General features: G+C 36.4%; 3 protein-coding genes and 1 long non-coding RNA gene across 13 annotated transcripts; 1 reads left to right on the plus strand and 3 right to left on the minus strand.

The window, feature by feature from the left end:
- Nucleotides 1–8,781: 8,781 nt before the first annotated feature.
- On the minus strand, nt 8,782–13,555 carry LOC115919360. 3 transcript variants are annotated; one of them, XR_004061812.1, is made up of 5 exons: nt 13,454–13,555; nt 12,098–12,188; nt 11,421–11,542; nt 10,659–10,773; nt 8,782–9,574 (listed from the first exon to the last, which is right to left on the minus strand). It is a non-coding gene; the product is annotated as an uncharacterized LOC115919360 (long non-coding RNA). The 3 variants fall into 3 exon arrangements; XR_004061810.1 differs by having other exon boundaries at nt 12,098–12,191; XR_004061811.1 differs by lacking the exon at nt 12,098–12,188.
- A 16,158-nt stretch (nt 13,556–29,713) lies between these two features.
- LOC105437575 lies at nt 29,714–72,979 on the plus strand. The gene is made up of 6 exons (XM_031000082.1): nt 29,714–29,840; nt 32,537–32,569; nt 41,560–41,637; nt 45,638–45,700; nt 58,625–58,692; nt 67,664–72,979. Exons 1-6 carry the CDS (start codon nt 29,714–29,716, stop codon nt 67,841–67,843), a joined length of 549 nt encoding a protein of 182 aa, XP_030855942.1. The 3' UTR covers nt 67,844–72,979.
- Nucleotides 72,980–97,519: 24,540 nt separating this feature from the next.
- On the minus strand, nt 97,520–177,739 carry LOC588428 (interaptin). 8 transcript variants are annotated; one of them, XM_030973194.1, is made up of 38 exons: nt 177,568–177,739; nt 175,617–175,806; nt 175,120–175,191; nt 173,371–173,499; nt 172,663–172,859; nt 171,577–171,662; nt 170,050–170,150; nt 167,416–167,583; nt 165,193–165,201; nt 157,444–157,510; nt 152,137–152,243; nt 148,993–149,079; nt 147,978–148,085; nt 144,448–144,501; nt 143,801–143,867; nt 143,156–143,340; nt 142,592–142,708; nt 142,041–142,160; nt 141,114–141,233; nt 138,821–138,952; nt 137,075–137,365; nt 134,190–134,433; nt 133,482–133,775; nt 131,769–131,829; nt 131,266–131,375; nt 130,804–130,911; nt 130,157–130,209; nt 129,190–129,383; nt 128,761–128,808; nt 127,733–127,949; nt 127,135–127,258; nt 126,347–126,423; nt 125,673–125,815; nt 124,360–124,525; nt 123,051–123,331; nt 122,477–122,616; nt 113,870–114,055; nt 97,520–98,017 (listed from the first exon to the last, which is right to left on the minus strand). In XM_030973194.1, exons 2-38 carry the CDS (start codon nt 175,803–175,805, stop codon nt 97,833–97,835), a joined length of 5,037 nt encoding a protein of 1,678 aa, XP_030829054.1. In that variant the 5' UTR covers nt 175,806; nt 177,568–177,739; the 3' UTR covers nt 97,520–97,832. The 8 variants fall into 8 exon arrangements, with proteins under 8 accessions (XP_030829054.1, XP_030829050.1, XP_030829052.1 ...); XM_030973190.1 differs by having other exon boundaries at nt 138,650–138,952; XM_030973192.1 differs by lacking the exon at nt 165,193–165,201 and having other exon boundaries at nt 138,650–138,952.
- Nucleotides 177,740–190,911: 13,172 nt separating this feature from the next.
- LOC100889495 lies at nt 190,912–202,320 on the minus strand. Its single transcript, XM_011664324.2, has 3 exons — nt 202,168–202,320; nt 200,602–200,886; nt 190,912–194,263 (listed from the first exon to the last, which is right to left on the minus strand). The coding sequence occupies exons 1-3, from the start codon at nt 202,181–202,183 to the stop codon at nt 194,166–194,168; spliced, it is 399 nt and encodes a 132-aa protein (XP_011662626.1). The 5' UTR covers nt 202,184–202,320; the 3' UTR covers nt 190,912–194,165.
- Nucleotides 202,321–288,358: the final 86,038 nt, after the last annotated feature.

A 288,358-nucleotide genomic window follows, 5' to 3' on the forward strand; every position in this document is an offset into this window, starting at 1 on the left:
GAGCTACGTGTGGCATTGATGGTTAACCGTTATTTTTAGTTTTTCCCATTATGAAATATAACCTGTGTCAATGAATTGTAAAAATATTACGCGATAATTACTCGACGCATCATTTATCAATAAGCTTCAGCGAATATTAATGAGTATGATAAAACGGACGCGATTTGTGCTCTTTATGTTATCTGTGTTTATTCGTGCTTGAAGTAGTTCTTCGAAACAGCCATGATATCACATTTAATAACTAAATGTCTATCAAATTCCCCGGTAGGCTCACATCACTGTTTGCACATCATATTATTTCTGCGCTTATGGCATGGGTGATCCGCACTTTCTTGTGGCTAATAATTATAATGAATATGAAAATACTTAATATATATAAACTATATAAATATATATGTAAATACACAAACACACACACACAATAATATCAATATTAATAATAATATCGATAATAATAATAATAATAGTAACAATAACAATAATAATCGTACGGTTGACGTTTTCCCAAACTGTTCCCCATATTCGCGCTTCCATTCCTTTTCTTCTCGCTATAGGAAATGGGTTTGCCATTGCCCCGGATTTCCCATAAATGCCCGTTTTTAGGGGTGAGTTTTCTCGTGTAAACATTTGAATTTTGACAAGAGCAATCCCGTCCCAAGCCCATGACGTGATCACACGAGCTCCCAAAATATTCATAATTCAATTTCAGTTTTGATTAAATAAAGTAGAATGAGCCATTTGAAGCAAGTGAAGCGTTCAGGTCGAATTTCCTCTGTAATATTAATTAGATTAACATTTTATGAATGCATACCTGTAATAGATACAGTGCTCCTACTTGTTGAAAGCTTACTTGATGTAATTCGTGGATTCCAAACCAATTCGGATATACTTCCCTTGTCTAAAGATAAATTAACTGCTAAATTTGATAAATTGTGTAGGCCTATATGTACATTGTCATGGGTTACAAAATTGTTGAAAAATATAATTATTGCTTTTCTTGATAAACAGGTGCATTATAAAGAGGAATCGGTTTACTACAAGGAACAATTGGTAATATAGTTAACCACAATGACTGGTAAAGATGATAAACAGATAGATCCACGGAGTGAGAAGGAAAAAAAGAGAAAGAGAGAGAGAGAGAGATGGAAAAAGGGGGGGGGGGTGAGACACAAATGGGTATAGAGTGACACAGTGTTTGGTTGATTTTTTATAAAATTATACTTCTCACTTTCACCAGCGATTTTAACGAAGTGTGTATGTCATGCCGTCTACGAGTGATTGAAATCTCCTTCCAATAATTCACATTTGTTTCAATTCTAAAGCGTTTAGCGAGGAATAAATAGCACACTCATGTATCGAAGATTAGATGACGAACAACGACTTTAAAAAAGAAATATCATCTAACGAACTGTACGCAAAATGTTTTTTATTGAATCAAACTATTGCTTTGATTCGCAAGCAAACTCAATTGGTTACCTAGATACCATATATGGTTTCAAGGTACGGAAGAGCTAGCACTTGACACTAACTAAAAACATCTTCCAAACTGTATAACAATGAAATACAATCATGAAAAACCGCATTTCTATCTTGACTGAGCAAAGGTCTGTAGAGTGTCCATCACATGTCAAGTGGTTTAATTATACAACAATAACCTTATATCCTTCAGCTCTTGCGAGTTGCTCCTCTCCTGCATCTTTTCAAGACAGTGACAGACCTTATGATATTACTAATTGCAAATCATGCAGGACAGATGACTTTAAGAACGACCCTATGGTAGAATTGCCCCCCGTTTGTCGGCGTCCTCCTGGCGCCATCCCGCTAAGTGTAGATTGATTTCTGCTTTGTACTGGATTCAGCAACCAAGTCATGTCAGACGATCCTTTTGACACTCAAGTGGTCGATAGACTCGATACCAAGCGATACTAAGATTCACATGATCCTCTCAAAAGGCTGAGGCGGAAGCCAATTGTGTGTTATTTCAGCATGTTCTGAAAAACATATTAATTGTTAGTTTTCAAGGAGGACGTGCTCCTCAGAACCTCGATCCCTCAACAAGTAATTACGAAGAAGCGTTTGTAAGGGTAGTGTGTCAATTTCTGACTTGATGTAAGCTTCTAAGGGTAAAGTAGGAAAGGTCTTGTAACCTGCTGCTTCCTTCAAATTAAAAAATAATGAATGATATGATTTGAATTGTCTTTCAAATAAATCCTTTAAAATTAAGAAAGTAATCATAAAAGAGAAATAACCCTCGTAGTATAATGCTTTTGCACTGAGTGTAAAGACAGTGAAATCAATATCAATGTACATTTTCCATGTTAATCATTCCACTTTCTGCCCTTCAATGATGGACAGGTAGCCTTTGATTGTTAGGGTATTCAATTCATATTATATTCACATTACGAGAGAGGAAAATCAATAAACCATGTTTCTTGACAATATGACTAAAACTTATACCGCTATTTCCAAATTACATTATGCTAACGTCAAGATATTTTTGATTGTCAATGTCAAAAGCACTGCTTCAATTTGTTCAGATTTCATGACAATTTTCCTCTTTTCTGAGAGTTGAAAGGATTTAACGAAACGCGTAATGCTTAGCACAGGGAGAAATAGATCGATAATTTGTATTCATATATATATTGCTAATTCAATTTCACGAGCCCCTCATCAGTACATCATGATGAACCCAGTGAGTTAAAGGTGCAGACAAGATTTAAAATTACATGAGATGAGGTGAATTAAAAATGCAACAGGCAGCTAGGTTATAATGAGCAAGATTGATGAGCCATTTCCCCGTACAAATTATCTAATACGAAATGTATACAAATATAATGGAACAATTCTTATTTTCATCGTAATTGGACGCATAATGTAATAATAAATGACAATATGGTCATGTATCACAGCTTATATACATGATATACACTACTGTGAGTCTGTGACTTAATACAGAGTATTATAATTACCTTGACTACAGCTGAGCCGCCATGATAAGCCACTAAATCGTTCAAGGAATATCTGGCTTCCGAGTACCCATGAGATCCACAGTCCGATTGACATACCTACCAGACCACGACACCTCTACATCAATATGACAAAATATGGAAGCGAAATATTACTAACAGCTATGAAAAACTGACAATTAATTTGAATGAAACCTGTGTTTCCAGAAACTGACATTCTATCTTCAAATATAATCGAGACTGAATCCGATATCAGTCTGGTTGACAATGTACATACCGCAGTCACACCGTCAACCCGAATTAACATCGACTTCAAACCGAGCGATTCTTCGCCATCGAAAGTGGTATAATATTGTTGGCCCGTCTGCTGTCGGTCTCGTTTGTGTGACTGAGATATTACAAGGTTCATGTAGAATTTCCAAAACGTTATTTCGTATGTACAAACAAGATAGTTTTCAACATGACTGTTTTTGCCTTAGGAATACATTTATATAACTTTGATGAGAAATATGAAGAGTATATTACTTTAATCAGTAGGGCCGACGAAGATCGTTTTAGTTTTCCATCTGAGTTTTGTATACGTTTATGGGCATACCCTGGTATTATATAAGGGGGAAAATGATTAAACTAAAGCCTATTTGTCGTATCAATCTCTCGTGTAATATCAAAAGATCAAAATATACAAAAGCAATATCTTACCCTGTAACGGGAACCTCATCTAAACTCCATTTTATATTTCGGCCCTGTCCCTCATATATTTCTTGCAGCTGGGTGATAAATTTATGTCTTTACATAATGTCTAAAACGTGGAGTGGACAATTTTTGTATTAACTCATTATTCCAAAGATAGTTCCAAGCTTTCGCGGAATGGCACTCTAAAAATCAAACAACAAAAAACATCAATAAAAGATAGATGTGGGGCTAGAGGGAATACTTTGCCTCTAGCAATTCGTAGTAAGCTATAACAGTTATTGCTATATCTCATCATGTATTGTCTACATCACCACTGTAACCAAGCTAGAGCTAAGTGTGGTCGAATGCTTTCATCTGAGGTAAAATAATCTTGGTCGGCCAATATAAACGTTTGATTAAAAGCTATCACACCTAATTTATCACCTATAATGGCGAGTAGAAGCGAACGTGTGCGTTTTATTTGCTTCATTCTTTCCTCTCCAGTGTTACCCCGTCGAGAATGGTAAAAATATCCTGACAGTCCTTTGTACAAATAGCTGCTTGTCCATCTAAAATACTCGGAACAAATATGTAAAAAGCTCTATTTTGCTACTCGTGGTGAATCTGGCAATCTGTATATAAAGAGCATGCCGTGCAGATTAAAACAATAATGTTTATTTGCCCTTAACCTTCGGTTGCTATCTTTAACTCTTTGTACGGTCACTCGTTTACCACACTTGCATTTTCGCACAATACATATGCATATTGAGGGAAGGATTGCTTTGTGCAATACAATTGCTATGCAAAATTACCATTGCCGGTCTTGATTGGCACTATTACAACCTTATAACACTGGTAAAAAATAATATTGCATTGAAAACTTTTGTATTATTTGTTTGATTTACTACTTCTTTGTTTTTTTGTTTTGTTTTTTATTGGGTTTGTTTCTTTGGTCTGATGAAACTCCATGCATGCCTCAATCATTGAACAATAATAATCTTCCGTTACTTGATAATCTATCATCGGCGTTAGTGCCAACAGACACAGAAATTAAGAAACTTGGAGCTTGATTCTTTGTAAATGAATGCAAAGGATAATATAAAAAAGTTATATTCCTCTAAATAATAGCATATGTGGATGATTGCTCCCAAATTTTCACCTATGCGTTAATCAAACATACTTTTGTAACATAGCAGAGGAGGTAGAATTTGTTCACAGATGACCCACGGTCAACGAAATCGACATGGCTTGTCTCGGTGGCTACTACACATCTAATACATTGAAATGAAATAATTTCAAGGCAGATTTCTGTACTTCTGAAATACTTCTTTTCCGCAGTTGAAATCATTATAATGGAGCGACATTTTGTTAAAGAATAATGGTGCTTGTAAAATCTTAAAGAAAGCTGTTCACCTTCTAGAAAATTGAATATGAATAGGATATTGTATCACTGTCATTTATTCTATTTCTCTGTAGTCTTCCAGGTATAAGGGCCGTATTTAGCTCAACCGGTTGACCAAGGTATCATGTGTGTGTTCTTGCACTTGCATGTTGCTTGAGTATTTCATGTTATCACTGAGTTGGCAAGGTACTTTCAGGACCGGGGGTACGAAATATGATATAATCACTTGATACGGAATCCTGTGCTTCTTAGTTTGGTAATGGTAACAATGATTGAACGATATAGGTATTCAAGTGCTCCAATATGAAATGAAGTACATAACACGTAGGGATAGGTGATACTCATAGAAGATGTTATGTCTTTCTGTGAAGGAATGCTTATAGGAAACTACATACAATATATGTAATCTTTATTCTCCAACAAAAACCAAAATGATCGAAGGAGCAGCAGCAAATTGTCAGTCTAAATTATCACTTTTGTATTCGTGCTGATGGTTGTTATTGATGATACTAAAATAAGTATTCAGTGTTTCATGCCCTCGTGTCAATTACTCGGGATGACGTTGTCTTCGATTATATTTTAATTGATCGTGGCGTTCATTAAACTCTCTTACCTCATTGGCATCACTTGAACCCCAAAGAACATGCATGAATCCATTCTCGTCACCCAAAGGCATCATCCCGGGGCAAGAGGTTACGGGTATCATTACCGAGGTGCTAGCATGACTGGAGGGGAGGACTGTTACATGAATCAATATTGGCTTGGAGATCTTGGCGTGGGTAACGAACAAGCCTATGATGGAGGCAATAACCCCGTCGTCGTGCTAACATACAAGCCTGACGCCCCTAATGACTGTTGGGTTTTCTACTTCGAGCGGGCCGTTGCAGGATGATTAAATGATTAAAAAGAAGGCCAAAGTGATCTGTGGATCAGTCGACAGGGTCGACAAGAAAGCAAACTTGCAGAATCATGGAAGGGAGATATCAGTCAAAAATATATTTGTTTTTAATACGATGTACATTTAAAATATGTTAGTTGAAAGAGAAATTGTGTACATACGAGGCGAGAAGCGCTGAAATGAATCGTTTGTCTTTATTGAATACTAAACTCTTACTTAAATCTGTGATAAAAGGATCTTGAATAATTCAAATTGTGCGGTAGCTCTAAGTACTGTAATATGAGGACATTTGCAAGTGTGCCGAGAGTGGCAATGATTGCGTTAGGTCAATCTCCCTATATAATTTTGTGAATAACACGATGTGATATTACATGTAGTATTTATCAATAGTAGTTTGTAAAGTTCCTTTGACCCAGTGCTGTCTATGAAATCGCATTTACCTTCATGTCAATTTGAGGAAAAATAGAAATCATGAATAATAAACAGAAGAACTTATACCGAAAAACCGTGTCATGAGTTGATGAAGGAGTAACGGAAAACTTTTATTACACAAAACGCTTTCTCCACAAAGATTAAGATACTGCACATCCTATAACTAACTCTTTCACTTTAGAACTGGAAGCAAACATGCAATGAGGCCATACATGTACAAGCCATTCAAGAACACGACCAGCTTTTGCTCCTATGTCTGTAAATCAGAACTCAAGGAATTTTACCGCCAGCACGACCCGGTATACGTACGCATGCTCTGGGCTGCTAAATTTAATTAATCTTGGAAGCACCTTACACGTACAGGAATCCTTCAAGAGTGAAGTACATGAGACATCCCATCATCACGATCATCGATGTCCTTATCCACGTCACTGGATGACACAATTTGACGGGGGAAAGGGCGGGGTTTTCTTAGTAACAACTTTTGTTGACGAGCAAAGCGAACGAGCAAAATTGCTGCCGGTAAACTAACGCATAAATTATTGTTTAAATTAACAATATACCATCGAAATATACCATAGAGGGGTGGGGGCATATTCAAGACCCCGGTCCCACGTCTGTGCTGCCAGCAATGAGAAAATGATACAGTCATTGTGGAAAAAAATGTAAAAGTTTTTCAAGGTGGGAAAGATTAATTCGTTGAAGACGTTCGATAGTGCACTTTCTGCGCTGGCTGTATATTATATACATATTTGATTTGATTTGAGTTTATTCGTCCACAATATATTCATATCGTCACCGTTTTCACGAAGTGTCCCAAGAGCGTTTTAGCGTACAGAAACAAATTTTGAGATAAACGCGTTTAAAGTTTCACTTTTTTACAATCGCTGTTTTCACGGGGAAAAAGTATGTGATGGTATTCATTTTTTTGGATATCTTGATAGTACACTATCTACAGATTGAAATGATATAAGTTTTACGTGGAAATAATGTTTATTTAAACAATAATTAGACCTCAATCACAGAGGACAGTCAGAGGACGGTTCGTGAAAACGAAAAACTTGACATCCACGCTTAGGCTCGTCTTCACGTAGTGGCCCCGCAGCTTACGCGGCCCCGTTTCCCCTGTTGGTTATGTGAAATTTCGTTTTTACGAACCGTCCCAGTTGACGTGCGCGCTGTGCAAAGCAATGCCCATTTGCGTACCCCCCCCCCCCCCACCCATAAAAATATATTTGTCATACCTAGCTGATTCTGTTTCCTCGAAATCACAGTACTATATTCAATGTTAGACTCGCATCACTCTGCCCCATCCAGAAATTCATCTTGAATCCTTCACATAATGCAGGAAATGCAATAATTTGTTAGTGACTCTGAATGCCCGTTATGGAAATTGTATATACTGTCCTGCTGCATATGTGATTTAAGTTTAATTGAATATTTTTGTCAATGATCAATAGCATATTTGTATACTTTTTGTTTGGGGGGGGGGGGCACACCAAGCACTATGTACAACTTCTTCTCAATTCTTTCTTTCTCTCTCTCTCTCTCTCTCTCTCTCTCTCTCCTCTCTATAGCTCTCTCATGCAAACAAGAACATCCCCTCCTTCTCTTTCTTTCTCTCTCTTTATCTCTCTTTTTGTCGTTTATTACCCCTCTTTGTTGTCACATAAGTCATTATCATTTTAGTACATTACTCTCTCAGACACATTTCTCCTATAAACAAATCTAACTAAATAAGAATAAACGTTGAATAGCACAAAGCAATCAAATCTTAAGATTAATACTTTCGTCTTGATTATGACTGCATTTATTTCTTTGCAATATACAGTAACTGGAATCGTTTTTGTACAGTTCATTTCACAATTACATGTACAATCATTAAAAATTGATAAATCATAATAATAATAATAATAATAATAATAATAATAATAGCCTAATAGTTCACTCAAAATTTTATTAAACCGAAACGGAAATTCTTTTTGCCCAATTGATCGTGAGCCCAGCAGCCACTGAGCAGTGCCAGATCGACGTTGCTCTATCCCTCATTGTTGAACACCAAACAAGGTAGCAACAACTTTCATCTTTTAACGTCTTTTGGTATGACGCGGCCGGGATTCGAACCCACGACCTCCCAGTTGTGAGGCGGACGCTCTACTGACTGAGCCAACACGCCGGTGTAATGAATCATGTTTGAATATCAAAATTGCAACTTATTTAACTGTAGCCCACACTTATGGCAAAAAATACAACATGGTAGCTCTATAAAGAAGGGGGGGTACCGGTGTTCTTGGAAAATTCTGAAATGCAAATTCACAAGGCCACTGATTAGGGGGAGGGAGGGTTACAATATAGTTTGAGTAATGCCACAATGGAAGAGGAGCTTAAAAGAAAATCATTAATTATTTATATTTTTTGTGTATGACATACAAAGTTGTCAGCTGCATACGTCCCTGTTGCCTCATAAAATTGCAGATCTGAGATTTACATAGACGTTGTAATCTAACTTTTCAAACATTATTTCTTATTCTATGTCTGATTTCTTTCAAACTTTCACCAGTCTATTACACTCATTTTGTTCTGCTTTAACATAAATCAACTTGTTACAAATGTTGGATTGCCCTTTGAAATATAAACTATTAGCAATTAATATTAGTCCTACATGCCAAATCCTTCTAAAAACATACAACACTGTAAGTTTATGGGATTAACACTGTAAGTTTATGGGATTAAAACTTCTTACATGCAACTTTCATATGATGGATGACCTTAGTCTGTGCTGTTCTTAGTGAGGAAGGAGGGAGGTTGTCACTGTCAAAATAATAATAACAATATGCTCAAGGCGCTCCAACTATTACCCTGGCTCTGCTAGGCAGCCGCTTTCGGTGCTCACAGCAGAGTGGCAAATGTAGATTAATATCTTGCCAAAAGACATTACTGCTGTGGCGGGACTTGAACCATGGATCCTGTGATCCACAGTCCAACGACTTATCCACTAGACCACAAAACCTCTAAATGGAGGCACATTCGGAGTCAGAGTCTCCTGTCAGCGTTGCAGTCCCCGTCCAGTCCACATCCATCTAGCTCATAGTGACTCTTGAACCCACCCTAAGCCTTCCGTTATATCGAAGATCTCGTTTCTTGCCACAATTGATCTCTCCATCACGATCCCACCTAACAATAACTTCTGTATTTTTGTCCATCCTAAGAGGTAATTGACAAAAGATTGTTACAATCAAGTTATCAATAACTCTGTTCAATGATAAGTAGAGAGGACATAGTAATTTTATTTCATAAAACAGGAATGAAACCTAGAAACGGGTATTAAATAAAAAGTGGTTTTACTCTGTCCTAAATTGATATTTTGAAATATACAGTTACTATAAATGAAAATCAGAATATGAATTTAAGGTCTACTTTTAACAGAAAAAAAGATTTGCAATTGTTTTATATATACTGTTGCACCATTTATTCACTTAGAATGCAATTTGTGACATTGTGGCACTAAATTCCTGGTAGGAAATCAGAGTGGTATAACTCCTATTTAAAAATATGAATGGCTTTCCTGTGTTCAACACTTTTAGGTTGGGAGGATTGGTATATTGTTTAAAAAATTGTGACAGCATACTCCATGGTCTGTATGGTACTATTGTATTCCATTTCAATAAAAAATGTAGCGGACATCTATACAGTATTTATCAACCACTGAAGATGATATGATAGGGTTCCATATGTATTACTGGGTTTGTTGTCAATCATTGAATTGATATGTTCATATCTAAAAAAGATATAAAATCTGCAGGTTATCAGCAAATTTGTGATGAATGTTATAAACCCAGCAAGTAACAATGAATGCACTTGCATGTACTTGTCTGCCAGATTGAAAGAAACTTTATTATATCAACTTTCAGAAGTTAGTCAAGCGTATAATATCATTCATTATTATTTATTGTGCAATTATCGCATAAAGACACGCGTGATGTAGCAGCGGGAAATATAAGAGCATATTACCATACGTTTCACATCTGGGTACTTGTACATGATACATGTATAAGTGATACTTGAAATATAAGAAGAGGATAATTGATAATAATATTGACTGGCTCACATTTTAGTTGATATGAGACAATATTGCCCTCAACATAACCATATTGCCCTCGTCTTTGACCCGGCCAATATGATTATATTTGGGCAATATAGTTTCATATTCCCATTAAAGCCAGTCAAAATTATAAAAATATTTCATATATAAACAATATAAAATGTAACAAATTAGGTTAAAACTTACCTTTGATGACTGAGGGGACTTAGCTATTCAGTCGGTCGGTCTGTCAGTCGTTTGGTCTGACCTCCAAACCGTGGTATTGGAAAAGCAATCAGTTCAAGGGCAGAGGGTGAAGATGCTGGGTTAAAAGGAGAATATATTTGATAACTCATGATGGATGCAGAAAACCCCCAACACAGCTCGTACAGGAAGCTATACTGGGATGATATGATTTTAAAATCGCATCTCTTCAAAAAATTACAGGCATCAGGTTAATGCATATTATTTTATTTTTTCTGTGATGAAACAACACAAATTAGTGTAACTCTCCTTCTTCACCCCCTTCCCCCTATGAAAAAAAGACAATAAGAAAAATACAAAATATAAGATGAAGCCTGTCATCTTGTAAGTTGATACACCATAAGTAGCTCAAACATGACATGTTGGCAAAATGAATGTCTGTCACGCACATTAAAGAGCGAGGAACTTGTGTTTGATGCCTTACAATACCATCAACTGCCTAAAACCTTTCAAAGCAAGATCAGTCATGCGTTTATGAAAAAAAATTGAGTGTTTGGGAACCCGTCATCTTTGGAGGGCCCTCCTAGCACCCCCACCACTTTGCGCACATTAGAAAATTACTTCCCAGCATAGTTTTGTCCATGGATCATTGTTATGTAAATGAAAATAGTTCATTTGTTTGCTAAAGATTGACCCCTCCCCCTCGCCAGCCCAACTCCCAATCTATAATTTTTCTTTTGGAGCTAATTTCCTTACCACACATACCTTGTCAATTTGCTAAAAGCTCTCCACATCAGCTGCACAAACTCCTACATGGACATCAACCACTGGGGGTGCTAGTGGTCCCTCATCTCTTGCGTATCCCAGCTGTCTATTCTACTGGTAAACTATGAAAAAAAATGAAAAGTATTTGTTTAATTTTTCTGCATTTGTTCAAACAAGCCACTTCATCTCACGGTTGAATATCCCTTTAACTTATTAGCAAGCACATCATTATCTAAAGCAATTAAGAAGACCTTGCATAATTAAGTCTCAGTCTTGCAAACATGGGATGAAACAACCCAAATTAGTGCTAACTCCCCCCCCCCCCCCTCACAACGTGACGGACATGTGCGCTATACCAGAAGCAACTACGGTAGTACTATTATTATAAGCAAACCCCCCCCCCCCAACAAAACAAAAAGCCTGTCATCCTCTAAGTCCAAGGCAAAAGGTACACCTTAAGTAGCTCAACCACAACTTTGGTGGCAAAATGAAATTATCATGCACAATAAAGAGGGAGGAATTTGTAGTGGACGTCTTCCCATACCATCAGCTTTATCTTTGTCTTTAAAGCAAATTAATTAAGAGCAGGCATGCGTTTATGAGCATAAAGCCGAGTGTATAAGAAGCCGCTCAAGCCTATGCTAGGTTGACCCCCCCCCCCCCCCATCCATTAGTACCTCAACAACATGCTTAAAGCTCTCCACGTCAAACTCCTACTTAGACATCAGCCACTGCGAGTGCTAGTGATGGTCCTCTCAGCCGGCTATTCTACTGGTAAAACCGGGAAGAAACATGAAATGTATTTGCTTCATTTTTCTGCATTTGCTGAAATTAAGCCACTTCATCTCAATTCTCATGGTTGGATTTCCCTTTAAATTATTAGCAAGCACAAAATTGTTTATTCATTCAAGCATTCCTGGCTTTACTATTCAAGTCTCAGTCTCGTATTTATAACATGAACATGGAAAGAGCTTACGAGGGGGTCATGTAACATTTAAATCTAGTACTAGGAGTACGTAAGTACTAACGTAGTAGATCTAGACTCTAGGCTCGCGCTCGAGCCTAGACTCAACTCCTACGTCGCAATTGCCATTTTATGATTTGGCATTGTCATATCAACATCGACATTGAATTTTAACCAAAATGTGCCCTTGGCTAATTGGGCCTTGCCTTGGAGGCTTGGGCTGGTACTGCTTAATCAGTTAACATGGTTAATGTAAAATTATTATTAATGATATCTCCCCTGCCCTGGCCGCGAATATTTTTTTTACACGCTAGTCTGGCCAGTTTCGCCGTAATACTAGTAAAAGTGCGCTGGAGGTAAAGCCTACATATAGGCATGCACTAGGCCTACCGCAGTTTAACTTGAATGCTCTCTAGCTGAACGTTCGGTCGTTCGTGTCTCAAGCTTAGATCAAGATTAATGTAAAGTTCCTAAATTAAATTAAAATAGATTAAGTTTTTGAATTCCATCGCCCAATGGCTGAGATGGCCGTCTCATTTAAAAGGGCCAGCTATGTCTTTATCTGACGATTGTCATGCACGATGTACATGTTTATCATCATGCTCCTCGCATGTAGGCTGCTAGACTAATATTAGTCGTTTCAATGGTGTTTATCATAGAAATGGCCAGGCTAGCGTGTAAAAAAAAATTGCGCGCCCTGGCCTGGGCTTCACTCTTCAGCGAATTCGCCTTGTGACTCGTGACATTGTTGTTATTGCATGTAACTGCTCCTGCACTTATAAATGTTCAAGCTTATCTAAGATACTGTGTTACTTAATACTTAGTAGCACTCTGTTGATAGTACTAGTAGTAGTAGTAGTAGGCGAGTACTACGTACTACTTGATCTGCATACTATTACTAGTAGACCGACAATACAACTCACGCAGAAAACAGTGCGTGGGACTGTAATGACCTATCTCGCCATTTCGTAACTTGATATCCGTTTAGAATATGAGTTTGTTTATACTGCTACAGACGATATTATTGAACGATGCATAACATTGTTTTAAAATAAGTGAAAATAATTACCTAGGGCTGTCAGATTCCTCTAACAATTCCGCCAGAAGCACCGGCATCTGTGACAAAGGCTTCGCGGAGCCGGTTCGTGTACGATTATCAATAGCAGACTACTAAGAGGCCACTTCGTGAAAACGGTGTTTGCCAGTTGTACCGCTTGTGATACGTTTCGTGACGTCACGTATGACGTAATTAAGCAAGATTAGACTTTGAAAATTACTGAAGTTGTAGACATTTATATACATTGCTCAAAAACGGTCAAAACTCGAAATTAAAAATTTCAACGATTTTGGCCACTGAGGCCACTTCGTGAAAACGGTGACGATATCATCGCAAACACTGATCACACCGTTAACGCTTAATGTTTCTTCCGTTAATTTATTTTCATTAATATAAAATAAGAGAGTGACTTGACTGACTTGTTGTAATAAACCTTCCAAACGCGTGATTTCGGGTTTGAGTCCAACCTTGCCAGATTGCTGAAATCTGTAGACAATGTCCCCTCTTCTATTTACAAAAACAGGAAAGGAAGCATTTGAAACACGACGTACCTCGAAATGAATCCCACACGCTTCCAGTATTAGGAGAGTGTACTTCTGATAAAGTGAATGGGGAACCCCCATGTTGGATTACACATGTACACATGTAAGATAAATTCTACAGGGAGGCCCAAGGTTTCCCCGAACTCACATGTACAAACACACCCACTCCCTCCAAAACACACCGCATCCCACCCCTTCCCCACGCACCCTCACACACCTGCTCCCGGTACAACTTTCCCCGGTCTTGTTTGGATTTTAATGCTTTATTACATTCATAGCAAAAAATAACAGGCTCATTGCAAATTTAGACCACAAAGTGGGTGTCGGTTTTCTAGGTAGGGAAGTAAAGTGCCCCTCGGAGAAATGTCATTGATTTCGATAGACCTAAAGATACACTTCGCGGGCAGCGAACATGCGAGTGTTTGATTTAAAGGAAAGTAAACGGACGCTGAAATTACATCGCAGAAAGTCGGAGAGTTTGCACGAGCTTGAATTTCAAACTTTTGAACCTTATTCCCGTCGCAAAGAAGTAAATTCCTCGCACCTAAAGTGATTGCTAAGAGTGCACGAGAAACTAGGCTTGCTTAAGTGGGTATTTTCGTTAAGGTATTTTTCGAAAAGTAAATACTTTAATCGTTCCCACTGGCAGTATTGCGTGAATGATACTTTACTAAAGATCTGTCTTGATAAGGCCAATTTCTCTGTCTCTCCCCCCCCCCCGAAAAAAAATGTCTGTTAAAGCAAACACTGTGATATGTACAGGTATTCTCCATTTTTATCTGAATCTTATAAAGGGAAGTTTGTGTTCATATATGCTTAATTATTGTGATGGCTGCCCGATCACCACGTTAGATACAAATCGTTCCCGATTACCCAACTGTAGTTTTGCTCAATATTTCTGACAAAAAGGATACAAAATTATGCAGAAGGTATTTAAAATTTAATGAATTCCCAGTACTTTTAAAACTGAATAGAAATCAGAATTCAAGAGCGAATAATGCCCCGGAGAAGGCAATTACCTTCTGAAATATAAGGCAAGCCTTTGATCCATTCTAAAAGGGATTTTTTTCCCTTGGAGGAACTCAACTGTGTTAAGAAAACCAGGCTGTCAGACATATGTGTCGCAACGATTTACCCTACTTTTGATCATTGATTGGTTTCTGTCAAAACTTAATCATGAAACCCAAACGTTTTATATTACTAACATCCTTTCACTATCGCCACAAAAATACGGTTAAAAAAAGATGTACACAGGTGATACATAAAGAAACTCTGAAAACGGGATTTAAGTCATTTCCTGTTTTATTGTTGATGATGATGCTGTTTGCGTAATTACTTCTTTTATATTTTATATTGTGAGATACCATACTTTCATTCACGCTCATAATTGACACATATTAATCCCCACACTTAATTCAAAACTCACTCTAGAAATGGAATAATAGTATGTTAGTACAACCAGAACATGTAGAAATTATCATCTGTAACTATATAGGCCAGCTCAACAATAAATCAGGTTTTAGGAATATGAAATTATCAAATATTTATAATCAGGATATTGGACGACTTCTCTTTCGTCATTCCTCAGTTGCTAGGTCCAATCTTAGTGACCAGTTAGTTTGATCTCAATATTGGCAGTTATTTTGAGCCTTTCAAAAAGTGATAAATTCGCGAATGGCCGTATCGGAGTCCTCCACTAACACACGTAATAGCCTATATCAAATTGATACTCATGGGGGAAATTGTCACGATTCGTCGACACAATAAATAACACGCGCTTCTGCAAATCAAACAAACTTAACGGCTAGCCAGTTCCTCAGCTACGCCAGCTAATAGGATTGTTTCATGCATGTAACACGAATGTTGCCCAGATCTAATTAAGACCCCCTCGGCCCTTTTATGGTCTTGATACTCTGCAATTAACTAACGGGATGACGGCAGCCACTTGAGTCTGAGAACTTCTCAAGCAGGCAATTGAAAGACCTAATCGTCATGAATATGGAAGTCGCGGAGGGAGCTATTCTCTTTCGGATGTTTTTAAGTCTTCCGAGCCACGTGGTGAGATGTATTTAATGATTCATGGCATTCTTGGAATGCATAGAGCATCTAGGTGGAAAATGGATGCATGTCATTACATGCTACACTAGATATGCTACGCTTTACTTGCCTTATGTAATAATCATATTACGCAGAACATAATCAGCACGTACAGTGTGAGTCTATACAAAATGTTCAACCCCCAAAATCGCAAAAATCGAATAAATATGGCTTATTATGCAAATATGGTATGTCATGCATTTCCCCTTTAATATGTTAAATGGATGTTGGAGCGAGCTCATATTACCAAACATACCTAAATCAATCTTAATATTAGGCAAGGTTTATGGTATGTTGATGATATGGATAAGTTGATGATATTTCTTTTAATAAACCAAATGCCAGTCGAAATGGTGTAGATTTTATTTTGATAGAATAATAATAATCGTTAAACGTCATTTCAAAGTCTTTCTTATTTAGTCTCGGACGCATTCCACCTTTATTCCAATAATCTATCGAGAGTTACAACAACCATGTATCTATGAAAACGTAAACAGAATGTCATTGGAACCCAAATTGATCCTTGTGGTACACACACCTGACTGAACAAATAAATCGTTATTCTTAATATGTAGTATTACAGGCTAGACTGTAAATTTGTATTTGATGATTATGTATTGTAATTCTTTTTCGATTGATTATTCTATTTAGTTTTCTCATCCCATATCAGTGATTTCAAGTACGTCTAGAAAAGGAACGTCTTGTTACATCACGTTCAAAAATATTTAATTCAAAAACTTTCTTTACTAAAAATGTGGGAGTGATAATCATTTTTCACACCATCGACGTCTAATTTGCAATGTTTAAAGCCCCTACTTGCCAACCCTAAAAAATGTCAATCTTAAAAATTGATCAGTAGCATTAAGACGAGATTATAGAAATAGACTTTCTGCACAATTTCAGATCAAAAGATTGTGGTTTTCTCTCTATGAGTGAAAATTGAAGCACTTATTTCATTCATAACGAATGGGATGAATAAAACACTACCAGTTGAAAAAAGAAAGAATTTTAAATGAAAAATTACTGACAATTTTCAATATTATTTTGCCACCGTACTTTTAGGAAGGCTTTAATATTATGACTTAAAGAAAAAAAAATACGTTTTGGGGCTTTTACACATTTACAGATTTTCAACGTGCAAATCCCTGCAACGCTCTTTAAATAAAAATAACCAAAGGGCGTATAGATTTATATGGTATCGGATATATAATTAAATGGTTACTACTGATAAATTCACCTCGTCACAATTTTATGGGTTTATAGACTGCCTTGAGTCCTATTCATCTCAACTTCCTTTCGACGTTTATCATTACACGGACACACTAGTACATTGAGTCTTGAAAGCTCAATTGAGACGTAAAAGCTACAGGCGAAGATAGGGTTGTACAGTAACTAAACAAACATATTTGTTGATTTCCGGACTAAACAGGATGTAATGACTCTACATATTTCGTTACCGAAAAATTTCCAGTGTAAAAGCAGAAAGAAACTGGCAAGATTTTCAATACTGAGGAAAAGAATCGACCATCCTTCGGCTACGTCATTAACTGGCTTACTAGGTGACGATCATCACCTCATCAATATTTCAGGTCAGGATTTTAAACTTTGTATTGAACTCTTAACATTCTTCCGTCTAAGCAACTGAAATTCAGGTTAAGCGAAAAATGTCTGATCAAACAATGACCTGTCTATTCTGAAATACGTTTATTCATATGCCTTGTACAGTTACAGTACCAAGTACCAAGGAACCAAATGCCAGGAATCTAGGACCGAAATATAAGAATATATTCTTCTTACATCTAGTCAGAAGAACATGGTACTCGCAAACCCAGTAGTTGATTTCGGTCTCACTTTGGATGCAGGGGCGGATCTTTGGGGGGGTTCGGTGGTTTAACCCCCCCACCCCCTCTTGGGCGGCCAAGCGAAGAAAAAAGTGGGAAAAAGTAAAACAGTAAAATGGCGCGATTTTTGGAAAATCCTGGATCCGCCACTGGGTCAAACGCCCCCTATGGCAAAAAGCTAGATCCGCCCCTGGGATGTACCCCTGTCGGACATTACACTGCAGAACTTACACCATATAATAAGCTAGTTTGATTTAAGCCTTATATATATATATATATATATATATATATATATATATATATATATATTAGATTCATTAGCCAATATAATCTTTTTATAACAACTCATTCTTGGAACCACCCTACTTTCTATGCAACTCTTTATTGATAACTGCGTAGTAGACAGGAAAATCACCATCAGTTTTGCACAATGGGAATATGCATTTATATCATTAACAATGATCGACGTGAAATACAGGCATTTATTGAATTACTCATCATTATATGTGCAACCATTTAAACAAAACCACGAATAAATTGCGTTGATAAAAGCTTTAGAATTTGATATGGTTATAGATATTGCAGTGATGTAAGTTGGTTACGTTTCAAGGTCCACTGAAGCATTTCTTTCAAGCGAGATTAGGGAAATCATATTAAGCACATGATACGTAAGCCGCCCGCAAGATGGAACCAAAAAGACGTACTCTTTTCTTTCGATTGATGAACCAATTCTTGAAGAAGAAACCCCAGGGAAATCATTGCCAAAATCGGTTGGAATCAATTGATATTCAATAGCAAATAAGTGAAAACGGGCTTCCTGACATTAGAGTTCTGCTTTGTTTTCAAGAAATATACTGGAAAAGGGTGAAAATAGTATTTCATTTATTTCTATAAAACTTCACCGTCAAAAATCTTTTAAGTATCCAGAATTTTTGTATGAACTTCCGAAATGGCAAAAACACACACATTGTTTTGTAATTTAGCAGTAAAACTTTTTCCGAAGCTAGTTTAAAGTTGAGGGGGCTGCAGCGTTCCACCACCCCACCCTATCCCTCATAATTTTGAAACTACCCGTGCTTGAGCAGCGAGGCGGTCTGTTCTAAAGCATGTTTTACACTTTAACTAGTATGATTGCATAGCAACTTTAAGAAATTGTGAATATCAACTGGGCAATTATTTGTGCAAAAGACGTCAGCCTAACTTTTGTTCCTAGGAATTGCGAATTGCAGAGGATGGGTCTGAAAAAGCCACATAAAAAGGGAAAGATGTATAAGAGAGAGAGAGAGAGAGAGAGAGAGAGAGAAATAGGAAGGTACACGAAAACTTAATGCAAGGAGTATAGGAGAAGGCAGTCGGTCAAAATATTTTGACCAGGCTCTCTCTGATTTAATGGCGGTCGATGTAAGCAGAGACAGAAATCATAAATCACAAATGCGTGCTTCGCCTTTTCGATTAACAAAAACCATTCACGCAATGAGCGCCAAAGGAAATAAAGCTGTATATCGATTATACAGTGGTGACCATGGAGATAAAGAAAATCTTCATTCTTCATAGAAAAAAATGATCTAAAGAATATCTTTCATGAATAGTATCCCAGTGTCGATCAATCATTAAACGTCAAGGGACAATAAAACATAGTTTTAAAGCACAATTTCCAGAAAACGTTCCCTTGTGGATATTAATGTAAAACTTATTTTGGAAAGAATAATTAAACTGTCATATCATTACTAAGCGAATGGGCAAATGAATGACAAGAAATGGTTATAATAGAAAATACACTCCAAGGGTAAGGTTGGTTTAAACAAAATTAATTGACAGAGTCCTTGGAAATGCTACGTATTGCAAGGATGATCCTTAAGACATCTCAAAGGATAAGCGCAGAACATATGAAACATGCCTCCAACCTGACTGCCATTCCCTTTATTTATGATACTCCTGACGAATCATAATCATTCCCATCCTATTCATAGGTTAAAATCCATGTATTTGAAGCTTCCATTCAAATGTCTTTGGTGAATGTACGATCAACTCTTGAATGCTTTTACCTGGTTCAGGAAATGCCACGTTTACAAATAATGATATAGATCTGAATCGGCAGGCCATCCAAGGATATCTGAGCTTATGATTTATCATTTGTTTATAATACTATATAGAATAGTCGATGGTAATCGGAAACTGTTCATAACCAAGGTGAAAACTTCCATATTTCATCATTATGTCCATTAATCTTTTCTTTCGAAAGGTATGTGTCATTTTAATTGCAAGAGATTGTTTGCTGCGACTGTGTTCTTAGATTTGAAGTCATTCATAGTTGGTTTCGTTGATTATAAAGTTACATCCTATTGCAATTTCGAGACCACATAATAAACTGTGAAACTGATAGTTTTATAGTTGTTTCTTTTCGCTGTCTTTTACGCCATCGTTGTTTCCATTTGGGTATGTCGATCTCGTAAATTTGATTCTCACTCGGTCGAGAAAGATTTAGTTACAATTTACGCGTGCTGTTCCTCGCCTTTTCACCGCTCGCCTCGTGACTTTATCAACCCAGAATAATTGCGTTTTACGACAGGTTTTCTTTAGCGACCCGAAGAATGCCTTTCCGCGTCAATTCTGCAAGTCGAATGTTTATCCGGAGAAAGAATTAAACATTATAAATGTTTAGTTATCACATTACCACCTCCATCTTCCCTTTTTTCTTTTGGTTCCAGATTGCTCTAGGAGCGGCTTACCTGGTTGAGCAATACTGAATGGCAGTATCACCTACATCAATTATTGAATTAGGAAGCACTCGATACTTTTCACCCATAAAAAAACATGGATACCAAACATTTAATGGTTAAGTGGTTGCATAGATTTCAAATTCGAACCATCTATCGTCATAGTGAAATAAGGATTGATTACAGTTACCAGGCTTATGTTGAACTAGACCATTGATTTTCACCTGGAAAATATCTGTCCGATTTTGTGTAGTAATCGATGGTAATGTAATTGCTTGGATACTTTATATGAGATAGGATACTCCTTTTATTGATAGACGATTGCAAGTGAAGGAGTTGATTCTAGACAGTAGCAACATAAGTCCACGAAATAATGTACGATTTACAAGCGTAAACTTTCAAAATTGCCCCTCCCTAGTCGTAAAGACGGTTTGACGTTCATCCTTGTTGGATGACTGAAAGCAATTTCATGATTTTTCATGGCATTTACTTTTTTAAAGAATCAAATCCTACAATAGTATGTGTTTTTTAATAATTAAAATTAATGCTGTATACGAGACAGGAGACTATCTTTCATTTGCTTAGAAAGGCTTTGATTCGAGACATAAGAGGCAAAAGTCCACCAATACTAAAGAAGTAAAACCTTATTGTAAAACTGTTTACCAAATAAATCCGTATGGTGTTACCTAAAAATCGTGTTCAAATTTTAACCAAAAAGAAAACGGCCGGTAATCAATCTATTTTTCATTGCTTGGTACTTGATTGAGTATAGTCTTATTATCTCATTCTCATCGACTATCCAACGCCATCGTTCATCTTACGTTTCATCGTTGGCCTGTAGCCCTTTGAGTGCGCTGGATCCCATGAGAGGTTTTTTGTAACCGATTTGCTTCTCAAGAAACGAACAAAACAATCCTATACACTTGAGCTTATCATTGCTCTACGCGGGGTTACCTGAGCAAGGACCCGTATCCCTATGTATTGGTGGTATCTTTGAAAGGTGAGAGTCTCTACTCTTCAGAGGGTTGATTAACACACGCCTCTTGTGCCCGATTTCCCCGAATGTCAAATGCCTGGTATTGAGCAACTAAAGAGAAAATTGGCGGGGTAAATAACACGCCAGTCAGCCAGTCACCTTTGGGTTGACGTGTCCAATTCACAGTCCTATCATTAGATCCAGTCCCGCAGGGGCTCTAGTTCAAAGCTCCGTATATAATTCTACCCCAATTAAAATTGTTTTTATTCACTGGTTGACTCAAATTTTTGGGCGGCTCCTTTTTATTCAGCAGTATTTCGTTTGAGAAATACTTGGTAAAGCCTTCTCTTTTCCACCTGAAAGAGAATAGCAACTGGGTTTAGCTTTAATCATCCAAAGCCCAGAGTATCTTCAGAGAGATAATGGAGCTCCAAGTTTGATTATACCTTCGTAATACTACCATGTGGTAATATCATCTTTGACCGATAAAGCAAGGTCGTTAAGAATTTAATGCGCGTTAAACAAAGCCAGCTTGGAATATTGCAGAAAATGATGTGCATCGACTATCACACGGCACGACTTGGTTGTTTGTTTAACAATTTGGGTATTGTTCACTGCTCGCGCTTTCTAAATTGGAGTGGCGACTGGTGCATAAAGCTGAGACGTGGTATTTTCTAAAAAATTATTTCCAATCCCTCTTTATTTTTCAACCTGGTTTTTCACTGTTTATACCCTCTCGTTTTGCTGCTAGGGAAAGTTGAAACTATAATTAGATGTTACTATTCAATTCACGCTTCATTAACTGATGCTCATTAAGTCACGTTGGTCGATAACGGATCAAGGACGTGTTTATTTAAAGTGCATTCGGATTGCTTAGCAATACATGTAATTACCAATGAAGAGATATATTTGGACACTTAAAACCATGTACACACACGCACACACACACACACACACACGCGCGCACACGCACACATACGCACATACACCCACACATAACACATATATACACACTGCTTACATTTCGCAGTTAAAGTCTGAATAATATCCAGTACCATATTAGATCAAACATGGAGGTTACTTTTTCAAGCTGTTTAAAGACGCATGCAATAATATCTTTACCATGTTTACAAATCGCATTGCGTTTCAATTTTTCATTGACGCAAACCATAATCATGATTTATCCATATTTTGATATGCATCATGATGTGTCACTTTTTTTTCTCACAATGATTTATATAAATCTTCTGGAACAATTTCATGCACGAAAGAATTTTCAATATTGTTCATTATTTCATGTAGATTCGAAATATGTATAAAGTGTTTATGTGTCATACTTTTGGTGAAACACATTTCCTGTGAAACACTCACGCTCAATATTATTTGGTATCATAATTGAGAAAGGAGGCAGTGTTATATATTTCTTATTATCCCTCAGAAATTCACTTAGAACATTTAACGGGTATGTGTATTTCTACTATGTTAATATTTCTTTAAATGTTCTCTTCCATTCTTCTGCCACTTATACACTTGACAATGAAATAGCCTAGGAAGCTAGCGGAAAACATTAACAAAAGAATTAAATGAATATTTCAGGATATGAAACCAATAATGATTCCGTATTTCTATAATGCATTTTCAGCAGTGTTCAAGTGGGATTCCTCATTTCTCTTTGGGGTAGAGGGTTAGAGCCGACGAAGCGAAATGATAATAGCATCGTGGTCATACACACCCTCACACTCCAACGCACACCACATCAGTGCATGCATGTTGCCTGAGAAAGGTGAGCGATGAGAATGGTATCTACCCCTGCTCAGAGCTTGCCCTTGTGCCTTGGGGAAGTTGCTTGGTAGCACAAATGTGTTTGTAACCGCTCCCTGGCGAGATGAGTGACGCAGATTCCTTAATCACCAATAATCGGGAACAAATTAAAATGCCCGCCTCTTCATCAAAAACACATTAATGCAAACACGGACCAGTCAACCATGCAAGGCTGTTTCGGTGTTACCGGAGTCTAGCATTCCCTGCTCTTCTCATGCCAGTTTACACAAACACAAACTACATTGTGATATGTAAAAATGGATTTGCTACAAGCACTAAGTGCGGCTGGTAATTGGAGGCCGTCACACCTCTGTGATGACACAGTGAGATTCTATAAATTAGTTTCTAACAGTGATTATCTATTTCCAAAAGCTTTTCGATTGAGTAAAGAGATCATTTTGTATTAATATATTTAATGGATTTTAATCTTATAAAATAATGTACTTGTAAGATGTACATGCAGAGTCACCCTTGTGGGACGAAGTAATGAAGTTGAGATAATTAGTACACAGTACATCATTATTATCTCCTCTGTTAAAGTTCAATAGCACTATAGAAGACACTGCTTCCCCTCCGATTATTTAATCGAATTGCAACCACGCAAAAAGCACCAGTAAAAAGTAGATTGCATAGTCGTACCTTTTGATGAGGTAACAAATGTGGGCCAATCAGCAAACTACAACAATGTTCCCTTTTCGATGAAGTGTTCTATAATATTTTAAAAGGCTGGTGCGTCAAAATTATCTTAAAACAGATTCAGAACACCACTTACTAGACAAATTAATTTAACATTTTACAAAAATGAAATGGAAGGTCGTATCTCATCAATAGCGCACTTTCGATTCGCAAAATAAAATTGTTCTAAATCGTCGCAAAATGCTTTGGAGTTAATGAAAATCTACTGACACAAAACGGAAAAGTTGATTAAATTATTTCCTTCTCCATTCCTGTCTGTGTCTATATACAAGTGTATGTAATATGAATTCGTGGTCATACATATAGGAAATAATAATGAATACATTGAAGTAGATGATAATGATGATGAGGAGATTGTTGATGATGATGATGATGATGATAGTAATAATAATAATTATGATAAAAACACCGACAACATCAACAACAATAATAATTATAATTTTGATGATAATAACAAAATAATAATAATATAATAATAAAAAAGAAGATGTTGTTGTCTGAACATCGTTAACATACTATATATATATATATATATATATATATATATATATATATATGTTTATATTTCAACACAAATTATTTGCCTTCTCGACACAGAGATCGGTTTGAGACCCCTTGAAAGGCGCCCCATATCTTCTCAATAGTATCTCACTTTTCAATGAAACTGTACAGGTAAACTGCAATAAAAATCCAATAGTTGATGAACGAACAGGCCAAACAAACTACGTGGCAAATACAGGAGGACAGGTTTAAAAACAATTGAAAGGTCATGTCAGAAAATGCGATTTTATTACTGTTTCTCGCGTGGTATCATCATTTATGTTAAGGTGTAGATCGCAAGAGTTGCACACATTTTTTCGAATCCAGATTAACTGAAGCAGTCATAGTATTAATTAGTTTTTTTTTTACACAGCGATGATTTCTTCCTTCTTCATTCAATGTTAGGTAGTTCAAATTTTACATAGTTAGTGTATTCCTTCCGTGTTTCGTATGTCTTAGCGTTGGCATTTCCTTAATAGCATTCAAAACATCATTTATGTTGCTTTTAGTGTTGTATCTTTCATGCTTTAATAGATTATTTTTCATTAACATCATGAATTAAGTATACTATGAGAAAGTTGAATGAATCTTGTAATCTCGCTACAAAACTCTGCTCATTGTCCATTCTTGTTAGATGACGAAAGATAAAGGTCATATTCAGAGTACCGTCATAAACTTAAAATTAGCAGGAGAACCCAAGTTAAACACTAACCTGGGGGGGGGGGGTAAAAAAAGTAACAAACGAAGCTATTTAATCATTTTATTCACACTACATGTAGAGAAAGAAAGAAAGGAGGAATGAGAGAAAGAGAGAGAGAGAGAGAGAACAATTTCATGAATGTTCTCTTCAGTCAATAAAAACTTATCTTCCTCTCACCTGTTATGCCACTGAATCCATTATTAACGACCAAGATGTAGATGAAGATGACAAAACATCTTTCGGATATGATCTTTAAAGTTATCATGCTTTTATCATGATTTTATGCTTTTTTTCTTCCAGCGAATTAATTTTTACTTGTAAAAGCGTTATTACTTTAAAAAAAAAAACTCTTCGTATGTTCATGTTGCTACGTTTTTAGTACTGGGACTGAGATGCAAAACATTTACATTATTGATGTTTTGTATCCTTTATAAACATATTTGAATAAATCCATAAACGTCAGAATATTTCCCGGGAGGGCTGATATTTGTTTTTCATCAAGCATAATGACATTGAACATTTTATCATCATATTCATGCTCCGATTCACTAAAGGTAATGGGTAGCTGGGAATTAGTCAGACGCCACCAAAGTAATCGATACTTCCATTGATACGATGACGGGATCGGGTAAATGGAATACACCACGTGATCATGCGCTATTAACCAACCAGGTTAAGTCCCTGCCTCTTCCTATCACATAGTAGACGTTTTAGATTAAATGTTCTTAAATGATTGCTTCGTTGGGGGTATAATAGGTGGCTTATCCATATTCAATCTAATTTAAACTCGATCTCAAAGACCTTCGAAAGAAGAAAAAAATCAACCCAGGCGAATTCAGTGGTCTTATTAATCAAATCTGCGAACTATACAATGATGTATTACTTATCTAAAAATCGTTTCTATGGCATGTATAGCAGGGTATGCAAATTGACCTTGATTTGATTTCTCGAAAGTCTTTGCGATCGTGCTTGAATTTATCCACATGGGTTTAGATTACGTGAGACAATCAAGTGAAAACCGCGAACTCTAGTCCTGTAGGTAGTTGAACCTTGTATGACGTTACTTCTAAAATTGCTTCATCTATCACAAAGCCCTTTCCCCCCAAATTTACAAAGAAACCCGTCCGTTAGATGCAAAATATTCTAACTGAACGTGAAAATGCGCCCGGTCAAAATACCTCTCGAAAGAGAAACAAAGCCGTGTAGGAAAAACGTTTTCAGAAAACTGATGTTTCATCAGAGGAAATGCCAAAAGCGCATTGTTAATATTCCAAATTGTTTTGCCACCTATACAGAGAAGTCCGATATGTGCCGAGATATGTGAAAACTATCGGCGACGGAAAACAATTATGTGTGTCTTTTTTGTAAAAGTAGTTGGTAATCATATTTGAAAAAGACGAATGAATGCGCTGCTTTGAATTCCGACTCCCCACCGGCGTTTGATTTCTCGCATGTCACTATCAATCAGTGACATACATATCTATGCGCTCCTGTATTCACTCGGTTTCTAGAGTTTAAGGAGGAGCGTGACTCAGTTGAGCCAGAAAATGAAACGCCATACTTTAATTGACCACTTGTGAAGTGGGAAGGTTTCACCTTAGATTCAAGAGAAGGTCATGCAGGTTTGGATGTTTGGACGTCAAGAATATCGCTTGGTTGCGCCGCGTAAACATTTGTCAACAGTGATTTGACCGGATATTAATTCGAAAATATGACTTGGTAGAGAGTCATAAATATCTTTACTCGGACCACGAAGATGTGCTAAAATGAGTTGGGAATAAAAGACAAGTTACTTGATGTTAGAATTTTCAAATATACATGCAACAGTTAAATCATTTCAAAAGATAAATTTTTTAAAAAGTGGGTAGCAGAAGATATTCACAATAGAGATAATTCCGGAAAATATGTTTAATGATATTTTACAATAAACTACAAGATTGAAGAAGAAAACATTTCGGCTGACTTTTAGAATACATCAAATTTTATCAGAAGTAAGTATGCTTTTATTGTAGGTTCCAAGCATCTTTTTAGATCGGTATGATTATGCGACAAACGTTAACTTAATATCACGTCTCTTCCTTCGCTCACAAAGTAGTCTTCATTAACATGCTTAATGTTACTATTAAAACTATGTCGTTATTACGAAAAGTCCAGATATTACAAAATTCATCAATAAAACTAGCAAAACATGAAGAAATTATATTCTTTGAGGTGCGTTTTAGTAAGATAAACACTATTAAAAAAAATAACACAGTAAACAATAGCAATTTTTGCTTAAAAGTTCCAATATACACATCTTTACGGACAATATCAAAAAGTTGTACAAACAATAGTACCATTTGAGATCGAATTCTCATAGTTCATGGCATGTGTAGAGACTTTCTGAGAGTTCCGATGCAATCATGCGTTCTTGTCTGTTACGGATAACCACTCGTCCTTTCTTGAGTATCCCCATCCATTTGTGATGTCATGTCACGTATGGGCCCATGTCGGCATGGAAATCATTGATGTTGACGGACACTCAGGCTATCTATCCACACGCTCTAGATAAATACTCCGACTCTCGAAGATGGAGTGCTTTGAAAGGGTGTGAAACGCTACTAGATTGATTTCTAAGGGTTAGCTCCGCAGGCGCCTGGGTGATTTCAAGACATGTATTCTGCATACACTGAACCTACTGCTCTGAAGGAAAGAGAGTATTGATTCTGTTCATGTCACAAAGTTGGCCGTGTTTTGTCAAATACGATATGAAAACAGAGAGGTGATATCTCCTGAGCATGAAGCGAGAAGGGTAGACGATGTGTCACTGTGGCCGATGGAAGGTCTTAGCCTACAGACTAATATTAAAACGTTGTATAGTATGGTTGTCAAGTACGTTACTGTGGTACTGCCACGATCCTTTTGCGAGCTGCCTCCGAGCCATTTTGGAATTGTGATCTTTGCTTTGAACGAATGCCTCGCTTAGAAAAGTTATCATGCATTGCCTCATTAGCTCCGTTCATGCTAATCAATGTCGTCCCATTTTGTAAGTGTATACTAGCTCATTGCCTTGATGTGTTGATATATATTACATACCATTGAAAACTTAGTGATATAGATAAACTGATGGATATTCCTGGACATTTAATCGATAATATATTGATTGCTTATGATTTCAATATTACTGTTTATGGTAATGCGAAGCTTTGCAAATTATATCTGATGGCTTTCAAACGGTAATGCCTTGAGCCTAACATTTTTACGAAGAATCGAAATAGACTCTTGTTTTGGTGGACTCATAAATCATTTGATTCAACCAAAGGATACGCTTACCGATTCCGCGGTAGGAATTGTATTCCACACAGGGCATAAAGAGCGATATATCTGCGGATGAAGAGATCAAGCATCGATTCTTGCCGGCTGATTCAAGCTGATACTTGATCTAAACCCTCAAGGAATCCATCTGTCGTATGAACTCAGTCTTGCACCCCACATCTTTTTCAGCAGAATACCTCCCAGTGAGGATGGTTTAGCCCTTCATTGTGGTTCCCGGGCAAGGATAATAATTTTTCATTTTTCTTGACAGCGGAATGAATCACCGCTTAGATTTATTGACTATGTAATAAATGAACATTTGACATTTTTATCTATCAGCATTCTATTGTGTATGTCGAAACAAATCACGAATTGAAAAGTAAACTCAGAAAAAAGGAAAATGCAACGTAAAGAACATAATGAGCATTAATGAATACATGACAAGCTCGTTTAAGATTCAACTATATTTGGAAGGGTTAACTGCGGTTGCAAAGGCTGGGCCTCATCCCAATGGCAAGATTTGGTTCATCCGAAATAGAGATGTACTCAAATCAAAGAGGTTGTCATTAAGAACGCTCTAAATCTTGTCAGGATGTAATGATAAGTTGGGAAAGGAGATTATTACTCGTCAATAGCAGCTCTTTTTTCATCCCTAGAAAGGGAATGATAAACCATTGACATTCAGATCACCAACGATCGAAAAAGCCAAGCTCTCGTCGTGCATTTTATTTTATTTTGATGAGACTTGAGAATGTAGGTCTTAAATGGCTTGAAAGTACAAACATCCAGTCGACCAGATCAAATGATTCCTGAAGGCATTTCTCCTTTGGATGACCGCTAACTCCTCCTTCCTCAATGCATTTAGTGAGGACATTAAATGTTCGTTAATGTGTGCGTGTGTTTAAAAGCAATATACGTATGTTTAACACTGTCTCTGCCGAACTACGCGTTGGTTAGCTTTACCTGATCGTTGTCATCTCATTCTTCGTGCTTCTGCTCTTCGTCTTACATCTTAACTCTCCTGTCAGGATATACATTTCTTATTAAAATGGAGGACCTAGAGCGACCAACATGTGTGGCATTACCTCCAACCTCTGTGGTGTTATCCTCTCCACAACCCATGAATGACGAGTGTCTTCATCTTCGACCTTTGAGCCGATCAAAGGTTGGTCCCAGTAGATAGTGATACGATCCGGGTCGGCACCAGAGGTATCACCACACTGGCCTCACAAACGTATCGGGGGATTCTACCTGTGGTGTAAACAGAAAAGGAGTTCGATTTCTTTCAGGTTTTTCCCAAAACCTTCTTTTTTGTTGGGGGGGATAGATTATAAAGGTTAATATCGAGAGTTAGAGTTTCCCGCAGGCAGCTAAGAGTAGGCCTAAAGATTGCGCGTGTGTACGTATGTATACGTGGATAAAGAGTGGGTGAGAAAGATAGAGGGAGAGAAAGAAGGAGAGAGAGAGAGAGAGAGAGAGAGAAAGAGAGAGAGAAAGAGAGAGAGAGAAGAGCAGATATAAATTTGAGGCTAAAAAGCTTAATTGTTATAATTATTATAGATACGTTGTAATGAAAATGTCCGCATTCTGGAAGTTATAATTAAAAGAATTTCAACAGTCTTTCAATAATGTTCAACTGTTAGATATTGAAGGATGTCTTAAAGACTCTTATAAATTATGTCGGAGTCTCATAATTCATTTCAATAGTAATCATGCTATCCATAAAATTTGTGTCACTAATCTATCTAATTCCACCCAATTGATGGCTACTAAGCTACATTTTTATTGGATATTTGTAAATTATATCTGAAACCATAAACCTCACATCTCCTCATTTTTACATGTAGTATATTTAATACAAATTCTGACTCAAGACATTAAATAGAATTTATATGAAAGACACATCTTTTGCAAGCGTTTAAACCTATACAATTATCAGTAATATATTTTTCTGATATTAAAACGTCCTTTTAGAACGCCACGAGGTCATGTCAATGGAGTTTATGCATTTGCACGTTTGTATGTGAATTCCTATTTTTCTCATTCGATATCAAGGTCAGTGTATTAATTTTCTACAGATATGTGAAAGAAACTTGCCTAGAAATGTTCAAAGGTAAATGGTAAAAGATTTGTACAAAAATGACTTATTCTGGACTCCCTACCGTAATATGCTATTGGAATGTTTCGCATGTATTTTAGGTCACAGAACAGTCACATAATATCACCTCCTCAACTTTTGCCCTTATAAGAAACACCTTATTAATTACATCTGTCGTTCAGAAACACTTTAAGATGCTTACATTCCTTATCCGAGGGTAGCAATTTGATGCCAATTCAAGAATTAAACTCTTTTCATGTCAGGTAAAGATACTAAGATAGACCATTCGTTCGGAAAATGCTAAATTTTATTGAAAAGTAAAAGAGAAATTCTCTAAGAACTCAAATGTTAAGCTCCGGTATTGGACGTCATCTTTCTTCACCCAAAAAAGGGTTGCAAAAAAGGGAAAAGTCGCTGACAGATTATTGATTTCATTCCGCGTGGATGTGCTTAATAGCAAACCACAAGTCACGTGTTTCCACAGAGAAGCAAAGGCCTTGTCCACACAAATATATAATTCTGTGACTCTTACCATACGCAGATTGCAACACAAATTAACATGGAATTAATGCTACAAATGCCTCTCTGACCATGCCGTGGTAGAAAAAGAAAAGTCTTGCGGCCCATACATTCTCAGATGTTAGGCTGTGTTTCTAACAAATTATGTACATCTGACATAATTATGATACAAATCAAATTTCGTCTATTTAATTATCGTGTTAATATGAGATAATAACTATTAAAAACATATTCTAATATACACATTTATGTAGCAAAATTATTTCTATCAGCATTTCCAACTTAATTTAATTTTGTGTATCAACCAGCGTATGGTCAGAGTAAAGAGGAGAATATTTATGTGGGCATGAGTAGACTCACCGTGTGGAACATTTGATGAAACTTGAAAAAATGCTTTCATTCAAGGCATCCAGGCAGAAATAAAAATGCCCGTAAGTCCAAGGCCAGTAGATTTTGGATATTACGTTTAAAATACTAGGATTAAGTGCTCAGAGTTGGACAATACTTGCAAAAGTAAAGCACCTCCTCGTGAAAAGGATGTGAGCCCCTGTTGAGTAAAATATTACAATAAAACTATGTCTTGCAATCAAGGTCATGTTCAAACGTTCATGTCTCAGGTTCATGGACAGTCAAGATAAGTAAGTTTGACGCGTACACAACACATACACACGCACTCACGCACGTACACACACTCACACCAGGTCATCGCGTTTTAATAACTAGATATAAAGTTATGAATACTTAAGCAAATCATTTTACTTCTTTCAGCTTACTCTCCGGATAATCAGAAAAGAGCACTTTTTCGGGATATTTGATAATAGAAGTAGTATTTGAAATGGAAATGTTATCAATTATATTAAAGATATATGTCTTGTAGGTTGTAACAGTTTCGTTTCGTACGTTAAGTAGGCATATCATTGCATTATGTTTCTTGGAAGAATACTGTTATAAGCATTTCATAAATATTATCGAAATCTTTTCTATTGTTATCTTACATTTCAAATAAGTTTTAGCCTAATACAAAATGTATACATAACGACAATGTGCTGAGAGGTAGGTATACATTTGTATTGTTTCCAATTTTGCACATACTGTAATTAATTGTATACAATGTTTTACTTGGATGTAAGCCAGTGTCAATCAAGGTCCCTTTTTTTGAGAAACCTAATGGGGAAAACTTTCTTCGGTCTCTCTATATGTCTCAAATTTTTGGTTTGTATTGACATTATCTATGTATTCTGTGTATTAAAGCAGCTTATTCATTTTCGAGTCCGGAAGACTTATTAGGTAAGTACGGTGTTTTGATGTACGGAATGATCCTCCGTACTATGTGTCTGAGATCTCATCTAACTAACCCTATCACAACGAGCACTTAACCCTCCTTCAGCACACTTAAAGGAAAATGAAACCCAACAAACTTTAACTGACAGTCTCATTAAGAATTGTGAGTCAGTTAAAAATATCTTTAAAAAAATAATATTTTATTTGGTGTACAACACCCAGTCATTATGCAACACCCTATTCATTTTCTGCAGTTCAATGGACTTGTACTACTCTGATATCATTACCTTGATTTTAAAAAATGGCAGCTACCATGGGAGACTGTCTAGCATGGAAACTGCAAAATAAAAATTCTTTGATATGTGATCAAATAGGAGTAATTTCAAGATATTTTGAACTGGCTGACAATTTGAACAAGATTATCAGCAAATGTTTGTTGAGTTTCATTCTCCTTTTATAATCCACCCTGATCGATCAGTGATATTTTCGTACGACACTTCACGATACTAACAATTTTTGTCGATGTTATTTCAAAATTTTGGAAGGCACTTGATTTCGTAAATGGGCAAGTTCAAGTTATTATTGTCACATACGTTACCAACAAGATCTAAAAGCTGTACATGACTGTGATTGTATAATAATTCTGCTAGAGTTAGATCACACGAAATATGTATATATTCTGAAGTGAAATGACACGTTGAATGTCAGTGTACGTTTGGATCTCTAGCATACTTGGTAACATCAAGGCGGTAGGATTGGTAACGATAATGATCACATTCCTTGGACTTGCCCAAATACTAGGAGAATGTCTGAAGAGTGAGGAAGGTGAGGATAGAGAGGAGAGATAGAAGGAGATAGAGGGAGAGATATATATAGAGAGAGTAAGAGAGGGAGAGAGAGAGAGAGAGAGAGAGAGAGAGAGAGAGAGAGAGAGAGAGCGCGAGAGGAATAGAGAGTATAAAGAGGGAGAAACAATATGCAGATAGTATTTTAGAGAACAAATATTCATCCATGAGTTGTAGGGTATGAATATGTCTTTTTTTTATTTTATGCATAAAAATAGTGTCATTTTACAAGTAAAATATCCGCAATGCATTTTGACCCGTGTCCTTATTTACCAACAACAGCGAGGGTATATTCCTGTAAAAATATTTTCCGTCTTTCCCTCCCCCAATCTGATTTTTCTTCCCCCTTTCTTTTTCTTTAAAACTGTATGTTTGAATGCCACCCACTCTATCCTTCTATCACTCACTCCCCTCTCTCAGGTATCCTCCTCGTTTATTAGATCTGTAAATAGTTATCCCTTTTTATTACATTAATCGTCTCTTATTTCGTAAGTAATATATATTTGAAAGCAGGTCGTAACACCCCCTCAAAAGCATGGAACGGGTCTTAAATACCTGTATTTAGTATGGTTGATATGCCATTGTTTAGAAAAGCAACAGCATGCTTAAGTAAGGTTACATTTACTTTTTGTTATAATCATTCGTATATAATGACCACTGTCGAAGTTATTACACTGCAATTCCCGTTTACACATGACAATAAATACCTCCGTGGTATTCCAGGACATACACGTAAAGCGCTATACGTATTTATGTTAATTTTAACACTCAGATACGCGACTGTGCTTTAATAAATTGTTGACAGCAGTCACAATAATTTTAACCCAACTTACCATTCATTTACGCGTCAAGTGATTCGGCTTTGCAGCGGTGTTTCTGCTCTTCATTTATTTACTTATTCATTTAGTATTCATTTATTTATTTATGTATTCATTTATTCTTCTCAGGCGGTTTACCTCATTTTATTTGATTGAGACTTAAAACCACATGAAGGAAAAAGAAAATATAAAAAGGAAAAAAATACGTCATGGCATAATATACATAGTGATCTGAGTGAAATAAGAGAGATTTTGACGTGCCCTATGCTTATGTAATCTCATTTTGCCGCACGGATTTTTGAGGCAGTTCGAGTATGAGCAAAGCTAGTTGGCAAGGTGGCTTATATCTAAACAAAATATAGTAGGGTAATATTTAGAGAGGTTCCACATTATTTTTTCAGGCATTGTTGGAAACGTGCAAGTTAACTTTCTACCAATACACCTTTATTTACATAATGCGGGTCTCCATCTCAGATTTCAAAAGACACTCAAGAGAGCTCATGAATTGTGACAAAAAAATTAATACAGCTACGAGCCAAAGAGAGCAAAATTTACACAAACTCTCAGGCACAACTATCAGTTAAAGGGGTGTGAAAGTTATTATATGGTGAACGTTCCTATTTGAATCACTCATGATTAAATACACGAAACTAGAGCAGTAAGAAAAAGCGAGGACTCAAAAATAAACAAACAAGGCATTGGGTTTGTTTGATCAAGCCTGACAATGAGCGTGTTCAGGTACCAGGTGAGAAGAGAGAGAAAGAGGAAGAGCTGACAACATATAGAGAATGAGATAGAGAGAAAGACAGGAAACTTGGAGTGAGAAAAAAAAGTAAAGAAAAGGCGAAAACCTTAAAGGAGAATGTGACTAAAGTGTGGAATATATCATATTTATAGTTTAGAATTATGTTCCTATCTATTGTTATATTCCAGACTGTTGTTACCAAAAAAAAACGCAATGCCGTTTATGTATGTGGGATTATTGTGCTATTAACGATAGCTATGAAGTTAATGATATAATGATAATGATACTCCACATGGTTTTAATATATAAATGCTTTACTAACTCTGTTTCATATTATGTACTAACATTCAATTTTGCTTCGATGTACTAACATTACCTCACTCCAGCTGTTCTACGATTTAGTTGTTTGAACCCCTACATGATTATGTACTAACATGCACTTTCTGGAAAAGGCTCTGCACCGTTTAATCTAATTTCTAAAAGTATTGATGTAGTTTCCTTCGATCTTTGACGAATAGTTGTCGTTTCTCAGATTGTATATAAACTTGTACCGTTGTTTGTAATCATGCTGGTTTTTGTTTCATTCTCGTTTTGAATGTTTGTCGTTACATTGTATTATAGTGTAGTTATGGTGCTTGTACAATGTCATGTCAATCAAATTGTCTAGTGATTGAGGAGTGGTCTCACGGATGTTTTATGTGTGAATTCTTACACAATTCATTGAAATTCATTGAAAGGTGCAAAGTATGTGGCCAAATTTGGACAGGTCATTGGCAAATCTTGGTCATATTTCTATCGCAAATGACAACACAAGAGCTAGGTAATAAGATTGCAAATACAACGTTACATTTGGAAACGTGAGTACAATACAAAGTCAACTATTACAACTGCGCAAACGAAGAAATTTACTTTCCCAATTCTACGTGACTATTTTAAGGACCACGAGAGTGGAACTAGCAAATAGTAAAAGAAAACATTTATTCTTTTTGCTATTCACCCTCACGATTTCACTCGCTTGAAGCGGTGTGGGCGGGAACAACGATTGTAGTTGCTATTTCTTAAGAAAAAATATAATGGGACTTCTTCTTGCTTTACAACCATCATGGCTATTAAAATGTCTTTGTTTTATGTTCCATTTACCAAACATGAAGTAGGAATTATTTACGCTTGCGTTATATATTTTTAGCATGAACTTCAAAACATTGAACGTGTTTTAATGGTTGGTAGATCGGAACATGAGCGTTCCTGTTAAAGAATGTCCAATCTAATGAAATATATTTCTTTACTGAAACATTCAGCAGTAGCCTGTAGTTCTTAACCCGTTGACTACTGACTTATCTTATTCCCATTGGCTTTGCACATGGACCACCAGGTTCCAGTAAGCAATGGGTTAAAATCACGACCTTTCAATCAAACGTTGTTAATTTAAATGATTAAAAATACGTAGGCGTTTGAGGCATTTTTGCTCATTGCCATTCCTTATCAGTAATAAAGGTTTGTTTTGCTGTTGTATTGTTTTCTAAACATATTTGCACACCGTTCCGGTCTATATTTAAAGTATTACATGGAGCAAGTTCCGATTTTTCCCCCAAGGAGAGTGCTTTCACTGACAGAAAATACGATTTCTTCTTTTAGATCTTGAGAGTGCAGTGATGAATCTTTTGGCAAAGAAATGCGGAATTCTCACTAGTGGAATAATTAAAGTGACAAAGATCTAGGATAGATGACTGTTAAGGCTGGAGCTTTAAGCGTGGCCCTTATTTTGATAGAGATTCAATCCTTGATATATGATCTCAAGTAAGCAGTGGGTTATCATGACTGGAAGCAAATCTTCGATGAAATCCAAATAATCCGCGTTGACTCGAAGAAAGTGATTCTGTTTCATGATAATTACACTCGAAAGCCGCGGGAGAATGTGGATTTACCCGAGCTAAACGCAATAGCCCGGGATCTAGCTATCCGCATGGTATCGGGATGGTACCCGCATGCTTTCGCTTCATCGTTAGAGTTTATGCTTTCAGGGGCAGATGGATATAGATTCCAAGGCCCCGTGCATCCCTTCTCCTCGCTAATTTGAGAAAGGGAAACCGTGTTATTTTGGTGATTTGTCTCCATTCTAATGAAAAACAAATAGATTCAAGGTAGGTCGTGTATGGAATGATAGAATGAGAATAATTGATCATGGACTTGCACGTAGTACAAAAACATCGAACGCCCTTTGAAATGATAGGTCATCCTTACAAGCCTTAGGCCAAACATTATTTGTTCGTATTAGGGAAGCGGCCTATATTTCACGTATTATACGAATACGTACGGAAATAGTCACTGGCGGAATAAACGGAATACGAATAAACAAATATACTTAAATAGAAGGCTAGACGAGAAATATCGATGTTTTATTTGGCGTTCTGTCGATAGAATAGTGCACTTCAACTTGAAGGTTCCTGGCTCGCAATTTCTTGTATCGTTAGGGTAAGGATTATAGCACGTAGGGTCAACGGGATATTCAAATAGAGAAAGTCGATTTGTGCCGGAAGTTGAGCAAGGAGCAACCTTTGTCACCGGAATTCATTCGTAAAGCTTGAATGACTTTATATCTCACCTAGATCAGGTCTATTCCCAGATAATTTCGTCAGGTAGGTCAATGACGAAGTCATGTTGGTACGGTTTACCACTCTGAAGATTACTGATTAATAAACCTCTAAAATAATGCGTAACCTGATACATTCTTGGTTCAATCAGCACCCCCCCCCCCCTCCGTACAGGAAGTCTGAAATAAAGAACTTTCTGAATTAAATAAAGCCCGACTAGTAACGCGTCGTAGGACACCATTCGAGGATAAACAATGATGCACTTAATATATCATAAAACGGAATACGATTTAGCGCAACACGAAGTTTGAAGTTTAAATAACATCGTGATGGTGGTTATTTTAAGTGACTGCTTAAATGCTTGTAAGTAAGCAACCAGACGACCGACGGCTTTAGGTCCTCTCCAAGGGACCTGGTAATGAAGATTAATGCCTTACCAAAGGGCACTAGCGCATTGCCTTAGTTTCAAACCCGGGTCACCGGTGTACGAGACCATTGCTTATACCGACTTGGCTATCGCGCCTCCTTACATGTTTGTCATCTTAATCGTTCTAAATCATTGAATGAATTAACGATTCTCTCCTACATTTGGAAAGACGGTTTGGTTGTTGTGTCGGGATGTTTGGAGAGAGATGAAAGACGGCCCCTGCGGGGTTTCCCGAGGGAACGACACGTTTTCCGTCTTATTAACCACAATCTTCAGGTTGCTTGTATATTAATGGTATTATGGCAAAATTACACGCCTTACTCTAAACCACAAGGTGCCCCCAAACCAACGCATTCCTTGTCAATTACGAAGGCTTCGGGTGATAAGACGGGAGGGAGGAGGGGGAAACCTCTCCTAAAGTGACGTGATGCATAATAGTGGTAGTACAGATGGGAAGAGCTACCCTTCCTTCTTATATGGGAATTTCTTTAGACAAGTACCTCTATTTTTCTATCGCTTTTGAATATTGGTATATCACTCTCTCCAAAAAATGATCATGCACGCAACATTCGGTCAGGAAAGTTTAGGCTTTCAAATTAATGGAAAATGATACTATGAAGATATTGATCGCTCCTCATACATAAATGCTAGTATACAACATTATCAGATTAAAGTTACGATAGAGTGAACACTCTGCCAATTCCTAGAACATTCCTTAATACATCGATCAATGTAACCAAGTCTTGCTTGATATGTGTTTGTTTTTATCGACGAGTAGGAAGTCGATCGACAACTTCGATATCCCGATTTTTAAATAGAATCGAAATGAAGATATTAGATAATGGTTGATAATTCAATACACGATTTGTTTATAGAAGGTAATCTTAAAGGTCTGGTTATTACATGAATACTAACATTTTCGCAATCAAATGGAACCTATGCTGAATTTTCAAGACTGGATATAAACCATAATAATTATTATGTTCCTTAAATTGGTATATATTCATAGTACAATAGTGGAACGTGAAGATAATTTAAGTACTTGAGATGTCATCTGTCTCAGACCGAGTAAGATGTGATTGCAGTTTTCAGTAGGAATTTTTCTTTTCTTGTTTCTATTTACTGCATTCAGAATTTTAATCAAGTTTCTGTCAAAATGCAGCCCCCAAAAAAATTAAAAATTAAAATTAAACATATATTGGTTCTCAAAATAAGCTTTTCCAGAGGCGAAAGAGTCGTAACAAATGAATCTTTGGCATTTTTCTCCGTTATCTGCACCCGAATCAAATTTGGCGTCGCAAAAAAAGAAGAAAAGGCGATGATGAAGATGACAACAAGGATATACTGCATGGGATAGATCACATCTACCCATGTCGTGTTCTGGTTAGCAGGTCTCTTCCGGCTACGCCGTCTCCTTCCGCCTTGTTGCCTGCAGGTGATCGTTGTCTAAATATTGTAAGAACTGCCAGGTGAGAACGTGAACTTCTCCAAGGTGTATTTTGGGCGGGCTTTCATTAGGGGTAACAATCTGTCACATCCTGCCTGTCTTGCTGAATCGTCTGCGGTAGCTGGCTAGCCCATGCACGCCAAGAAAGAAAACCGCCGGGTTCGGACACAGATGACGTCATGTTGTCACGAATCCCTAAACACGAATTCCTCACTTTCCCGCCTTCACCTTGTCCTATTTCCCCTCATTAAACCTTTTCTTTCATTATTATCCTTAAAATAATATCAATGGTGAACGTGCCGTAATCAGGTAAACTGTTTACAATCTCGTTCCTGTGATGTTTCTAATTTTGACACTAATGCGTGGGCCCCGTCTGCAAAAGCCAACACATTCACTATTCCCTAAGGATTTCGGGTAATTAGATTACTCAATGTCTTTCAGTAGAGGGATGTAGGTTAAACATTAGCTGTGTTTCCTGTCATGTTCGTGTGACCCTTCTATTTCATCAATACAGCGTTCTATTCTTTAATCCACAATGACTGTCAAATGTCTCTCTTTGATGAGCGATCAAAGTTCATCAAATAATTTAATAATTCACAATTTAATATGCGAGCTAAGCATTTCAAAGGCCTCCAGCAAAATTACCACCATTATTTTGTAATCTTTTCTATAATGACCCAGAAACTTTTTCTTCCAGTATGACCATATATCGCAAACAACAACAACAACAACAACAACAACAACAATAGCAGCAGCAGTAACAACAACACCAACATCAACCTTACCAAGACTGTATTTTTTGTAATCATATAGTATCGAGTAGTATCCCTCGATATGATATGGCATTAACTGTAGTTTAAAGCTAAAAGCTATATGTCTTGTTATTCTGTTTATAAAATCTTAGTGTTGTTTATAATGTCCATTATTATGTAAGATATGAGGAATTTGGGGGAATTATCAGTCCACCTCGGTTCCCGAAAATGAAGTTAATACTATAAAGTAGTCTGAATGGATGGAATGTAAAATTACCAGTTCGCTTAGGACAATGAGGTTAAAAGAGGGAGAGAGAGACAGAGAGACAGAGAGAGAAAGAGAGATGGAGAGAGGCAGAGAGAGGACAGAGAAAGATGAGAGAGAAGGAGAGAGAGAGAGAGAGAGAGAGAGAGTAATTTCTTCAATCTGAAAGATGATTTTGCCTACCTTTTTTGCAAGTTTCTTCTCTTCTTATGCTTTTACGTTATCTAAAGAAATTTTAAAATTCATACGACGTGTTCTTGAGCATCATGCTGCAGTTCTTTTTCAAGACATACTCGAGACATATCATAATCATCAATCCCATTTTTAAATGCCGCACCACACAATGGATACTCTTTTACAATGTCCACCTTGGGATTTCAAACGCTTGGTTTCACGGGCGCTATTAACATCTTTTCTCTCCATTTTTAATCGAGAAAAAAAAAATTCCTTTCTCAACCAAGCTTTGAAACGGCTATTTCTGCGGATGGTTGAACATAGATTTTATGTCATAACAGACAAATGTAAAATAATAAAGTACACACACTGTTCTACTTTTTGGCGGTCATTTAAGTGATACTTTCGAGATCCTTACATGATTCTACATATACGATTGAGAAGCCTATTACATTGTAAAACCCTCGGCTACGTTACTGCATGATGCATACATCTTAGATCTGGTTTACCTGTTCTTAGAATTTTTCTTATATTCAACTGAATTGCATGGTAATATGTCGATGATATATAGGCAAGAAATTGTCATGAAGAAAAGTATTAAATAGCGTATGAATGTTTGTCATGTATGTAGCACAGACTGAATGGTAATTAAATAGCAAATTGAATGATTGGTCCGAAGAAATGTGCAGGTCTTGAGGGCTTTGCTCAGTTCTCAAATTAGCAGCAATTTTATCTGACGGTGAATTATAACAAAATGGTATGTCGTGTGTACCTTTAAGAGGCAATGCATTATCTACCATGGTTATTTGCACGAAAAATTACTTGTAATTCCTTTCATATGTCTTCCCTCTTGGTGTACGAATGTCTAAATTTGTAATATTTAAAATGAAATCACTTTAACAATTGGTATAATCTTTTCCATTTCACTTTAGGAGAGTCACTCGATTGCAGGAGAACAGCAAGTGCCGAAGCTACTGCAACAAGAAAAGCATGCATACAATCGGGAACTGGTGAGTTAAAAGAACGGAACACTAGAACTTACTGTTTTACAGTGTATGACATGAGGGTCTAATCAACAATACTGGGATTACTGAAGATATTTCTGCCCTTAAGTGACCACTGGCTACTTCTGCAAACAACTTCTTAAAGTTTGGCTGGCGCACAAAGAAGAGATTCCAAATCGGGGAGCACTTCCATGTGCTTTTTTAAAACTATCAATAATTCATCAGAATAGTCACGTGAACTCTAACGTTTCATAGCCGTACACATCACATGTGATGTATCCAAATATTGACAATCAGTGGTCGGAATGGGTTGGTATTAATCCCAGAAGGGGGCGGTGGATGTTGTATCCGGGCTGCTCATGAAATGCACCTGTTGTACCGAAAATGTTTTCATGTTACTCTAGACAGGAACGCATCCTGCAGCTAGGTAGTGGAGGAGGAGGAGGAGGAGGAGGAGGAGGAGGTGGAGAGGAAAACAAATTGAACGTTAAACAAATAGATTTATTCTCTCCACTGTCAACATAGTTCATGGGTGTATCTTCCTTACTGCATTAGATTTTATTCCTTAAAAGCTCATTCTAAATATACATCCCCGAAGAATGAGCGTATGTTTCTCCTCGGTCCAGTGGGATGTAAGATCAACCTGCTGCGAAAACAGATGCGCTAAATTACCGTACTATCGAAAGGAAAAAGAAGTTAAATAATAACTCTATAAGATTTAAAAATACGAAATGTAATGACATCTTTAAAGGAAGTGAAAGGAACCGTGCATAAATCTTCCTCAAATACTGCCGAGGAGTTAGCGAATAATTCGTAATGATTAAAAATACACATGCAAATGTTATTGTTAATGTCACCAAAATGCAAAGGAATATTTAGAAACTAAGTACTAAGTAGGCCTACTAAGAATACAAAATGCTCTTTAATGTCTTATTGATTGAGGACGGATTTCAGAACACTGGTAAACTGGTGTATAATGTACACTTTGAATTAAATTTTTCACCAAAGGAAAAAATAGTGTTTTATAAATGATTCCTTTAATAGACACCCTGAACGAGCAAAATGTTCGAGTTGCCTTAAGCGGTCTTTCCTATTATGCATGATTGGTTACTGTTTATCGTGTCCTTTCCAGAAGTAAGTAAGATCATACGGGGCTATGAGATATGAGCAATAGTATTAACCTTCAACTTATTGGTATTCAATCATCGCTCTCACGCCACACAATGGATAATTATCAGGTTCTTAAAACCAACAATGTGCCGTATCACTGAGCATAATTATTCAATGTTTTTAACCGAGACGCCTGCTTGTAAATCTCAACATTTTGTTGAATTATTCATACCGACTTGATGGGGCACATTTTTTTCCGTTTATCATATCTAGTAGTCTAGTCTCGTATACAAATAATACATGTTTACGAGTGCATTAGTGCATATCAATAATGCACGAGCTAAAAACATGTATTATTTGTTTTATAAGATGGGTCTACATTAAAGTCGAGAATTAACAGTTGTTATCACTTCCCGTGCATATGATAAAAGTAAATGCACGCACACGTGATCCATTTCGACGCTTCTCATTGGCTACATTCTTGAACCCATTTTATAAATTGTTTTATTACATGTAACATAGTATGCATACCTATACAGCTCCGTTATCCCTGTGGCATTATGCTTCACAAATAAAGTGATGCCCCCCCCCCCCTCCCCCTGGTATTCGGCTTGCGTACATATTTCAAATAATCGATATATCACTTGACCTTCACGAAATTAGATTTATATCAATATGGTCATAATGGCAACAGGTTATAGCGCCCGTTGTACAGGAAGCGTCAATTCAAATGCGCTGTTTCTTGTGCTAGTCAAGCTTACGAAGGCAAATAGAATACGCCATTATTTCAATTTCAATGTTGTTCACATTGCACCCGCTCTTGTACAGCACCGCTTTCATCAGGAGCATTAAAGGACCGTAACAATCCTTGACGCAATCCTACGTCAGGCTTATGACTCCTCGTGTGCAACGGCCATTAAAGTTGCACCTGCAGCACCCTCTCCTCGAGGGTGCGCTAATATTATACAACCCTATGACGTACACAGTGCGCATTACACTACTACACCTCTTTTAAGATGAACAGACATGCAAATGAATGGTGTGTATTGTATTGGAAGAAGTTTGTTCACGTCACTGCGGGAAATCGTGCTCTTCCACGGCGAACCCGCATATCATCCAATCGGGCATGATCCCGACCGACACTTGGAAAGATGCTGAAGGTTTTTTACGATGGTGATATTGTTAATAATATTTCTCCCAGGTTAACGTTAATGTCTGTTAACGTCATCAATGACTCGACCCCAATGATCCTGCCCCGCCCACATTGTTTTGTTTATTACAGTGCATTTGCTTTTATTTGCATTCCTATATTTGGGGAAAATTTTTAACAATTACGAAAACAACAACAACAAATTGATAGTAATATTAAGAGAACGAGCGCATCATACATTTATTAATTAGTTAATTAATTAATTCATTTATTTATTTTATTATGTTATACTTAGTCTTGCCCTCCTTCCTTTTTTACTCTCCCTTTTCCCTTTTTTGTTCGTTTTTTTTTTGTTGTGTCATTCAATATTGGTGGCGCGTGCATTCAATAGCCCGTGTGGCTACGCCACTGCTACGTGAAGAAACAAAATTTATCACATAGCTCTGTGATGTTATTGACTCCCTGCAAGAAGTGGGCTTGTCGTAAAAATATCCATGGAACCTGACTGAAATAACATCCGTGATGGAGACCCACCTTCAACAAATCAAGAATCCACCATCGTTGATCCAGTTTGAGGAAAAGACAACCTATCCCTTCTTTACCCACTTACACCGTGGGCATCATCAAATGAATTTCAGACATGATTTATTCCTCAATGGTATCAACGGACCTGGTATTATTTGATAGGAGAGCGTGTTCAGCACGACTATTTTGTGACTCTGTCAAGGGCGAGATTGTTTCATTGATGTGTGGAGAGCACGGGCCCTTTTTTCTTTGTCTTCCATTCATCACCAGAACCCTGAAGGGATTACGTGTTATTAACCCACTTGTGTTTTCCCCCTTCGCGAGCATCCTCTCTCATCTATCGAACAAAATATTATCTTTGAATATTAACACGATTGCTCTTGATTATATTCTCAAAGATTATAATTTGGATGACATTTCATCTCTCCCTGTTTATTTCTGGAAAAGGAGAATTAACAATTTTGTGGGGTAGTGTATATCTGTACTTTCTAGATGAAAGTCGGTTATGATAAAAGCGACCAAACCCGCGGACTGATTTATGCCCGACTAAATGGGTGAGAGCATTCTTTCTATCCCTATACAAAAGGCTAAAGGTTCGTCATCAAGGGACTATAATGCAATCATGTAATCATGTAATCATTATATTAATTTCAAACTTACAATTTACTAATAAAGATTCTTTTCAATAATAATAATAATAATTATTATCCTTGCTTATATAGCGCCTAACACTTACTTTATCAGAAGTCTCTGAGCGCTCTACAATAATGCAGCATATTGAGCAATGATGCATAATAAATTACTTGATATTCAGGCGTTCCATAAGTAAGTAGATGTTGAGTTAACCTGATATAATTTTTCCGGATTTGGGTGGGAAAGGATCCAAAGCGAATGTAAAAATATCTATCTCAAAAAGCACAACAACAACAAGATAGCCAGAGTTCTATAGAGTATACATCAGATAACTAACTACCTCACGTTTGCCTCACGTTATCATTACGTAATATGCCAGGGTAATGTTCCTATGGAAAGGGATTTTGAAAGTAATAGCAGCGATTTCTCGGAGTCCTTGCGATTTCTTTTCTTCTGATGAATAAATTCTACACAAAATAGACCACCACTCTCTTATTTTTGCTAAATATGATGTGTAATGAGAATTTTATAACTTGTTATCACATTATTATTATTTACAAGACCTCTTTTCTTTCATTTTCCCCACAGGTGGATGTGGCCAAGCCTATACCAATACTTTCCTCTTACATCAGCGAACGTGTAGTTTTCAAGGTAAGATCGACCGTTTAACATTTCTACAGTTCCTCCGTTATTGTAGTAGGAGAATGCCTTTGAATTAAGATAATGACGGATGGGGGGGGGGGGGGGACCTTCCCCCTTGATGAATCCAACTTGGCATATCTTAAGTAAAAGGAGTCGTGATGGCTGTGAGGTAGAGCAGCGTTCACGTAACCGCGAGGTCTCGGCTTCGAAACCGAATCGATGCACTGGTACTCTTGAAGAGGTCTTAACGCCGTCAGTCCTCTGGTTGCCTACTTACAAGCATACACATGCTTTCTTAACAGTCATTTAGAACAAAATTTGGCAATTTTCAGCATCCTGCCATCCCCCCCCCCCCCTCCTTAAAGATTAAACCAAAATCCGCTCATGCCATGCTTCAAGCAAAATGTAACGTCGGGCAGTTTGTCAAACATAGAGCTAACGGAGGAAATAATCTCAGTAAATTTGGTCATAATATTAAATAAACTTCCTATTGATTAATTTTGGAAAGGCCTTCATAAATCTTGAGATGAAAATACAAAGAAATAAAAAAAATTATTCCCATCGAGAAGACATCCGATAAACTACCATATTGTATGTACATGAACAGTTAAAATCATAGTCAATACAGGTCCTATCCCCACAAACAAAAGATATTGATATAATTTGATTTTCAAACAGATAATCTAAGACTTTGTGATTTGATAAAGGGATTGAAACACATAAATGTATTAACGAATAACTTGATTGTGTGGTGAGCAAATCTTTCTGGTCAGTTTGAAACGTTAGAATATACTTTTTATTGTAAAGAGGTTTCGCCACATATGGCTATGGTTGTGTGCTCAAAATAAGTGGGTGCATTTTGTTTGGCCATGATGCTTGCTTTCGCTTACGGTGCAGGCGTACAGTGATAATTTCGCTGGGGAGGAGGAAGGGAGGCATTATCACATTATCAGCTTCTTAAATCTTGCAAGCGAGTGAACCAAGCGAGCAACAATTGTGAGAATGTATAGAAAAATGACCTAAACTGTCGTCTTCAAAATAAACCCAGTTCGATGTTAAATCAGATCAATACAATAATTTTCCATTATTAGAAATTGTTAGGAAGCCCTTAAACTACAGGTTGGGAAAATGCCATTATTTATCATCTCCAGAAGAATCCCGACCCTCTTTTCTTTAGCATCTACACAATTTGTCGATGCACACTAATATATGAAGATTATAATTTGCATCCCTGATGGTACGCTAGCAGCAAAATTAAACCATAAATATGTTGATTTTGAACCGTTTGTGTAAAATATTTTCCTCAGTGTGCAGATATTATCATATTAAACAAAACAAAACAATTATCTGAAAATATATTTCCGTCTCTTCATATAATTCTAGTTTCCCCGCTTTTAAGAAGTATCTTTGTATTTCGAGATTATCGCATTACCAGAAGGTTTGCAAATAATAGAGTTGACCCAGAGATACGAAGGAGCTGGGACAATAATCGGATTTATTCAGAATAAAAGGGTAAAATAAAAGAGACTGATACCAACATCGTATTTACCTTCTGATCTCTAATACTCTATTCTTTACTCTGATATCATACAATCTCTATTCCCAGAACAAAAGGGGCATGCGTGTCTTATTGCATTAATGTGTCTGTATGGTTCTTATTCACAAATATCAATCACATTTGTGGGATTGAATTGGGCAATCTTGGGATTAGGTAGACCCTTTAGAGGATGCCGATTCATTTCTAAATTGGGTGCAATTCAGGAGGGACGTCGTGTACGATTTCTTGACGAATTTGAAAAGCAAATGGAATCGACAAGTCGTATACTGTTCGCCGCATTCCGCCTGTTTTTAGATCATAAATGATAAGTCGGTGACGGTTTGAAGCCGTCGTTGTTAAAGGATATCAGAATGTATCAAATAATATATTTTGGCTAATTCGCGTCTGTATGAGTCAGTGAAAGAGGATAGAATCATGCACCCTTATGTCCGTTGCCCTCAGGCGCCATTCGACTGTGTTATTAAGCCTATATGTAGGCAATGCACGCGCCAGTATAATATTATATTGCAGTAAGCCTATTATTTTATCTAAACTGTATTATGCAGTTTTGTTATCTGAGTGCTTATTTTTATTTATATGTATGTTGCATATCTGTACCCCCAAAAAAGTTTTCTGGCTACGGCTGTAATGTTATGTGGAATATAAGGAGAATCGAGCTTGTCTGCTTTCAAAGTTCTATTTATTTCCCGCGATCTGAAATTGTGTTCGTCTGATCGTAAATACTCTGTTTATCTCTAGACCGGAGAATAAACTTGTAAATCGGCCAAATATACACAACCCTCTGGCCTAAATAATGCGTTCTTTGTGATGCATGTCACGTTTCGACTACTCAATTGTTTCTACCAGATAGATTCCTCGTCTCAGCGGCTCCTTCGTCTACTGTCACGCCGACACGCTTCCACTAAGCTCCACTCGTTCGAACCACCCTTCTCGGAAAGCGGCAGGTAGCAATATACATGTATTGTACTTTCCTAGGAGGGGGGGGGGGGGGGGGGGGGGGTCGTAAACAGACGGATATAATATGTCGTGTTTTCGGCGCCATGAATCGCATAATTCACCCCTTGGATAAGCTCATGTTGCTGGGAGCAACGCGAGAAAGAGAAAGGGTTACACCAAGCAAGAAAATAGAAGACTTAATTTGCTAAATGCGTTTAACGAGCATAATTTCCTTGAATAATTGCATCGTCGATAGTCTACTGATCAATCATAATAACATTAGGACATTAATTGCCTTGGCAACTCTCGGTTATACATATTATATTGAATTGAATGAGGAGAATTCGGGCGAAATGAGCGAGCTGACCAAACCTTTGATGTTTAATCAATTTCCCCTTTTAGAAGTGAAGTCAAACATGCAAGTGCGAGGCTTGGATAAGAAACCGTGAAGTGAATGAGAGAAGCATTGAGTACGACGTTGATCGCATGCTATTCACTTGAAACATATATCAAATAGGCGCTCCTTCATTCAGCCTTGGCAAAGCAGAATAAATTGGATCAAAAAGTGAGCGTGGATTCGCATTAGTGATGGTAAAGGAATGCCGAAGAAAGAAAGAGAGAGAGAGAGAGAGAGAGAGAATGTGGAAGGGAGAAACATCAATATACAGTTGAAGAAAGACATAAGATGTGAGAGTGAGTGAAATAGATGAGGCAGGGGTAAGGATAGATAGAAGAAAGTGCATACAGAGGGAGAGAAAGAGGCAAGGAGAGACACGGGTAAAAAAAAATAAAGAAAGTGGGTGGGAGTTTAAGAAGAACGGGTAGAAGAAGAACACCTGGAGGGAGAAGGGGAGGTAAAGTCTCAGACAAAGTGGAGAGAGACGTGGGTGACATAAAGAAAACTTTCAAAAGGACAGAGAACGTGGTATATAGTAAACAGGGATGAGATAATGTGCGTGGATTGGCATGAAATACACTATAACAAAAAAATGAGAAGAGATAAAATAGTTATTTTCAATCAAACAAAACGATATACCATTCCTCCAGGATGCAGAAGCACCCACATGAATCAAATTTAATGATAGAAAATAATGAAAATATTGACAATATATCAGATTCTTGGCATTATATGTTTAAACAATTAGAATATGTCGTTCAGGCTTGCACATTACGGTAGTTTTGAAAGTACGTGAACAAAAAAAAATTGTTAAATGCAAATACATTTTCACTTTAAAAACGGCGTGTCAGCTAGGCTTCCGGAACGTTTGTAAGCATGGGGCAGGGGCAGCTATGTCGCCATGAAGGAACTTCAAAAAGCAAGGTGGAAAAGGCCTGATTAACCAAAGAGTCACAGTTTATGTAAATTTCACTGCTGACTAATGCATTGAAATGATTCAGTTTGGGTTAGGAGTTCTTGACTATTTTCTTCGTTCACATCTAGCAGGTCTAGCGTGGTGTATGACAAATTCATGGTATATTTATTATTTATTTATAGAGATTTCACCTAATGGCTATCTACGATAAATTTGGTATCTATCGATGGCATTGAGATTGTTCATTGTATCATTCAGTATATTTCAAGGGGTATTTCTGTAATTCCAACAAATATAAAGACATATTGCATAAAGGAAGAACGAATTTACTGTAAATGGCATTTCTTTCGCAGGGTGAAAGCTTTGTTAGATTCAGATAGATTATTATTTCTCATCGATCCTTATAGCACCTAGAAATAAGGTTTCCATTAGTGTGCCAAAATATATCACTAATAACATAAGTATTATAATATAGATGCATACATACATAGTTAAATATCGAATATACAGGTATGGGGAAACAAGGGAGAAAATTAAAAGAGGAGGCGAAGTAGGAACAGAAAAAGTAGGATGTGAGGAAGAAGAGGAGGAGGTGAAGAGGAGAAAGAGGACGACGAGGGGGAGGGTGAGGACGATGAGGGGGAGGGTGAGGACGATGAGGGGGAGGGTGAGGACGATGAGGGGGAGGAGGAGGACGATGAGGGGGAGAAGGAGAGGGAGAGAGAGGGGGGCTTGGAGGAGATGGGGAAAATCAAAATGAGTGGTGGAAGGTGGGATACCAGGAATAACTTCATCCGCCGAAATCGGTAAGAAGACAAGAGAGACAGAAATACGCACACAAAGACATTTAGGAGAACAGAGTAGAATATAACACTCAAGAAGAGAGATATTGATAGATAGAGAGAGACAGGAAGAAAGAGAGAGCAAAGATGGGGGCATTCAAGGGAGAAGAGGAAATGCATTCTCTCCTCTTTCCATTATGATAGAGAATTCGATTTACTGAACTGTGTTGGGAAAATCTTAAAGCGAACATAATGCCCCTCCCCCATTTCTCAGTAAACTAAACAAGAGTTGAAACATTCTATGTCGACATTAGGTATAGGCAATTACTTTTGATGACTCGTCTATAGCCCTATACTACTACTCAACTATTCGAGTGTAACCAGAGAATACGACTAAAGACAGTAGAAAGAATAGATCGAATTAGCATTGATTTTGTACTTCGAGGAAACGTATTGAACTATGTTAAGATCTAGTTTAATATTGAACGTGTGTTGCAAGAAACTGTGTCGTGTGGAAAAACCAAAGGGGGCGGGTATACTAAAAAATACAAGCGGACATATTTTAGGTGACCGAACGGAATGACAATTCCATTACCCTTTTCCCGTTGTCTAAACCATGGGGAGTTTAAATGGTACGATCGAGTTATACGGTGAACTGAAACAGGTAGAATTGTATAGTGTTTGCGTGTAAATTATTAAAGTATTTTCTGAAGTATCGCATTTTGGGATCCTGAAGAAAAAATGTATGGCATAAAGACTGGGTGTATTCGATGAACCTTAGAAAAAAATTGTACTGTAGCACCTTCAAAATGACTTCGCCATTACAATGATGGCCTGTGTTTAGACATGAAATTCATGTGTTCGACCTCGGGCCACTTGTTTACAGCAACTTAAACAAAAACAGAATTAACTTCAATTAACTAACTAACAATCTGATTGACTAATTAACTATTTAACTGAACTTATTTAACTAAACTTGATTCAAACACATGGCTTGTTGAGAATTCAATATTCAACCTTGGAGTAACATCTTAAAAGCAACTTTATATCCAAGAGGCCACTGTTCCAAATTGAATGGAAATCGCAAAGTCAGTTGTCTGTTGTCAGGTAAGGGTGGCTAGGTAACCAAATAGAGATTGTGCGTAGAAGTTGCTGATTGTCCCAGGGAATGGAAATATATACAGGTGCCACACAATAGTACGAATCGCCGATCGAATATGCTTTAAACTTATACATTTATACATAATTGCTTTAAACGATACGTTACCACGACAACGAATCCATATCCCTACCATATGGATGCATTGACATAATGCTGAAACCACGTGCTTGTGAAATCTATGAGAAACCTTAATTATCTCAAATAACATTAAAACTTTGTGACACATTGTTACGAACGTGACCGGCAACATTGCCTAGCTTGATCTTAGACTCACCTATTTAATTTAATTCCATTCAGCATGCAGGGTATTTCAAACATTCCACCTCATGTTTGAATAGTTTTGCGACCCAGCATGTTTTCTTCTTCCAGAAGAATCATGGGGCAAATAAATAAAACATGAAGGAGAGAGAATAAGCGGAAAGGAAGGGAAAGATAAAGTGGTGGACAAAAATATGCAGTGAGAGAGAGAGAGAGAGAGAGAGAGAGAGAGAGAGAGAGAGAGAGAGAGCAGACATACAGACAGAGTGGGATGTGAGTGGGTAACATTGGTAGAGTAATTATTTTATAAGAACAAGTACGGAAAGTTAAAACTTATATTATCATTGATATATATCTCGACCATATTTTTTTTATAATTCAAACCTCCTTATATTCGTTTATTATCCACCCTCCTCTTCACCACGCAGGTTGATAAAATCAATCACTAGATAATATGTTCATGCTTCTTTACTTATTATGATGGACCCCCTCATATCATAGCGAATAAGAGAGAAAGCACTAATGGAAAAGTCAGTAAATTGTGAACGAGCGATGAGTGATCGAAAGGGACAGGGGTAAAACATATTAATAAATTAAGAGAATGGTTTCAGAGAATGCTCTTAATATTCATATTGCCGAACAAAACATGTTTACAGCCGATCGATGTCTAATGCAAAATTGATTATAAAGAGACTTCTTAGTGCATTACGAGCGCCCAAAAGTACATGATCCTGTCGTAAATTTAAGGAGTGCAGATCAGATTAATTTTTGTTAAGGAATGGCTTGTTTCTTTCCGAATCCATGCACATACTATAGGCTTTTCAGTAATTTGAGGATAGCAAATTTTCTGTAAAAGAAGTTTGTGTTTTTCCTCGAAGAACGATAAGGAGTGGGAATTCTTATTAGCCTAGATGTTTTCCAAAGGGCAATGTACAGGTGAATCTAACGACCCATCTCGTTAGCATCAGCTACCCTTTCAGCCTCACACTCATCATCAGCTCAATATCAGACTATCATGGAATTGAAAAATGAAATTTGTCTTTTTAAAGAAAATAATTGTCTTTTTTAGCACCTTCTAAAGGTCGCAAAATACCACTAGCCTCTAGGGTGATGTTTCCAGAGCTGCCCATCCCTCTGCCCAGCATACCATTATGGAGAGCAGTGTTAAAATTTAAACATTTAAACGGTTTCTGTCGCAATAGGTGTAAGTTCTTCTTATTTACCTAGACTGGCTGATTGATTTGTATATAAAGGCATTGTGTTAAGCATGCAATGTGTTTCCTAACAGACATTAAGTTGTAGAATGGTAGTCCCACGGGTAAATTACAGTATTTGATTGAAACAGGTCTACAATCTTAACAACAAAAATAAACCAATTAGCGCCAAATCAGTTTCGTGTTTGCAATCTTTGATTACATTTATTTTGTCAAAAAATTGGCTAAAAAATTACTGAAATACCGATGCAATACGTCCTGGAACGACTTTTGGTGTTGCGGTACTAATGTAATTTGGTGAGATGTCAATTTATATTTAAGCTGCAAATTCTTAGCAAAGAGAGAAATTCCAACCATATATGACGACGAAAGTCATCTTGATTGATTATATATTTTATAATTATTCTCACGTTGACAATATTTGGTTGGAATCTAACCTTCAGAGAGAGAGGAGATGGTGTACATTCACATCATTCTACCTGTAAAGAGCGTATATGGGTATTGTAGGCCACATTAGGCTCAAAGTATTTCTTATAGTAACCGTGCTTTAAACTGTTGTTTACTCCTCTCACAAGGAATTAAAAAAAAAAAAAACGTATAGACACTGATAGTATCATATATTGTTTATTCGCTAGACATAAGGACATACACACGTGAACTACGCTTATGGAGGTCTAGACCATAAAGATAAACCTACTTAGAGAGTTCGCGCTTATATGATCCAGATTTTAATAGTGTCATTCCCCTCCTCTCTACACCCCAAGTATGATAGTGAGTGTTCATTACGAAGTGTTGATGACGGCATCATTGGGGGAAGGCAGATATCCTTGAGTGGTTCTGCAAATTAATGTCACATGAATGAACGGTGGGCTGAGCTGATACGCCATTTTTGTGCATATGATATAGCCGGTAAGAATACGACATGCTCTTTGATCAAGCACTTGCTCAAATTGCTCACTAGTCCACGATCGTGAGGTAATTGGTTCCAAGACGCTGGATTTTATGGCGAACCTTCAATAAAATAGAATTTTAAGGAGATTTCCGGAAGCGTGTGACTAGTTTAATGATTTATCACAGGTGTTTGCCAGGCCAAAGTATTGTAAGCGATACATGCATGTCGCTATCGGGTATATCAGCCACCTTTAACATCAATTGAGGAGTAGAAAGAGAAGATAATGACACATTGATTATTTGCGAAGAGTTAGAAAGGGAACGGAAATGTATGTATTGCCTTAGGATATTGTCCCTTTCCAGTGGTGGAGCCAAAGGGAAGCGAAGGGTATACTCCCCATCCTCTATTTTTGGAGTAACTCATCACATCACATAGAGCAACCAGATACATTACATAAAATACACATTCAAAACATATTGGACAAGAAAATAAGCCGCAACCTGAAAGGAAACATAATCCTTATATAAAGGATGACCCGTTTTTGTGCGGTTGTAAAGTTTAGATCGCACACCCCTATTCTAGAATAATTAAAATACCATGACCTATAAGGTTCTAGCCGATCCTCGACCACCCTTCCCCCCTGAATTTAAAAATCTTCGATCCGCCTATTATGAACTTTGTATGTATTTTTACAGACTTTCACCACAATAACAAAATGTAGCTTTGTCATGCATCCTCGGTGTATGATAAAAGAAAGAACAAAATCATTATTTTGTTTGTATGGAGCATACTTTACGTACCCGCATTTTTAACTGTCCATGGTATGTTTGAAATGCCTCCCGTCTTTAGCATACGCTTTTTTTTAAGTCTCGACTATTCCTAAGTAAACATGTCTATCTCTGTTAGCTGACCATGAATGCCCCACCCCCCTTTCCAACAAGGGGGCTCAGATGGGCTGCTTTGTGGTTCGATTGATTAAAAACAGTCCAATCAGGTTGTCTGAACTCTCTCCATTAATTGAATCAGTCAGAGAACGTGACGTGGTAACGTATCCATACTCGATATTTTATTGATAGTGTAAATGTCAGATGACAAAGTCTAATCTAAGCATCAGGGACCCTGGGATATCCTGTCCTATTTCATCTGAATGTTTCCTCTTTTAATTACATCCATACACGGTCTAGCAATGTGGCTCGAAGGGGATTCAGAATGACGCGCCTATATCTAATAGCGAGAATAATTTTTAAAAATCAAGAAAAAGACATAAGAAGAAAGAAAAGGAGAGGGAAAACAAATTTAAAAGGAGAAGGTGCCTACAATGCCCTCCCATTTTTGCCGCCCCCCCCCACTTTATGAACCTTTTCTGTAGAATTTCATCGATCTAAATTTTATGTTGCCCCCCCCCCCCTCAGCCTAAGTGTGCCCCCAGTGCCCCCTCAATGGGTGGGCACAAGCTACGCCACTGATACCCACTCTCCCTCTCACTGAGTCGTTTATCACTGTCGAAACTGCCCTCGAATATTGAAGTAAAACTTGTTTAGTAATTTCGTCTTGCATTCAGTTGCGGAATGGGAGTTTTCTATTGACTGTTTTTCGTTTGGTCTTGCAAAAAGAGTCTCGAAGCAGTTGTTTTTGATGAGATTTTTTTTTCTCGAAAAAGAATACAAAAACCATTATTAATATGTGACCCGAGCACAATCGAAACTAACATCTACGTCACGTCGCTCTCGAAATGTCAGCCTGTAATTCTGAATGCTTTAAACAATTCATAAACTTGCGAATTTCCTAGAAATCGGTATCGTATTGTAGGTCATCTCACTATAATGGTTTCGAAGCATGATGGAGAAATTGAAGATAAAACACCTTGTGGGCCAAGGTCATAATGGGTAAGAATTGGTTTTGGTGCATATATAAGGCCCAGTGTCAAAATAATAATGAATTCCCTTAAAATGAAATTCAAGCTTGCTCAAAGCCCTAGTAACTACATAAGTGGGACAGACACTCGAACCATACAAGACGGTCTGGCAGGCAAAGACTTGGTAATGAATCAAACAAAAATCAGTTGAATATCTCCATAGATAAAGTACATACACTTTTCAGTTTGTGGTTCGTTCATTCTAAACGTGAGTAAATCGTTTAGAAAAGGTCACAAAATACTCCGAGACAACTGCTCCTAATCATATAAATTACTGTTGTTATTTACTAATATCGCAAAAGTATCCTCTTAAATGTGATTCCACTTAAACATGTTTAACTCGGCTGTTTAAGAACGAACAAATGTTTCGAAATAATTATTCCCAAGTACCTTGCTTTTGTATGTCCTGCAGCCATAGCTAGCTTGCTATCAAATTCAAGCCGTATGTGTTTTATGTTTTATATAGAAGGGAAGAGGGCTCGTAGTAGAGATAGACAGGGAATACGCTGGTTACATGACGGAAATGTTAACATCTTTGACCTGTGGGCAGATCCTCCTGAACATCTCCAGAACTCCCCCTTATACTCTGAGATCAAGTCCTTTATTCACATCTGACATCAAGAGGATTTTCTAAATTGAGTGTTACCTGAGGCATAACCTGACTGTCTTGTATGACAGTTTTGACAAGTGTCTTTGCACCCATTAACCACTATGTTTTGGGGACGTGTAACATTCCCCTTTTTTAACATGTTTTGCTTGCTAAAGACTTATGTTTTTGAACTCCCCATATGTAGCCATCACCCATTCATTAAAAGGTTATCACCGATGTTGGGTTCTTTCGCGTTAGCTATACAGATATTTGTTTATCCATGGTTCAAGTAATCAAACTGTATTGGATTTTTTTAAATCTTTGAATAGAATTTCCTTAGATAGAATCTCATCGCAATTTTATATTGTAATGATAATAATAATAATACACAATATTTATTAGGCGCTTAATACTGGTGTCTCTAAGCGCACCATATTCTGACCAAAAAAAAAAGATTTACCAAAACTTATAAGTATGTGTGTGGAATCAACATGTGCATTGTTTTATTTCTATTTGTATATATCAATATCTATAGGACCACGAAGCCATATCGATTGGAGGAGTGCCGTACATTTGAATAATGCAATAGTAAATTTCTATCTTGAGCGAGAAAGTACACGAGCACCAAGGATAGGCAGAGGATGTGTGTAGAGAAGAGAAGAAAGAATAAAAAGAGAGAATGAGTCAAGTGATATAAGATACATACGATGTTGTTAGCTGCGTGTACTGACATATTATTAATAAGGATGAATTAATCTCTCATGTTCAATTACACAATGTTAACGTCAGAACGTAGCAGACAATAAACAGACACATATATACGAGGTCATGCGGTATACAATACGATCGGCGCGAGAATTGTCACATGTTCATTTAAATTAAAGCAAAAATTATCGAGAAGGGGTCATGTGTCATTCTTCACAACTTTTGTTTTTCTACTTGATCCGATGTGGGGCAATTATACACTAACTGCATGTAGTGACGACAAAGTGACAAATTTCGCAGACATCGGAGTCGTACTGCCGTCATTGATATATTGCGAAAATTAACAACTTTACGAGCAAACTTGTATTTATAGAATACCTAAGCATCCATGTGATATGACCTTTAAGTGCGTCACGTGATCATTTTGCAGTGTCTGAGTATGGTGGATTTTGTGGAAAGGCGCCAAATACAACGAGAAAAGCAGAGAGTATGGTGGTATCAATGGACTACATTGTCATGATTGCGTTTAAAAGATACTTCCCATGGTCCTTTTCTTGTGTGTAATGAATTCTGCCATGTAGTACACATTGCACGTGAAATGACGTGTTTTAAAAAATAATGTTAAAGAACGCCAGGTGACGATGTTGCAGTGTATGAGTTATGGTGGATTTTATGAAAAGGCGCCAAACACAACGACAAGAGCAGACAGTATCGTGGTATCAATGGCTTGTATTGTAAAGTGTTTAAAAGATACTTCGAAGGTCCTTGTCTTGCGTGTAATAGATTATAACATGTATTACATGTGAAATGTTCGGAGAAATGACATAGCCTTACACAGAGTATAACGCACTCTTGACTTCATTTGAACTTTACCTCAATAGATAACATGTACCCTGACTTTTTTTGTGGGGGGGGGATATTTCTGCAGCATCTTTCTTATTTTATCCTCAAATAATAATAATAATAATCCGGTTTTTTATATAGCGCTCAATACACCGATCCAACGATGTACCTAAGCGCTTTACAGATATATGAATCTTAAATAGTTTTTTGGTAAAATGATTAGGTTTTGGCCTGATGTATTGGAGTTTGCTTCATATCATAATTTTGTTTGAAGATTGTATATTCCATTTTTTCATTTATTTTCCATTTAATGTATATTGTTTTAGATGATAATCAACCTGTTGTGAGAGCTATCGGTCCTATTTTGGCGAACAAAGAAGAAAAAAGGGAAACAAATTGTTTACTCGTAGTTTCTCAATTTATTTTCTTTTAAATCGTAGTTAAAAGAATGCACATCATTGTCTAGAGGATTTGGTTAATTAAAACGATGTTCAATCGAGTGTCATCAGCGTATTGTGTAAGGAAATTGAATTCACAGCGAAAATAAAAAAAATGAGTTAATTGCATTTAGCTTGATTAGCCTATCTATTGGAAAGTATATCGTGCTTATTCAGAAATTGGCATACAAGTGTGCATTATCAAAATTGATCCCCCCTTTCATTGTAAATATATTTTTTATCTACAACCTGAACTTAATCTTCAAACTAATCCATGACCTGATTACAAATAATATCTTATGTTCTACTTTTACTTTATTTTTTTGCAGTCGGGAGGAGAAGCGGTGATTTAGCAACATTTTTAGGTGACACAAACGCTCAAGATTCACCCGCAATAGTAAGTTATTTTCAATTTGTAATGCTATTTAATTATTCCCCTCTACTCCCTGTGATTATGTTTTCTTTCAAAACATCATTGATGTAAGTTAGAGAATTGTCTCATTTGCTCTTTCTTTTTAAATTAGAATGATACCAAATAAATTTTCGTCCAAAATAACAACACATTTGTTTCATATCTTCGTTAGATAACATAGAAAAGGTACAGGGATTAATACGTCAGAGCATGGTAACAGATTCTAACCAAATACCAATTAAAAAATACGATTAGTTGGGCATTGTTCGTTACATCTCACTAGACCGTCAGCCAAGACGGCCCAAGAGGTCGAGCTCCCATAGACCATCAGTAACGAGACGGGCAATGTTGGTCTGGTAAACCTCCGGGTTGAACCTTTCGTTGTGAGAAGCCCCTCGAGATCGACATGTTAGTAACGTAGGCTCACGTGGTCTCGGACCCACATGGTCTTGAACTCGCATGTCATCGGTCTCGCATGCAGTCGGTCTCGTATGCCGTCGGTCTCGAGGGCCTTCTGACAAATTTGCGCTGGGAGAAACAACACCCATTTTCTGTCGGCCTCGTAACAAAAATGGGCGGAGTCCCCTCGGTAGTAGACACACTGCATGATTTTATTGTTTAAAGCTGGGCCTTTACATATATGTATATGCAATTTGCATCGATTCTTAGTAAAAGTATATTCTATTTCAGCAAAATCTCATGATGGTTACGTAACTTATATTACTTTTTACATATATTTTACATATAACTTATATTACTTTTTACATACGAGTTGATGCCACAAAACACATCGAACCCAACGGAATATGGCAATTGGTTGACCTAGATATATTACTAGAACGACCGAATTTTATACCAATCTTAGGAAAACCCCATGGGAAGAAAAAAATGCTTCCATTGCTAACATAATGTGCATAGTATGGAATGCAATTATTGAAATAACATAAAATATCGATTCAAGTGGATTACTGTGCATGATATGTGATTACGATCCCCTGGTAGTTACTGTTCTTTTGAGTTACAAAAGAATTACCTACTTATCAATTAGATTAGCCATTAATGTCGTTGATACTGTTAGAATAAAAATCCTATTACCCCAATTCAAGATGAAATATAAGGTGATGATAACATTTTCTCGTTTCCCAGCATTTTGGCAGAAATCGATTTCTACTTTTTGAGTAGTTTCAACAAAAATTACATTCCAAACTTAATGTCTCTGGAGAACTACCATTAACCATAATACTAGGCAAAAGTGGAGAAGCATACAACAAATGTGCTCCAATTAACATGTATCTCTTCCAATTTTTGCCTGGCTCATGAAAGACAATACAACGAAACACCCACGTAACGATCATTAGTTTCATTCCGTAGTTCAGAAATGATTTTAAAAAGCGGGCAAGTTGTAATCTGTCATATTAAGGTGAAAGCTAGATGAGATGTCGTAACACTTTTTACAGAACACTGTTTCTATAATTCATTTCCTCTCATTTACATTGCTTTCGTTTCTTTCGATTATCCATTTCTCTTACCTTCGCTTGTTTTTTTAAACTTTCATTCTCACATACCCACACACTCCTCTCTCTCTCCTCCCTGTCTATGTTTTTCTTCTATTTTCCATTTTTTTCTTCTCTCTCTCCCTCTTCCCTTTTTTCCCTCTCCCTAATGCTTTTCCCTTTTCTTTATCCCATTTTAATGTTGACTTAATATTTTATGAAACAGCGACACATACAGATTTTAATGATAGGAAAAAACTATTATTGGTTTACCCAAACTTTATCCGAGGTTCTCTCGTAAATCATCTTCATCTCTCTCTCTCTCTCTCTCTCTCTCTCTCTCTCTCTCTCTCTCCCTCTCTCTATCCGACCCTTTCTCTCCCTCTCCCCTTCCCTCTTTCGCTCAATCTGCACTGTAAAAACCAGGGTGTAGAAATTCTTACACCATTATGGTGTTGAATTTTTTTGACACCATTGGTGTTATTTTTAACACCGGTCAGATTTAAGCATGTATTAATAATTATCGGGTGTTAAGTTATATGGTGTAGTTTTATGCTCGGTGTTGAAAGTATTATCACGTGATTTCGTTTAAGGCAGTTGATTGGTCAAATAAGTTTTCACAGAGTGTACGCGCGCTAAATGATTATTTTACACGTGTTTATAGAAAAATACATTTATCATGATTTGTTAAGCAAACTATGACAATGCACATCAATTTTGTGATTTGTATTTTCCTTTGGCAATTATTGACCAATAGATTATTTTTCCGATCTTGTTACAATTACATTAATGTTTTAGCAATAGATATATTGATGATATGATTACTAACCAAGAAACAACATGCATGTTTATTATATATTCGTGTACCAGCCTGTATCACTTAAATGTTACTCTTGAATTTACTTCAAATGATATGTGTGATGGAGTTAATGCAATGGAGATTGGAATATACCCATGGTGGACAGTTTCCAACATCGATTATGAATTATAAGTTTACAACTGGTTCTTCTACCCTGGTCGATAATGGTCGATAATAGGGAATGTGGAATGTGGGACCATTAGAACCCATAGCAAAATCTCTAATGGATCAGCAAGAATATAAACACCCAAAGTGGAATTGAATTTGTTATGATTCCAGATATTGGTGTTAATCTACACCAGTAGGAGTTGTCAAATATTAACACCAAGAGTGGAATTAAATTGCTTAATTCCAAACCCTGGTGTTAAATAACACCAGCTGTTGTTTTCCGATATAGATACCGGGAAAGCGTTAAAATTAACACCCATGGTGTTGAATTTAACACACTTGTTTTTGCAGTGTGCCTTTCTGTCTGTCTGCCTTTTTTTCTTCTCCATCTCCCTCTCTCTCCTCTCTCTCCTCCCCCTCTCCTCTCTCTCCCCTCTCTCCCCTCTCTCTCCCCCCATACTATTAGTACTGCCATGATACTTGTTATTGACCTGTCCATAATAGTTTTCACCAAGGCTTTCGCGGTTGACACCACCGTCTGAATATCAAATCCTTTCATTGCTTTACCCTCTCCCAGAAGCCAGTAATATCTTTGGTGTGCTACTCGATCCCCTTCCCGCTCCTCAAGTGTTTGGATCCTGACTATGATTATGATAATACTAGCTTCAATTACAATCCATCAGTCAGTTGGTCTTGAGACTTTTTGTGCACACACGGTGATATTTTACTTCACGTTTGTACGTGATACCCGTCCGTATTGGATCTTTGAGGGTGCGTCTATATTAGTTTCTATTTTCCTAACTTCATAACCCTCAATGATTGAGCAAACTTTCCGACAAGACTAAGTTTATATCTGGAAAATGCATTGCAATAGGATTCCATATAGACTTTCAAAAACACGTACAATTAATTTCCAATTGAGGTCCGACTGACCATATAAACAGGCATATTGAAATTGAAAAGAAAAGTAGAATAACAAAGTCTGATACCTGTCTGTCGGTGGATATTCACGCTCCTGCTATGACGTCATAACGATTAGCAGCAAATCGGGCCTTTTCACCGAGTCTCCCGATAAATACATTTGCAATAAATTTTTATGTGAAGGAAGAGTTTACAATTTTGAAATTCAGTATTTAAATCAATTTCAATTTCTGTTAAAATTCACTTCATAGTCAGAGCATAAGGTGTGCGGCGGTATTTACTCGTTTAAGGATTTCAGAGTTATGCCATTAATAAGCATGCCAACAAATCTTGTACCGTATGGACAGCTAATTGAGATCACCTTTCGCTGCCCATACAGTGTGAGATATTGTGCCGCATTTCAGAGCATACATGGTATGGACAGCGAAATTTGATCAAGTTATAGTAATTGACGAATCGAATCGGATACATAAATACTTGTATGGACGCAACCAAAAACGGAAAGAGTTTCTTTTTTCATACTGGGGATTTGGCACTCACTCGATGGTAGATGCTGCTCTTCTTTAGACATCACCCAGATGGCCAGCTTTGATCTCGGATGATCATATAAGAAGGAGATGCATTAACCTGCATTGAATCGTGATGAGCTTTGTAACTAGGCCTATTTGTTCCAGTTAAAATTGGGTCACTTTTAAGCATGAGTTGACAAACGGCTTTGAATATTAAAATGACTGATTAGATATTTAGAATTTTCAGCGCTTTAATTTTAAGTATTCAAATCAAATTTACTGGAAATAAATAAAAGCACATTTTTTGCATCTAACATTATTAATGCATTTTGAAAGTAGATACGTCGGAAGAATTAGTGATGTCTCGATAGTTAAAGCTAGTATCTTAGTCCCAAGCCCAAAGCTTTGTGTAGAAAAAATAGACACATCAGAAAGAAAAAATGGGCTATTCATATATGCTCAAATATTACCGTGAAGTTTTTCCATGGTTACAATAAACCATCTAATCTAATTTTGCTTTGTAATCATCCAGTAGTACGATCATAAATATTTCTTGTTACAACAAATAAGTTAGAGTAATAAGAAAAATAGTACTTAGTTATAAAAAAAATGTAGTATCCTTTTCACAAATATATTTTTGTATTACATCAATGATCAGACACATGACAATCAAATGAAGTCGGAGTCGTCATCCTTAACTCGCTTTGAAAGAAGAACATCCTCTTTCTGTTACTGTTCACTGGTTTGCGGTTGCCTTTTGACACGGTAATACCTTTGTCTTCCCATACCTCTTCCTTTCGTTTCCATCGGGGGTCTTATGTAGGCCAGTCGTGTCGGGGGGCCGATGGCGACGGCAGCATCCCGTTCCCGGCTATCTGCAATTCAGATGATTGATGTATTCCTTCGTTGAATTTACCGCCTAAAATTTATCACACGGTACGTGGTCTGAATGGAAAGTGTTCCATCTATGTCAGTATATTCCAATACTATGACAGATTTTCTTTGTTTATAGGCGGTAAACGAAGGGCAGATTGTTCCTTTTTTATGTGTAGTGGAACTGAGAGAGACAAGTGTCAAATGACACGATTCAGGAAACAGACAGTGTTGTTTCAACCTTTGCCATTGGCGAATAGAGCATAGTGAAGCTACGAAGCAGCATAAGTGCAAGCAGAGAAAAATATCTAAACACCCTGATGTACAACATGTAAGTAACCTGCCTCGATCCCTCCCTGTATAACAATGAAAATGGGCTTTCACAAACCACTTACTTTCGCATACATCTTACGAGTGGAGTCATAAGGGCACTTCATGCTTTAATCCTGATTATAGAATCAGTAATTATATTATCCTTGATATACTATTCCAACCTTTTCTGGTTACATTTTGCATTGTATTTATGTCAGAATTTACAAGATAATTAAAGAAACACAAATTGTTCTAAATGATTTAAACTGTTTTACAATGGAAATATTGTTGGTTCGTTAAAGGGAATATACCACGTAAATATGTTATTTAAACAACAACAACAAAAAAATAGAATACGGTCTTCAACAATAATGCTTCAATTATCGCTACTATCTTTATGAGGAATTGTGAAAATTGATTGAATTATTCGTTGATTTATTTGAGTGAACAGTCCATGCAACCTACAGGGTAGAGACTCAAATACTGGACGAAAGTTAGGAGGAGCCCTTGGATCAGCTTCGAAACCATTATTTCCTTAAATATATTCACAATGTTTTTACTTCACTATACCTGTAGTTTCTAATATTGGTTGCACATAGTATTTTCTTACAACTACGTAAACAAACCCACACACACTCGATGTGTTGAACCAACCACGCTGTGAAGAAAGAAGTATGTTGAGCAAATAAAATGGAAAGAGGGGTATATTCGCGGTTCTAGAGGGGGTGGGGGGGGGGGGGGCTTGGAGAGCTAAAGTCTCCCTTCCTGAAATTTCTTCACCTCCCCCCGAAACATTCTTGACTATAAATGAATTTAAGCAAGGCACCTGGAGAAAGAAAAGAAATACCCCAGCCCCCTCCCTCTGCCCCCACCCCCCTCCAAACAAAACACGCCTACAGGTGAACATAGACGGATAGGATGCGACAGGTCATTACAATAGAGGTGTTACGTAGTACAAACTGCCTCCTTTTCCCAAAGCAGATTTATCATTCATCCGTGAAATTAGTGTCCTCTTTATTATCCGGCTAATATTTGGACACGTACATGTAAGCATGGCAACTATCCTCTATCCATTATCGGCAATATTCATAACCTTATTCTACGTGTATATCGTTTGAAATATTTAACAATCTTGCTTTTAAGTTCGACCGTGTTCCTGTTAGGCCATAACCTATTTGGAGTTAATTCAGAGTCTGAATGGAAATTGGTAATGGGAACGATGAAAGTGTTCTTATAAGAATAAAGAGCACTTAGGCATTGACCCATATTCTTGGGTATGCTATGTCGACGTTTTTCTCCTGAATGTTTTAGAATCAGGTTTAAAAATCGGGTTTTGCGTGCCGCGACACAAGATTTTGGTTTCGTTTGAACCAAACCTGTAAAGGTCATAATCCATATTTCGTGACAGAGAGAAAGATGTCTGGCAATGGAAATGGAAGCATTTCCTGTAACGTCTGCGTTCACATGTCAACATCTCGATTATAAGATATCTTTATCGGTTGTTTATCAATCATGGCTAAGAAAAAGTTTTAAACTGGAAGAATCTCAAGTTTATCCATTGAATGAATACACTTGTGATGTTAATTGCATTAAAATTACATTGAGAAGATTATGTGCTTTAGTTTTTTCTTTTCTTTTCTTGCAGGACTATAATAAGGAAAGAAAGGTCCTCCCCCCCCCCCAAGACCGTCCTTCTTTCATCTATACTCGCGTACGCATTATTCTGATATGATATAAAAACGGATTTGTATTTCTATAGGAGTATAAATCTTAACGTCATTTCGATGTGACAGTTCTTTAAAAGGTTGAAAACGTGGAGTGCCGAGGGCTGACTTGTTATTCTGCCGTTCCGAGGCTGATAGAAGTCTCGAGCGTGTTTATGAATACCTTTCGGATGAATGGGATTGAAGCAAATAATGACAATCACAAAAAGGCACCGTAAAGTGGAAGGATTTGCCACAATTGCATATACTTCTTGATGCCAAAGGCTATTACAAGGAATTTACTTTTTGTCTTCAGGAGCTGTTAGCAAGAGAATAATTATTGTAGTCGGGAAAAGCAGGGGAGATTAGTATAAACCGTTGGCAATAGAACAAGGCTGCCAAATTTCATTACCATCTTCTTGTTCTTTAGAAAATTAACAATTCAAATCCATTAAAACACATTGAACATTTTAACGCTTTAAGAATGCAGTTTCCTAGACGAACCCCCCTAAACTTGGCTTTAAAAAAATACCCACAATGTTTGTATGTATTGCATTATATGCAATCTATCCACATCTAATGTAGTCATGGAAAACATCATAGATTTTAAGATATGTACGTTTAAATCAACACATTTACATTATTTATGAAATAGTACAGTTTCGTTTCGCCCCCAATATGCAAATTCATGATAAGAAGTATACATGACCTTTCTATAAAAAAAATTTCGTCGATCCATATTCATTTTAAAGACAACTGCAGATCCTTATTTACGTTTTTTCATGCACGAATTCTGTTTGAGGCAGATTTTGTATCGTTGGTCGTTGCATGGTTTGCTACTCACCCGATCATCAAAGAAAATTTCACGTTACCGCATGGAATAAATAAGAGCAGATTCTACTATATGTAATCGGGTAAAATGCGTTTTCCCTTTATACTGGCACTCATTTCTCATGAATAAAAACCCAAAAAAAAAAACACTTCATGTAACTTACAACAAGCTTCTAACTTAAAGAAAGAGGCCAAACATACAATTTGTCTTCTTTGCTTATATCCAAAGGTGAAACTCAGGGATAAAACACCGTAGGAACCCGTGTCACTTGTTGCTTCCAAAGTCAGCTCTTATACGAAAGTATACACAGGCGTGATTGCTAACATTGGGCTTTGTTTTCCCTTTATATAAAAATTATAAACAAATAAAAATTATCAATTTTCCTTCGCCACTTTGCCGCAATTTCCTGCCTCCTTTTTCCCATAAAAGACAAAACCACGAGTGTGGTTTAAATATTTCCAAAGTTTATTAATTTGATGAATAATATTTGTTCATCCATTATATGATATCCAATCCATGTTTCTATATCTTTTCTAACCCATTGTCTTTAATAACCAGATGGTTTCAGTATAAACCCTAGGGGAATGAGATAGAAGTCGGTAGGCTGAGCCGGAGTGAATGAGTATCGGATATCATTGTAATGCTCTGGTTTCCTTTACCTTATCTTTGCCCACCTGCATCAAAATAGTAATCCAAATGTCATTTTACAAGAAATGAAACGAACGTAGTTAGTTCATTTAGGTTTGATTTCACAATAATATTCAAGCAGGCTGTACAACATTTAGCCGTAAGGTAAAATGGTGTAATGAATAAACCACGTAAACCTAATTATCCTAGGCGTGTATTACTACATTTCTTTCATCTCTACGTTGAAAACAGTCACCATAGGCTCATTTGCTTACACGTCATATGATTAGTTTTTGGTTCGTTTGGTAAGAATGAATAAATATGCGAGAAGGAATTGTAGAATGTATTCTGAAAAGGATCGCATAGTGGTATAAGAGCAGCTCTGTTGTTTTCAAACATGTAGGATGAAGTTTGGAAATCATATCAGAGCGCTCCTTTGGTAAGACCATGATCCTCAATTGTATAGTCCGCCTGATCAAGGAGGTAATAACTCCTTGGTCTGACAAGACTTCGTAAGTATAGGCCCACGCATTCATTCAGGCATTCCAGATAATGATGATGATGGTGGCTCCTTGTGAAGCACAAGTATCCACCTTTAGTACAGGTGCTGTGGGGGCGCTTGCTGTCAAACTATTAAACGTGTCAATCAAATACTTAGGTTTACCCTATTGATTAATATGTCTTCCTTTATGTCTTTTTTCTTCTTCTCCACTATACAGGAAAACTGGAGGAGTACAAAGGATGACAAATTCAACTCCCTCATGAACCGGCTTCGGAATGTTGCAGAAGACGTAGAAGATGATCTCCCACGATGGCTACAAGAGGCAGAGGAAGCCGATTTGGATTCACCCCATGTAGTCCCACACGATTCAATTCAGCGTTTGTTGGCCCGCCTCTGATCAACATGGGTTTATATTCTTTCGACATCTGGGATGGGAGCTCACAATTCCAAAACGAAAAAAAATCATCCAACTTTTTATAGACTCGACTTTGAATAAGTAGGAGAAATAAGAAAAATTATCAAATTAGAATGCTAATTTCATCCATGGTTGTTTTATTTTTCGTTCATTTGAGGAATCTGTAAGAGAGGATGTACATTATTGATATTATATACTAAACTTAGAAGACAAATTTTCGAAATATTTTTGCAACGTAAAATATGAGATGAAATTGAAACCTTGCTGTATGTACTCCACATGTCATGCGAGAGTTTTATTGATCCAAAGCATTTCTCTATCTCACTCTCTCTCTCTCTCTCTCTCTCTTCTGTCCTTCTTTACTTGTTATTTTACATTCTTAAATTGCCTCCGTTCACAGTGTATAATACATATCATTCAAGTGGCTACATGCATGTTATGTTAAAGAGTGTTCTCGTAATTGATTCTGAATTGCCAAATAAAAGGTAATGCAATAGACGTCACGGAAAAGCTTGTATACATACTTATTGTTTAATCGACATAATGCCATGGCAACATGACATGCCTTAGTTTCCTTGATCCATGTTTCAGTAAACATTTAATGTGTAATACAATTTTGATTTATATCATAAATTTTATTTTACAACAGTTGGAGATGATGCTTCATTTTATCAGTAGCATTCCATCGTTATTAAGCACGATTAAGCTCAAATAAAGGGCAAGTTAACACTTTAAAAACTAATTAAACTGATGAAACTATAATAAATGTCACAGCGACCAGAAATGGTAAAGTTTTACGTAAATGTTAATACCTATGACTAACAACTAATCCGTGCTAGAAATATATCTTGTAACAAGTCTTGGTTATTTACATTTTTAGGAACTTGATCCCCCATATGTATGTCACATGAGAGTAACATTTCAAATAAGATATCTTATGACCCCATTAATCCTTACATCAATATTAACCACAATGATGTGCTTGTGATAATGATGATAGCTTTACGTGCCGTAGACACATTTAGTTCAGTACGATCCACCTAAGCCTAGGGTATTAAGCTGCATAATCAATGACATTGTACATTTGATCTTTATTACTCTATAATATCATTGAGCGGACAAATCATCTTGGTATCACATATGTTCTTTCAAAAGAGAATGTTATTGTATGAATCTATATTTACACAGGAAAAGGATTTGAAAACAAGAAATGGCATCAGTCAACATTTAGACGCTAATGAGAATACTTGGAATATATATATTAAATCATTATTGATTTGTCTGGCTAGATTTCGATTGTCCTTTTAAAACCTTTGTAGTTATTATTTTTCAGTTTAAAGATTCAGTTTCATAACCTCTTGTCCGAAATGCCTTAGATTTCTTTCACTTATTGATAAAACATATTGATAAATCGAAAAAGTTGTTTATAAAAGTGAAACGAGAGAGGAAATATTTGTCGTAAGAATAGTAACAATTGCCTGCAATCACAAAAATATACGCTTTTTATATCACTTTGTCGAAACTTTAATTACTTTTTTCGTGTTTGGTAAATTAAGTGTCATTTGAAAGAAAACAGTATGCAGGTATGAAATTAGATCTCCGAAAAATCTCCTAAAATCTCGAGTAATGTTCTCCACACACAGCTGTTGATTTCAGCTATAATGACAAGTACAATGACGGTTTGCAAAGCATACATTGAAAAAAAAACTCTATTTTTTTTAAAGATTAATCACAATTTCAATTAAAAGAAGGATGAAAAACATTACAACAGATAATCAGAATCACTACTTTTTGAACTTCTATTTTCTTTTTGAGAAAAAAAAATGCGGATAAATTGTCTTCTTCAATGCCTTAAGCGAGTTTTCTTTTATGACATTAAAACACTTGAAATTACCCTCTTTTGATACATTTACCTTAATAAGATGACCAGTGTCTGGCATTTCATGGAAATTTGTTTTCATAAATTGCCGTTTTATGCGTTACATCAGCAAAAGCGATAGTTTATAGAGAGGGTGAATCGCATAAAAGTGTTCCTAACGGCAAAGTTCATCCGCGTAATGGACCATTAAGTTGAATTTGGAAAATGGAAATAGGTTGAACCATGCAACATCCAATATGGAATTAGCATTTATATTAAACTAGAATACTTGCACAATACTTGACACTGGCACAGATAAGAAGGAGGGTTAGCCAAAACGCTATTTGATATAATGGTACTGCAAGCAATCAAGTGGCTAAACGCCTCAGTTGGTATCCTTTACCTATCACTTAATACCTTCAAAACGAACAAAGGGACAGTATATGTTGTTTGTCATTTTTCGGCATATCCTATAGAAGGGGTGTTTATATTCTGTGTAAGCATAACTTGGATCGTACTGACCATGCAATTGAAACATGTGCTATGTAAATCTATAAAGGTACGTAGGGAAGAAATCCTCTGATATGACATGGCGTAGTTCAATTGAGATGTGAAGGCCTCTCGGGTTTCTAACAAGACGTTAATATCTATAGCAAAGCAATGGAAATAAGTGAACTCCCATGAAAGAAGTGACACCCACGCGGTCATTTAGACATTTACGTTTGCATTCAAAAATATTATGATTTTTTTTCTTCTTCGTTTGTCAAGTTATTCGGGGTGTTTGCAACAGATATGAGTGCCATGAAGAAATTGTAAATTTACGAGAAACACCAAATTGTGAGCAAAAGATAAATGGGTATGCGCTGCAACACTCCGTCACCCGTCCATTAATGCTTAAAACATGTACGTGTACTACATGTACGATTTAAAGTTAGGTATGCAGCAGCACGTTAAGATTGTACTTACCGAGGCAGTACCAGCAAGGAATTGAAGGAACAGTCTCTTATTTTCTACAAAGAAAGGTCTTCAGAAACAACTCTAATAGCTGAATTGGTACGAAAAGAAACGGTCCACAAGAAGAAAGATTCGCAAACCCAGTTGAAAAATATTAATGCAAGTTTTGTCATTTTAATTATCAATTTATTGACCTGTAGGAAAAGGGCCTTCAAGAGCTTGTTGTGCTTTATTTTCCGAATAAATTGTATCAATTTAGTTGGAACGAGGGGCAGGTGCATCGATTCTGTAGGGTCGGCGTGGTCGGTAGGAGGGCCGGGGGGGGGGGCACTGTAGCTACACCGCCACCACCACCAATACCACCTGCCCTGACGATAGTTTGACAAACTATAATGAGGTCATCATCTAAAACACTCACAAGCTTTTGTACAGTGTTTCGCCTCTGGCATGCCTGGCGACAGTACATAAAAGCAACGTTTTAGCGGTTAGGACAAGATAAAAAGCAAATTTAGAAAAAAAGCCACCACATCTATATCTCTGTTTTATATATAAAACTATGAGCTTCATTGGAATACATACACCCTGACCTGGAACAAGTGAACTCCTAAAATTTTGACACTCTTCTTGAATTAATTATGAATCCTCACAAGCGTGTAAGTTCATCACGTAGAAAACATTGCACACAAAGGTGTTTGGTATGCTCTTGATTGAAGTCTTTTCTGTTGAAAATGGGTCTTTCTCAAACATGGGGGCCTGTTATGAGAGGAAAGAAGGGAGATGGAGAAAGAGAGCGAGCGGGGTGGGATGGAAGAAAGAGTGAGTTATCTGCACTGCTCTGTATAAAGTGGCCGCATATAAAGTACTGCACGTAATTCTTTTTACAAAACGGACCCAACTTGGAGCGTTGATTTTATTAGGGCGGTTGATTCGCGTGCAGTAACTTGATTTGAAGGTGTACGGCGGTTGAACGATGCAATAAATGGCGGAAATATTTTGTAAAACGTGAGCGAATTATGAACTAAAGAGTGAAGATTAATTACGTTAAATTGCAATTGGATATACAGATGGTTGGCAGCACAGAGTCAGGGTCGATGTGACATCGTATGCTACTTCACCATAAACGTTTCCTTATGCAATCCATGTATAGTATATTATCAAATAACATTACCCAATACGTAAGTTCATGCACTCATATCCAAACAAACACAATGGCCGCTTGAATGCCTTTCTTTGCTATACCATGCAATGATAATGAATTTAATTCTACAATTAGTGTGTATAACTGCTGAGTATAGTTCATCAATTGTTCGCCAACTCATTGTATTTCGAGCTATTGGAGAGAGAAAGGGGATCTGAAATGATTGTGGCTTCGTTCATGTTCAACTAAATGTGATGTACATCTGCGAGCGTTATTTGTAATCATGGTTAAAGCTTATTTTTTTTCTCCCAACAAAGTTTGAATACTTTCCTAAATGAACCTACAAAATGTTTAAGATGATTAAGATGTACATGTACATGACACGAACGCATTCAAATTACGAAAATTAAAACAAAAATATTTCCTTTATGGTGAAGTTATATGTAGTTAGATATTTTCCGTAGAGGTATTAGTGTTTCAAAGTGCATAGTATTATACATTGGTATGTCAATGTCCGTGTTTTGCTTCGGAATATTCCAAATCACTTTAATCAATTTATCAAATATGAATTATTTTGAATGTAAATAATACTATATTCGTGCTTTACCATTGATATGAATGTGCAAGCACAATTAAGAGTTGCAATCTTTGTCCATAAACTAAGTACTGAACTTGGCTGTTCCTGCTTATGTATTTTGTTGCTTGTAAGGGTATTTATTCCCTAACAGACATTCTGTCAAGTCAGTTTGGCGACATCTTGTGTAAATAGATTGTATAAAAGTCGAAATACTTTATCAAAGCCAGAAAAACCTTGATTTATTTAAAAAACTAGTTAGAATGACTGAATTTGATGTAGATTAGTCCATTGTATGAAAGAAATACTTTTTGGTGAGAAAAATCGAATGATAAGCTCATCATAAGAATTTACTGTCTGTTTGATTTGGAAAATTTGTGTTAGACCGATTCGTTTCATTTTAAGAAAACACACAGGAAGGGGATTATCGTACATTAAAAAAAAACGAAATGTTATCCCATTTTTAAACCCTAAATGCTGGTTGGAATTGTATGATATCAACGACTATTTTAGCTTGTCCTTGCTTTGTTCTTTGATGTAAAAAGATCTAGGTTACCCTTGAGATGAACTTAAATAAAATTATTGCAATTTTTACATAGGTTTTATTTTGTACTTCTTGTAGACGGCAGGTGAGACTGATGTGCGTGTTGTTGTTTATGTGCGAGCGTGTTTTCCGTAATTGTATGTGCGTGTGGGTTTTTTAAGCGTAATGTGTGAGAATAAGCCTACAGCCCACATGACCGTCAGCTCTGGAGAACAACAGCCGCCGATACCGACATACGGTCTCGTGGACTGTGTGTTAACTGGGATGTCACGAGAGAGAAAACAAAAATGAAGGGAAGACAAACATATGAAGAGGGTGAGAGAGAGAGAGAGAGAGAGAGAGAGAGAGAGAGAGAGAGAGAGAGCACATGGAAGAAGATAATAATACCTTTACTTTTCCCTCGCTAATATGCAGTGATGATTATTGAGGAGATACCGCGATAGCAAAAACATTCAATAACTCAATTCAATGATAATTTCAACATATCCTTATTATAATTTTCCCATATTAAGGTGACGATTACATTAGATTATTTTTAATGTCCATGCGATCCCGTAAGATACATTTAAGATTATATATAATCATATTCTTTATTATTACGATGACACTATATATTCTTTACTAGTCAAATACATTATTGGTATTTTCCTTGGCAATTCCAGTCACAAAAGGGTAAGGTTGACGTTTTAAAAATATGAAGCACGTATCAACAAATTTCAAAAGCAGCTACTTGTATATATCAAGGGTAAGTTCGTTTATACAACACGAACAGCTAGTTTGACATGTGGAATTCGACTTAAACTGTTTGGAAATATAATTAAGGAATAGAATTAGAGCAGAGATGCAGGCAGAGATGATTTAGTTCTCTTCTTATCGAGTCAGCCTCTAGGGAATCGGCTTCTTCATGTTCCTAATTAGGGAAGATAATGGACCGGCGACAGAACCATTAACACTCAATTAAGACTGTGATATCGCAAAGGTGAACCCTATGTACTTTTGTGCTCCTTGATTCACATTAGTTTTTAAAGTGTTTGCTGATTAATTTATGTGTGAGTGCGCGTGTGTGTGAAATCTCTCACAAAACCAATTATGTGTCCTTCGAAACTCTCTAGTGACGTAACAATGAAGTAACATCTAACAAACAAACAAACAAGCGAGCGAGTCCTATACCTACCAGTTACATAGTACAATATTCAATATTGGTGCTAAAATAATATTCGTAAGTAGCGAAACGGAAGTGTCCAAATTATACATTCATGTAAGGGATCAATGCAGACGCAAAGGGTCGGTATTATTGGTAAATTGGCAGGAAACATTTCCCTTCATGAGCAAACAAGATGACAAGTAGATTGATTTTTCGCTAAATGGCAGAGTGTTGCTTTTATTCATTAACTGCATGTGTGATGAAGATATAGCAGCAACCAATTGAGATGACTCTGGTATATAGTTGTTTAGAAAATGAGACATAGTTTTGATTAAAAAAGAGCGAATTCGAATTGGAAAAGATAATTACAGGGGCAATTATATTAAAATAAACATTAACACATGGGAAAAGAAAGAGAATGAATTGAAAAGGGATACCTCATATAAAAAAAAGAAAAGAAAAGAAGTAAAGAAATGCAATTAAAGTGAACAATTTTGACGGAGAGGGAGGATGAAGAAAATAAGTAGTACGAGTATAAGATACATGTTTGTACGTGCATTTATGGTGACGCCAGAATACGCAAGTTCAATGTTGCAATGATATTCAGACGATTTCAACACGTTAATGCTTACCAAATGCATTGGAAACAATATACTGTGTTATTTCTTTATCATAAAGGTATCCTTGACTTTATCATGTTTTAACAATTTCATTAAAAACAAAAAATCTAATATTGCTTGTTCTTTCCTTGTATTCAATGCTAAACTGTGTTTGTCAAGCCCAAGGTGATTAGTTTATCTGAGGGAGAAAATACAAGAGATATTTCACATCGGCAAATTTTGCATAGTGCAATATTTCAGAGCAGGAAGATTCCCACTTTATTGGGAAATTTGGATTGTAGTTAAATAGTGGAACTTGCCTACTTATCCATTTTCGAATATTTATGCCCTGTTTCTACGATTAATAGTCTTCATATTCTTCTAAGAAAGAAAGGGACACGCAGAAAAACTTCTCAATAACATCCTGAGACTGGAAACGATCTCATTCATCCGACGTCATCCGTGCTTCCGTGACTGAAATGAATGAGGAAAACTAGCATGTTTACCTCCCGAAGATATTCCTCAGAAAGTCGGATAAATATACACCCACAGCCTCTGGAATCAACGCCATATAGTTGTAAATATTCCAATCAACGTGTCGACTGTTTCCGACTTCACACCTCAGCAAGAGTTAATCCTTCATTGAAAACTATTTCCCATCTCTCTTCCGACCTGGCCGTGAAGGAGATATGCCATGACGTCACGATTTCAGTTGATTTCATTTATTACGTCATTTGCAGCGCAAGAATGTAGGCGCAAATAACGAAGGCTTTTCCCCCTCTTTTGCTTGATAGAACGTCCTTCTCATTCTCTTCTCCATTATTCCTACGGGTACAAGCATTTAAACACCAAGGGGAAGACTTGTATGTTCATAACCTTTCAAATGCCCTTCTTTTTGTTCGGTATACAGCGTTTAAGATTTAGGAGCTACTCTAAGACTCAGTAGATTCTCATCGGTAGACTCTGAATAGAACAGACCTTTTTATTTGTTGACAATGACAGGTCATAGAATTGTTTGCGGCCAAATTGATGTTTATAAAAAATATGGTTTTGAAAGGAGAATTTTAACGGAAAATAGTATATGGAAGAGTAACGATTTATTTCCGCTATAGAAAATAGAAGCCTATACAAATTCTTTAAATGGAACACTTAAACGAGGTTTTACATATTTTACACAGGAACAAAACTAATAAAAAAAAAGTATTGATTGAAATTTATTTTTGATTCACAGACTGAAATTCGAAACGATAATAGACACTACATCAAAATATCTAATTTGAGTTTTTCATCGATCCGTTATTGAGTAAAGAAAGATACAAAGAGGGAATACAGAAATAGCTAAATGGGGAGATGACAATATAAATTGTCATATAATATGTAAAATAATGTGCATTTCTGACAATATTTAGTCGTAACAAAACGTTTGGATGGAAACGAATATAATTCAGCCACGATCCACGATCTTTAACTAATATACATAATTCGATTTGCACAATGTAAAATCATCATGATTAATAATTTCTTTGAAAAATAAACAAAGTGTCACCTATAATAGTTTCATCGTTCGTTTCAATATCTTTTCGCAGATTTTAAGATTGGTATTGAGAAAACAAATCTCTGGCCGGGGAGCACCCCAAGCTCACATACCTTACAGTCACGCTGGATCCCAACATCATCTATTGTAAACATCGGCTAAGGTTGGCTGATCAAGGGAAGGCAATGGTCAATATCATTAGGAAGTTTGCAAACATCACATCGGGATCCAGTTTAAGCAGCTCTGGTCGCAGCCCAAGCCTCAATCGTCACACCGGGAGTTTGCCATCACTTTGGAATTTTAGAAATTAAATAACCAACAAATCAATCGTTACCTGTCCTTTTTCATTATTATCGTCTTTTTCCAAAATGGAGAGAGAAAGGTTGTTGACGGATCTATACCTTCTTGGGGCTAAGTAGTGATATAACTAAATTTCACGATGAATTTGGTGCAAGAACCTGACCAATATGAGCTCGAAATTTCGCGGACCCATCTGGATTTCATTGCAATCACTTCAAGTGTTTTTCCTTGAGATTTACCACCCAGACTTGGGACAGATGCATCACCAGCAGAGAGATTAACATGGATAGATCTAAGTCTTAAACTTCATAGTCATTATAGACCCCCATTGAAACCAGTAGGCCTATGTGCCTATCCCAGAATAGAATCCTCAAACTTTTACAAAAAGTCCCCTTTTGCATAAATGTGTGCGTAGGTAGAGAGGGTGAACATTTGAATTAGTGTGCGTGTGTATGCGTGTAGTGGTGCATGTATGCGTTATACGTGTGGGTGTGTGTGTGGACATACCTAGACTAGACCACACCGTGTCATGACTGATTGTCCAATGCGTGCTTTTCCTGATGACATCATAATATTGGCCATCAACTTTGAAGTAGGCGCCACCGTACGTGGTCTAAAATCCTTTACGACTATATGGAACATCAGACTATTCTTTATTGTATTCATTCAATACATGCAGGGGCGGATCCAGCCGGCGTCGAGGGGGGGGGGCCCAATTTGTGAGAAAATATTGAGCGGCGCGTCAGCGCCGCGTTCCACGCTTGAAAAGCTGAAGGAAAAAAAAAAATCGAATTTGTAAACTCAATTTGTGCGATTTGGTGTATACTTTTTGCCAGGATATCATTTAAAATCTGTGACTTTTTCCAGCATAAATTTATGATAGGAGGAAAAGACTGTAAACACAAGAAGTGGGACTATGTGTGCAGTCCGCATAGTACCCCGTTGTGACAAAAAGTCTTTAGGACACTGGTATTCATGGCACCGGTACCTCTAGGCAGGCGCGTACGCAGGGGGGGGGGGGATGGGGGTTAAACCCCCTTTAGTTTTGATTGTATGTGTGTATTTTAGAACAAAACCCCCCTCTTCGGCGATTTTTTGTTTGTTTTGTTTTTGTTTAATGTCCTCTTACCACCCCCCCCCCCCCCCCTCCCCCGCTTATTCAGCGGCCGGCTGAGTCGTTGCGATTTTTTTTTGGGACCAAAAAAAAAAGGTGTCCTTTTACCCCACCGCTTATTCAAAGGCTGGCTGAGTCGTTGCGAATTTTTTGGCCCGATTTCAAAATGTTAAAACCCCCCTTGAAAAAATCCTACGTACGCCACTGCCTCTAGGTGTAAGTGTTTAATATTGATATATGTATAACTAAACACAGCAATGATTCCCTCATCAAGATCAAGAGTCCATAAAGTATATCTTTTATCCTTTTTATTTCATTTCTAAACAAGATCTTCAATTGCAACAATGTTGACAACCACAATGGACACGGTACAGATTCCTAATACCTCGGGTATCACTTGATTGTCAAAATCAGTCAGTACAAGACTAGTGCAGCAGTTGTGATGGGCAGACAGCAATAACTTGATTTGGGCTGCAGCTTTAAACACCTCACATCAGGCCCCGGTGAACGTTTTTCAAAGTTGGGGGGGGGGCTAAAGTATTTATGAACAGGTAGAGCGTAGCGTAAATTGGCGTAGGGTCCAGGGGCGGCGCCCCTGGAAGCTCGAAGGTTTGAGCAGGCCAGGGGCAAATGAGGTCATTCAAAGGGTGTGGGGGCATCAAAAATAAAGGGCACTTTCTGGGAGAAAGGGGCACCTACTTAGGGAAACCTCAAATCGAAAATTTACAGTTTTTTTAGACATTGGTATATACCCCTACAATGTGATTACAGGGATGATTTCAATGTCTGTTTCTCTCTTAACATGGTCCATACTGTTCAAGCATCACACATTTACTTCGTAGTTGGTTTGTGATGGTAAGAATAATTTTTGCGAGCGAGCGAAGCGAGCGAGCAAAAAATTAGGATTTTTGAGATCGCAGTGAAAAAAATTACATCTTATAAAGAAGGAAGAAAAATCCTGATGGGGTTTTAAGCACAATCTAATCATGAAAGACTGATAAGATCTTTAAAGGTAAAGACCAGTATTGGCAACGCCCCAATTTCAAAAAATGAAATGGAAGCTCTCATTACCAATCATGTGAAAGAATATGTTTTGACTAATACATGATGATAACAAATTTGCCGGGAAACCGCCTACTAATTCATATATTTGGTAAATTTATTTCTCTCATGGTCTGGTGAGAGAGATAGGGTAGTCCCATATACATCTTTCTGTGTATAGTGCTTGTAACTTTACGAAGAATGAGCCAAATTTCTTATCATTTTGATGATTCCAGAACCTTGCAGATGCTAGATGCTAGATGATCGACCTTTTCTGATCGATTCCACAACGTTTCTTTCAGAATGCAATCGCATGACCATTACTGGTCTTTACCTTTAATATGAACCATAGTTATATCAACTTTAAATACGAGCGAGCGTAGCGAGCCACACTTCGGTGAAATTAAAGAAAAGTTCCTCTTAATCCCTTTAAATTAGGAGCACTTTTTATGGGGAAACGAAAAGGGGGCACATATCCAAAGGGGAAAATGACACTTATTTGAAATGAAAAAGAGCACATGTCAAAGTAAAAAGGGGAATTACCAGAGGTGAAAATGGGGCACTCCTCGCACCTAATAAGGGGCACTCACCAGAGATGAAAATAGGCACTTATGACAGCGGAAAAAGTGCAATTTTCAGAAGAAAAATGGCACTAATCAGAGATGAAAAAATGCACTTATTACAGAGTTAAAGGGGGCACCTCTCAAATTTTAATAAGGGCATGCACTCATCGGAGATGAAAAGGGGCACGTATAAGAAAGAACCAAATCTCACGCACACATTATGCAAAAGAGGTGAGTAATTACGTCCTGCAGGACACAACACAAATCCCAGGTTGGTTTCCGGAAGCTGGAGAAGAATCCTTTTCGCATCGTATACTGATTTTAATTTTTAATGATTTACGCATCTATCCAATCTGTCCATATAGTGTAACAGTATCAACCCATCTATGACACTAATAAACGATGTGCATGAGACTAATTTTATTCGGTATCATTTACATATAAAAATATTATGGTAGATTGAAAAAGAAAAATTTAGACTGACAGGTCGTCTTCTGTGCACCTGTTCAACTGAATGCAGTGTTTTTACCCAGATTCTGGTGATAAAAATGGGTAATTTTCTGAATAAATCAGGCTTTTACGACCACTTTTACGGAACTAATTTTATGAATCCGCGAACTGCCGAATTTGGAAGCTTTGCCGACATGCTTCACGATGCCTCCGTGTTTTTACTTTTCGCATTTGCTATTTTTCGTGCTTTTTTCCTTAATTACGTTTGCTAAGTCGCGCTTTTATGCAGATAAAATATGTGGTCTCGCATTTTGCAGGAAAAAGTTTTTTTGCGGGGCCTTGCCCTTGGTTGGTTTCTTTCTATTTCTCTTTAAAATACTTTTTCAAATAAGAGGGGGGGGGGGGCTCGAGCCCCGCCATACCGCGGACCCTGTACACTGTGTAACAGCATGATGATTTGACAGATGGACCTGAAGTTAATCGAGTCCTGAAATACTTTTGAACGTTGTAACTTGTACGCTAGTGTAGAGAGATCATCGGCATTTTGTTTCTATCATAATATATAGGCCTAGAACACGAATTAGGGCTAGTTTGACCTGAAAACAACCCAAAGCTCGGCGCATGTCCAGCTGAACCGCGGGAGCTTGGCCTATATACGGATAGGTGAGGGCCCTGGATCCACTCCTAACTCTTGTTTTAGCCCTTCTTTCTTCCCTTTTCCTTTCCTTTCCTTTCCTTCCCTTTCCTTTTCTTTCCTTTTCTTTCCTTTTTTTTCGGGGGGGGGGGGGGCCCAGGCCCGTCGGGCCCCCCCCCCGTGGATCCGCGCCTGAATACATGTTCATCATATACCTTATTTTAAATTGCAATACATAACATATAGAGTACATAATAATTATACCCAACTAAATTATTTTGAATATATACTCATTATCGTAATACCCCCCTCCATTTAGTAATGATACGGAATTATATCGATCACAGAGCGAATATATTTGTAATGAATGATGTCAATTAAAGGGTGTAGGATGCCAGATGTAGGCAGCCGTGTGGGTTTGTGCGTGGTGATGGCGTAGTGATTAGAAGGCTTTGGAAGAAGTATTAAACTAGTTATCATCCAAACTAATAAATAAACCTGAAATTTCACTTCACTTTGTTTATTCCTTACACATTTCTACCCCCGTTTCAACACATCCTCAACCAATTATTTTACTTATCTAACCCCTCTGCTCTTTTGCTTGTCAATCACCATCCCTATTTACCTGAATGGATCCTTGGTGCACTGTTTCTCTTCCACGTTCTCGGTCCATTCCCACGCCTCATTAAACCACCCCATTCAGACAGACCCACACGCTCCCCGTCGCAACCTCCGCTCTGCTCTTTTAGGGCCATTCTTCTGGCTTGATTAATGTAATCCACACATCATCTCACTTTAAAGCCTCACCTATCAGTGGCAGCTGAGAAACAATACCGAATGCAACAAACGCCGAGCCTGCTGCTCGTGCAACCCCAGCCGACTAGAGGCTCGGGTGAGATCTCACGAGTGTCAGTTTACTTCATTAAAGAAAACCATCCGAAGCCGTTGCACTTTTGCCATAATTGCGCCTCAACAAAACCATATGGACACGCTAGTTTATATTTACCTATGCCTTTAAGTTCATATTTTATTAATGGGCATATTCAAAGTATTAACCTGTATAACATATCCCTTTCTATTTTTAATAAGATGTTCTTGAAAGGCGAACATTATGGGCGAATGCTTTGCACGGAGAGCCTTCTGTACAGAGTTAGATTAACATGGCATACCATTGACTGGATTACGCCCCCCCCCCACCCCACTCACACAAACACACACACATGTGCAGGCTCAGAAGAAAAAAGAAAAAAACGATACACCTCGAAAAGTGTACTCCTGTTTATTAAAATCTTTTACGACTGAATATAATATATTGTGGAAATCGTGATTTAATCGAGTAAGTTTCAACGCCTTCAGCCTAACACTTTACCTTTCCATTGGAATATTGTTGACTACTGTGGCTTGTGGCTTAAGCATTAATATCACTTTTCTTCCCCGGTAACGATTCGTATGTTATAATCAGTATGATTGATTAGTGAACATGATAGCTTTTTAAGCAAGGCTGTTTGGTAATTCCACACAATATGTGTTCTTTGTATATAAGATCGCGGGTTTGGAAACTCTTGCTCGCTTGTCTCCTTTTATTTCCAAGTTTCGCGAACGCAATTTCAATTATGCGCCGGATTCCAGTACATCAGGGGATGCCATTCAAACGGCTCCATCATGTCTTCATGATTCATAAAACACTCTTCCTATGCAGAGACTTGGCACCCACCAACTATACCCCTATCGCTAACATGACTCATGACCATAATATAAAACAAAGGTTATTTCGAACTCTGCAGTGAAGTGCAAAAAATCGGAATACCTGTCATTATGCGTGAATTTTTGTTAGTCCTGCATATTATTGAGGGTGAAAAATAGTTACCAAAGTTGACGGTATATATTGTAGCCGTAGAGAATTATGATGTAACAAGCATAACTTATCCCCATACCTTTATCCTGATATTATACATCATCTTGTTGTTATTGTCGTCTTTATCGTCATTATCATAGTGGTTCTAATTATTATCTTCGTCATCCCTTTTATCATCGAAATCATTGTCATCACGATCACATCACCGTTATCATCCTCATTAACATTATCATCATCAACACCATCATCACCACCACCACCACCACCATCATCATCATACAAAATTATCACCAACAGTGTTTTAACTGGTGACGTTTTGCGAACGTTGCATATACCCACCTGCCACGTAAGATGATGGCGACATGTGCAGTATACGATGACGATAGACATTGCAATATATTTTCCAATCTCGAGGGTAGAAAGCATCATCAATCCATGTAATTTAGATGATCATTCGTTCAAGGGAGTTTTTAATATTCTTATTTTTATGACATAATTGATTTTTCAGGTTACACCCAATCTTTGGAGGGCGCTTGGAGCATTACACGTTTAGAATTAAAAGTTTAATTTTAAAAATAGTGACTCCTCTTTTATGTTTTACCGCTTCTAAATAATTACCTTCGAAACTTCTTTTAGATGAACTGGTAAAAAACATCTTGCAAATAAATAAATCTTAAACGTTCTTTTACTGACTTTTGTTATAATCTTACAAAGATTAGAAGAAATTAAGATACGCATGGAATAGGGTAGTCAAAAAAGAAAGAAAACCTTTTCCTTCCCATTAAATTCAAATATATATATATGAGATTTGTAAAAATTCCAATGTTTATTGTGAAATAAAGTAATATACCGAAAATCAAAATTTTAACCCGGAAATGCCAATCTATTTCCCGGAAGGGTGCTAGGAGGCGACTTCTTTCGGCATGGTATAGAGAAAATAGCTGACGTCAATGTTTGAACGTCTAAAGACCAATAATTAGTCAGTCGTGTAAACAGTTTCTCTTAAAAAGCTCTTCCATCACACATGACAACTTTATACAGCGAGGATTTTGATACTAATCAAGTAAAGTGAAATTTGTTGAAAATTCAAATGTCAAAATGCTTGAGCCGGAACAGTTAGGTCATTACGATGTTTTAAACAAGATCAAAAACTATTGTTTCGCGAAGGTTCGATCGTTTCTTACAGTGTTATTGCATTTCACCAGGGCTATTTATTTTGAAAAAGAAAACGAAAAGAGGTCGGTTGTGTTTGTTTAATTTTTGATTGAATAGATTATAAATACTATGAAGATTTCGAAAAAAGAAGGAAAAAAATTATGTTATACGTTAAATAATATATAATAGGCATCATAATTACATTTAAAATCTATGATAATGGCCATTATTAAAATCACATGATTGGAGCATCTAATTTAACGTGAAGAGAAAAAAATATCAAGTCATAAGCTCAGACTATCTTTTGCTATACATTCATTAATAGCAATTACGAGGAGAAAACGCATGATGAATGCTGGGGAGATTGAAATAAATGGCATATCTTTGAAAGGAAATCAAGAAAAAGGAATTGATATTGCGGAAGCATTACTGGTATAATAGTTAATGTGATTATGGCGCGGCTATCAGTCAATTATCAGGGGCAAACACTTCAGCCGTCATCGATTTTGATGGTAACATCCGAGATCAGGTCCATTGCGATTGTGGCTACGGCTTAGAAAGCGTATTTTGTTGTAAGTGAGCCCGTATCGTCATTTTACCTTCCGGTCATTATAGATGACGCAAATCGATGCCTTCAATTTAATGGTCGATAATGTAGCGAGAATGATACCTGTAATGTATCCTTGGGAAAGTGACTTCTTTTTCCAAAGCTATTCCATATCCTAAAGTCGATACCGGTATAAAATGGTGAAAACAAATCTTTAGTCGCAGTTAATAGGGACGATGAAAAAGCTGTTCCTAGAATTTCCGCCTCTCGTTTTTAATTCTTTCTTTTGCAATTGAAGACAAAATGGCTGTTTAATCTCCGGTCGGCATATGCTTTGTTTTTCTAAACTATTCAATTGCAATCTATAAGATTTTAGCCATAAAATATGTAGATTAGTGTTATGAAATTGTTTTTTTTTAATTTGGCAACAGCTTTGTCTGTAGGTAACTTTTATTTATATTTGTACGGAATTATTTCATGCAATGATTTTGGACTTAAACTAGGTTTTAGTTAATTGTTTTCTTTTTGGTGTATACGATGAGACTTAATCCAATACAGTAATCAATATGTTGCACATTCAACAATTATTCCAAAGTTGTACATACACCCTAAAATGTTAATAAGATTAGTCAGCTTAAATTTGATAATTAATCAACCTAAAAGTGAAAATGAAATGGAGAAAATTTTATGATTTTATCCCTTCAATGCCATTTTATTTGCAATTTTGGAAAGAAGATGACCTATAATTGAATCGCATTCCTCTTTAGTAGTCTTTAAAATCCATGATTAGTCAGACTCAAAGCACGTCGATGGAATGAAAATCGTGTTATTTTCCTGATTTAAATAGCCTCTTTTGTAATGACTAGGGTTTAAAATTGATTTTAGCAAATGTCATATGCCATCCTAAAGGGGATAAGAACCTTTGATTGAATGAAAAGTTCAAAGCAAACTTCAAAGGTCTATATACCCTTACCGCTAAATAATATTACAAGTGGGTTCCTGTTTAGCGCTCATGTCTGTCAAAATTAACACTCATGTCGCTCCAAAATTATTAACCCGGCTTAAGCATGGCTGCAATTATGGCGCTCTAGCATTTCAAGGAATTAATTCCTGCCAGGTGTAATATTTATTGTAAATTATTATGAAATCTAAATTAAAACCAATAAATTTCACGCCATGTTAGACGACCTCATCTATACTCCAGCTGCCTGTGACAACAGATAAGATAATGAAACAGAAGTGGGCTCAACAATTTAATCAATTTTGAAGATTGTGAAACGTCTGGGGCCACTTGCGTAAAGTGTTGAATCTAAACGCAAGTAGTTTCTTCTTGTTTATGTTGTTGTTGTAACGTATGATCCGTCCATAAACTACGTGGCATTTTCCATTACTTCCTCCACCTTCTTAACGCTTTAAAGTAGGAAAAGATAGTGATGTAACAATTATATTTCTATGTACATCCATATTATTACATTCATAAGGGACAAAGCTTAAAATGTGTTACGGGTATTAGTTTACCCAAACGTTGTGTGTGACAGACCATTACACTAAAAGGATCTGTTAATACAATATGATTTTTATTATGTCATATGTTTTTCGTAAGAATATTAAAGCAATGGTTCTCTGGGGCAGAGACTGCAAAGTCAAGGACTTGGCGGGGATAGGAGTGGGAATGGGGGCATCATGAACCTAAGCTTGTAAAATTGCTGACAATCTTTCATGGTCATCTTCTTTGAGACATATCTTTTTCGATTCTCATGACATACAGATATTCAAACACACCGCGATGTTCTCTCACCTTGCATATATTTCCACTGTTTGACGACACAAGGAGAGACTATATAGAAAGCACTATTCGCTCATTTCTCTGTAATATGATATGGTAGACAATGAATAGCGATAAAAAGGTCAGTTTTTCTAAAGAAATCGGGCACGACATTTCGACAGTGAATTCCCCCAAGGTGATTACAATTGATGCGATGAAAGCGGTCCAATAAACGAACGCATTTCCCTCCAAATCTCACTTTTGAGGCAGCCAATACCCGAGACAACGCACACACCTATACTCCTAATCTCCAATTGAGGTTGAGAGATAAATTCTCATTCAGACAATAATGAACAAGATCATTTTAATTCCATTCATTAAGTACTAAACTGTAAGAAAAAATTCTGACATAAACAGGACAACATTAATGTTTTGTTACAAATGACGTTAACTCATATTTGGAGGAGGGGGTGGGGGGGGGGGGGCAAAAGCGTAATTCTTCGGAGCGATAATACAAAAAATGGCATCGCTTTAATGTAATTACAGAGCAATCGTCGACGGACACAGAGTTGCCTTTACAATTATATTGCGGTATAATTTCTTCTCATACTTGAATAATAGTGATATCTAGCTATTCATATCCAGGCAGATATGTTGACAGGAAAATATATATACAAATATTGTGGTTTTGAGATAAAGTAGCAGAACGTGCGAAGGTAAAACAAATCCACACATAATCATTCTTGAATGGTAGACGTCAAAAAGCAAACAGTGAAAGCGGAGTATTTTCATGGGTATTATGCATCCATCAGAAGCTACTCGGTATATTTTTGACATAATGAACATCTACTTCACATTCCTTTATCATCGAAGACGAATAGAAAATGCTCATGAATGGGTTGTCTGCTGTGTACAGTATAAAACCTACGACTCGAATGTTCAATCTTGAAGATATGAATAAATAACTGATTATGATACATTCATGGAAATGTTGCATGTATTTTTTCGTGCTGAAACGAAATTCCAACCATGGGTTGTCTTAAAGACTCGTTTATTATGACGCGGTAAAAAAGAAAAAAAAGAAAGGCCGACAAAAACCGAGCAAATGTGCACAACAAACCTCCCCCGCGTATTACATTTCTTGTCATCATGTAATAAATGTTAAAAAACTGACGTTTACCGCAGTGCGTCTGAACAAGGCTTAAAGGATCGAAGGCAAAATTTGATCGAACGAAAACAAAACGCTCCGTTCGTGTATTGTACCAAAAAGAAGAGGAAATATGGTGAGCGATTATGTATAGCCATGGGTGTCGATCCCGGGGGGATGGGGGGATATCCCCCCCCCCCAATATTTCAGGTGGGGGGGGGGGGGGTGGCCTGTACAATCATCCCCCCAATAATTCACCATCAAAAAACAAAAAAAATGAAGAGAAAAATTAATGAGAGTAGTTAATGGTTATTACTCGCAAGATGACCATCAATATAAACATTTTGCTATCTCATTTTCATAATACATACATATATACGAAGTAAATGAGACAACGTATATTAGACAAGAATAAATTGAATTCTCGCTCATATGGCTTCATCAGGAATTCGTCCCTATTTTCACGAAGTGACGGTAGTGAGGAAAATCGTAACGCAAAGTGAATGCAATTTTTTTTCACTACCGTCACTTCGTGAAAACAGCGACGAATTGATGAATTTATTCAATTTGTTCAATCAACAGCATCATAGAAATGCAGTGCGCCAAATGCAAAGACGCAGCGTCAAAAAGCAACGAGCTAAATGTTAAGCGCAAAGCGCAAAAGTAGCAATTTGCAATGCACATCAGACAATCCTGGACAGTGTAAACATAAATGAACTCTGTGTCGAATTCGTGATGAGATCGGAGACAAGGAGAAATATTTTTGGACATTAGTATGACTTATAAGATAGTTCACTAGTTGTTATGTTGTTTCCGTTCTCCCGTTTTAAAATTCACGTCATTGTATCTTTATTTTTATTTTTTTCACTCATTTTATTTCCTGATATTTCCTAAAACATTTTTCATTTTTGGAGAAATATTATTATGTCACAACTTATTTTTGTTTTATTGAAAAGCTGATGTAGGCCTATGTCACTAGCGTACTAGTGGGGGAGGGGGAACTGGGGGCGCTAGCCCCTCCCCAAATAAAATCCAACCATGACTTATTTTCAATTTCAAACAAGTGATTTATAAATGTTCGTGATATCACATGATTCTCAACAAATTCGCGTTTCTCCATTTCTGTTGCAAACTGACACATTCCCAAATAGCCAGGAAGAGCAAATATTTTGTATAGTCACTAATGGGGCTAATTTAGTGGCCGTTAACACTAACAGTAGTATACAATTCCTTTCGAGAAGCTATTGCGACAAGCACTGCCGGGAGATTTGCGCGGAAGGAAGGGGGGCCACTGAATTCAGACTAGGATTAAGAGTTATAATTAAATGAAACGTCAAAGTACACGATACAACGTAATACAATAATCTAATGAAACGTCAGAGTTTCCGCGCTACGCGCGGAGGAAGGGGAACTTGATTCAAACAAGGATTAAGAGTCGAGAATGGTACATCGAATCGTCTTCTTTCTTTAATAATATAATGAAACATCAAAGCTACCGCGCTACGCGCGGAGGAAGGGGAATGTGATTCAAACAAGGATTAAGAGTCGAGAATGGTACATCGAATCGTCTTCTTTCTTTAATAATATAATGAAACGTCAAAGCTTCCGCGCTACGAGCGGAGGAAGGGGAATTTTATTCAAACATAAAGGATTAAGAGTCGAGAATGGTACATCGAATCGTCTTCTTTCTTTAATAATCTAATGAAACGTCAGAGCTTCGCGGGGAAGGGGGGAACTCCCCCTCCCTGCACCCAACCCGCTCTTGGGAGGGGGTGCAACTTGCCACACGCTTCTACCTCTTGGTTGCTTTGATCCATTGCCGGAAATATTGTGGCACCTATCATCCCCCCAACCACGGATACAAATCGACACCCTTGTGTATAGCCGTTAGGTACACTAACGTTGGGTGTGGGGGTGCTGAAGAAATCAAAACAACATCAATATATGGGCCATTAAAACAACAAAGAGTATCGTTATAGTCATTATTGTAGAAATGAAAAAAGGAAGAAAGAGGGTGGAACAAACGGCAAACAACAGACTATTCATTATTTAATATACATACTTATGCATAATATTTTTAAAAAATAGGTCCATGTACTTAAAGACCTTTTGGCGTGTGTGTATGCGTGTGTGGGGTTGCTTTTTTGTATCTAAAACAAGAGCAAATCAATTTAGCGTGTCATTAACAAGAAAACAACAAAATATTAATTACCAACATGCAGTGTCAATACTTCCATACTCCACTTAGTCTGCAAACAAAGCAATACAAGTTCAGTTTGATTTTCATCGCGTTCCAGAGGTCAAAATTGATACCAATCTTAAGACGAGTTTAAGATTCTGAAGTAGATATCAGCCGGGGAAAACTAGATATACATTTAAATGTATATCAACTCATGTCGAAAGAAAAGGGGAAGGGTAACCAGTTTGACAATCTCAACATTCTCCAAAAATATCAGTTTCACGGTTCTGAGTTCTCCGTTTCGCATCTCTCTGAATTCGTGGACAACTTCTTTAAATATTGCTTCGGAGAAAGAAAACGTCTTTTGAAAAGAAAAGGAAAGCAACACGATTCGCCATTTGAGATTTGACATGGCCGGAGCCGTTCCCTCAAGCGACATAGCTGATGTCATTCTGTGCATCATGCCTTCAAAACAAGGGTGACATTCATAGATACTTGGGGCATTACAGTTAGGCGTAAACAAATATACCATCAATTGATATGATTAAAAACAGACACATTATAATGCAAATAAATCTGAAAATATATTTTCCTCAACATAAAAAACAAACAATTGCAGCACAATACTTTGAATAAATGTAAAGGGATCTTTATTAGAAACACAGGTGGTAGCTTCACGAAACGGAGGAGCTTCGTTCAAAATATTCTTCCCAAAAGATATATTTGTGCAAATGTCAATAATGAAGGGCAATCCAATCTTTGTAATAACTTCATGTGTATAACAGCAGGAAAAATAAGAGAAATAGAAAGGCGAAATTTAAAATATATCGGACCAATAATAAGGGAGTTATGACTGTTTGAAATATGACGTCACTATATCTATACAAATCTCAAAATGATAATTTGGTCAGTGGGTTGTGACGTAGTCAAGGATAACTCTTCCGTTTATCATGCACACAAATATCATATTTTTTTCCCCCTAAGTCTTCTCCCTCGGGGCACTATTATATAATAGATATGATATTATCATAGGTCCTCTAAAACAGAACCCACCTGAGGAAAAATTGGGAAAGTTGTCCGACACTATACGTCAGAGTGACATACCGATTCAGCCAATTTAAGTGTGCATATGTATAATGATTACAACTTTAAGAATATATATATATATATATATATACTTGTCCATTTTCCTTCAAACTTACATCAGTCTGTTTTTCAGATTGTCTGCTTTAGTTTAGAATGCTTGTATTTTGAGGTTGTATTTTCGTTTAATTAACGCATTTATTTGGATCTTTATCTTTTCAAATTTCAGCTATTCGATTCTAAGAATTATTTATAATACAAGACAAGATTCTGAAGTGTTTGATGGGGGAATAATTCTTTGAGAGTTCAATAGCTCTGGTTTAATTCACATAATTTATGTCAAGAAACAAACCAACAAAATGAAACCTCCCTCAAGGCTCTTTGAGAGCGCACCGAATAAGAACTGCATCACTAGCAGAGAGAAAGGGAGAAAGAAGGGGAAGGAAGGCAGGCTAGAGAGAGAAAGAGAGAAGGGGAAGGAAAGCAAGCTAGAGAGAGAAAGAGAGAAGGGGAAAGAAAGCAAGCTAGAGAGAGAGAGAGAAGGGGAAGGAAAGCAAGCTAGAGAGAGAAAGGGAGAAATAAGGGGAAGGAAGGCAAGCTAGAGAGAGAAAGAGAGAAGGGGAAGGAAAGCAAGCTAGAGAGAGAAAGAGAGAGGGGGAAGGAAAGCAAGCTAGAGAGAGAAAGAGAGAGAAAGATAGAGACACAGACAGACAGACAGAGAGGCAGATAGACAGAGACAGAGAGACAGAGAGAAAGAGAGAGAGAGAGACAAAGAGAGAGAGAAAGAAAGAGAGAGAGAGAGAGAGAGAGAGAGAATCACAATTGTTTTATACTAAAAAAAGTGTGTCATCATTGAGCAGGACTCTCTTCTAATATGGTACGCATAACACAAAAACTATATAATTTGAGATGGGAAATATTAGTACAGTTATTGAAATTAGCCTGGCCACTATACATCCGATGGATTTCAATCTCAAAATTAAAACATTGTGTTTTCTGAAATCTCAAAAAAATACATCAATAGTAATTGTAATTAATTTGACATTTAGAATGTTAAATGACATACAGATCTTTGGTAGATGTTAACATGTTACTTCAAACTCCATTTAAATGTTCATGTCATTTTTCTTTTGCCAACATAATTATATACAATGACTACTGATGTAAGGTTTCTTTTTATTCAATATCCTAGCACTTCATCAAGACGCAAAGATCGTTAGTAATCTCACCAATGTCGCCCCCATAACAATGAGGAGGATGGGGGGGGGGGGGGGGCATAAGTCAAAATTACACTTTTGTTACCAATCCTGTAGACAACCATACTTATACCCTTGTTACGCCCTTGCCTCCAAATATAAACATCTATACTAACATGACTAAAGGACTTCGTCTTCGATTTAAAAATAAGGGCCTGTCAAATGATTTTCTATGGATTTCGACCTTCCCCTTATATCTAAACCCCCATTGAAGGTTGAAAATGTTACATAAACCTCCGTTTTATATTTGATGTATTTTATAACAATAATAATAATATAATAATAATAATGTTCAATTCTTATATAGCGCATATTACAAAATTGTCTCTATGCGCTTAGATACGAGAGAGAGAGAGAGAGAGAGAGAATAGAGAAAAGACATGAAGAATATTGAGCTTTATCTTTGGCTTTGCTTTGATACTTCTCCTTACTGCTATTAAATGTATCGATTAATAATATAATGTTAACAATTTTGAATGCAATGACGTAAACATTCACAATAATGATGCATTTTCCCCAATATTATTGTGAAATGCAAAGAGTGAAATTCTAAATGTATTGGCGTAGCGTGGGCCCAGCTATTGAGGGGCGATATAAATATATAGGAATAACATTTAAAAGAACAAGGAAGTGAAGTGAGTAGATGGCGTGGAAGAGGAGGGGGGGGGGCGTTGTGCCATCTTCTTTTCATGATGCCTTCCATTCGTTTCTTTTCTCTCTTTCTCTCTCTTGTTTCCTTTTTTTCCTCGCCATTCCATTGATAAACAGGGGGCGTCATGTTCGCGCTTGCCCCTAGCTACCCCACTACCCAAATAACCGAGTTTCTTACACCTATCAGAGACGATCTTCTTCTGCTAATCGACCTGTATTGAAGATCATAGAGATGATGGTTCAGCTTTGAATGTGCAACTCTTCATCATGTTTATCAGACTCTCACACGCCATGTCCATTCGGACTCGTAATCACTCTCTATCAACCACCCCACCTTCCTTTCTTTTTCTTCTAAGGGGTACATAAGATTATCTATAAAAAAAAAAGCTCGTAATTTTCTTGTAGGAACTTAAGCATTGCAGTCGGTTTGGGTATTAATGAATTACATCAATATGTTTTTATATACAAATGGGCAGATCACAATATAAGCTCGTACATTAATAATGATAATATTCATAATAATTCAATGATATATTACTGACCTCGTAATCAGTTTAATCAAGCCGTAATTAGAGAAAGTTTGCTTTCCATACGGTTCAGAGTGCGTGGATATACAGAATAATCTTTATTAAATTCATAAACAAGGACTATAAAGTCGAAGTAAAATGCAGTATAGACAGGGTCTGATGCAGTTGGAAGAGCCTCTAAACTGTGTTTAATCAGACCGATCGCATGTACGTGTGCTCTGCAGTGTGTCTGGGAGAAAGAAGGAAATCAATCAAGCACGATGGATATCTATCCCTTGATTCTCTCTCTTATTAAAGGTAATATTTCATTGATTTGAAATTCAAAATTGCCGAAGTGATAAAATGGCGTGTCATGATCGGGAATATACGGTAACAAATACTTCGCATCGTCGCATAACATGAAGATATATTAAAGGCAATAATATGGCAAACTAATGGCCTTACACACCTATAGAAAACAAAAATAAAGATACATTTTGATATATACCTATCGCTTTAGAGCGTGAAAAATTGTATCTATATTGTTCATTCTTGACATGTTAGACATTGAGGACACCCTTGATTTATTGTCATAAAAATCGCTTAGAAACAATTTCGGAATCCTATTGACTACATCCCTGTAGACACTACCTGAAGATTGGTAATGTATCGACCCACTACCTTTAACGTAGAGAAACGTTTAGAGTCACAGATCTTGTATCAATTTTGCATAGGATTTTTTAATGGTTATTGGATCGTCAAAGGGGAGCCAGAAGAATTCCATTTCACATCAAGACTCGAGCAGACAGGAATATGCAGTGGCGTACCAATACACCGATAGAGGGTGTATCTGCATGGGCAGCCCCGTGTTCGTTTGGGCCACTGCGAGATTTATTGATTTCGTCCTGGGCCTTCAAAGGGAGGGGTAGGGTGAGGCAAATTTAGGCCGGTCCGCCCTTGTGCTTGATACGCCATTTAGGTCAAATCAAGGAAGTACGAACTGCATTCAACCTTACACGATACGGCACATGAAAAGAGTAGGGATTACAAGTCAGAGCATTATACTGATTACAATTATTTTTAATTGCGTATGTATCAGTTGTCTGTAATCACCGGCTTAAACCATCCGATCATGCACACAAAAATGATCACTCAAAAACTGCACGCCTCATAAATTTTAGACGTAATTAATCCTTTCTTTCAGTAAAGTGCATCCTACATCTTTTAGTCCCTCAGGAAAGTTCAGTCACCTTTTCACTCGGCAGACAAAATTACATCCAGTAAGCGGGGTGACTTGGAACAAAAGAACTGGAAAAGTTATACTGTAACTTTGTGATCAAAGTAATGCTGGAGACCAATTTAGTCATTTTAATAATGATCAACATAGTTACCTCTAGCTGAACTCAAACAAGACTCCTAACCTCGTGATAACACCACAATCGTCGCGTTTAGAACCACTTCTAAATGTTTTACATTCTCAAAACTAAGTCAGTGAAAAAATGTAAGTTTTTTGGATGGGCACCGTTAGATTGATAATATTTCCAAATTACTTTATGTAGATTATCTGTAATCGTCGCACCCAATCTAGCAGAAATATGCTCAATTAAAAAGCGCATTTTTCTAGACTCTCTCTCTCTCTCTCTCTCTTTTGGTTCTTCTATTCTTATCCCACGGTGAGAATATACGCATTTTTTCCCGTTTACCTTTATCTTTTAAAAATCTATATTACAATTTAACTTACATTTCTTGGTATTTCTACCTCTTGCTCTCTCTCTCTCTCCCTCTCTGTCGCTCTCTCTCTCTCTCTCTCTCTCTCTCGCTTACTCTCTCCCTCTCTCTCTCTCCCCCCTTCGGCTTATCTTTACCTACCCTAGTTCTGTGTTGTTGTCGTGAGCACCTTGAAAGAACATTCAATGTCTTTTATCAGAAGACATGGCTGGTATAAATACATTATAATACATAGACCTAGAGCCTCGATGCTCTCTTACACGCAATCACGTACATCAGGGCAGGCGCCCAAACCTTCCTGTCGTGCATGTATAGGTCTATACCCTGTTCATTCAACTCATAATTAACAGAATATTTGTATACTATTTTGTTTAATCACTTGTCAAGAGTGCCTTGCAACGACACAACAAACAAGGCGGTCTACAATCTTTGGGTTGCGTTCGTGTGGCGTTCGTGGTAAACAGTAGCGTAGCTACAGGGGGCGGAGACGGAGGCACAGGGGGCACGTGCCACCCCTCCCCTCATCATGTGGTGAAGAAAAACGAGTGAGAAAACCCGAGAAAAGAAAGGAAAATAGGGAAAGGGGAACAGTGAAAGAAGAGGATACACCTGGACTACATACCCAACCCTCCCTGTAATCAGTACTGAGTAGCCTTGTAAATTTGTATTTCTTTATGCGATTAAGACCGGTGCCCCCTCCCCCCTCCCCTCCCCTCCCCAATCTTTCCAGGGCCTATTATACGCTACTACACCACTGGTGGTAAATAGAAGCCGACAGGACCTTGACAGGTTATTCATAAGCGTGATTAGCTTTATGGCTGGAGCGGAAACTCGTAATTTATTCAAACATCGCTAAAATCATCATTATCCATCTAGGCGAAAAGATCCGTCGCACGATCCCGTATGCATGACGGATTCATACCTCGTGTGGAGTTGATTGTGGGTGTCCAATCAGAGAGAGAGATGGGCCTATTCGCACGATTGACAATCTTTCAAATATCACTTTAAAAAAAAATTCATCCGAAAATGTGATATCAAATTTATCAGAAAGCTAGTGGGGTCAACCTCGTTCGATGTGAGCATTGTCAGGATCATGTTGTCATCGGGATGGAATCATAATTACTAATCAACATTAAAAGTATTGCCGTAGTGATATTGGAAAGGTTTCAAAAAATCCTATAATTCAGGGACGTAAAGTAATAACGCTTCTTTCTTAATTAATGTGTGATTGGCAGGCAAAGGTCATTAACGAAATGAGTGTTCAATTAATGGTCATTAACTCTCTGAAGAATGACCTTGCCGCTTTACTCTCCTAATTCATTTCATGACGATAGAATACTGGTCATAAGTTATGTTACGGGGATTGGAGGGCATACTAAGTTCGTCATGAAGGTTAAAAGGGAAAAACAAACATGATCAATTCTCCTGCAGAGAGCATTTCTCAAGTCTTGTTTGTTGTATCCTTCCTTGACCGTAAGGAAGACCAGTCTACTACTTTACTACTTTTTCATCACCCTCTCTCTCTCTCTCTCTCTCTCTCTCTGTTTCTCTTTTCTCTCTCTACTTCTGTCTATCGCTTTCTATTTCTCTCCCGTCTCTCTTGGAAATTAAAATTAAGTTATACCTAGAAGATAGGTTTATGTTGATATACTAGGTGTTTAAAAATATATATCCCAAATGTTTTCTGGAAAAAGAAACAATTTCAACGATTTTCAAAATAAGGAAAACAGAATTGTAATGCACTGAAATAGTTTTTACTTTGTTTTAATAATACTTTCATCTACATTGATCACATCATGTTGTTCACAATATATATATCATGATTTGATAAAATACATTTGCATAAATTAAAGTTCAATTTGTAACTTTTGAACATGAGACTCAAATTCAATTATAGATATCACATATTGTCATCATATTAAAAGCAATTATATAATCTGCTGAGAGCCAGAAGGGCATTGTACTTTCAGAGATTGTAGTGCCCTTCTAGCTCCAGAAAGACTTAATATTCTCCTATGGGTCTCATGCCTCGGTTACGAAGGCCAGACTGACACCAGACCAACGATAGCCTAAATGGCCATGATATTGCCCGGCATTGAACTGGCGGTTCAGAGTCAGTTTAGGGGTGTGACTAGGTTATCACATTAATGTGGCCTTTGAGAACCATGGGTCGTTTGACAAATTCATCATGAAAACAATTTCACGGACAACCCACTGAAATGAATGTTATATTTAATACACGTGTTCAGTGGGTTATCAGCTTGTGACAGCTTATGAAACACTGCCCAGCTGATTATAAGGTGAAAACATTATCATTTACAGTTATCAATTCATCAATCAAAATATCACCTCTGTTTGCTTAGACTTGAAACTAGTTTGTACATCTATATTTATCTATTTATACATATATACAACCTGTACATTTTAAATTACTCATCAATATGTTTATCTTAGGCAATTTTTTTGGAAATAAATTGGATGGATTCTCAACATGGCAATATTGAATACTTTATTTTTGCATATACATATTGTACAATGAAAGACATAAGGCTTACATAACCTTTGAACAATATACTCTTTTCGTTTGGAACATAACATGATGGAGTTTTAATCACAATCTAATTGACCAACATTTTCATCCTTGAATTAGCTGAACATGCCTTTCACGTATACCAATTAACACTTGTGCATTGTACATGTAATTGTGGCAATTGCCATGAAAATAGAAATGATAGATAACAATTTGATGATTTGGATTGATCATTATTGAATAAAAAGCCCAAAATAACTTGAGCTAGAGCTAATGAAAGATGCATAATAAACCAAACTCAAATTGTATCCAACAGATTGACACAGTCTTGAACATTTACGTATAACATTTATCAAGGTGAAAAATTGTGGGCTTTTGGTATAGCCCCAGTTGCTTACCCTCTGGTTTGATCTATTAATTTCTGAGTAATATTAATCAACGATTGAATGTTTCATGAGGCAAGGTTGTTCAATGCTTTTGATAGTTGTTGAAAGGCAAAGGATTTTGTTCTTATTTTTCCATATAAAGTTCCTCATTCATGGTATAAAGATTGTTGACACACTGCAGTGTGGTGTGTACGCAGTAAATCTTGAGCACACAGAAACTTCATGGTTTTATCATATCCTCTTGTCTCTCTCTCTCTCTCCCTCCCTCCCTCCCTCCCTCCCTCCCTCCCTCCCTCCCTCCCTCCCTCCCTCCCTCCCTCCCTCCCTCCCTCCCTCCCTCCCTCCCTCCCTCCCTCCCTCCCTCCCTCCCTCCCTCCCTCCCTCCCTCCCTCCCTCCCTCCCTCCCTCCCTCCCTCCCTCCCTCCCCCCTCTCTCTCTCTCCCTCCCTCCTTCCCCCTCTCGATCTATATATCCCTTCATAAAGTTGAAAGTCTGGATGTTGCATTCATGCATCTAACTGATGTGATTAGACCCATGATTTACATTATGGACCAGAATAACAAGAGTTCAATCTGTGAAGTTCAAATCAAAATTATATCAAAGTCATTTAATCCTGTGACTGCTGAGTTCTCTCATTCCATAGGTGTAATACAATAACTACCACATCCAGGGGAGAATGGGTTAACAGCACCTTGTCAGCTTCGCCTCTTCCCGATGACACCATCTTGAAGACCCATCATGTTTTGAGGTTGTGTTCTGACGAGCGGGATGCTGATCGCATGGAAACCTTGGTGATATGACCGGGAGATGCATTCTGGGATTGGCGTGGATCATCTTCATCATCGATGATGGCAGGAGAATGTCTCAGGGAGGAACCTGGTGGTGTGTGGGGTGGAGACGGATGGAGTCTCGATCCAGAATCTGAGGGAACAAGTAAAAAAGAAATAGGAAAAGGATGAACTATCAAAACTAACCACATCACTATGTCTCAAGATTATGGAAATACTATCAAATAAATATTGGCTGTCTCATTAACCTGAAAAAGATCTCATTAAATTAAAATCATTTAGTGGTGAGAAAAACTTTGTAATTCTTAAACTTTGATCAAAGCGATTTCTTTTGACACTTCATGTGAAGAAAAAAATGAAAATACTACCGTATGCAAAAATGAAAGTTATCATGATTTTTTAATTAAAGATAGGGAAAGTATAGAGAAACATGTCAATCTCTTGCTAGCAATCTCTCAAAAAATCTGACAATAATTTTCAGAGCTGACAGCCAGATTCTCTTTGAATAATATTATAAAAAACAGTCCTCTCATGAGCATGATACATTTTGAAATTCATCTGTAGGATATTGTATCCAACTGATTAAAAGCATCATGCTAGCAAGCATTATTAAATATTCATGGTTAAAACTACCTCTGACCAAACCCACGCATCTTTCATTGTCGCGAGTCAGGAGTCACAAACATTTCACAATCTTTTCCTCAAGCCTACCCAACAACACTTGTAGCATCAACATAAAAGCCCTTTCATACCTGCTAAACTTTTAATAGCACCTCCATTCAAATGTCATCTTATCCCACACCCTAGCCGATCAATATCTCCCAAACTACAAACGCCCGCAAAAACTAGACTCAAGCGTGACAGAGAGAAGCACGGAAGAGTAAAGGAGAAAGAAAAAGGAGGGGAAAAAAGACCATCGGTAATCGCTGTAATTGGGCTCCAGAATCGTGAGTGTGCTTGGGCATTCAACAAGCCTCGATCCATCGACACTTCATGAGAGAGTGGAGAAGTGATATGCCCAGTGAATTGCAGAAAAGCATGTTCCTCAACAGATTGCCCCCTTTTCAATGGGAACGGTTCCAGGTTGACGACATGTACACAGATTTGTGCAAGACATAAATGTAGGGCAAAAGTCACAAAACAATAGTGAAGAATAATGAGTTTGTCATAATGTAATAAACCTTTTTACCTTGCAACTACATGTTATCAAATCGTTATCATTTGATAACTAGTTTGTGTGCCTTTAAAAAACTTTACAAAATAATGTTTTTGTTTTGTGAATTTCTTTGTTTGTTCATATAAATGTACATATAGACATTTTATATTATTAGTAATGGGGTTTGCCATTAATAGGCCTGAGGCCTTTGCAAATCCCACCATATTTGATTTTTTTATGTTTTATACTTGCTATTTCTCTTTCATATATTATTGTCATTGTGATTGTTTTTTTGTTTTTTTCAAATGTGAAAATCTAAAGAATTGAATTTTGTTTGTGAATACAAGTACATGTTCACCTAAGCACCTACCTGTATAATACAAATATAAAACCTAAAACCTCAAACAGAAACATGAGCCTTTTGAGATGAAAAGAATTAATATTTCATTAATCTTAAAATACAGAGCCTTAGATGTCACATGAATTCAATGGCATCATCATGGTTTACAGAACAGTAGAAATATATCAAAGACTGTAAGCCTTTAATCCTTACTTAAATTCATCAATGAACATGCTTAAAGTCAGAAGTGTGATCATGCATAAATATTATGTATGTATAATTCAGTTTCAGAACTTAATATTGCTTCCATTCCCCTATTCCCTAATCTTCAAGAATTGCAAACAAGCAAATTTCCTTGCTCTTTCACTGCCTGTACTTTCATATTCTATAAGAATGTTTGCTGAGAAGGGCTTGTATTGTAAACGGGGAGCTGAAGTTAATCTTGATTTAAGCTCATACTTCCGCTAGCCTGTGACTGTGGGGTCGGGCAACTCTTTGAGCAGCTGCGACATCCTCGTCACAGCGGCGATGACCAATCCTTCGGGGGGGTCACATAAAGCAGTTAGCTTGAATACTGGGTGGAGAGGGCTGTGTAAAGTTAGAGGGTAACCAATGCCTCCCGTCACAAGTGCCTCTTCATTTCGCCAGATATCAACCCTTATGAGCCACACTGGACAAGGAATATTTACTTCCTTTCCGACCCTCCCACAGAATGCCTATGTACTATGCCGCTAACACAATGAGCCTTGCTTGAGAAACTCCCCAGCATGACGTGTTTGAAAAGAAGCATGTCATGTTACCCTCAGCAAATATTGGCGATGATCGACTGATGCACCCTGGGAGATGATCTGCAGGGAGGAAGGTGTTGCGCATAATTGAAAACTCTTATAGGTTTGGAGAGGCAAGAACATTCGCGGTGACGAATGTGATAGACGATGATCTGTCTCTCCCACATACTTTGCACTCCAAATACCTGCCTCATCTTGAAAAATAATTCACAGCTGTGACATAACAATCAATAAAAGATGGGCTATTTTGTTCCCTCACCTGCTAGGAAAGTAATCATAAACATAATTGCTCGATGCACAAGCTCATTATAGATATTTATAAAGGCTAATTATGTCAATGGCCTTAATTGATTAATCTCAGAGGAATACTCTCCTGATAGTAGGATTACTTATTTTTATCATGTTAGTAAGAATATTTTAAAAGAAATAAGTGAATAGAATTCAGAACATGTAGCATTAAACACCAAAAACTCTACATGTAAGTGGCAGATGAGAAACAGAGATAAAGAGAGAGAGAGAGAGAAGGGGTGGAGGAGCAATATAACTAATATGAGAGTGAAAGCAAAATAAAGAAGAATAAATATGGATTGAGAATTCAGGGTGATTCTAAGTATAAGACCCAATAGCCCATTTATCAGTTGTTTTCTTCAATCCTATACCTTAATTAAGTCATTTAGTCCCAGATGACTAATTAATAGAATATTTCCCTAAATACGTCAGATTTTCCTTTGGCAATAGTTGGATTCATGGTCTACCTAAGCTTTCACAATCAACTAAATTAAACGAGCCATGTCTAGCTTGAGTATTGAACTTAATTGTGAGAACGGAAATGGTATTAAACTTTGATAGTACCATGATTAAGAACATCTTAAGTATATTTCAAATAATCATAATGAAAGAAGAATTAAGGGGATGGAATGCATGTACCTGACAAGTCATAACAAAGTAGAGGAAAATTGTGTCTGTAACAGTCATTGAATGATGCTTTTTATCTTTTGCCTCAAACTGTACATACGAGAGAGGAAAACAAAATTAAATGCAGAAGGAGAGAGGAAAGAAGAAAGATATGACTATTAAGGTAGAATAATATGTTCACGAATGAAAAGGATTGAAATATGAGAGGGAAAAAAAAGTGAGATAGCGAGAGAGAAAAAAGGGGTGAAGTAAAAGAGGAAGAAGAAGAGTGATGGACAGAAGGACAGATAGAGGGAAAAAAGGAAAATGGGAGGGAAAGAGATGGTGAGAACAGGAGAAACTTGTGGTAAAGGTGAGATGGAGAGAGAGGAGCCATGGAATAAAATATGAGGCTAATTAACTGGCTGGTACAAAATAACCTATCCAAAAATGAGGATAATTCATTTAGCAATTTAAAAATATACTTACCTGTACATAATGACAGTGGTCATCAACAGAAAATGTTCAAATTGGCAGTTCTAGTGCTTTCTCCCCTGGCAATCTATTTTACCCTTGCACACTATTAGCTTGTTTATTATCCAAATTGTCCTTTCATACCCCCAAGTCTAGATTCGGAGGGCATTCTAGGTTGACATTATTTCATTACTCTCCAATGCTGCCCATTTGATATCCAAGGCAGGTGATTGTTAAAGAGGGGCCATGGAAGGAAAACACAGTGACATACAGGTAGAAAATGATACGCAGGAAGACAGTTGTAGCAGAATTGTATTAACAGATTTTCTGAAACAGTCATATTGAAAGTGAGGAAAAGTGACAGAAAAGAGAGAGAGAGAGAAAGATAGAAAAAATGATAGGGAAAACTCCTTAGGAAGGGGGGGGGGGGGGCAAATCCAATTCACTCCTCCTCTATTTACCCACTGGAAGAAAGATTGAAAGAAACAGATTTTTTTTTTGAAGAAGAAGAAGAAGAAAAGGAAGGAATGAAAAGAAAAAAAACAGAAAGAAAGAAATAAAGCAAGAAAGAGTAGCAAAGAGTTCAGGAAATGGAAACAGCTCCATGTACTGTTTGCAATAACAACCTGTATAAACAAATTAGGATTACAAATGACAGATCCTTTAATTTACATCTAAATGTGCAGTATCCCCCTCCTATTCTTATTCAGACCATGATATCCCAACAAGGAAATGATTTAGGATGATAAGAAGAGGGGAATTTCCCTTCCCCATTCCTGTGTTGGTTAACAAAACTCCTCTGGGGAGGAGCAAATCTAATTCACTCTTCCTCTTCTATTTACCCGCAGTGCTTTGATTCTCAATAAAGGAAGTTCAGGGCGATGAGTAAAAAAGGAAACCTTTCACACCAGTTGACATGGCCATCTTGATGATTCCCAACGACCACCTCTTATTTCATTCCCACCAGTAGTCTCTGGTTTCCATGGTAATGATTCAGCATCTTTTGCTCCAATTTTGGGCACCAAGCCTACCCTAGTTTCTCTGCCAACAGGGGAGAGGATTAATCTCTGTCATTGGCCAGAAATAGCGCTAGAAAAGACCAGTCAAGGCAAAGAAGAAGATAATGTTGATCGATTTTAGCGCTGAAAACTGATGTTTTCGAAACGGTACTAGAAGGAAGCTTTGTTGTGAGCCAAGGGGATGTTGTTCCGTGTACTGCTGTGAGAATGGACCATAAACAAGATCAGGTTCACTTTTACGTTATATTTAGATTGTATTGATGTCTATCTTATTTATTGTTGGTTCTTGAAAACATATTTTCTTCACACTCTGCTTACTGTATTTTCATTACTTTGCAAAGAAAAATCTCAGGCATGCATGTGAAATTTCAAAAGCTTTAATTTTTCTTCAAAATTTAACGCAACTGTTTTTTCAAGGCGAAAATATTTAAACTTACATAGAATTAAAGCATATGATGCAAAATACATCAACATAAATCAGGATGCAATTAAAAAATCAATTGGAAAATCATTAACAAACATTAAATTGATAGCACACCGAGGAATCTGTAGTGCAAGGAGGAGATGTGTCAGGAAAAAAAAAAGAGAGCATCGATTCCGGCAAGAAAGCATTCAGCTGAATCAACAGCAACACTAAGTACAGGCAATTGATGAGGTATTCAATGCTACTCTCTATCTCAGATATCAATTACAGGTAACCAGATACCAGACTCTTCATGCCCTGGCCACATTCGTAATTGAATGCATGGGTATATCATCCAGGAGAAATAATGTCGGTCACGTCCGTGGGATGTTGACAGCAGACACTCTTGGCACTCTTGACCTTGAGAGACGTGTAGAGGCAGACCAATACATTACTTGGTGAATTCAAACACTATGATAATGGAATGAACTTGACATCTTCTGCTCTACATTAATCACCATGCATAGTTAAGGAAACTGATCAAGTACTTCACAAATTTAACCCGTTGACTATTCCATTATAAATTTCATATAGGCCGTATACAGGGACCACTCAGTTCCTATGGTAGACGGGATTAGACAAAGCAAACTTGTAAAAAATGGTATACCAAGCAATATATAGAATATTGAATATAGAAAGTAAAGTCTTTAAAGGTAAAGACCAGTTATGGTCATGCGATTGCATTGTGAAAGAAACGTTGTGGAATCGATCAGAAAAGGTTGATCATCTAGCATCTAGCATTTGCAAGGTTCTGGAATCATCAAAATGATAAGAAATTTGGCCCATTCTTCGTAAAGTTACAAGCACTATACACAGAAAGATGTATATGGGACTACCCTATATCTCTCACAGACCATGAGAGAAACAAATTTACCAAATATATGAATTAGTAGGCGGTTTCCCGGCAAATTTTTTTATCATCATGTATTAGTCAAAACATATTCTTTCACATGATTGGTAATGAGAGCTTCCATTTCATTTTTTGAAATTGGGGCGTTTCCAATACTGGTCTACCTTTAATAATGACACATGTAAACTAGACTTGTATAATTCATAAGTTGTGAGCCAAAAGGGTTATTGCCATTCTAGTTCTTAGCATTACAAGTCAATCTGCATCCTCTTACTATGCTATAAGAGGTGGCTCAAAGACTGAAAGTGTCGGCATTCTGGAGAAGACCGACAATGCTGCGATAGAGAGAGACAGAGGAGTGAATTTGACAAATGGCGCAATTAAATCAAAAGAAGGCTTAACATACTGTCCCAAGGCCTTGAGAATAGGTTTCTTAAGCATGTTACAGTTCTTGAAATAGGTCAGATGACAGCCATAATACCCCTGATCTTTTTGCATTAAGGAAAAAGCAGTCAATATCTCTGGTAGATATGAAAGTACTGGGGGAAAATGTGATTGGAGGACAGCTAAAAGGTTCGCAGACCATACCTTCATCAAATGACCATACATAATTCATCCTTTAAGGCATGGCTCTTCAAATGCCTTCATAATCTAAATATGACATGTAACAGCTTAAAAATGAAGACCTCATTTTTATGCAACAAGTTTGTGTAGTCCCATATACATCTTTCTGTGTACAGTGCTTGTTACTTTTACCAAGACTGGGTCAAAGTTCTGATCATTTTGATGATTCCAGAATCTTGCAGTTCACACCAGTACTTGTATATGCTAGATGATCAACTTTTTCTGATTGATTCCACATCGTCTCTTTCACAATGCAATTGCTTGACCTGAACTCAACTCTATCTTTTAATATACCTTTTTCCAAGAAGAAAGTAAATATATACATGTATATTAATCATACACTTCATAGTTGGCCCAAATTGTAGTGTCTCACATACTTGAAATATCAATCATGGTTAAAAAGCATGCTTATTCCATTTGAACCTGCATGTCTATCACTGGCAAAATAGTAACAAATTGTTTACTTTCTAAAGGTTACTGCACGTTTTAAAGGAATTACTACTCTGTTTCTCTCAGAAATACGGTGAATGGTTTAGTTTACTTTTTACTTTTCAACAAAATATTTTAGTAAATGAGTAAGCTTTTCATAGGACCCGGTTCCCTCCTTTTTGATGATTCCATGGAATAAAAGTATCTACTTCTAAAAATATCTGAATCATGTTTAAACACTTACATTCCCCTGGGTTTTAATTAACAAGTGCCATGTAGCATTCTCTTCCCCCTCTAGCACCCTTCCCTTTAATCTTATCTCTGGTCCCAGGACACACCCAGCACCTGGTAGGCTGTTAGTGCAGTGAGCTGGTACAGTGAAACCAACAAATTTAGGAAGACTTTCAGCATGGTTAGGATCTTGTGTTCACACACAATATAAAGTATTTATGAAATGATGAAAAGCTGGTCACACTATGGACATCAGCCTAAAGTTTGAAATTTCAAAATCAGAATCCAAGCCTCAAAACTAAAAGACAGTTATCGGGTTCACAATCTTATGTTCAAACATGGCATAAAGCAGTCTATGTTATGACAAAAGAGTCACTGTCAGCGTTTTGAGTCTCTGATTAGACATTCACACACAATGCTCAGTCAGTCCAGCATGTTACTTCCACTTCACACCAGCCTAGTTCAGCGTGTCACTAACCGGCGATGATATATACACTGTACAACTGCAGAGCTCAGACCAATATCCTACTTATAAAAATACACTATGTTCACACAAGCCCAGAAAAGTGTTTCAATCACTAGATAAAATATTGGTAAAAAGGCTCAACCATCGTTTTACTCAACAGTGAGGACACACTAATTCATTGAACTCAAACTGGCGTTTCACTACCCATTTAGTTCCCAATGACCACATCTTTTCGTTCCTTGTACGTTCTTCACATGATGAATATGTGTGACTGTAATCAATATTGGTGGCTGTTGAAACATTATACATCCTATGCCTGTGAATTTCAAGTATGGCTGGGGTAAATCACTATTGATAGCCCTTGATTTTCTGTTGTAATTGTATATCCAATTAAAGTCCATGTCTTGTGTTCGCCAGAGGATTCACTTTTGAATTTCGTCACCACGTATTGAAGCATTATTCCACTGGATACCGCAGGGAAGCTAAGAGGGGTGTGCCCCTATGGCTTAATGGAATGCATCCACTCCAAATGGGTCATTTCTCTCTGCATATTCACCAACAGACCAACCTTGATGGAACCAGTGCACGTGTGAGGCTAGACAGGATGCTATAATACTTGAGATTTGTTTCATTGCTTTCCATTATTCATTGGTGTCCAGATCATTTAGTCTTCAAGTCTTATTGTAGCTGCCTCACCAGAAGGTATTTCTCAAACTCCATTACAAGCCAATTTCCTAAAGTTTTAGTCAATGCTTCAAGAAATTATTTTTTTCCTATTTCCTTCTGCTTTAATATAAATGAGCTTAATACAAGTATATAAGTAGATTTGGCTCTTTGAAAGGGGTCATATTCTAAATGTCATATATGTCTGTTATACTCTAAATTTTCCAGACATAGTAGGTTTTATCATAGCGGCACTGAAATTGTTTGAAAGATTTCCTGTGATTTGTCCTTCCTCTCTCTGTCTCCTGCTATTTCTCTCTGTCTCTATCTTCGTTGATCAAAATGTTCATGTTACAATTTTTCAGAAATTGTAGCATATGCACGGCATCATGAAAGGGAAAATCTCTTTCCCCTTTCAGAAGAAATTTACTTAAGGGAGAGTAACAAAAAAGCTGCAAGTGTGCTATTTGACACTGAAGTTTGCAATGGAGATACATGAATCTAAAATTTTATGGAATCCATTAAAAAAGAAGAAACCAGAGAGAAATCTTCTTCACCCAAAATAATATTTGACAATCACGCCGATTCCCTGCTTCTCTCTTATATCAAGTCAATCAAAGAAGTCATAATGGCATTCAAAACACTGTACTGGGTAAGCAAGCGACAGTGTACAATGAGAGCTTGAAAGGGAGTGATGTGCATTGAGTGGGGATAGAGAGGGAGAAAGAGTGAGAGCAAGAGGTAGAGTAGTAAAGAGATATTTTGAAGTAGTGTAATGAGATTTGTTGCGGTATTGCAAAGCAGGCCAATCAATTCATCAATTCCAATAAGACCTTTAAGCCTCATGGAAAGGTAACGGCGTTTTCAATGACATTACTTTCTCTGAATATCCCGTTAGCTTACATATGTAGATATCAAACGGGAGGCAGGGCCTGACGCACCTATTTTTGGCACAGAAGGAATTCGAGTGTGGATGAATCGGACTTTTATCCTATCACGGCAAACTGATTTTGATTTGATAAAGATGTGGCTATGAACTGGTGGGTGGATGTAATAAGCCATGCTGTCACAATCTCTTCCGTTTTCCCGCTATCCAGCCCTCTCAACGACCAGCAAACTGTCTTAATCTAATAGACTGAAGCGATATGACCATGAGGGAAATACGGAAAGAGAGAAGGGTTGGAGGGGAAGAGAGGAGGGGGACGGGAAGAGAGGAAGGGGGACAGGAAAAATGATGGAGAGATGAGGAAAGAGAATATACATGTATAGTAAGTACAGGAGATGGGATCATTTTAGAATGATGACGATGTAAGGTAGCATAAGTGGGAAATGAGTGAAAGAGGACACTAACTTGTCAGGCAGAGGAAACATGAGATAGATTGAGTGGGAGAAAGAGAGAGAGAGAGAGAGAGGGGGGAGGGGTGTGGAGAGAGGGACAAAGAGGGATACAGGATGTAGATAAAAAGAGTGATATGGGATATGAAGAGAAAACCACCTTAATGGTAAGGTAGACACAGGTGTAAAATAGTGGACTGACTACTTTGAATGAGAATGGAGAAAACCTCCACCTTCCCGTCTCTAGAAAAAATGGGGTGAGGGGGGGGGGGGGGGGGGGGAGACTGGGTACCTGACAGATGTTAACACAGAGATAATGACCTAGCTTTTAAGAATAAATCAACAGCCAAATTCATGAAAAACGAAGGCAGAGCAGTCTGAGTGAAAAGGAAATTACTTTAGCTAAAACAAAACCAAAACAAAACCCTCCAGTTGGAGAAAGATAACATCATTAGATACAGCAGAAACACAGTGAGATGCATGAACGAATGAATGAAGATAGAGTATATGGGGTAAGGGGTAGGGGGAAACAAAACTAGAAATAAATTACACAATAGTGTATAAAAAGGTCGCGTAACACCAAGAAAAAGGTAAAAGGAAACTGAAAAGTGAGAATGAAAATGGGACATGGCAGCAGGATATACAAGTGGGTCGTACAGTGGCCATGATATACTGTCATCAAAATCTAATATTGTGAGCTGAGAAGCTAGAAGGACATTCTCTCTTTGTTACAGCATACAGGTTAATGCCTTTCGGGCTCTCTGCAGATCATTATGAACTCTACTACTTTTGGGTGGTGGCATCAAAATTTAAAAGGGATGGTCAATTCCAAAATGAGTCATGGAGCTAGGGGAAGGTTTAGGCATAAACTGACCTGTTTTCTACTTTAAACCCTGAAGTCAAACACATGTTTATTCCTATGTTAATTGGGGATGCTACCTTTCCACCCCTACCTCAATATACAGTTAGCAACTAAATTATTGACACCCTTACCAAGTTTTGAAAAATTGATTTATCCTAATTTATGTTTCTTGAGAAGCTTTCATCTGAATGTATTCAACGAAGGCCTTAATTCAACCAGTCCACCTTTAATTTTTGAGTAATGTAAAAAAAAACATTAAAAAAAACAACAAAACATCAAATTAATATTAGGAATGTGAATAATTCAGTTGTTAGCTGTGACCCCCCCCCCCCCCCAAAAAAAAGAAAGAAAAAAAGGTAACAGTCATACATCTGATAATACATAATTATGTACACTAACAAGGGGTGTGTTCACACTCACTTGAATGCGTATGGTACAGTAGGTATGTAGTGTACATTTAGCAGTATGATACCTGTTTGTATTCACCAGCAAAGAAGCTGAAGGAAACCAGAAAGACACAAATTGGAAGGGGGGGGGGGGCGGTCGAAATGATCATGATGGTGATTATAATGCACAGAACTGTTACAGCCATATAAAATGTTAAATGATTTGTTAAAGACATAACTAAAACCTCTTTAAAACCGACTGTAGAACAATAACAATCTAATATCAGACAAATACCCTGTTACATGAATCTTTATAATATATTTTGACAAATATTTGAAAATCCAAACCAAAACCAGGAACAGCAGGTGAAAAAATAATACTGGAAAGGAATCTATTGTGACAATGCCTCATTTAAATGAACTTTATCGACAGGATGACAAACCTCCTGAAAACAAAACTGAAAAATGTAAATTTGCAGGATATTTAATGTTGATAGATGATGGATATAGAGAGGGAGGGTGAGGAAGATGTGGAATAAATAAGAAGGTGTAAATTACACTGTAATTAGATCCATGAAATGATTATACTTCAAATGAGAAAAAAGGAAAAATATGTAAATACCGTGAGAGAATGGTAAGGCAGACAATTATTAGCAAGACAGAGAGTAAGGGGGAGAGGGGGGAATAGAGAGGGGGATAGATACATTGAGACGGGCAGAGAAGCAAAGAGAAAACAGAGAGAAACAAACTGGCAAAGACAGAGAGGTATAGTGAAAGCAAGACAGATCAAGAAACAGAAAAACAGAGAGGGAGACATATTTAAAGGGTAAGGGAGAGAGAAATCCTGCACTGGCCATGAGAGATTTGAAGCTGGTTTCATCTAAATCTAATCTGTCTGCCTCTTGAGACAAATCTGATGAATATGGTTTAAATGAGACCCATGGAAGCGTGTGGAATTTCAATATAATGCCTGACAAACTTGGAATATAAACGGGGCAACATCTGCACTCAATGACAAAGTGCGTACACAGATACCTACCCTTACAATGGCAGGCAGAGTGAGTAAAGGAGATCACAGAGAGAAATTAAACCTTCATAAACACCCCTACCCTGGCCGGTCAATCCCTGGGAATCATTCAAGGACTATAAATAGTCTGGAGTGTCTATCCAGAGAAAGCATTAAGTCCTCCTAAAGAGGGGATAATTCAGTTAGGATAAAAGTGACAGTACATCAACCGCAAAATGTGTACTGATGGTACATTATTTACAGGAAACATTCAATTCAAGCATAGCATCATTGATTGATTCCTTTCATATTGCTAAAACATTTTCACATCTATTGAAGATACATGCATTGTCACGTATGAGGTGAAAGAAGAAACTATAATTGTGTAATGTAATAAAAACCATGACATGATTAACGATGGGGAGAGTGAGTGAGTGAGAGAAAGAGAGAAAGAGAGAGAGAGAGAGAGAGAGTGTGTGTGTGTGTGTGTGTGTGACACAGAGGAAGATACATTGTAGTAATAGAGAGAAAGAGTGAAGAGGTAGAGGGAGGAATTTTGTGAGAAAAAAAGGGAAAGAGAGGAGAGAGAGAAAAATGTGTGGAAAGGCGAGACATACAGAAGGAGGGGGAGAATGAGAAAGAGAAAGATGGGAAAGAGAGAGAAAGAGAGAGAGAGAGAGAGAGAGAGAGAGAGGAGTAGAGAGAGAAAGAGAGAGAGAGAGAGAGAGAGAGAGAGTGGGGAGATATCCCGTATAGAATAGAGATTTATAAACGACTTAAAATATTAGACTTGAAAGGGATGTATAAAGAGAAGGAATTTCTAGCTCACATTAAGAGAGAAATCGGACTGAAGTCATAGAATGTTAAGAGCAAAGATCAATGACGAATGGGGGGAGGGGGGGGGGGACAGGGTTTACTGAATTAGAGGGAGAAATAGATCAAAATTTCAGGCAATACCATTGGAAGCCTCATATCAAATGCATTTCCTTGAATATCCATGTTTTGTTGTTCAGTTTGTGTACTGCAAGGCAATCAGGTAAAAGTGCTTTTATCACTTTCCCATCGCCAATGATACTACTGTATCAATTGTTAACCAAAATAATTAATTCATAGGATCAATTACTATTGAAATATAATGGTGCAGTACACATGATACTTTGTATTTGTCTACTGTGAAGGAAGTAGGAATACTAATCTTTGAGAGCTCTAGCTCTGGTGATTTTCTCAATAATATACATACATGTATTTCCTCATAGTTCATTGAAACAGTTTTCCAGAACAATTGTAGGGCCCTTCAAAGGGAAAATTATTAAATATTCTGTTTTTGCTTTTCTTCTGACATAAAGAATGCAGTATAAATGATATTTTGTATTTCTTTACTACAATTAGGAGTAAAAACAGACTTGTTCAAATATCATAAATAATATGAAGAGATAAGGGTCAGGAAGAACTTATCTAAAATGAATTCATACATCATTAGCTATAAAACATATTTCTTTAGACATCTCGTTGTTAAATTGTCCTGTAGATTCTCAAACATTGCTGGTTATATGGAACAATTTCGAAAAAAACATGATTATTAAACTTATCAAACCTTAAACTTATGTGAGCTATGTCTTTGAGCTATGTTCGTTTTATAGTGTAATGATCTTTTACTCATAAGACAAAGAAAATAAACATTTATGCAACTTTGTCTCAATAGCTAACTACCTGCAATTTTAATATACAAACAAACAAATAAATAATAACAATTTAAACATTCACAAAAGCATTCCTCTTGTAACTCTTTCTCTCACTCTCGCCATCTAATATTTATAATTATGTGTAGCTCACTTTCAAGGACTTTAGGACGGACACTAAGTATGACATAAAATGACTAATAAATATGCATTAGGATCCACTTTCTATGCCACTTGCTGGCTTCATATCTCTCAACATAAATGACTCTTTCCACTTTCCGTCATTGATATTAATTAACTGAGGATGTGCTAATGGGGGTTAGCATGAACTTAACAGTATTTTGCATCGACTCATCCATCCCCTCATCCCAGTGCGCAACATTACACAATGTGTCGTTCCCATAGTGAACCAATAGTAGACAGGCCATTTGGAATACGCCGCACACTGTTATGACACATTCAACAGTGATTAATTGATAAAAGTGCTACTTTTGTCAATATTGGCAAAGTCATTCCTCTTCTCAAAATGAGTTTTACATGTATTTATCAATTTCATACTTGAAATAATTCCATAACTTCCACTGTACCTTCATCTCATCTTTTGAGGATTTTAAAGTGCAAATTTCTCATTAAAATACAACAGGCATAACTTATTCATCTCCAGGGTGATGTATAGATGCATTAAAGGAAGCCCATATCAATTCTTCAAATTGAAATAATTTAATTATGACAATAAATAAACTGTAAATAACTCTTTAAGGTGATAAATAAAACTTTGTTTTGGGCTTTCAGTTTTACTTCCTATTTACAACAAACGGTCGTCTGTTTCTTAATTAAATGCAGTCTGAGACCTATTTTGAACTGTTTGAGAATTTGAGATGTACAGGGAAAAAGTAAGAAATAAGATACTTGTTATGCTATACATGTTTGTATTTTTAATATTTCATGATTTAGCCAGCAGGTATATTCAAAACAAATTCTTGATAAATATAACAAAAATGTGTTTTTGCTCTCTCTGTCCCTCTCCAACCATCCACTCCCCCTCTCCCTCTCTCTCTCTTAATTTTTTTTATTTTTACAATGTTCAAATTAGACCTCGAACTATTAAAAGTAGCACTTGTCAATCTAAATGTAAGTGTATTGTTCACATGTGTTGAAACACAATCAAAGTCCATGTGCTTCCAATTAAGAAGGGTGCATGCTGCCCATATCATTCACATGTATCCCAAATAACCCAAATCTAATCTCAACAGGCAAGCATGGTAAACCGATACTGTGAGCCTTGCATTAAGTGCTACATTCACAGAATAACGACAGGCTCTTGGTGGGCGAACATCCGCAATAAAGAGGGGGTAAAAGAAGACTGCATGTGTTGGATTGGCTTAAGATGTGATAAAGGGGATATTTCTGGCTATGTGGTATCCATCTACAAAGGCATGAGTTTCAATGTCCTAGAGACCCCTCAACAGTCCATTAGATCATCTGATTAAAGAAAAGTTCTGGGTAACGCAAGCTCTTCATCTCACTAAGTAAGATAAATTTCTCTTCATGTTTCCCACCTCTTTATTAAGAAACTGATCTCTACAAGGGTTTATCATCACTCTCATTAGAAGTCTGTACAGTTGTACAGCACATGCTCCAGCAACAATAGGTCCGTGATCAGCTTCCTAAGATTTACAATTCTGAAACCTCTACCCAATTGCAACCCTAACCCCAACCCTACCCGATATCTTTGATGGAGATAAACCATGGAGAGATTGCAGTCAGGGCAAATGTAGGAGCACAATTGGCATATTATCTAATAATACATTGATGTATTTGTGTTTATCAAAATTTGAGAGAGAGCAACACAATACTATAGATTGAATTCTCTTCAGATATGCACATGATGATCATTGACAAAGTGTTAATCATGAAATACAAAATAACAAGGTTTCCATCATCAAAAATAGTTGCCTTTCACATTTAAAAGGGAAAGAAAAACAGAATAAGAGCACGTACTGAGTAATGAATATATAAACTACTTTCATAAATTCATCAAAGTGTTAAAATATCTCTTAGTAAAGCTTCACTCAGAGGGGTCCTGATTAACATTGTATATAGGCTTGTATGCATTCATGGGCCCTCGTCAGAATTTTCTGAACTTGGGGGTACTATGTTAAAACTTGGGAGGAGGGGTGGGGGGGGGGGAGTGTGTTCCAGGAACCTGTTTGTGTTTTCAGTCTGAATTTGTAAGTAAAAAAAGTAAGAAAATCTAAAATTTCACCGTGCAAGAGTATTTAAAAAAAAAAAGAAGATTGTTGAAAGAATAAGTTCTTACCAGATCCCCCAGTGCCCCTCATGATCTCATCTTCCTCGTTATTATCATTAGATGGGACCTTGATGGGTGGGAGGGGCTGACTCATCTGAAGTGCGCCCTCGCTTCTTGTCCGTCCATGAGGACCAGCGCTGGAGGACGTCGGGGGTGGTGGTGACCTGGGTGTGGTCTGCGCTTTTTCCGCTTCACCTGATGGTGTAGGACAACAAAAATTGATTCTAAACTCAGGAAAAAGAAAAACATATCTTTTGCATATAAAGGTACCGGGTAATAATGATGCTCTGTTTATATCAGTGTCTTGGAAATTAAGAACTCTCTTTACACAATATCTAGTTTCATTTTTTTTTTTTGGGGGGGGGGGGGGATTTCTCAGCTAAAGAACTATTTCATGATCTGTAACAAATGCCTGCGACAAGAATGCCACAAGCAACTGGAATAACAAAGATGCTCTTTACTCTCCTGAATTTAATTAGCGGTACAATGTTTTAATTGCCCCAGAAATGTATCTTACTACATGTTAATCATTATCATTGTGAATAACAATGTTGATTATGTGATGCGCCATAATCCTATGTGTAGTGAATAGTGAAATGTAACAATAAACATTTTACTTCCTCCTCTCAATATTTCTTTTCATTAATACAATATATTTTTCTATCAACTTGGTATATATCTTTGTATATCTATCACATGTTGTACTATCAAAATGGAGGGCAAATTCTTTCAAAAAATTATGTGATTGATTACTTTTTTGGCAACTAAAAGAGTTCAAGAATATGCATGCCTTAGTAACATGTAAAAATTACTAGATGTAAGGAAATGATATTGGGAAATATGTGATGTACAAATGTCGGAGGAAACATAGCAGAAATGTGCTGTCCACAGATCAGATAAAAATGTATGCAATGTCAAACTTGACAGGAGCATGTCACTTCATACAAATTGGCTAGGGGTACTTGCAATGCATTCATGTATACATGTACCTTTGCTAAACATCCATCCTTTGAAATATTAACATCAAATCCTGACCGACTGCTGATCAAAAAAGCTCAGCAGCAAATATAGAAACAAGCAAACCAGCTCATTTTTTTTTCACTGGCAAGCACTAAATCAAATGAAACCCTAGCATTCCACGTTGAAAAAATAGGTCATCAATCTAAGTGATGAAATTCACGGAACCTAAACCAATCATGACCAATCCAATGCACTATTGATCCCGACCAGTATAGTTTCTGTCAATATGGAAGAACAAGGAAAGAAATAACACTGCTGCTGTCTATAGTGGTAATATTCTTACAATCAAACAAATATGAAATCCTTTTAATTTGATTAAACAGTTCTTGGAGTGATGAGCTGGGGATGAAATACAGTTGGAATATCCCAAGGGAACAGGAACGACACAACAACTGGGGTCGGAAGAAAGGAAAAAGGGCACAGGAGATGCAAATATGAACAGAGACAAAGTATGGATGGATTGACAACTAGGACAGTTGGTTGAAACACAAACACAAATATATGCTCTGATCATCTCATTTGGACTACTCTCAATTCCATTTATCCTTGTAAAAAGGTTGATGGAACATATGAGAAAGCAGTCACGTGAAAAGGTGACAGAAACTGAGAGGTGGATAGAGAACGAAGGTATTATTCGAATTGCAATAGAACAAATGAGATTCAGAAAAAGGAAAAAAAGAGCAATGATAGAGAAGAGAGAGGGTGAGAGGTGGAAGAATGGAGAGAGAGAGAGAGAGAGAGAGAGAGAAGGGAAAGAATGGAGGGAGACTGAGAAGGAAGGGGAGGGAGAGAGATAGAGAGGGAGAAAGGAGAGATAAAAGGAGAGAGGGATGGAGTGTTTCGGTCAGGAAAGAAACTGGGAGAGTGGGATAGAGAAAATAGAACAAGACAGAGGGGTAACAATGGAGAGAGAGCAAGGAAATAGAAAACACATGTATCCAGATGTATATGTGTAGCAAAAGAAGCATTGCTATGAAAAGTTAAAATAAAGAAGATTAACAAATTGCATTTTAAGCAATGGAAGACATACATGTAGGAGGTGAACTTATATGACACTTAAAATTACAGATAGGTGACAAGGAGAAGATAATTTACAGGAGATAACAAAATAAGAATATTAATTTAAAGAAAATACTAGAAAGAAAGAAAGAACAGGTCCGACTTCCCAACACAGGCATAATTGAAAATTTACTCGGGCTGCAGGCACCAAAAAACAACAATGAAAATTAGCCTGTTTCACCCTTCAATCCCCAGGCAATCTTTGATATTTGACTACAACAACTTTTTCAGCTCTCAATTTCCGCTTCTCGAAATTTTCATGAAAAAAGTGAAATGACAATTATTTTCTACCGAATAACATGGAATGATGACACAGTGTGGGGCGATTCATCAACTTGATTGTTATAGCGATGAAATCATTCATTATCTATAGACCTACAGTCTACTTGGCCTTAATGATGTCATTCTTCCATTTAAGCAATTAGGTTTGTCCTTAATTAAAATGATTACCAATACACAGCCCATATGCATCACTGACCGTGAATAGTTATTCATCAGAGACAAAACGCACACAGGGATAAAATGGAGAAAAAAATAGTTACTTAATACATTATATACTATATGTACTTCATAGATATTGATACTATATATACCATTACCTAATTAATCTATGAAATATATTTATGACCTTGCATGCACTTGTTCTTTTGTGTGTTGTAAATGTGCATACAAGGAAGATACCAAGTGAAAACTGTAGAGGGTACTTTTGAAACAGTAACAGGAGGTTCAATTCATATATAACATACATTCACATGTACATATACATGTATGAGATAATTCTGGGAACCCAACATTTGCTCTGAAGACATTTACTCCAGGCTTTCTTTCACCAAAGAAATAGGGTTAGGGTTGCAATTGGGTTTAAGGTTAGTGAGAGGGGAAGGGATAGTATTGGGTCTATGGCTGAAGTTAGGAAACTGTTTACAGAAATTGCCCCTGGAGCAATTTTCAAGAGGAGCATATATGTTGTAGAACCAGTAATTTCAAATGAAGTCATTCAATTCACTACCACTGATAATAATCATCATAATCTATAGGATGTGATAGCTAAAAAGATTAAGCCTTTTTCGCCCATGCCTTTCTAATCATTAAGCTTTTGGTTACATAATCTTGTATTTTGAATTAAATTGACCCGGAATGAGGTTTACCTAAAAAGGTAACATTTATCCTATATATTAATTGAAAAGGTTGAATTTACACATTCTGGGAACAATACTTTCATCACACTATAGCATGGTCTGATCGAAATTTGATTATTTTTTGCATTTATAAATAATCCACAATTCACAATATACATCAGCATATGTGACATTCAAACTTGGATGGTTGAAATAGTTGTTCATGTATATTAAAGCATACAGTAGCTTTTCATAGGACTCCAGGCTCAAACACTGCCTCTCATAAAGTGGGCGTATTTGTCGCTTTGAGGTAGAGAAATTTCTCTTTCATAAACCATCCTTTGTGGGGTGCACTTTAAGATACAATTTGACAGGCTTTGAGAGGATAAGAGAAGTCAAATTTTTGTGTTCTTGTTTACTAGTAAGTCTGATTCACCATCGAACCAATGGCATGCCCAACTGAATACCCCCAAAATAGTATCAAATAAATCTGATATCTATTAATACACTGGCATAGCCTTGTTAAGATTTGCTAGGGTAAACCACAGCATTTTTTAATTGATGACATAAAGTGTTATACGCTCCATAATTTTGTATCTTATGATCAAGAACTAAATGAATATGGGAAGAACCTTTGTTGCTCTGAATTGCCATTCATTTCACACGTTTAATACAAAAATGGAGTGTTTTTTGTCACAGTTTACCAAGTCATATCTGAACGAGCCTCAAAGATTATAGTAGAACAGTCCCTTCTACTACAGTAATTCCAGTTCACATACAGTGTACATGTAATAATTGGATCAACAGCATGCTAAATTGAACATAAAACAATTGGTTTCTAATAGATATGATATCTATAATTGTGATGATTATGATATCTAATAGTATAATGGTATTTTAATACTACATGAACCCCGACTTATATTGAAGTCGAATCATAGCACGCCTGATTAACATTAAATCAATTACTGGGTACATGCCCAATTACATATCAAATGAATGGTTTCCCAGTAGACATCTCTAATCAATTATAAAATCATTATAATTAATATTTTAATTTCATAATGACATTTCCTTAGATTGGCCCCATTACACATTACATTCAAATTAAAGCATGCCTAATTTAACATCAAACAAAGGATTTTTAATGGATATTACATCAATTATTATAATGATTGTGAGAAATGATATTGTAATGATAAATCATAACTACATGAAAACCCAGCCTATACTACATTGTACAACCAAATTATGAGCATGGCCAACTAAACATCAAATAGATTCTAATAAATGGAGATGTTCAATACACGTTTATATTATGTTAAAAATAATTTATACTGTAAGATGATGACGTTGATCCTAATCAAATGATTGGTTGAAAGCGTACACGTGACCAGGCATTTATTTTGTCTAACGCGCAATTTGGATAATGACCGGTCATTAGCCAATTCTAATGACCGGTCATTAGTGAAAACATGTTATAAAACATCATTTTGTATAACAAATAAAACATAATCTTATAAAACAAATAATACTCAGCATTTTGTTCTAAGATTAGTAAAATTACCCACACTCGGTACCTTCAAAACAGTCCAAACACCCTTGGCTACCGCCTTGGGCATGTTAGACTGTTCCAAATGTACCCTGTGTGGGTAATTCTTACTAATGCCCTCACTGCTGTGTATTATTTGTATATTATCATACTATTTCCTTACTAGATGAACTTGAAGCCTTCATGTAATGATTAACATGGTACCATGCCCAACTTGACATCAAGCCACATGGTTTCTAACTATTACAATGATTATGATATCAATGATATATCATTACTAAATTAACCCCTCATCTAAAATACAATCAAATTAGAGCAAGCCCAATTGAACACCAAACAAATGGTTTCTAAATTTCTAATAGACACCAACTGCCTCAGTAAACCTAATATGAAGGACATCCTGAGGGATGCCTAGAAAATGATCCAAAACTCATGAAGAAAACCATAAATGCTTCATGTGCGTGAATGCCTTATTTGATTTACTCTTGCTGTACAGTGATAGAAGTCTTTATTTCTTTTCAGAACCTGCTTTAGGCAAAAAGCGAAATTTGTTTGACTCCAAATGACAGAATCTGAACAGACACGATTTTAAATGACATAATTTGTCCCAGAAAAGACAATGTTCTTTCTCTCAATCATGAAAATCTCCTCGTAGACACTCCTAAAATGAGATCTAAAGTTCTCCATGCCTCACATTTCATTGGTACATGCACTATGACATGATTTTTGTTAGTGATATGCGATTGTAAAAATATATTGATTGCAAATAGATGTATTTGTAAAACCAGAGACAATCGGGCTAAGTTAAATCTTATTCTACAGATTTGAAGCATGAAGAGTTACGCTTCTAAAATTACTCTTACACTATAGTAGCGTGAATATATAACTAGATGGAACTTCAACTGCGCGCAGTCCAAAATGATGCCTCTGCCATATAGGGCTATTTTACAAACCAAAACAGTGAAATTTTTCAAAATAAAGTTTGATTGTAATCCATTAACAGGTTCTCAGAATATCGTGATTACAAGCTATTTTTTGTATACATGTATGACCCTCATGATCTCATGACCCTAAAATCTAATCAGTTCATTGGCTTTGCAAGATACATACATGTCTTGAGTTTGATGGTAATTAATCCGTCCATCGTTTCTAATGCTAACGCGATCACAAGCTGTTTTTGCATACATAATGAGCCCCATGACCTTTGACCTTGTGACCCCAAAATCTACTCAATTCATTAGCTCTGCGAGATACATACTTGACCCAAGTTTGGCAACAATCCATCAATCGGTTCTTGAGATAATGCGATCATGAGAACGGGACGAACAGAAGTACGTACGGACGGACGGACAACCCGAAAACATAATAATGAATGCAGTCATAAAATGAAATGTGAGAAATTCATTTCATGAAAGGATTTCTGTATGTACAGTTTATTACAGAATTAAGGTACAGGACTAGGAGGTTAGCACTATGGACTAAATCTACCCACTTGAAAGAACCTGGAGTAAAATTAGTACTCGTTTATAAATACTGGCCCTAAACCATAAAAATACATATGAATTTTTTGACTGAACATGTAATTGTGCAATTCATATACCAATAGAGGTGCTATCATTTCTGCCCTTCAACCAACTTTCTGCTACACTGGGCAGGTACAATCAAACCAAGAGTGTCAATGTGGTGCAATCAGATTCATGCCTTGGACAAAAATATATGTGTTTGACATTTAGCAGTGTAGAGTGTGCTCTTCCACAATGCCCTCAAGACAAAGATTCATACTCGTGCAGGTAGACTGATGATTAATTTTTCCTAATGCAACATCAATTCTATCTTTGGCACCGAGTGGACAAATGGTGATGTTTACATTTTTAATTTTTTTTATCTGGTTGCTCTTCTGCATTTAAAGATATTGCTTTTTCATCTGGAGGCTTTGTCAGATTTATTGAATTTGTCAATATTAAAAGGACATCGCCAAAGGGAAGATGACCAATGGAACAGTGAAAAGGGAGGAGTGAGCATGAGGGCAAGAAGAGAGTGAAGAAAGGTGAAAGAAAGGAGGTGGCAGGCAGGCATGCAAGAGTAGGATGGAGGTGGAGGAGAGGGAGGAGGAGAAGGGGATAGGGGGAGGAAGGGAAACTAGGAGAGAGGGCATTAAGGGGGCAAGCAGGAGAGGAAGTAAGAAGAGGGCGAGAGGAAAAGGGAGAAGGAGGAGGATAAAGGGGGAGGTAAGGAGGAGGAAAGGGGAGGAATGGGAAGGAAAAGAAACTAGAAGAGAGGGCATTAAGGGGGGAGCAAGAAGGAGAGGAAGTAAGAAGAGGGCGATTGGAAGGAGGAAAAGGAGGATAAAGAGAAGGGGAGGGAAGTGGGTGGAAAGGGGGAGGAAAGGGGGAAAGGACATGAGGAGTGACGGAAGCAGGAGGATAAAAAAAAGGGGAGGGGAGTGGGAGGTGGTGTAGGAGTGATGAGAAGAGGTGAAAGGATGGAGGAGGAAGAGGAGGATTAAGAGGAATAGAGGAGTACTCATTAAAGAGAAAGAAGAAGAAAAAGAAGAAAAGAAAAAAAGAGAGGAATAAACTGCAAGTACACGCATTTCCAAGCTAAGTAGCATACAATACTGATTTAAAAAAATTGAGAACTAGATGGAACTTCGACTGCGCGCAGTCGAAAATGATGCCTCCGTCATAGAGCAATTTTACAAACCAAAACAGAAGAAATTTTTCAAATTCAAGTTCAATTGTAATCCATTAAGAGGTTCTCAGAATATCGTGATTACAAGCAATTTCTCATATACATATATGACCCTTTGATCTTTGACCTGATGACCCTAAAATCTACTCAGTTCATTGGCTCTGCAAGATGTCCTGAGTTAAATAGTAATCCATCTGTCAGTTCTAATGAGAATGCGTTCACAAGTTATTTTTGGATACATAATGAGCCCATGACCTTTGACCTCATGACCCATGAATCTACTCAGTTCATTGGCTCTGCAAGATACATACATGATCGAAATTTGGCAGGAATCCATCAATCTGTTCTAATGAGAATGCGATCACAAGCTATTTTTGCATACATAATGAGCCCTGTGACCTTTGACCTTTGACCTCGTGACCCCAAAATCTATTCAGTTCATCGGCTCTGCAAGATACATACATGACCAAAGTTTGGCAGGAATCCATCGATCGGTTCTTGAGATAATGCGATCACGAGCTCTTTTTGCATACCTAATGAGCCCTGTGACCTGTGACCTTTGACCTTGTGACCCCAAAATCTAATCAGTTCATCGGCTTTGCAAGATACATACAAGACCAAAGTTTGGCAGGAATCCATCAATCGGTTCTTCAGATAACGCGATCACGAGCTGTTTTTGCATACATAATGAGCCCTGTGACCTTTGACCTTTCACCTCGTGACCCCAAAATCTAATCAGTTCATCGGCTCTGCAAGTAACATACATGACCAAAGTTTGGCAGGAATCCATCAATCGGTTCTTCAGATAACGCGATCACGAGAACGGGACGTACGGACGGACGGACGGACGTACGGACGTACGGACGGACGGACGGACGGACAACCCGAAAACATAATGCCTCCGGCTACTTCGTAACGGAGGCATAAAAACACTAATATAATATTTCACTTGATTCTTACAGCACAACATTCCTTAAATAAGCTTAAATTTATTGATCAAATATAAAAAGATTTATCACAAACAGAGAATCTTGTCTCAGTCCACTTTCTCTTACAATGTAATCATTCATTGATAATTCTGGTACACCTGCAACGTCTAGAATAATAGAAATACTCACTTTCAGCATAGTGATTTTCTTTAATCATAATTAAGAATAACCTATATTTTGAACTTACTTGAGGAGTTGGGTCTAGATGGTCTAAGGTTAGGCACAGCAGGATGTGTTGAAGGCCTTGATATCGTCACATACGATCTCACACTGCTATTAGCTGCATTTACAAGACGATCGTTGCTCATCATGGCTTTGGTAGCAGCTCTGTTTAGAAATTAAGCATTTAGATTAATTATTGATCTTCATAAATCAAATGCACTGTTTGTGATTTCAACATAATTTTAATAAGGGCCACAATTTGAATCAATGCTCAAAGAGTCAGCTGTCATTTTACCCACATGTAATGTGGATATACATTTATTGTCAGTGCATATCTTTTCAAAGGCATTGAGTTATAAGTAAATGCTTACTGAACACATAGTCTGCAGTAAGCACCTCTCCCTATGCATATGCTATGAGCCGATATACATTCTACAAACCCTGAACAGATGCATGTGCAAACTTATTTATTTAAAGTTCCTAATTAAACTTTGAGTTCCTTGTACATACACAATGCTTGACACACACAAATAAACCTAGAAATGCAATTATATCTTTCTCTAAGATGAACACATGTTATCTGTCTACTGAATACTCACGAGACTGTGTTCTGTCCAATCAAGAGCCTGTTCACATCAAGCTCCAGGAGACGGGGTGTGGTCATGAAGTTGAGCCTCCCTGTCAGTCCTCCCCCACCACTGCCCGCCCCTTCCCCTGCATGGGTGGGTAGGGAGGTGCTCATAGACCACATGGGTTGGGGCACCTCCCCTACCATCTGCACAGCATACCCCTTAATGGATGCCCCTCCATTGGGGTTATGGCCCGAAGATGTGTAGAGACGATGAGTGTCACCCCCTCCTCCAGGTGTACCGGAAGAATTCTAAAGAGAAGGGAGGAACAAGGAAGAGCTCTTGTTTTATCAACTCTCAAACATGATATTAAACATAATCAAGTCATGCCACGCATTAGTGTAAAATCTCATGAGTAAACCATTTCAAAACCCACTCAAAGGTCTGGTTGTTAGTACTTTTGTGTGTGTGTGTGTTTTGTTTCTGCTTTTTGTTCTTCTTTCTTTTGTAATGCTTTTGACTTCAGGCTTATAAGAACAGAAAATTAAGTTTGACGAACAAACCATTTTATGTCTAAATAATTCTCATGAATTGTTTTTACTAGCATTATTATGACAGGCTAATTCTACAAACACATTCAAATATAACTGGGTTCCAAGAACACTCCAAACTATAGGTAGCATTAACATACAATACTAAAGAGCAGTTCAAGCGCTACACCAGGAGCTATTGTTGCATATGAAACGTATGAATCATCAATTGGAGCATGTGCAATCTCACGTACATGGTACAAAGTACAGCTTCTCAGTGGTTACCAAATTATTTCTCAAAAACACTGATCTACTTGAGCACACACAAACATAAAACAATCTAGCTGACATAAAGATTCACAATGACAATGTCAATAACAACCCAAAAGCTCTTAGTCATACTAGGTATTCAGGTTTATATATGTAAATTGTACAGGAGATCGGTAAAATAGTTTATTATAAAAATATACGCTGTACAAATTATTACTTTATCATTGCTATTAGTAGCAGCAGTAGTAGAAGTAGCAGCAGCAGCAGTAGTAGTAGTATTAGTAGCAGTAGTAGTAGTAGTAGCAGTAGTAGTAGTAGTAGTAGCAGTAGTAGTAGTAGTAGTTTGTGGTAACAAGTAGTAGAAGCAATAATCATTGAGGTTGTCATAGCAGCAGCAGTAAATGTAGTAATACATGAAGTAATAGTAGATGGAGTAATATATTCATATGGTTTTAATAAAGTAAATCATTATGACAACTGATCTGATAGTTATCAATATGATTATGATTATCATGACAACTATTGGTTTGAATACATACCCTTGTTCCTGGTCTGAAGCCAGCCTTGGTGCCTTGGTTAGCAGGGGTGGGGGCAGGGACAACGGTGAAGGGGGTGCCTTTCCTGTCCTCTGGGGTGATGGGTCTCAATAAACGCTTGGGAGGTTGATAGCTAGACAGCTTGCTCTGGTACTGAGGCTGGAATCCTCTGTGAGAACAAAATAGAGATAAAGAGATGGGAACTTGAGCAAAATATTATCAAAAAGACTTAAATCTAGTTTTAACATCCATGTGCATTTTGATGTACTCTTGACTCTAGTTTGAAGTGTAATGGAGCAATGTACAAGTCATGTAGTTGATATCATTATGGACATATTACCTCCCCCTTCTGGCATACACTTTACCCCTAAATAATATTTCATCCTATTTACAATATAATATTTCATCCCATTTACAATATATTAAACCTTCCAAGTCTCCCACATATTCTAAGACAGTCTAATCAAAAGTTACAATACATTACAAAACATATCCTGGGATCTTGATCATAAAAGGGATATTGACGACAAATTTCTTACCACAAACAATGAGAATGTTCAGTGTACAAAGTATTTTCTTTTAAAAGATACTTATAATGTAATTGCTATGAGTGGAACCTAGAACTTAAAATATGGGAAACCTTCGTGAATATTAAGCTACTTTTTATTTCTGTAAATCCAATACCGTTATGCCTACCTACATGTGGCAACTACACAAGAGGGTAAATAAAAAGGCATTGAGACCTACTTCTCGATTGAAAATGTTCTTTTATGCATTGAGGCAAAATGAAATGTCATGATTCATGCACAATAACACCTGAATAAGTAACCATCATAAAGCCTGAACTGAAATGTCCATGAATAATCCCCTTAAACTCCAATCAATTATTCAAGTTAATCTGGTGAAAAGGATTCATCAATTATTTAGATGACTCTGAGGATTACGTTGCGCAAAAGCCTCTAGGTTATTTAATTTCAATCAGACAAACCATAGAGAAAAACAATGCACTACGTATATTAATCTGTAAAAATAAATGATTCATGTATCAAATGTTTCCTGGAACAACTACGCCTCTGCAGGATCTTGCAACAGGGTGGAATAATCAACCTTATTTCATTTCTTTTCTTTCCCCCTTACTACTAATTCTAATCCTAATTTTGCTGTATTTCATCATAGCAAAAGCCCCGTTTTTGACAGGTATTGTGAAATTTGCAGTAGATGCATACATTTATCTTCTCAATGCCAGGAGAGAAACGGAGAGGGAGAGAAAAGAAAGATTGATAAAGAGAAAAGCAGAATAGAAGAGAGTGACATACCTTCCCTTCCATGAGAGTATTGGTTTGATCATGAAGATACCAGACTCTTGTTCTAGATGAGTTAGTGTGTCCATCAGAAGGTGAGCTAATCGATTCCTCTCTGCAGTCAAGTTATCCATCTCTTCACCCCACCGATGTGCTCTCTGCACAAAACACATACATACAAACAAATCAAGACTTCATGAACCCTTCCACTCTCATAAATGGTTTTACGGTCATAATTTTTAAGTAGGATCTCATATCTTCTAAAAGAGAAGATGATATGTCTTCTTTAACCCTAACAAGACGGGGCTATTTTGAACCTTTAAAACATGGGAGGGGGAGCTAAAAGCCCCCCCCCCCTTTAAGATCTCGGTAACTGAAACTCTGATGGACTCCAAATCGGCATGGTGATAGATGTCCATAAAGTCTACAATATTGCATGGGGAAAATATTTTGTAAAATCAGAATACGCTAATTAAAGCTAATTAATTATACACATTTTAAAAACTTTTTTCTTCTTCTATATATATATATGTTTTAAAATCTTGGTGGCAGTATAAGGCATGGTCATACAACTTGGCATTTGAAGACTCACTTATCTGGTAATAAAATAGTTTGTATAGTTAAGTATCAGAAATATTAACACCATCACCATCACACATGAATGCCTTGGTTTCATTGCAATTTCTTACCTTACTTTGGAGTGTTTCCATTCTCTCTAAGAGTGTGTAGACTTCTTGGTCTATTGAGTTGCTATGTCTTACATCATCTGTGCAAACAAATATCAAAGTTATAAAAAACATAAAACTCATAATTATTCAGAACTTACACATTTCCAAGGACATTTCATTACGTTAAAAAATATTTGTTATACAATCTTGCAATTTTTTTTCTTCATTCGTTTGCACACCCTCCTATCCCTCCTCAAATCATAATTCATTCAATACCAAGCCCCTGATAACTCAGGCACGAGTCCTTGTAAATTCATATTACACATGTATCAAAATGAAATCACAGCCAACACTTTAAATAATTTATATTTTATTCCTTCCAAAGCAGATTAATAATGTAGCATACGCGGAAATCCAAGTTTCGTTGAAATTACTGCATAAAAATTTCATGGTAAAGATTATGGTTTATAACAATAAAACAAAAAGATGAAAGAGATGAGAGTGCATTTATATGCATATTGGCTACTTGTATTTTTCATGATTTTGCCTATTAATCATTGAGCATGCAGAATATGACTTGTTGGTAAATATTTGAACATGATTTAAAAAAAACACCAATAATTGGCTTCAAGGAATTAATTGGAATATCCACGTTCCTGGTAGAAGTGAATGGCTATATTTTGGATAACTCACAGTCACATTTAATAATTGACTTGATAATGGCCACAGTCTCTGATGATAACTAACACCTCTCATTTTAAAAAGCCTAGGTATGTGACAGATTAAATATGGTATTTTGAAAAATTTACCTTCAATTTTCTTCATCTCTGTGTGATGGGAGTATTTACGAACAATATGGACAAGCCTCTTAGCAGGCAGAACAGTGTACTGTTCCATTGCTCTCACAGCTTCATTGTACTGCTCTGCTGACACCTATTGAGAAATGATAACATTCTTTAATATCATCGATGACGAAGGATCATGATGAGTACACTGAATAGTATTCAATTCCAGTCATTGAATACACAAACTTCATTTCTACTTACATTTTAAGAGCAGGGTGGTTATTATGTCCTTAAGAATCTGTCACAGTAATGAATATGTCTATTTCCTGTGAAAATGCAAATGAAGGTCATAGAGTACCTATATAGTAACATCGCATGACCCTTTCACCATTTCGTTGTTACTCCTTAAGAAATTGAGCTACTTTGAGACATGCAACACTATCATGTGTTTTACATTATGGATGAGCACCTTAATCCACAGAATTGCACATTACTTTGTAAAATACAAAGTACAATAGTATTTAAGACCATTTCTCATCTGCATATAATTCAATTGCAATAATGTACTGGTATGTTTAATAACTTCCTACATTATAACTTTCCTGGGCACATCATCTCTTACCCTTTGTGCACTGATGCCCCTCTTGAGAGCTTTCTGGTTCCTCTCTGAGTCGGACCTGGAGAAAATGATGGTTGGCTCCACCTGGAGATCTCTGCCAGCCGAAGCAGTGGAGACCCTGGAGGTTGAAGACATTGCTTTGGCTCCTTCTAAAGCTTGCAGCTCCTGCTGTAGATCCTGTATTGTGTTCTGCATCTCCATCATCATTACAGTGTTGTTACTATACACACAAATAAATACATCGGACTGTTAATTACAATTCAATTTCAAAATGCATCCTATCCCATCCAATACAATCTTAATTGGTTTAAAGTGCCTCTTTCTTGCAGTTGCAAAAGGTGTCACGGTTTGCTCCGTTAAGAATTATTACAGCCGCTTTAGACTACATGTGTATTAAAACTCTCCAAGTCCATGTTGTCTAACAAATAAGTGGACCTTCAAAAGTTTCTTGAACTGCTCCACAGATGTCCCAGTCTTTAGTGTGGTGGATAGCCCATTCCGCGACTTTGCCACAATCAAAGAGTGTATTGCCCCTTCCGTCACGTATCCATCTCATCCAAGATGTTTGGGACTAATGACAGCATAATTTCAATAACCCCTGACTTATTCCTGGCTGTAGCATTAACTTAGAATTGAATCAAATACAATTAAATCAATTATACCTGTGTATTAGTATAGGTTTAGGGACTTACAGCATACTATTCAGTAAACTGATTGCCGGCTCAAATGTTCAGATAGAGCCCTAATTGTATCTAAGTGACTGCCAAATTACACATTATATGTTACACAATCTCTCTTTAGGATAAGACAATACATTGTATGTTTACAAGTAAAATCCATTATCTAGGCTTATTGCTTTACCACAATCACTTTGTTTTCTTCATCTTATTCTTTTTTCCCCTTAATTTTTTTCCTGGAGCTCCAATGGACAATTTTATGCAGATCATTACTATTTTTAAAAATCAGATCCACGCAAATTAAGATTAACAAAAGTACTCTACATTTACAGCATAATAGCTTCATGCACTTACTTGAGCTTGTCTTCATAGTCCATCTGCTGTTTGCCGGCCTCTTGTTTCCTGCAAATTTCAAGATAAGAAAATAATCGTCTATTAAACATCATCCTTAGTTTGATTCCTTCGGTGAGGGATTACAACCCTTGGACAACATGTTTTTACCCAGATTATCCCTCTAGATCTCAACCCTCTCAACCCAGGTAGTAATTAATATACAGTCAAACCTGCTTTAGTGACCACCTGTCTTCACAGGCCACTTTTTGTGTTTCCCTTGGGTGGTCGCTATAGACAGGTTTGACTACAGGTACTAGCTTTAATGGCATGGTTCTGCCTCTATGCAAGAAAGTCTTAATTATCAACAAACTATGTATTCTGTGCTTTAAAATATTTCTTTAGTTACCACTACATTTTGCAGAGCTAACTATTAAAGCAAAGTTTACTCACAGCCGGTCATAATTTTCCTGTATTTCCTTGGCCCTCTCACTGGACTGGAAGGTCATATCGGTCATCTCCCTCTCCAGGCCCACCGGGATGCCCTCCTGGATAGCGTCTGAAGGAAGGAGCTGGAATCCTAGACCTCCAAATCTAGACTTGCCTGTATCGGCTCTCGAGATCATTAGGGAAGACACTGCCGCTTCCTATAAGGGTGAAAGTATTAAAGGTAAAGACCAGTATTGGAAATGCCCCAATTTCAAAAAATAAAATGGAAGCTCTTATTACCAATCATGTGAATGAATATGTTTTGACTAATACATGATGATAACAAATTTGCCGGGAAACCGCCTACTAATTCATATATTTGGTAAATTAGTTTATCTATTGGTGTGTGAGAGATAAACGCACGTGTCGCGCACGTGTGAGTAGTCCCATATACATCTTTCTGTGTACAATGCTAGATGATCGACCTTTTCTGATCGATTCCACAACGTTTCTTTCACAATGCAATCGCATAACCATCACTGGTCTTTATCTTTAAGGTTGAAATGAATGGATGGGTTGATGGTTGGTTGCGTTACCCTTAGTATTTTATCTTGAACGTAGTGAACTCCACATTCAAGACCATTATTTATCAACTAAGCCTACTGCAATAGCTACAGAATACCATTTCTGTGGTATTTTATTTCTCAAAGCGTATAATTTTAGTGAAAAAAATGAAAAATTAAAGAAATTACAATATGTCGATTTGTACACTCTCACAAGAAACACTGGAAATAAATAATTTTAAGTCTCTATATAATCATAACAATTAAGGAATATATAAATCTATATATCAACGACATACATTTATTCCACAGCCATAATCTGAATCAAATTGGTAAATCATGCCTTACATGTGCTTTAACAATAGGAGTCACTGTAAAGAGCAAAGGAAAAGGAACTATTTTTTGAAATCTTTGAATGAAATACTTACTGGTTCAGGTGTGGTCATGACAGTTCCAAAGATAGAGATGATCTCCTTCAGGACTATCAAGAGGAAGAATAGACATCAATAAAGGAATTAGTGGGACTGGCAAACATGAATACATCTAACTGATAATGACTAATGAAATGAGATTTTCTGGAGCCCTCAAGTATGCATAAGAAATTCCTTTAAAACACTTGGAATTGAAGGGAAACAAGCAAACAAGGAAATTGACATTTGTAGAATAAATTCCTTTATAGCTAGAGACCAAAGATTTAATGAAATAAAACACACTTTAATGGCTTCTTTCCAATGAAAACCAATTTTGTTTTAAATTTTTGTTCAGATGATACTGTAGTTTAAACATTCTACAGGGTAACAATAATAACTTTAATTTTTCCCCTATAAACAACATCAGATTATATTTTTTTTATATATTTGAATTCATGACTGATATACAAATACTAAACTAGATCTAGGCCCTGTTGCATAAAACTTACCATTAGTGGTAACTTTGCCATCAATGGCAACTACCATGGTAACATTGCTCAACAGCCAATCAAAATCAAGGTTTCCATGGTAGTTACCATCAATGGTAAGTTTTGTGCAACAGGCCCAGGTAGTTACACTGCCATCTAACTATATTGTATACTTACAAGTTTCTACATTATATGTCATGTGTGATACTTGGCTTTGCACATTGCTATCACGATCGAACTGTAGTGTCTTCATTTCAGCCAGCTGTTCCAGTGCCGCTCCAAATTCTGAAACACGAAAACAAAACAAAATCTCTACATACTTTTTGTCAAGATTTTTAGTACAATAATATTTTAGTATCTTTGATAGAGAAGTGAGTTTTGGCTAGATTATGCAATGAAAACATAGTACATACTACTTGTTTCATCCCCTTTTTAGTTTTTAAATCTCTTGATACAACAGTTGACTTATGGTAGTGATGCAACAAAGAGCCATTAGTCATGAGCAAAGTGAGAGATTTATGGATGAAATAAAAGAACATACCATATTTAGCTCAGAGACTGGATCATTGCATGTAGTAAGCTGGGCATCCACTGTCATATTACTTACTAAATCTGCTCTAACAAATCTTCTATTCTTACCTTTGTCATAGACGAGCTTCATCACATTTTCCTTGAAGTCTGTGACGTGCTGATAGGTCTTGAGGTAATCCTGTACAACTGGATGATCGGCTATTGATTCTATGGATTGCCTGTTTATTGTAAGATATCAAGATTAGAGGACATGGATATGGGATAGTGACATAAATATACATCATTATAAGATCGTGACAACTGGATAATCAGCTGCTCATTGAATGATTATCTATTTATGGTAATGAATCTGGGTATTATAGCATGGATTTCAAATAATGTTGATATTTTGACTTTAAAGGCATCCCAACTTCATTGATCTCTGAATACATTCGGATCAAACACTTTGCATAGATAGACATTGTACTCCAAAACAATATTTAAATAAATTTTGTGCCATCAGCAATTATTAATGATCCCCTTGACTTGCAAAATTGTTGTTAAACTGTTGTTGGAAGACCTTATAATAAAGGAAAGGTGTGTAAAAAGAAAAGAAAAAGAGATATATTTACCTAGAAGATTTACTGATTGTTGAATATGCAATGGGAGAGGTAGCTATATCCAACTTATCAACTGAAAAATAGAAATAAGAAATAAATAGAAATAAGAAATAAATAGAAAAATGGAATAATAACACAAAATTAAATACCAGTATACAGTCACAACATGACACACTGAATAATTTACATGAAAATAGATTTCCTCCACTGTAGACATAACTATATCCGTTGATACTATTAGAAATATTGATTGTTCACATGCAATCTCTATTTTGAATTTGTCTTTGTTAAATTGTTGTAGAGAACATTATTTAAATTTGTCATTTTCAATGGCTTTCATCCAGGGCTATACCAAGCCCAGCATTTAACCTTTGACTACTAATGTTTTTACATTCTCAGAGACTCAAAACAGAAGCAAGCCAGTCTCAATAGGCAAAGAGCTACCAGGTGAATGTAAGGTAGTCAATAAGATTGTCCTTAGGATTTACTGAAAAACCAGACACATCCATGACATGAAACCAAGTTATGTAATTTGTCTAGTACAGCCTCTTTGTGGCCAGAAATGTGTGTAAATTAAAAACAAAATGATGTAGGCCATATCATTTCATGGATAAAAATTCAAAAATTTCAAAAGTTATATATCATGGACACAACATTTTCAAGTTTAACAGTTAACAGTATCATGAAATTTTATTTTAAACAATTGAAACAAAGAATGTCATTGCTGCACAACAAATCTAAAAAACAAAACACATTTCATAAGTCACCTAAGACTATACATAAATAAACTAAAATTAACACATATGGGGAGAAGTATATGTGACATTGAAAAAAACAGATTCCTACAATTTACCCTTTATATTAAGATAATAAAGTCTTACCATTACAGCTAATTTATTGGTATAGATGACATTAAATTATAAAAGTCATAACATACAAGCTAGTAAACAAGGTTTTTGTAAACAAGATACTAATCACAGCAAACACACATATTTTCAATGAGTCGGATCGACATCAACAAGGTGCAGATCAAAGCAATCAAAATAAAACAACTAAAACCAAATTAAATCAACTTCGCAGTACAAAATTAAGGAACCAAATCTATTTCTAAAGTTTCAATACAATCATATATTTTGTATGTCACATGATTCTATTTTATTTTATTTGATTTAGATTCATGTTTTTTTTCTTCAAAATAGAAATCATTGTAACTAAAAGCTGAATTATGTTTTTAAACATGGTTGGGGATGGTCAGGAGTAGCAACAAAAAAAAATTACAATTTGCACAGTAACTATCAAATGGAATGTGGGAACTTACAAAATAGTAAAATAGATCAAGGATTGTTCAGATTCAGATGAACTTCTACATGATAAGAATGTGCATTGAAAGTCACAGAGTTCAAGGAAACATTATCATGAAGTTATGGGGAGTGTTCAATAAGTAACAAAAGACTATCTTTCAAATTACTTTTCTTGGTGAGACTGTTGCGGGTTTGATCAATCATTGTGCTTCTTTCTAAAGTCTGGTGACCAAGGGTTAGAGTGTAAAGGACACTCTGACCATTTGTCATCACTTAAATTAACAGAACTGCCAATATTAACGCATTTATCAGCAGCTACAGAATTACTAGAAGAGGTATCGTCTATTTGTGTATCACCCACAGCAAATTCAGGTGCAATCAACAGGTTAGTGTGCTGATGTGTGACATGGCACTCTTATCATACCATCATAGAGTTTAGCACTTGTAGCAGTGGCTATAAATCTAGGCAACAATCCACCTGCTGCTTCTTCCTCGTCCGCAGAGTAACCCCCTTCGTCGTCCGTCCCCAACATGGAGACACCACTCTCAGACACAGAGGGTGCTCTACTCACAAGATGCGAGCTGACACGCCCCTGGTACCCTGCTGTACTTAACCTAGCCTGGCTCATTTGGTCATGATGGCTGACAGCAGCACTCTGCTGGGGACGTGTCGAGCTCTCGGCTGAAGATTTTTGGACCATACCTGGGTCGTCATATTCTATTTTTATTGTATATTAATATCCCAAGCAGTCATGATGAATCCATAATGTGGTAAGCATGGAAAAGTTGGAGGGGCAGATTACACATTAGATTTGAATGGGTAGAATGAACTTCTCTAATTATATATGAAACGCTTTAATTAGCAAATTTCTAAAATGTAAGGAATATAATAAATGGCTTCACTAAATTTAAACAAAACAATAACCATGAATTAATCATACACTGTACATGATGTAAATAGTGAATTAAGGGGAATTAATGCAGTCATGACAGCAGAAACTAAAAGGCAACATTTATTTGAAAACAATAAAATTAGGTTACATGCTGATTTTCTTTTTGAATAGGATGTTTATCAAAGGCATTCTTCATTCTATCTTCTGAGTTCTTTACTTTTATAACTACATCCACTGACCTTCATCAGGGAATGGTACATCCCCTTGCGGAGTCATGATGGCCGAGTCCCTACTGGGGGCTTGATCCCTGTAGCTGCCACTCTTAGCGCTGAGCAGTGAACCATGCATGGAGGTGGCTCTTGACCTACGTTCCACTATCTCCTGCTTACGCTGCTCCAGCTGGGCACGGAACTTCTCGTACAGAGACTGCTGGCTGTGATGGCTGCTTGCTGAGAGAGGGCGCTCTAACTCATCCTCTCCCTCCTAATAGAGAGTATTGAGGTAGAAGTACATCTATGTTACTTTCTTTGCATGATATAAGTATATTGTCTAAGAATTAAAATTTTCTTCCATTCATTTTTGCTTAGTCTTCTAAATGTGTGTAAATGTAGTTATGGGAAATAAATATCAATGATTCTTCATCAATTGGGTAAGCTTCACATCTTAAAATTTCCTACTCTACTTGATCAACTAATGTTAACTTACCTTTTAAAGAGTGACCATGTGTGAAACCATTATGCAAATTTTGTTTTTAATTGATGTGGCTGAGAGTTACTCTAAATACTGTAGAATATTGTGTAGAAGTCAACTATTCAGATATCCAATGTTTTACGCTATTCTTAACAACATTATTCTTTTCCCCTTCTATGTATTATTTGAATATACTCCCTCCAAGAGCAATAAATCATGATTAGATATCCCTGTTTGTTATGATTTCTCTTTGCAAGAAAAAAAAACAGGGATACAAAATGGCAGAATTAAATTTGTTTAAATCAAATTAAAATTTACTTTCTGTTCTATCTCTATTTAAAGTAACATTAACTAAATAAGCAATAACTAAATAAGTATTTGCATGGGTTATACAGCATTTATTACACACCGTTTTCAGACAAGCCATGTGAACAATTACTACATACACAAATTTGATGACTAAATTGTTATGACTTTGCAATACAGGTACATTACGGGTGTATGTGTAAACATGCAACACCATAAAAAACATTTACACCATTTTTTACACACATAGCATTATTTGTTGATTTGCATTAAGTTTTCAACAGGAAAAAGGGGACAACTTAAATGTAGGAACTAAAAATTAATAAAACTAAAGAATTTTGAATTTTTGATCTATTGAACCTTGAATCTTTTATCTATTGAACTACTTTCTTGTTTCAAAATAAAAACGGGGAAAAAATACATTCTTTGAAACCAGCAAGTATCTATAAGGTTCAATTCCATTTTAAAATTCAGGGTGAGGATGGTGTATGAAACTATGAAACATTTTCATTGTATTTATGTTGAAACTATTAGTGTGTCATCCTTTTGGAAATACTTTGCTGGTGTTTGAAACGTCAGAAGGTGTACAAAGAACATGAAGAAATCTTTGATGAAGCACATTAATATTGCACAACACACAAGTTTAGTGGTGAGTACACACATTAGCAAAATTTAAAAATACATGTAGCAAGCATATATATCATTTTCTCAATGAAGCTTGAAATGTTAAAAGTGAACATTTACACAAATACAACATTTAAAAAATTGTTTATTAAAACCCATATGAATCAACCTTTGAAATGAATAAGTACAAATCTGAAATGAGAAGCAAAATATCATGTTCCATGGCAGCTGAACTGAAAAATCCAAATTACCCCCCCCCCCCCAAAAAAAAAAAAAAAATAATAATAATATTAATAATAATAAAATAAATAAAAAATTAATAAAAAATAAATAACAAATGAAAAGTGGAAACAATTGTAAAAAGTGAATGAATGGTATTTCAACTTGATACCAGTAAAACAAAATATTTAAATAAAAGTATGCTAATTCACTTTAAAGGTGAGAAAGTGCAGCATGATTTAAAAAAAAAGAATATCACAAAGATTTTAAGCTTTCATTAAAACTTTTGCTAAAGGGTGAGCTTCTTTTGTGAAGTGGAAATCTGAAATCCTCTTCCTATGCAGTATCTAATTTACACTTGAGATACAAATACATGTGATTGTACGTGAATGTATATTTCTTAAAAGTGAAATTGTACTTTTCAAATATATTTATATGAAAGAAACTCTTTACATTGTAGTCACTTGGATGTTCCATTATGGTCCTGCGTTAAAATAAATGTCTGCAAACAACACAACAAGGTAATGTCATTCCTGATTAAAACATCAATTTAACATTTTTCTAATGTATTTCAGATGAGGAAAAAAATGTAGGTTAATATACTTTGCACATGAGGTTAAATGAAGCAGGTAAATTATCAATCTGTTTAAAAAGGGAATTATTGTTATCATTCTGTGGAAAGAAAAAGGGAAAGCAAGTCATCAAAACATGTCCATGTAGCATCATTAGGTTCTCTCTCCTAGATGAATATGTAGTCCTGAAAACATTTAGATTTGAAAGTCAGCATGCAGTCTTATGATATAAGTATCATCTTGACAGAATTGTGCATCTATTCCAAAATTAAATTTAACATTTGTCTTGGAATTATAGGTATAAGTATAGGTATTTTGCCCATTAATTCTAGATGTTTTTTTTTCCAAATTGATTTTGGGGTACTGGAAATCTTAATTTGGCTTAATCAAAGCACCATTGTTCTACAGGACACACAATTAATGCTGTCAAGATGATTATCTCTAAATTAAAGCAGATGCAAACAAAAGTCAGATTATCAAGCATAAGATGGGTAGGATAATGAAAGCATATTAGATAATGTCTACCACACAAACACCATATCTTAATTCCTACTGTTACATACCAACATGCAATACCCGTTAATATGTTAACCATGTTCTTTATTGTCAATAGTAGTCATAAATTAAAGCAATATATAGTTCCATCACCACTGGTAGAGCATGCTAACTGGAGTGATTGTTAGCTATAGTGTAGAGATGATGGCAACTCTTACCAAGCCAGAGGCTAAGAGCTTTTCAAACTGATCGGCTAGTTCTGTACCATCGATGTTATCTTCATCGTACTCATCACCATCCTCAAAATTGAGCTCTTCAATAACTTCATCTTCATTGTTATCGATTGTGCCAGTGCTATTAGCAGGCGTCACTGAGCGCTTCAGTTGGGGCTCTTCCTTGGGTTGGGGTTGAGTACCCGCCCGCTGACGCTGGTTGTTTGGTTTCTTAGCATGCTTTGGAGGTAATTTTCGTTGCGGAGTCTTTTGAGTTGAACGTGAAACTGGCTTCTTCTGCTCGGTAAATTTTTATTAGGATTGAGAAAATTACCCAAGTCACACATGTGAGACTAACATTAGACCAACAATAGACCAATAAAAAAATGACTTTACTCTATAAAATGACCAAGATATCACTTGGTTTTAAGTCAATTACCCAGCATAACTGGGGTATTTATGAAATCATATAAAGTATATGCTTGTTTATGTACACTGTACACATTTTCAACTTACTTTTTCTTTTTATCTCATTATTAATACCTACATTTACAAGCAAAACAGATGAAAAATGTCCACAGTAAATTGCAATACATTATGTTCATTACTACTTTCTAACCATTGCTCAGTAAGATTGCATTAATAATCGTGTGTTCCTGTAAATAAAAGTCAATATACTAATTTCTAAAGAATCATCTTGACTCTAAATATTTTTTGTTTAAAGGCCCTCAGGAATTCACAATCAATAGCAAAAGTTTAAAAGCAGTGTTACTTTCTAAATACAAAAATTAATAGAGGAAGACTAAAACAAAAGTTATGAAGCAAGAGCGATAAAAAAAGTTGAGAGAGAATGAAAATCTAGAAAAATAAAAGGGGGAAATAATTTAGTATAAAAGCAACAACATGGGGGGGGGGGGGGACATTTTCCATCACACTTATGCGAAGCAGCCAAAAGTGAAATTCTTATGAAAGCATCAACAACAAAGTCATTTAAGAAGGTGGATATTTGGGATAGAAGCATTAGTCACACCAGGAACAAAGATGTTTACTTGTAGGGGATGCTGAAAATCACAGGTATCACAAGTTTTAAAGCATGTAGTGTTTCCTCGACGGGTTAGACACAAAAGCTGGTAGCTCTTTCCTCAAGATTTTACTAAGCATTTGTTAGCAAAGACAAATTCTCAGCAACAGCTTGGATGTCAATACCAAGACACAAACATTATTTCATGAAAGCACAGATCCATCTCCTTTTCTCTAATATCATTATCTTGCATTCCTTGCAACATGCCACACTCAGTTCCAGAAGATGCCAGATCAAGTTAATGTCAATCCATTAACTACAGGAACTGTGTGGTTCCTGAATTGGGGCTATGGGAGTAACATAATTCAGAAGTCAACTGGTTGAAGGGGATAAGGTGTAATTATACAAGCACAAGCAAGGAAACAAAGACAACCAGCAAGCCAGTAACTATCATCATATAAAAACCGACGAGACTGTGGGTAATACTGCTTTGCAAAGGATGCTATTGGTTAGTATTGGTAGCACCCAGCAGCTTTCACACTGGCGACACCCTTGCTCACCACCGAGATGCCGCTCTCCATCGACGGCTCAGCCATGAGGAAATCATTCAGCGGGTGTGGTAGCCCACCATCTCCTTCTCCTCCATCATCTTCCCTACGAATCCTTGGAGATCCCTCCAACTCCAATACATCAATGCCCGTTCCTACATAGTCAGCAGCATCGGTGGTTACCTTGAGAAGTGCTTGTTGAAGTTTCTGGTTGCCCTCGGTGGCAGCTGCTAGCTCCTCTTGCAGAACGGTGGGCATCTTCTTCAACCTACCGGTGGACTGGAGCTTCATGAACAGCTCCACATGCTCTGGGTTCTACAATAGTTATTGTACATGTGGAGTCATGGAGTCAGAATGGTTGTTGAGGGGTCAAGGATTATGGGGGGGGGGGGGAGATGGAAGGACATGACAGAGGAGATGAAGAGATGGTTTAAAGGATAGAAATGAAAATTCTATGAGAAAAAAAAACTCTTATGCAGGAGTCTCGCTGTAACTTGCAAATTTAACTTTCACGTTAAATTTTAAATATCCTATATAATTTTATCAAAATGACGTATATACATTTTTTTCCCCTTCAAATCGAGAGAACCATGCTTAATAAACCAGTGTACAATGAAAGAAAGGAAAAAACAGTCAAAAGAAGTATACAGGTGTATCCAAATGTCTAATAAATAGCAATAAGAACATATACAGATGAAGAAAAAAAATAGCAATTACAACTAAAGCAAAAACACACAATACACATTTTCATAACGTCCGTTTTATTTCTTTTTCATTCATGCATTTCATTTGCAAGCGTAACAGCAATTCACACCTGCTTCATAAATCCTTTGAAAATACAACAACAAAAAAGGTAAAGGAACATGCATAGGGCAACCTTATTTCCCTTTCGGGCATGATTCATAATTTCTGTTCTTCTGGACATTAATTTGACATATTTAAATTATACATCGGCAGTTAAGACAAGTACATGGGCACTCTAAATCAAGCTGAAGTTTCAAAAGTCATCTATGTCTCCTAGTTGGTCTTCCCCTGAAAAGCAAAGACAGGTGCTGTGCATGCTAAAAATATGTTAAACATTTTGAAAACAAAAAAATCACTGCAAAATTAGTAGTAAAACATTTTTTTCTCTTTCTTTTAGTGTCAGAGATTCTGTATCATTTTCTTCACATCGTTGTCATAGATATGTCCTCCATAAATAAATGGAGGGTAAGAAATTTGATTTTGTTGAACAATTAAACACACACAAAAAACAACACTACTGAAATGGAGCACATGTACCAATTGGCCATTTGACAAATCAAAAATGTTCAAAGACATATGAAATCGATGGCCTAGCTTGCATGACACTGCTGAAAACAACACAATTTACTGGGACATGGGCCACTTGACAAAAACCTTCACAAAGTCAAATGTTATGAGAACACTCAAGGCTCACTACAAACACTGCTTTTGTGGGTGTTATATCAGCCAGGCTTGGTGCCTGATGTTCTTACCAAACGCGACTGAATCCTTGATGTCTGTTGTTCTTGCTCTATCATGAAGACAGAGTCCATCTGAGTGTTTTGGTCTGCCATTTCTGGAGCCTCCTCAACTTCTTTGTTATCTTCTTCCATCTTTTCTTCTTCTTTTACCTCCGTCTCCTCTTCCAGCTTTTCAGTTTCATCCTTTTCTTTTTCTGTTTCATTCTTGTCTTCCTGGAGTTCGGATTCTTCCTTCTTTTCTTCCTCTTCCTTTTCAACCTCTTCAGGCTGATGAAGCATGTGAATGCAATCATTTTTTTAGAAGCAATGTGACATTGATTTCATGAAATGTTGATGAGAGATATGGTACCATTCTCAATTTTCTACTTAAATGAACATCATGGAGTGCTGCTATTTGCTGTCTTCTATGATGTAATGTATTCTTTTTTAATTATCTAGAGCTACATGTACACTGTACCTGCTTTTCACCAATGTCGACAACATGCTATGGATTCAAAGTAGATTTAATAGTATGGTTAGCATTTCCTATTATACAATGGTTCATTTACCACAAATTTTGTACATAATATATCCACATGCAAGCTACATGATACAAAACATGTATATGATTTTCTTTGCTATTCATTTGTACAGTCCTATAATCATTCATCCCATGACAAAATTCTAAAATAATCTGTCTCCGTCTAAATATATCGCCTACTTGGACTACTATCTACAAACTAAACATGTAAATATATCTGTCATGTCCATTCTGTCAACATATACATGTGTGCAATACTCATGGGTCATTCCATCCAAAATGTCTTGTACAACATAAGTCTCTCATCCACTGAATTTTCTCCCAAACTGATGTGAAAATTTTAGTCCATTGTCACATGAAGAAATGTTCCTTTTTTTAATAAAATCAATGGATTAGGACTTATGCTGTATGGGACATACTGCACAGACCCCTCATGTATAATCATAAAAAGGTTGTGGAAGGTCTAACTAACCTTTTCTTCTGTGATGGGGTTCACCATATCTATGGGGTTGAATTCACCCAGGTACTTGGCTCTCTGTTCAGGGGTGAGGGTCTTCAGAGCCTTCTGCTCCTGCTTTATGGCATTCTTGGTCTGAAGGGGATAGAACACAAGGAGGGAAGAATTAAGGTAGGACAATATGATAAAGAGGCATAGATACAGAAACAGAGAGAAAGAGAGAGAGAGAGAGAGACGGACAGATAGATAGACAGATAGAGACGGAGATATTATATATATATATATATATATATATATATAAGTGCGAGAATTCTCAACTCTGACATGACAACTGGTGTTCCAAAATATGTAGGCGTGAAGAAAATGGTTGAGGAAGTACATCTACGTCTCGCGTTCCTAGACCATTTTCTTCACGCCTATAAATATATATATATATATATATACATATATGTAAAAGAGAGGACCAAAACATGCCGAGAGTGAAATGTATTTGTAAATTGCACTCTTGTTATTCTTCTTCTAGAATCTTGTACATTTAGATACATTTCACATAATTATGGCTCCTGTATCCCAAAGAATGTGTGAATAAACCTGACACCCCATCCCAAAGATTCTTCCCAATTTTTGAAGTGGAAAAATCTACAAAAACTTACAAAATGAGAGAAACAGTCAGTCATTTACAGACTATTTTTACTGATTTCTATAAATGTGAGGACTTCTCACAAATGACTTTGATCCTTGTCATAGCACCAAGGCATTTTAAGATGGTTACAGCAAAGTAGAACTGTAGAGACTCTTATGCGACAAATGTATCCCTTTTGTGTCAGATTTATTAACAAGGCAATTATATCAACCCAGCAATTTGTGAGTTGGCTGAAACTTGTGTCCATTTAAAAAGACAACAAACAACTAATCATAGAAACTATAGAAATGTATACATACTGTTTCTTCATGTTGTTTGACGAAGCTCTCTAGCTGAGAGACAGCATTGTCGGCTTCCTTCTCTGCCTCCCTCTCTGCGTCTCGAGCTAAGTCCACTTTTTTGATAAAGGTATTGCGCTCCTGAGAAAAGGCAAAATGGAGATGCAGGGTCAAAAGTCTACACATGTACATAGCATAAATATATGAATTACTATACTTCATTAACAAGCATGATATTTCATCTCCTTACTCTTAACTCTATCAGTGCCTGGGTGGTTTCAATAAACTAAAATTCAATATCTGTATTATAAATATTTTATCGAAGTTTTTCACCTAGAAATTAAACACAGGTTATAGAATTGAGAAGTCAAATTACATGGAGGAATGCTTTTATGGGGATGGATAATGCACAGAGAATAATTTTCTTTTAAATGACACTTGAAAGTACTTTAAAGATAATTGCTCATGAACTCTGTAGCACAGGTGGTGATAAAGTATTTGAGTCGATTATGTGGGGCTAATACCCTCCACTAGCACTTGGATAATATAGAAGGACTAGACCCAACACTAACCTTGTCCCATTTCTCCTCCTTGACCTGGATGTGATTACGAAGTTGCTTGACCTTCTTGTGGTTCTCCTCTTGGTTCGTCTTGATCTTTTCCTGCAGGCCTTGGACTATGAACAGAGCCTGGGATACACAAATAAAACAGAAGAACATATTAGCAAGAGTCTGGACCAGGCTACAGGTCTTGGACTATGAACAAAGCCTGGGATACATAAATAAACAGAAGAATATACTAGCAAGAGTCTGGACCAGGCTGCAGGTCTTGGACTATGAACAGAGCCTGGGATACACAAATAAACAGAAGAAAATATTAGCAAGAGTCTGGACCAGGCTGCAGGTCTTGGACTATGTACCGTACTTGGACTCAACAAAAAGCACATATTAGCAAAAAACTAGACTAGACTATCTATACTATAAAAAGAGCCTGGACTTAAAAAATATAAATTAGCATATATGAGCATGAGACATGGCCAGGATGTAAACCCTGGCTAAGAACTAAGCCTAGATCTATACAACATATTCTGCTGAGTAAATTTGCGTAAAATGAAAAAGCTTAAATGAGAACATTACCTCTTTCCTATACTGCTTGAAAGCTGATGGCAGCTGTTCCTGAGGAACTTTACTCCAGCGCTCCTCCTCTTCAAGGGGAATCTTCTCCTCAAAGGGGACCTCATGGACCGGCTCTAGGTTGGACTTGGTCCTCATTGCTTTCTTTGGGGTGCCAGACTTGTTCCTAGAATTGTCATCTTCAATCGCTGGATACAAAACAAGTATTACAGAAAAATCATCACATTGAATATAAAGGTGTTTAAGGGGAAGCAAAAAAAGACCTGGTAACTTTGCCATCAATGGTAACTACCATGAAAACCTTGATTTTTATTGGCTGTTGAGCCCTATTACCATGGCAGTTGCTATTGATGGCAAAGTTACCATCAATGGTAAGTTTTATGCAACAAAGCTCAGGAAAAGCTTTTGAAAAGGTCACAAATCATATCTCATATCTCATCTTTTGAGAGGTATAAAAACAGTGAAAGTAATTTTTTTCTTCTTCTCTCTCTCTCTCTCTCTCTCTACTCAAAATATAAAACATGTCATTCCTTTCTGAGGCACCTGTTTGCTTGTAAAAATATACCCATAACACCATTGTCACCACAAGAGATACAATTTTGTATTTGCTTCTTTTTTCTGTCTCATTCTTGCATCTTTTTTTCTCACCTTTATTAATGTTCTTTGGCTTTGGGGGATCCAGGGTCTTAGGTGTTCCTGGTTGGCTCTGTAGTTCCTGTGATATAACAGAATTATATTGCTGATGTCATTTAACAAGGAATACTAAGAAATCATATATATACTGTAGAGCGTCAAATTAGCTGAAAAATCAACATTTTCAGTTTAGCACATTATATCTATTTATTTTTCTTACATGTTCAAATGATATGCATCCTCAGATTTAAACTGTGTAATTCAAATATAATGTTCTATATTCATTAGTACTACGTATATTTTGCTATTTCAGTTTGCTGCATTACAGGAGTTCCACAGTATTTGTCTTTGTTTTTTTAATTGGCAGTAAGTGATTAATTTTTTAACCTGAATGTCGTGTTTGCATCAAGACAAAACTGTCATAGTATATAGAGGAGATGAAAGATTTCTTTGACAAGAAGTCGAAATACGAGAGATACATATCCAGAAATGATTATACTATCACAGCACACATAGCTCAATAATACAGTCAGGTAGTTGACAACTTCAGACAAGATTTTTATACCACAAGAACACATGGGCGATAGACTGCATGTGGCTCAAGGTTAACCTTGTAAAAGCATCCAATCAATAATTTGAAAACAATAACTTCTGCTCTGTACCTGTTTTCTTACAGATGAAGGATGCCTGCTGGAAAGACCACTCCTTGGCTCTCTCTGTGAGAATAAATGACAGGGATGGTGGTTAGTCAATGTTCACATTATGCATACCCTGCACATGTACCTTACTACACTGTAATCAGAGCACAGTGTTGGGGATACTCTTCAAGGGTCTACAAATAGATTTCTTTGAAAGCATGATTAAAGCTGACATAGAAAAAATTGAGTAAATGTACTTTCAACAAGGAGAAGAAAGACAGCATTCTATAAGGAACAGATAAGAAGTATGATGATAATATGGATAACATAAAATCAAAGTTGGTTTCGGCTCTATGTGGCATGCAGCGCTTACAAGCTTACGGGTGCATATAGTTGTCTCCTCACAAGCTGTCTTACACCTTCATTTAGAGAGTATTTGAACTTGCAATATCTCTTTCTAAGTATGACAACATGAAATAAAAAACATTCAGAACAAAATGTTTTGGTTGATTTGCCCCCTAGACATTCTGATAAACCTACATGTATATGTATAGCTCACAACATTTTTTATTGTAAATACCTCAAATTTTATTAGGATTTGAAAGGCTCAAAAATTGTTGCATCACAGGTGAATGGACATGTACTAATCAATGGAATAAAATGGACACTTGTTCATACAAGATTTTTCACAACAAAACTAAATAAAAAATTGTTTGAACATTTGATTAAAATTAATTGACTTCTTTGTTTTCCTCTTATGTGCTGTACATGTGTTGTGTTTGTTTTAATTAATAAATAAAAGTGAATTGCAGATGTGCTTGCAGAAAAAAACACAGCTTGCAAAAGTAAACCAAAATCATTGCTAAAAAATGGCTACAAAAGTAAGCATTAAATTTTGCCATTGCGTATCAGACCACCTCAATCATTTGAAATAAAAACCCTTTAACTTTATCTTTTTAATTTGCAAAAACAGTAATTCATACTAAGATTCTTCATCAGCAAATGCATGCAATTACAAATATAACAAACTTAAAAGAGTTGCATGGTGTATATTCAGCTCTTAGGGCGAAAAAAATTAGAAAGTTTTAATCTACTATTTCCAAATGTTTCATCATTGGATTTTTAATAACATGAGGTATTCTATTCTATGAGTCTCCGTAAGAGCTCACATGCAAACCCACCTCGCCCATGCACAGTCATATCACTTCTTCGCATGGTTTTACTGAGAAGTAACTTCTCAGAGCAGTCAAATTTCATGTGGAATTTCCACCTTTTTTTTTTGTCCTACAGGATTGTTTCTTTCGAGAAACAAAGCTTATTTTATAACTGCTTTTCTGAGGATTTCCCGCTTTACAATCAAATAAAGTTCTGGATGCACCTTTTTAATGTGTTCTTCATGTTCTAGTGTTCTACTCTTTTTGAATCACACAAATATGCATGAATTATGGCAAAACAGCAAATATCCCAATATCATTTTTTTTTAAAGGAAAATCATCTTCCAATATTTGACTTTATTAGGTTCAAAACTGAATTTATTCATCTCAAAGCAATGAAGCACACTTCACTCAGGATTTATTTTTTATTTTTAAACAGTTTAAAGGAACATTATTGTTTTATATCAAATCTAAAACCCAAGTCTTAATTTTTGTTTTCCGATAGGATTGAAGGCATTTTGAACTACTTCTAGATTCCCTATTCTTCAACTCTGACAATAGAAAACCACATTCAGCAATTTGAAACTTGGTAAGAAAATAAAATCATTTGTAATTTCCTTTGTACTGAGATTATACAGGTACTCACTTGAGTTTGAATATTGAAGAAAACCATAATTTTGTAATTATACAATTTTGGAGGTGCAACTAAACAAAAAAGCCTAAAAATGAAGGACTGCCAATAGAAAGCATGTACTATATTTACATGTAGGTTAGAAAACACTAGTTATGAGAAATTATAATCAATCAATCTAGATATTACATAATATAGTAAATATACAGATAATACAAGATCAGTCAATCTAAATGTAATACTCTTCAGGTGAATCTACTACCACCATGAATTAAGAAAATATCATAAATTTTTAGTATCATTATTATTATTATTATTACTACTATTCTAATTATAAAATTACTGATATTATTATTATCATTGTTATCATTATTATCTTTTATATCATCTTTATTATTATTGTCTTTTATATCATCTGTATTATTATTATTATAATCATTATTAATACCATTATTATTATTTTTTTAATTTTATTATCATCTTCATTATTATTATAATTATTATTGTTATCATTATTAATATTATATTATTATCACTTTCATAATTATCAGCATCATTATGATATTATTAACTTATTATTATTTTGTCACCAAATGCACTTGGTTGACACTGTAAGTCATTAACCTAATTTATAGGTTAAAGAAATGGAAGTGATGGGTGGTGATGAATGTGCAAAACAGCAAAATGATGAAGTATAATGTTTGGGTTGAATGTGAATGCACACATCTACAAAAATGTGAATGAGTGATGTCATTCATTTCTCTGTGCTTTATATGACTGCTTTCTGTGGAGGAAAATCTCTATTCTTTTAACACCTCACTTCTGATGACTTATTTTGCAGAACAACAAAAGTTGAGTGAGGTGAATGGTGAACATGTAAACAACTACAGATCATGATGTTACTGAAAACACACAATTCTGTCATCAATCTTGAGATGATGTTAGCTAGCACTTAAACCTCTGTATAGGCTCATTATATCTATTACAATGCCACATGCCTAAGATGGCTTCTTTACTTTTTATCTGGACAGATTTCACTGTTTATGACAGTAGTCAGCCCCTACCATCGGGAAGCTTTTATTATTGTTAAAAAAATAGATTTTAACCATTGTGGAGGCATCAACAAGATGAATATAAAGGATTAAAATAGTTGATGGAGTGAATGGGGATCAAGGGCAGACGTACACACTAATGCTCTAGGTGATACTTGAGAGATGATATTCCACATTATACTTTCATTGGATACATATCAGAGTAAATCACTATAAACGGAGTAAGACATTGGTTTATTTTGGGTAATTAGTTGGTGCACCTTGAGCACCTTTCAAATTGGATATGGGCACAGTACAAAGAAAAGCTTACGGTACTATTGTTATCATTATTATTATTAACCTTGGAAACTCTTTAGTTGTACCAATAAGTAGTACATGGGTAAATTATCATGAATAAATTCCTTGAATGTTTGAGTGCCCAATCCTAGTAAGGTAATAGTACATTTCAGCACTTTCTAACGTCAAGAAAATGTGCTTTATAGTAAATGTCCTTGATGGTGTTGAAGTGTACATGTACATTTAATAATGCTCCTCTATGTAAATTAATTAATTATTTTCATTAATAATATGTCATTAATTAATTACACAGCAAATCAGGTGATCATCAAATCCTTGACAAACAGGATGTGAATATTAAACACAATCATGGCTAAATACAAAGTAAGGCAGATACTCATTTAGTTTGTTTTCTTCAGATCTGCATGTTTTGAGACTTACATCATCCCCCAAGGTGTCAAGATCCCAGCCCGGTTCTCGGGGCTGGGACAGAGAGGTGACGTTACTCGCCACCTCCGTCATGTCAAACTCTGGTTCCTGGTCTAAATACTATCAACATAATGTAGACAGGGTGGGGAGGTATGGATGTAGCATGGAAAATAAAATCAAGAATGTAGGCAGTGTGTTTAGACTTCATACAACTGCATTAAGTTCATAATATATGAAATCCTAAAGTAGAGTGACATGTACTTGATATCTGCCACCTTCATCACATACTGTACAACTCTGGTCTTGGGACCTGTTTCACAAAGCCTTTTTTTCAATGACAAATGACAAATATCAGTGACAAATCTGCTGATAACCAATCAGAAGCAAGGATTTCAGTAGCTTATAACAAAAACTTTCATTTGTCACTGATGACAAGTTTTGTGAAATGCCCCCCTGGTCTAACACTATGGACAAGGACAAGGACAGGATGGGGAGTTACAGATATGGCATGCACAAAATTAAGATTGTAGGAAGTGAGATTAGATCTATTGAACTGCATGAATTGAATTTCCATATGAAACCATATTAAAAGTACCAGTAGAAGTAATGTACATTTGCCACCCCATCATGTCAAAGTCTAAATACTACAACCATACAAGTGGATACATGTATAACCAAAATACTTTAAATTTGCAATAAACATGCATTATTCAATTAGTTCATTGCATATATTCCTCCTTGTTCTTCTTAACTTTAGGTCAAAAAATAAAAAATAAATAAATACAAAATAGGATATAAATTTCATTTGGCAAAAAGGTAATTGTTATGAATATGATATACATTTTGATGAGCTCAAAAGCAAAAGCTAACTAAATTGCACATGAACATGAAGATGATTATTACAATCTCATATCTACTAAAAACTGAATGAACATAATAAAATGCCAATTATACTGCATGGAGGTAAATAGGTTTCTGACTACCGGAATATAAACCCTCAAATATCAAGCATATATTTTTCTCTTACCCCAGATGTTCGGCTCAAACTTTTTGAGAGTTCTCTCTCGTCCTCTGAGTCTGAAGCCCAGCCTTTGGGTTGATTCAATGCCTCTTCCTGGATGGGGGAGAGGAGAGGGGGAGAGGGGGGGGGGGGGGGGATGACAAAAACAGGAAGGAAATTAAAATTAAAAAAACATCAGTGTTCCATTATCATATTTATCTATAATCAAACGTATACAATATATCTTTATCTATAATCAAAATTTCAAAATATTAAATTAAAAAATCATGAAAATATGATGGAACATTTATTTAGTGTTTTTGTTATGAGCAAACACTTTCATAATAAAAATAAAAATATAAACTTCATGATACATTAAAACAGATTTTATGTGTTTTAACATCTCTACCTTTGAAGGATTTTCTGTAATACTAAAGAAAACAAAATAAGGTTGTTAGTACACTTTATGACACTACATGTATGTTGTATTCTATAATTTACATTAGACTTCCAAAATACTGTTTCTAAATCATTGTGTAAGTTCAAAATGTCAGCATGTCCTTTTTATGGGTATTATCATGAGCTATGCTTACTAGTATTCTCCGGAGTTTAAAAAGACATCCAAGATATATGAACAATAAATAATAATTCAGCTAATAAAAACAGTAATTCAATTTCTTTTAATGACAACAATCCCAGTCATAAGTATTTTGAAAACATTTCATCAATTTTCAAAAGACCCCCATACAACATCGATGTATCATATGCAATCATAGACCAACCTGTTTTTTTGATATGGAAAACAACAGTTCTTGAAGTTCTACTGCAACAGACATTTTGACTTATTCCTTTCAATTCATTCCAAAGTGCATTTCCACAATTTACACAAAAAAATTATCAAAATAAGAACTATTCCACGATGCGAACATAAGGAACACAGCACAAAAGATTGCTACAGTAGCAACTGCTGAGGAGGTATTACAAAAATACAAGTTTTTTCAAACATCAGAGTGAATGTAAGCACTGAAGTCCAATAAGTGCATCATTGTCAATCCAGAATAAAACGTTTGAATGATATCACAAGCAAGAGTTGTCATTAAACTTGTACTAAGTTCATGCACTGAATGTTGCTTTAATGTGCTCAAGGTCCAAATTAACAGAAGTCCAGGACATCAACACTCATATCCAATACTGCAGGTTATGTATGTGCAACGATGAAAGTTTACAACAAGCTGACAACTTTATCCTTCCATCTTGATCACGACAGTTGTAAATTGATTTACTTATCCTTCATAAAATTGATTTTTATTTTCTTCCCGTTGCCAGATTTGCCTGAGGCACAGAACAATTAAGTGGCAGTTGATATAGGAACCTGAATAGTGCTTTATCCCAATAATCAAAGCTTCACATAACCATTTCTATGAAAGTCCATATAATACAAGCACTGAAGCATAACAAATCAATTTTTGCTCATGACAAGAAATACCACACATCAGGCAAAGTATAATGCAGCGGCTTGCGAATATCGATGCTTGGTAGACTTCTGACAGGCATACGATTTGAATATATCCCTTGAGTTGAGCAACTGTTTTTCTACATTTCTGTTTGTCAAGGTTAGAGACCAAAAATTTACATTTGACAGGTGCTGTCACGTTGTTTTTTTTTCTTTTCTAGATATCGCCATCACTGATTGGTTGCTTTTGTTGTACGTTGCCATGGTGTCCCCAGCCACCATGTGTCAAGTCAGATGACCTCATAACCCTATCCTGGTAACCTCACACCCTGGGGGTCTCTCTGTATGCTCTCTGTGTATGCTTTCTCTCTCTCTCTCTTTCTCTCCCCCATCTCTCTCTCTCTCTCTCTTGCTCTCTCTCTCTCTCTCTTTCTCTCTCTCTCTCTCTCTCTCTCTCTCTCAATCACACCGACTCTCTTAAACATCAATTTTGAAATGAACACAGTATTGATCTGATATTTGTTTACTCCTAAAAAATGATTTTGTCAGTGATACATGCTCCAGTTATTTCATTTTTTCTTACACAATATTGATTTCTTTATAATGGGGTTAGTTAAAATAGTATATAAAAAGGGAAAAAATGTTTTTATTGTAGTAAAGTATAGACATATAGTTGCTATATGTTTAAGAAGTGTTGCTTTATAATGTACATGATATAACTGAATTCCAGGTAAAAGTACATGTAGGTTATAGAGAAATGTATATGATATCTAATAAAGTCTTTGAAAAGAGTAACAGTCAGTACTCATACTGAAAAATCTTACAGAATAAAATTTCTTCACTACATATCTATATACAAACAAATTATGGTTATCTATTTGAATAATTTTTAAACAACGAAAGGTCAAAGGTCAAATATCACTATACCTGCATCTTCTCCTACATGTATATCAGCATTTCAATAAAAAATATTGCCACTCTACATGTTTACCAACAGATAAATGATATAGATTCAAACAAATATACACAATGATAATTTACGAGATAATGGGCTCTTCAGAATGCTAATACCGGAAGATATGTAATGAAAAGCAAATAAATCTTGGTGCATGAAAAGATAACACTTACCTCCATTCTGTTTATCATAATGCTTTTTATTATAGGCCTAGAATATATCTTGGAGAGCCTGGTACTACTACGAAAATTGATTTGAAGTTCTTATCAACTGAATTATGTTTACATGGATTTATGCAATCAAACAAATTTCATATACACACAATATTGTAGCCAAAGGTGCAATCTGACTGCACTAAAAAAGTATACTTTTCAGCTGATATGCTGCAAATACTATAAATAATAATAAAGTGAATGAAAGAACAATGTGAAATCGTCAATTGAAATTATGTAATCAACAATCCAAAAGTGATAACGGAAGCCTTCCACAATTTTGTTTTTCTTTTCCTTTTTCTATTATTTTTTTCTCCAAAAGGATAAAAAACTTATGACCCAAGACCTGAACTTTGAACATTTTTATCAATGAAAATAAGACTAGTGAAAGCAATAAATATAACAAAATAAATGTAACAAAATTAATAATTTTGTTGGTTAGTATCCGTGTACAATTGCCCAATTGTAGACCACTGGCACATCCATAAAATTTGTCATGGTTGAATAGGAGAAAGAAAACCAAACATGTATGAGAGTTAACCAATAATTACCTCCAACTCATCAATCCTATCCTGGAGTGCTTCTCTTACGTTCTCTACCTCTTGCCTGTTTTCTTCTCTCACTTGCTGCAGGGTGACTTCAAACTGCTTCTGAGATTCTGGTACCAAAAGAAAAATAATAATAATTGAATAATTCAAAGGAAATCACATGAAGAATTTGGCTCTAATCTGGGGTGGTAATTAGGAGTTAATTTGGGCTAGAGGCAGAAGGAGCAATAAAGAGAAAATGAGACAGAGACAGAGATCCAGAGAGACAGGAAGAGAAAAGAGGCAGAGATACATTAATAAAGAGGGATATGCATGTGGATATAGAGACATACCGTACTGTTATGGCTACAGCCCACTAGAACGACAGCCTATTAGACTGACGAGTTACTGGACTAATGGTCCATGAGACCAAATGTGTCAGTCTTGCAGGCCTTATGATGACCTTTCTGAGGGTTCATGAAACTGACATAGGCATCATATAGTAGTCATTTCATGAAAAAATAGACATAAACCCCCCACTAATTTTACCATAAATATTGTCAATTGATATGATAAAAAAGCACTTAATAGACATGCAAAAACTTCTAAGGAATCAAAGTGGTAGAAAGTGTTAAAAAAAACCACCAATTTTTTTTTAAATTCCAGTTTCCATAAGCTAAAACAGATCCAATTATAGAAATAGATTGGCCTTCTCAGCTTCAGTTGAACACACAGTGATGAAGATCCTGTGTGTGCTTGCCTAACAAAGCAACATGCAACGTTGTCCAACTTATATAATTTATGCCTAATTTACATTTGGCCTGCAATTAGTATACAGAGCCTGTATCCTGCCCATGACCCCAGTCATTCCATCCCAAATATGAGATACAACAAGGACCAGAAACAGAACGGATTCAGATGCAGAAGAAACAGTCCCTCTCTCAGCCACTGATTTACAGGAATATAATGATCCACGGTTAAAAGAAATACCCCAATTTAAATATTTGTCCCCCCCCCCCCCCCCCACAATCAGACTTGTATTAAATTAAGTGTCATGTTTAGCAATGTCTACCTTTGTAGAATGACTGTATAAAATTTGAAGCAGAATCATATATAGTCACCACACAGCCTCTGATGTATTCTAAATACTAAGTATGTCCCGCTTTTTTTGTTGACAATAATCATGATATTGAATATTGATAATTCATGCTCTGGCTGGATTTTCTTTACAATATTTTATTAGATAACATTTATAATGCTCAAACCTTATTGAGTAACCTTGAAATATGTCTGGAAAAAAAAATCTTAGTTGATTTCCCAAGTCAAATTACATCTGCATTTTGAGTGACAGCCCCCTTTTCTATGGCCATTTAGCATTGGAAGAAACTGTAAATCAGCAACTTTTTCCTTTTTTTTAGATAAATATTAAATGGGCAATCCCATCCTTTTTCACAACTTGTGTGAAAACATACAAATTTGAAAAACATATTGGCGAAAGTTTGCAGAAATTGGGACAAATAATACAAAATTCATTGAATGTCTTTTTTTATTAAAATCACTAGTATGTGAATCTCTTATTTGCAAAGTGTATTTGACTGTGACTTAATTGGAAAAGTTTCTCCCATCAAATTGAGCTGTTTGAAGATTAAAGATCAAAGGAACTGCCTGATAAACCTTTAATAAGTTTAGTACCTGTAATACAAAATCGTTTCCTGTTTGTACTTAAAATCTACCTTTAATCATTATCAAATATTGTTTACTCACACCAAATCATATTCTATCGATTTCAAATCACATAACATTAGAATAAGAGACAGTGTTTTATTGGAACACAATCTGAAAACAGTTTTCCAAATAAATGTAAAACATCTAAAATCAATTTCAACAGCTCTGTGCATCACCTTGCAATGACAAATTATATTATCAAAATAGGATTTTGAAAGGCAACACAAGGACATACAGAATTGCCATTGAGCTGATTTAAACAGCCTTGGTTGATATTGTCATCCTGTATAAATATTTTCAAATAAATAAATAAATAATTTTTTTTTGAAAGTCTTCGTGATTATATTTCAATATCCTTCGGAAAACAGGATGTTGAATGTCACACGAAAAGATCACAACAGGCTTAAGTAGACACATAATAAAGTAGACACATTACCACCAAGTCACACCAAGGTCTATGGGATAATGCATGCAGTCTCACGTCACACAGTGGGAGAGTCTACTTTATTCCAAGCAATACTGTATGTTCTTCAACTTGATATCCATACAATGAGGGAGAAATAATTGATCAATTTGTCATTATTTCTTGTCAGATAATCTCTTTTTTTGAGGTTACACATGTACATTTAGTCCTTGTCTAATCTGATAAATAGGGAATCAAAACCAAAATAATATACTGGAAATTATTGATATTGTTCACTGATACTGATAGCAAGAAGGGTATATTTATATAATATTGACTGGCCTTGAGGGGTATATCAGAAATATTGACCAAGCTCAGATCATATTGCCCCGAGTCGAAAGACGAGGGCAATATGGTCTTAGCGCGGTCAATATTTCTGATATCCCCCGAAAGTAAAGCCAGTCAATATTTTTATTGTTATCCAAATCAGACATCTAGAGCAAATACAGACATCCACCATGACAATCTCAAGAATTGAACAAACTTTGTCAAACCAACACTTTGCATCCAGTGCTTGACAAAATTTTCGATACACTACAAACAGTGTGTATTTGGTTTGATTATTACGTCACAATACAGTGCGCGCAAAGTGCGCTGGTTCTCGTACGCATAATATTAATAGATGCGCAATGAAAATGCGAGACCGTGGAAAATACCAAGGTATATTTTCACTCGTCTCTACACGCAAAGTCAATATGCGCAGGGAGACCAAGGAAAATACAAAGAATATACCCCTCCGTTCCCACTGCTAGTGAAAACTAGGGCAATACGGTTTTGTAAATGACCAGCTCAGATGTCTGATACGGGTAATAATATAGTATTAATGACTGCTTTGAGAGAAATAGTTGTTTTTATACGCTCAAGGGAAGGTTAGAATTGTGCTATTACCCGAGGCATGCCGAGGGCAATATCCCAATTGTAACCTTCCCGAGAGCGTATAAAAACAACTATTTCTTGAATATTAAAGCAGTCATTAATACTTTTATATGCCAAAAAAAAATAGACTAAAAAAAAAAATAAAAAAATAAAAACAACTATTTCTCGAATATTAAAGCAGTCATTAATACTTTTATATGCCAAAAAAATAGACTAAAAAATAAAAAATAAAAATTATATTTTTTTATTTTTTAGTCTATTTTTTTTGGCATATAAAAGTATTAATGACTGCTTTAATATTTGAGAAATAGTTGTTTTTATTTTTTATTTTATTTTTTTTATTTTTTGAAAGGCAACACAAGGACATACAGAATTGCACTTGAGCTGATTGTTTTGAAAGTCTTCGTGATTATATTTCAATATCCTTCGGAAAACAGGATGTTGAATGTCACACGAAAAGATCACAACAGGCTTAAGTAGACACATAATAAAGTAGACACATTACCACCAAGTCACACCAAGGTCTATGGGATAATGCATGCAGTCTCACGTCACACAGTGGGAGAGTCTACTTTATTCCAAGCAATACTGTATGTTCTTCAACTTGATATCCATACAATGAGGGATAAATAATTGATCAATTTGTCATTATTTCTTGTCAGATAATCTCTTTTTTTGAGGTTACACATACATTTAGTCCTTGTCTAATCTGATAAATAGGGAATCAAAACCAAAATAATATACTGGAAATTATTGATATTGTTCACTGATACTGATAGCAAGAAGGGTATATTATAGTATTAATGACTGCTTTGAGAGAAATAGTTGTTTTTATACGCTCAAGGGAAGGTTAGAATTGTGCTATTACCCGAGGCGTGCCAAGGGCAATAGCCCAATTATTAAAGCAGTCATTAATACTTTTATATGCCAAAAAAAAATAGACTAAAAAATTTTTAAAAAATTGTCGAAGATGGGATTCGATCTCTTGCGTACAAAAGGTGATGTAACTAAAATCAGCGCCTTAAACCGCTCGGCCATCGCGCTCTGTCACCATATCTAGCAGTTTTCTCTAATATATACATTAAAATGGATTGAAAACGGCTTCGCGAGGTGGATGCTTCGCCGCTGCTCTATTAAACGGGCCCTTCTTTTAATTTTACTTTTGCAATGCATATTGGCACGAACTTAGATCAAGATCTATCGGCAGATGTTGTTTTTTTGTTTTTGGAAGTTTATTTTCGTCTTCATGTCAACAATGCAAGATAAATTGTCGGTAAAATCGATCGAGATTCAATTGTATTGAAATTACCGACCAATTCTTCGCACACGTACGGTATCCTCGATCGCTCAGACCATTTTTTAACATGTAAACCTATGGGGTAACCATGGAGACTGAACTATTTTCCCGGTAACCATGGTTACTGGGAATTTTACAGAAATAGTTAAAGTTTATGAATGCAATTTCGACCAATCAGATGGCTGGATTTCTTAAGTGAGGTATATAAAGTCAATTATTTGGGGGAGTTTGGAGGTATCAAAACTATTTCGCAAAACATGCTCAACTCATATTAGTGGTAAAACTTACTTATATATATTTGTTTATATTTTAGAAAATAATTCATACAACTAATATGTGGAGATAATGACAAAAATCATATCACGCTCTTTAGACTTTCTCGATTTTGATACAGATCATCAATATTGACCAACTTCCAGCTGAGATAATGCAACAGTTGTGTCTCATATACGGAGTAGCATATGAGTATGTTGGCCTTTCAATCTTCAAAGAATTAGAATAATGTACATTACTAAAATGATGAAGATTAAGATTCTAAGGGGTGATCATGATGATAAACACATACATGTATCACTGATCTTTCATTTTTTAGAGCCAAAATGGTGTTATTAACTCTGTGTTTAAGTATACCGTATATGAGTAATAATGTCCTTCTGGCTCCAAACAGATGACACGATAAAAAGACTTATGATGACTTCATGTAAAACTTGTATAAAGGTTGTATAAAGAATCGTTTTATTGCGTATTGCGAATAACAGATGAAGCATAACAAAGGAATTGAATATGGCAATGGCTAGCTTGCTCATTTAAAAATCTGGCCCAAAGTTCTCATTCATAGTGATGCATAATATGAAAATGAATTACCATACTCATACATTGTACATGTAGTCATGTCTACTCATCATTTCATTTCATATTTTTTCGGGGGGGGGGGGGGCTAACAATTATTAGCTCAATCATGTTTGCTTACCATTCCAAGAGTCTCCTTGTTGAACGTTTAGAGCTTGAATCTTCCTTTGTAACTTCTCAATAGTTAGCTGTATAATAAGGGACAAACATGAACAGGAAAATTGTTATTCCTCCTCATAACACCATTAACACTGGGAAGTAATGAACTTTAATAGTGTAGAAATAAAGAGAACAAATGATGACATTGTCTGATGAAAGCAAGAAGGGTGTTGAGTCTTTGTTTATAAGACTTAATGCCCTTCTGGCTTCAAACAGATAATACTAAGGAATTATATAACATGTAAGGAAGTAAAGAAATCATTTCATGTCATTCAACACCATTTTTTCCATCAAGATTCATTTGAAAAAAAGAAGATGATCAGATTTATTAAAAAACTTACACAACAAAGAGTTAATCAAAAATTCAATTAAACTTGCAATCCCCAGCCCACTTAGAGACTTAAATGCAATGCAACCTATTACAGTTGTATGGAAGCAGACAATTAACAGACATAGAATGGCGAAAGCTGAAAGTAAATGAGACCAATTATAAGAGAATTATGAAGGTTTGAAATATGAGATCACTAAATAAATGCTAATCTCAAATTGGCAAGCTGGTCATTGGGTTGTGACGTTACATGGACAACTCTCCTGTTTGTTGTGTACAAAATTATCATTAATTTCTGTTTTACCATTAAATGCTTTATCCCTAGTGAATCTACTCAAAATATATTAGGGATAACATATCACAGGTCCTCTAAAGAGAAAAGACCTTCCTTCCAACTTGAAAAACATGTATTTTATTTATTTTGTGTGCTGAAAAAATGGGAATGTTGTCCTGTATTTTTTTATTCAGTCAATTTAAAGAGCGTACCATATATTGATCATAACTTTCAAAAATTCATAATTTTATTTAATGTTTGTTGTCCGTTTTCATCAAAAATTTCATCAGACTGCTTCTCTGATTGTTCTGCTTTCTTTAAGAGTAATTGTCTGTTAAGGTTGGATTTTACTTTAATTGCATGTATGATTGTGGCTTGAAACATGTAGCATTATTTATAGTTTTGGGGTTTATTTTTCATGTTCTCTCGTCAATACGTCATGGTTGTCCTTTGTTAAAAGAGAGAGAGAAAAATGGACTCCCTTTGTGCCAAAAAAAATAATTTTACATCTTTATCTGAGAAAGACGGTGCAAAAAACAGGAGTACTCATTTCAGTTTTCAGTTTCAGTTTCAGTTTCAGTCTCAGTTTATTTTCATATTTCACATATTGTATAATACTTCATTACAAATTAGCATGTTACATTTTGTACTCATTTTAGGATGCGTTTATACAAACAAAAAAGAATAATACATAAGACTAAGTTGTATAAATAAAGAAATATGATGGAGCCTAAAGAAAAAGCAATGCTTGTAGGTCGTAGGCTCAGGAAGTTACAACAATGACATAGTCTTGTGTATATTAAATTGAAACTTATTATGAAGAAAAAATAAACAATATTCATATACTTAGCAATATTTGAATAACATTTTCACTACCCGTATGCATTCAATTAATCTCTGTAGTTGTACAGATTCAGTCACTCATTAAGTTGATCCAACATACCAAAATATTTACTGCAATGAAGAAAACAACTTTTATTTACCAAGGTTCATGCAGATTATCCTCTACTAGTATTTGATTCACTTAATCCAAGTTAAAGTCAATATGCATGAAGAAATAGCATGATTGCTGCAAATTTGTGATCACAAATAATTGCAGATTGTTAGTGGAGTTTCCCCGTTATCATTCGCTTGTCTTGTAGACTGCTGCAAAGCTTGTTCAACAACACGGTAAAGATGTTTGTAATATTCTTTGGCAAGGAGAAGCAGCGTAAAAGATCAATATTTCTCCCTCTCGTCTTTCTATTTGACTATCTATTCTTTCAGTCAACACATCATTGACTCCACATCATGTAGCTGCTACCTTTCAGCTATTGTTCAGAGCCAACATTTCAATGGAACCCCCATCAATAACAATGGCTAAGGATGAGGTGCTTAGTGGGAGGGACGGAGAGCCAAACAGAGCCTGGAGGGACACTGAAATCAATATCATCTCCATGGTTCTACTACCATGGAACAATTGATCATCAGCTAGTCAAAGTTTGAAAGTGGTTGCGGCTGGAGAGGGGGGTACTCACATATTAAGACATACAGGTTGTGCCGCTCTAATGGGTCACATTTTCACCAAAAAATCTCTAAACATTATAGGTCCCATTTTGGACAAAAATATCCCTAAACATGGTTCTGTTTTTTCAAAATTACCAAAATTGTTGAGTGTTTGCACACAGAAAATTGTGAAAAATGGGCTTTACTTCCCCCAAACTGATCCTTACAAATTGGTAGGGGTTTCGAGGCATGAGCGGCACACCCTTGTCCAAACCAAATATGATCTTCACCCCCCCCCCCCCCCGGGTCGCGGCTTAAAGTAGATATTCATTGATTTTAAAAACTAAATTTATTTTCATTATTGCAAAGTTGAAATTTTGATTCGACAAGGTTCAAAATTCAATGCTTGGAAACATTCAAAGTAATGATTATTATAAATTACAAAACGCTTAAATACAGCCCCGGCATAGCACCTGAAGAGCTCTCCGAACGCTGCTGAGATGTGTGAGATCACAGTATGGACATGACTTGCACAAGCAGACGACGTCCCATGACATCTCACACATTTTCAGTGCCTGTGTTTTCATCTTCTCTTGAGTTCTTTCTCTTACGTCACTACCATCAGGCTACATGTATAATTTGTTGCTTCACTCTAAACCCCGCGCATGGTCTTATTTTGATGAAAAATGCAGCGATACAAAAATAAAGGAATCTGTCGCTTGTAAACAAAATAAGATGCCATTGTATGTTCAGCTGCACACACCGAGGTATGTTCGGAGTTTCAAGCGGGAGCAAATGCCGTCCTTAATATCATTCCAGGGTTTTTTCAATTTGAAAGTCTGGTTTCTTTGATTGTTAATTAACCCCTATCCTGTGTATTTACAAGCAAAAGATTCTAGTCATCAGAATCGGGTCATATCCCCTTTTGAATGGTTTGACATGCCATTACATTTAATTACACTAAACTCATTATAATTTGAGAAATAATAGCTTTGCAATTATGTTCATTCTCTATGGGATGTCGTCTGCTTGGGCAGTGTTGGTCCATATAGTGACGTCATTAAAACATCGTTATTTTCCCGGCGAATCTCTCGTATATCCCAGCTGCTATGGAGGTGGTTGTATTTTTATTTTTATAAATCACCCGATATGTAGTTGACCTAAAACTTGTCCGATGGCCATCTGTTAGCTTATCAGTTTCTAGTGATACATTAGTTGACATATTTTTGATCTTCTTTGAATTTCACCTTTAAAGTTAATCGTGAGCTTCAGGAGGTTCATGTCTAAAAGTCATTCTGAATCACTAGTCACAATCTAATATAAGTAAATTATAAATAGTATGAATGCTGGAAGTGCTCTTAAACAATAGAGGGCGCTAGTGCAACTACTTTCAACAATGAGCATGGGAGATTTTAGTCTTCTTCTTTCAAGTTATACAAAAAGCAGCTAAAAGGCACTTATATACATAGGCTAAAGGGAACCGAAACCATCCTTGAGGGCATAAAGCTTCCTTGGGGCTAAAAGAGGTTAACATTCTAGAAAATATAATCATTAATTTCATTGTGATATTCCTCATTATGGGTCTTATTTGGTTACTTAATTTCTTTTTAGCATTAAAATGTTGATCACAAACTGTTTCATTTTAGGGGGGGGGGCTTGTTTCTTTATCATTTGTTTTGCTTGTTACTTGGCAATGGTGATTAAAAATTATAAAAAAGGAAATAATGTTGTCTCACACGGATTGGTTAATTTGTGCTATGTGAACAGTTTCCTGTGCAATATATAGTGTATCTTAGAAGTAAAACACTTCTTGTAATTGAAATCACAAAAGAGATGTTTCCAACAAATACAGTGTACCATGACATCTCAGTGGTTCTATCAAGCAAACTAGATGGAACTGCGCGCAGTCAGTCAAAAATGATGCCTCCGCCATATATAGAGCAATTTTACAAACCAAAACAGAAACAATTTTTAAATTCAAGTTTGATTGTAATCCATCCGTGGGTTTTAATGATAATGCATGCACAAGCTATTTTTGGCATACATAATGAGCCATGTGACCTTTGACCTTCGACCTGGTGACCCCAAAATCTAATCAGTTCATTGGCTCTGCAAGATACATACATGACTTGAGTTTGATAGTAATCTGTCTATTTGATCTCATGATAATGCGATCACAAGCTTTTGTTGGATACATAAAGACTCCTGTGACCTTTGACCTGCATGGTGACCCCAAAATCGAATCATTTCATTGGCTCTGCAAGATACATACATGACCTGAGTTTGGCAGGAATCCATCAATCGGTTCTTGAGATAATGCGATCACAAGCTATTTTGCATACATAATGAGCCCTGTGACCTTTGACCTTCGACCTTGTGACCCCAAAATCTAATCAGTTCATTGGCTCTGCAAGATACATCCATGACTTAAGTTTGGCAGGAATCCATCAATCAGTTCTTGAGATAACGCGATCACGAGCCATTTTTGCATACATAATGAGCCCTGTGACCTTTGACCTTGGATCTCGTGACCCCAAAATCTAATCAGTTCATTGGCTCTGTGAGATACATACATGACTCAAGTTTGGCAGGAATCCATAAATCGGTTCTTGAGATAACGCGATCACGAGCCATTTTCGCATAAATAATGAGCCCTGTGACCTTTGACCTTGGATCTCGTGACCCCAAAATCTAATCAGTTCATTGGCTCTGTGAGATACATACATGACCCAAGTTTTGCGGGAATCAACCAATCGGTTCTTGAGATAACGCGATCACGAGAACGGGACGTACGGACGGACGGACGTACGGACGGACGTACGGTACGACGTACGGATGGACGGACAATCCAAAAACATAATGCCTCCGGCTACTTTGTAGTGGAGGCATAAAAAGCAAAGTTGAAGAATAATAAACAGGCATGCATTTTGTTTATTTTGCTAGAAAATGGAGAATGCACTTATTCCTGAACAATATGAATGATGCACTTAATACTCTCATTTTCTAGGTGTTTTTAAACTTTGCTAGATACAGATTTGTTTTAATTTTCAGTATGATACATGAGACCATATTTGTAAAAATTATTACAAAGACCATATCTAAATGGTCTTTGTTTTCTAGCTCATGTTGGGATTGAGATTCAGTTGTTTCATAGCTTGATGGAATTGACCAATTATATTTGCGCAGCTTCTTACTACTACCCCCATCTCACTAGAAGACAACTCTGCTGCGATCCCCCAAAATTGACAAAACCTGATGAATCAGGGCTTGATCTTTTCAGTCTTCTCCATCGTATATTCAGCCTTTCTGAAGCGTCCAGGATAGCCGTCATCTCCCTGATCACCACAAAAATCTGAACAGGTTCAAAACTTCTGTAGCAAGAGCGCGGAGGTGTCAAGGCGCACTACAATTAGCTCAAGAGCATATTAAAAATGACAGATTTATAGCTCTAGCATGGCAGCAGAGACTTTAGCGTATGACAAGCGCATTTAAAGGGGCTTTGATCGCCTGTGTTTTCAGGCCCGTTCTTGAGAAGAAAAAAATTCACGCTACTTCCATTTACAGTTGAATAAAGATCACAAAAAATTATACAATTGTAGGACTTTTTTTTTTACGTAAATGTTTCAATTAGACAGGATGATGTACTCAAGGTTGTTGTATGGTTACTCTATAGACAATTATTCAATTGTGTGACTTGCTTTTTTACTCAAATGATTCAACTAGACAGGATTATGTACTTCAGGATGTTGTATGGTTGCTCTATAACACATTATACAATTGTGTGACTTGCTTTTTTACATAAATGTTTCAACTTGACATGATTATGTACTCGAGGATGTTGTATGGTTGCTTTATTTATGAATGATAATATCATGGTCCCATTACACGTGATCTAATGACACGTGCCTGTTGCACATGATCTAATGACACGTGCCTGTTATATCAACCTACACGTGTAACATTGCTAGCTGAGCAAATCAAAGTTGAAATCAAGACAAACCAAGATGCCTGGAGGCGGTAGAGATGTGCCCCTTTTCTTTTCTTTATTAAATTTTGTAATCACCGGTGTTAATCGAAAAAGTTTCATTAGAAAAATAAATACTTCACTCTTTGATGATTGGTTTGATGATGATTGCTGCTGCTATTGTGTCGAGAGATGGATTCAGTGTCATTGATTAGGGAAGTTTGGCCAACCGTGTTCGAATTGAGCATACTGTGGTGTATGTATACTGGTTTCTTAGACAAACACGAAACAAAAGAAGATATGCTATGATGTAACCAACTGGAACCATGGTTACAGCAAATGTGCTTCACGAAAGATTTGAAGTAAATCTGGTACATGTGCTGTTCACTTGAATTGACAGTTAAAGTTGTGGTCCTATTTCCTTAATAAAGCACCTCTAAAGTGTTGGGAGCCCCAAAAATTTGATGTAATGTGAAAGAGGATGTTGTTTAAACACATTTTTTTTTTTTTTGGGGGGGGGGGGGGAGGAATCTTTACTGAAGTGTGTCTTTAAACAATTACATCCTCTTTTACAAATATGATATAAAATAGGTGAAATTTTGCCATCAAATTTTTGGCAAATTTGGGACTCCCAACACTTAATATGGGCTTTAAACACCACATTTTCTATATTAGTCTTTCAATCATATTTGAAAATGTTATACATGATTGTACAAAGCAATACAATAGAAATAATGTCACAACTTGGGATTTGAAGCATGCGTTTATAATGAGCTATTAATAATCACAACTACACATGCTATAAAGCATAAAGCATATTTTCCCCTTGATTACAATTAAATGATTAGTTGATCATGCATATAAAAACATCATGCAAATTAAAACACGGCATCAAACAACTGTCACATGCTGCATGCAAATTAGTATCTATCTATAATCTTTCTTTTCTTCATTTCCTTTATTTCCTTTCATTTCCTTTCATTTCCTTTCATTTCCTTTATACAATGTCACTACATGTAATTCAAGGTTAGCAATGTTTATGTTATCAGATGTAGTCACAACTTCTAGATACCGGTATATTGCTAAATCTAACCTTTTTGTTTACTCATTCTAATATTTTGCATATCATTCTTATTGCAGTTTTTACAAGCTAATGAATGTGAATATGGTGAAATACATCTGTGTACCAATGCACTTCATCTTTTTAAAGAATTCAGAAATTTGTGAATTACATCAATTACTTATCATCAAGCATGAAAGAATTATACTGTTGCATATGTCTTTTTTAAAATTTAATTCCAAGTTAAGAGCTTATACAGTGTATCTATCAAAGTCAAAGTCACAGGATGAGTATTCTTTGAAAATGATGATTCTAAGAAAATGTCTTAGAACTACAATAATGAAGAATGCCTTTCATGAGATCTAGCAGATGGGAATATGTAAATTGTTAAGCATCATAACTTTAGCATGGTAAATCAATATCATTGATATAGTAAAACCATTCTCTCACACAACATTATACTGACATGCACCACTTCAAATAATTATTGTTAGTGAAAAAATAGAGAATGTAAGTATTTTATAGTTCATAGAGAAAGCTTCCACCACAATCCTGTCAATCTAGTCTAACAAAAGAAGATGCTTCAGAAATCACATTTACATTTTTATTCTGCAGAGCGAAGATGTTCCGGTGATCCACAGAAGTGCATATGAATATTTTGCCAAGAGAAAATACATATTATCACAATGACAGAAATTGCATCAAAGAAGACAAAAAAGCATGGTGATAAAACTAAAAGCACAAAATCTTGAGGTAAATAGCAATGTTGGTTAAGACGCCGTCGGAGTCAATGCACAAGAATAAAGAAAACTCTAAGAAGTACAACCTTCCAAGGATTGGTTCTCTCCCCCCCCCCCCCTTTACATGATGAGTTGTATTGGGGGGGGGGGTGGGGGGCAGGAGTGGGATGTACCGCTAATTGTAATTCCCACTCCACCAATGATGAATAGTTATAAGTTTGCTCCTTCAGAAATGGACCCTAATCAGAATTTGATACTGAAAAATTTATTGATAATTAATAGACAATGTATTTACCAGGGGTGATAGTGAGCACTAAAAAGAAATAGTTTTTTTCCCCCTCAACCATGCCCCCCCTTGAGTAAAAAAAAGAAAGAAGAGGATTCGGGGGGAAAAATGGCACCTAACAACATTCCCCCCCCCCCCCTTTTGAGTAAGAAAAATAGGGAAATAATAGGGAAAAATCGGGAAGAATAGAGAAAATAAGGGGAATATTGGGAAAATCGGGGTAAAATAGGGAAGAAAAAAAAAATTCAAAAATCTGGAAAAAATCAAAAAATCAGGAAACCGATTTAAATGGGGTTTTTAACAGGCCTGATTTACAGAAGGGAAAGTGATACAAAAACTGCATTTTAACTCCACGACACTTGACCGACATGTTGGTTTACTTGAAGATGTTGTATCAAGAGGCACAGTGATGGTGTGCGTGTTCACATTATCCAATGTCATATGTTTGCATATCAAACTCTCTTCAGCAGAAAATAAAGATAATTCTTTTGAATGCGTCATGACATTGATTAAGTTTCTCCACCCAGCCTATATATTTCTTTTCTTTTTTTCTAGAGCTTTTTTGAACAATCAAGTACTGGCAGAGCTGCCAACCTTGTGGGACCAAAAAAAGGAATCATGATGGCAAAAAAAAGGAATTTCAAGCAAAAAAAAGGAATTCATAAAAACGAAACTTACAACCACGCGCGACACACTTCCAATGCAGAAATGTTCATTCCTCATTTTTTGTGGTTATTTTGGTATTATTGGCATTTCATTCTTTTTGAGAATATTTTCCTCTTCAAGTATGCTTTAAAAGTTGTTTTCTATTGAATTTGTGATCAAATCACCATTTTAGGGCAGTTGTTTGACGTGTGGTATGTAAAAAAAAAAAAATTAAATTTAAAAAAAAATTATTAAAAAAATAATAAAAAAATAATAAAAAACATATTTTATGAAGAAAAAAAGTAATACTGTAATTTGGAGGAAAAAACAGAGTAATTCCGGCAAAAACGGAATGGTTGGCAGCGCTGTACTGGTATCACATAAACATAGGAATCCTAACAAGAAAACTTTCAAGAATTGTGACGCAAGTAAACTTGACAAAAGTAAGTTATCGTATTGTGTCATAACTTTAAATTGTTACGATATGATGGATTCAGGGACACTAACTTGATAAAAGATTTGAATTATTTTGAACATTTACATCCTTACTTAATACGATTCAGACTGCTTTTTCATATTATATAGAGCACCATTCAATCCAAAATGCTGTTCAGATTTGGAACTCACACAGACACTCAGATGAAAAAGAGCATAAAAACATTGCTTTGTGATAGAAACAAAAAAATGAGGGCAGCAAACAAAATGTGTCATTCAAATTAATAGATGCATGAATAGATTTCTTTTTATTGTTGCAATAATTTATCTTATTACATATTTTTTTGCTCTATTTCTTTTCTCTATTTTTCTTATTTTTAATTCATATTTAACAGAGTTATATGAACATTGCAGCATAACACAGGATGCACACATCATTCAAGTGAGTAATTCATTAAAGTGTGGTAGTTTACTTTTAAAGACACAGAAATATAGTGAGAGGTAAAGAGGAGAACATAAACAAAGAGAGTAAAAGATTTTTTAAAGAGCAAAGAGAAAAGATTACTAAAAAATATATACCAAAAATAAGGAAAAAGATAAAAGAAAAGGAGAAAGGAGAGAAAGGGGGGGGAGAGAGAAATAAGCAAGGAAGATAAAAAGGAGAGCAAGATAAAATAGGAGGAAATGACAGAGCAAGTGGGAGAGATGGATACGTACCTCCCCTTCATCATTTGCTGCTTTAAGTCTGGCAAAGCTGTTCTCTTTTGAGTTTTCCAGCTGTTTTAAACTCAGCTGGCTGTCATCTAGGGCCTTGTTTAGTCTCTCTATCTCATCATCCCGCTCAGAAATCTCCGACTGCAGCTCGGTGATTTGATCAAGTTTTTTCTGTGTCAATGAAAACATGGCTTTATTAAATGCAGGGTAGAAAAGGTGCAGTAAATACCCAACCCTTCCAGTGCTGAAGGCGGTTTAAACTTCTCATATTTGAACCCCCTCTCTGCCGTTGCCGTTTCCTGTTTGAGAATGTTAACGCTCAACTGCAACATGGATGTTTATATTAAAAAAACAATTAGCGGTATTTGTTTAGTCTTGAAGCAGCACTTGAACTGGTAAATGTACATTCATTATCAAAATGTTGGCATAAAATAGTGCTGTAACATCACGGATATCTCCAATTCCGTTTAACCGCCTGTCAAAACCGGACGGTTTTCGGTTAAACGATTTATTTAAAAAAAAAAAAAAAAAAAAAAAAAAAAAAAAAAAAATCATTTTTTTTTTTTTTTTTTTTTTTTGGCCGTGTGAAAAAGCAGGAAGGTGATTTAACTGAAGGTGCCGATTTGTGCTTGTGAACTTGTCACAAATAATAGAAATAATAGTAACAATGTCATTTTAGAATAATGTGTAAGATCATTAAAGTAAATTAAAAAGAGAGGACCTAGGATAGAACCTTGTGGTACACCATGTGTTAAACTTGGATGAATATATATTGAGATCTATTACAAAGATTACTTTCAAACCAAGATGACAGACAAATTGGAGTGTTGTTCTAGTTTCCAAGTGGTAAGTCATCACACCGATTACTGAGCTGGGAGACATTGCCAGGCATAGTGCCAGGCGGAGGGGCATAAATCGAAACTTTAAAAAAAAAAAAAAAAAAAAAAAAAAAAAAAAAATTATAAAAAAAAAAAAAATTAATAAAAAAAAAAAAAAAAAAAAAAAAAAAAAAAAAAAAACGGGATAACGAAACCGTCCAATTGAAAACGGAATCCGCCATGGGCGGTCGGATACCGGACGGTTAAACGTTTGACTACAGCACTAGCATAAAATATCAAAAATTTACCCCAAAGCAGGGTTTCACACTAAAATGCATTGGATCCCTAAATTTCAAAATATTTTCACTTATTAATCACTCCCCTCCCCCCCAAGATTATAACACACACAAAATAAGGAAAAGACTTGCATATTATTGTTCTCATTGAACATTGTTGTTACGTATGTTTGGTTTCATTTTCTTTCATTTGTTGGTTTTTTAGAATAACCTAAATAATGGCATGGTACTAATAATAAATCAAATTTATTTAATAGACTGTATTTAAATACATGCTGTATCACTAGAAATGTCAATTCTTTGGACAATATTTTCTAATTTAGTTCAAATGGTAATGAAAAGCACATATTCCATACTCAAATATTAATATTCTAATCTAATTGGCACAGACATAATATGCTGTCATTCATGATGGCTGCAGTGTACACACAAGAACATTAGATTTCATGTATGCAGTGAACATATTAATTTGTAGTCCACACATCCCTCCATCATTTCGGATTATTGCTTGCTTTCATTATGCAAGACCGTTTTAAAGATCATGAAAGGCTGGGTGACAATAATAGTGAAGAAATTAATTTGTCTGCATTTTAGCTTCAAGTACATGTAATGCTTATAAATGTTGCCAATGTTGTCTTCCTTCTTATCATGATTACAGCACTTTTTGTTAAACTTTCAAAACTGATAACGAAGCCGCATTATTTCAATGTTAGAACTGTGAACTTCAATACCATGGAACAATGTTATCTTCGGAGATGAATAAAGAAAATTAAAATCAAGATTCAACAATTCTCTCATAACATCAAAAGCCATGACACATTATTGTAAACCTACATGTAGTGACATTGAGAGGTAACATTTCACATTTTACCAGTATTTGATTGTTTAATAACCAACAACCTGTCCCTTTATAACTAAATGTATAGCAGAGCTGCCAACCTCCAGAACAGATAATCAGTAATCACAAGGCTCAAAATCAGTAATTTGGGGTATAAATCAGTAATTTCTTATGCGGCGCTATGAATCTAAAAAAACGACACGCCAACACTGCGCGGACGCATGATTATCTGAAATTTTTGGTGATTTTACTCACACAAAGATGTTAAGTATTGAATTTCAGGTCATCACAACACAGTTTATCATGAAAAATGGCTCCTATTCACAGCACTCGCTACGATAAATCATATTCAATTCATTAAAAAAAAAAAAAAAAAAAAAAAAAAAAAAATTACGGAAAATCCGTACTAGTTGGCAGCTCTGGTATAGGTGTTGCCTAAACTTCTCATTTGATCAAACCCACCCCAGTTTTCATCTACAAACAAAGATACATGTGTGCACACACATCACTCATCTTAACTCGTTCAGTTCAATTTTTATTTCAAGACTTCTATGCTATTCATATAATTTACTTGTATTTCCTAATGTTTCATCAACAAAAATGTCCCTCTGGCCTAGTTATACATGTATTGCCTACACTTTTTATTCCACCAGATCCTTCCCAACTACAGGCAAAAATAACTCACCTTTGCTTGATCAGCTGCATTCTTGTATTTCAAGACTTCCATGCTCTTCATATCAATCTGTTTATAAAGTCTTGTCATATGATCTTCCTTGTCTTCAATTTCTTTAGAAAGTAACAACATAGATAGAAAATGAATAACAAATATAATTTCTAAAGTCAGAGTTGGGTACTGCTTAAAGTTGCATTTTGGGAGAAACTGGCTTAAAAAAATATCTTTTATTAAACCAGATAGCAGCTGGGCGATTTGGACCACCAAAATGAACATTCAGTTGAACTCACATTCATTTAATGGACAACTCACACTGAAGATCAACAGTGACACAAGCAGTTGGGACTATTAACTCATTTTCCTCAACTACATTTGGTCTTTACAACTCCATTATAGGTTTTATACCAAACTTGATTGGCATATGACATTTGTTTGCAATCCTGAACTTTCAGTGATTCAAGCTTTGGTTGATTCTGAGATAATATTTCCAGTTCATAACAAAACCCAAGATTACACTTCCAATGTACATGTACATTAAAATTAATCCCTTATGGCTTGTTCAGATATACCACTGTTTGCCGCCACGTTTTTTTAAACGTGTTTATAAATGAATGGCAAGCATGAACAAGTCTTTAATAGTTTTTTTCTTCAACATAGAAGAAAAGTGTCTTGGAAACGTGGGAATATAAATAACTTAATTTGGACCCAAATACCACAAAGAAGTACTGCATGGTGTATAAATGTAAGAAGAATAACAAGTTATTGCTAATGTCCTTCTTTAAAAGAACATTAATTCTTAACTTGATTTCTGGTAATAAAAATGCATTTCATGAGAAAATTACTCTAAGATACTCTGAATTGTTTGATAGTGTAAGCAAATAAATGAAAACTTATAAGAAATCCCACTCAGAGAAAAACAACTACAGTAGTATGTTATCAAAGGCATGGAGCAGACATTAACATCCAATGTAATTTCTGCCAACTGCATGAGAAATTAATTAAAATGACTGTCAGTACAATGCCTTAAGATTAACTTTGAACAGGTTATGTAAAGAACTGACAAAAATTGATGGCTAACAGGTATTACAACACAAATAAAAGAATTTTAAGTTTAGTACCTTCTACATAAAAAAAAAACAATCCTTTCATTATTCTAGCCCTATTGTATGTAACCATTTGTACAGTTGTACTTCATATTGCTAAAGACCTACTGTTGTGGTATGACAGTACTATTACATATTTAGGGAAGTTGCAGTCAAACTATTGTCATTCGTTACGTTGGATAACACCACTGATTTCTATGAATGTTATGAATTTAACAAATTCATGCAGAAATTTTGAAATGAAGCTTGCTGTTAGTCTTGTCAAATCTGCTGTCTTAGAATGTCATTACGGTAGTTTAAAAACTATCTAATTCTGTTTTTTAATTTTATGTTGCTGCTCTAAACATTTTGGATTAACTTTGCACCACTTCATTTCAAATGATTGAAAGTAATATCAACCTCTCCCTTTACTGTATTAAAGAAGCAGCATCCTTACCTGCTTGAGCACCCTGTAGCTTCTCAGTTAAACTCATGATGTCATCTTTGGCTTGTTGTAGAGCCTTTTCCAACTTCTTTTTACTCCTGTTAAAACCATGAAAGAAAAGTTGGGCTTATAACACACTGTTCCTTGTAAAAAGCACTGCCACCAAACAGGATGAATAAGAAAATCAGGGTGAATACAAAAAAATGTTCGAAGAGTTTTACAAGAGATTTGCTCCCCCAAAATATGCAGACCCTACTCAATTGTTCTTCCGCTTCTTCTTCTTTAAATTAACCATGAATGAAATAATGAAAATGTCTTTATACATTCTGGGGAGAAAGGGGAGAGGGGGAGTTTTCAAGGACAAAAGGGCTATCCCAACATTTACTGAATTTTGTTTTTATTGATCCTTTTTATTAAAAAAATCCATACTTAAAAGCAATCATATCAAGGCACACTGATGGGTGCTGTAAATTTCTGCCAACAAGGTAGACATTTACTTTACCTGGGTCAAAAGTAGCAGACTTACCATAGACTGATTTCTTGCCATAAGATGTGAAGGATATAGTTAGATTTGATATTGTTTGTGTATCATAAGAATAAGGACTTTATTTAAATTTCTAATGAATACAAATCATTGAAAGAACATGATATTAAAGACAAATTATCACCCTGCATATAAGTACATGTGAATATGTGCATGGTTGCCTTTTAATGTGTGTGTGATAACAAAATCACAGTAAAATCACTGTTACGGCAATACTTTGTAGACTGCTGTTTGGGATATTGAAATGTAATTGGTCAACAGATTGGAATCAGTAAACGTTTTAGGAGTACTATGAATGGGTAACTTGTAATATCTGTACTTAAAATGGCCACTAGCTGTAATCCTTGACAGCTATAGAGTTCACAATTGATTTCAATAACAAGATACGAAGAATGCTAATGATAACTGGAAAATATGACAGTGATTTAATAGTAATACTACCTTACGTTGCTGTATTTATTCTATTCCATTGAATGATCAAGGTTTGAAAAATCTTGCAATCTTGCCAATACTAGGCGCCTCATCAATAAGGTCTATTGATAATAAATGCTTACTTTGATGCAGCTTTGCCTCCGGTCATTTTCTCCACATACGAGATGATTTCTGTGTTGATATCAGAGAGTTTCTGTGTGGCACTTGATGCTGTCTCCAGAGCTTCCTGCACAGCCACCGATACCTCCTCCAGATCAACTTCAGGCTCCTTAGGTTTGTATTCCTCCTCATCCACACTGTTTATATAGGTTCCAAAGAACTGAAGACAATACAAAAATGGGTAGAGTTGTAATGTTTAAGGATTTCACAAGTCTCAACTTCATCCATTTTGAATGATTCAAGACGGGATGTGAAGGAAACCAAGATTGTGTCATCAAAACAAACTTTAAAAGAATATCTTAAATTGTGCTTGTGGCTTTCCTTGAGTTCGAGTTGACATTTCACTTTTTCTATTCAAATGCCTAAAATTGATGCAAATATCTCAGCAATTGTTTTCAGACAGAAAATACTAAATGCATAATGACCTTTGACCCACATTTGTTGCTTCAGCCCAAACTTGGTAAAAGAAATGTTGACAATAATTATTTTGTTCATGGCTGCTGCTCAGTCATCAGTGGCAGCAATTATGAATATATACGGTATCATTAGGCAGGGTATTAATTACTCTGAACTCTGAAATACAATTCAAGGTCATACAACTTCTTACTTAGAAGCTACCAAAGCTGGGTATACTTTTAAACTTCTATATATGCACTGTACAAACTACTTACATCATTGATCTGGGTCAATAACTTGAGTCTCTGGTCAGTGACTTCCTCAAATCCAACCACAAAGATCATGACCTGCTGCTGATATCTTCTCTTTAGAATGGTGTCACTGATGATCTTCTCAAGCTCCAACTGAAATTCAAGAAAGAAGAAAACACAAACCATTCACAACGTGAAACAATAATTGACACCTACAAGTAGTGTGCCACTGCGGTTATAAATAATATTAATACATGGACTTTCAAAAGTCAATTTTTAGAACTTTCAATAGTCAAATTTAGATTTCCCTTTGTATCATTGATTGGATTGCACATTTAAGTATTACCCATGGGAGCGTTTTTTTAATACTTTTACTTTATAGCATTCTAGATGAAAGAACAACCTTTTGCGATAAGCTGAACCTTAAGATTACAACAGCTACAGTATTTATATCATATCGGATGGCTTTGAGTGTGATACAAATATATATATTGAGTTGAAGAAGAGTCCAATATTGATATAGCGAGAGCAATATATTTTTGTATCACACAAAAACAAAGCCATACAATATTATTATTATTATCTTTATCAGGCTGACTAGCCAAATAACAAAAATATATTTACCTCAATAAATATAGCTTTGTTTTCGTGTGATATCGATATAAAAAATTGAAGTTTCCGGATGACTGAGCAATACAAAAACAACATTGATTGGACATCCGGATACTGCGCTAAAGATATTAAATACACTCATTTATTGTACCACTTGAGAGCCTGATATAGATAATAATAAACTATATTGTTTGCTGGGAGTTAGAATTGAGATAACTTACTCTCCTTTTAAAAGCATTTTTGGCTCTTCACAAATACATGCTTTACTTGTACTACATCAATTACTTAATTCTGCTGAGCCAGATTGTTTGTAACACAGTTCTTTTTTAAATCACATGACATGGCAATGTGAAAAAAGAAGCTTAAAATCAAAACATGTTTGCTAATACAATGTCTAATGGTTCTAATTTCATTTTCCTGTTTCTTTTTTATTTCCGTCGGTCTCATTATACATACTTCTAAATTTTATCTTTGCTATTTGTGTCCTTTCCTTTTAACTATAAATGTAATTCTCAGTACTGCATTCTTCCTCTCTAGTTTTCACACATGCCAGTTACATGTACCTCTAGATTTCCTGTTTTCCAGACCCTCTAATAAAACATGCAACACTACTTTAGATCGATATCCTCCAGAAGTATATTGAAACGTTCCAAGTTTTAAAGTAGTCCAAATATCCTGTTTCGCTGTTATTTGGTCTCAATAAACTACAAAACCTCTCTTTATGTAATTTTACAAATTCCAGGAAGTTTTCTCAAATGCTGAATTTCAGTTAAAAAATTGCACTGATAATGTAAAAAAAGAAGAAAAAAAAAGAGGTAAAAATGTACCATGTGAATTTCTTCTGTTAAAAACACTCCATAAATGCATACATACACAATATTTACCGGTATGCATAGATAGTTTTCATGATTTTGAAAACCTGTCTAAGATACAAGTACACTAAATTTTGCTGTCGATCAAACCAAACACATACATGTAGGCCTAGATACATGACACAGGTATTTGTGTGTGTTCTTAAATCCATGAGTTGGGTCACATTAACCAAATTAACTTCAAACAATCTATGTAAAAATATGAAATACACCGTATTTACAGTGCACACCATACAATGTATGTACGTACAGTAACCCAATATGGATTTTATATTTGCAAAGGACTTACTAAATCAGGAACGAAGTACGCCGCTTTGTTTTCATCCATCATCTCTTCATTGAGTTCAAAGGCAGCCACAGTCTAAAAATGTCAAAACAAACAAACAAATTAACCAAAAAACATGTGAACAATCATAATACAAAATGTAGCATACATGTACATGCAGATACATGCAATAGAACCAATCTTTCTTTTGCTTCCTATTTTTGTTTCAATTTGTTTCGGGGTCTTTTTTACCCTTTGTTATTTGTGAATGAATGTATTTCAAATGAAAACTTGGGCATATGTTTCATTTTCATGTTTCTAAGCTCTTGATTTTTGCTCATTTCACCTTTATATTGGTTTTAAAAGATCTATAAAATCCATTACAAAAAGAATAATTCCTTCCTTAAGCAAATCAATCTCCAGTACCTGTACATTTGATTGCAAGTCAAACAACAAAAGAACCACAAAAATGCCATTTTAAATCTGAGCAGATATTTTAAAAGTTTATTTAATGACTTTACCTGGTTGACCCTGGATGTGATGCGATCTAGTTCCTCTTTGGTTTGGTCAGCCTGGCGCTGAGCCTGAGCCTTTAGGTTCCTTTCAATCACCAGCTGGGCTGGGGCATCACCCCGGTCTAAGACAGACATGGTACCCACCATAGAGGGGGACCACTCCCTCAAACCAGGAATTCCTGGTGTCTCATCCATCCTATAAAGAAATAAGAAAAAAATTGGCATGGCTGTTATTGTTAATGTTGTTGTTCTCTCTCAGTCACTGATTTCCAAATGGAAAGAGCCTGGTGAAGAAAAAAAATATATGCAAATGTCAGTACTAACACCCATTTTCAACTCGATAGCAATGCCCGTGTCCAATTGAATGGGTGAACTAAGCTTCGCACATGTATTAAACTTGTAAATCTTTTTTTTAATTTTTTTTTTTAAATTTGACAGATGAGAATTTCATCCCAATTTGTAAATTATGATAATTTCAGAAAAATAAAGGAAACCTCAATGAGATTTTTGTTGCCTCAGTAAGAGTTAACAGTTGATCCACCAAACATGGTAAAGGAAGATAATTTCATAAAATGCAGTTGCAACTTTGTCTTCAATCTAGCTCTACTCCTCTAGTCTAGCTACTTGCCGTAGTTGTAGTCTTGCACTTTTTACTTTAGATTCTACAAATTTGATGACATTGACTTAAATGAAGATTTCCTGACCCTACCTCTAGCCTTGTTACAATACAATGTCAATGTCATTCAACGGCAAGTTCATATTTTTTTTCTTCTAAACAGACGCAAGACTCCAGACCAGTACAACTAATATTGCGCCTGTTCTTTTTAAATAGACTAAGATTAGATCTTCCACAGCACAGTAGACTACATAGAGAACCTCAAAGTACAAAGATATGTACACCAACATCATGGTGGCCTGTACTTCAACAGAAGAAGAAGAAGAAGAACTACAACTTCAATGGAGGGTTAACTAGGTCTTGGGGACAACTCGGCCCCACTGCAAAAACTCACTTTTTGCAGGTTTAGGGTTAGGTTTAAACTTTGGTTTAGGGTTAGGGTTAGGGTTAGGTTAGGTTTATGGTTTGGGTTAAAGCTTATCTGCCGTAGTTTACAGGAGGGATTAGAGCGCCCTGCAAGGTCACTGGACAGGTGGTTATCTCATCAACTCAGCTCTCAGTTAACATAAGAAAAAGAGGATCATGGGGGACCAATGGTCACCGATTAGGCATTGTTTGTTATATAGAGGGCGCAAGTAGCTACAAGTAGTGCAGTGGGCCTTTAAGGTTAGGGTAAAATGACGAAAAAAAAATACAGTTTATGCAGCGAGGCCGAGCTGTTCCCAAGTCCGGATTTCTGGCGTGACCGTCCATAGTTCCCGCGTGACAACGATTCGCTCACACTCAGTTATCTCAAAGAAAAAAATTAGAAAGATGAAAAGGGAAACAAAACTAATAGTAATACATAAAGTCCAGTGATGAAATTTCCTTTCGAATTGGGTGGGAAATTACTTGAAATATTTACAAAATAGGCCTATCAAAAAATTGTGCAGTCTGACTCCGACTCTTTCAATTTCGTTTCAAATCAATCATGATCAATCTTTGTCTAGATCTAGTCTAGACTAGATCTAGAATAGACTTGGGTCTTGAGTCCTGGCTGTATTGAAGTGAAGTCTGTAGTCTAGACCCTACTTGAACTTATTTTTGTTTCCCTTTTTTTATCTTTCCGTTTTTTTTCTTCTTTCGAGATAACTGTGAGCGAATTGCTGTCATGCGGGAACTACGGACGGTCAAGTCAGATCCCTCCTCTCAGGCGCGGCCCGGCCTAGCCTTTGGGCCGTCGCTCGAGAAGCAGAGGTCTGATCGGGTTGGCCGCGTAATCGCAGAGGAAAGAGCGACGAACAGGACGTAAACATTGATTTCACTTTAAAGATCATCGAATTCATATTATTACCAACTTACCTTTGTTCGTAAAATTGCTGATATTACCTGTATCTGCTATTCTAAACTAAAAGTGAAGACAATAATCTATCTTCTGGCTAACATTATGTCAATTTTCATTGAAAAGTTGAAGTTTTTAGTCGAGGCCCTGTCGGCCGCCATCTTGACTTTCGTGGTAAATTGATTGGTCACATGACCCTGGTTGCTCGGTAACGTCCGCTGGTGGTACATGGTTTTCCATGTCAAGCCCATTGAATAAAGAGATCTCAGTTTGGGCAACATGATAAAAGCTATTGATTGTCAGTGCAGGTAGATTGTATTGTTGAATACTTAATGTTATTGATTAAGACATTATGTCAATGCCATGTTCTTCTTTATCGCGAATGTGTTACGCATTGATCAAGTTGACCAATTCTGATCTTCTTCTTCTTTTTCTTCTTTGTTTTTCTTCTTCTTCTTCTTCTTAATCTCATTCTTCTTAATTCTTCCTTTTCTTCTTTTTCTTCTTCTTCTTTTCTTCTCTTCTTCTTCTTCTTCTTCTTCTTCTTCTTCTTCTTCTTCTTCTTCTTCTTCTTCTTCTTCTTCTTCTTCTTCTTCTTCTTCGTTATGTTCTTTTTCTTTTTCTTCTTCTTCTCCTTCTTCTTCTATCACCTTCTTCCTCCAAGTTATTTTTTTTTCTTCATCCTGTTCTTCTTGTTTTTCTTCTCTTTCTTCTGACTTATGTGACTTGGTAATTTCTGGCAACCAGACATGGAGGAAGTTACTTGTATTTTTAAAATCGTCTTCTTTTCTTCTTTTTTTTTGATTAACCGATAATTAAGAGCCCATGCAAACTGTCTCTGTACGCCTACATGCGGCTTTGTAATAATTGAGGCAGCTCCAGAGAAGGAAGAGGCGAGTAATTATTAGGCTCTTTTTCACATTCAACATTGCACATTTAAAAATCATTTACACATTAATTCGCATCTTTGTTTACGTGCTGTAAGTGTTATATCATACAAGCAATAAAAATCAAATGTTTGTTTTCGGACAAAATGTCAGGGGTAAAAAATGTTTGAGGAAAAAAATGGGGAGAGCCTGGCGGGGGCTAATGTCCATTTCACTCCTCTCTATTTCTTGGGGATAGGGCTTAGTTCCCTTGCTTCCCCTTCCCCTCCCGTAGCTTTTCCACTGCATTAAATTGAAAAGCTTAGATTGAGCTTGGCAATTAGGCCTATACTATGATTTAAATTAACCGATGATAAAAGTTTGCATACTAAAAGATAAACCCTTTATCATACACTGTCGCTCATTGAGTTGGAATATTTTTGTTTTACCCCAATTTATGGAATTATTTTAAAAATGATTTAAAAATAATAGATCTAGATAATAGTATACATTCTCAGAATTTATTGAATAATAATTTGACAATGTGTGTTTGCGTGACTGCTAAAGCATGTGTATGATACTCTGCTTATCAACTAGGAGACCTACGCCCTAAGTCATAAATGACAGTAATGAGAATTAATGCCCCACAAAAGGGCACTGATATAGCACATCGACACGGTTTTGGTCCTGGGGCCTCACAGTTACGAGGCCATTTCTTTGTCACTGAACCATGACGCAGCGGTAGGCCCTCTAGTTGATAGCATATACATGCTTTAGCCGTCACGCAAAACACACATTGTCAAATTATTATTCAATAAAATCTGAGAATGTGATATCTAGATCTATTATTTTTTAATTATTTTTAAAATAATTCCATAAACTGGGGTAAAACAACAATATTCCAACTTTATGAGCGACAGTGTATATTAGGAATATGCCTGAATAACAATTGTACATAAATCTGTTTGACACGATCTGTTTTCACATTGTGAGCTCTTCAGTGGCGGATCTAGCCAGCGGGAAGAGGGGGGGGGGGCCAATCCGTGAGAAAATATTAGTTGCGACTCAACCACCGGTGAATAAGCGGGGGGGGGGGGGGGGTAGCAAGCACTTTTTTGTGTCCAATTTTTCAGGAAATATTTTACCCAGACTCAGCCAGCAGGTAAATAAGCGGGGGGGGGGGGGGGGGGGGGGGAGGGGGATGGGTAAGAAACTTTTGGTTTTTTTTTTGGCCTTCTTCGTGAGAAATTTTTTTTTTTGCTGTTGTTGACCCGTCAGCCCCCCCCCCCCTACTTGAAACAATGTTGACCCGTCAGCCCCCCCCCCCCCGTGGTTCCGCGCCTGCAGAGGATCCAGCCGGCGACAAGGGGGGCGGGGAGCCAAATCTTAATACAAATTTAGCGTTGACTCAGCCGGCGAATAAGTCGGGGGGGGTGGGGGGAGAGCACCTTTCTTCTTTCCCTTTTTGATTGAGTTTGGAGGAAAAATTTAGCGTCCACCCAGCCGGTCGGTGAATCATTTTTTTTTTTTTTTTTTTTTTTTTTTTTTGGGGGGGGGGGGGGGGGCTTTTGTTTTGTGTTTTAAAAAAGGTTAACTTTAAGTTATTATCCAATTTTTTTAATCGTTTTTTGGGGCTAGGGGGGGGGGCCCTGGAGCTCTTCATGATACGTTAATCTGTAAAATAAAAATAAAATTGAAATAAAAAGGAAATTGAAGAAAAAAAGGGGGAAAAAAGAAGTAAACTCGATTAACACGTTCCTAATATATGCGTCTCTGAAACATTAGAATTCCCAATTAACCTGGGGAAAAGCTATTCAGAAAGCAAATGCATCGGCGGATCAAAGATTTTTCAAATGGGGGAGGGGGAGGTGCCAACGTGTGCACTGAGCGTACTTAATCTCTTAAGCGTGAGCCCCTATTGCACTGCCCTATACAGTGCGTCCCAGAAAAAACGAAACCGAGAATTATCGTAGTTTTATCATAACGTAGTCACATTTATAATTACTAAATTAAACATATTGGAAAGCTTAGATCCTCCTCTTTCATTTGCTGCAACTCATATGTGCATATTTCACGCATGAGTGATTAAAATGAATTTGAAGAGAGGAAACCAAAAATTCATTTGGCGGACGGTATCTGAATTTCAAAGAGAAAAATCACATTTCTAGAAAGTTGAGGTTCTGCCCTTTCATATGACACTCAATCAGGAAAAATGAGCAAGGAATGACAAAGTTCTGTTTGTTTTAAGTAGTGCTTGCATTTCCATAATTCTATCAAACGAATTCGTTTTCACTGGGTGCCTGCCATAGCAACATGCAGAATTGACAACATACTTAACTCCGTTTCGTTGACAATCAGCCATGCATGAATCTTTCGTTTTTCCGTCGTGCTCCCGCCCCCCACCCCCCCCCCCCCCCCCCCCCCCCCCCCCCCCCCACCCCCCCCCCCCCCCCCCACCCCCCCCCCCCCCCATCCCCCCAACCCCCCCCCTCCATGACCTCGATCGATGAGCATAGTGTAATTACGACATAATTTGTCTTTCGCTACGCCGTCATTTTGGGCAAGCCGATGTGCCTTGCATTGAATCATGGACATATCATAAGAAGGTCCATGATTAAATAGAGCTTAATTCAGGATTTTGCAATATTTGGGTCAAATTCTGTGACAAATTAAAACAGGAAACTGAAACACTATGAGCCCCACCCCCCCCCCCCCCCCAACGATAACGTCCTTGAGGCTGGAGCATAATTTTATTTTATAATAAAGACATAAGACCGCCAATCACCATTGCACGCCTCGTGCCGGTGCATTGAATCGAGAGCATGATTAGGTACATGTCGCGCAGAAAGGTTAAAAGAAAAATGACTGGAATTTGGTCTTTAATCTGATCAAGAGCATTTAGCTGGATTTCACACCATGGCTTGGGGACATATTCTCGTCTCCACTCAAGTCCGTTTTTCTTGTCCATTTCTCCTACTCCTTCTATCGTCTGTCACAGCTTTTATAACCATTCAATAACCTTCACATATTATGTGTTTTCCATTTTCCCTTTCACTTTCCGCTTGTCCTTCTTGTCTTCGATATCTTATCTGCCTTTTCCCCCGCCTTTTTCCTCTTCAAATAAAATATAGGTCTGCAGTCGCTTTTAAAATGTGCAGTGGCTATTGTTGTGTCTACATATCCAAGGGTGAACGCTAATGTATTTTGCATGGCACTTATGTTTAATCAAGACTTCCTCTTGGGAAAGAAGAGAATTTGAATCAAAAGGCTGGTTTGGGGAAAGGTGTATGGAGATTGGAGAAGTTGGTGATGGGATTGGGAGGATTAAGGATACGGTATAGAGAAAGAGAAACAGAGAGAGAGAGAGAGAGAGAGAGAGAGAGAGGGAGAAGGAGAGAGTAAGATAAATGAATATGGGTTGTAGCTTTTATAGTGATACACATTGAACCGTTCTGGAATTCATACAGTGTTTAGTACAATTTGCATGTGAATAATTATATATTACTTCAATTCCTATAAGATCCTTTAACATCATATTGTGCTCCCTGTCAATCGAATAGCTTGCCTATAATCAGAGTGACCGTTAGCAATGGTCTTATTCGCATTCTCGATTGCTTGGGAATGCTTGACATGTCCTCGTTCCTTAATTCGCCGAAAGACTTAAACTCCTTTATAGTGAGACGACTCCCTATACATAGACAGCAATGCACAGCATTAAACTAAAATCACGATCGCTCTTTTATTGAATTATAGATCGTGTGTCATTTAAAGAGCGCGCTTTCTTTTTTCGAGTGACAATATTGTTTTCACTTACGGAAAACACCGGAAGCCACATCACACTTTAGATTAGGGTTATGCGTAGGTTCTTCGTTAATGGTTTGGTGATTTGTCCGCAGTCAAGCTGGTATATCAAAGCGGAATGACCACAGAACATGTGTAGGTTTCTATGTCACCGACCGCGAGGTTTAACCCGTTCGGTGCCATCTCCGAAAAAAGATGACACAAAATGGTTGTTTTTGCGCGTATTATACCAATAGTCAGTATTGCGAGCGATAGAATTACCGCGTAAAAGTTCTATGGGATGTTGGGGGTATAGCGAGGATCGTCATGCAGAAGGGGGGCAGCAAAAACACGAAAAAACCGCCCCATCAAAGTAAATCGGTCGACATTTACAGAGCATCCTCGGTCCTAGCTCACAGAAACATTAACTTGTTAAAATGAATAATCATAAACTGTATCTGTTCTGAGAAGGCTTACACGTATACCTGTTTTCATTCGAGTGTTTTTTTCAGACTTGAAATGATTCATCATTTAAAATGGAATTTAATCTACTCCAATTCCAGGCTAAAGGCCAAATAGACGGCACACTTTGTTGACAAAAGTGATAACATGTTATTCACGACGCGTTTCTACGCTTTCCAGTAATTACTGAACATCAGCCAGAAATACATGTTAAAAAGTAGCCTAAAATGCATGATATCTGTCGTTGTAAACTGTTTTTGTTTCTTTTCGTTTTCGACCATTGTACCCCAACATCTCTCTGTTGATTCCCCACTCTCCCTCTCCCTCGCTCTCTCATTCTTCTCTGTCTCTCTTTTTCTTCCCTCTTTTGTTCTGCATTCTCGATAATTCACCCCAAATCTCTCTTCTGATCCCCTACCCCACCCCCTCTCTCTTTTCTCTCACTTTATCTCTCTCTCTCTTTCTTTCTTTCTTACTCTGTCTCGGTTTCTCTCTCTTTCTTCCCTCTTGTTTTTCTCCGTTCTCGATAATTTTATCCCTAATGCTCTCTCTCTCTCTCTCTCTCTCTCTCTCTCCCTGTTTATCACAAATGACAATGTAATTTCGCTCTTTTTCCCCTCCGATTATCTTTTGGGGCTTTCTCCTATATCGTTCTCATATTCCTCCCTCTAAAGCCCCCCTCTTATCATTTTTCTTACAGTTGAGTTGGGCTTCCGTTCAAAGAGGCAAACCTATCAATATCGGGGGGGGGGGGAGGGTTGACCTGGATAGAGCGAAAACGGTGATTTCATATAGACTTAAATTCGATCTAGAGAAGCCTATCCCGCAGAAGATCCAAATTGCGTGCGCAAAAATGACAGGAAGGAACCACTTTGGGAATTTCATCATTCCGAGAGCCGAATGATGTGAAAGTGTGAAAGAGGGAAAGTCGAGAAAAGGTTAGCTAGACGTCCATGATGATTAACAACATGAGGCAAGCTGGGTGTATCCACTACGTAGTAGCAGTTCTAGAAGGGGTGGGTTCGGGGGTCAAGTCCCCCCCCCCCCCCCCCCGGAAAAGAAAAAAGAAACTCGCGAGGCACATGTAGAAAATGGATGCAATAACCTTATCCCTCTCACACTCCTTCTCCATTATTCTTCCAGAACAAGTCCGTCCTCTCCCTCCCCTTTCTTCGCAGACCTCTGAAAATAAAATCAATACAGCTGAAATTGGTGGTGGTAATATGAAAGTAAGAGGTTTAACGTGTAATAGTTGGAACTGCTTTCAGTAAGCCCTGTTAACCCCCATGTATAACATTTCTGGATACGCTCCTGTCAATATTAAAGAAGGAGGGGTCTCTCTGAAAATTGGATCATTGTTGCTCCATTTAATAGTTTGGGCAAAGAAAATGTAGGTCAGGACGATGGTAACATTCAACCGGAAAGACGGTTTATATATCATATTTGACACTTAAAAACATAAGTAACATCAAAATTGAAGGTAAATGGGAGTGCTTTGGATATTATTTCATTTCAAGTTGTCTCTCAGTTGACTTGTTGAAAAACAAAGTCATAAAGACTCTGACATGATTATGTAAAAATAATTATGGTAATTTTCATGTATGATTTTTTTAAAAGGTAGAGAGTTGAGGCCATCGTAATTATAAAGTAATAGTACCTAATTCAATTTTGCTTTCCCCATATCATTTCAGCTCTGCAAAGAAGCAGACTTAACTGACATTTCAACAACAGCAGACATGCTAAATTAGGGGGAAATGAGAGACATGTTTCGTTATTGAAATTAATACCCACTGAGAAATTCAGCAATGAATCAAATACAGTTTGTCCTTTCGCGTTAGACTGCCTAATTTAATATAATATCAAATTAATGCCACCGCGATAGTTTGATTCAAATCACTGTCAATTAGATTCGTCAATATGTTATTCCAAATACATATTTTTCTTTAAATTTCTATTAAATTACCAATGGCATATTCCTTTGACAATAAATGTGGATATATATATATATATATATATACATATATATATTATAAAAGTGCGAGAATTCTCAACTCTGACATGACAACGGGTGTTCCAGAATATGTAGGCGTGAAGAAAATGGTCTAGGAACGTGAGACGTATAGTTATACTTCACAATTTTATTACGAGCTTTCGGCTTGTGAGGCCTTCTTCAGGTTCTGAAGTGCAAACACATACAAAAACAAATACATTGTATGAACAAAATTATATATACAAGTACAGCTACGTCTCACGTTCCTTCACGCCTATATATAATATATATATATATATATATAATAATAGAGAGAGAGAGAGAGAGAGAGAGAGAGATAGAGGGGGGAGCATTTAGATGAGCAGCCATAAATACATTTACCAATCGACTACAACATAGTTTGAAGACGGCTCACACATTTTATCAAATATTATCGGAATACCCCTTTTTCATGAATCCAAACGCAAATGCAGCATATGAAACAAAATATATTCGCTGCCTATTTTGTTTTGGCTCAATGTTAAAACTTGCACCTTTGCGATCTTGGAACTGTACTTGACTTCATCTCGGGGCACATAATCGTTTAAAGATAACCTCGGGCAATAGTTTTAACCATGCCTCTCAAATCAGTCAGTGCTATTATTGTGTAGATTGTCCACGGCAGCACGTAAATATCTCGCGTTGTAGCATTAACTCTTTGGGGGATCGGAAGCAGGTGCCCCTATAATCCAATGGCAAAAATAGGTAAAACGTGTTCAAAAGATGAAAAGAGAATGACAGAGATGGGATGAGTTGGGGTAGGATGGGAGGGAGGGGTCGAGAGAAAGAGAGAGAGAGAGAGAGAGAGAGAGAGTTGGGAGAAGGTGACATGAACCCTTACCAGTGCCCAATCCACGTTATAAGATCAGTGTCACCCCTCCTCTAACTGGATCCCCGCCTCGCCACCGTATATAATTCAATTGATTGATATACTGTGGGTTTTGTATATCAACTTTGAGGTTTCCAACAAAGAAGAAAAACGAATTCCAACGAACTGGAAATTAACATGAAATTATAAAGGCTTTGGCATTCATTCGTGATTAATTGTTGATTTGAATGTACACATTGACTGGAATCTGATTAGCGCATGTGGTTGCAGAAGCTTTCCTCTTCGTCGTCGGTTTTTAACCAGCAAAGGACACTCACTCCGCTCACTCTATACCTTTATTTTTGCGATTTTTATTTGCCTTATTTTATTAATACAATTTTCAGCATCCTACGCCATTAATACTCTTTTCTTCATGATTATTTTTAGTTTGATTTGATTATGATACATGTATTAAGTTTGACCTCAGGCCTATAAGTTGTCTATAATTGTTCTGCTAATGAGAAAAAAGGTCGTGCTGTCGCTGTTTGCGTTGCAAATTTATCGAGTTTGCTGCGTTTCATTTAAGGAATCGAGGCATTTTAGAATATTGAAACAAAGAAAAAAATCAATATAAGTGTAACTAGTGTTAGATACCATTTGGACCGTTTCATTTGATTATTTCTATGCTCAAATTAGAATTGTTTTTGCAATTATGCTCCTCGAATTTATAATATTACAGGAGTAAGGCCTATATATAATATATTATATATTATAAAACGGCGTGTACGCAGGGGGGTGTTTGGGGGTTTACCCCCCCCCCCTTTGGTATTTTTTATGTGTATAAACCCCCTAAAAAAAAATAAAAAAAAAAAAAACCCTTTGGAATTATTTTTCTTAATAACAAAAACCAAAAAACAAACAAAAACAATTATTCCCATGGCTGACCTAAAAAAGGCAACCTTACCCCCCCCCCCCCCAACGGAGTAAAATGTCAAATTTTCAAATTTCGAGACCAAAAAAAAAAAAAAAAAAATTGCCTCTTACCCCCCCCCCCCCCCCCCCCCCCCCCCCCCCCCCCGCTGAGTCGATGCGAAATTTTCGTCCCGATTTAAAAATGTTAACCACCCCCCCCTTGAAAAAATCCTGCGTACGCGCCTGTATATATATATAAAAAGAGAGAGAAAGAGTAATATTGTGTAACACTGTGAATTACATAGCTAAAACAGGTCAGTGCCCACTGCCTCATAGGGCAAATAGGGTGGGGGACAGTGATCCAACTCATTCATCGGAACAAATTAGGGCAACAAGGAGCAACAGCGCCCCAAATTTTGCTATACCTGATGATTACCAACCGTATTATAATAGAACATAAACATTTGCTAATGTTGTTTCATGAAACGAAAGGAATGACGTGACCTAAAAATGGGGGAAAATCTGCTGCTGAATCTTGGAGCTGTTTATTTTCTCTAGATGCGCCAGGAAGTTGTATGAATATGAAGGATTACGGTGTAAACCAGATCCGTGAACTGGCATACATAAGCATACAAGCATAGATGTATATCTAAACAAAGGCTGACAAGGAAAACCATTTGATGAGATTAGTACCTGGCACTACCTGCAACCCTAAAGTTCATCTACCTGACATCGCAACGAATCTTCCAGGCAAACAACTCAGATTAGGGGTACAGCTCACAGCGTTATCGCGAATCAGTTAATCAAAATGATGAGTACAGAATCCAAAACAAATATTTTTCTCTCGATGAAATACTGTAACCGAAAATAGCCGAGGGAGGAGAGTTATTTCTTCACATTTCATTTTTTTTCCATCGGTTTTTCATCAGGAGTAATCTTTTAACCTGAGGGTGTGGCATTTATGGATTAAATACACAGCCACTCTCTGATATAACTGTGTTCTTAAAATTATTTTGAGAAAATTCCAAAGAAAGATTGTCATCATATTTGTGTATATGCAGTTTTGAAAGAAAAAACGATCTTCCAACAGTCAAAAGGCTGCTCTAAGACTTTAAAGTGTCCATTATCGAGTTACAAAAAATATTTTTTTAAATTGTTAAATAATTTCCATTTCAATATTATACTTGTGTATATCGACGAAAAATGTCTTGTAAAGATCAAAGAATTTGTTTAACTTTTCAAAGATGAAATTTGTTTCCCTTGCAAATCATCTCTAGGCCTCTTATTAATTTTGGAATTGAGAAAAGATTCATTCGCAAAATTGAAAAAGAAATTAGAATCCTTACTTTGAACAAAATTTAAATCATGATTTAAATTGTACTAAATACCTATCAAGTCGAAAATATACAATTACGATAAGTGTGAATTTTCTGGGGTCAATGTTAAATAGGGGCATTCACACATCAGATTCTCTTGTTGAAGATTGTGTCATTCATTTTGTTTTATTTTATTTTCCTTGTAGATACTGACTTCTGCTCTCTCTCTCTCTCTCTCTCTCTCTCTCTCTCTCTCTCCTTTTGTGTGTGTCTCTGTCTCTCTCTCTCTGTCTCTGTCTCTCTCTCCCTCTCTCTCTATTTCTCTATTTTTCATTCCCTTTTCCATTTGCAATTATCTAACCAATAAATCCAAATTTTGATGTGACCCTTCTCTCCTTGGTTCCCATAGTGACTCCTAACGTCAATATGATAAAAGGAGAAGACGAGCAGCCCACTTTTCATTTTGATAAGTACTCCTTATCAGAGAATTTCAATTTCCTTATACTTTGATTGTTATCATTACCTAGAAGGCTTTGGTATCAAAATATCAAGATTATCCTATCCGTCTGTGACAGATAACTTTTTATTTTATGCTCTCCATCCCCGGGCAACTCCAATATGTTGACATTTTGGAACCCACGGCAAAGCATAATGATCGTCATTTCGGTTTGAATTTTTGTAATAAAAATAATCGTAATGAAACTGCACAGTGGACAAAGTCACATTTTAGTCTACACTCGAACCAATACATTGGCATATGTCTCTGTAAGATCATTCTCAGAGCTGTTTGAAAAAATAGGCCGATAAGTCTGACCAGATGATAAAACCCCACTTTTTAATGACAAAAAAGGCACCCGACTGTCACATAAAGTTTTCCGTTTTCAAACAGTATGATAGTAACATTTCCGGGAATGTGAACATGGTATGACCAATCCAAACATATTTATTTATTTATTACTTTGTCTAGCCCCATCATTTCATTGCATGTCAGCCATGTAAAGTAAAGTGAAAAATAATATTTAAAAAGAGTTGTGATGTAATATATAAAGTAGTCTAAATGTTTTTCCTTTTCCCCACGTCCATGGAACTTCTTCTTAATTTTGATACAAACTGTTTTAATAATTCTCCGTTCATCGAATGATAATGATACACTTTAAATTATTTCAATCACGCCCCCCCCCCCCGGTGCCCTCACAAAGACGCTGAATGCCTTTCTAATTCCTAGACCGGCCTCCATTCACTGAATGCAATACAGCTAGCGGGATCTGGCAATAAGAAGGGTATTCAGCGGCAAGGGCAGCGAAAGTATTTAAATTTTATATCATCAATTTCCTCATTGTCGTATCAGTATATCAGAATATGCACAGTGAAACTTCGAAATGATTTACTTTATTTAATGTTTCAAACGACACACTGACCCAGAACAGTCAGTGACGTAGCTACAGTGGGGTCAAGGGGCCTTGCACCCCCACCCCGTCTATGAAAGGGAGAAAATAAGACAAAGAAAATGGAGAGAAAAGCACGCTCTCCCTCATCCTCACCCTAAACCACCGTGTATTTGAAAGACAGGCACCATGCCCTCTCCCCATCGTGCCCATGATACCATGATGCCTCCTCATTTCATTAATTCTACTCCGTTTGCTTTCAACACTACCTAAACTCTCACATTAATGTTCCTCATGTCTCTAATTATAGGTTATAATCGTCTATTCTACCCCTCCTTTGAACCGAGGTCCCCTGGGCCTTGCATGGATTGAATTGCCCATGATAAGACGTTCGTTTATCCATCTACTTCTTGGTATAGCGAGGCCTGCTGTCTCATTCGCATCAGCGGCGTACATTGAGTCCATCCATTGCGAGGGTGGCACTGACGTCATGGAGGGGGGGGGGGGGGCAAAGTGCATCCTTGTGAACCCTATTGCCCCTGTATTATACATAGACCACTGAATCACATGTATTACATTGTATGCTAGAATTATGTAAAATCATATCCAGATAATGTTGAAATCAACCTTCTTGGCAATTCCAAAACTGCGTGGTAGGCCCCAGGTAATGAAACACATTGTACTCTAATACGTTTCTTTACTACTGTGTATTTCCAATTGACTAATCTCCTTTTTCTTTGTGTCTTTGTTGCGACACATTCTGTATAATGAGAATGAATTACTTCTATTTGTGAAATTTTACATGAGAAAAATATTTACCGTATGGTAATACTTCTTGATGAATAATTGCTTCTTTTCTTCCCCATTTTCTAGTACCACTTATGTTTTGTCAATCTTTGTGGAGTGTATAATTTGTTGAGACAATTATATTTATGAACTTTCTAATCATGTGAATTAGCTTTTGTTGATATTTACATTAAGTTATTCAAATTCTGTTGTGCAATATTATGTAATTATGCAGTACCGGTATACTACAGAGTGAATTTTTCACTGATCTGTACCCTGACAAATGCACTCATGCCCTTAATCAATATTTCATAGGTACTATTGACAACTTATAAATACAGAAAAACTCAAAGAGGACTCTCTCCGACCCAAAGACTATTTTCTCTTGTCCATAACAAGGTTGGTGAAAGTGATTGTTTTACAATTTGCATCGTTTACTAGTGTTCCCCCCCCCTCTCTCTCTCTCTCTCTCTCTCCCTTCATCCCTCCCTCCCTCTCTCCCTCACTTTCTCCTCCACTCTCCATCCCCTCCTTTATCTTTTGCTGTCTTTGTCTATACCCAATGAAGGATCACCACATGCCCAATATGAATACATGCTTATAATTTATGTCTCTGTCTGTTTATCTGTTCTCCTTCTCTCTCTCTCTTTCTCTATCTATCTATCTATCTCTCTCCCTCTCTCTTTATCTTCCTCTCCACATTCCTCTTCGCCCCCTCTCTCTCTCTCTCTCTCTCTCTCTCTCTCTTTCTCCGCCTTCTCTTCTTGATTTTGTTCTCTCTGTCTGTCCTCTTTGTCTGTCTTTCTGATCTCTCTCCTACACCCTCCATTTCCTCTTTCTCTCTCTCTTTCTCTTTATTCTCTTTATATGTCCCTTTCCCTTTCTCTTACTCTTTCTCTTTCTAGCCTTTTTATTCCTGGATATCTTGTCATTCACGAACATGTGTCGAAAACAAAATAACGTTTTCATGAAATTCTAGCATTATTCTCGGTGAAAGAATTCACACTTGAGGTGTAAACATCGGGATTAATTAGCGCTCTGTTTATTGGAAGGCCATCTCAAATTTTTTACAAAAATCACGACTTTACATTTCGCCGTTTCGGCTTTGTGTCATTTTATCACTAGTCAGTAACGACTCGCAATTAATTATCTTTATAATGTGTGTTGACATTGAGAACTTGGAACAATATTTTCAAGAAATCATGAGGAAATTAAATGTCACAAGATTTAATAGAACACTTTTCTCCTTAAAATTATTTACAAGCTAGAATTGGGATATAATGAGTAGAGCAGTATCTGTAAACACGATACCTTGATAGATAGATTCAAAATCCTCTACAAATGGCAAATTTTTACAAAAATACTTGAATGTACTGTACAAGCAAATTCATTCGTGCATGCAGTTACCGAGAAAAAAATGTACATGATACAGGAGTATTCAAACTAGTATTACGACATTGATATGGGGTCCAAGTAGCATTATATGCATTGTATACATAGGGATACTGATTTTGAATACGATAATCAAGGGAAAGAATTTTTTTTTTTTTTTTTAGTTTGTATGCCTCATCAGAATGGAGCAAATCATTTTCTCGGGAATGAACTGTACTCATTTGCTGTTCACATTTTATTTTATTTTATTATGGCGTCAATATCATGTGATATGACAGGAGGAATACTTTCTCTTCTATGTAAGTGTGGACTTATATTATTAAAATTGACATCTCGTATGCATCAGGATATTATTATTATTATCACCATTACCATTATTATCATAATGATGATTATTATTATTATTATCTTTATTATTATCATTATAAACTATTATTAACATCATTATTGTTATCATTATTATTATTGTTGTTGTTGTTTTTCGTTAGGCAAAGACAAAATCAAGAAAACAGTGAATACAAACCAATAGTAAGATTTGAAGTGAGTCACATGAATGTCGGGAAAAGAAAAAAAAGATTAAATAAGTAACAGTAACCTTAACTCAAATGTTTACATTTTCAGACAATTTGACTTTACATTAATACATAGCTCAGAAAATCAAAATACAACAAATTTGAATTGCAAGGGATGCTAGTTATCATGGAGGTGATATGATTTTAAAGAAATGCAATGTATAATATAAAGTCATATTAAGTGCATTTTATAACTTCGTCCATTTAAGGGTGGTAATGAGAAATCATGAAGTTGACTTTGAAAAAAGTGAAACTAAAAATAACACAGTAAAGAGGGGTTTATGTAGTACATAATTATTAAGAATGACATCAAGGTAATTTAACTACAGATATACACAGATGATAAGAATATTAACTGCAGATTGTGAAATTATTTTTAAAAGACACATACAAGTCATGATCCTGCATTGACAATTTGAATTAGGATTGCAGATTTAATTTACTCTGAAAACTTGCTCTTTTAACTTTGAGGGCCAGGCATGAACAGATAATAACGCAATTATCTATTAAGATGAATAAAGAAAATGAGAGGGAAAATATTACCTGACGGTTATTTACAGAATACATTATTTGAACTGTGATAATCAGAGGTGTTCATGTAGGTTTATCAATATATTCTGTCAGAATCGTGTGTGTTGTTCGATCGTAACCATTTCTGTTACTACAATCATTATCATCGTTATATTCTAATAATTATAAGCTTCTCTGATATATTCATGTGAAATCTTATGGTATTATTGGCGGATTATTATTTACAGCTCTTTTTGCATTGTTTCATAGGGTAAATTATACACCTGTCAAAGTAATGCGCATTCCCTTTGTCACAATTATTAGGCAGGATATTTGCATTAAGATAATACGAAAGTAATGTTTACGAATAAGCATGATTAGTGCTGTATACGCGTATACAGATGTTGCTGTTTAAACCATTTGGGTAAAATGCATATGCGATGACTAAATTAATGTGGTCATTATATTCTCTTAATTACACCTCAAAACAAATCAGGTCATTTGTTTCTTGAGAAAAGAAACCCAGAGGAACGAAATGACCTTATGGAAAGTTAAACTGTTGCTATAATTGGCAATAGAAAATCAATAGTATAACAGATTAAGAAAATATAACAGGATATAGAATAACAGAATACAATTATCTATTTGCCTTCAACTGTTGTGACGTATTCGCTCTTCCACTGGAAAATTTAGATGGGGCTCTCATTTCTATACATAGTCATGGTTCTTTCTTTATTGACAAGAACTTCAATAAAATACTATGTTTGATTAATTCAAATATAAATAGGAAGTAAACTAATAATCCCTTTCATTATGTAGATAAGATATGAAAATGAGACTACAGTAGTGTTTTTTGACATCATAGAATCGCTACAAATGGGAATATTTAGGTTAGCGTGGGCCTTTTGAAGGCTGGATGTTTCTCCTGTGAAATTGGCCTTCTAAAATATGTGTGTTATTAACGACTAGTTATGGATAGTTAAGAAACAGTACTGCTGCCTCGCATATCACTAATGGATTTTTGATGAGACTTTATTTGCAGACAATTGAGTATGTCTCCCGGTGCCATGTCAGCGCCTGTTAAATCGCTGTCATATCAAGGATCTATTAAATATTAAGCTACCTGACATGGCTCTTAATTAGTACTTGTTATATTTTATCTCTCAAGAGCATCTCCATGTTCTCTGGGATCTTTACATACCTTTCAGATTATTATTTAAAACGTCACTCTATTTTCTCCTTGAGCGGGTTGTTTTTAAATATATAGACAATAGTTAAGGTACTCGGGGAGAGCTCGCAGACTATCACTTTGTTTAAACAACATTTTGTGGGGATATGTCGTTTAACGAGTCGCATTGCTAAGATTTCAAAAGCAAACATTCCCAGGAATGTCCTGATCATATATTTTATGGCAATACAGTAAACATACTCTATGTCCTCCCACACACTCTTGATCTCCACCTCTGAGACTGAACACTAAGAAAAGTATAGAAATCATCTACAAAAGCAGTCCTACAATAACTTACAATATATTTCATGAAAAAATAGCTCTCAATCTCTGAAGAATGATAATAGAAAATGATACATAAGCGAACGGAATGGGTTCACACATTAACAATCTCTTTTTCTTTATTCATATACAGTCAAGAAAGTTGTTCTTCGTAACTGTCTACATCGGATGGTTGAACGAATTTGAAATGTTGTTTAAAAGAATGAAATTGTAAACACAATGCCGATTCTGGAAAAAACCGCAAATGAACTTTGTTGAATGGTGAAAGTTGAAAGGTCAGGGCATGGAGGTCAAGGTTCTTCAAGCGAGCTATCCATGATCTCTTGGATGAGTCGTAGGATTCTCATTTTTCGCGGATGGCTGTCCACAATGATGTCAACATCTTCACCTGTAGCGGGAGAAATAACGAGGAGAGAGAGAGAGAGAGAGAGAGATGGCGAAATAAGTGATAATAAGTTTCTGATCACAGTCTTCTTACAGAAAAACATCATGGTACAAAAATAATATAAGATGATGAAGCAGTTCCTAATCGACTTATTGGTTGAAAGCGTACACGTGACCAGGCATTTATTTTGCCTAACACGTAATTTACTAATGACCGGTCATTAGCATTTGCTAATGACCGGTCATAAGTAAAATCGTGTTATAAAACATCATTTTATAAAACAAATAAAACATCATCTTATAAAAAGAAATAATACACATCATTCCGTTCGGGCATTAGTAAAATTACCCACACTCGGTACCTGAGAAACAGTCCAAACACCGTCGGCTATCGTCTCTGGCGTGTTAGACTGTTCCAAAGGTACAAAGAGATCACGGGGGCACGTGCCCCACGCCCCCCCCCCCCCCCAATCGAATAGCTCACCTGCTTCAACCTCCATTACTATACCTCCTTCCCGTTCCCATTCCACTCTCTTTTATATTTCTCTCTTTTCCCCCCATTTCTTGAATTACTTCTGTCATTTTGAATGGGGGCAAATGCCGGTCCCTATACACATTTCCTGATGCTACGTTTCAACATCCAAACATAACAAAACATTTCAAAGTCGGGCAGAGGCTCATGTTATATCAAAATAAGGCATCGATTTCTGTGTTTCATGGTTCACTTAGAAGGTTATTATCACCTGAACGGCACGAGAGGAGTTATCAAGATCACGTGATTTAGAAGTGAGAGAAGGTTTATAATGATCAAGACATGTTACAATCATGTACATGTACATGATTACCGTCATGACTAAAACCCAGAGGGGTAGCACATGGAAGGACCTTTGAGGGATAAAAAAAAATGTAGTCATGTATTTTCCTTTTGCTAATGTAATATGGCGACGTATTCAGATACCGATAGCAATATATACTAAATTATTGATTTTGTAAAAACAATTTTCTTTCTTGGTACGTAAACGGGAAGGGCCTATGCATAGCCTGGGTACTGGATACGCAAATGAAACATTCTATGGTTTTCCTATCTGACTTTTGAGTCTTTCATCCACTTTAAGACTATTTTCTCCAGCATAGACAGTGCTCATCCTCCCTATCTCTCCCACTCTCTTCCTTCCTTTTCATTTCGTGCTCTCTCTTTCCCTCCTACCATTGATTGGTCTTTCAAAACAACATTAACTATTTCCCAAGTTGGAACATAAAAGTACGTTGAACTTGCTCGGCTTTCTGCAATTCAATAATCCTTCCAATGGATTATGTTTCCTTGACTGGTTTTACTGTGGTAAAATGGTTTACGCAATGAAATCTTTTCGAACCATTAGGTGCCCTTTCTCAATCACTTTCACTCATCCATCCGCTGCGCTAATTTACAACCCTCGGATTTCTCTATATTTAGAATGTTCTCAGCATCTTGTTACATTCTGAAATGTAAAGCCCATTATTTCTCCGTGACTGTATTTCATAGCCAGGGTGCTATCAAACTATTTTTTCGCTTTCAATAAATATTCATCCGCGTCGTTTGATTAGTAATATAATACCATTTATACAGTATTGGGTGATATAAAGCGTAACAGTAAATTTAAATATTCCCTTTTCCGGTACGAAACGCTCTCAGAAAATAAAGAAAATTAAAAGAGACAAATTTCCCTTTTGACAAACTAACAAAATAATCGTTTTCCTAAAAAAAAATATTTAAACAAAATAGTGAAAATGGGGTTCATCAATACCTTTTGCTCTTTACCGTATTTCGTATCTTTTGCCGCTATCTGTCTCACTCTCATTACACGTCTATAGTTAATTTACTCTATTGTCTGTCTGTCTTTCTCTCTCTGTGTATTTCTCCCCTCCCTCTCTGTCTCTCTGTCTCTCTCTCTGTCTCTGTCTCTCTCTCTCTCCCTCCTCCCCTCTCTCTCCCTCCTCCCCTCTCTCTCCCCACTTCCTTCCTTTCGTTCTTACTTTCTCATTTGCTCTCCAGCTTATTCTTTGTGCGTCCGGTCTATAATTTTAGTTGACTAAAAAGTTTACCTATACAATATCCTTTTACCAAAGTACGCTGCCTCGAAAATTATGAGTGTTTAGAAACGGCATCACCATTAGTGATGCCCTTTTAGTGAAAGCATGGTCACAATAGAAGAAAAAACAGATTCTAGTAGCTTGTTGATAGTGTTCAGATTCATGTAATATATAACATACAATTTTGGAAAAGAAGCAATCAGTTGGATTGATAAGGTTTCAAGTATGAGATACGCAAGCTTTGTTCAAATCATCAGCAGATCTATCTATCTACATGTTATTTTCAATTATTCATCTTTCTTTCTTTCTTTCTATCTCTCTCTCTAATAATTGATGTACATTTCTATCTATCTATCGAGCGATCAATTGAGCGATCTTTTGTTTTGATATAACAAAATCTCTCATTGCCATTCTTGATTTTAAGAGCTTTTCATATTTTTACGCTAAAGAAATGCTCGATATTATTACTATCATATCATAAGAGATGGCAAAATAGTGAAACTACAATGCTGTCCTCTCCGATAATATGCAAGAACTAAAAACATAAATGACAGAAAACCAGAGAGCGTAGCTAAAAATGTCAACATATTTGTTTTCAAAATTACTGTATACATTGAGGATTCAAACAAAAGAACAAAATATATATATATATCATTGCATAATATACCGGAGAAATATATATTTCAGATATTTCAGCAATTTGGGGTATGGTTGCATCGATGTCTTCTAATATCCCTCTGGTCATTGATTGCAGGACTTCTTAATGACCAAGAGATAATTATTAAGAGGGGCCAGTCGACCGCACACGATCAATCAACCCTTTTCTTTGCTACCAATTTATCTGTATAAACATATACTTATTTGTTAATACATAAACATCTTTATTCCCCATTTCATTCTTTTGACTTTATTTCTTCTTCAAAATGCTTTGAATTAATTGTACTATCCGACATTAAAAAACCTTTTATTCATCCCTGAAGTCAGAATTTCGTGTTTGGAGGCTATAAAAGTCGGGTTTTGCCGCAGTGGGTCACATAATCGTCGGCGATATTATACGTGTGCGTGTGCGTGTGCGTGTGGTGTGCGCGCGTGTGTGTTTGTGAAAGGCAGGATTGCTTTTTTTATCAAGGTTAAAAACACAATCAATTTCTCTCGATTGGATTTGAATTTCCTTTGTCAATGAACTGGATTATATATTACAATTGACAGCTTATAAACATATTTTTTCCTGTCTTGGTTGATCTAATACGCTTTGATAATTATTGAGTAGAAATGATAGCTATACGTAACGCACTTCTGTGACGTCATAGATCTGTCACGAGACAAAAGAATTTGTATTAAAGTGCAGGGGGAAAGCCGTGAAAGGGCAGCGGTCCTAATTATGCACTAGCAGATACCGTCTCTCTAAATGTGATTTATATGGAAAGGTAATTGATTTGAACATTTTTATGTGACATATTTTAAATCCCAGGTACTTTCGCCTATTGTCAATTTGGCTTATTGAATCCTGACATTTTGACGAATGTCGCATTTTTATATTATATCGCAGTATTTACCGATTCAGGGTAGAAAAATATAGAAAATAGTGATGAATAAATGCAATAATTTAAATTATTTTTGTTTAAATGGTGCGAAAGCCGGTTAGTCATACAAGCATGAAAATAAATGGTTTAGATTACTGCTACAAAATTATCCATTCATTCTTACGGACATGTCCTGGAATGCATTGCTTTACAATAAATAGCTGAAGAAGTTAAAGAAACTTTACTTTCACAAAGTTCGAAAGGCACAGTGAACATTCTGCTTGTCGTCTTTGACAGCAGTGTTAGGAAACAAAAATCAAAATTTTCCCGATGGTATGATATCGAGTTCCCAGTGTAATAAACATTAATTAATACTACTCAGGTCGTTCTCTGATAATATATTATGACAATAACGATGTTTTACCGCGACCATCATGAAATAAATTGAAGAAGTAATGCCCTGGTATAAATTGGAGGAAATTGGAGTAGAGGATTAATTAGAATGAATATCTTTCCATTTTTTTGTTATCTATGCTCTAGGATGAAAAGAATGCTATTTCACCATTCTCTCCAGGAAGAGAACTTAGTTTCATTAATAATCGTAATTATCATATTGCCACTAAAATCTCGTATGTAATGAACATAGTAAACGCATGTTTTGCATTCGTGGGGCTACTCACGAATGAATGGCACAAGTGAATTTCGCTCAATTTTCTACTCTCATTCCACCCTTCCACCCATCCCCCTCTCTCTCGCGCTCCCACCCTAAAACTCTCTCTCTCTCTCTCTCTACCTTCTACCTATGTACATATTCTTTCCATCTATTTGTCTGTCTGCTTGTCCCTTACTTCTCCCTCCCTTTTCTTTCTCTCTCTCTCTCTCTCTCTCTCTCTCCATCTCCTTTTTTTCGATAAATTCGATAAATTCACACGTGTTATCAGTATCGACAAAAAAAATTCTCTCTCTGCCCTTGTCAATATCCCATTACCTGTGTAATACCACCATTATCATAGCTATAGAATTACAAAGGTGATATAATTACTCATGTTATTATTTATACGCAATATTATACAAATCTAGTCCCCGCGGTGGTCGTGCGACTAATTATGTATGATCACGAGGCTTTTATGGTTCATTTTCCTCCTTAATAATCTACTCATTGCCATTTGCACGGCCAATGAAATGAAAATTCATATCAAATGGACAATGCGAGCCCGGGATTAGGAGATAAATGAGTTGATGCGACCGTATTAATCCTTTGATTGAGTTACGGTGAAGAAAAATGAATATATCAGATTTAAAATTGATCGTTGGTTCCGTGTTCACCTGAACATTTTGAATATTAGTTTACGACATGAAATTATATATTGTTGTCAATTGATATGATATGATATGATGTGATATTATATGAAATGAAATTATATAAATTAAACAAAAAGAATGGAAACGTTAGAAAATGATATGATATGATTATGATATGAAATGTAATTAAATAAGATGAGATAGAGAATAAAGAAAATAAGATCCTTTGAAATTAAATTGATTGAAATGAAACGAAATTGAATGAAATGAAGTGATGATACAGAGAAGAAAGGAAATGTAATGAAAATAAATAAATACCATGAAATGAAACGATCAGATGGTGAAGAAGTGAAAAACTTATATGAGCGCATGACCTTTATTGAAATTTGTCAGTCACTAACGAAAATCTTTGTCATGTATGCGGATGTGAAGAGGGCATTACCGCAATATTGTATCTCTGTATTGTCACATGACTGCATTTTGATGACAAAGAAGGCAATTTTTTTCACCTACTCATGCATATTGGCAATTTAAGAGTATTTGCACAGGCATGTGCATGAATTGAGCTTTGTTTGCGCCCTGGTTCGCGACAGTCACCGTTTTACGGAACCGGAAGCTTTGCTTCTCTTGCCCCAAAATAAATCGTATCAATCTTAATGAAACTCCACGAAGATCCAATTAATTTAATACTAGATAATCGAAAATATTTGCACAGCGGAAAAGGTAAGCTAATCGAAGTGGCATTTCTGAGATTGACAGACTGTAACCGAGTAAAACTTCTTCAATAAAATTGATTAGTGAAACATTTGTTTAAATCAAAGTCATTTAAAATTTGTCATTCAAATCGTTTATCATCTTTACGGAGCTACCAGACGAAGACAGAGGAGAGAGAGAGGGAAACGGACATAAAGAAAGACAGAGACAGAGAAGCAGTCGCATCCAGGGTAAGTTACGATTTACGAGATTCCATTTACTGACTTCCTCATTATAATCAGATATTCCAAATAAATATTCCAAAATACTACGTATTTTACGTTTGTTGAGGCAATCACCCTACTCATCTATCACTCTCTATCTTTTAATCTTCTTTAAATCCGTTTCATTTTCCATGTGCTACCATTCTTGGTCTCTACCCTCAAACAAATATCTTTAAAAGTACTCTCGATTGACTATCGAACAGACTACAGCAAGTGAAAACGCACCACAGATACACCATCGAAACCGATACCAGAACAATAACAGACCGAAAAAAATACTATGGTACCCCAAATTGCGAAGGCTTTGACGATTTTCGGTCGGTTTGGAGTCAGTTGGCGTTGGGACCGTCGTATTATCTGAATATCCCACAGTGCCACCGCTAAATCAACTCCAAAACGACCGATATTTTGTTTGTTTTGGCCTTTTGGGGGTGTGATAAACACTAAAAAGGTGATCATTTGCAACATACCTTGATTTGCCAGGTACTCTGGAGGTGACTGTCGGAGTTGGGCATTTTCCTCTGGTAAGTAACCACTAAGGTCTATCGTGGATGGGTCGACGGCGAGAAGACGGGCGGCGGGAGACATGGGGTCGATGTTGGCGGGGACACTGAGATCACGGTCGTCCGAGAAGAACGTTCTTTTGCCGATGTGTACGTGACAGAGCTTTGGGTGTCGCCCTTTGCAGAATGAACTCTTTGCACTGTGGGTCAGGTGGAATGTGGCACAGAGTGCTATCAATACCGAGAATAATGCTGTGGGGAAAAATGAGACATTCGCAATCAAGACAATAAAGACGACCGGAAAAAGAGCTATGCCGTAAAAATAATAGCATTGTTAAAATGTGAAGTTTCAAAAAGGCTTTGTCATTAGAAAGATAAACGAAGCATTAAGAATAATATTTTAGTACAATGCATAACCAAGGAGGTAGCTCACCCGGTACCCCCTTGGTAGAACATAAACCATGAAGAAATATTGTTTGTCACTAAAAGGCCGGTTGTGTCAAGCTGCTTGAAATCCCAAAGTCGGACCAGGAATTTGATGTGTCGAACATTCTGGAAACCTTTCTCCTGGTTGAATTTTCACCAACGACCTCCAATAATATCTGATTGATTGAAGCTAGGACCGATATTCGACCTCTCCTGATTTGATCGCGGGCTTTTAAACAGAAACATCGGAGAACCAACCAGAGACCTTACCACTAGACCAATATTCATCATCGTCTGTCCCTGGTCAACTCTTAGAGGTATACGTTCCATCGTGCACAATTATTCAGTTTACAACCGGATACAAATAAAAATATACCGACCAGAAAACTTTGATTGTATCTGCAATAAGGGATTTTTAAAAAAAATCCCCAATAACATGAATAACAAAAAATAGATACCGCGTTGAAAATGACAACACAAGTTAGCAAACATGGTTTTACATCTCAAAATGCCACATCAATCATTATTTGAAGCCATGAGCACAAAACAGCATTGTCTCATTAAAACTTTTTGTTTTTTATTCAAGTGGATCCTAAAATCCGTTTAAAATGTATGAAGTGAATATCCGATGTGAAAATGTCATCATAACTTGAAAGAAGTTAGGAAAGCAAAAGTTGACCCGAGAAACTGTTCGATTGTACTCTCTGACGCAACAGAGAATATTTCGTAGAGAAAAAAAGTAACGATGATGATAAAATATAAAGGGACAGAAAAACACACTCACACAAACACACACATATAGACATGCAGAGACAGAGCGAGAACAGTGGGAGAAAGAAAGAAAGAGAGCAAGGGAAATACCTAAACGAAGAGAAGACTGAGTTCAATAATAAAGCAGAGTGTAACTACTTGATATATACCAATTCGTATAAACTGCACACGATTCATTAACATAATTTATATCACAAAATATCAAGCAATAAAAAATACAGAAACATATTTACTGACGATAAAACTTCTTGATAACAAAATAAGTCAATGAATTCTCCCTGTGAACAGAAGACCAACAACTCAAAAGTCTTAGCATAAAACAAAATAAATGCTTACACTGTGTGAGATCCATGTTTTTTGGTGGATGTAAGAAGCTGACTGTGAACAAGATATAAGATATACTCTTCTTTAGACCAAAGACAAATGAGCGAAGAAATAAACGATTTTGGAATGGTGAGTCGCAGGAGTGGTCGCGCTGGAGACGTATGGCTTACTGAAGCAAAGAGGTTGTTACCCACTGCTTTTAAAAGATTCCAACAGTGATGCACTACAAGGCTGCGAGAGTGAGCGGCCGCGGCGCGCGCTCGACTGATGACGTGCAATGCCGAGTTCGTTAGAAGAGGAATTAAAACGGTGTATCGTCTTCGATAATGTTGATACGCAGTGCATCTGTGTCATGACGTAAAGCACATTTCGCTTCATCATATTCCATTTATTTATTTATTTCTATTTTCAAATATGATAACAAACGCAGGGTAGGCCTCGCAAACAATGATAAGGTTAAACAAATTTGACTAGAGAAATTAAATATTAAGATGAGAAAGATTGACATTTGCACCACTTATTTGGGTTAAATGTCAGCGAATTAAAAAAATATTCAGTAAGTTAATGAAAGTAGAAAACTAAAACTATTTTTCAGTTGCCAAAGATACTTTTTTTTGTGAGAGCCACTTGTGATGCATGGAGTATAAATTTCGAGCGTTTTAATATGCTTTCATCATTGAATGATATCAGAAAGAATTTTTTTTTTTCAATGCAAGGTGGCCAAAGACGAGATGACTGTTGCGAATAATTATACCCTTTTCTATAATTTATTCTAAGGAGAGTTGTAGCGCCACTTCCCCTAGTTCCCACACCACTTCTCGCGAATGATCAGCATTGGTCAAAAATGCTTCCCGTTCAGGTATTTGGAGTGATTCTAGGAGAGCTACCTTCTGGACTATCAGACTACCGTCCCTGGTGTAAAAGTCGTATGAAACATATCATTTTTATACCGGAGACGACTACTAAATCCCCGATTGTACATGTTTATAAAATACATATTAATTGATATATGTTTAGACTAATCCATTACAAAGCCTACAGGAACACTATGAACACAGTGTGAAACACAGTGTGATTCACACTGTGAATGAGTGTGTTCTTTCCTTTTCCGGTTATCCACAGTGTGAAACGAATCGACCACAATGTGAAAACGCCCCAATTTAACATTGTGGAGGGCACTGTGATTCGCAGTGTGAATCACACTGTGTATGAGTGTGAATGAGTGTGTTCTTCCCAGAAAGGGAAGGTCGTCTTTCCTCTCCGAATGCACATTTTCCATTAAAGGAATAATAAGATTTATTAATCGGATGTAACTGTAAATTAAAAGGTTTAGAAACGCTGCATTGAATTACAAATAGAAATAAATTAAAAGGTTAATGACAGATACTGCAATGTATGGTTTCCAGACAGATACACAGATGTTTGTCAACAAGTATGACATGTCTTCACATCTGCCAAATAGACGGGAAAAGAAACGCCTTGGTTAGACTGTATTCTGCAAGTTTTGGGGACATTAATTTCCGTCAAGAAGAAACCACGCAATGTTGTAAGACGAAGGAAAATAGTTGTCATTTGAAAATGCCTTATTTTATGCCCTTAAAATATTCACATTAAATTAACCGATCATGCTTGGTGCACATTTAATAAATCTCTTCTAATTAAGCACAAAGTGACGAAAAATATGGCAGTGTACTGTATGTCGTGTGCAAAAGATGAAATAAAATGAAAATCATTTTACAATGCTGTTTTTGATCGCAATATAAAATTTAAATTATCAAACATACAGAGATTCCTTGCGCATTTGATGAATCTCTATAGTTCGGTAAAAATCAGAGGGAACTGTTAGCATATTGTTTGGAAGACGAAATATTTTAAACGCAGCATTGTATCAAAATAATGATCTAGAAAAGAAAAACTATAATTGTGGTGCAAAATTCCCTCCTAATCCGGTGCAAATCAACGAGAAACATTGCCACGTGTTATGGTTGCCTACTGAACTTTTTACAGGAAATGAAAAAAGACCAACCGGTTGCCACCTTTCATGGTCGGTTGCTTGACGTCTACGACGAAACAAACAGTGATTGGCTTTTGATTGCGCTTAATCTTCCCACATTATTGCCATCACCTGTTCCTGCAGTCTTATTGTCACATCACAAGCAAGCAAAAAAATTATATAAAACAGTAACAAGGACGAACCCTTTGGCAAGTACAAACCTTGGAGTTAATAGAGGAAAAGATCAACGGCAGATTTCAAAACCAATGGCTTGTCACCTTGTTATTGAGATTTGTTTCTAGCTTTAAATCTAGAACGTCACATGACCGATTACACGAATACACGCACTTAATCATGTTGATATATTGGCTGATCTATTCTGTTTAAAAGTAATTATGCAAATAAATTATACAAGTATTGTAACAAAATTATGACTTTTACGGAAACCGTCTCATCGCTCTCGCCACCATTACATTCAGACTATCTCTCGCGCAAATATCAATCGCACAATCTGTGATGACTGGTCAAGACGAGAGCTAGGGGTCAATGGAGTTCACTTCCATTCACTAACTCATTATCAGGAAGAAATGCAGCTCGATCTTTGAAGTCGTATTGTTTTACAGATAATCGTGCTTTCTAGTCATTGCATTAATAAGTACTAGCACTTTTTGCGGCGGCAGAAAAGACTCAAGAAGAAGCCCCTCCCCCCCCCCCCTCTTTTGTATTTTATTTCTTTATTTGTCCGACTGTTGTTCTTATTTGGAATTGACACCTCGACAATGTTATATTATGTGTGGCAGTTGTTAAAATGGTTTAGAAGTCACACTTGATCGTTGTTGTGTGGTCAAGGGAATCAATAACGGATCAATAATGTGAAAATAGTAAATAGTATATTAAGAGTCTATAGCAGGGTGAAAGTTAGTTTTTTTAAGGGTTCAAGCAAGTCATAAAAAAGGGCACCTTACCCCTCCCCCCCCCCCCCGGTTGACATCGATCTCAGGGACTATCCATTTTTTGAAGAACAACATCTTTAAACAAATCCAAAACAAAAATCGGGAAACTAAAGATTTATAGACTGAAGAATTTATCTTTTAGCATGATTATTTCTTATGTACATGTATATGCCATGTTAAGAGATGTACTATTAGGGATTGCTTCTTCAATGTTAATAGCCCTTGCTTTAACGAACCGGACTCTATGTGGGTCTAGTTATTAGAATTATATTTGAATATGATTTAAATATGGAGCTTTCATTATAATGATTTTGAGTAGGCTGATCTCTGAGCAAGGATATAACCTGAACTCAAGGCTCAAGCTGAGGACAGAGTCTGACCTCAAGCTGAGGAGAGAGTATGGCCTCAGTCCATGGTGATCGAGCTGGAGGGTCGGCAGAGATTGTTACGTAAGACAAACGCAAGCTCGCTTGACGAGCGAGATCCAGGAGTGATCATTGGAGATCATAGATATATTTTTATACGCGTTCAGTCCATGGAAATCGGAGTAATATTCGGTAAAGGAAAATAGATTTTGTTCACTCCTACGCAAAAAAGGGTAGACATGTATATAATAATATGCATACACTAGAAAGCATGTAGCTACATCTTCATGGTAATACGGTATAAAGGGTTTTAACTTGAAAACCACCACGTTTCACTACAACGATTTGATTGTTTTGTTCCAATTGGATTTTAAGATGGTCAATGATTTCAGACTTCGAAATAATTTTTTCTTGAAAGTTTCATCACTAAACAACGTTACAGATTGATACATTAAAAAAAAAATTAAATCTTCTCCCAGTTCAGAGATTGATTGCAATAGTTCCGCACAAATGTCTGGTTTATACCGTCCTAATACACTCTTGCAGTGTCATTCCACTTCATATCTTAATGTTCCCCCTCGTAGTTAGTTCTCAGTTTCCCTCTTGGTCTGGTGGTACCCTCTATCTACTTTTCGTTCCAGTAAATCTTTCAAGAGACTCCGATGTCTATTATTTACTTTTCCTTCCAGTAAATATTTCAAGAGGTCCGGATGTCTTTTAATGTGGCCACAGTATTTTCCCATTTTTTTGCTTTAACCATTCCTATCATAATATTTTGTTCAAGCCCTGCCATAATTATGCAGTATTTCTCTGTTGGTTTTCATATCTTTCTTTGATGTTCTCATCGTTCTCATTGACACCCAATTTACAATATTATTCGTTAATAATGCTAAATATATTACTCATTGCGGATATAATATCGAAAATAATATCGTTGAGTGACATTCGTTTGTCTTGCAATACTATGATCAACAAGGGATCTAAAAGATCACGACGTTTTGTGTGCCGCTGCTACACTTCGTCAGGTGATAAAATATATTGTAAGCAAGCGTGTTTTATATTCTACGGGTTTTTCCATCTTTGCCTTTGATACAGTCGCTTACTGATGTCTTTACCCTCTGTTTAAAATGTTTGCTTTCTCTGTGCTTTTCGTTTATTTGATGTGTCGTAGAAATATCTTTTCAGTCATCCACGGTTGTTTCAAATGGTTAAACAAAAAATATTTCTATGGTGTTCAAAAAGAACATTGGCATTTGTAGCTGCTATCTATTTATATATTAATTTTCTCAGGAAGAGATTGAGTTTAGTATAAATGCATTGTCACAATATTAAGCATTAATAAATAATAAAATCCTCACCGCACGGTTTCGTATTAGCATTTGTAAGAGCATGTAAATCAGGATTAACGAGCTTGTAATTATTCCTGTTTTCAGATCATTCCATCTACATGTATTCATCTTTATCCCTGTCAATCTTTTTACATATTCTTACTATTTATAGATGTGATGACAAATTAGACTGATGTAATGGCTATTCAGTATTAGCCTCACCCTATATTCCATTAACCTATATTACACAAAGTTGGGCGAAACTGCATTGGAATGAACATATCATCAGACCTATAGCTCAACGTATTGCAAGATCACGCGCTCTTGATTTCTCTTTCTTCGTTACCGCTTTTTTTCAAGTGAATGAATGGCATGACATTTTATCTTTCTCAAGATCACTGAATGGAATAATTCCATTTACCCTTTCACTTCTACGAATGAAATTCGAAATACCAAAGCAGAAACGAAGAAAGGTCGATCTATTGAATTAAAACGGTCTTTCGGTATTGAACCAGCGTAGCGTGTCTTTTCTTCAATTTCATCATTTCAGTCTCCTTCAATCTCATTTTCTCTCTCTCACTCTACCCTTTTGTTTCCGCTGACCATTCCCAATATCTATTAATATTTTGTTATCATTCTCGCGGTTCTATTCCAGGTTTAATATCCGGCTTCAGAGAGTAATAGGGCAGCCAGTTTTTATATCAAGTCTTGAAACATAGTGATTTTTTAATCTGTAAAATCAAGTTTAGTGTTTTAAGCATGTAAAATAGGCGTACATTGATAATTCAACTTATTACAAACACAAATGCGTCTTATTTTTCTCTAAAAGAGATCTTTACAGACTGCATGAAAATAATAAAATCATCATGGCCATAATGATCGTCAAAAATGTTATATTAAAAAAATGCGTAAACATTGTCTCTAATGTTATAAAAGCAAAAGCTTGGATATTATTTTAAAGGACGGTTTATTTTATTTCATACCTTAGATACGGATGTGTTTCATTTTTTCCTAGTAACATAAAGAGAAGCAAGCAAATTGCATTTCTATATACAACTCTTTTGGTAGTGAAAATAATGTTTCTTAAGGGTACCGTGATGTCTATATCTATAAGGTACAATGAACTTATTTATACCTTATCAAGGTGCAGAGGGAATAATCGAAAGAGCTAGATATAGGAGTAAACGACAATCCTTTTACCACCAAAATAATCAAATCAAGGTAATACATGGGTGAAACTCTCAGGACTTTAGGTAAGATTATTAGGTGTAATGTTATAATAGGATATTACTTAATAAATAATGAAAAAGTGAAAATGACAAAACTTGGCCTGATCTCAGTATTGTGAATTTTGAGTTGCCTTTTAAAGTTGGTTCCCACCCGACTTTCTTTCCAATATTTAAATTTTGTACTTTCATATGATATCTTGACGGTAGTTTTGTGATTCTTCCACAATACACAGGCATTCATTTGTAATATTTAATCGGTCAGTCCTGACAAGTCCTGGACAGTTTGTTACACACTAAAATCGCGTGACTAGTTGTTGGTATCATCTTTCATAAGTTGCTCCAGACTCATCCCAACTAAATTTAAAGACCTAGTCTACTCTGAAGTTAGGGTAGACCTTTAGAGCTCATGGTGCCTCAGATTGTAACACTCTGAAAGAGTGATATTTGCTTTACTACCCTCACTGTAGATGGCCTTTAAACCTGATCTCCCTGATGGAGTCACTAATGACTAATTCTTTCATAGGGGATATTAAGGGGAGAGGATAACGAGTGTGCAACATGGGGGAAACGATGATATATCTCCTATTCAAAATACTGAGTGGAGTAGACGTGATAAAGCTGGCCAATGTGGAATTAAATTCTGAAAGGGACGTTGAATACGTCCTGTCTATCCCCACGTGATAATATGGCGTTCACCATGGTTAATGTAGTTGTGAAAACGTGCCCTTCCTGCCCTGTTAGTCTCCTATCATAGCACGTATTTATAAGACTGTTTAAGAAAAAAATCGTTTGACCGGAAGACTTGAATGTTGTAGCGGACGCAGGCATCTCAGGTTAAAAACTAAAGTGACATTATCGAGAAAACGCAAGCAATATACATCACAGAATTTTCGCTATTTCCCCCGTTTTTACCCTGATCTATTAAATATTATTTCCCCTTTGAAATAAACAAATATTATCCTACTCCCCGAATGTTATCTCCTGACTTACTTTGTTTTAGCAATTTAAGCTACTTAATGTTTTAAACATAGCAGTGTTCATGTTTAATTACGCGACTTTTTTTAATGACAGTTATTATACAGCGATTGCAACAGCGTTATATCGGGAGGGAGGTGGGGAACCTCTTTTTAAATCGTTTAGAGAAACGTTGCGTGATAGAATCAACTACATTTACGGTTTGTAGTTAGTAAGTACTTTTATTGTCATTTTCGAATACATCATGCACACAAGCTTAAAAGTAGCAGGTGCCCCATCTTCATGTACTAATATTGTTATTTTCTTTTCTATAAGTTTTTCCAATGTGCTGGCAATTTATATTTCCTGTTCCATATCCATTTTATTGGTCTGATTGCTGGCTCCCAGAAAGGCAAGAGTTTTATTTAAGTTTTGCTGACATTTTTCTTCCCCTCTCCTGTTTGAAAAAAAACTGAACAACCCCTAGTGGTGCAATCGATTATGCTTGTCGTTTGTGAACAGGATTGCACTACAATCTTTGTAAACAGTATCTTCCTTTCCATCATAATTTTCAAATGAAAATGAAAATGAGCGCTGAGTGCACTACCTATACTACCCTAGTTATTATGTCTCATAGATTTTCTTGTCCTTATCTTTTCCCCTAGAGTCGCATTAAGCGGCCCTTTAAGAAAGCCATCGGCTGTGGCTAGTGAAGCAAATAATTTCATATTAAAACAAAATGTCGGAAGGAGAATGTAGCATGACGAAATGCTCTTACGGATAAGGTCAAGAAGCAAATCAAATAAAGTTTATTTGAAAAGAAAATGACTATCATGATATATTTCGGCGGTGCTTTGCTGCGTCATATAGATTTCAGAGACGTTACACAACCATTACTCAAACCATGCTCAAACACACATGCACGCGCACATTCACAAACACACGCACACACATACCGCACACACACCCATACCTCACACACATTCCCAACGCACACAACTCTAGACATCGATGTGTAGTACGATTGCTACTAAATTAGGGACAGAAATGTATCGTCGTTGCATAATGGCTTTGCTCTATCCTCATTTTACACAAAACAAACCATTACTTCTTTATTTTCTGTAAAAAAATAAATATTTCCTCGAGATAATACAATAATATTAAATTTGAATTCATTAGTTTGTTCCAAGTTCAAAATGTTCCCCTCTCTCACATAAAAAGAAACCTTAATAAAATACTTCTTCAAAATTGTTGCAACTGCAAGAAGTTTTCATTCTAGTCTCATGTGAGAATTTGTTTTTGTTACATTTAGAAATATTCATAATAAATTAAAATGCTCCTCTAAATGCAATCAATCGAGCTGGGTTTTGCCATTTCTAATTGGGCCCCTTAATGATCCACTTACCAAATAGTCATAACTTATATTTTGATATATTTTAATTGTTATGCATACACCTAGAATGGAGATGGCTTCGTTTTAATTTTCCTAGACGCACTTAGGCGCGTCGGTTTAAAGAGTAGTGACGTAGACCTGTCGAATAGAAAGAGTTCGGTCTTTCTGATGAGTGATATGATGTTTTTGAAACATGAATCAGGTATGATATCAAAAGTGCGTTGTTGAGCCGTCCACGGATTAAAAAACAAAGCGGAGTGGCGTTTCATGTAGCTGATAAGCCTTAAAAATCTCTCAATGAATATATTACCGTCACTTGTTATCATTATCTCGTGATTTGGTCGTTAATTTTCTGACACGATGTTGGGAGAACACGACTGGTAGTTGTTATTTATTGTGCCATATTAGAACCGTATCATCAGTACAGCAGATTAAGCCTTTAAATAAATGCTTACAGCACAATTTAGGACTTTGGAGATTACGTGCACATTTTCTCTCCCTGGTATGGGAGAGAACTGACAACCATATTACATAATTATTAAATACACGTTTATGTTGCAATAAAACATAATCGCGATGTATCAGATAATAAGATATGTCCATGGAGTATTGCAGATCGATAAGGACATTCATCGATGATGTCATGATGCTGTAAAAAAAATAAGGGATGAGACATATGAAATGGTAGGGAGGAAATAAAGTCACTGCGATGATTTTTATACGCTTGCATGAAACAGAATAAAGAGATTTTTTAAAATAAATATATACAAAACAGAGGTGAAATGGAAAGAGTGGGAAGAGAGAGTGTGTGAGAAAGAAACAGAGAGAAAGAGTAGGAGAGAGAAGGGAAAGGATGAGGAGAGACAGAAGGGGGTCAAAGAGAGAGAAAGAAGAGAGAACAGAGATAGGGATAGGGGAAAAAATGAGATAGAGGAGGAGAAAGGAGAAACTATGATAATCCAAGATTTATGTACAGATATCGATAACGATGAGAAAGTTGAAGAAGGTGAAGGAGGTTGTAGCTAACAAAGTATCGCCTTTTACTGAATCATGTACTATTTCATTAAATATTCTTATTAAAGATTAGTGATCAACTTAAAAAAATAAGCCCAAACCTGATTTGTAATGCCTTAAATAAAGAAATTGATATATTTCTATATATCGGTTACCAGGGTCCATGGAAAAACATACCTGGACAACTATAATAAGAAACATATACAAAAATGCGAATAAGGTTTACGTCATCACATCTTGGATATGAATAGTCGTACGCACGCTACAACACGTCTTGTTAAAAAGCCGCAGAACGAGCATAGCTAGAGCCTAGTACGATAACCTTGCCTTGATAGATACCAGGTAAGTTGTTTCATTTAAATATATTTTTCAGATAATCAATAATATTGGAGTACTCTCTAGATATCCAAATGTTAACCGTGTCATAGGTTAGAAAGAAATCTTAAACCAAGCCTGGTATATTTGCGTCATATCTAGATGAAAGGAATTAAGTTATAATCAGCTATTTAATGTCAAAATCAAAAACCTTTTTTTACATCAGGTCATATATCCAATGAATATGCACTTATAATACTTATAATATGATATTTCAAATTCAATATTGCTTTACGATATTTAACTCAACATACGTAAGAGGGAACGGAGGAGATAAGGATAAAGAGAAAAAATGAGAAGGAGGGAGGGAGAGAGGTAGAGAGATAGAAAATAGGAAAGATATTAGAAAGGGAGGAATGAGGGAGGGATGGAGGGAGAGAGTGGGAGAAGATAGCAAAATAGAAAGAAGGAAAGATAGGGAAAGGGGAGAAGGAGGGAGAGAGAGAGGGTAAGAGAGAAAGAAGGGAGAGAGATAGAAAGAAGGAAAGATGGGGGAAAGTGAAAAAATGAGGGAGGTATGGAGGGAGTCAAAAAAGAAGGGGGGAGGACAACTATGGAAAAGTTAAATAAGCTTAACAAACTGGATCAAAAGCTGTTAGGTTATTAAGTAATCATTCAGATATATTAGGCTTTCGTGTCACTGCTTATCATTCAATAAATATCCTTCAACTAATGAGAAGGTAGTTTAAATCATTCATTTCCTTTCACAATAATAATGTTTAGTCACAAACTTTTGTTTTCATTGTTGGTCAATGTGGTAGTGCTAAATTTTAAATAATCTAATAGAGAATGTGCAGGCTACTTTTGTTTAACAATCGGCCAACATGTAATTGTGAACGCATTTCTCTAAATGGCGTTCTTTGATCAAGGAAATTAGGCCTTAGTTCGCTCCTATATTTAGATTTTACATATATAATGCGGGCATGCCAAATAATAGATTTCCGAATGTCAATCCGTTAGGGCTGGTATAGAAAGGTGATTTGCAGTTGGTCTTTTTTTCTTAGAACGATGCATTCACAGATTCCGGGGAGAAAAAAAAATCCTTTCTTACGCTGCCTCGGTAAAAAATTAGAGGGTATTATAATTTCGAGCTATCATGGAGCATGGACAGTATCAAAGCGTTCTTATTTTGTCCTTTATATGAAGGAAAGACAGTCAAAATGTGTATGTTCTTATTGACTGATACGACTTATTATTTAATATTAAGATGCTAGTAAGAGTAGCATGCGTTTGGTTTATATCTAGATAGATCCACAGATACATTTATTCTATTGTACAAGAAGAAAGATATCTTTAGGAAATGCATTATTTTTAATTTACCTTTGTGCAATTGAGCCTTCTTAAAATGAAAAGGTAAGAGATACTATAAAACTGGAGATAGGGGTAGATTTAAACTTGTAAATTAGTCTACACTTCATATGAAGAAACAAATATATTGCCCCCCCCCCCAAAAGCATTCTATATGTATTTCCAGTATCAAACGAGTATCAACACAAAATAATAATACTTAATATGTGATCACGCTGGCATAATTATACAGTAGTGCATCTGGCACATGACGGAGCTGGCGTAACCCCCCCCCCCCCAACCCCTCTCCACCTCTGTTTGCATGTCCGGAGTATGAAATAAATAATTTAAGTATTCAGTACTTATTTCCGTGTGCCTATGTCACAGGGCTACTAAGGTGCATTTAACCCCCATCTATATAGAGCATTCCCCCTCCCCCACCTCGTTATCAATTCCTGAGCTACCCCGCTATTATACTTTAGGCCCGTGTTAATGTGGTTAATGTGGTGTCCTCGTAAAACTAAGAAGATGCCTCCAATGAGTAGAAGAAAGTGCAACCGCGTAAACAGACACCCAACATGGTTTCAATGATGTATCTTGCATCACCAATGCGTGGGCGGTGGGTGTGCGTGCGTCTGGGTGTTTTGGGGTGTAAAGACGGTGCGTTTATAACGCTCGTTTGCTGATATGCTCTTTTCAGTCGTCTCGCTTGGATCATGAAAGTACAAGTCGTGATTCCTGACGTAAACTATGAAATCATCGAGAGAGGGCTCATTAAAGTGTTAGGATTATGTGTCCTCCGTCACTTCGAATGTTTCCTCATCGTATGTACTTGTCGACTTCGATTTCAGTGAATAGTGAAGGAGGCCGATGGCCCAAAGCTTTTATATCTCGTACCTAGTATTCGTATGTCATATTTCGAATGTCATTTTTTGAATGTCACACTATTTATCACATTAGGCCTAGAAAACAAACATAAGGCCGACAGCAATCCTATTCCCACCTTCTTACATGCTACATTTGTGTTTTCATCCCAACTATTATATATGGTATGTTTTAAAGGGTTGATGTAAAAAAATCACAGGCAGTTTCGACAGCCCTGATCGCCACTTTAAGTTAAAATGTGCGAACATCATAAGGTCATGTCAAGCAATCCGAAAATGATTTCGATGGGATAAACAACAGGGCATTGAAACCGCCCTTGAGGGAATGCTCGAAAGACGGTCCTTTGATCTGTATTTCAGAATTAAACGCGTTTCATGGAAAATGCACATTGACAACTTGAAATATGAAAGTCTCGTAACTATTCAGATTAAAGCCAAATGAATTTCACTGAAATGCAAAGTAAATTCAATAACGCTTCCGCAGCTAACTGAATGATCATTCGGACAACCATTTCATATTATTTTATATATTATTAGCAATAATCCGATTATCTTTTTAACCTTAAGCTCACTGTGTGTGGGTTTCAAGCAATATGACCTTCCTTAATTATAATCGCGGTATATCACGTTTTCAGGTCAATGTCAAAGTGGATTACATCAAAATGATGTGTTTTATCGCAGTGAATTTTCTGACGTATTTATTTATTTATTTATTTATTTCTTTTGTCAGGGTAGCCCATTCACCAATAAGGAATGGTCTCTCATGGAGCCCTGAATTATTATAAAGATATTTACATAAAAAAAGCATAACGTTTATACAGAACAGTTTAAAAAAAAATATTCCATAGTACATTTAGAAGGATATAATAGACGTGGCACCAACGAATACTCGTTAATTTATGTATATAAAATATATTTTAAATAAATAATTATTTTTATCTATCTCGTATACTTCTGTTATCCAATAAAATTGTTGTTTTCTTTCAAATCTGACTTTCCTACACTGTTTCTTAAAAATGTTGTGAAATGTAAAACACTAGGAAGAGTGCATGCGTCAATTCCTAGACTTGTTTTTATGTTAAAAATCTAAATGTCAATATACTAACAAAAGTTAGGTTGTTTTCATATAGCTTTCTACTCAGTTGGTTTCAAAATATTTTACCAATTAAGCCAAGTAGTTAAGGGAATTTTCCACGATTGAAACTTTATAAAAAAATATTCAAAATTGTAATAGATTATTGTGTAGGCCTAATCTGTTGCGTGGGTTGTGAGTTTTCGTGCGTGCGTGTGTGTGTTTGTACGAATTCCAATAAAGGTTACAGATTTAAAATACTATTGTTCATTGTCTAGCTCAAAATAAAGGGTTATAATATAAAACCCACTCTTTGTGGAATGGTCAAGACTCAAGAGATTAATCGCATTAAATACATAGAGTAAACGCATGAAAAGTATGAGCACGCCACGCAGTACCGTAACCATTGTATTGACGATACAACTGGGATGGAAAAGCTCGAGGCAATGGGTAATTCCCCCAATTTCACCTCAAAACCGCTAATAGAACGGGCGGGTAAACTAATCTGGTTGCCATGATTGTATACTCATACCCGGGCTTTCATCATCTAGTAGTAGATTATTCGTCTATAGTAGATGTCAATGTAGATAAGCATTGCTTCATTACCAACGTATTTTGGACATTATATATTTCATCTTATAACATGACGTTTACGACTCGCGGTCTTTCAATTTCATAATTTGACAATCAGCTATTGATATAATCTGTCTCAAGCATTTCTACGGTCAGTACAGGGTGGGGTGTCATATAGCGTAATCGAATGGGATGGGTAAGCGAAAGGGGGTGTAATTGAATTACACAAATATTTTTGTTAGCAAACTTGAGCGTATTTTGCACTTACAAACATGGTTCGGCTATCTTCATTATGAAAAATTAAGAAACCAATAATGCGTTTATGCCCTATTTAAGTCGAAAATAACGATTCAACAACCTATGTAGAAATTGAACTAAATCTACTTACTAGTTGACTTTCGACTAAGCTTATACCCATAGTAGGTACATGCGACAGCATTTTTTTTTAACAACGGCATGTGAGTTCCTTTCATCCAGTTTGGAGAAGTAGTAGGCAGACCATCATGAACTCATTTCGTGCCTGTCATGACAGGGCTTGTGGTGGCGAACTTCGGTTTTCAGCAGCATTGACGCGATTTACTTGTTCGAATAAGGTTACATTTCAATCAATAGGCTTAAAGCATGGACCTACTACTGATTTAAACAAAATGCCATGCCTAAATATTCCTTCTCTCTCACCAACACACACACATTCTCACACACTGTCATTATGCTCTCTCATTCCACCTCTACCCCTTCATCCCCCTTTCTCTCCCCCTCCCCCGTCCCCCTCTCCCTCTCTCTCAGTTCCCCCCTCTCCCCTCGTTCTCTCTCTCTGTTTTCCTTTATCCCTCTTCTTGTTCGAAACTTTTGTCAAATTTCTGATGATCGCCGAGAATATTCATCAAAAGCCAAGGGGACGATATTTTTTCCTAGATTCAGATGATAAGAATTTATGAATAAGAATAGTACAGTTGTGTGATCACGCTATTCATGAATAATAAGTATGATGTGAAAATGACACTTTCTTCCTTCAGGAAAATGATCTACATAGGATGGAAAGTAACAGAAGATTGATTTTATGAAATAGGAAAGTTCATAGAATAAGGAACCATCGGAACAAGGGAAAACAACATCGGATGACGTCATTATACAAAATGAAAATAATTGTTATATAGTACGTTACTCTAGTGAATGTTATACTCTTTAATTACTGTCTTTTCAGAAATGTTCGTGGTTTAAACTGTTATCAATTCCAATAAATAGACTACGTAAACTTGTTCAATCTTATAGCCATGCCATTTAACCAATATTTCCATATGTACATACGGGTCTGGCTTTGTTAACCTTGTTTTTTGTTTTTTGTTCATATCGCTTGTCACTTGGGACGAACTAAATATGAAAAAAGGGATCATATCATAAATTCAATCACTGTCTGTCCGTCATAATTATGGATGAGATCATATTGGAAAGCTGGTTTAATCAAGCAAGAGCATAATAATGCATCCGCGCAGAAGAGTAATAAACACCCTTTGTTCAACCTTAAGCACTATCACTTTCTAAAGGTAACGAAAATATTAAAGGCACGCTTATCCGGTGCCACTTTTTTCTGAATCTGTATAATCGTTCATGGAACAATAAATAACTCGTATTGTAAATTGTAAAATGAAAATGAAATATATCAAGCAACATGGATAGAGGCATCCTCATTTGGAGGGCATATAGGGCGCGTAAAACGATTGAAAGCCTTACGAGATACCGGATGTGTAACATGTCAAAATATTTTTCAATTTCGAGAGGTCCTATGCGCTTTTCACGATACCTCTATGAAGTATTTATAAAACACCTGGTAAATATCAGGAAGTGATGGGTTTTGTCGAACATCTGAAGATGATTAATAGGTGAGCTTGATTATTAGAGGTTACTTACAATATAATTTGTTTGGGGTAGAAAATGCCCCTTTTTCACTTTAAACCTGAATTTAAAAAAAAAAATTGGGGGGGGGGGGAAGAGGGAAGTTTGGATAATTTGCACTCAGGATTTTTTCGTACACGGGTCAGAAAACCATAATTCCCCCACTTCCGGTCGAAAAGCTTGGTCATTTTTTTCGTGTTCCTATATTATACGAACAATCAAAGTACTTACTATCGACGGGACATTTGGGGACTTTTTTACGGACGTTCTAGGGTCTAAACCCGGCGGTTACAGTTGATCTGACAGCATTTGGTCAATAACTGAAGTGTGAACAAGCCGTCAGACGGTCTGCGTAACTTCATATGGGACCATGGCTTATTAGGATGATACTTTCGGAACAAGACCCCTTGGCCAACTTGTGCGTGAACACATCGGGTGCAAGGGAATGCAAATCAGTTTCATTGAAAGCAGAAATAGTTTATTACTTAACTCCATCCGGATGAATTCTATGTTTTCAAAGTTTACGCTGTAGCGTACTATGTCGTCTGTATAAGTGGGTGTTAAATCATCATGCTCATCACAAAATAATTAACAGGTGGCATCAGGGAAAGAAGGCACTGCAGGACAGCGCTCCTTATCCCCTTACCCATCCACACCTTTATCCCCTTTCTCACGTCATGATCGAGAGATCCAATTATTCCATGACGTTTAATCGCATTACTAGTCTGAAATTTCAACTTCGCTCCTGCTAAAATTATGTTTGGTGATCGAAAGTTAACGTATAGATTGTCGGCTAGCCGCAGGAAGGCCAATACTCCCATCGAACTTGAGATATTCGTGAAGGTGGCCGACGACATATGGATATACGATAATGAAGAACGCGTTACTTGAAATATTCGGCAAACCTCACCTTTACATGATTAATGGACATTCTCCGCTCCAGTCTGTGTTTTAGGTAGCTACAGTAGAGAATGAAAAGGGCACATCGCCCCTAACTAGTCCCAGCAATGACCAAAGTGACTAAATGTTATTCTAAAAATGTTATTCAAACCAATAATGCATAATTTCAAATCTCTAGAATAAATCTCGAATTACATGTTTTCTCCATTCGTTTATATAATGCCCATTGTTATAAGAGTTATACGTTATGTTAACGGCTAAACGATATTAATTGGCGGTAAACTGTAGCTGTGAGTATTGAAGTGTTACAATGCGCTTTGCCCTCTCACAAAAAACGGTTATAGGAAACTGACATCCGGGCAACAAATGAAAGCTCTCCTGAGGAAAATTTGCCCGTACGCCCACAGAAGAAGACTATCTAAGTTTAGCCTTTTCCACACTTCATCAGGAAAACAGCTGTAATTATAAGGTAGTTTGTCGTTGGTTCAACTAAGATTTCTGCTCAGCTAAAAATAAAGCATAGAAACTAAATCATTTTTTCTTTTTTTATTTGGAAACATGGCGTGGAGTTATAAATAACGACATCGAACAACCAATTTTGGTTCCGTTCAAGATGTGTATCGGAATTAGGATTGGTAGATATTTTTTTATGTCAATTTCTTTGATAAAACAAGAGATTTCCTACACTAAGAACGTGCACAACACCAAATTTCTTACCAGTACATCCTTCAATCTAGATTCACGTTCACATTCTCTGTATTACACCTTTCAAAAAGTAACGCGACAGCCTGGTCATTACTGGTATCATCATGATTTCGGTTGCTCATGCGGCGCCATATTTATCGCGTTGCTACCTGTCCTAATCAAGACTATGATGGCTACTAGCTCATCAACTAGTAATTCAAAGGTATTTTTTGCTCAGTTCTTTTAACATTCATTTTCTGTGCATGTATATGCCTTTAAAATGATCTTCAGTTTGAGCGTCAATCGCTGGCGCAGCTAGGCCCGCGTCAGGCAATTGTGACCTCGTGTGAAAATGGGTATTAAGGTATTGAGTGCCTCTTCTAGTCCAGTATGGGCTAAAATGAGCTCTAACGTAGTGTTTTTGATAATGAAAAATGATTGTTATTATTAATTATCACGCCATGTGTGGAAAAGCTTTGAGAGAGGAAAAGGTATATAGTCACACAACGCTTGATTTTAAGCAACTGAAAATCCCTTTCTGTTCGCTCCTGATTATTTGCACTCTATAGAATAACGTAATATCGAGATTTGACAAGTGCTATTACAAAAGTAATGCTGTTTGTTGGTGTTGATTTGTTTTGTTTTGTTTTGTATTTCTGTAATAATACTTCGGCATATACATTGTATATTATAACTCCTAAAAGTATCATATTAGTTAAAAGGGCAATATAAATTCGCGTGACAATGTAAGTCGTCTTTCTACCTACGACTTTCCGATGAATGTAGGTCGCATAATGAACTATCTTCCACTCACCTTGACTTGTTGTGTTTACAATCAAATAAGTCAATATTAATTTTGTCTTATAGCCACAAAGACACCATAGTAACACCTTGTACTACATGATATTTTATGTGGAAAACTGGCCTTAAAAGGGGCAGATCCAGTATTATGTTTAAAATCAGGGTGATTTGAATTAGAAGGCCCGGTTGAGTTTAAGGGGGCGCTGGCCGGTTGTTCTCCCTCGCCTTGAACCCACCAGTATCAATCATCTTAGTGCTTTTCATCGTGAAGTACGGACCAAGTAGGGTATCTCAAAATCGATACTCTTCTGCTTCCATGCAACAATTTTTACGGTTAGAGTGATTCTGAGGTGAGGGTATTATTGATATGATGTCATACTTCACGCCCCGGCTGATGCCTTCTATGAGACTCACGGCCCAGATAAATTGGGGGAGAGGAAGATGGACGGACGGATTATCTCATGGAGTGATAGATACCGAGATAGAAAGATTGTAGATTGGCAGATTAGTGGACAAGGGATGCATGTTTTGAAAAAATGGATAGACAGAGCTGGATAATAGCTAGCACAGGTTAAGTTGAGTAAGTTGAGTAAGTGGAAAAAAACGTATCCGAAGTATTGTTCGTACTGTGGAAGTATGAAATGAATGGTAAACTTGCAGCTAGTTACACGAAATGATGTATGAATTATCTAACCATGTAGTAGCTGAGTTGCATGAATACAAATAGCTAGATGTGCATGAATACAAATAGCTAGATAGAAATAATACGTCTACTACTAATAATGATAATACTGATAGTAGTTAAGATTATAATAATTATATCAATAATTATTATTATTTAAACAAAATAGTAGTAATGATAATTATAATAATAGAACTCCTGGCACTGCACAATTATTACATCGCCTTTAGCATGGCTGCAATTATGGCGCTGAAGCATTTCAAGGATTTACTTCCTGTCAGATACTCATTTACCTCACTTGAGGGTCAAGCGTGGCCAATGTAGAGTGATGTCTTGCCAAAGGACATTAGTGCCGCGGCGGGACTCGAACCGCGAACTATGCGATGCACAGTGCGGTGGCATATCCACTAGACAACGTCGCGACGCCTCCACATAGATGGATATAGATGAAGGAATATTAAGTTAGCATTGATAGACACATAATATGGATTTATGGATAAAAGCTATACACGTGATTGAGCGATTACAACACAGGACACTTTATAAATATCAAAAGTGCAGATCGATGATTTTAAATAGATTTGCACTTACTTAACCTGAAAATGTTTTTTCTTCGGCGGGTTCGGATAGTATTTTAATGATTTCAAAAGGACGAATAAAGAAATGGATACATGAACAATATTGGCCAAAATATATCGAATAAAAGCCAGTTTGAGAATTTTCGTTTGAGTTGCATATCATTCGTAGACGGGGATACTGGGCCCCGTAGCATAAAACTTACAATGGATGGTAACTTTGCCATCAATGGCAACTACCATGGTAACAGGGCTCAACAACCTCTCAAAATAAAAGTTTCCATGGTAGTTATCATCAATGGTAAGTTTTGTGCAAAGGGGCCCTGTGATGTCGATCTGAGAGACTGACATATAAAAAGGATGCAATGATATGTATCTGTGAGTATGATATATGAATATTATTAGTATATTCCCCTGGTATTGATCCACCGGAAGATGGATTGAAGATTGAAAGATGAGCAGCTTGATGGGTGGGTAGATAACATATAGAATGATACACAGACATACAATTGTACACAGTAAACAAATTTTAAACATATCAAAAACCTAATACGATATACGTATAAATATATACGAAAGGAATTTATATGTAATTTGATAAAAGGCATGCATCCCAGGGCATGGTGAAATAATCAGTGAAAGATTAGTATTCTCTACACAGTTCGGCGATGCATTTAATCCTTATATCGTATCTGTTCATTGTTATTATGATCAATATTCAAAAGTATGACATATCATGCGGACAGATGTTTGAAGGATCTTCTTCCAAGAAAATATTGATATACACATCATTCATTTAAAGAGAACAAACTTATATAGAGTCGTAGTACCATAAAATCACAATTTGTTACCATTAACGCAGAGAAAATATCTTTTAGGGGCCTTTAAAGACATCACTGCAAAATGATGTGTTTTCTCTTGGTAATTAGAGGTTTGGAAAACGCCCTAATGTTAACTTAAAGTAGATATTCATTGATTTTACAAACTAACTTTATTTTCATTATTGCAAAGTTGAAACTTTGATTCGACAAGGTTATCAACATTCAATGCTTGGAAACATTCGAAGTAATGATTATTATAAATTACAAAACGCTTAAATACAGCCCCGGCATAGCACCTGGAGAGCTCTCCGAACGCTGCTGAGATGTGTGAGATCACAGTATGGACATGACTTGCACAAGCAGACGATGCCCCGTGACATCTCACACATTTTCAGCGCCTGTGTTTTCATCTTCTATTGAGTTCTTTCTCTTACTTCACTACCGTCAGGCTAAACCCCGCGCATGTTTTTATTTTGATGACAAATGCAGCGATACAAAAATAAAGGAATCTGTCGCTTGTAAACAAAATAAGCCGTCATTGTATATTCAGCTGCACACACTGGGGTATGTTCGGCGTTTAAAGAGGGAACAAATGCCGTCCTTAATATCATTGACATGCCATAACATTTATATACACTAAATTCATTATAATTTGAGAAATAATAGCTTTGCAATTATGTTCATTCTCTATGGGGTGTCGTCTGCTTGGGCAGTGTTAGTCCATATAGTGACGTCATTAAAACATTGTTATTTTTCCGGCGAATCTCTCGTATATCCCAGATTCTATAGAGGTGGTTGTATTTGCATTTTTATAAATCACCCGATATGTAGTTGACCTATAACTTGTATGATGGCCATCTATTAGCTTACCAGTTTCTAGTGATACATTAGTCGACATATTTGTGATTTTCTTTGAATTTCACCTTTAATAAAAAAAATCTGGAAAATACAATGAATAGAGTTACAATGACAGATGGAAAGGCACGGAGACAGATCGATAATTCATCGCGAAACTTTTCCTGAATGTTGCAAGTATTGTTCAAAATTCAATGCGTCTGCCAAGCCTTTGACATGGTTCAACAACATGAATAAAAGGACAAAGATAACACCTGTGAATGTTGAATTGTCATTTCATTGTGTTAGAACCATCAAGGGCAAGAATATTTGTGCCCAGGTATCTCATTTTACATCTTTAAGCATTCAAATATGTGTTCACCTTGAGCACCTGGGAAGCACCATATAACATCGATCTTGGATCTGCAAAATGGCAAATATGAAACGTGTTGAGTTCTATGTATGAACGCGGACATATGACACCCACTATGAACATGACAGACAAAGAAAGCGGACAAAATATACAGTTCCTCAGGTAGACAAAGGAACATCCCTTCACTGATATTATGTAAAAAGGTGAATATGCATGTGACACCTGTTCTACACATGTTTACATAATAGCAATGAAGGGATGATCCTTTGTCTACCTGAGGAACTGTATATTTTGTCCGCTTTCTTTGTCAGTCATGTTCATAGTGACCATAACATTCGCGGGTGGTTGCAGCACCAAAAGGGACAGGATCAACTGATAAATATGGCGATTTCTAGATCCGCCCACTTAATTGTATATAATGCTACAGTCACAACGGTTCGTACGAACGATAATTTCGTACGAATCTCCGTTTTTTCCATTGTCTTCCCGAATTTCCATTGTCTGAAAATCGTTCGTACGGCGTTCGTAGCCGTTCGTAATGGCATTTGTGACCGAGGCTTTAGCTCGGGCAGTTGTTGTTTGTGTGATTTTGTTTTTTCTTCAAGTGAGAGTAGGTATTCATTTTTAGCTGCAATACAGTATTGAATCACCTATCAGGATATTAGCTCCAGATTTTTAGTCATCTACATACCCTTCGACCGAGATGCTCTCGTGTGTCAGTAGGAGCACTGTCACTCTAGATCCAACCACAATAATGAATCGCATGGCAAATTAGCACTGTACTATCTCTCCCTAAATAGTTTACACTATGTAATATTAATTCATCATACATTTATCGGCTATATATCGGGAACACATATGGTTCAAATCTAAACATAATTAACCTTTTGAAATTTAAAATCTCAATAAAGTTCAATTAACCACGGCTTGGAAATGAATCGGTAAATCCTTTTGAAAATTACAGCACTATAATCATACATTAAGCAAATCCAAGGCTAAAAGATGGTGGGCGATCATTTTGTTGGTAGGCCATAATTCACGTATGGCGCTAATACATTACAGGGTCTGTTAACGAGATTCCATTATGAGGGCCAAATTCTGTCTATATATATGTATTTGTATCTGTTACAATATGGTACATATGAAGCATGCATTTAATTGGATCATGATTTAATATTTCAAGAGCTTATAGGCCATGCTTGCAGCCTATTTTTCATACTCTTTATCTGAGCTCCTTGTGAGATGTAGACTAACTGAACCCACAATTGCTAATGCCCATGTTTTTATTGAAAAGGAAATATCACACTTAAAGCCGGGAGCAGTCCCAGAGAGAGAGAGAGAGAGAGGTGGGGGGGGGGGGCTTGGGGCTGATTTTCCTGAAAATTCTTTGTTTAAAACTTTGATATTTGCATTTCAATCTATGTATAGATCTATGCTATGTTCAAATTCTTATAAAACACGATGATAACCAGATATATTTTGATCCACGTCATGGACTTTGAATTATCATCAATAATGAATTCTGGGACAAAAATAAAAGACGGAAATAGGAACGTGGAGAAAGGAGATGCAAACAAAATAAATATATTCACTTGAAGTTTATTTGCATTTCAGCTTCCCTTCTTGTACATATTCAACCTATGTTTAACTCTTTATTGATAGAATGATAAACAGAAATATTTCAAAAAAGGCCACGGTCCTATGTTTATTCATAATCATTTCTTATAATGTTGCCACACATCCACAACTCAATTAAGGCCAACAGCCAGCTCTTTAAATAGAATTCCGATGATGAAAGCGACTTTACCATGTAGGTCGTCCAACGACACTGAATACTAGATACAGCATTTTGATAAAAACTAAATTGAAATTGCCTTGTTTTCACAGTATATTTTACCTAAATTTTTACGACCTTATCCTCGATGTGCCGATCGAAATAACAAAATTATATCTATCACGCTTCGATGATTAGCCAACTGAAAAGCGGTTCTCTGAAGTTAAAGATAAAACTAGGTATTAGTCCTGCGACTGCATTGTGAAAGACATTGTTTTAGTTTTTAGGCGAGTAGATGATTATCTCAGTATATAGTACCATAATAATTTTGTATTGTAAGGGCTTTATCGGAATGATATGAAATTGACTTCCTGAACCCGCATGAAAATTATTGTGCACATAAATGGGTTTATGGGACTACATGCACATGTGGTATCGGAATTTATTCCAAGGTTCGTGGCTATTAGCAGTCCTATTTATGAGGGCAATCCAACAGTGACCCTTTTCATTTAACATTGTTTCGATGATATTCTTTTACAAAGCGATTAAAGTATGAGAAATGTGTCAAACTACACTTTCGTCTTGACCGACTCCGCCGAATCGACAGGATCAACCTTTAACTAGAGCAGGATTACAAGCGAGAACGTAAACGAAGTTAAACCTCACACGTTGTATCCCTTTCGGCGCCACAAAATACAAAAATCACAATTGAATTTGGGGGAGAAGAATATTTTGATGGCGTCTTTAAATGTTAATACAAACATGTTTTAATTTAAATTTCAAGAATAAATACGAGGCGGATTTTCTTTTTCCAACGGTATCAGACACAGTACTGAAATTAGAGCGGATTAAACCACCCATGGCGTTGCAAATATGAATATTCATTAATCCTGATCAGAAAACTTAATCCATCGTAAATAACCCTCATGCATGGCCCCTTTTCTAACCAATAATTTCTTATTAAAAAATAACAATAATCAAATTCCTTGCATTCGTCATTTTCACATATTTAATTTCCTTTATTCGAATACTAGAATCCAAAATCATGACTTCATCAAGGTTTCTTATTGTGTCAATGTTGTGAAACCTTTCGGGCAATTACCTCCCACCATCAATTCAAATGCGAAGCCTTTAATCAGGCTACGTGTTGCTTTGTATAAGATCGTGAAGGTTATTCCAACATTATCTATATGCTAATATGCCCTTCCAACGTAATCGAGCAATGGTATTTTGCTTTTAAAGGTTCTAATAAGTGTTTGCATGCAGCATGCACTTTATAACATTGCATCTATAATTGTCCTTGTTACTTTATTACCCACCCCCTCCTCCCCAAAAAATAGATCCCTGAGGACCTTACGATTTATCATGTGGAACGTGAAAAGAATTCTAATTGACATTTTTCTTCGTCAATGTAACACATCTAAATGTACAATATGTGTTGAAAGAGGTATGGTCCCCAAAGGATATGGTTCCGGAAGCAAAGGTTCGGTCGGCATGTTTTAACATCAAATAAAACACGTGGCAATCGTCATATTGTGTCTCACTCACCTGTGATCAAATTACATGATCGCCGCCAAAGAGCATCCATGTTTGATTGCACTTGGAACAATTTATTAGTAATATGACAGCAAAAACTTACATTTAACCTAAAATGACCTATGACCTTAGCGTGTGACCCTCGACAGCACCAAGAAGGCTTCCCAAGAGCATCTCTGACCAAAGTTTCGTCACCATAAGATTATCAGCTGCCATGTTATTGGTCACAATATAGTATACATGTAGCATGTAAATTATAACATAATTACATACCTCTGTCCTTAGCATATGGCCCTCAACATCAACGTAACTTGAGTTTTCCCTATCTTACTCAAGTTCGATCACAATATGATTAACAGTTGCCAAATTATTTGTTAAAAGTGAATCTCGCAGGTAAATTAAGCATACGACTTGAAATGACCTTTGACTTTAGCATCATGTGACCTTTGGCAGCACCATAGTGTGAAGGTTCCCCAAATGCATCTCTGACCCAAGTTTGGTCACAATCTGATAAGTGGTTGAGATGTTATTTGTCACGAGAGAGTCTTGAAGATATACATTAATATTTGTGACGGATGACAGACGGACGGACGCCGTTTGGATCCCTCCATCTCGACTCCACCTCTTATGTGCGAGACAAAAAAATATACCGTACCTCATAAACACAAAACATATAACACTCGTATAAAAAGAATAATGTAAATATGAAGAAAAAAAATAAAGTTACCCTTCCTCAAAATAAAAGCCAAACAAAATTTGCTGTATAAATGAATAGTTTGCAAATTAAAATCTGTCAATCAAAATGTATACAAGAGTATATTTAATATTGCAGATAACAATGGAGTAACTTACTAATCGAATTGATAATGAAAACAAGTAAGATATGTAAATATTTAACCCCCTCCCCCGTTTGCACGTTGATTAAGATGTGCTAATATTATGGCAAAACAACATTTCTGTAGGATGTCCATAATTTTCTTTCTCACTATGAGTCACCGTTATAATTATCTTACCACCGTTTATATAAATTTTATTTTATTTTGTTTATTTCAATTATGTCTCACTGAAAATCATTATTCAGGTTGCTATAAAGAGAAAACATCAGCATCGTCTTATTGTGTTAGTGATCTAAAAAAAAAAAATGTTTTCCTCCAGGCGCTCTGATTGAAATGTCCTAATGTGATGTGGATGAATAGTTAATGACTCTGTTACTTTGTTTCTTTGAATTGAGTTTTTTTTCTTTGAATTATTGTTAAATAACGAATTGTAAATATGATATATATTTTTTTAAATCAAATCTCTGTAAATCATGCATGCAAAAAAATAAATAAGAATACGCCCATGAATTAGTGGTTTTTGCTCTGCCATCGATGTCAACGGCTCCCTGTGTGTAGCAAGCACAAACCACGCATAAATAATTATATTAAGAAGCTACTACGATCAATTGATTCTTGGCAATTAGCTATCGCATTTCCCTAACGAAACTGTGAAAAGAGACGCACCGCTTCACTGCTGCAGATACCAGTAGGTCTAAAGTTGCACTGATTGAATGTGAGGGCACGTCCTGTGTACTTTCAATCGGGTCAGTTTACCCGTTCTTTATTCTTATACTTTTAAAATTCCCCTTTGCACTTTCGGAAGCTTCATCTTTTCTATTCATTGTGGTTGACATAGAACGCATACAAAAAAACGCTTGGCAACAACGTAGATGAAAGTGGAAAGATATAACAGGGGCTAACGATTCTGGAAGCGCAAAACGCACGTCAGACATTCGGCCCATTTATTTATAAACGAATAGTTATTATTGTTATACTAAACATACTCTGGTGGCAATTGCTCCGCATCCTTTTCCTGATCTAACCGAATTCCATTACACTAATGAAACACTAAACCCAACAGTATAAGCTATACACCTTTCACGAAATAATACCCCGATCTAATCACGGATCGCCAAAAATGTGTTCTATCCTTAAAGCCTCTGAACATTAGAAATTAGAATGTAATGTGATACAACGCCCCCAAGAGCTATGCCCCCAAATGAAATGCAATAATTAAACACCAGATAGATTCAAAATATTCCTATTACAAAGTTGCTTGCACACAGAAGAATCGAAAAAAGAGTCTTTCTAAATAGGGTTTCTCGTAAAGAAACGATGAGTTCATGACTAAAAATTGGTTCATCCATGACAAATGCATTTCAGTACACACCTTTGATATCTACCGGGCTTTTAATTTGGTTAGTTCCCATCACATCGTACTCTTAAAGGAGGCTTATGTCAGAATGAATAATTACTCAATATTTCACTCGTACATATCTCTTACATTTCACTTCCCAAAATATTCGGAAATTGGCAAAAAGCAAAAAACTTCTAGAATGGAATAACTCCTATGGTATTGTTTACGTTACTTTTTATAACCACACGCGTTTCGAGGTCGGCTATTCGTGTGATTTTCTGTCGCCAAAGCTATTTTAATGCATAGTAATTATGTCCAACGTTCTAGCCATATTCCAAAAAAAGAATCTCCTCTCTAATGAAATATGTAGAAATAATAGGGCGTGCATAATAGCTTTGAAGTATTGACCGATTGATTTCACCTGTCCAGGCAGCTGGTATGCTTCCCTCCTAGCCTCAGAAATTCAATAAACTGCCTTTAAACTCATCCCATTGTGACGTTGCAACATATTAGCAAGGACTATTATCTAGATTCGTTATTATCCTAATTTGCTCAGGGGGAAAGTGCTCATTGATCGCAATGATAATGAATCATTAATGAGAAAAATATCAACAAAACGCTCCACCGTATCCGTTAATACAACGCTACATCTGATACTGTTCACAATTCTTTCCCCTGATATTCCAAAAATACCAAGTAAATAATCTATTTTTAATATGTTGTCTCTGTTTATTATATTCGTAAAGTTTAACATATCTCTCTTTCTCTCTTTAACCCTGCTACCAGGCACTTCAATTTACGCGAACATTTAGTCCGGATGAAGAAACACATACGCTAGGCAACAATATGCTGTAGAACACTTGGTGGCCAGTTCTCTTCTGTCATGACACAAACATTGAGACGTTTTTTTCATTTCCTCAACCCCAAACAAATGCATTATTATGTATTTTATCTCCTATTGATGTGTTACTTTCCTTTCGTCTAGTTGCTTTTCATTAAGACACTTTATATCGAGTTTCTTCCCCTTAATTTCCCTGCATTTCAATTTACGCGAACATACTCCAGAAGACAAGAGGCTTTAAGGCAACATCTCGGTTTGTTTCCTTAGACCATCTGCTCGGTGGATAAATTCAAACGATCCGAAAGGGCACCGGATACACAAAACCAGTGGCGTTGAGTGGGTCAAGCCATTAAGGGGGCGCTTGCAGCAAGGGGAGGGCCGTCTTCCTCGATGGATGGGATGCAATTTAACAAGTCCACCGATTAGGGAAACGATCCAGGAAAGGGTCGTATCTTTGTCTGTAATCATTTGCCTCTCCATTTTCAATCTTTTTCTCACTTTTCTTCCTTTTTTTTCCGTCACTGGTTTGGGGCAGATGTCCTCTTCCCGTAACTTCGCCTCACTGTACAATCACCATCTCCTTCTCATAGTGATATCGCGCTGAAGAATCAGTGTCATGACACTGCGTCAAGACCAACTGGAAGCCGAAAAGGAGAGGGATATGATGACATCGGTTAGAGATCGCTAGCATCTCAACGGGATTGTGACCACTGTATCCTCCTTTGTCGGTGGACGCTATAATGCCCCCCGTGGCTGCATGCCCTATCTCAATTAGCTGCATCTCCGATCCCGGCATCCGCTGCTGAAGTCACCGGCAAAGGCCTTGACTTGGGCCAAGTCGCGAGGTAAAAAGATGGATATTTAGATGAACTTTCATTCAATTCTGCCTCAATTATTTTGACCTATAGACCTGTAATACGATTAAGGGGACGAATGATTTGGAAATAAGGATGTATATTACATCAAATTGCGTTATTTCTATTACAACATAAAGTTTTTCTATTTCTCGAAATTAAGAAGCTTTTTCATGATTATTATTTGAACACGATCGCAACTACTTCCGAAAAATAAAATATAAAAAAGGCAATGTCAATAGCCTTGTGCATCACCTACTCAAAATATGTGCAAACATTACAATAAGGAATAACGTAATAGGATGTGTAATAGGTTATTGAAAATGACCTTGACTTAATTTTCGAAAATACCCGCGATTGTGTTAATTTTGCATACTTAATTAGCATGTCTGAAACTATTCTAAAAAAATTGTATGCAGGAGCGCATTATAATTACGAGTGGTGAAATCGATTCTCGACGGCAGATACTACCCATCATTTCACCGGTAGTCTGGATACTAAACCTCCTAATTCAACTTTTTCATTCACAATATTTACGATCTTAATTTCCTAATAATATACCGAGAAATACTCAATCATTGCTGTACAGTGCGTATCAACAAATGTACACACTTTGAAAATATCCTCCCAAATAATAATTTAGTTAAAACTGCATGATTTTGTTTATTATGAGATAATGGGTAATGGTCCATTTAATCATATGGTACTAACAGTTTTGACAATATTTAACGCTTGAGTGAGCAATGGCTACTTTCGAAAAACTCGTGAAAATTCGTTTGCGCAAAACACTCTTCAGTGTTGAATTCGATCAAAGTGCACATCAGGCATCAAATGCAGTTTCTCTGGTAAATTTCAATTATTGATTTGAACCATCAGTTACATCTGAAGTCGTGTACTATCTCCCAGACACACAACACACACGCACATACCCACGCTTGCGCGTGTACCCACAGTTACATAGCATTTCAGATAATTGTATTTTTTGCACTGAATTTCTTGTCATAGCATTTTGGCAAAATGTAATGCAGTACAGCATGATGTTTTCTGTTCGCATAACAGAAAAATAAGAAATTAGTTACTCTTGTTTGCCACATCTCTACCATCTAATTTTTAAGCTGCATTGCTGTCCGAAACATGTGGAAATCATATAATTTGATGCATGTCAATATACTTCACATTCATGTCGAAATGAAAAAAAACAATGAAAACGATTCCTTAGTTAATAAATGTCAATCAATCCAACACTATCCAGACAAGGATATGTACTGATCCAGATGATCTGTGCTGGAAAGACATCCCCTGCTATGATGTAGATGGTGGTGGTGGTGGTGATGGTGATGGTGGTGGCGGTGGTGGTGGTGGTGGTGGTGGTGGTGGTGATGGTGATGGCGGCGGTGGTGGTGGTGGTGGTGATGGTGATGGTGGTGGTGATGGTGATGGTGGTGGTGGTGGTGGTGGAGATGGGGCAGAGGCGTATTCACCATAGGGTGAAGCTAGTGTACCTTCTCTTTGAAGGCCAAGAAAAACTCAGCGCAGCTTGCTATGGGGTACAAAAAAGGAGCTGCTCAGATACAGATTTCTGAAACTCTGTCTTTGGAGGATACCGCCCTCTTTTTTTAAATGTCTGGATACGCCACTAGGGGTATGTAGAGCCATATATGGATAGGGTTAAAGACCGAATGTTTTTTCAATTATTGGTGGTATAAATAAAGCACATGCAATAACAGTTTAATGCCTGAATAAGGTGCTAAAAACATATTCAAGATTTCTGCGCAAACCCATTTCTGATGAGCAAACCATGAATATGTCCTAAAATGATAATTGTGGAAGATATTTGTGTACTTTTGTTCTTGATACGCACTGTATGATGATGCATCGGAGATTTCAAGGTTATCATGCTCTTGCAAAAATGCTCTTCAAGCGCAAACACAAAGGGGGAAGACCAAATAAGAAAGGAAGAAAACAGAATGGGGAAAGTGAAAGGTGCGGGAGATGAGTCTAATGATGTTATTATTAGCTCATCTCAGTAATTATGCCTTAGGCGGTGCCTCGAGTGAGAATTTGTTTCAATGAAATCTGACTCTACGCCGAGTTTTTGACTTGTCTGCTATATCCATCTTTTAAAGAAGAGCTGCATTTTGCAGTGGCGCCTCATGAAACGGAATCATGTTGTGGGGAAAATGATACAAACAAAGTCCCCCAAACCAGTCTTGCTGCTGCAGTGTGTATTGGATGATAAAAATATTACATCTGCTGTTGAGAACATCGGGACTAATTGCTTTTCCTATAAATAGTTTCAATAACGGTAACCTGTTTGGTCCATTTTTGGCAAATTTTGATTTGCCAGATCATGTTGGTTTCCCTCACGTTCTCCATTCACATAATTGCCTTGTATTTGTTAAATTCTGCATTGCATAATAAAAATATCTTATGTGTTGGTCATCGCTTTATGAGGAAACGTGCAGGAATTGGTAATTTTGGTGAATCTGTATGACTATTAAGCTTAAGCTGCTTAACAAGATTTAATTTGTCAAAGGTTTGCATGGACTTAAAATTCATTCTCGGGTTTACCTCTGAAATACTTTTCATTGCAAAATAATTTTGCAGCCTTGTACCTCTCCGACCTCGTCTTTAATAGTTTCCAAAGTTCCGTGAATTAAAATGCTAATCAAAATATTAATCTATTGGCATGATCTAATCTAACATCAGTACACAAAATGTTTTGCCCTTACCCATTCCCTTTTCGTCTGCCTCTCATCGCTGTACTTCCCCCACACGCAAACCCCAACTGACATTCCAAATGCAATTATTTCATACTATAATTGAAATCATATGAATGCATTCAGCATAATTTCTTTTTCTATGCGATCCCTTTTCTCCTAACACACACACACACACACACACACACTCACATACTCTCTCTCTCTCTCTCTCTTTCTCTCTCTCTTTCCCTCTCTCCCTCTTTCTTTGTTACTATTATCCATGGCTAATAGGAAATTGGCTCCGTCCTTGAACTGAATGCAAAGACCACAGCGAAGGTTTATTGTGTGGGTAACGGGATATAATAGGGGAAAAATCTTTTTAAATTAATGTTTCGTGATCCACTCTGAATGAATAATTGGTTATAGAAGAGGAAAAAGACGGTGGAGTGTAAATATTGGACTCATCTATGAAGCACAGAATGATAAGCAAACGCGAAACGACAATAGCATTTTTCCTACTTTGATTTCTTTCTTCCCAGAAAAATAAATGATCCATAATCTCTCAGAGAAAAGGAAGGCAGAGGAAATATCATTGCCTCTTCCTGTTAACTAAGTAATATTCCGGATGCAGTGCTGATGTATAAGGTGGAAAGAAGTTAAGGAAGGATAGAGATCAGGAAAGTACACGCGCATTGACCGATTTAACGGCCCATGTTTAAATAGGTTAATTACTATGCCATTTGTCTTTATGTATCAAACGATTATAATTCTATCTTCGGAGAAAAGAAATCTAAGACAAATGTTCTATAATTCATGAAGTATGATTACATTTTAGCGGCGCTCATTATTTTGTGTAGTAGATATGATAACCGCGATGATTCTTTGACCAAGCGGTTACATTTTGAAATATCTAGAAGTGGTAATATACAGATATAATTGCTATTACTTTGAATTGACTGAATAGCATCATCATTTGCCAATCTATTTAGAGACTGATATTGTAAATATGTAGGGTAAATGTTTCAATTGATTTCAAATTTGTCATAATTTTATTTTCAACATGTTCCGAATTCTCCTCAGCCCTGGTTAGAGTAGCCTTATTAATAAACTAAGGGGTTCTTTCGAAATATATTTGGATGATATCTGTTTGAATATTGTGTTTACAGATAAAAACAAATGTGCGTGGGGGGAGAGATCATGTGTGCTCGTGTGTTTGTGTGTGTATGTGTGTGGTCTGTTTGGCGTGTGTGCGTGCGTGTGTGTGTAAAAGTATGTGCGTCCTTGTATATGTGCGAGCTGTGGTCGAGAGAAACATGTTCATATCTACTGTAGATAGTTGAAGGTAACATTGCCAAATACCTATTTGTCACATCACGTTGTAGCGTATCACAACTTTTAATTCTCTTTATCTTAGAGCGAGGCTGGTATTTTATGAATATAAATCCATCGAAATTCGTCACAGCCGAGATAAGGATATTGGGCAAAGCACGGAGATTCAATTAATATTTCTTTAATACTCTTGTTTTTATATCTTTAATTCACGAAAATGTAATTTTCAAAGAATATAAAATAGCAATTAACAAAATTCACAGAATGAAGATGTTAAAATCTATAAACCTTTGTGTATGTTTAATGTTATTTGTAAATGCAAGCTGCCTCTCGGAGGGAAATCGCAGTTTTTCAAAGAAACTAAATATGAAGAGTAGGCTATACAGTGTATTGTTTTATAGCCTTCTTTTATTAGGTATTGCAGATGTAATGCCAGGAGCTGTTACTATATCCGCTATCATTGTGAATCTATGCCATAATAAATGAGATTTGCAGCTCGGCCAGCTTTAGCGTAGCTTGGAGATGAGTCTTTCCCCGTCCAATTCAAGCTACATATCAGTCAACGTCCTAAATATTCATTCACACCCATACATTAATGTAATACCTACTAGCCATAAAAAGTGGGCCGGGTGTGGAATCGAATATGCGTTTTGATGAGCAATAAAATTGCTTGAATAAATGGGGGAGAGAAATATGCAAAATCATTCAATTATTGTGCGTTATTGCTTTCTTATTGTCTTTCTTTCTTGCAGTTTCTTTACATTTTGACAAAGATACTTCAGAGCTCTATCTATGTTACTTTGTATTTGTTAAATATCTTACACTTTCAAATAGCTGAGTACGGACAAATTTGGTGTAAATTGCATAAATTTGATCTCTATTGTCAAAACCTTTCCTTTTCCCCCTCACCCCCTTAATCTTCTACCCCCCTCTCTCTCTCTCTCTCTCTCTCCCTCATATATCCTCTCTGTACGTGTCCTATCTTCCATTCATTTTTCTTGGGCTCATCCAGATATAACCCCCTATCTATTTCTGTCTCTATCCCTCGAAGTCCCTGTCTTTCTTCGACTTCCTCATTCCCTCTCATCTTTCTCAATACGACCATCACCTCCTCCAATCTCTACCCCACCTCCCACGCTGTAATTTCAGCCCTTTGTGTATCCAAACCCTGCTCACCAAACACTTGACATTTTGGCGCTTTTGTCCAGCTTCTTTCTTCCAACAGGCTGACTACATTTCCTGCTTTCATTTCCTCAGGTCTGTCCTGTGCGGATATCGTTTCTTCTCCATTTCTGTTTGTGTACTACATCTTTACCTGTCAGCGGCCAGACCGACTGGGTAAGCTAGTCTAAAATAACGTGTGAGGAGGCGGCGGCAGCGGCGGCAGATGCGGATGGGTCATGGGCTCGCATCCGGTGTCAAAATTGTCACACCTTGAAATTTCTTCTTTTTCTTCTGTTAATTATTGATATGTATTTCTATGGCTGCCGCGGTCTGATTAATTGTAGTGTGAGAGGATATGCTTCTATTTTTCTTGAACCATTAATCTCTCTTCCCCATCCTGTTATAAAGTCCTGTGATATCCATTATGTATTACGATATTTCAATTTTTAAAAGCTCTTGGGTGGATGTGTGTGCGAGGGTGTGGAACGAGCGTGTGTGTACGAGAGGGTGTATTATCTTCTTGTTTTGGCCTATTTATTTTTGACAAACACGTACAGACTAGATCGGCCATTACGGCTGTCATCGGAAAGACAATGCCCCGAAATGAACCTGGGTCGGTGTAAAAAAAGACCATGTAGACATCCGGCCACAAGACCGTCTCGAAATATCATTTTGTTATTTTTGTACTACACGTACCCGATAGACTTCGTAACCAGCATGCTTGTGAAGACACTTAGTTACGTAACAATCAAACCCTAGTCTGACAAGGGCGCGTGGGTGCGTGTGTGGGCGTGTGACTGTGTGTATGTGCGTGTGTTCGTGTGTGTTTACGTGTGTCTTCGGGTAAATTGTTCTCTTTGGCCTAATTAATTAGAAGCATAAATCTGTTCATAATTGAACCTTTAGTACCTGATAAGTATAAGGAAATTACATATTTTGAATTGTAGATAAAGGTTCGAAATGTAAAAAATTTCGCGATTGAAATAATTGAGTTCTGAAAAAAAGTGCAAACGTTTTAAGTGACCTTTTTAAATCTAAAGTCCATTTTACTACTTTGTACCCCATCACTTTGCGGATACGAACGCAGTTACGTACTTTCCGCTCGCTCTCTTCCTCTCTCTTTCTCACTCTCTCTCTCTCTCTCTCTCTCTCTCTCTTTTACTCCCTCCTCTTCACCCTCTTTCACAAAGCTCTAACCTCACTTTCATTATAACAAGCGTCTATATATGTATATTTTTCTTTTCTTTCTCTCTCTCTCTCTCTCTCTCTCACTCTTTCCCTCTTCTCTTATTTATTTTACTATGATCTTCATGTTTCATTCTATCGGTATCTTTCTCTTTCGACATCCTTGTATGTATCTGCCAAGAAGCGCGCTCTCTCTTTCTCTCTCTCTCTCTCTCTCTTTGCCGATCCTTCTCCTACTACGCATGCGCTCAAATTGTAGGCTTACTAGAGACATATAGGAAAGGAAAGATATTGCTATTCACTTTTTTTTCGTCTATCCCCTTTTATTGTGATGACATGCCGTAGATATTAACCCCAGGGTGATACCCGGATTTTCTAGATGGGAATCTTTCTTAAGCCGATTTTGGAAACAGGGAACGGGGCCAAACCTTTCGATCATCCTTGAGAAAAGCAGAAATATTTATTCCTCCCAGAAAATGTCAAATCAGTCCTCATGATTCCTCAAAATTGCTGAACTATACATCCATAATTGTCCTCTGGTATTATCATGTAAATTGGACTTATGCCATACGTCAAAACAATCCATAAATTTCGTCTTTGCAACAAAAACCTGGGATGAAATTGTACTCAATATTTTGACATTTAAGCAATCGCTTTCTCGTCATCGGCGTATGATCCTGAAGTGTATCATATTTTCCGAGGGCTCAGAGTGAGAGTTTCGCACGTTCCGATGAAAAGGGGAGTTCATTTAAACCTATAAACATTCTCTACATAAGGCTTTAAAGACAATTTTACCAGGGAGCAAGTAATTCCAGTCCTATACATATCAAGTTTCAAATCATAGAGCTATACTGCCGCAATCAAAACTTCCGGTAACCTAAGATCGCTGGGGGTTTAAGACGTATCGATATCAGTCTTGCCGTCATGTAAATAATGTTATACCATATATGTTATAATATATCTGCAAAGCGCTTTGACACATCGTTTTTCGATGTACTGGGCGCTATATAAAAGCGGAATATTATATATTATTAATAAGGTTTGATAATTAGCAATAACGAGACGCAATAACAAGGCTTCATGTGATGTTGTCAAAATATATAGGCTACATACATTTTGAATAAAAAACTTTAGTAGATATTAATGGCGTGGGCAAAACCACAGGTTTATGGTAATCGCTCTCTTAATTTTAAACCTTTAGGTTACTTCAATAATATCTCATCATTCTTGTTGAAAATTAGGAAGGAAATGACTTCATATAACTCTATAATCGCCCCAACTTAACAAAGTAAAACATGCAGGCGTGAAAAAGACAAGCAAAAGCAGATCATTACGTTTGAGAGTCGACCCACAATAGTTTTAAGAAGACATGTTATCCATTGTGGGGTAGAAAGATGCCAATTAACCCCCACCCCATCTGCATTTCTTCCAGTGCATTTACATACTGTTTCATATTCCACAAGTATATCAGCGTAACTGCCTAATGAAACGTTATTAAATGATGAAAAAATAGCCGAAAGTTTTAAATGTCTCATCCACTTATATACAGCGTGGGAAGAGAGGAAAGAGAACGCCAAAGCCAAACCAACAAAAGATATTCATGGAACGGTTTACTTTCATGCATTGGGTGGCCTACAAAGAACTTTCAGCTTTAAATAAAATACTGCGCCATACTGCCAACGATGCTACTGTAGATGCATCAACACACACCTAAGAATTAAATTTCTGGCACATTCGTCAATGAAATTTTTCTCTTTTTTCATAAGTGATTTGATTCGGTTCTTGTGCTACCCTGGAACCAACAGCTGCTATGAATAGACGGGGAAAGGGCTGAATATTGTGTTAATTCAGACATCAACAATTCCTTCTCCTAAAATATATCTCGGCATAGACGTCCCGGTGTTCTGTCACAACCGACGTGAGCTAACATGCAAATTGGATTAGTAACACTATTCCGTGTCAACGCCAGGCGCTCATCTGTCCCAGCTGATCGTAAACTAAATTTGCTTCAGATTTAATTACCATCCCTCGCACATCAAGAGGGACATGCTCCTAAAAAAAGCATGAACACAAGCTGACTCCCCCACTCACTGATCTCCTGTCACTTGATGTCCTTTCAACCGCTTTCAATGAATGAACGACAGCATTTCCCTCCCACCCCCAACTTCACCATCAACTTTTACGCCTTTCTCATACGCCGTTTTAGATGGTGAACTTTTGAATGTCAAGTCACATGTTCAAGGCCATGGGCTATATAAATTCAATTATCAGACAACTAGTAAATCCCTTTTAGTGCTACAATTCATCGGAAAATGATGTAGGAACACATCGAAGTAGCTGTGCCGGATAACTTTGTAAGTCATCGATGAAATAATAAAAATTATTCTGCAGGTGTCGTGGTACAGTGGTTCATTCACTTGACTCTCAAAGCAAGGTTGAGGATTCGAATCAAAACCCGGCTTTGCAATGCCTTTGGCAAAACATTCATCCATATTTCAACTCACATGTGTAATAATGGGCAATTGTAAATTGCTGGGACAATAATAATTGCAAAGCCTCAAAGAAGGACAGCATTATTGCTGATGAGGCCTGCCTTGGTAAACAAAATGAATAATTTGTTTCAGTATTATTGACTTATTGTTAAACAAAACCCTTTGGGCATTGCAGTATAGAGAACTGAAGGGGACGTGCTCTTTCTCTTCACGTGGATAACGAGGGGCAAGTTCAATTGTTTTGAACATGTAGAGGTATTCTTTATGTCATTACATAATTAGTCAAACTTAATCATACTCGCGGAATGCTTTCTTGCTTTCGAGTTTATCTAGAGAGAAATTAAGTATTTTTGAGAGTTATGCAAATGCGAGATATTTCAAAATCTTTAGTCAATCAACGGACTCCTCAGCATTTAATTTAATCTATGCATATGATTATTGAATATCATGCCGCAATAACCACAATATAGGCTTGATGACTGGCATTAAACAAAAAATTACTAATTCAAAATGTTGTCGCAACCTACTCACTTCACCAGTTCACACCTTACTTAACTTTTTCTTTGGTTTGATAGTTTAACTACTCTACTCGAAGTCTGCTTAACGTTAAAATGAGGCCTACTCACCTTCCGTAAGATTTATTTGATATTACTTGATAAATTGCAAGAAACAAACATTTCCCAATTCTTGTGAACACCCCCCCCCCCCCCCCTGCAAACTGCAAAGTTTTCCCCTCAATTGGAACATACACTGCAAATTCGTTATGTAACGAATTTATACAACATTAGGTGGTTCACTCCCTAACGGGGTTAAATAAAGTTGTGTAATTTTTTGTTACACAACTTAACACGACCCTGTGTAAGGAGTGGACGACCCAATGTTGTGTAAAGTCGTTACACAACAAATATGCAGCGTATAAAACAAGTTAGTTTCTTTTGAGGGGAAATATAATGAACATCCTGTACGACTTTGGCCCCGTCTTACAAAAAGTTGCGATAGATCCAAATCAATCGCAAGTTTGCAGTCTCCTATCTTCTATGTTGCGATTGATTGGGCCCTGGATTCAAATCTCATGCGCAACTAGCGACCAAATGTGTATGCATGCGTGTATGCATTTGCGCCAGCCTCTGTGAGAGTGCAGCTTAATGCGCTTAGGCGCAGATAGAAATTACAGATAGCCTTGTTTCGGCGTTTTCTTTTTCTTCCAACGTGACCAATGATAGTGATATGAATTAATGGACAACGCGTCAACGTGTTACTTTTTCACATACAAGTAGAATAAAATGAGTCCATATGAATGAAGTTTCACTCCTGAGTTTCCATTTCTGTACGAGAAAAGAATATCATTTTCAGCTCCGTAATTATTTTGGAAACTACGATTTGTAAGCCTCGTAGTGTGTACGGAGATTGAAGCTCTGATTTAGAAAGTTTCGTATTAATATCTTATACATTCTATATCAAAATGGGTAAATGGTGATTAAGCATACATATGTTTTCATTATTCACTTGAAGTCGAGGTTAAATAAAGCCATAAATTTCGATTGTTTTTTTCGAAGGATTACAACAAGGCGACTGATAACAAGAACGATCGAGCAACGATGAAAAACATCTTTTTAGTGCTCAACACATTTTATAACTAATGTGTTTAAATTAGATCCAGGTCGATCCGGTTGCATGTTACACAAAGATTTCATAACAAGAAGTCGAAGAGGTTATGACTTATCAGGGAATGTAATTGGATAACTAGCAAGATTAATCAATATATTTGCTATTAGCCATCAACCCTCTGCCCTGCCCGCCCTCTGCCCCGCCCGCCTTCGGCCAACCGCAATACACGATACCGTTGTCGGAGAAGCATCTACCCAACCCCGTCATGGCCTTTATATGAAAGTATTACGAGCTCAAATTTCTATGAAGTTTCATATTCAAGGCATAAAGGAGGAAAGAGATTTACTAGAGTTTCATCAAGGTATTACATTTCATCCTATGCTGAACATTATCTTGAGTAGTGGTAAAAGCCCATTTTGTTTGTGCGGAGTTTTTATGGTTATTTCCCTTTACCTTTTCTTAGTTAAGGTATGCATAGCAAAGGCCTCATTATTTTCTTTAAGATGATAGAACGATACAAATAATTTCAATTATTTTTTATCAGTTAAGTAACATACTGCTTTATATATTTAAAAGAAAACAATGTTAAAATCAACGCTAAGTTGATACGCCATGTTGTTTGTCAAACCCTTAACCTTTACATGATAAACAAAGTTAACCTTTCTCCAAGAAAAAATAAAACCAAAACCTTCTAACATGCACTTTCCATGATTAAAAACAAAGTCATATGTAATCAAACTGACTACGAAGACTTTCATGATGTAAAATGACATTTTTAATGTTTTCAGATGGGCTTCTTACTTGTAATGATGTTTCCCCCCTCATTAATTCCTAAATGACTTGTTTATAAAATACAAGCACTTACGTATGCAACTATTACTCTTATCAAACAAATTTTATGTAATATCAACTGTTAATAATCGAATTCAAATTTGCCATATCGCATCATACACAAAAATCGTGCACTCTTATTATCCCGTGTTTTCTTTGATAACATCTCCAATATGAATCAAATTCAAATATTGATCTTGAGGCGAGAAATGGGGAAACTGTCTCGAAGTCATTCTAAAGTATCAAATAGCAAGTCACGTCGACAATACCGATACCAGACCAAGAACAGGCCAAACAAAATATTGCATTACCATGAAATAACCCAGTCTTTTTTTTCTCGATCATCGGTCGGTTTAGAATCGGTTTCGCGGTATGACTAAAGCATTGATGAGTTTCAGGAACCAAACACTTTAAACAAACTTTGAAAAATTGTTAACCATGTTATAATGTTCTGGGTTTATATATAGCACTTTATAAATCGACAGTGTCTCTCAGCGCTGTACAGATATATTATCACCCCGGTCATCGGATTCAGGCTTGGCGACACACAATGAATACAGATTCTCCACCATGTGGGGAGCATTCTAGTTAGGCGTCATTTTACGGACGCTGACAATGCTGAGCAAACTACAATGATTTTCTAATCTTACCGGGTATCCGCTTAAAACCTGGGTGGAGAGTGGAAAATGTGAATTAATGCCTTGTCTGAGGACGTTAGTGCCGGACTATAGCACAACACATCCACAAGATTGAATCACCAAAATGCACCAAAACACATTGTGCACTACGTGTTCTATTCATCGACAAATCAAAACGATTTCCCCCTCTGTATGTGTGCATCAATCTGCTAAATATAATATTCTTTTAAATTCGTTTAGCAGATTTCGATTATCGTTCTTAAATATTACATCCAATTTGAAGGAATTTATTATATTTAATTACTAGAACTTAAACTAGTTTACTTTTAAACCTCCACGATCTCACGCCATATTGTTCCATTCATGAATCACCAATACACATTATATTTATAACTTACTACATGTAGTACGTCAGATTTAAGGGCCTGTTCCATGATGCCTGTGCAGAGATATGATAGTTCACGGCTATCAAATACCCATACATGTGCCTGTGACCTAGCACTTGCGAAGAGTTTCTGTAGCAAATTTCAAACCCTCCAAAGCCCTGGGAACCCCACTTTGTAGGCTATTAAAAATTGCTACGAAAAAATATTACGATTTATTTTGCTTTTAATAAAATATCATCTAAATAAATGTTTTAAATGTAACTCTGACGTGATTGTTTCAAATTTTATTGGTTATCATATCATTCATGATAAATCTGATATGTTCATTGATCATCTGATTCTCAGAATGTTTCTTCTTTTTCTTCTACCTTTTCTTCTTCATCTTCTTCTGCTTCTTTCGTTCAGTAAATAAGAAACAAAAGCGACGACCCGACACGCTTCATGCTGTAACAAGAAAATGCTTCAATTGTCTTTCACCCTCCAATTCATGTGCGCGAATTATATTCATGAACAAAGAAACCAAACTCGAATCTCTCCTTATCTTTATTTCATTTTGTACATAAATATTCCGTTGAAATATCTTGCCACTTTATATTCGACATACTTGTTATTTTACTAGGATGGTGAATTCCAAGATTCATGAATGAACGACACAAGAAAAGACTGCGAATAGTGCATCTCTTTCTCCTATCGATCGATATTGTAATGAGTCGGTAATGGCATCGATGTTGCCCCCAAGTCACGATTCTTCCTCAGTGAGAGTGAACCATTTAGGTGTTTCCTTCTTCTTTTACACAAAAAGAGGAAACGGGTTCGGTGTATATGGATAGCAAGAAAAGCGCGGAGTATTTTAATAGATGCAAGGTCACCTAACGTAAAGTGCATGATAGGCATAATATTTGTCTAGTCACATCATGTGCGTGTGCGTGTGGGATGGGGTCTTTCTTCATTCTTTCGTTTGGTACATGTTTCCTCTTGAAAATGGATACAAATGTTTCAGAAACCACAATGTGAATTTAGTGTCATGAAGATCGATCAAATAAAGTAGACAGGTAATCAACTCCGCCCCCCCCCCCCCAAAAAAAAGAGGAAACATGTACCAAACGAAAGAATAAACTTATTTGAGATGTGACAAGCATGTTTGAATATTTGTAGAACGAAATTACTTGAATGTTTCTTTACATCGAGGCACATCGCATAAACTCCAGATTCTGAATGCTTCAAATGCATTAGTAAGTAGTATACGTCATTCATACAATAGGACTGACTCTTTAAAGTTTTTTTTTTTAAGGATTAGCAAAAAACGCCAGAGTTCCCAGTTTATCAGAAGCTTCTTTCTTCACTTTTTGTTTACCTTACTCAATAATATTGATCTATTTGCAGCCTTGATAAAGTGCTGCCCTATCAAGATTAGCATGACTGGCCTATAAAGAAATTTGCAAAAGCTTTTAATGCTCCATAAAGTATACCGATGATATTTTTCCTAGCTAGAGGCCGTGTCTGATATAAAGTGTATTCAAACATGTAAAATAATCAAGTGTTTTATGACACTGAGAGTGACAACGTGAATTATGAAAAACGATTGTGCGAAAACAAAAATAACAGACTTATTAAAATAGATTCTTATGCTTTATTCTCAAGAAGAATGTAAGCAAAGCTGCCCGTTTTCCCTGACATTCTTGTTCGGTTTTTCTACTCTTCTTCCTTTTTAAGCCTTCACTAGCCCATTTTAGGGGATCCATTGGGATACTTCTTACATGAAACACGATCCAGGGATTCAGGGAAATGAAGGTTGATCATACAACAGAAGGACGCTTCATCGGTATCAAGTAACCAAGAGAGCAAACTAAGGCGAAGCATGATAAGGATAAACACAAACGTCCCCCATATACATCCATCTAAAATATCCAGTCTTATTTACTCATCAGTTTCACTCGACTTGTAGTAGAATGCCCTGAAAGCTTTCATCGCATGACCTCTCTCACCACTTGCCCCCGTATCCTAACATTTGCCCCCTTCCGCGACAAGTATCAACTTTCCCAGTTCTGTTTCACAAGGGTGAACCAGTAACCTGTTGTTTCCCACATTGTGTTCTCCTTACCCTTTTTGTCCCCTTATTTCAATTTTATCTGGAGTAGTAAACTGGACCATAAAAGATTATTTCTCTCTGTATAATTATGTTTCTTGTTCTTATCCGGCTTTTATCCTTATTGATAGTGGAGCTACAAATTACTTGTCTGCCCTTTCAATTTCCATTTTGCATCCGCCGAATACCGCCAATATTTCACTCAGATTTTTACTCTTCCTGATTTTTATCACGTAGATCTAGTTCACGACAACACCTTTGTAAGGACAAAGCTATCCCACACCTTGCGTCACTTCAGCTTAAAGGCACTCTATCCCTCTTGAAGGTCTCAAATATAGATTTTTATGAATACAAGTATATACACAAGAAGCACTGTTTAAAAACTAAATGAAACGGAAAATCGTCTGTATGGAGTCCAAATATTTAATAAGAACGTAATTTTCCTCATTGTGGCATCACTTTTTTTTCTATTTCTTTTCACGAATTCATGAAAAGGGGTGAACAACACACACGCACATACAAAATATACAAGAAGAAAATCTATATCCTGTACATGCATCTTGGGTTATAAAGAAACAAAAACCGACGTTTAATTAATAAAGCAAATACATGCACTTCATTTCTGTGCTTTTTTCTATAGATCAAAAATGATTTAATAAGTTCGAGATTTAGCTAATACGTCTTACATTTCTACATCATTGCTATTGAAGCAGGGGGACTGGTGTGGACACTCAGCGAACAGTGGACACTTGTGCGAAGTTTTAGCTGAGTTGTGCAAAATCGGCGTTAAATCTTCTCATGCGTGCATTTCAGCTATAAATTTTTCTAGCTTTCGCCACTTTATTTTGTTTTATTTTCATTACACATCTAATTCATAGAAGCTAGCCTCATAAGTATACATTTTTAGGGAATAAACGAATATTGAGAGAGCGAGAGAAAGAGAGAGAGAGAGAGGGGAAGGGAGAGAGAGAAAGGCCCTCTACATAAGAAGTTTTACGTTTGAATAACAATATCAGAATATATCAAATCATACAATTACATTCTACTGAGATTTCTGTTAAACAATTCACAATCAAAGTAATTCATGAGCTGACTTGCAGACACAGAAAACGAGGTGTTGTCACGTGCTCACGTGATTTGGGATTCCAAATCGCGAAATTAACATTCCCAACCTCATTAGCATGCACTGACAATAAGAAAAATATCTTGAATGCACATACACCTGATTAATCATGTTCATAAATCGACTGGTAATGAAATTCCACGATCCCCAGAGAACTATAACTCAGTAACTATAATCCCCTTCCTTAAGAAAAATGGCGTTCTGATTCAGTCAATCTCATCGTGAACTCCACTCCAAAAGGGTTGGATTAGTTATCTTCAATTACCGTTCGTCACGCTGTCTAAAATATGAGGGTATTTGCGTACATCGATCGCCGGTGCACAATGTTCTGTTTTATCATTATTTTGTACCTTCTGTCGTTGTGAAGTGTCATTTTGCTAATATCCGTCAAACAGTCTCCAATACCCCGAGGTAGCATAATTTCCGAGTCCATTTTCCGAGATTAGATATCATATGACAGGGTTTCTCAGAATAGAAGTATTTTTTTCTCACTTCAATTTAAAACATTTAAAGGACACATTAAAGTAACATCTGTCATGGCTAGAAGCTAACAGACTTTGGGTGCATATTTTTTAACGAGATGGGAAGCCTCTCCACAAAAAAATAAAAATAAAATACATATTATACATGTAAATAGCAGTTATTCGTCCCAGCCACATTGCAGAATATGTAGATCCAGTGTTTTACCCCAATATGAATGAACATAACACCCTTCTTGGAAAAATTATGTTGACAAACAGATCAAACACACATTATCGAACAACTTTTAAAGGTTCTGCTAAATCACCTGCTTTAAACATGTATTTTTATTAAAGCTGTACACCTCCTTCAAAATCCTGACCTTACTATGTTTGCAAGAAGCGGAATATAAATTCACAAGATCACAGCCACTTTCAAAATCAACTCAAGGGCAATTCAATATTCAATATTCCACAGAAACCATGCATGTTTACGTCATATTACGTCATTTCAATGTTCGCGCAATGCAAAAGGTGACGTACGAAGCCATTGGAATTGTCACGAGTTTTCGAAGTAGTTGCGATCGTCATAATTATAAAAGAAAGTTTGTTAGAAAGCTTCATTAACACATGAAAAAAGGGCAAAGATAGGTTGAAACCTTTGTTGAATTGTCAAATTTCAAAAGCAGGTCAAGCAGAAAATGGGATTGGTCTTATATATTCCGTTGCATATAATAAGCAAAGTACAACCAATTTGAAAAATACTTCTTTAAGAGAAGACAAATCCTAATTAGATTATTGACGATTTTCCCTTATGGTGTAAACTATAGTTGAAATAGTATCTATCGATTTTCATTGATCTTTGAGGTCTTTATTACTACATTCATGGCAGTACTTTTGTACTGGGTTCGCTGTTACCTTCTACTTTGAATCAATACTATTACTTGCACACTTTTAACATGAACTATGATATTGATCATCATCTTGATATGTTAAAGGTAATTCAAAGCTTTGGTATGGGGTCATGAGTTTGGTTCAAATGAACAGGAAGCATATGCGATCCTACAATATTCAGTGATCGTTGTCTCGGTTAAAATCGAGTCTTAAGTGATGAAGTTGTAAACAATAAACTATGTTTGCTGTATAGCTCCCTATGCAGGTCAAGATTTTAATTTAGCTTTAAAACAATGTTTTTTGACTAAAATCGACCGATTGCAGCTTCTATTTGATGGCTGTAAAAGCTATTTTAAATTTATCAAAATTACCGGATTACTGGTAAATTTTTATATTCAATTTTTCTCAAAACCAGAGGAGTTTTAGGGGCTAATTTTGTTAGTGCTTATTATACATGCTCAGGGGCATTCTCAAATATATCAACATTTTAAAGAATCGCTATCCGGTTATTTTCAAAAATTCCCAAAACTTTGTATTACCTTTAAGGGACAAATGAGATTGAACACGTGCAATTATTGGACTTTATTGTGATATTTACACACAAGCCATTTTCATCGATACACACCCTCGTTCCACATTCTCACTCTCCCTATCTTCCTCAGTATCTGTATCTTTTCGCAAATAACCCTTTTATTTTCACTGTAGTGTTAAATGTATATATATATATATATATATATATATATATATATATATATATATAACATGCATTCCTAAACTAAAACACTCGTAAGTCCTCCCTCCCCAATATGGGTTGACTGATTAGTTAACGGAAAAACAAGATACTAACACATCAAATCTGTTGCAAAATCTGTCTTTCCTATGTTTTTATGTGATGTCGTAAAGTAAATTACCTAGGTAATCTATTCTAATACAAAAGTTTTTCAGGATAACATAGTCTTTTTTTTTTTTTATTTTCCTCTTGTCAGAGGTACTTTATTCATTTACAAAAATAACCAACACACAAATCATTACATCATAACAAAATTTTACATTCACTTTAAGTATTTTCTTAAACTATTAAGAGAAAATCTTCAGTGATATAAAATATCCCCGAAGATTTTCCTTAGTTCCCAGATGCTATTTCAAAAGCTCTCAAAAACTCTCCAAAAAAAAAATACTATGTCCCGAGAGCCCCTGAAACAACATCCGAGATGTTATCCAAGAGTAACTCGTATTTAAAAACATGCCATATGAAAAAGCTGTTGTATGGTTTACCTTGAAAATAATTTAACATATACATCAAATAGATTGCGTATTGAGCATATGCAACGATTGTATTTATATCTGCTCCATTTGCATGTTTGAAATCAAAACCAGCAATTAATAATTCTTCGTTTAATATAATTTTTTCTTTAAAGTTCAATTCAATCAATTCCACAATACGTTTCCAGAAAAGCTTTACGCTCGGGCACTCTAAAAGAACATGAACGAAAGATTCTGCTGTTTTACAAAAAATGCAAAGGTTTTCATTTACAATTTTCCATTTGCACAGATTATATCTAAAGGGTAAAATCCTATGAAATGTCTTAAAGTTGAGTTGTTTTATTTTATTGTTTTTCAATGTCTTAAACTTAAATTTTAATGTATCTCTCCAATCAAAATCAATGACAAGGTTCAGTTTACCTTCCCAAAATGTTAATACAGCTGGTTCTCTTTTCTTAAAGTCACACAATACGTCGCTGTTTTCACGAAGTGACGGTAGTGAGAAAAAAATTGCATTCACTTTGCGTTACGATTTTCCTCACTACCGTCACTTCGTGAAAACAAGGACGAATAGGCTATAGAAATGGCTAGATTTCATTGAAGATAGTCTTATAAAATCAAGTGTTCTTATTTCGTATAAGTCGCCTTCGAATTGTGAATTTGTTTTATCGTCATGTGCGTAATTAACATCTTGAATTCTTTCGATCCACATTTTTGGGATCGCATTTTTAAGCTTCGTATACATAAAATCAACTAGCAAAGAATTTGAGCCAAGCACTCTACAAATATGTTCTCTTGGCCGAAAACGTCCATTTTCTACAATGTCATTCATTGTTATAATGCCTTTTCTAAACCATTCTTTAAAAAAGAGAGGTTTGCTCTCATGTGTAATATTACTATTGTACCACAATACTTGATTTTCAACATTCATAACTTGTGGAAATTGAATATATTTAAGTTCGCTCCAAGTTACGAGAGAGTTAACATAAAAATTAGGTATTTTTTGTTTTAAGCATAACTTTAACATGTCTTTACTGGAACAATTTGTTTTCAAAATTACTAACAACGGACATATTTTTTCAATCCAGTATCTAAACATAAACTTCCACGGTATATCATAATTATTTTCAAAGAAATTGTTAAACCATGATAAATGTAGCGATTGAAATTTAGAGTTTAAGTCGACCATGCCCAATCCTCCCTTTTCAATATCATTAATTAAGACTGTTCTCTTGACTTTTTCTCTTTTTGAATTCCATAGAAAATTATACATCAGTTTATTCAAATCAACAACTAGTTTCTGAGGGATAGGTAATACCGAAGCAACATACACAAATTGTGAGATTACAAGTGATTTAAGAATTACAACTTTACCATAGTAAGTTAAGTTTCTCATTTTCCAAAAAGTCAAGATTGATTTTACTTTTTCTAGTTTCACAAACCAGTTCAATCGATCAGACTCCTTTTTATCCCTTGTTAGATACATTCCCAAATACTTGACAGGTTCATCGTTCCATTTAATACCTTCGATAACATAGTCGGTGACTGGGCGTTCTTATCTCTTACAATCATGAAACGTGATAGTTAAATAATTTCCCCTTAATTTACTTCCAGTTCACTGAAGATTGTTTGCTTACGTATTTTTAACTGCTTATGAGTTTGCAAAGATAATCCAAATTTTTCAATTTCGAAAGCAACAGTGTTTTTTGGAAAAATATATGATAGAGGACAGAACTGTTATTTTCAATGAATGAAAAGTAATTTCATTCATCCGGGTAGTCCCCCCCCCCCCCGAGCTACCCCTAAAATGTAAACGTAATGTTTTAGTATGAATGATAGGATGTCTTAACTCCAAGCTGAAGCATTATTCCCACTTAAAATGCAAATTACAAAAATGCGGTCATTGCCAAGATCCCACGTGCATAATTATATTCCCTGGGGCGTATTACAAGCTGATTGTGTAAAGACTCGTCAATTTTGAACAAAACATTCATTAAGTTAATGCAAGTAATGAGGTGTAGACGATGCTATTAAATAATGTAATTCATGTGAACGTAAATACATTTTTCCAAGTCGATATCAATGGCTTAACACTTCAACAACTATATCGGATAAATTAAGTGCATGTGGAAACCAAAAGGAGGTGATACGACTAATGCGCGGTCACATCAATATCGAACGATTAGATGCTCTATTCTCACACACGTAACCATTGCTAGCCCACCGTCGGCATAACAACTACTTTGCGAAAATCGAAGAAAGGGAAGAGAGAAGGAGGAGAAAGGGCGGGCATGGAAGAGATTGCATCTGTTCTACAGGATAATTACCTTCTTGATCCATATTCAAGGTCGGATATCATCAATAAACGGTCGACCACCACAAATTATTTACCCAATTATTCTCATAACTGCCTCTTCGATCCGTCTTTTAACCGTAGATGGAAGAGTGTGACATGGGAGAGAGAGTGTGAGATGGGAGGAGAGGGAATGGTGGCAATAACGTATGGAACTATCTGGGTTGACGAAAGCTGCATTTAGGGGGAAAAGGGTCGGCTTTTTGTCTCCTGACTGGGTGTTAAGTAAGAATGGCTGGAAAGCGTGCGTTCTTGGCCTGGCATGCTTATTGCACGCATGGTTCCAGCTGTAAAGACCTTGAATTCGGAACGAGAGTGGCGTTCTATTATCCTGGTTTCTTAAGACGACAGGTCAAGCGGAATGATGCGCTCTTCCTTTCTCGAAGGAAAACAAATGACGAAGATCTCACAAATGGGTGGCTCTAAGATAGGCTTCATCTCTCGTTTCACGCCACGCTCACAATATCTTTCAATTTCATTTTCACTATTCATGCACTCACTAGGCAAACATTTCATTGAGGAAAAGAAATTGATTTATTTTTACATTAAAGCTTTGAGATCGAGGAGGGATGGATGTCTTTAATTAGTTCATTTAAATGTTTTTAGGTTCTATATGCTTAAAAATTAGGAATTGGTGGGAGAGAAAATAAAGGACAACACATTTTACTCTGTTAAACTAACTTCAAATGTGGTCGATATTTGTTTGTTAGTATCAGCGTTTCAGGAAATATCAAGAAATAAAAGAGTGAGCAATTAAAAGGTTTTGAGAAAAGCTGTATAAAAAGAACATACTGCTTCATAAGGGTGTAAGGTGTTATAAGACTATGTTAACAATATATGGATCACTTAGGAGTATGTAAAGGAGGATTCAAAAGCCTAGTATTGATAGAAAAGATGTAGAAAAAGAGGCGAATAGAGCATAGACAGTAATACTCTATAGATGAATAATCTGCAGAGAAAGCTTAAGAAGAGATAAGGAGAAAGAGAAAGAAGGGGGAGCTGATGGAAAATATAGACACACAGAGAGATATGGAACAATATAATGTTCGCACATTTTAAAAAGTTATGGCAGGGGAAAGGGGGAATTATTTTTGAACCTCCGAATACTTTGGGAACTGTCTTCTCATTTCCAGAGAGTAAAGTTATTGTCTTCGTTTTCAAATCGAGGTTATTTCTCTGAACAGAATTTAACGTAGGCCTAAATGTCAAATAAAAAAAATAAAAATACCACATGAGAATTGTTTTCAACATTCCAGGTCTATGTGCGAAGGTAGCATGAATGAGACGCCATTTCAACTGAGTGCACTTTCAGTTGATTAAAGACCACCGATTTGCACGCACTTATAGTTTTTCATCCAGACAGGGGGAAGAAGGTGAAATTTGGCGGAATGCACTTTAAAGTCCATGTGCAACTATACCCATCTCACGGGATAGCGCTCTGGAACAGGCTGCAAGCCCTGAACTATTAACAGGTATTTGCTCGAATTCCCACATTGCCACTTGGCAATTATCATTTGAATTATTAATTCTACAGCAGACGTTTAGACCGGAGGGAATAAGACTTTACAGCGTGCTTCTCGCAGGAAATTCAAGTGCAATCATGTATTTCTGTAATTCGTTAAGAGTCAAGTTCAAAGCCAATTATCTGATAATGAGCTGTATCCACACACAGGACGCAGCGTGCATGCACTATATGATAATTTCCTCCAAGGGTATTACTTCCATCGTGCCCTAGTTCGCTATAGTAGACAATTGAGATTCAAACTTATTATTTCGCTAATGTGAGCATTATTGATAATTCAATGTGCTTAGGAAAACGCAGCATCAGGGAAAGTTTGATCGGTAGATTTTTGCCTACAGAGCCAAGTAGAATTGATGAATGAGAGATTGTTTTGGAATAATCTGTAGATGCGTCATAGAACTCTTTGCTATTTATCGAAACCACCCTAATAACATTGTTCAGCAACTGATGATCGTGGTTTCTTTGATATCCGTATACCATCATTTTTGTTTGCTAATACACACAACAAAGCATTGCTTTCTAATACTGAAAGATAATTTTGTGATATAGTAGACTTAGAGACTGACGGCTTTGAGATAAAATAAACGTTTGAAAAAAAATGAATTGAACATAGAATAAGTGTGCGAAATACAAAAACCATCAAGGGGATTAAAAATGAATAAATAATGAATTGAATGTGAATGTGACTTGTTTTGATTAGTTTTGTTTTAATTGCAAGAAACATTGGCGCAAAGGACTGAATCCTCATGTGCAAAGGTCCAATGCTAAGCCAGGGATATGTAAATGTACAAAATACATACATCGTATGGTCAATGCACAGTCCACAATTTATAATATAAGTTGGAAACTCTAGGAGTTGTTAAGTATTGGTTTATTGGATGACACTTGGAGAACTATACCATAGATCTCATTGAAGCTGGAGCATTTTTTCAAATCCATAACTATAATTTAAATCTCTCGATTATCGAAAAGCAAACTAATCAGTTTGATATCGGTGCTACACTAATATACTGCTTAAACATATCAGAAGCTAAAATACTGCACCTGTACTCAAATATAAATTACAAGCAATAATGACGGTGACACAGAAAAAAAAAGATTAGTGCAGAACCACTGAATTCCCGTGAGAGAGAGACACAAAGAGAGAGAGAGAGAGAGAGAGAGAGAGAGAGAGAGAAACAAAACGTAAATTCAATCAGGGCAATAAAACTACATAACGATTTTCAATCCAAAGATATCATATTCCAAAAACCTCCCAAAATGAATCAAATCTAAATAAATCAAAGGTACTTAGAAGACGATCGCGAAATGTTTGAAAGAGCCAACCTACAGAAATTATAATGCCTTGTGCATCACCTTTTTAAAATGTGTAATAATTGCAAAATAATTATGAATAATAACTTGTCTTATTTCCAAAAGGTAGAGAGGTCAACGGTAATAATATGTGATTTTTTTTCTTCTGCAGACCCTGCATTAATATTACTTAGCATGGCCAGGTATTCCCATTTTACAACACATGGGTAGAGAGTGGTAAATGTGAGAAAAACATCTTTTCCTAGGATAGCACGAAAATAATTATGTACGTAACCAACTTTGGGCATTTCGTTCACCCAACTAGGGTAATATTATACTTTACAAAAAGGGTCAAAACATAGATTAATTACTTCATATTGGGCAAAATATAACCAAGTTCGGTAAAAGAATAGAATGCCCAAAGTTACTTTGATACATAATTAGATACCCTCAAGGCACTTTTTTACCCAGTAGTTTAAAAGTGAAGGATTAAAACCGGGACCTCTCACCAATCTACCATGGTGGCCCCTCATTGATATTAAAACTACTCTTGGGCTGATTCCTTGAAAATATTTGCGATCATGTATGAAGGAAAAGAGGAAATAAACAGAATAAACAGTTCTTTTCACGGACATTTTAAGGGATATAAGGCTAATCATCTTACCGAGATTGGGACGTAGAGAAGGCATCTTTGTTGGTTAGAACAGGAAGGGAAGGGAAACAAGAGATCGACGTCGTCGGCGTCGTCGGCGTCTTCGTCGTCGCCTGTATCAGTTCCAGGTGCTTCCTCCTCTATTACAATCCAAAACAATTCGAGGGTTCTTTTTCTGACCTCTCTTATACCGTCCTTTTGATTTACAAACACGATGAATAAGCTTTTTAGGATACTGCAGTTTTATATGAAAGGAAGAACCTCAAAGAATCCGCCCACAAACATCCACATCTATTTCTCGCCGTTGGTTGTGTTTCTCGGAAAATAACTCATATTCTCACTGATCATTGACAACAATGCTTCATTCAGTCAGGAGGACGAACAGATTGTGCGATACCATTTGCCGATTCCCGCCACGATACCAAAATTACGCGCCCTTTTCATATAACGTCCCAAGATTTCCTGCGCAAGCTTTTGCAACGCCATGAAAGGAGCGATAGCGAGCGGGCGGTTGGCGCGCTTTTTCATCTATGTCTTGGGCAGTCCGCACATCGGATGTAGCAATAAGGATATTTTAGCAGAAAGAAATGTATTGATTTATTAACAATGGAAATAATAAAGATGACACGCTATGCAAAGACGGAAAGAAGTATAAAATAGTAAAGAGACCATTGCCGGCAAACAAAAATGAAGAAAGTAGATGGAAAGTGTGACGAAGAAAGCGAATTCGACAAAATAATAGAGCAAGAGGAGGAGCGATGTGGTGTGTAAACCCTTACCTATCCTTCCTGCTGTTTTGAATATTAACATCTACTCTTAATGGATAAAGGCCTAAATCTCTGATATGTTGTTTAACAATATGATTATGCTACATATTTTGGATAGTTCATTATTCTTGTTTTGCAAGTTTTTACGGAAATGTTTTAATTTGCTTAGAAGAACAAATATTAGAGTAATGTATAATCATCATCATTTGAAATCACAGTAATCTTTAGGTATAATATTAACATTCAAATACTTGTATCATTAATTATTAATTAATCAACTATTAATAATTAATATTTCCATTAAATGAAGATGCAATAAGTATGCACTCTCACTAACAATAATTTGAATAAAATATCTCTTGAATGGTTAAATCTTAAATTTAAAAACACTTTTTTAAATATCAGTTTAAAAGTTGGGAAAACCAGTTTAGCATAAATAAAACATCACCGGAGTCCTTTGAATTATTTACCTTACAAAAAAAATGGATAATCTGTTTTAAAACTTTCATGTTTGTACATACTAATACAACAAAGAAAACGAACTCACAATCTTAAGGACTATTTCAAAATATTAAAAGTAGAATCAAAAGTGAAAGAGCATTTTTTACGTGAGACATATTTTAAGGACATTTAAGCCCTTGTCTACAATATTACATTTAATAACATGTCAATTCTATTTGAGCTTGTTCCAGATCGATAAATAAAATATTATTTGTGCAATAAGTGCATTATTATCTGAAGTGAAGTCATTATTTGACCGGGATGGGAAGTTGTGTTTACATAGGTCATTAGCTCACATTAAAGCATTAATACGCCAATGGGACGCATCCTTTTTAGCCTTCAGTGAAGAATTCTTTGGTCTACGGCTGATTGTCAACGAAACGGAGTTAAGTCTTTTGTTAATTTCGTTTGTTGATACGGTAGGCAGCCAGCGAAAACGAATTCGTTTAATCGAATTATGGAAATGCAAGCTTTACTTTAAACAAACAGAACTTTGTTATTCCTAGCTCATTTTTCCTGATTGAGGTGTCATATGAAAGGGCAGAATCTCAACTTTTTAGAAATGTGATTTTCTGTTAGAAATTCAGATATCGTCCGCCAAATGACTTTTTGTTTTCCTCTCTTCAAATTGATCTTAATCACTCATGCGGGAAATATGCATTATTATGAATTGCACCAAATGAAAGAGGAGGATCTAAGCTTTCCAAATATGTGTCATTTATCAATTATAATTGTGATTAAGTTATGATAAAACATCGATACTTCTCGGTTTCGTTTTATCTGGGACGCACTGTATAGTGTGAGTCAAAAAAAAAGTTTACACCTAGACAATTGCTAATTATTTCATAAATCATCTATGAACAGGAAATGATTATACATCTTATGAAAGAGTTTTTTTTTTTTTTTTATCCCAAAATCATTTAGTATCATTTTTGTGTGGTATGTGTTTACGCTTGGGTGTACAGGAGGCATTGTTTGCGAGAGTGAAGAAATCGACTTGCATCAAAGTTGCTTATGTGAAGTTTGAATAAAGCACTTGGGAATTGGGTATTAATTCGGTCATTGCAGATCCAAATGACATCCCGAACAAAATTAATCATGCCACACATATCAACGAAAATTTGTGCGCGCGTGTGTGTGCGTGCGCGCGAGTGTGTGTGGGTGACTTTGCTTCTGCAAAAAGCATTATGCAATGCATCTCATTTGATACATTTAATTCATCCTTTCACTTTAATCCCAACATAGGCTATCACATACTGCACTCTCTTAAACAATGTATCCTGTTCATCCAAGCGTGAACACATACCACACAAAAATAATACCAAACGCTCTTTCATAAGATGTATAATATTTTACCGTTCATAGATGATTTTTTTTAAAACAATTTCTAGGTGTTAACTTTTTTTTGACTCACACGGTATATAATATATAAATATAGTAATATATTCATATACTTGTGTAAGCTTAAACACAACTGAAGGCAAAATTGTTTGAATAAATCTGAGGGTCATTCCACGCTGGGCTGTCGTAAGTTGTATTAGTAGATTAGATTGAATGTTGAAACTGTTGAGGTATAGAAATTGTGAACATAACGAGTACCGCTGAGAGAGTGCAAGGGACAGGAGAGATGGATAGGACACGAGCAAACGCGGTCAACTCACTAACTCGAGAAAGATGGAAGTAAGAAATTAAGTACACGGCAGAATTCTGTCGAAAATGTGCAAATAAATAACATTAACAATAAAAAAAAAAATCGTTTGATATAAGTATGCTTCGTTTTACTATACGGGCACATTTCTGTTGCTTTGTAATAATAATTGACTTGGCAGAGAAAAAAGTGAATAGGCAACGTGTTTCAAGTGACTAATTTTCCGTTTAGCATCATTTCATTATACTGATAAACTTAGTCTAGAGTTAAAGGGATTGGGTAACTTTGTCTCAGATTCTGAAACAAAATCCTGGATTTAGCTCATGCTACAATGATAATTATAAACCTTATAAACCCATGACTTTTACAAGCCGATCGCCAGTCTGATTATCAAGATATTTATGATTGAAAATAGAAATCAAATTTTGCGTTTTCCCAACGGTTTTCATAACACTACAGTCTATCGGGGAAAATGAGTATGGTAAAGCCGGTCACTCAAAGATCTTTCCTTTTTTGAGACACTTCTTGATCATTTTGAAGCGCAATTTCTTTTAGGGCTTCAAAATTACACCATATTACAGACAATGATAACACGTAGGGCCGTGCATCTCATATTTAACATTGTTAAACGATGGTAATGACGACTTAGTTTGCACATAGTTATCCATCAAAACGTCAATCAAATAATCCATAATACAAAACAATATTTTGGTAGAAATAATTTGAACATCTAACGATTTGAAGAAAAAAAGGCAACATCTGAGTAATGGACAAAGATAGATAAAGATAATGAGTTAATGATAGAAAGCGTTATCCCATATTAGCACATGTATACCTCTCAGCGTATGCAATTCCCACTAAGTCATTTGCAAGTTTCTTTAGACTTCGTAAAAATTCGTTTTCTTCATGTCAAACAGCTCAGAAGAACATTTTGGCCGGTTTCCTTTCAAATACAATTCCTTTATTAGAACTCAAGAAATCACTGTAAATCTAGTAAATGAGTAGCCAAGCCGTGACCATTATAGCCTGATCATTTACAAACACTGTCAAAATCCGACGCAATATTAACTCGTGAAATTGTCTCCTTTAATTGCGTTTCCAAATCATCAAAAATGCTCGTTAAAAAGCCAATATGTTTATTACTTTTATTTATGTAAAAAAATCGAGTTGTTAATGATAAGATGGCGTAAATGCTGTCAGTAAATTACATTTTTCTTTCTGCCTGTTATCATAAATTGCTCAATTTTCTTTTCACTAAACACGTTTACTCTTTAACACAAATTGATGACGTTCTGTTATTGCGTTTTAATGTGTCAATCATTTTTTTTCTCTTCACATTAGAAAGGAGGAAAATGTCATCCTGTAGTTTGCCTTTAATATAGTTCAACAGAATAAACACTGTTGCCTATAAAATCGGAATAATTTTTCTCGTCTTTTTTCATGAACTGATTTTGACAACATGATTTATTTTTCAAAGATAAGTTTTGTATTCTCGAAACTATATCGATCAATCGTTAGTGATCAGTTCTGAAAAGATATGAACTTTATCTATCAAGAATAAATCCTATTGTCACAATCATTGCATGAAAAGGGGGAAAAAACAATGTTTTCAAACTTTATGGGCATCAGTTTATTGTGTGCGTATGTGTGTGTGTATTTGTGTGTGTGCGTTTGTGCGTTTGTGCGAGAGAAAGAGAGAGAGAGAGGGGGAAGGGAGGAGGGGAGGAGTGTCGAAGTAACGGCAATTAACTATAATTTCGATTATTTTGGAGTTATTTCGATTGCGCTATTACCCACATTAATCATGCCTCTGAAGGCAACTTTTTCGTGTGTCAGTAAATCAGCGCCATGTTTACTATTGGGAACGATGTCACTCTAACATGGCGAGTCAAAGACATTACCAATTGTTGACGCAGACCTACGTCAGAACAGTAACGCCTCGTGTGACAGGCGCGCAACAGCGACCTTTATATTGTCTAATTACCTTAATCGAGCCTCTAAGGGTAACTAGATGGCAGTAAGACAACGCAATGTTTGGCCTCTTCCATTTGGATCAACTTTTGTTTATACAATGACCCTCTCGCATGGCGAGTCATGGAATATCGTCTCGTGTACAACGGGCATTGAATCGACAGATAAAGTGAACTTTTTGAGACGAGTTCGATACTGGAAAATAGTATTCAAGACAAGAGTAATTGTCTGAAAGAGTTGACAGGAATTACATGAAACCTCATGGTTGGAATGCACCTGGCCTTTATGCTTTAGGCTTTACAACCAAACGTTTGTTAATTGTTATTTTGCATAATAAGACTGCGTCATGAGCTACATCATGCTATTAAAAAAAAAATCATGTTTAATATCTAACGTAGGAGTGTTGATGGTGCTACGTGCCTACGTAAACTGTTGAAAACAGGTCAAGTATTTGGTGGAATGATTCATGAGGACGATACATAACCATGAACTTTATTTTAAATCGGGGGCAAAATTCTTCCAGTAGCTGTCGAGATTTGTTGAGAAAACAGCACGTTGGATTTTCTGTCTCGTCAAATATATGCGCGGTTCTCTTTTGCAAATTCCATTATGTTTGTAGTATTTGAGATTTAATATTTGAACTTCACCTTTTTCGAACTCTGAATTTAGAAAGAAACAAGGTTATTTGTGAGGTTTCCATTACCGAACGTATTATCTGTTACATTTTAACATGATTATTATGTATCGTTGTCATCATTAAAAAGTTCTACACAGTAAAAACGCTGCTTAAAAAAGTGATGTTCACTTACAGTTGTACACTATCTTAAACAACAGTTGAACAAATTGTAAACAATGTTGCTCGAAACGAAAGTAATTTTGTTAAACATTCGCTGTTTAAAATTTAATGACTGCTTTATTTACTATACGAGAGCTTTTAGACAGTGTTGTTTACATATGACGTCATGTGTCACGTGCCAGTAAAGTGCGCGTTGGCTAAAAGATTTGTTTCAAATCATGGCCAACCAAGCTGTAGACGTGTCGTGGATGAGTGGAAACGTCGCCGGACTGTCGATCACAAGGTCCACGGTTCGAGTCCCGCCGCGGAACTAATGTCCTATGGCAGCCTAGCATAGCCGGGTAATGTTGGAGCGCCTTGAGGACCTTGCAAGGTCGATACGTGCGCTATATAAGAATCCAATATTATTATTATTATTTAACAACAGCTCCTTTTTAAACAACTTTCTTTAAAGAACCCAGTTGGTGTAAACAACCCCCACTGAACAACAGCTCCTTTTTAAACAACTTTCTTTAAACAACCCAGTTGGTGTAAACAACCCCCACTGAACAACAGCTCCGTTTTAAACAACCGTCTTTAAACAACACCAGTTGTTTAAATTGTGATTTTAAACAAGTTGTTCAAAATGTTGATCAACTAAGTGTTTAAACTTTAAACAACTCGAGTTGCTTAACATTTTAAACAACTCTTAGATCAGGTCACCCGTTAATCAACAGTTGTTTAAACTTTTAAACAACATGTTCACTAAATTTTTAACTGTGTATGTCACACGGATATACAAGCAGTTAGTATTATTACGTTTCCAATAGTATGAAAGAAATGGGGTGTTTCGTCATTGGAATAAAATTTGAAGTTATATAAGCATACTTGTAATATTTTTAAAAAAACATATGCTTAATACCAACAGTAACTAACATTTTAACTTCACCTTGTTCGAACTCTGAATTTAGAAAGAAACAAAATTATTTGTGAGGTTTCCATTACCAAACGTATAATGGCCCGAATTCACAAAGAAGGTTTGTCGACAAACCTTGGTTTTCGTACGTCATATGACACGTTTTACGCGTTTTTTACAAACCCGGCTTTTAAAGAACAAAAGGAGGTTTGGCGAAACAAAAGGAGGTTTGAGCTCAAACCTTGGTCTGAGCTCAAACCTTGCTTTGTGAATTCGGGCCATTATGTGTGACATGTTAACATATTATGTATCGTTGTCATCATTAAAAAGTGTTATGTCACACGGATATACAAGCAGTTAGTATTATGACGTTTCCAATAGTATGAAAGAAATGGGGTGTTTCGTCATGTGAATAAAATGTGAGGTTATATAAGCATACTTGTAATATTTTAAAAAACATATGCTTAATATCAACAGTAACTAACATTTTAACTTAACCTTGTTCGAACTCTGAATATTTAGAAAGAAACAAAGTTATTTGTGAGGTTTCCATTACCAAACGTATTATCTGTTACATTTTAACATGATTATTATGTATCGTTGTCATCATTAAAAAGTTCTATGTCACACGGATATACAAACAGTTAGTATTATTACGTTTCCAATAGTATGAAAGAAATGGGGTGTTTCGTCATTGGAATAAAATTTGAAGTTATATAAGCATACTTGTAATATTTTTAAAAAAACATATGCTTAATACCAACAGTAACTAACATTTTAACTTCACCTTGTTCGAACTCTGAATTTAGAAAGAAACAAAATTATTTGTGAGGTTTCCATTACCAAACGTATAATGGCCCGAATTCACAAAGAAGGTTTGTCGACAAACCTTGGTTTTCGTACGTCATATGACACGTTTTACGCGTTTTTTACAAACCCGGCTTTTAAAGAACAAAAGGAGGTTTGGCGAAACAAAAGGAGGTTTGAGCTCAAACCTTGGTCTGAGCTCAAACCTTGCTTTGTGAATTCGGGCCATTATGTGTGACATGTTAATATATTATGTATCGTTGTCATCATTAAAAAGTGTTATGTCACACGGATATACAAGCAGTTAGTATTATGACGTTTCCAATAGTATGAAAGAAATGGGGTGTTTCGTCATGTGAATAAAATGTGAGGTTATATAAGCATACTTGTAATATTTTAAAAAACATATGCTTAATATCAACAGTAACTAACATTTTAACTTAACCTTGTTCGAACTCTGAATATTTAGAAAGAAACAAAGTTATTTGTGAGGTTTCCATTACCAAACGTATTATCTGGCACATTTTAACATATTATATATCGTTGTCATCATTAAAAGCCTTAGGTCACACGGATATACAAGCAGTTAGTATTATGACGTTTCCAATAGTATGAAATAAATTGGGTGTTTCGTCATTGGAATAAAATTTGATGTTATAAAATTATAAGCATACTTGTAATAGTTTCATAAACACATGCTTAATATCAAGAGTAACATAATGCTTTACCATAAACAAGAAAAGTCAAACTCTTTCTCTCAGGAAAGTATTAGATGTGAACCCCTCAATATTGAATATCGGCTACAGATTCAACGCAACTATTGGCCTCTTCCTTTTGGATCAACTTTATTTATATATATATATAAAAGTGCGAGACTTCTCAATTCTCTATGCAGCAGGCATTGGATCGACAGATAAAGGGAATTTCTCTGGACGACCTCGAGACGACATTGGAAAATATTCTTCAATATTGGCTGATCCTCCCCCCCCCCCCCATAAGAAATAGTTCATACTATAGTTAGGATGTCATCACCTCAGTTAGAATTTTACCTTTATGAACAAAGTATACATGATGCTTCAACTTTTTCGGGGTAAAAGGGTAATGATTGGAGATTGGCTGTTCAAATCATGCATGCTTACGCCTCAGTTATTTTCGTGGATAATTTAAAAAATGGCTCGTTGAATAAAATTGAAACAGGACACCATCTTAATGACCAGGAGAAAATATCTACTTCCTTTAAAAAAATGACCCTGCTTGTTAAGGGACATCAAGACGAAACAGTCATCCCCACGTTTGCAAACTATCCTTTACCCGTGGCGGCTGCCGATTGATTTTATGCAACCGTTTTACAATACCCTCAGAGCAAACCCAAGGCTCTCCCCTAATATTTACGGGTTCGGGAGAGCATCCGTATTTCCGCACAGGTCGTAACGTTGGTAGAAACGCCTCATTTTGTGTGAAAAGAATCCAATTTCAGTATTACGACACGAACAGAAAAGAAAGAAAATCGAAGGGTAGGATGGTGAAAGGGTTGTCATTTCCTTTCGACCTGAACGAAAGTCATAAACGTTTTCTTATATGTCAATACATTAGCGTCAGCCATATGACACGTATTGATTCATTGCTTTCTTCCCGCAGACGGCAAAGTAAACACTTCGCAGTTTAATTTTACTGTTTCTGATTTTGGCACTTAAAGGAGTAGTAAAACCTTCGGGTAATAGTAAGAGTTTTAGCTTCCTAACTAGATTTATGATTTAGTTCAGGATTACGATAATGACATTTTACGAATTCAAAGACTCAATGACGCAAAAATAAATTGTTGTATTAGTTTTGGTTATCAATCTTTCTAAAGGCTTCGCAAATTCGATAACATGAAATCATCTCTGAATCGATTTATGCCATTTCAGTACTATGACTTAGGATTCAGAGAGCAGTTGAGTTTAGAATGACTTTTGCGGCTACTTTTTGACTTGTTGGAAACTCCTTTTGCATTGTGAACAGCTGTCACTAATAAGATCATTTTTTTAAGAAGATAGTTTCATACTAGTGACAGACATCGTTACATCGTATTATGTATAATAATCTGTTGATGAGGATAGTACTGAAATACGTAAGGTTTTGTTTCTAAATTGTGAATTTCTGATTTTTTTTCTCTCAAAATTATTATCAGGAACGCCACTACAGTCGAAATTTCAGGGCTTATCAATTTGTATAAAAACATAGGTTCTGTAAAGAGGCACACATAGGGCGAGAGGCTGCAGCCCAAGATGTGGTGACAGTACGCATAGGGCTTTGTGAACCGGAGTGTGTCTTTAAAGAGAAAATTGGCAGGAGATTATAGCGGGTTATTGATAGAGACCTACACCATCAGAGCCGCGCGTAATTTCATTTGAGGAGAACCCGGGATGAATGGACAAGAGTCAACTTTAATTTGTTTTATCGGCAATGTCAAAGACATTTACAATCATGCCTGCGTCACAACCTCCTCGAACCTGACACCCACGTGTAACAAAATTATAGTTCAATATCACTTGGTATCGCTCAGGTGTCAAACATGGTATCCAAACCCTATCGATGGAAATTCCATACGTAGTAAATACACTAAGATTCACTCTCTTAGTAAAATGTAGCCGCTATCAGTCATAACGATTGAAATCAGATATCTATCAACAAATCCACGTCGATCATTTCTTGTTTCCGCGATAAAGTTACCATATCCATGGCTTCTGCCGGCATGTATAAAGTACTCGTAAGTAGTTGATGACAGGGGGAACACGTCCTACCCTTTGTGTTTGACAATATATCATAATTATAGTCATTTTTCCCCATTGATTTGACAATGTTCTCACCAATAAAGCCCCCTCCTCCCCCTCGCTCACAAATAGGCTTTAGAGATCGATGAAAGCAATTTAATTTCAAACTGACTGAAAACTTTTGATGATTTTCGAAAGTCTTAGCTATCGAGCTTTGGGTATAAAGGCCGGAAAGTATGGGAAATGCGACGTAATGTTCTAGGCGCTTGCAAATTACATTTATATCTAACCTCAACCTAGCTGACAGACAAAACAAATTAATTTATCAGTTTTAAGTGCCCCTTTATTTAAAAAAAAGAGGTTTAATTAGAACATAATGGGCACAACCCTCGTGTGCCCTTCCTAGATCCCCCTACTTCTTCTTAGTATCTGTAATAAACATATAAAAAGGGAAAAGGAAATGCGCGTTCACATAAAGTTCTCATAAAATTCATCATTAACACCTTAGGTGGGGAAGTACTCCACTGTTCCTTGAAGGGTGTCGCTAGATAGTTTAAGATGTCGGACACAATCATTTGTCTGAAAATCAACATTTTCCGAACATCTTCCTCAGACTTTTCAATTTCCCGACAAGAATTGCAGAAAGGGTTCGAATGTTTTTGTCACCACGAAAACATAAAATGTTTAAGTAGTCCAGGGGATTTGCTTTAAGAAATTCGACATTATGAACCGGGTGTCAAGCCCTGAGAATCCCTCTATTGACGTCGTGGGTCATTCAAGCCAAATACCATACCCCTTCCCCCCCCCCCACCCCCGCCGGTCGCGATGACGTATTATTTAGCGCTGTAATTTCTTCCGTTAATGTTTCTGCTGTATGAGTGGCTCCTGGGTTGAGAATGACGTCAATCATAACAATATTGCATTTTTTTTTTAATGTACCAAACAATAATAGCAGGTGTATCATATCCCCACAGCCCCTCAAGCGATGCCCATGATGCCTTGTAATATGATATAAGTCATGGAAAGTAACATTTCCTAGAACAAACAATGGAATGCCTGATATCTTATTATAGTCAACAAAAATTATGAACAAAGTGTCATTAGGAAAACCTGATTTAACATCCCCCCAAAAGAAATCCTCAGATCTTAACATTTTTTAACGAGCGTACACATCCAAAAAGGTAATCGAATTTGGATATTTCCCAATAACGTTAAAATGGGTATTACAACACAAACCCTCCCTAAACACACCCCTGGTGCCTTTAAGCTCAACAACCCTCCCTATAACCACCAGGCATGATAACGTATTTTTTTATATTTTCTATATATTTCTTCATAATGATTCAAAAAATATACCATTAAAATACTTCCATGGAATATAATGTCATTCAAGAATTACATTTTTGAACATGAACCTTACAATGATTAATCTCCTGAACAAAATTTATGAGTGCCGACTTTAAGCACCTTTACACATTTGGTCAACTCATAAAGTGGATAATTTCCCAATCATGTTAACAGTGAACAGACACGCATTGCAATCAAGACAGTGTTCAATAACCAGTCTTTGCGTATTGTTCATTCAAACTAAGTCAATTAGCAATTCCAACGCCAACAAGAATTACTGACAATGAATAAACTCTGAAAGATAATCATTTCCAACAATTATCATATAGATGACGGAGTTTTCTTGCTATTATCTTCTGAGTTCCATCTGATGATTTTTTTTACTCTTACTGGTATGTACCTGACTATCTGTAGAATACGGCACATGTTAAACAAATTTGCACGTGGGTGTTATCAGAAGGCAACATTTTACTTAATTCATGGGTTTATTGATTATAAACAGGTGTACTCACTATGACTGACGTAAAGAAAGCATTCAATAAATTCTTTCACATCGATGCTATATTTTCAATGGCAGTATATCGTTACAGCTTCCTACCCTTTTGAATTACAAGACATATAATTCAGTAGTCTTTTCTCAAAATTGATGAATAGAAACAAAATTATGAACGTAAAGTCAGGCAGAATGGAAAGAACATATAATTTGTTGTGTAATTGATGCCATTTCTATGAAGTATAGAACTTGTTTTTTGTGCATGTATTGATATTATGCAAACAATATAAATATTTGCGAGGGTTACGACCTAAAAGGCAAGGGGTTGTTAGGCCTTTTGTCCGGACATCAACTTTCCGGTTTATGTTTCCGTAAAAAGACTTTTTTACGCATGACATAAACATTATGTATACAATTCTTACAGAACGAATAATGAGCAGTATCTTTTAATGAGAGAAAAACTGTTATTGCACATGAATTATAAAAAAAAAAAATTCATGAATCTTGTAAGGAATACTGTCAAGTAAGAGAGTGACCCCATATTCTACTTCTATGGTTACCTTCTTATACTGTTTATGTCCCTGTACAGCAGATGTTCGAATTGTCAGTTACGTTACACTTACTGTATGAGAATCGGTTGTTAGAAGATATGTCAACTGCTTTTAAAACTATGTTTGTGAGGAAACACACCGTGCTCAACGAAAACGGTGTCACAGTAATGTAATGTTTTAGAATAAGTAGGCTTTCTCTCAGTAATGGCGGTCAATTTGAAGATCGGATTCAACAGCCGGGTGTAGAGAGAGGTTGTTTTTAGGAAGCTAGTCAAGAGTATGCCTACGTAACTATGTCCAGAGTTTTGGAGCGAAATATCAATCTGATATCTGATAGGCCCTACATTAATGAAAATAGAGCGATACATTTTTTTGTATAACTCCGGCGCCCTGAAGAATAATTGTGGGCAGCTGGGGTCAAACTAACTATAGCCCCAAACTAAATACCTCGAGGTATATGATTGGTGGAGGATTTTTTATTGATCCACGAGCCTGTGGCTACGATACATATCACCTTAACTTAATTTTGTGTAACTTTATATCTGCGTCATTACTAATCATAGAATGTTCCATGTATAGCTCATAGCAATACGTGTTCGCCTCGTTATTAATTCAAGGTAAGATAATAATTTGATTATTTTGTTTCAATCATGTTATTTTAACAGGCAATAATAATGTACATATGTTCCTCTCACCTTCTAATTAGCTTTTTCCTCCGGACAATAAGGTATAGTTTTATCCATAATGCCGCAGACAATGACACGCAGTACGTCAAATAACATTTGCAGCTTTCGGAACAGTAGAAAGGCGGTACAAAACAAGATGTTCGATCACAAAGAACCCACCTGTCATTTTATCCGAAGACAAGACATTTAGATTTAGAGAAAGAACTGAAAGGGATTACAACATTTAAATGACCCTCAGGATAAACCTAGATATTTTTTTCTCCAATGCCCAGAGAAGCTCGAGGAATGATTTTGTTTGACCGGACAGAATCCTGCAATAGAGCATGGTATCATTGTAAATCCAAACAACGTCATTTAAAAAACTAAGCTTTTCTACCCGCACGGAAAATCTTGTCTATTAGCGGGGTTTTTTTTAAATCAGGTTCGGTAAATAAGTGTGTCCATTTTTTGGGGAAAAATATAGTAATATATTAAACTGATCTTGAAAAAATAGATGTCAATCAATATATTATTTTGCAGTTTGATTTTAAATGCATTATTTATAGCAGTTTTTAATGTATTTTTGATATATTTTTAAACTGTATGACAACAAAGAATCTCGTCCATGGTAATGACAATCTGTTTTGTCAAAATCACATCTGCTTTGATTTTTAACGCTCCGTTATTTCTATATTTAAGAGTAAATAGTTTGGCAAAGTCAATAAATGTATTAAAAGTGCTTCCCTTTCTTATAACAGCTACTCTTCACACATCGCTCGTTTTTTTAAAGTTTTTTTTTTTTACAATGCAATGTAATTCCACGTCCTTCTTTCTTTGAAAACCAAAACATCAAAGAGGAAATCATTTCGCAAATACATTGAAACGGTTTTAAACTGTAAACAAAATACTATTCATAAATGTAATGGTTAAAACCCCACAAATTTGTCACAGTTACGTAGGTCGGTTTATATATTTCGTTCTTTAGATTACGATCACAGCATATACCTAGTCATCAGTCGATAAATAAATAATTTTGAATTTTTTGTTATGAAATATAAAAAATGTAAAAGTTAAAGTGAGATTATAAAGACATTAAAATCTATTTATAATACTTAGAATTACTAGCAAAAATTTCCTGTTCTCTTCTCAACATGAGATTAACAAAAACTCTTCTTGAAGAATGGCGTCAAACATCTGACGCCATTCTGGATCACGTGACACCAGTCCGGCAACCGCTGTGTCATTCATGGGAAGCTGTCAACGAGCGGCTATAGGAGAAGGCCTGCACGACAGTTCCTCTTTTTATCATAAGTAAAAAACGATGGAGCCTAAAGTTCTCTCTCTCTATCTCTCCATCCCCCTGTATCTCTGTATATATCAAATGTTCACATGCATCATTTCCGGTTTTATCAACACTGCAGCTACTTTATCACCGTTTTTCTTTTAGATTATTATGTGTGTATGGCTACATGACTTGTGTGCGTTCATGCATGCGAGTGCGCGCGTTTAAATGTTATTAATAAATTGTCATACCTACCTGTTTATGATGTGAATGTGGGGTGCGTTGGATAATTTTCTCATTTCTTTTTCGTTGTTCAATGAAAATCCGTTTACTTGTTGAATGAAATGTCAAATGTTCATCTCCTTACAATAATACAAGCACTACTCACTGTAAACTTCTTTGATGACTCTATTGACTTCTCAACATCACGTACACCAGTGTTCGCGAGCGACGCGATTGAAACTGAACACACAGAAGACGGGTGGGTCACGTTTAAACAACTTCAAACCTCGTTCACGTATACCAACTCAAAAAGTACCGCGGCAAAATAAAACCCAGTTTAAGTGTAAAATAGGCCTACATCATATAGGGATTGAAAAGTATCTTCCCGCAACATTTGTATTTTATAAGGTACAGAACTGTGTACTTCGCTTATGTCATTAATTTTCATCTTACTATCTGTGGCGAATTTTAAGCAATTTATTGCTCTACATTTGAACGAGGCTTTGTAGGGTCGATTGGATGAGCGCACAAAGACGGTAAACGAACATGTGAAAGCAAGTTCGTAAAATCCTAGCCAAAAAAAAAAAAAAAAAAAAAAAAAAAAATTACCTTGCAGACAGTGCAGCCCGCTTTGTTTGACATCCTATACCAGATATTATCGTTAGTTGAAATGGCTTTGGTTTAACATTTTATTTTAAATCTCTTCAGGGTTTTCCAGCTGTCGAAATTGAGCTAATTCAAGTTTACACTATTGATACACTCCCTCTCTTTCTCTCTCTCCCTATCTCCCTCATCTCTCTCTCTCTCTCTCTCTCTCTTCTTCTTCTTTAATTCACTTCTCCTGTATCTGATGCTCTATCTCTCTTACTTCATTTCAAAGAAAATCGTCTTATCGGCCTTCATAAAAAAAACGAGTGAAAAACATTTACCCTTTGTCCTAGCAAACATACAGCGTTCTTATGACATTCACAAAACGTCTCAAGAACGTTTGAACAGTAACATGTTCACTCCCTTTCTCTCTCTCTCTCTCTCTCTCTCTTTCTCTCTCTCTTTTTCTCTCTCTCTCTTTCCTCCTCCTCCTCTTTCTCCCTCCCTCCCTCCCTCTCTCATACTTTCTCTCTCTCTTCCTTTATCCTCCCCCTCCCTCTCTCTCTGTTTCTTTCTCTCTGTCTTTCCTTCTCCTCCTCCTCTTTCTCTCTCCTTCCTTCATCTCTCTCTCTCTCTCTCTCTCTCTCTCTCTCTCTCTCTCTCTCTCTATCTTTACGCTCACTCCCTTAAGTGTTTGAAGCTCCTTGGTTTGGCGTAATCTTTCTTATGTCTCATCATGTCTGCATATTGGTTATAGATAGTGTACCTTACTTGTATGCTATTCTTCTTTTGCATCCTCTTCTTTTTTCATCTGACGCTTGACATCTGATACCTCCTTTTCCGGATTTAGAATTATTCCCCGAGTTTCTTTTTTTTCTTCCAGAGAATAAACGCTTGTTGTAACTGGAGAAGACACAGTCGGTACGCCTGGCTCTATTCCTTTCAACGTAGCCCTCATTTTTCTTTCTTTTCCGCGCCTGTCGCTTTTACGGAAAGCCTTGTGGGTGTTCACGTGCCATGCAAAATATCATGTGACCTTGCTGCTGCTTTTTGTTCCTTTTTTCGAGTTAAAGACACAGTATCAATCGTTTCGAAACTGAAATGGGATGGACATTATTATCATTGAAAACTAGTTATGTGTGATGATACTCTATGTCTAAATGAAAAGTTAATAATGTTCATGATATACAGTAGGCTTGCTGTTGCACCATGTGAGAGAGAGAGAGGGAGGATTGGGAAGTCCTGAAATGGGCTCTCGATAATCTTTCGTCCATGATGTTATAAACTAATCAGTCTTCGTAGAGAAATTTGTTTTGTATTTGGTGCTCATTGCGTAAAACGAGATTCTGAATTTTAGAAAAAAATATTTTCTTCAAATAAAATAAAAATTCAATATCAAATCGATGACGAAACAAAAATAGGATTTAAAAAAAAAATCAAATCAAACGAAAGGACGAACATGTTTCATGTATTGTATTGTATTGTATTTATTAAACATCATTGATGTACATCAATATTCTGTTTATAGACATAGTTATAATCACTTTACAATGTAATGCAACAATCGATATATAAAACATAATATAAAACATTTACAACACCTTTCTAAATAAACAATAAGTCATGCAATACGAAATATGTAAATGAGAACTAAAACAAAAGCATAAGATTGTACACGACTACTTTGTTATAACATATAGTATCTAAAAATTACCCCTCATTGCAATTATGTTTTTGGTGAACAAAGAAAAAATATCTATTACAACTTCATTATCTAATCTCATTATAAATATGAATTTTTCTTGACTATCCAAATTACAAAAATTTTCTTCCAGATTACTAATTGTTTCTATAAAATCTACTCGTAAATCTTTATACTTGTCACATTTCATAATTATATGGAATTCATCTCCTACAAGATTCATATTACAGTCTTCACAGAATCGTAGATTCGGGGGAGTTTTTTCTGGTCTTTTATACCTTCCTGTTTCTATGGGTAAGTTGTGCGCGCTTAGACGTAGTTTGGTGATATTTTTTCTTAAATTTATATTTGGTATATGAGATAAATACTTTTCTTGCTTGATTGAGTTTTTAAATTGTCTGAGGGTTCTGAGTTTATTTCCTTTACGGGTATCCCTATCATCAAATAAGTCTAGTTTTAATTGTTCATCAAATCTCCTTTCCAAACAAAGTTTACATAACTCGACAAAATCTTTATGAGAAATTTGTATATTTTCAGGGTCCAATACGGTCTCATTTCCATTATTACAAATATTTAGTGAACTAAAGATATCCCGAATTGACATTAACCAACAGCTTTGTTCGTTATTTACTAATTTTTTGTTTTCTTCAAAAGATTTATAGACAAGGCCATTTTCATCCAAACTCCGTATTCGTATCCAATATTTGAGCATGTTTATTGCAATTTGAATAAGTTGAGGATGCCTTCCAATTTCAGCTGAAACTGCTAAATTGCTGCATTTGCGGTTTACCCCTAAGATATTTTTACAACACTGAATGTGTACTTTCTCAAAATCGTTTTTATAATACAGTCCTGTTTTCCCTGTTTCTATTTGAAGAATTTTCTTCATGTCTATTGCACTAGCACCCCAAATTTCGGATCCATAAAGCAAAATTGGTTGTACAGTTGCATCAAACAGGTGTAATAAGGTTTTAATACTGGGCGTATAATTGCCGAAAGATTTATAAAGTTTAAATAATGCTCTCCTGGCCTTATCCGCTAAGTCCCTTGTCGCCATTTTGAACGATCCATTATTACTAAAAACAATGCCTAAATATTTCATTTCCTTTACCGAGGTAAGTTTTTCCCCGTTTATTTCAAAATCACTCTTATCATTCAACCTGCCTGACTTATTACATATCATTATTTTAGTTTTGGTGACATTAACATTCAACATCCAAGAGTTACAATATTGAGTGAATTTATCTAAACAGTATTGCATTCCTTGAGGGGATCTAGAAATAATTGCTAGATCGTCTGCATACATTATGCAGTTCAAGTCCTTGTCATGTAGCGTTACTGGTTCACTAACTGAGGTATCAAAAATATCTACAACATCATTTAAAAACATATTGAATAATGTCGGGCTAATGACACACCCTTGTTTTACTCCGGTATTCGTATTGAAACACGAGGTGACGCCCTCGTCTAGTTTTATGGATACTTTACATTTTAAATACATGTCATGTAGCACTCTCAGAAAATTACCACCAATACCTTGTTTTAACATTTTATACCAAAGACCATCCCTCCAAACATTGTCAAAGGCTTTCCTTAAATCTATAAAACATATATATAAACCTTTCTTATCAAACCTTTCTTATCATGTCCCTCGTATTTCGCTACAAGAAAACTTCTTTAAAGACCATCAATACTACTGGGCCAGCATGGATTAGACCACACAGCGAGGTCACTGACAGGTGGCTATCTCATCAACTCCGCTCTCACCTAACATAAGAAAAAGAGGATCACGGGGGACCAACAGGCACCGATTGGGGAAGTTTTCTATATAGAGGGATAGCAACAAGTAGGACAATGGGGCTTTAATATACTATAGGCCTATACGTTTTAAAGCTGCATGACCAGACCCTTTTTTTCTCGACCTTTCATTGCGGTCATGTTATTATTTGTGCCTCTCGTTACTTAATCAAATTAATATCACTTTCATCTACATAATCATATTAGATAGTATGAACGAAGCTAGCGATGAAAGCATAACTTTTACCTTTTGCCAAAGCAACTGGCGAGCCACCCGCCACTTTGGGTAGAAGCCGCCAATTCATGTTTGCAATTATTTTTATCCAGGAGGGGATGATACTGCACGGTGTTCTAAAAATATATAAATAATTCATTGGATTTGACCTGAAACATGAATGGATCATGTTTATCATTAATTTCATTCATACTCTAAGGGAACGTCTAATACGTTCAATGAACTTCCAACCACCAGTGATGAAGACAGTGTAAAGCACTACGTGTTTCCAAAATAACGAAGTAGAGGCAAATAAAAAATAAATGTGGCAGTATAAGGAGATGTGAGTTGGTTAGTAATGCGGTCAGCTCTCTGTCTTCGCCTATTATTTTCGTCTTCGCCTCTGTCTGAAGGGCCCCGGTTCGAACTGAGTCACCTCTTTCTGATGGTCATGAGGTTGAAGACTGGTTCCCAGACGAAAATTACAATATCAGCTTCATTAATACACGCCTGTAAATACCCAACTATATACATACACGCACCTTATACTGGTTACATCAACATGGCTGCAGGGTTCGTGTTAAACCCTTGTCTTCTACTGCGGCTCCATGGTTCGAATCTCGAGCTGGGAGCCTCGTGTCCAGTAATGGTAAACATTGGTGGTTTTTCTATTGATCCATGTTCGATGGTGTAATTTTTGTTTAGCAATGACAGTGACATATTCGTTTGGTAGTTTTATTAAGAGAGTTAATGAAGCCTACGGGGTATGGCTATGTTCAGGATGTCAAAAAGAAATTTGGCTTGAGTGGCCTTTTCCAATAGTTCAAGATGAGCTCTATGAAATTGGAATTATGACGTGTAATGGAGCTTGACTCTCGAAGACTTGCTAATAATTGTAGTCGTGTGGTGTAGTAGTACGGGGGTTGTCCTACTTTTAAATACAACTGGGACATATACATTTACGAGCAAAAGTTGCATAATTTTTGGAGAAATAAATGTATGTAGTTAATTTTCTTCATGTTGTCTGCTCAGATAATTACATGATTATCGAATGCAGTCTATCCTTTTGATAAATATGTTTTGTCCTTCTTCTTCTTCCCCGCCTTAAAAATGGATCAAAACCCTTGCAAAATATCAGCTACAAGCTTCGTACGCACATATCGACAGCATAATCTCTCCAATACCAAGCAGGTCTGCCATCACAACAATATCAGACCTGACATTTCTTCAATGAATACCGCGTTCATCATTATTCCAACGTCGTCATCGCCGTCGTATTGAGATACCGACATCATATTCATGCCGCCACTCATCTATCAAGAAGGTTAATTCCTAAATTATTTTAGTCCCCGGGCTCTCCCGTGTCATGTCCCAGCTCATCATGGTAAAGCCTCTGTTTCAGCAGAAAGCGCGATAAATAGTACAACAGTCGGTGGCGTAGATACGGAGGCACGAACAAAATAATATAAGGGTGAAAAGAGAATGACATAAAAAGAAAGGGAGAGACGACCTCTCTCAAATCATCCTCACCTAATATTTTTTTAAAGCGCGTTTCTTCAACCTATGTGTAGTAAGACCTGTGCCCCCCCCCCCCTCATATACCAGTGCCCCTTAATAACTGGACCCACCATACGCCACTGGCGGCAGCCAATGGACGGCATGTTATTCACGCGACGTGGGTATTTAGGGGGCAATTACATTTAAATAATCGTGTTAAAAGTACCACCTTTCTGAATAGCTCTGGCAGTGTTGAACTAACAGACTACTCCCGGGAAACAAAGCACTTGTATAGGTCAAGCGCATCATGCTTTCAATTTTCGAATTTTATCCACATAGTCATGACCTATGGATATGCACACAAGATTAAATTGCGTAACACGACAAAGAGTCAGTTATGTGTGATGACTTCAAAGTTCCGTCGACTAAAATCAACAAACAAGGCTAACCAATGTTTAATTACACAATATCACTAAAGGCAAATTAATTATACATACACATTTACAGTGCATATAAAAAAAATTACCCAACTTTGGTAGCTTCTAATTAAATGGTTATAATCTGTGTGTCCTTAAATCATATTTTATTGTAAGGAAGATATAGTACCATGTCTAATGACCCCATTTTTGTATAATTGTGCTGCCAAGGATGACTGAACAGCAGGTTTTTCAAAAAGTATTGCCAAAATTCTTTTGTACCAAGTTTAGGCTGAAGCAATGAATTTAGGTAAAAAGCCATTTGTTATGTCATTAAAAACAATTTTCATTAGATATTGGGCAGTTGAAAAAAAAACGTGTTGACATCAACTCAGACTCAAAGAAATACTTATTACAAGCAGAATTTATGATATTCTCTTTTGTTATGATGATTACATCTTACCTTCATTCGCTTCCCTCGTTTAAGGTAATCTTTTCATCGAGTGATACAGGATGAATAAAGTTTATCAGGGGTGTTTTCTTTTTGTAATGAAAGTCTATTGTCAATTTCTTTAATATGTGTCATCATAAACGTTCTCTCTTGCCTTTGGATTAAGTAGTCTTTGAGTTTGCGATCTCTATTCGAGATACAAACCTAAGATTATGCTCCTTACGCGTGTGAAATGGCACAGTAGACAAGTGAGCAAAGAAAACTTAGATATGAGACAAGAAGTTAGTAGGCCTTTTAAATTAAGGGTATCCTGTCGATTGAAACAAGGTTCTGTGAAAGCCTAGTTACATTGCATCATTTAAACAGTGAAACACTGAAGCACGAGGCACAATTTAATTTTTAACAGGATTTAAGACCAAAGAAGCACATGCATAATGGTCTGTCCTGCATTGGTCCCTAAAGCCTAAACTTGGAACAATGCGATTTTGACAACACTTTTTAAAGACCCTGGTGCTCATTCCCCCACGGCGTGCCTCGGGGTTATAGCAGGATACAAACCAATCCGATCCAGGTATTTATAAAGCGCCAATATCTAGTTGCCTAATCAAATGCGCTGATGAGCCTGAAAAACTACCGTGCATGATGTTATGATTTTAACAAGGAAAGACAAGAAAGCAGTGACTAATTGTAAGCAATCTGAAATAGGTATGTCTGTTGTTGAGTTCTGAAAGTGGATAACTGGTGACAAGAGCGAAGGATTTGAGGGACGTCCTCTTGAGCCTATATATAGAAACAGCGATGCCTCTCAAAACAGTCAATATAATTATATATATATATATATATATAAAACAGTGATTCATTCACTTGACTATGAATCGAAGGATTTTAGGGTTCGCACCCGTTCACAACACTAATGTCTGTTGGCAAGACATTAATCATCATTGGCTACTCACTTTTAATGCGTACCTGGTATGCGCTAGATATTGGACCGCTGAGATAATTTCAGGGTAATGGTACTCCGTGAGGAGATGAGATAGCTTACTGGTAGAGTATTGGTCTCGTAACCCGCAGGTTCGGATTCGAAACCAAGTGGATTCGCTAATGCCCTCGGTAAAGTCCCCATAACACCGAACCAGTTCTCACCACGTTCGGAAAATGTTGCCAAACGGGCTCAAATTGTGTGCGAACGGAGTTGAACGTAGTAGCAACTGTCTACGATCTGTTTAAGAACTTAATGGACGGACTCGGACTGGCTAATACGGGAGAGTGCTCTAGAACTTCTAGCCTGTTCAAAATTGTCCCCGTCCTGCAATTACACAGAATGACAACGTACTTAAAACGAGGAGGACGTACTACAAACGGATTGATTGACGTACTATGAACGGAATTGCCGTACTTCGATCCTACTTGGAATGTGTTACAACGTGCTGTGGTCGAGCATCAGTTAGCAGCAGTATGAGCCCCCATCACACCAAACTAGCTCTCACTACATTCTGGAACCGTCCTAGAAAATCGTAAAATCGGGTTATGACTTGATATGAACTAACTGTGGACGGGGTGGACGTATTGAGGACTGTTTCCACAGACAGTTCATATCAAGTTCAGATCGGATATATTTGCCATGTCCAAGCAGTCCAAGTCTGTCATGTAATAAATTTAAACGAGTTCTTAACTAGTTCTACTTCGTTCCCATTACGTCCAAACCATTCTAACTATAGTGCGACCAAACGCGCACCTATAGGCTCGAGGGCTATAAAAACCCTGCGCGTTCTTGTCATTCCTCATTTCCATTCAATTATACTACTGCTAATTGATGCTCGACCACATCACGTTGTTAAACGTTCCTAGTAGGACAGAAGTACAACGATTCCCTTCGTAGTACGTCGATCTCATTTTAAGAACGTTGTCACCCCGTCTAATTGCAGGTCTGGGAAAATTTTGAACAGACACAAAGTTCTAGCACCTTTTCCGTCCGGGCCCGTCCATGAAGTTCTTAAACAGATCGTAAACAGTTGCTACTACGTTGCTACAACATTTTACAGAACGTAGTGAGAACTAGTTAGATGTAATGGGGGCTTCACTTCAATGTCTCGATCTACGCAGCTTGAAGCGTTGAAGTTGAACCGAAATAAGGAATGGCAAGAACGCGCTGGGGTTTTATAACCCTGTGAGCCAGGACGTGATTGCACACACACTAAGAACGAGATGAGGACGAGCTGAAATGTCTCTGAACTAGTTAGAATGAGTTCGGGTCGTATTAGGAACGTGGTAGAATTAGTTAATGACGGGTTTAAACTGACTACGGACTGGCTTGAACTGCCTGGAAATTGCAAATTTACCCGATCTGAACTTGATATGAACTGACTGTGGACGGGGTACAAACGAGTAGGACGTATTGAGGACTGTTTATGAACGAACTAGGATCGTATTATAGACTTTGTAAAGCGCTTTGAGTAGTTGAAATTGGAAAGACGCTTTATAAAGAACAGTCATTATCGATATATTTTTAATAAATTGGTACTGGGTGAACCCAGTGTGTTGTCAGTCTGCGTGATGGTTTTCTTGGTAAATCATTTGTAAGAATCAAACAATCTTGTTTTGTTTTTTTAATGAAAGCACGAACACAAACAATTCATAAATTCGTCCCTGTTTTTACGAAGTGACGGTAGTGAATGAAAATCGCATACACTTTGCGTTACGATTTTCCTCACTACCGTCACTTCGTGAATTATTGGCAACAAATATATTCATGACGAAACGTGTGATTTTGTGAATTGTCCAATACCAATGGTAATGAAATCCCTCACATTATAGGGAAAAATAGAACCAATCAGAATTAAATGAGATGATAAATAATGTAAGATGATACAGAGTCAATTCATGACATTACTAATCAAAAGAATAAGAAGATTCTCATAAACTAACTCCCCTGTTTTATTAACATTACCATCTATTTTTTGTCGTCGTAAATAATAAGGTAAAAGCATAAAAAGGGAAGCCCTATAAAACAATTTCGTTCTGACGGTCGTCAATATGTTTCGTTATTTTGAGAAGACGTGACATATCCTGTTTTCAATGCTAATGATAGTATCAGTTTATTTTCATCATCCTTCAACGGCACGTGGTTAGCCTTGCGTCGCAATGTGCTTTGCCAATTTATATTGCTGCCTCAGAGTGTCTGTCTACCAAGGGGAGCGGTAAAAGTGGCGTTGGCTAGTGGTTCATTCGCTTCACTCTCAGTCCAAGAGTTCGAATCCCAGCCTGGCAATAATGTCCTTTGGCAAGACATTAATCCACATTTGTCACTTTCCATCAAATTGTTTACGGGTACCTGGCAAAGTTGGGGTAAATATAATTGAAGGACCCTCAGAAAGTATATGATTGATACTGATGAGACTTCCGTGGGTAAACAAAATTATGTTTGTGTACCATCATTATTCTTGTCTAATTTCAATTATTCAAGATGATCAGACTAGGAATATTAATAACATTATGTCCAAATCACTGTGGACGGAAACTCGACAACGACTCTTTAAAAAGGGGGAATAGGGAGTTTTCATTTTCATGTTCTCCGGCACTGCTATCTATTATTTGATATTGAGTGATGATGATAACGACAAGGCGCTCAAGCATTCAAGGAATTTCTTCTTATCGGAAATCAATGTACCTCACCTTGGTGGATGTATACTAATGTCTTCCATCTAACATCCTTTATTTGAGCAATGGAACAAGATTTTGCATTCGGTGAAAGATGAGACGCTCTATTCAACTCGGTGGATAGAGCGTCTCTTATCTTTCACCTCGTGCAAAATCTTGTATAGCATTGTACTTAATGAAAGACTGAAAAGGCTTTGAATAGGAAACATAATTATATCAACTATAAATACGAGTTGGTGTACGAGCGAACTTTTAGGGAAACTAAAGAAATATTTGCTCTACGTCGCTCTAAATTACAGGCACATGTTATGGTGAAAGGAAAGGGGCACTTATCAGCATGTGCGGATCCACGGGGGGGGGGGGGGGGACGGGCCTTTTTTAACAATTTGTTTAATACTTAAAAAAATAAAAAAATGATATATGTTTTGTTATTAAGTGATCACACAATCCGCTCCCCCCTCTCCCCCCTCCCCCCTCTCCCCCTCCCCCTCCCCCTCCCCCCTCCCCTCCCCCCTCCCCCCCAACTGAGCGAGATATTGTTCGGCGCAACTTTCTCATTTTCGGGGTCAAATACGGAAGAAAAAAAAAAGCTCACTACCCCCCCCCCCCTCCCTATCGGCAAATCCTGGATCCGCCACTGCTTATCAGAAGGGAATGGGACACTTATTAGAAAAGAAAAGGAGCAAAAGTAAAAAAAAAAAAAAGTCAGTTTTCTGAGGTGAAAGGGGGCACTTGTCAAAGTAAAAGGGCCATCTCTCATTTTGTGAATGAGGCAATTATCAGAGGTAAAGGGGGCACTTATCAGAGATTGGCTCTTATAAAATGTGGAACGGGCTTCTATTTGAAAGAAAAGGGGAACATTTGGGGTACTAGAAAAGTGGCAAGAGGGGCACTCCCCCGGGAGCGCCGTCTCTGTTAATTTGGTTTAGTTTTCTCAGTTATAAGTCCAGGCCACAGCAAACCGCAGATAATTTCCAATAATTAGGGTCTTCGACGATGATACATAGTCATTACAGATAAGTTGGCAGGTTATATACCGTAGATAATGTATCAGATCACTCCTGACGTCTTGCGGTGTGCCTGCTGTTGGTCTCGTTCTGCAATTGTATGCGTTTATTGGCGGTTAAAAAGACACATGGCAAACTATTAGAGTGATTTTAGCATCATCTGCAAAGATGATTCGTTCTCACCTCCAGCACATCATCACACAATTCGTTACCATGGTGATCATGGTCAACATCCAGCGGCGTCGTTAGAGTGGTATTGAAGGATATTAATTCGCCCTCCCCTTCTTGTTACCTTCTCGAAATTTCCTGTCCTCAAAACTGTTGGTAATTGTTTCCGTTTCTTCCCCTCCCCTCTAAATAAAAATCGCATTTTAACGACGCCCTTGTCATCATTAGTCGTGTATACGGCTCTTCTTCCTTCCTTCCATCCTTCCTTCTGAAAGATTGGGTACCATGTTCTCTTACGAAGTCGGTCTACGATGGCCTCCATCCCCCATCAAGTCGCGATGTATTATATAGGGCTTTAAGTAGGCTTATCCCCTAAACATGGATCATTTTCCCAAATAACTCTTCAAAAGGATGTTCTTGTTTACACTTCTCATATCGTATAACAGACGCGTGCACTTTCTTTAAGATGCTAATGATTGAAAAAAGAGGGTCTCGATATATTCTTGCCGCCATGAGTATGAACACCTTGCATTTAATCGATGGGGAATGCTAGCTAAGTACTTGGTCTAAGTAACGATTAAAGGATAAGTCCAGGCCTATATATATATATAATGAAGAGTGGTACCTACATGCATCAGTTGATGCAGACATAATTCCAAATATTGAGTTTCAAACAGGTGTAAATTCAAATGCAACCATGTCAACATTATATACTGTTTAAAAAAGTATGTATTTAGATTATATTACAAACGGGTATAAACGGGAATGAGACACTTTATAGTCATTGCAATGCTTGTATAAAGGAAAAAGAAAATGGATAAGATTTTCTTTGTGAAATCTAGACTTTTAAAAACTTCTTAATTAACAAAGTCATTTTAATTACTGTAAATTGCAACAAGCAAAACGTGCCAGGAAACTGTATGTTGATTCTTGCCACAATACAAAATTTACAGAAAATGCAGAGTTGCAAGGATAAAATAATATAAACAGGCTGTTGTATAAGTCAAGCAAATTGTCAATACAAAGGATGATCTTATATGCTGTGACATTTTCACCGAAAGAGTTTTAAAAAAAAAAAGAATTTCAGACACATATTAAAATCACAAGAGAGGGGTCAACCCGAAAAATGTTGACAGAAGTAATAGAAATCAAAATATCTTTGTGGTATATGACAAAGAAACAATGTTGATGGAAAGTTTGTTCATCAAAGTACCTCTTTATCGCCTTTATACAAAGGTAATCTCTAATTAATCCATAATATCAAAATTTACAATTCATGAACCCGTTTTTAATTTAAGAAGGAAAGAAGTTAGGGCTTCAAAATAAGATGCAAATTTTGCGGTTTAAACCTCTTACGGTAATACCTTTCTTTTTTAAATAATCCTTTCCGGATCCAAAGCCCCGACATAGACAGCGTTTTTAACAAACACAAAGCAAACAAAAACAAGAACAGCAAAACATTTAAAATGAACAACGAAATATTCTAATATTTTCTAGATATTTGTATACAATGATCAGATCTGTTGATTCAATCAGTAGTCATTTTAATCTGGCAAAGAATACAACAGAACATTAAAGATGTCTCTTGGCCGGTGCTTGGCATTTGGAGAAAACATGTCATGATGCGAGAAAAGCAAAATCAATATTGTTTCTGTTGCGCTGAACTATTTTGATTTATTGAATCATATTGTGTTTGGAAAAAGAAAAACCCATCTTTCTTCGTGAATTTATTATTTATTATGTATCATGGAATAATATTTGCATGAAGATGAACAATGATCGGGGTTCAATTATTTATTCAAAAAAATGTTTTTAAATCAAGTTATTTGTAATTTGTGTATGCAAATGTGGTAGGAACCAAAATTTCGTTTAATCCCGAGAACAAATAATAATCTAACAAAAAGTGAAAAGAAAGAAGAACGGAAAAAAGACTAAAATGAGCGAACAGCGTCACAATAAACGTAAACCGTTATTCATTTATATTTCTCAATTTTGCAGCATCACTATCAATGCATATATCGAACGCATCTGTAAATATTGGGTATTTGGAGTAACCCTGTAAATTGGCAGAGTCCTCTAAAAATACATTCTAACTAGCTTTTGATATTGGCAAGTATCTTGTACTTTCATATTGAAGTACATGTACTACAATGTGATGTGGCTGTAAAATTTGTTTACCAGGCGAGTTCTTTGATTCTTCCCGCTCCGCCCCCTTCTTTATTTCGGTTAATGAATATCTGGATTATACATGAAAATGAAAAAAAGATCTGACCATATCTGGATAGAATTGTTTTTTGAAAAATCCCCTCAGATTTACAGATTTAAAAAGGACCACTGATATTTCTCGATGCCTGTATTTGCCTTTTTGAATTTCTTGCCCTGAAACTATACTTTGCCTAGAAATATAACTCGAATTTCACGTGATATTACCTCGTCCTCTCGTGACCCGCTAGTGACTGTTCCAAACTCTAATATTGGATTAAGTGAATTTGACGTGGTTCTAAACGAAAACAAATTGTTTGCAGATATTTTGAAAGGGAAGAATGAAATTCAATTCGGTATCTCCAGTATGCTCGTCATGCTTATGATAACTTGTCATTGCGAATATATACATGAACACGCGATTGGGTCACGATACACTCTTTGTATGTTGTCCGAAATATATGCTTAGCATGTACAAACCCAAATCAGTAACGGCGCAGTATTAAAGGAACTATGTCCCATTTGCAGGCCAAAAAAATGAAAAAGTTAAATTCCAACTGCATTTGAAAGATAATACTAATTTAGAACTTCCCTAAAAGAGGTGGGGCTTGAAAATGTCTTCAAGTGGGAAAATAACGACTATTAGTTGTCAAATCGACTTTAGGACTATAGAGCCCAAAAGTAATAGTCTTGATTTTCAGACAAATGTACCGAATGGTCATACGTTTTATGCTGCGCAAAGATTCAATCAGTTTAATCTTGGCCATCACAAGAAGTGGGTTATTGCTGTAGACAAATGCTCATGTACCCTTTACAACTCTTTTTATGTATGTTATTATCAAAGAAGAAAAAAAGCCAGTCAGTCACTCAATTGTGTCTAACAGTGAAGTCTAGCAAGTAAACGGGTTTCCTTGCATAGTTTGAATATGAGGACACTGCTAACGTTTAAATTTCACAGATAGGACATACATGACATATTCATAATTCCTGCAAAGTTCTACAGCATTTGAGGTTGCCTGCAAAAGGGACATAGTACCTTTAAAGGTACTATGTCCTCTTTGCAGCCAACATCAAATTGATATGTAGAACTTTGCAGGAATTATGAACATGTCACGTATGTCCTTTCTGTGAGATTTAAACGTTAGCGGTGTTCTTATATTCAAATTATGCAAGGAAACATGTTTACTTTCTAGACTTCACTGTCAGACACTATTGAGTGACGGATTGACTTCTTTTTATTTCTTTGGTAATAACATACATAACATGAGCTGTAAAGGGTACATGAGCATTTCTACATCAATAATCCAATTCTTGTAAAGTCCAAAATTAAACTGATTGAATCTTTGCGCAGCACAAAACGTACGACCATTCGGTACAAGGGTTTGAAAATCTGACTATTATTTACTGGCTCTATAGTCGATTCGACAACCAATGGTCGTTATTTTCCCACTTAAAGATATTTTCAAGCCCTTTCGTGTTGAGGGAAGTTCTAAATTAGTATTATCTTTCAAATTCCGTTGAGATTAACCTTTTCATTGTATAGGCCTGCAAATGGGACATAGTACCTTTAAGGGTGTTTTTTTATCAGGAGGAAGCGGGGGCTTTTAGTAGACGATTTCTAGAGCATGTTCTTCACTATTAAACATGACAAATTACATGAGGACAGAAATACAATAGTATTTTATTGATTTGTTAATACGTCTGTAAATTAAATAACATGTTGTAGATATACAAAAAACCAGTGCCACACGATCTTGGCAATAAAAATATCGTGAACTTTACACATCTTTATGCACAATGGCATATACATGGCAATCCTCATGCTTTCAATATGTTGAGGGGTAAAGAAAAAAAATGACATGAATATAGATAGAAAATGAAGCTAATGCTGAAAAGGAGAACGTTACTGACGTCTTTTGTTACAGGTAAATGTCACATATCTGTGGGGCAAGATTATCGATTTGCTTTTGAATTGATTGCAAGCATGCCTTCCGCTTAAGTTAAGACAAGCGATTTCTTTGAAGAGGACTCTGCAAGTCAAAAGATGTAATCCGGCATTTCTTTCTTTCTCAAGGACCGCGTTCTACCAGATGTAAAACTCAACAATAGATGCCGAAAATCAACACTCGTATTTTCTACCATTCCGTCTATTTTGTCAATGTGTTCCCAATATCCTGTCTATTTCCTTCATTCACGCCCTTTCATAAAGAACATGACTGTAAAAGATTGTCAAATTTGTCTTCCCCCTACATTCAAAAGAATTCAAAGAATACACTGGGCGCCAACCTATAGTCGTTTTACTTGTTATTTTTGCTTAGATAATCTCCTTTCATTGAGAAAAGTACCAAACAAAAATACAAAATTAATGGATATTAATTAGAACATGAATAATCATTTCCCATGTGATAGAATGGATAAGGGGCAAACTAGACTAGTAAGGACTGTTGGGAAGTATGACTTAACTTATTGGGGTTGTCCTTTTGAAACCAAAACGGGAGAAATTATAATTACGCAAATCCCCCTTTAAAAAAAAATGTTGTGATCCTGATTGAGAGCAGACTATGTGGGTGTGAGCTGGAAACCATAGAAACACATAACGCAGTGGTGTATGATTTCATGCATGCTCTTAAACAGACTGAGAAAATATGGCGGGCTAAACACGAAGAAGGTTATCTTTAGGACAGCGTGTTAATGAAATCATATAAGCTACACAGTCCCATAAATTGCTTCAAATTGTACTTGAAAGTTTTTTCTGGATTTATGGTGTCCTTCATTTAGCATGCCTATATTCGAATTCTGTTTCCTCATTTTGACTAAGTAGTTAGGACTAAGGTTGTAATTAAGTCTCTCTCTCTCCCTCCCCCTTCTCTCTGTCTCTCTCTCTGTCTCTGTCTCTCTCTCTCTCATTGTCGGTTAATTTTAGTTCCTGCTATATATTACTGGACTTAATGAGTGATATCGCGTTTGTCCTTGAATCGGGTTTGCAATATCTTTATCCTTCCTTTCTTTCATCTTTTAATGAAAGAATCATGTTCATTACACGTGGACAATTAGTTTAGCCATCGTATGCAGGGAATGCCGTTTGCAGCCACACCAACGACGTACAGAATCAAAAAGGGTAGCTAAAACAAACAAAGCTATGTCATGCGTCACTCTTCACAAATATTATCCTCTTCGTTATTATACCAATGTTTTATATCACAATGCGTTGATCATCATGATTTCAAAATTGAATTTCCAGCCCACGGATTTCGGTTCCGTTAATCCACCTCAAAAACACAGAGATCGTGGACCGGGTGAAACATGATCAATCTAGAAAACTTATTTATTTTCAATCAAGTCGGGGGAAATAAGAAGCAAAAAGGTCAATATTGCATGGGGCGCCCTGTGTGGATTATTGCAGTCTCTCCGATCAAATAAGAGAGATGTGAAATAAAAACGGTGGAGATTAAACGAACGTTATGAGCTCTCCAATTTCATCATCGTCATTTCCAGTCCCAGTTTGGACTTCCTGGCCTGGTAGCCAATGATCAAGTCGGGTTTGAAGAAGCAACCGTCATCGAGCAATTTCAAAGTGTTTCTTTTTAGCCGTTTTCGGTATTATATCTAGGAAAGTTCGAAACCAATCAGCAATCGAATAACTTTTGTAAATGACCGCGAGATTAAATTTATGCACCAATATACAGCGTCACATTCTTATATAAGATAAAATGATTACATTCTCTTTAAGAGAGATAGAAGATCAAAGTGTTTTATTTTTAGATATAAATCCTTTATGTTCAAGAATGCACAATTCTCAATGATCCAACATTTCTATGTCTCCACGTCAATTTACTGCACCTAAACTTCATCCTTTTTGGCAAATGTTGTTTATCCGGCAATAAGTGAGTACACTCATTATTTTCAGGGGTGGCTGTATATAAGTGTCGGATAATTTGAATAGTTAAGGGATAATGCACGGAAAGTATATGGTGAATGAGAAGAGTCATTCTAGCTTTCCACTGCATGCATACTAGAATGTATTTTATAGTATATGAGTTTAAGCTATAAATCATAATATTCCAAAATGGTACAACCGTATAGTTGTCATAATATTCTGATAATGATAAGTTAAATAGCCATAGGTGTTTTTTTTTAGTTTTAGTTTTGCACTTTTATACGGTAGTTTTATCTCTGTTTTTAAAACCTTCGCTAACATATAGCAGGACGTTAAATAATATTCATATCATCATTTCAAAGAAGTTTAAAAACTCAGATGCACATTTAAACATTGTTATATTTACGTTACTCGATGCATATTTTCGATTTCACAATACAAGTATTGTGAAAATACCCTGTGATAAAAGGCGGCTTTGTGTGCTATTAGCTCGGCAGGATAATCCAAAAAATTGTATATTTTGCATTTGGTGACAGTGACAGTTTTACATTTGATGTTTGCCATGGTCGATATGGGTGTATTGCTATACTATTGCAATTTATTGCTATATTTTGTTGTTGCTTTTTCTTCTTCTTTCTCTCTGTCTTTCTTTCTACCAATCTATCTTCGTTTATATCTGTCTCTCTCACTCTTTCACATTTAGCCTGATTTCTCGATTCATCTTTTTACACACACACTCTCTCACTCTCTCCATTTACAAATCCCTCTCACTCTTTCACGTGCATCTTTATTTCCCGACGCCTCTATCTTAACATTCTCTCTCTCTCTCTCTCTCTTATTCTTTTTCAAACCCTTCTCTCTGACTGGCATATTCTAGGATTCGACATATTCATTCACCCATGCAGCTCTTTAATTTTAATGTATTTGATATTATACTGTTCATATTTTTAGTAGACAATGGTAATAATTTAGCACTAGGCAACCCTTCTGATATGTTCTCATTCCTTTGTAGACAGAACAGATCGTAAAAAATACTACGAAGGAAATAAAGAAAATAGCATTAAAATAGCTTTACATTCAGTGGAAGTTTGATAGCATTTACTATTTACCAGAGTTATTTTAAAGCTGGAAATGGAACTCACCAACCAGTTTAATTAATAAACTATATGGGTTCCTATCATAACTTAATACTTACTTCTTTTTCAAAAAATTACTAAAGTAAAGAGAGTTTGAAAGCGAAAAGAGAGGAATCAAGTCAAGTTCCTGTTTTGACAATATACTTATGACATCACTCTGCCGCTTGTGACGAAGAGTAGCAAAAATACACACTTGCTTTAAATTGAGCTTCTCTGGGAAAAAGTAGAGACACTTTGAAACGCCGAACTTTATTTGCAATTGAGATTTATCAATTGTATTAGAGCATTTTTGGACTTTAGATTTGGAAACTTAGGAAGTAAGAATCCAAAATGTCAACGCAACTGCGGCACTTGGATGAATATGATATCCCCTTCGGCATCAAACTAGAGTTTCCTAACCATTTTGGGGGGATGGTGTGTGAAACCAAAGACACCTTTGACGTTAATGAGTACATATCAATTCCATTAGCCAAGCGATGTTTCTTTCATATTGTCATGTTCTTCTAATTATGTTAACGATTTAAGCAAGAAAATTCTAATTGCATTGCTATCTATACATGCAATCGGCCAGATTAGTGTATTTGAACGGGAGGGTGTGAACTTTAGTAAAGTCGTAAGACTGTCCCTGATTAGGAGCCGATTACGTTGCTC

The sequence above is a fragment of the Strongylocentrotus purpuratus genome, unplaced genomic scaffold (genome assembly GCF_000002235.5).
Source record: "Strongylocentrotus purpuratus isolate Spur 01 unplaced genomic scaffold, Spur_5.0 spur5_scaffold_6, whole genome shotgun sequence".
Lineage (NCBI taxonomy): Eukaryota > Metazoa > Echinodermata > Echinoidea > Camarodonta > Strongylocentrotidae > Strongylocentrotus > Strongylocentrotus purpuratus.

What these genes read in the sequence shown, in the direction of transcription:
- LOC105437575 (XM_031000082.1), top strand. Translation starts at nt 29,714, where the DNA reads ATGGAGGACCTAGAGCGACCAACATGTGTGGCATTACCTCCAACCTCT. An exon ending in CCGATCAAAGGTTGGTCCCA is followed by an intron (nt 29,841 to 32,536) that starts GTAGATAGTGAT and finishes GTATTAAAGCAG; the next exon opens with CTTATTCATTTTCGAGTCCG. An exon ending in GCGAACGTGTAGTTTTCAAG is followed by an intron (nt 45,701 to 58,624) that starts GTAAGATCGACC and finishes ATTTTTTTGCAG; the next exon opens with TCGGGAGGAGAAGCGGTGAT.
- LOC588428 (XM_030973190.1), bottom strand. Translation starts at nt 175,805, where the DNA reads ATGGATGAGACACCAGGAATTCCTGGTTTGAGGGAGTGGTCCCCCTCT. An exon ending in TATTGACCCAGATCAATGAT is followed by an intron (nt 172,860 to 173,370) that starts GTAAGTAGTTTG and finishes TATTGTCTTCAG; the next exon opens with TTCTTTGGAACCTATATAAA. An exon ending in GTTTGAGCCGAACATCTGGG is followed by an intron (nt 148,086 to 148,992) that starts GTAAGAGAAAAA and finishes TTATGTTGATAG; the next exon opens with TATTTAGACCAGGAACCAGA.
- LOC100889495 (XM_011664324.2), bottom strand. An exon ending in AGAGTACCTGGCAAATCAAG is followed by an intron (nt 194,264 to 200,601) that starts GTATGTTGCAAA and finishes CTCCCGCTACAG; the next exon opens with GTGAAGATGTTGACATCATT.